The 240145-nt window shown below is 43.0% G+C and overlaps 1 protein-coding gene across 2 annotated transcripts; it reads right to left on the reverse strand.

Annotated features, from left to right (window-relative positions):
- Positions 1-1455: 1455 nt before the first annotated feature.
- On the reverse strand, positions 1456-124835 carry LOC137344482 (kinesin-1 heavy chain). 2 transcript variants are annotated; one of them, XM_068007477.1, is made up of 27 exons: positions 124380-124834; positions 87160-87247; positions 83076-83149; positions 82410-82514; positions 81803-81851; positions 72510-72565; positions 72328-72415; positions 57660-57784; positions 55202-55306; positions 54784-54929; positions 40842-40990; positions 39218-39390; positions 37052-37120; positions 36206-36412; positions 35717-35860; positions 25515-25700; positions 22236-22353; positions 21194-21255; positions 20877-20986; positions 20143-20244; positions 19819-19879; positions 18685-18756; positions 15007-15111; positions 12428-12644; positions 10563-10701; positions 7083-7150; positions 1456-4431 (listed from the first exon to the last, which is right to left on the reverse strand). In XM_068007477.1, the coding sequence occupies exons 1-27, from the start codon at positions 124503-124505 to the stop codon at positions 4412-4414; spliced, it is 2964 nt and encodes a 987-aa protein (XP_067863578.1). In that variant the 5' UTR covers positions 124506-124834; the 3' UTR covers positions 1456-4411. The 2 variants fall into 2 exon arrangements, with proteins under 2 accessions (XP_067863578.1, XP_067863582.1); XM_068007481.1 differs by lacking the exon at positions 7083-7150 and having other exon boundaries at positions 124380-124835.
- Between the last annotated feature and the right edge of the window lie 115310 nt (positions 124836-240145).

Genomic DNA, 240145 nt, shown 5'->3' on the forward strand with positions numbered 1-240145 from the left:
CACTCCAGTTTGAGCACATAATCTAGGCTGACACTTTGTAGTACTGCATTAGTGGAGATACTTTCTTTCAGATGAGGTGTTAAACCGAGGTCCATCTGGCTTTTTAGGTGGACAAAAAATATCCCAAATCAGTATTCAAAGAAAAGCAGGCGTGTTCTCCCAGTGACCTAGCCAACAGTCATCCCTCGACCAATGTCAACAAAATTAATTAACTGATCATTTATTTATCTCAGTTGCTGTTTGAGATCTTGGTGCGCTCAAATCAGCTGCCACCTTTGCCTACATTGCTGTGACTACCCTTTAATTATAACTTTTTAAGAAGATTTTCAAATTTATAGTCTACCATATCTTTTCCTGAGAAGACAAACTAATCCCTGTAGTACCAGAAAGGCCTGAGTATCTAAAAATTACCCATAAAAGAACTTAGTAATTGGAGTGACTCACATTTTCTCCCCCCCACTCAAAGTTATTGGACTTTGTATTATAAGCATAATTTTCTGCATTGCTGCTAGATTATTTGATTGTTCATTGTTTTATAAATTTACTTAATGTTTTAAATTTAAAATCAGGTCTGTGATGCTCAACAGATTTTCAGTATTGGGACAGATAGTGACATTAAATTGGGCACAATGGAAGTTGGTCAAGTGCTTTCTTTCAGGGTCAGTCTTCAACTCCTTGTCTAGTTTTTTTTTGAGCATAGAGTAAAGCTTCCTCTGTTGCAAAAGAAACCTTTTAAAAGATGTGGAATAATGACCACAGATGCAGCAGGCCATATCATCTTAGCAATGCCAGGAATTGTTTGGTGCTCATTGGAGTTTCGAGAAACTCTCCATGGTGCCTTTATATACTCTCCAAAGAGTTATTTCCCGAAAATGTTGAACCAAGCAAATCTCTGCAGCACCCCTTGTCAAGCATCACTAGAGAGAATTTTGCAATCTATACTACCCACATTAGTCAAAACAGTTTGAGGTGTAAATTTTTGCACTCAACTTGTATTTATACAAATGCAGTGTTATGAAGGAAGAATTAGTCCATGCCACAAGTATAGCTCACTTTCATTATAGTATCAGTTTCAACAAACTTTCAAGTCATAAGGCTACTAGCTACCGTTGGCATTTTCATTTGCAAACAGCTGAGCTAAACCCTGGCTAGAATTTTCGTTAACTGGACATAACTTTTTCCATATTACATAGAATTGCACAGATTCTTCCACTTGCTTTCTGTACCTTCAGTGGCCAACTTAGCCCAAGTGACAACTTGGCAATAAAGGTAAAGTCAAAAATATAGAAGTGATTAATATAAAGAACTGCTAAATTCTGGTATAACTAGTATAAATATGAAATACAGAATTCTGCATGGAAACATTAAGTTGGTTTTGCATTTTATAATCAAGCAAGCATTAGGGGTGTGTTGGATCGAGAAGTGATTTTTAAAAAAAAAGTTTCTACTCAAAAGTTCACTGAATTCCCAGACAAAAGTCATATTTATTTAAACACAAATACATTTACAGCATGCAGTCAGTCAAAACTAAATGATGGCTTAACCAAAACAGAATTTTATGTGCCTTCTGCTGTCCGACTTATTCTGCACCATATTTCACAGGCGGAAACCTTAGTGTCATCTCATGTCAAATTTAGAACTATTACAGTAATTTCCTTAGCATTGTTTAAATTATGCAAATAATTTAGTTGATCACCATGAATAAATACTAGGTTTTTATTCAGTTGAGTTTATGCTTTAAAACCATTCATTTCTACAAGATCTGAGGAACAAGTTTACAATAAGCACTTGAAGAGTACACTGCAATGCAATCAGGACAGCAAGGCATTTACTATTCAACAATTGAGAATTAATTTGTATTCAACACCCAGCGTGCAGTCCTGTCCAGATGATCTGCCCTGGTAACTTTGATGCAGATGTCACATATTTGAAATTGCACAAAGAAAACTGCAATATCAAGAAACAGCCCCATAAACCAGTAATATCTCTAGTGCAGTGACTGCACCTACTGGCCAATTTTGAGTGTTAGGCACATACATGACCTACCAACATACCGAACCACTGTCTGAACAGAAGGGCTAACAAGTAAATATGCAAAATCAGGTTGTTTATAACATTGTCAAGACAATAAAATTACGAAAGCAATTAAATGTCACCGTAGCCAAATCTTATGGTCCAAATATTTTCCTTTTTTTAAAACCACAATGCATGGCATTGTTTTTAGAAATAAAGATAATCAAATTTAAAGATGTTTAAATCAGTCCTATTAATACAGCATCTGTAGGGCCTTTTATCAGGTGTCAAGATACACTGACTGGTTGATTAGTATCAAGAGCATCAAATCCAAGTGGGCTCCACCCTGAAATTAAAAGCCTCCAGATACAACTGACCTTCAATAGTGGTTGAAGAATGTTCAGCACTATGTTTACCTCACAGTTGCTTTATTGGTTGATTCGTTGGTCAGCCTCCAGCAAGTGAGAGAAGTAAAAAAAAGCTGGAAAATTGGGAGGCTGAAGGATATAGTACACAATGCCAAAAATAATAATCACTTCTTGCGTGTTTTAAAAAGGTATACCATGAGTCTTGGCTCAGTCATTTATTCAGGCTACACAAAACCATCAACACTACCTGCCAATTTGGCGATATACTCACATGTAATTAACTCTTTCTTTTGCACACAAATGAATTCACTTATTCACATATCCAATAGTCTTGGCCATTTACATTGTCACAATGCTTGATCCATTAAGTTTAGGATAAACAGAACAGAACTGCCTTCTGCCTATAGTCACACGTAATATCACTCCACAAGTAATCTTAATTGAATCAACAAGCAGAGACCTGTATTTTTGTGAAATTACAAATGACACATGCAAGATTGAGACATTTAAGGGGCTATATCACCTCAAGATATGTCTCAGCAATGTTTACTTCAGGTTTAGTTTTAGACCGTTGGGTTCTTGGAGACATTTCATCGAAGTTTCGTTCACCACCACATACTGCTTTCTCATTTCTTCCAATAATTGAATCTCATCCAGTTATCTGACCCCATGCATCATTCTCATCAGCAACCATTTATTCTGTCCCTTGCCTTTTCCCACTTATGTTAATAACCATGCTGTAAATATATTATCTGGGTAAGCGCTAGGGCAGAACCTGGGTTACCTCTTGCTGATAAAATTTGTTTTTAAAGGTTAGAGTCAACTCCAGTATTTTGCACCATTAGAGGTTGCTAGACATTAACATTGAGTATCTCAAACCTTTCTAGAAAGACCCAGTTATGGTAAAATGGTACTTTGCACCTACTTTCCATTTGTGACAATTTTTTTTTATGAGCCATGCTGCATTTCATTGGCTACTGGTGAGTGAGGTGATCAACAGTATGTAACAAGCATTAAAAAAAAAATCACACTAGATGAGGGCAAAATGTTCAACAATCATTTTTTCCCAATCAAAACTAATTTATTTTAAAAACTAATTTTGAGTGTTTGCACTTCAACTGAAACCAATTATAAAACTAGTAAAATTGCAACATCTTAATCAAATGCTTTTTTTAATAATGCTGTCTTGTTGTATAGTGATCCCAACGGTGAAATACTGATCCTTAGTTTCCCACAAAAAGCAATGGCAAGAATCTGGACAGGTTATGCTGTTGTGTGTTCCATCTCAAAATATAATGCCTTTTAACTTTTTCCTTCACACATTTATGGTCAGCCAATGTGTCTTAGAGTAGTTGAATCTGTTCTTCCCATAACCTTAGTCGGACAATGCAACAATGTATTCATGTTAAACAGTCTCATCAAAACATTCCTGTATTTTATCGTTAGCAGCTTTTTTTTTTCTGTACTACCATAGCTCTCTGCTCTAACCACATACTGTCATGAACGCACCTTCAGTATTCAAATTGTACTACTCCTCTTCATTTCAAATCAAAAAAAAAAATCCATTTTAAGAAAAAGTTCAAGTACTATCTTAATTTACACAAGGGTGATAGCTGTGTTCCTCCAAATCACTTTCACTGTAAAACAAGCTTATCAAATCTACTTGGCGACATTGTTTCACAAATCCTAAAACAATGAAATGTACACAAATTAGGCTTCAACGCTTCTGCTAAAGTTTTCCTGCAACAACGTACATTCAACTTGGCACAGTGCAGACTAAATTTAAGACATGAATGACAATGTACTGTGCAATGGAGCTACACATTAAATCACATGTAGTTATTTGCAAGACGCCTACATTGCACTCTTGTTTTGCAAGGAGACCAGTAAGGAGATTCTGCCATGGGTGGAGCTGTACAGGCCAGTTTTTTTTAAAATTTTTCAAAAATAATCCTGTGAAAAGTCTTAGTTGGAGAGTTCACACTGCCTTGGAATGATGGGTTGTTTGGATGATGTCTGCTTCTCTTTGATTATGTTGTTGCTTTAGCAGCTGTAAAGGAAAAAGAAAAATCAGCATTCAAAAAAAAATCTAAGCACTAACCAATCTAGGTCAAAGCTTATAGAAAACTACTCTTCATGATACAAACATCTGTTCAATGCTTTGAAGTGTTTCTAATGAAACTTAATAGCATTTTTATTAGTTAAAAAGTAGACAAAGCCAATCAAAAAATTCCCCCCTTGCTAGGATTGTAGGAGAGACAAGAGAAAAGAAGACAAAGAAGGAGATTAAGAATTGAAGAACTGTAATTGGGGATCTTGGTTTTAAAATAGGATCATTAGATTTAACTTCAGCTATATTAATGTTTAGTGTTTAAAAAAAAGTGGAATAATGTGTTTCTGGAATGCATCCTGTGTCAAACTAAGATTGGTCAGTCTAAAGATGGAGAAAGTTTAAACAAACCATGGTGAGGGAACCCCACAAACTAGTCAACATTTGCTGAATGAAGCAAGCAGTGAAACTAATAATTTACCATTTCCCCTCCAGATGCTGACCATTAATTGGTATAAATCATGGAATAAAATGTACAGCAAAACTGAAGTGAACTATGTGTTCAGTCAGGATTTTGAAGTTTTTATACTAAAATTCTCATCAAGTTTTTCTTTCAATTCAAATATTCTTGAACTTAGAAAGATATTCTATTTGACAAATTCAAAAGTGGACTAATTTACAAAGGAAATTCAGACCTTTGCTCACTGTAATTTGACTAGATAATGGGTCATATTCAGAAGACTTGTACATTTTTCCCAGAAGTACACAATAGGTCAGATCACCACAAAAGTCTTGAGCAACACTTAATAGGTTAGGATGACTACTGGCTAAAATAGCATGAATAACTTCTAAGATTATCATTTTTAATCCAAGTGCTTCCCCCTCAATAGGAAAGCAAAATTTGTTCACTGAAGGCAGCAAATAGTAGTTTCTTCTATGTACTACAGTATTAATAGGATATTAATTCAGTGAAAGCAAAACAGTGCAGCCAAACTGGCATCAGTGGGGGTCTTATGTTGGGTGTGAGGAGACCTGGAGGAATCAATCTCAACCCTGCTTCAAGTTCATACCACTCGAAGAAAAAAAAACTCATACAAAGCCAACTTTTTGAAACTTTAAAGTTTGAGCCCAGACCTATCACCTTTAGGTTTATAATTTTAAGAAAATACCAATTACCCTGTTGACACTTCTCTAACAGAAACACAACAGATAATTGGAGGTCTTTGAGGTGGGTAACCTTGTTTTTTTTCCTGATTGGAGAGCAGTGTAAACGGGCAATATGTTGGTGCCGTTTCCTGTGCAGTTCTAAAAGTAGGTACTTGTGTCAAACTGGCACTAACAGTACAAATGTTAAATCGTTATATGCTGGAATCATACACGCAGTAAGAAACAAAAATCATAACTGGAGATGTCTGTGTACAAAATGATAAAGCCCAGTCTTATAATAGATTACTTGGTGAAGGGTTACAATATAATGGAGTGGGGGAGGAAGAGAGATGGCTTATGTAAGTTGCTATGCAATCCCATTGGGTTACCAAATGCATAAAAAGTCACAGGTAAATTCAGGGGGGGCTTATTTTTGCTTAACTTAAATTATTTCAAATACACAAAGATTCAATGGGGAGCTATAGGACTAGGAAAGTTTGGGGAAGGGAATTAACTAGCACTACTGGTGTGAGAATAGAGGAGATTATTATTCACCTATTGTCATTTACATCTCTCAGGTCACCTGCATGATCCATGAATATCCAGAAAAGAAAGAGAAAGTGTAATAGTACTGTTAATGGAGAATAAGTTTTTTGGAGTATTCTTATTGAACAGAGGAGGAAGGGAGAGAAAAGCTTGAAGACAACCCTTCTTGAAAATAATGCACATGGTACAGGAGCAATATTTCAAAAGAACAGTCCTCCCCTCCAATGAGTAAACCCATCTATACCTGATGCTAGTTTAAATTGATTCACTCTTACAAGCACAACATTGGTGATAATCTGGCCTAATCCACTCATAAATCACCTATTAATTGGAACCCTTTTGCAATCAGTCCCACATATCACACTCAAGAATCAATTTAGGCAACACAGTTCTTGTGTTCTAGTAATGCACATCTATGATTTACAAAACTTACAAATATTCACTGAAATAGCCAATTTAGTGAACTTTGGTCAAAATGAAATAGTTCAGATTTGCATATTAATTATAAAAGAGCTAAACATCCACTGACTTGATCTTGTAAACACAAAGGCAACAAGTTAACTTGTTGCAAGGCTGTGTTTACCAGTAGACACTATAAACAAGATAGTTTACTCGAGCTGCACGTGGAAATTTGCAATATATTTGCACTGACATAATATCTCCAATACCATTCTGTTCTTCACTGCAAACTATTAATCCACAAGTTGGTTTATTTGGATATGCTATGTAAACAAAGATGATCTGGGAACAATTACAGGAGTTCAGGATCATACACAGCAAAGCAAATAAGATAACATGCACCGCATTCCCAACCATTCCTAAATACAGACTATTTGTTGCATCATTCTGAACATATCTAACATTCTACTGAAAATATATTCAAAATACTTTCTTAACCTCTAGTTTACACATTGAACTAACACGCCTGTGGTTACCTCTATATCTAAAATATGACCTACCTTTAACAGATGAAGGCAAGAAGCCAATGTCTCCAATTTCAGCATTATTAGCCATTCCTCCACTGACACTACAAAAAATCAAGTTCTTTTTTAGTACAATTCCAGACTTCCAAACAAATTTTGAATGATTATTTTTGGAGTGGGAGGGTCTAAATACACAATATTAGCAAGTTTCTGTCTAGCTGACCTGAGAGTTTATCCTGACAAAGCTAAAACTGCTAAAAAGCTTTGGTTTGTAATCAGAAATAACTGTTTACAAACAACACAACATCTGGAGCAAAGACTGGCAGAAACGCACCAGGGTATTTACTGCTAGAACAGCACAAGATTCGAATCAGATCAGACTACAGTATCTTCAGACATCTTCGCCTGGCTCCGCATCATTGCTCACTGAGGCTACCACTACCCACCACACTACACCACTTCCCCTTTGATTGCCATGGATGTCCTTCCTGAGGCTACCACATCCCTCCGCAATATGCTTATCATTTCACAATACAATGTATATTAAACATGTAAAACAGCTGCAACCCCTGCAGTGTTGATATTTTAACATTTTTTGTTCTTGAATATTTTTAACAAGGATTTGTTAAACAAGAATCTAAATGGTAAGCTTTCTCTCAAACTATAGCAACATATTGTACCTCAGGAAATACATTTTACACTGGGTTAAAAAGGAACAAGATTGCACATGAAATTGTTATTGTTAGAACTTGCACTACTCTGGTACTCAAAACTGGCTGCAGTTTGTACACAGGGATGTCTCAAAACATTCAAATACTAATGTCAAGCTTCAAATCAAGAACCCAACTAAAGTGAGTGGCTCAGTAATTCAAGTGGTAAATATCTCACTCCAACAGAGGCCAGTTTGAATCTCAACTTCAAGTGACACTCAAATTAGACTGACTTCAATAAATAAATGTCACCATATCTCAGCCAGGCCACTAGATACTGACAGGAGGTTTCATGCTCCTTTCCTTTTCAGTGAATAACTCCAATGAGCAGTTTATAGACCAAATTATTCCAACTTCCCAGTTGAAGGCAGAAGCATAGAGTTAGTGATGGAGTGGATTCAGAAATTAATAAATATTTTTTTAAAAACCTGCTAATATAATCTATAGTACAATCAGCTAATATCAGTGGAAGGACTTATTTAGCAAAAATGCCAAATTACAATATGTCCAACATATAAATGATAACTGTAAAGTACTCTGCAGTTTAAAATATGGCTGCCTATTGCAATTTTGATCAAGATTTGATGTCTACATTCACATAAGCGTTCAAGGCCTGAGAACTTGGGGTATAACATTTACACCAGTATGATCTATGCACTAGTTTTATGGTGGCTACTTTTCAGGTCAGATGAAAAATATCTGGGATCAACTAACAAGTGACCACCTATAAAATTCTGAAACAGAAAAGGAAACTGGACAGTGCCCAAAAAGGACATTCTCCAAATGAATTGAAAATTACTGTAGTTTTTTTTTAGAAGGAACATGCAAACAGAAGTTTACAAAGCCATAATTAAAGATTTTTTTAAAAACTATAAAACCCTGCAATTAGTGAATGTGTTTCATTAGAGAAAGGAACAATATGCAGGCATTTAAAGTGATGTAGCTTTATCACCATTATCAATATCTATAAACATTGCTATCTTGTTTACAGTGACAAATGGAAGCCAAATCACTCCACACAGAATTATTTTGCAAATCATGCTTGTGTATTTTAATTGCAGCGTTCCAGCCAGTATAAAAGCAAACAGGCTTCACAAGCCAATTAGCAGCACTGAATTAACATGGCTGCTATCAGTGTCATCTATTTTCTGCTTCAATCCTTAAAGATCTCTCAATGGGACCCATCTGTAGTTCACTCTTTTCTGTGGTTGAAGAAAATAGGGGGAAAATCCTGTACATGTGTAGAACACTTTCAAATTTATCTTTACCCACTTTTCTTTGCAGTTTTGAACATTGAAACATAGAAAATAGGAGCAAGAGTAGGCCATTCGGCCCTTCGGGCCTGCTCTGCTATACAAAATGATCATGGCTGATCGTCTAACTCAGTACCCCGTTCCCGCTTTTTCACAATATCCCTTGATCCCTTTATCATTAGGAAATATATCTATCTCCTTCTTGAATACATCTAATGACTTAGCTTCCACTGCCTTCTGTGGTAGAGAATTCCATAGGTTCACCACCCTCTGAGTGAAGAAATTTCTCCTCATCTCGGTTCTAAATGGCATACCCCGTATCCTGAGCCTGTGACCCCTGGTTCTGGACTCCCCAGCCATCAGGAACATCCTCCCTGCATCTAGTCTGTCTAGTCCTGTTAGAATTTTATATGTTTCGATGAGATCACCTCTAAACTCGAGTGAATATAGGCCTAGTTGATCCAATCTCTCCTCATACGTCAGTCCTGCCATCCCAGGAATCCCTGGTAAACCTTTGTTGCACTCCCTCCATGGCAAGGACATCCTTCCTCAGATAAGGAGACCAAAACTGCACACAATACTCCAGATGTGGTCTCACCAATTGCATAGTGCAGCAACATGCAAGGTACATATCACTGAAATTTCTTGAGGGCAAACTTCTCAAAAGCAGGTGGTCAGCAGGCCACTCCGTTTAAAATGAGATAGCTTCAATAAGAGGACGCAGTGCCTTTGGAATGTTGACAACTGTACTACAAACAGGGTACAAGGATTTTCATTTCACCTGACTGAAGAGGCACCTACATTTTAAACAAACCTACTGAAAAAGCATTTCAGTTTCGAGTTTGCAGATAACCCACAGTACACTAAGAATTAATTGCAACACTTACCTTGATCAAGCTCAGCTGATCCTTAATCCTTACATTTGCCATTTACACAGTCCAGAAACTGCATTTCAGTCAAAAATCTAACAATGGAACTTCTATTATCCATACTCCAATTATCCACAATACCATTGTTCTCCAAAACTTTGGCAGCATAAAACCTCGTATGAAATATTGCCTCACTACACAGTATACGAACACTAAATTCTCCAATCTGACGATCAACCTTACAGTTGAAGATTAAATTCAATTTGTCTTATTTGTTCAGTCCTTGTCTTCATTTGGTGTCTAGGGTATTGATAAACCCTATGAACAAGACTAAAATTTGGAGGAGATTTTGAATTAACCACCTATTTAAATTATTCACAGGGGGTCCCCTCCATTATGGCAGAAGAGGATTGTTCCGCTATCACGACCAGTAATAAACTGTACATGCAAGATAGCACATCCACTGTTTTCAACGGGAAAAGGTACGACAATTAGAGCACCAGCAGAATTCTGCAGATTTGAAAAATCTTGAAATGGTTAGAAGAGAGTGTACATGTTTATTAGCTTGCAGAAATTGAAACTTCTTGTTCCACAACGAGGACATAAAAACATACATGATTAGTTCCAAAACATTTTCTTTATTAGAACCTTCTCAAAACAATTTTTCACATGCAAGATACGTACTACTTATCTGATTTTACACCACCGCCACCTCCACGTACTGCAACTGCTTGGCTGTTCTGGAAGAATCCGCCTCCCCCACGAATTGCACTTGGGTGAGTTGGGGAAGCCATAGGGGGTTGACCAGGACGGATGGGTTTAGCTGGACAAAGAAAATAAAAATGCATTTGTGAAAACATTAAATGTTGCTGGGAGACCAAGTTGTAGCTTTGCACTTTAAGAACTTGCTGTGCTTATCTGGATAGATAGGGAAGAGAAAGGTCAGTTACTTATGGGAATTAGGAATGGTGTATTGTATTACATTACATAGAATCTACAGCACAGAAACAGGCCATTCAGCCCAAATGATCTGTGCCAGTGCTTATATTCCACATGAGCCTCTTTCCACTCAATTACCTCTTCCTGCATAATTACTCTAATTACTATGCCCGCATATCCCTCTATTCCCTTCTCCCTCGTGTGTGCATCAATGCTATCTGCTTCAACCACTCCATGTGGCTGTGAGTTCCACACTGGACTACTGAGGGAGCCTTCAGTGCAGTTTCAATTGAAGCTACCAGAATTAACATTTCCAAGCACATCTGATAAAGACTTTCTTACCCCAGTTTTCAAATAATTAATCCTGACTACATTTCCAGTAGTGTGGATAATAAATACAATTGCGTCTACAATTTGACACTCAAAAATTTAGCTACTATATTTAAAAGAGATAAAGAAAAAAATCATAGATACTAGAAATCTGAAAATACTGGAATTACACAGCAGGTCAAGCAGCATCTGAAAGAGTAAAGATAGATTAACATTCATGCAGGGATACTTTAACAGAACAGAGCCCCTAAACAAACTTTAACCTGTCCTTTTAGATGGTGATGCACTTGCTGCATAATTCCATCATTTTCTATTTCTCCTACATTTAAGAATTGCTTTTGACTGGCTCTTTGTTAATGATGACTGAATCCAGCAAAGTTACTCTGAACCAAGCAATAACACACACACTTTATTTTCATGCATTGCAACTGAAAAGGTCTTTTGTAAAATACAGCAGGTTCTCTCACTAAGCACTAGTAGGAACCAAACTATGCTGCAGCAGTTGTATAATGCAATAAGTGTCTGATTATAGGTAGGCACACACCACTGAAGTGTCCAGTTTGTACTTTTAAGCTAATACAGGTGGGAAAGAAGCAAGATCTCCAATTCGATGACATGAGCTACAAGGTGCTAAATATAGCTATTTTTCACACTAAATTTGAAACCTTATTACAGTGCAAGTCAAACTGGACAGCTTAGTCTGAGTAGTCTTGTGCAGACGACAGTCTACTGTAACGGTCAGAGTAAATATCAAGAATGAAATTTGAAGTTAGAAATCCTGAAGTCAAATAGAAACTGACAGTTCATATTAAGAGAACAGGAAAAAAACTATTCTAAGGTGTATAGAGGCAACAGAAACAGTAAATATGTAAGCATAGATATGCTGAATTGGGAAACAGAAAAAAATTGAGAACAAGTAAATACTGTAGGCATATTGCACAACACTGAGTGGTCATACAATGTCAAATATCAAGCATCACATCAAAAGAAAATTTTAACTTGTCCTCCAATCACCAGTCTTCCATTATTGAATGGATTATAGAAAGTGAATGGATACGTGTAAATTTACAGCCCAAAGTATTGATTTCTTCATTTCAATTTACTTCAACAATCTACAAAATAACTTGTTTTCAACCATAAAATAAATCATAGGACAAATGTTAGGTTCAAGTTTTAAAAAACATTTTTTTTTCAATAAATATTAAAATGATCAATTCATGACTAGATAATTTGTTGGATCACTGTACAAATTATACACTGCTGTAATGTATCTAACATACCAATCTGTGCAGAGTGTCCTCTCCTTGCCATGTTCTTTGCTCGCACAGCTTCCTTGATGCGATCCACTTCCTGCTGGTAGCGTTTGCGATCCCGGGCTGCATTCTCTTTGGCTTCCTTTAATGCAGACTCCAAAGCCTTGACTCTCTCAGCTGTAGCTCTAAGTCGTTTCTCCAGTTTTGGAAGCTCACAGCGAAGATCTGCATTATCTCGTACCAACTAAAGGCAAGTATAACAATTTAACATTAGCAAAAGTGAAAACATAATCAGATTGCATCAGGACTTCACAAAATTACAATTTAAAAGTAATGAATTGGACCATACCAAGCTTCAGCAAAAAAATGATACAAAGTTTAACGCAATGACAGAATTTAAACTGGTTCATTTAATGTATACACATACAAAATACTAGATTTATTCCCCAGCTCTTGACCTATATGACCCCCCCCCCCCCCACCCTCCCATCAGTGACTGCGAATGTTTTGTATCTGTAGGAGATACTCAATGGTTCAATTGTTGCACCAGGGAGTTCCAAAAAGGTCTCAGTAGGATTTAGTATTCCATAATAGGTTATTGAAATGAGTGCTATAAATGGATTACTCAATTACTAAGATTTTACATTTTTTTTTCCTATTGATCACAATCTATTGGAAATGAAGAGAAGCTGCTTTTAATTCATTATAACAGAGATTGAGTATATTGGTAGTCAATTAAGTGAGTTCATTGAAAACATTGACTCTTGCTGCCAAGAACTGAACATTTTAGTTAGCTACAGTAAGCTTTCTGCTCAATGGGTGAATAATAATATTAAGTGTTTTGCTTCTATCCAAAACAGAGACAATGCAAATATCAGTGATGCTTTGAATAGTTTCAGAACTGAAGACACAAGAAAATTAACAAAGAAAGTTAACATTTACAGCGTAAATCCAATTGCTTTAATGCCCAGCTGCTAACCTAGCCTCTCTGTGAGTAGATGGTTTAAATTGGGGAAGTCCAAGCTTTGTTTTTTGTGGGCTGCATAGATAAATGTCATGGAACCTTGGGAGCCACAAAGTTTAAATCCATACACATTAATTTGCGTATCTCAAGTTGCTAACAGATCATGGGTGTTCTGATTCAGAGTTTACCCACCAATGAAGCAATAGTGCCAAAAGATAGCTCTTTATAAACTTCCAGGCCTACAAAATTCAAACAGGACAAACCAGCAAAGAACTACAAATGCAAATAGGACTATGGTACCTGGGCTTTGAGGACTAGAATGCCATAGCTCAGGAACCACATGGTGCAATCTAGGGCTGCAGGTTGGAAATCCTAATCTAAATAGGCAAATCCAAATAATTGTCGCTGCTTATAAACGGAGATCAAAGGGAAATTGCTACAATTTGTTAATTTTAGCCTCCAAGTCTTTTTTCGTTTAAAAGAAAATTGTTTTGAATCTATATGGAATGGGTCACTTCTGTGACAGGTGCAAACCAGACAACATTTTTTATTTAACAGATCTACCATGACATTGCACAGAGTTGGAGATTACACTGTTATGAGAGAGGTTGGGTGCTATGGTGTGGAAGTGGGAGGAGTGCACAACATTCATGAGATCTCCCTAGGCAGTGAAGTGTCTTTTGATTGCTTTTTGGACAATAAATAGTATATTTCTCACCAACTGCAGGGTCGATAAATAAGTGTTACAATTATACAAATAAATCTTAATGTAATATGGGGAAGCAACTTTGTGTCTTTATTGTCCACCTTTTAGAATTTGGCTTTTAATAATGAAAGCCAATAAATACTTAAAACTTCAGTTTAATCTTTTCTTATTGCGTGTCTCTTTTGGTCTCTTGCAATAATTGCAGGACATCAGCTAATATACATTACACACATTTTTGCATCAAAGTTACCTCAGAAAAAGCTGGAGTTCATAATTGATGATGTTCTCAAGTTTTAAACAAAAACACATTCTGGTTATTCCTAAAAATGGTTTTCATTCAGTAATTTTCCATTAGAATAGGTAGTTAACTGCAAGTCCTGGCATGGTCTGTGAATAGTTGGTCTTGTGTCAGTCAAAAACATTTGTAGTAGCTGCAGGCATAGGTGGATCCTGGCAGCTGTAGGCTGCAACTTGAAGCTCGTTAGCTAATTGTGATGTATCTGGGCAGCTGCATGAACTCAAGACTCAGTCTTCAGATAGGCACAGATCTCCTATAGAAATTGCTATTGTAAAGTTTAATAATTTTCCTGTAAATTTTGTAATTTTATGTCTATTATAAATGTTATTATAGTAGCAAATACTCAGCTCAGTGAAGAATCGAAGGTGGTGGCTAAAAGGATATTTAAAAAAAATTAGACTGGGTCACCTCCTCATTTTATTAGCAACTGTTGATGAATGGCCATTTTTGATTTGTAGCTTTTGGAAACTCGTGACTGGTAGTTTCCATTCCTGATAGCTATGTTTCCTATCTGTTCAGTTGTTATTTTTTGTTGTTTCACAAATATGAAATCTGAGCCAATCAGGCACGTAGATAGGCATGATGATTGAAGTTAAAAAACAAGCTCTTTTGCAGAAATTTTAATGCTGTTAGCCTACCTGTTTATGAACCTTTGTGAGCTGTTCGAGGTTGTTCTCGAGAAAGGAGATCTTTTGCTTCTGTGCAGCACTACCACCAGTGTCATCAGAATCCATTTCAGCACTCTGGGGATATAATATATTATAATAATCAGTGATGCAAAGAGTTATAGCTCCAAAGCATTCAAACATTTTGAATTTGAACTTTATTTCTGTACAACACAATTTCGATGAATTACAATACAATAAAGAAAGTAGATGTCAACAAACTCACCAGCCCAGAGTCAGTAATTTCTCTCAAGTGACTGAATCAGTGTATAAATTTTTAGCACTAAGCAATAAGTCAACCAGAGAAAATATGACATTTGGATTGCCCACAGGCTTATCAGGACCTATATTGTATTTGACTGAACCTCTAACTGAATGCAGATGGCAGATTGAGCAGAACTGTATTGCACATAATATTCCATGGTACCACTTGTGATTTACGCGGACACTTTATACTGTCTAAAACAGGTTTTAAAATTAAGTCCCAGAACATAGACCTGCTTGGATTTTGATTACTATCTTTCTATTTGCATCAGGTTACCTCCTGAGGAGAAATTTCCATGTGTGGAGATACTGGTGTGGTACATAGAAATGTATGTGTGCCTAGATAATTTATTATTTTGCAATTATTTGCAATCAGAGAAGAGAAGGAGACGTGCGGAAAGAGATGGTAGTTTGGCAGAATTTTGGTTAAGAATCCAAGCAGCAATTTCCAATTTTTAATTTATACAGAATAAAAACTAGATTTAGGGACTAAGTTGAATTATTTACCATTATAAAAGTGGGATATGAGAAAATCGAAATACTAGTCATTAAAAATATTAAGAACATAGTGACAAAGGAGTAAAGGTTACATACAACAATGGGTACAGTAGTGTAATAGTTGTGTTACTGGACTAGCATTCCAGAGGCCTGAACTAATAATGCAGAGAACGCAAGTTCAAATCCCACCACGGCAGTTTGAGAATTTAGATTTAGTTTAAAAAAAATGGAAATAAGCTGGTATCGGTAAAGGTGACTATGAAGCTGTCAGATTGCTGTTATAAACTCAACTGGTTCATTAATGTCCTTTAGGGAAGGAAATCTGTTGTCCTTACCAGTCTCCAGTCCCACATCAACATGGTTGATTCTTGGCTGGCCTCTGAATTGCCCTAGCAAGCCACTCAATTTTATCAAACTGTTACCAGTAGTTCAAGAAGGTGGCTGGCCTACAACCACCTCTTCAGGACAACTAGACATGGGCAATAAATACTGGCCTTGACAGCAACGGCCACATCCCGAGAAGGAAGTTAAGAAACCTTCTAAACAAAATGGGGATAGGTTACATGTCAGCAGTGGCAATCCCTGAGCTGGAATTGTTTGATCCTGACATTGAGCAATTTGTGAAACTATTCCACTCACCAGCAGTGAAATCCTACAACTTAAGAATCATAAAATTCATCCAAAACAAAATTAAGCACAGACCAAAAGCCCAAACCACACCAGTATCTCCACTCATGGAAATTTCTCCTCAGGAGGTAACCAAATACAATCCAGAAAGACAGTAATCAAAATCCAAGCAGGTCTATGTTCTGGGACTTAATTTAAAAACACATCTGAGACAGTATAGAACACCTGCGGAAATCACACAAGGGTAAGTCAAGGAACATTTCTATCATGTTATGAATGCTTCTGGTAATCCTAAATAACAGTTGATATAGGACCTCTAGTGGTACAAAGTAAGTACTATAGTAGTAGTCATATCACACAAAACATTTAAAACCTGGCTCTTTGCTTCATGCAACAAAGCAGACAGTAAATTAGATTAGGGCAGTTGCATTAGTTGCTTCATATTTAACAATTCCTAAACATCAAGACAACAGAAAATTCAATTGAGAATTCCTAATTATACTGGTATATCTCCAACCGATCTCAAACTACTTTTTTAAAAATTGAAGACAGCCACGAGGCTTCATGTCATCCTTCCATTTCAAGCTTTATTTAATGCTATATATTGGACCTGGACCAGTATGCTCATATTCTATGCTCCAGTTGGAATTATAAGCCACTCAGACAGAATTTTTAAAGAGTTGCAGAAAGGTTGTGCTTGTCAATCAAGAATGGTTTAAAATGAACTATGTAGATTTTGCACAATGTAATAATGATATGGAGGCTTACGACATTTTGTTAAGTTTATGTAACTAAAAATAAAACTTGTTAGGGGAACTTGGCAATCTAATGGTTTAGACACTGGCCTTTCACTTGTGTGACATGGGTTCAAATTAGCCTAGACTGATGGACTAACACTTTTTCCATTAAATAAGTTTGGACAGTCTCAATCCAGTTCTTAGAGGGCTTGGGTCCACAGTACACACTTACCCTGGTGTGGCATTACATGCCACTTAATTGGCAACCTTGATCAGAGGCCACAGGATCGCTGGTCAGAAAAAAAAATGTTGTACTGCTGTAGTAAGGGATGTGCTGAGATTGGGGAAGAGTAGATTTGCTTTGCATCTACCTGTGTTAAACCTGACTAGCAAGTTGTTGATGCTGAAACTGGGTGCTTGAAACAGAAACTGTTCTATTCCCAGTACCAAGATCCCTTGTTTTGACTATCAATGTTTACAAAAGGTCAAAAGATAAAACTCCCACACTGCACTCAAAATTAAGGATGCAAGACCAACAGCAAGACTCTGACAAGAATCTAGCAAGACAAAATTACTGGTTCACAATTATTACAGAAATTGAGATATCTTAGATTTTGTACAGGGGTACTGGTGTATAATAAACCATGCCTGTACTTTGTGGGACCTTGCTGTGTGCAAACTGGCTGGTGCAACAAAGGTTCACTGGATTGATTCCTGGGATGAGAGTCCTATGAGGAGAGATTGAGTAGAATGGGCCTATACTCTTTGGAGTTTAGAAGAATGAGAGGTGATCTCATTGAAACATTAAAGATTCTGAGAGGGCTTGACAGGGTAGATGCTGAGAGGCTGTTTCTCTCGGCTGGAATTAGGCAACATAGTCTTAGGAAAAGGGGTCGGACATTTAGGACTGAGATGAGGAGGAATTTCTTCCCTCAGAGGGTAATGAATCTTTGGAATCCTCTACCCCAGACGGCTGTGGATGCTCAGTTGTCGAGTATATTCAAGGCTGAGATTGACAGATTTTTGGACTCTTGGGGAATCAAGGGATATGAGGATGGGGTGGGAAAGTGGGGTTGAGGGCGAAGATCAGCCATGATGTTATTGAATGGCAGAGCAGGGTTGAAAGGCAGTATGGCCTACTCCTACTCCTACTCCTACTTCTTATGTTCTTATGCATTAGCCTACATAACTAGAATTCAAAAATAATTAATTGGATGTAACGTATTTTGGATGTCCTGAAGACATAATAAAGCAATATATAAATGCAAGTTCTTTCTTTCTTGACAAGTCTGCAAAAGAAGCTTCTTCCAGTAAACATGCTTCAGTATAAGTTTACTGATCCAAATTCAAAACTCGAACAGGCAAATGTGCTTAAGCTCTGCCCTACCCCGATACTTTCTAAATGATGTCTTTTGTTTAGTGAAAGGAACCAAAATGAATTTAGTTTGAATGCTGTAAATGGGTTGCCATCATGTACCGGCATGTGTACTGACATTACCCAGAGGCAAGATTACAACATGCACACCTTTTTAACTCTGGTCGCTAAGTCTTGAACAAACAGCTTCCGAAGGTTATGGAGTGTCTGGAGTTCTTTTGCCTACAGAAAGAAAAGAGAACAGAATGATTAATTCTTGCACAATTTTATTACATGAATGCACTTCTGTATCATCGAATCATAGAAAGGTTACAGCACAGGAGACCATTCGGCCCATTGAGTCTGTGCCGGCTCTATGCAAGAGCAATCCACCTACTCCCACTCCCCCACCCTATCCCCGTAGCCCTGCAAATTTTTTCCTTTCAAGTACTTATTCAATTCCCTTTTGAAAGCCACAACTGAATCTGCCTCCACCACCCCCTCAGGCAGTGCATTCCAGATCCTAACCACTCGCTGTGTAAAAAAAGTTTTTTCTCATGTCACATTTGGTTCTTTTGCCAATCATCTTAAATCTATATCCTCTGGTTCTTGACCCTTCCGCCAATGGGAACAGTTTCTCTCTATCTAGACCCTTCATGATTTTGAATACCTTTATTATATTAAATCACCTCTCAACCTTCTCTGTTCCCAGGAGAACAACTCCAGCTTCTCCAGTCTATCCACATAACTGAAGTTCCTCATCCCTGGAATCATTCTAGTAAATCTTTTCTGCACCCTCTCTAAGGCCTTCACATCCTTCCTAAAGTGCGGTGCCCAGAGCTGGACACAATACTACAGTTGTGGCCGAACCAGTGTTTTATAAAGGTACATTATGACTTCCTTACTTTTGTACTCTATACCTCTATTTATAAAGCCCAGGATTCCAAATGCTTTTTTAAACCGCTTTCTCAACCTGCTCTGCCACCATCAACGATTTGTGTAAATATACCCCCAGATATCTCTGTACTCCTTTTAGAATTGTGCCTGTTAGTTTATATTGCCTCTCCTCATTCTTCCTACTGAAATGTGTCACGTTGCATTTTTCTGCATTAAGTTTCATCTGCCACGTGTCTGCCCATGCCACCAGCCTGTCTATATCATCTTGAAGTCTATCACTATCCTCTTCACTGTTCACTACACTACCAAGTTTTGTGTCATGTGCAAATTTGGAAATTGTGCCCTGTACACCCAAGTCACACAGATATATATCTCTCCCTAAAACCAAACATCTTCAACTTCACTTACCACAGTCTCTTCCAGTCCCTTGAGGTCCTGCCTTGCTTGTTCTCGTCTATCCTGCATAATGCTAAACAGTGGTAGAAAGTATTAACAAAATATTGGAACAAATACATAATCTAATTCTTGGTCCTATAAATAGGAAAGTGGTTGAGCTTTATGGTACATAATAATCTATTAAATAACCTGTGTATTATAAATTGTTCTAATATAAGTTAGCATCAGTATTATGGCATAGCATTTTAACCTTTTAAGTATTTTTTCAGCATGTATTAAAACTTTAAATAAGTCTTGTAATTTAGATTTACATAAAAAAAAGCCCACATTACTTACGTCAGTTCATGTAATTTGCGGCTTTTCTCCTGATCTACAGTTTTTAGCTTTTCATGTTCTATATGTAGACGCTCCTGCTCCAGCATCATTTTCTGATTTTGGCTGTTATCAAATGGGAAATGAAGATGAATACAGCATATTTTATTTAAAGCTATAAACATTACGATTTAAATCCAAATTGCAGCTCAAAGTAATACCAACTCCTGTCATGTCTGAAGAATTTATAACCCCCTCGAACTTCAAAAATGCAAGAAAATCATTGTTCTCTCTCAGTAATTCAGCAGAGGGGCCAGGACATTGTGGACTTAAGCCTTCACTCAATTCTCAGCCAACACATGGTGAAGCTCTTGGACAGTAGGGGGCTCTGACGTAGGAACTGATGATCTTAATACTGTGCTAATGCAACGTATCTTTACCAAAGGCGCACCTAGTAAATAGCAAGACTTATCCAATGAGGCCTGTGAAGTTTGAATGTCAGTGGTTAGCATCTAGTTGGGAGTCAAATACTGTGTTAAAGGTTTCAAACTGTATCACACGCTTGTCTAAAACATTTATGATTCATTTTTAAATCAGTGAAAAAACTGATAATTTTCCTGATCCTCCTGACAAAGGAAATTTAAGTGCAGAATAATTATTTTTTACCGCCAAAAGAAATGTTCAAACCAAATATTTGTTTATGAATTTAAAGTTTTGTGCTAAACCATGGACCCCCAGTTATAAGTACTGAAACATACTCTTGAAGGTCAGTGATCAGTTTCTCCTTCTTTTCAATCTCATCCCTCAGACTGCTGATCTGTTTCTGGTGGGCTTCACGGTGGCTCTGCATTTGTTGCTCTACAGCTTGCTATAGGTAGAAATAAACAATGATAGAAATGTTATACACCAGTTTGAAGCCTGAACAGTCCATACACAGACATAAAATGTTTCACGATATATATCATAAGTGAATATACGGGCCTGCACAACATCAATGACTTTTTTATATAAAAAAGCATCAGGGCAAAACATCATGCATAGAATTAATTCAGTCAGTACCAATGGATGGAGTTACCTTCACTTCATTTGCGGTCTGCACTTTATTCAAGTGCTCCTTTTCCATTTCATGTACTTTTTCTGTAAATTCATAAAAATAAAGATCACTCGCCTTCTAAAATATCAATACCTTCATTACTTACAGCTTGGTAAATTCAGAATGTAAACTATTTTAAAATCTACCATTACTACTTAACATTTACACTGACTGAACTTCAGTTTCAAGAATACTTTCTCCATGCAGTCAAATTTCAAGATAAACTTTACTCCTTACTAAAATTCAGATTTTAGTAGAGATTTCTGGCCTCTGTTTCTTCTCTTTCCCCCTCCAAAGACAAATTCCAAACTTGGTCCCTTGGCAAACTGGGATAGTTTGCTGCCACGTTCTCCCCCCACCTCCCCTGTTGAGACTTTACTGGCCGTAGTCCAGACCACCCCCCTCAAACCCCTGTTGCGATTGATTGCAGTCACCAGCCAACCCCACAGGTGAGATTATTTGCGGAACTGGGCCAGTTACCTTTTCCTTCACTTTCTCCCCTCCCCCTCCTTAATCTAATTACCCCCACCCTCAAACCCTGCTTGATCTGAATACTGTACTTAGTCTAGACACCCCACGTGCAATGGCAGGGTAGAACGACTAGCTGGATAGGTTTTTTCAGATATATATCCTTAAGGTGTAGAGAACAGACTCCTACTTTCAGTGAAGACTGAAATGAAAACCGTTTTACTCCTCTCCCCCCACCAACTCAAATTTCTGTTTCTAACCAGTTTCATATTATATAGCTTCTCAAAATTTATACAACTATATTTGAATATGTTTTCTTGGTGAAAAATAAATGATTGCAATGATAAGTGGAGAACAAAAATCAGCAATCAATTTATAATAGGATAGCAGCTACAACTGCACGCTCACTGCATCAGAACGCTATTTCTATAGATAAAATGCAACTTACAGGGGTTTATTTTTGTTAGAAACGTAAATGAATTCAGTATTCTGCAAAAATACTACATAGTCCACTAAAATATGCTCTTGTTCAGAGAGCTATGAATCTTACACATACCTTGTGTCTGAAGCTTGACCAACTCTTCATTGAGTGAATCAACAGATTCCTCCAGATGTCTCTTTTTGTGTTCTACGTTCTGCAGATATTCTGTGAGGGACTTGATCTTTGCCTCATGCTAGATAAAGAAAAAAATATAAAACCCTCGCTGTGAACAGAATATCTTTCCCCTCCATGCAAAGATTAAGCTACAAATTCAGGTGCATGCCAAGGGGGTTAGCTCTTTAGGATATTTCTATTAAATGAAAGATTTCCCATTGAAAGTTAGACTAAGGAAGGCACTCTAGGTTATCATTTTAATCTTAGTTTGCAAAAGACATAGCCCAAGAGTTAAAATTAGAATGAACCAAAAAAATTACTTTGTAGGCAGGAGGGGCAGAAGAAACCTACTTAGAGATGAGGGCAATGAATTGGTAGCATCAATCTGAATAGAGATAGTGAAATGCAAACAGCTTCAAACAATCAGACCTTCACTGAAAGGCAACTGACAATTTTAAATATTGCTGTGTATTAATTTTTTTTGTACACAAATAACAGATTTTTAAATGTGAGGAGATAGAGGATACAAGAATGCTCATGCAATTGCTGCCAATTTGATGTTTTTTTAAAAAAAATCGTGGAGCAGCATTTATCATTATTTTTTTTTCCTAAAATGCTGCAGTGGACTCCATTGTGAACTAACTGTATTACAGTTTTGTTTCATAGCTCAGCTCCAACTCTCTCAGTCAATCATAGTGGAATCATGTAGATTGGCACAACCATGGAACATACGACTTGTCTGAATGAAGGTTGGAAGAAAATGCACAAATAATTCTAGAGATGTAAACCTTCACCAATATCAAGGTTGTTCATGTATCAGTCAAATTGAACCCAGACTAAAAATGCTGAATTAGAGAAGCTCATTCTGCCTTTTGAATGATGTTGGAAAATAAAGCTGTTACAACTTTTCTACGATTTTAACTCAGAGCGGGTTTTGGGTGGATGGAGAGAGTCCGAAATGCACTTGCTGGCCCAAAGTTCAGGCCAGGGGTACTTTAACTGGTCATCTTCCTAGGCGGGAAGAGGGCACAGAACAGCTGCCAGCAGGGGATCAAGCGACCCTTGGTTGCCCATCGGCTTCCAGGTAACTGGAGAGGGTTTTGGAATTGTGGTTGGGGGGGGGGGGGGGGCGGGGGGGGAGGCAGGGAAGACAGCATGGCACAGGGGAATCTGCGACTTTCCTTGTGGGGCCTACAGGAGCACTCCAGCTTTTCCTGGCCCCACAAAGGAAATTTCTGACTTACTTGAAGGGCCTCTTTGTCCTCCCCACCAACTGCTGACCTGCTGCATTCAGCCTGGTGGAAAGCTGCAGTGGCTTCCTCACTCAGGTTCTGGTTAAAATGCAATTGGGGTCTTATTGCAGTTATAGGACACTGATTTTCATAAGTTTATGAAACCCCTCCCCAACTCTGCTTTAGGTAGATGCCCCATCCACCTGCAAAATGCGGGAAAGGGTCAAGTTCCAAGTGGATAAGTAATCTGTTCATTTTTAACTGCCCACCAGCCCAGTTTCTGCCAGGCAGGTAGGGTTAAAATCAACCCATGTGTCTATATAATCGAAATTGAATGTATTTATTCATCAGGATGGTTTTAAAAGCTTTACAATAAGGTGGTGTACACATTTTGGAAATATTTTTAAATTAACCAGCGTAAATTCCAGTTTGGACAGAGATCATCAGAATGTCTGTGCCCATTAACCTGCTCCCACTAGACTTAATGTTGCCCAGTGGACAGCCTATTTCCAGTTTTCATCAGATTAAGTAGTATAGCGACGTTGAGCTACAAGTGCAGTATATCTGATCAAATTTCATTTTCATGTCTGCACTCAGCTTTGTCTGGGAACTTGGATTCAGCATCTAACATCTTTACACTTTCCGGAGTTATTTGAGTTCTATCATGCTCCTAAAATGACGGTAGAACATGTGTCCTATGCAAATGTCCTGAAATGGGAAATGGATGCTTGCGAATAGAGAAAAAAAAAATCCAGGATAAGTTTTACATTAATTTTTTAGCTAACGAACTGTTAAGTATTGGAGTAACACTCCCAAAAATAACGTGACTTTCCCTGAAGTATTCTTTTCAGTTAACAGACGCCAATGGATGGACAGACTAAAGTGAAAGAAGGGTTACCACCGGGCGTTAAAATAATACTGATTAGGAAATCTAGGCTATGAGTTTTATATCTTTTTCCTTCATTAACTTTCAACACAGAGCTTCAGTGCATCAACTGGACTCACAAATTCACTGTCTACTGGGGTCGTTGGCGGAAGAGAAAAAGAGGGGCAGAAGGAGGGGGGAGGGGGGGGGAATCTCACAAGCCTGTTTGAGCTGACTTGCATGGTGAATCAAGCATGGTATCAATTAAACTTTGAGACCTAAATGTGTTATGTATTTATGCAACAACGCTGCTTTGTGATAGATTGCAATATGTTAGAAGTAATATGGGTTCTGCCAATCACCAGACTGAAAGTCGCCAGCCTTTATTATAAAACAAAAAGAGAAATGTGGCAAGACAGAGACTAAATGCACTAGTCACAGTCATAGTTTGTTGAAGTACTTTGTTCTTGATGTGCCCTGTGAATCTTAACAGGATAGTTTCTTTCTAATTTGCCGGTCCTTAAGGAGTTAATTTCTGGCCCTGATATAAACACTGTGCATAGGTTCATTGCTCAAATTATTGCTTTTTTTATTATTCGTTCATGGGATGTGAGCATCGCTGGCAAGGTCAGCATTTATTGCCCATCCCTTAATTGCCCTTGAGAAGGTGGTGGTGAGCCACCTTCTTGACAACTGAGTGGCTTGCTAGGCCATTTCAGAGGGCAATTAAGAATCAACCACATTGCTGTGGGTCTGGAGTCACATGTAGGCCAGGCCGGGTAAGGACAGCAGGTTTCCTTCCCTAAAGGGACATTAGTGAACCAGATGGGTTTTTATGACAATCCGGTAGTTTCATAACCACTATTACTGATACTAGTTTTTTAAAAAATTCCAGATTTTATTTAATTAATTGAATTTAAATTCCCCAGCTGCCATGGTGGGATTTGAATTCATGACTCCGGATTATTAGTCCAGTAACATAACCACTATGAGCAGGGTACGGTAGCAATCTGGTTAAAACTTGGTAGGATTTGATGAAGCTCGGCAAGAAAATGCTTTTCCTTGACATCCCTTCAGATTTAAACTGTAGCTGGTGGAGTACATAAAATTAGCCAGCCATCCTTAGATTATTCCATCAATTACCTGGGAGATGCGAAGTTGACAAGCTGCCAGTTCCTTTTCATTCTCTTCCATCTTCTGGTTACTCTCGACCTGCGTGCTCTCCAATTGCTTGCAGCGTTTCACCATGGTCTTCACTTCAGATTTCATTTTACTAATGTACAGCCGCGCCACTGTAAATTCCTCATCTAGGAGGCCACTTCCTTCAGGCTGTGGAGAAATAAATTTACATTCATGTGGCTTGTCACAATGTCAGCTTTGCTTTCACACAACTAGATTAGTGCATGTATTCTATTGGGTCTGCTTTACTTTGAGTTATCCTTTCTTTGATAACCAATGTAAAGTACTGAAATACAAGCAGAGTTCACCAAGAGGTAGTTAAAACAGTTCATCATGATAACCACAGTAGTAGGTAAAATGGTTTTCTTATTTTGTATTCTTGGGGTGAAATGCTACATATAATTGTTTGAAAAGCCATGAAAGAGGAAATTACTTCCTGTAGTGACTCCCGTTTTCCAAAGCAGGTCCTTCTAGAGACATGCTGTACTTTAACCTGAATTTGACAACTCATCACCAAATAAATTAAGCACTTGCGAGGCACCCAGTGCAGTAGGAGCACTCCCTTACAAGAATTCCACTTAGGAACAGGAGTAGGCCATTCAGCTTCTCGAGCCTGTTAAACCATTCAATTAGATCATGGCTGGTCTGTACCTCAACTCCATTTACACACCTTTGCGCCATAAGTCTTGATATCTTTACCCAACAAAAATCTATCAATCTCAGTCTTGAAAATGTCAATTGTCTCCACATCCACAGCATTTTGGGGGAAGAGAATTCCAGATTTCCACTACCCTTTGCATGAAAAGTGCTTCCTAATTTCACTCTTAAATGGCCGAGCTCTAATTTTACGATCATGCCCTCTTGTTCTGAATTCCCTCACCACAGGAAATAATTTCTCTGCCCTAATGAATCCCTTTAAACATCACAATTAGATCACCCTGAACCTTCTAAACTCAAGGGAATGAATACAAGCCAAGTTTATGCAACCTATCCTCATAATTTAACCCTTTAAAACCCGATATATTCCATTAGACTTTTTGATTACACTTATGAGGATGCAGTCCATAGAAACCAACATTGAGTCATATATTAAAACTTAAGTGAAGCTCAAGAGGGTAAGCTTAGTAGATCATTTTGGGGCATAAGAGGCAGTGATTCTCCTTATGGGAAATCGCCGCTTAAATGAGCAACTTTCCTTTTGATTGGTTTTGTTTCGACAGATGTATTAGGTATATCATTGAGAATGTACCAAAATGGATTCGTTGAACAGACATACACAGAGTGAAGAAAAGCTAAGAAAGATAACTATCCCTGAAATGTAAAATACAGGTTTTGAAAATAAATTATCCTACCACACTTACATATTACTTAACATGCAAGATGACGTCTGTATAGAATCAGGTTTCTAAACTTCATATTCTCAAGGAACTACAGCAGAGAGTTTAAGGGGGAAAAATTCGTTAAGGGTCTTCTTCAGGCGGGGGTAGCGTGATGTGCTAGTACCCCGCGCCCAATGGACCTACGCAGGCAGCACGTGAACTTCGTGTTGCCTGCTAATTATCATATCTCCGCACAGCCAGCGCAACCCGTGCTGCTGAGAGGCTGCATGGAGAATGAGGAAGTTGGAAATGGGGCATGCACAACGCACGTCATCAGCAGCCTGCACCTCTTAAAAGGTGCAGGTGCACAGCTTACTTGGAGGAGGGAAAGATGGCCACGAGGATAGCAGGACCGGCACAGGAGGGCTCCACGCTTCTCTGATTATGCTCTGGAGGTCCTGGTGGAAGGCTTGGACAAAAGGAGGGCCAACATGAACCCACGCAGGCTGTGGCGCAGGAAGTAAACGCCAGGAGCATTGCACCACGAACATGAGTGCAGTGCCGAACGAAGTTCAATGATTTGACAAGAGTGCTCAAGGTGAGTGAATGCAAGTGTCAAGTGGCACATCCTTCCAACTGCACTACTGCTCCACGCATCACACTCCCCGTCACCCACCCACCAACAAACACTGCCCATCCATAGGCAATGCTGCATTCGGCATGCTGCATCTCACCTGCACATAGTACCACACTAGCAGGCCACACAACCACCTGTCCTCTGTCTTGCAGGAGAAGGTGGCGCATAACAGCCGGCAGCAGGAGGGACCCGAGGGTGGACGGGCACGTTTACACGTCCTCACCCCCTTAGGAGACAGTGCTTAGGATCATTGGCTGGGCCGTCGCTGCAGCTGTTACAACATGCCGCGCTGGAGGTCCCGATGAAGGGGATCTCTGTATATCTAATGCTCCTTCTCCTTTTCCACATCTCCCTCCTCCCATAATCTTTTCTGACCCACGTGCTGCAGATGCTGTCAGCATGCATGTCTTACTTGCTCCTCTCCCCACTCCAAAAGTCAACTTGTTTCCCTTTGTAATTGCAGATACCCAAGAACACGGGGCGGCACCGTCCGAGGAGGACACTGAAGCCACATTGTCACTCAGCTCAGAGACTGATGCTGTGCGTCCTTTAGAGGCTAGGTTAGAGGAGGGATCTGCACGTGGTGAGACACCGAGCACAAGTGCGCAGGAGGCGGGGCGGGGGGAACGGAAACCAAAGGTGCCAGCTCACTAGTTCTGCTGCAGAGGAGTCAGATGAGGACTTTGATGGGCCAGGCTACAGAAGACGGCTGATGGGCGTACACCACCAAATGCTTGAGGCATTGGAAAACCTGCCAGAAAGCTTGTGCACAATGAGAAGGGGCATGGAGGAGTACAGCTCCAACTTGGCACAGGGCTTTGCGCAGAGCTTGGAGCCATCCTTTCCAACATGGAATGGGTGGTCACCTCCATCAGCGCAACTGTGGAACCCACCATGATGCAGAGTCTGATGACCAATGTCACAGCATCCATTGCAGCACAAACATCTGCCACCCAAGGACTGACTGCTGCATTTGGAACTCAGACTGCTGCCATCATGGGTCTGGGGACCACTGTGGAACGGGGCTTCCGGAGCGTCACAGCATTCAAGCGTACGTTCTCCAGCTGATCACCAGGGTTGCTGGGGCACCGCCCCGGGAGAGTGGCAGTGGTGCCACGGTGGTCGGACCTGCTGTCCTCTCTCAGGACGACAGCCTTCCTGCTCCCACCCCTGCCGCTCCACCAGTGGTCCTGTTGTCGCCTATCGGCCAGCCAGGCCAGACTGCTGCAGCCCATGCTGCGATGGTGCAGTCTGAAGCCGGGCCCTCTCGGCCCAGAGCTGCTCGAGGTCGTCCACAATGCCATCTGCACGCTCCTCCATTGAAGGCCAGCAGCCTTCCACCACCCATGCTCCAGCCACTGGGGAAGCACCTCGTAGGAGCACTAGGATAGGTAAAGGCACACGAAGAAAAGGCACTAAGGGAATGATGCACTTGGGTGAATACTTCTGGTTATGTTTGCATAATTTCATTTATTCATTGATAAATGAGATTTGCTTTTGCATTTGGTGGTGGCTTTTATTTATGCAATGAGCTGAGAGGGACACCAACGTGTAATGAGATGGAGGGCAATTTGATTGTCTAGTGGGAGCGTAAAGGTGGGGAGTGTAGGACTGTTGGTGAGCTGGGGGATGTAGTTCAAATTATTGATAGCAGGCACGGATCAGGCGAGCACACAGAGCCCTTGCAGACAAGGCGTGTGCTTCCTGTTGCGCACTTGCATCTTCCTCCACTTCCTCTTCTGGCTCCGCTCCACCCCCTCCTCCTCCTCCTCAGGCTCTTCTCCAATCATTGGTGGCAAAGGCTGGTCCCTCATGATGGCGAGGTTGTGCAGCATACCACCACAAATCTGCCCACCCGCTCAGGGGAGTACTGCAGGGCTCCTCCAGACCGGTCCAGGCAGCGGAAGCGTTGTATGAGGACCACCATGGTGTGCTCCACGATGTTGTGTGTGGTAGCATGGCTCTCATTATAGGCCTGCTGTGCAAGTGTGCGTGGGTTCCTGACCAGTGTCATGAGCCACGGCGTGAGGGGATAGCCCTGGTCACCCAGTAGCCAGCCTTTGACTTGCCGAGTTGGGTGAAAGATTGCTGGCACGTTGGACTGCCACATGATGAAGGTGTCGTGACTGCTCCCAGGGAAGCTGGAATCGACCTCCATGATTCGATGCGTGTGGTTGCACACCAGCTGCACGTTGAGGGAGTGGAAGCCCTTTCAGTCAACAAAGATGGCGGAGTTGATGTGCGGGGCAAGCAGGGCAATATGCGTGCAGTCAATGGCATCCTGCACCTTGGGGAAGGCCAGCAATATGAGCAAACGCCCGTGCTTGCTCGTTCTGCTTGTCTCTGTGGAGGGGGAAGGTGATGAACCTGTTCCTCATCTGGTACAGCGTGTCTATGACCTCCCTTATGCAGCAGTGCACTGCATACTGCGAGATGTTGCACATGTCGCCAGTAGAGCCCTGAAATGCTCCTGAGCCGTAAAAATTCAGTGCCACGGTGACCTTCACAGCCACATACAATGCTGTCCTTGCCTTGCTCTGAGGCTGCAATTGTTGCCGCACCAGTTGTCAGATCTCGGTCACGGCTTCCTTGGTGAACCTCGGGCGTTGGACCCAATCCTCCTTGGTCATGTCGAGGTAAGAGAATTGCTCTTGGAAGGCCCTCATCGGGTACGGCCTCCTGCTCAATGCCCTGCGCCTCCTCATCCTCCGTCTCCTCGCAGCTTGACCTGCTACGCGTGGCCTCTCTGCATGCTCTCAGTCGTGCTCAATGCCCAGCAGGAGCCCTAGTAGACCGCCCATGGTTGGCAGGAATGTTGTTCAAATACGGATGTAACTTTCCGACCCGTAAGGTAGTACCTGTCAAAGCACTCTCAAATGTAGTCTAGGAACTCTCAGTAAGAATAGGGAGCTTCAAAAAGCACTTACTATTCCACCAGCAGCCAGAAGCAATAATCTAGCAACTAACCTGCAACACCTGCATGGACCCTTTAAATAGCACTGGTGGTGGGGGATGGTGGGGTGTCCTTCAGGCACTGTAAGGCATGTTCAGATGGTCGGGGTTAAGACTGTGCGTTGAGTTGAGCGTTAAGGTCGAAATTGGTGTCTTATCACTTTAAATCCGCGTTGCACAATGATTGCACGCATTTTCTCCCTACTTTACATGCTTCCAACGTTCGGTATTTGCACATGCACTAACTCCTATACCAAGATGGCGTCCGGCGCACGTCACGCTGGACACGTGCGTGCGCATCCAAGATGCCATCTTAGATGTGTAGTGCCGAAACAACGGGCGTTACATGGCCCAATTTAGATCCCCAAGTCTCTAGTAAAATGACCCTTAGGGACCACTAATCTAACAGTACCCTTGCCCTATATTATTATACACGGAGGTCTGAAGTTGGTCTCAGGTGTCCGACTTGCCCTGCTGCGTGTAGTTAGGACAAATGGGACTGGGAGCCTGCACACAAGCTGTGCTCATTAATAATTGAAGTCAGAGGATGGAGCATCTCAGTAGCGCCCCAGCTACACAGCACACATTTGGAACGGGTGCTGAATGGGAGATTAGCATTTAAATAAAAAACCCTGGCACACCTGCCTGATGTCCCCCTGCCAAGTAACCATTCCCCCTCCCCCTCAATTCCAGCAAATAACACACCGAACGGGCAGCCAGCAGCTCTTCATTGGCTGTTAGCGCCCAAAATTTAAGTACTAATGTTCCCGGTGCTTCAGTAGCAATTCACCCAAAACCCCAAAAGTTTAGTAACTGATGACTGTAGTGTGATGATAGTGTCTTACTAAATTACAATGCTGCAACACCCTGTGGATGAATCTGGAGAGTGTATATTTTCCTGTTACCTTATAAACACACCAAGATTTATTTGTAGATCACGATGGCTCGTTTATAATATGCAGCCTGCACAGCTCCATTGTAAACAATTTAGTGGTTCACTTAAGGCAAATATTCGGATGGCTCTGCTCCATTCTTTGCAGAAAACAAGAGAAACACTTGTGGGGGAGTCCAAAACTAGAGGCTGTAAATATAAGATAGTCACCAATAAACTCAATGAGGAATTCACAAGGAACTTCTTTACGCAGAATGGTTAAAATGTGGAACTTGCTACCACAAGGAGTAGCATAGATGCATTTAAGGGAAACCTAGATAAACACTTGAGGGAAAAAGGAATCATTACTTTGAAAGAGTAAACCATCTAGTCACCTCCAGATGAAGGGAACTGGATGACATTTGGGAAGGCTGATGAAATCTAAAATTTGCAGGTGAATTACATTTTTTAAAAACCCAGTGGACTGTTCTTCTTCTTCCAGAAGCCAATTATGCAATTCTAAAGTGTCTATCTTCAAGATTCATAAACACCATCCAATCTTCAGCTTCACAAACTTTTTCTAGTCAAATATGAAAATTCTGAACGTACTGGAAGACATCTTTGATAATAGAAAGTATTGAGAATAAAACTGTTTGCTCACAATAATAAACCAAATATCTATCATTTTTTGGATAACTTACTTTTGAAGCATTTTCATCAACAAATTGCGGCAAAATTCTCCTGCAAAGACGAGGGATCTTAATAGGAGGAACCTGTGTCAGCTTTGAACGTGCATTACAATCTTCAATCCCAACAGTTACAGCTCAATACAGTAGTTCAATTTAAGATCAAGAGTGTTAGGTAACCCACATACAGTCTAGACAACCAGGTCCATGTGTCCCAAGAAAAAACATTCGACACTTCCAAGCAAAAGAGAAGAGCAAATATTTAGGCAAATTTATGAGAAGTGCAAAAACAATAGGGCAGTAATAGTAGGGGATATCAATTACCCTAATATTAATTGGAATACAACAGTGTGAATGGGATAGAGAGTGCAAAATTCTTAAATTGCATACAGGAGAATATTTTTTTAGCCAGTATATAGCATGCCCAACAAGAAGGGGGGGGGGGGGGGGCGGGGGGGGCAGTTCTGGATTTAGTTCTTGGAAATGAAGAGGGGCAGGCGGAAGAAGTAGCAGTGAGAGCGCATTTTGGTGGTAGTGATTATAATAGTTAGTTTTAGCATAGTTATGGAAAAGGATTGTATGTGGGTTACCTAACACTCTTGATCTTAAAGTGAACTACTGTATTAAGCTGTAACTGTTGGGGTTGAAGATTGTAATGCACATTCAAAGCTGACACAGGAGTTAAAGTTTTCAATTGGGGAAAGGACAATTTTACTAAACTGTGAAGTGATTTAGCAGAAGTAAACTGGAAACAGCTACTTGAAGGTAAATCAGTGTCAGACATTCAAAGGGGTGATTCAAGGGGTTCAGGGTAAACATGTTCCCACAAAGAAAAAGGGAGGGGCTGCCAAATCTAGAGCCCCCTGGATGTCAAGAAGCATTCAGGTAAGATAAGGCAGAAAAAGACACTGGGAACTCAATACTACAGAAAGCTTAGAGGAGTATACAAAGTGCAGGGGTGAAGTTAAAAAGGAAATTAGGAAAGCAAAGAGAGAGCATGAAAAAATATTAGCAGGTAAAATTAAAGAAAATCCAAAGATGTTTTATAAATACATTAAGAGCAAGAGGATAACTAAGGAAAGAGTAGGGCCTATTAGAGACCAAAAAGGTAAACTACGTGTGGAGGCGGAAGGTGTGGGTATGGTTCTTAATGAATACTTTGCGTCTGTCTTCACAAAGGAGAGGGATGATGCAGGGATTGAAGTTAAAAAGGAGGAGTGTGAAATATTGGATGGGATAAACAGTGAGAGAGGAAGTATTAAGGGGATTAGCATCTTTGAAAGTGGATAAATCACCAGGGCCGGATGAAATGTATCCCAGGCTGTTAAAAGAAGCCAGGAAGGAAATATCAGAGGCTTTAACAATCATTTTTCTAACTTCACTGGATACAGGCAAAGTGCTGGAGGATTGGAGGACTGCTAACGTTGTACCGTTGTTTAAAAAGGGAGCGAAGGATAGACCAAGTAATTACAGACCAGTCAGCCTAACCTCAGTGGTGGGCAAATTATTGGAATCAATTCTGAGGGACAGGATGAACTGTCACTTAGAAAGGCACGGACTAATCAAGGACAGTCAGCATGGATTTGTTAAGGGGAGGTAGTGTCTGAATAACTTGATTGAATTTTTCGAGGAGGTGACAGGAGGATCGATGAGGGTAGCGCAATTGATGTAGTCTACATGGATTTTAGCAAGGCTTTTGACAAGGTCCCACATGACAGATTGGTCAAAAAAGTACAAGCCCATGGGATCCCAGGAAGAGTGGCAAGTTGGATCCAAAATTGGCTCAGTGGCAGGAAGCACAAGGTAATGGTTGAAGGGTGTTTTTGCGACTGGAACGCTGTTTCCAGGGGGGTGCCGCAGGGCTCGGTACTAGGTTCTTTGCTTTTTATGGTATACATTAACGATTTGGACTTAAATGTAGGGGGCATGATTAAGAAATTTGCGGATGACACAAAGATAGGCCGTGTAGTTGATAGTGAGGAGGAAAGCTGTAGACTGCAGGAAGATATCAATGGACTGGTCAGATGGGCAGAGAAGTGGCAAATGGAGTTCAATCCGGAGAAGTGTGAGGTAATGCATTTGGGGAGAGCAAACAAGGCAAGGGAATACACAATAATTGGGAGGATACTGAGAGGTGTAGAGGAAGTGATGGACCTTGGAGTGCATGTCCACAGATCCCTGAAGGCAGCAGGACAGGTAGATAAGGTGGTTAAGAAGGCATATGGAATGCTTTCTTTTATTAGCCAAGGCACAGAATATACAAGCAGGGATGTTATGCTGGAACTGTATAAAACACTAGTTAGGCCACAGCTTGAGTACTGTGCACAGTTCTGGTCACCACATTATAGGAAGGATGTAATTGCACTGGAGAGGGTGCAGAGGAGATTTACAAGGATGTTGCCAGGACTGGAGAATTTTAGCTATGGTGACAGATTGGATAGGCTGGGGTTGTTTTCCTTGGAACAGAGGAGGTGTACAAAATTATGAGGCGCCTAGCTAGAGTGGATTGGAAGGACCTATTTCCCTTAGCGGAAGGGTCAATAACCAGGGGACATAGATTTAAAGTGATTGGTAGAAGGATTAGAGCAGAAATTAGGAAAAATATTTTCACCCAGAGGGTGGTGGGGTTCTCGAACTCACTGTCTGAGAGGGTGGTAGAGGCAGAAACCCTCAACTCATTTAAAAAATACCTGGCTGTGCACCTGAAAAGCTGTGACCTGGAGGGCTAAGGACCAAATGCGGGAAAGTGGGATTAGGCTGGGTGGCTCATTTCTCAGCCGGCACGGACATGATGGGCTCAATGGCCTCCTGTGCCTTAAATTTACATGATTCTATGAAAATAAATTGATTGTGCTCTTTGTTAACACTGACTAAACTCCAGCGTTACAAGAATCTGAAACTGCCCAAATCTAGAACAGAACATTATCCAGATTCAATCTAATTTTTTTCTCCTATGTTGATCTAGTAGCGGCTGCAGAGGGCAATCTCATTTGAATGCAACATCCAAGGATTTTAGAACTATCACAGCTGGTAAAGCTACCAGGGAAAGACATTAAACATGAGCGGTCAAAATCTCCCAAGTACTTGTTTAGAGAAGGTGAGGGCTGATGTTGATATGGTAGGACTACACATGCATTGAATTACATAGAATTTACAGCACAGAAACAGGCCATTTGGCCCAACTGGTCCATGCTCCCCACAAGCCGCCTCCCACCCCTCTATTCCTAAACTTATCAGCATAATCATCTATTCCTTTCTCCCTCGTGTTTATCTAGCTTTCCCTTAAATGCATCTATGCTATTTGTCTCAACTACTCCTTGTGGTAGCGAGTTCCACATTTTAACCATTCTGCATAAAGAAGTTCCTTGTGAATTCCCCGTTGGATTTATTGGTGACTATCGTAAATTTATGGCCTCTAGTTTTGGACTCCCCACAAGTGGAAACATTGGCACAAATAATACTATCCAGTACAATGGCAACAACATTCAATGTCATAGTCAAGACTGAAGAACTAGGATAACAAACCCTTTTAGGTCTGAATGTCAAAATAACAGCAAGATAACTTCTCAAATTTTAGAGACAGGAGTGCACAAGAGGATTGCAAATTTCTGTTCCAGATCACAAGCACATTGCTTTTGCAGGAGCTGATCAATTGACAGCCATAACGTGAAAAAGATAATTTTCCAAGAGTGTACATTTACCTTGACATCATTGTTTCCAACTGCAATTCCAATTTCTGCTAGATCCTTTAACAATGACGTCATCATCTCAGTCACTCGTTTCTTCTGATGATTGGTCATTTCCTTCAGTTTTTGTAGCTCTGCATCAATGGAAGTCAATGTAGCCTGCGATAACAGAATCAAAAGCAATTATTTAAAAATATAGTGGATTAAAAATGTAAACAAACGAGCAAACCATTTAAGCTATAAATTAGACCCAAATAAGAGATCCAAAGTTGCTTTAACATGTAAAATGGATTCAAAAAGCTCACATTTTAATTTGTGTAGGGGCTACTTAAACAGAGTAAAACACCCTTCCGTTAGCCTACAAGTTTTATTACAACAATTTAACACAGAAACTTCACCGTTAAAATATACACAGTAACAAAAATTTCTCATGAAAGTTACCAGCTAAGATATTTTAACATGGTGCACAATTTTGGGAGCCTTGCATCTGGAGCAATTTCTTACCGACTTTTGACCCAGTTCATCACTTAGTAGCTCAAATTCCCTTGTCTTGTCCTCCACTTCTTGTGATTTCTGATCATAGTTAACTGCAAGTTCTTCCAAGGCTTGCAACACCTCCTTCACTTCCTCTTTGGAGGCATCATTCTCAGCCTGCAGGCGATTCAGCTCTGATTGCATGTTATCTTGATCTCGTCTGGTAGATGCCAGAAGCTGTAAAAAGATATACAATCAGCATCACATAGATGAAAGTACATTTTTATTTATTTTTACGTTGCCCGCCTTAGTATACAGAAGTTGCACATTTCTTAATGTTCCGAAAACTCAAAATGAATATAAAAATAGCACAATTATATCTGCATTATTTCAGTCATTTTAGCCCCAAAGAGTAAGAAATGTCTTCAATGATGCATTTTATGCTGTTTCTCAAGATAATCAGTTATGAAGTTTAAAATCTCTCAATGCTTTAATGGGTAAATGCATCACCCAATGTGATAGAAATTAGGAAGGCCTTGGGTACGATCTCTGATCTGTTCTGAGTTAGTGAGTGTAATAGTAGTAGCATCAGCAGCAGCACCACCATGAATGGCCTTAACACCACAGGCAAGGAAGCGGAAAAAAATGAAAACAGTCAGGGTCGCTGGTTCCATCCAATGACTTCTGCTGGAAAAAATACACAAAATAGGGATCTGCTGTGGTGCTTTCCATGATTGAATAGCCTGCTGACACTGACTGCCTTGGTTGATTTATGAAGAAAAGCCATTTGAGTGGGATATTGATGGCCCAACGCATGTCAGTGCCTCTTTTATGCTACTGCATGAACACAATTGTAACAAGTTTGATCAAACTTACTTCTTCCTGGTCCAACATCTGCTGCTTAAGTTTTTCCACCAGCTGGCTCTGCTGATTAATCTCCTCATCCTGCAATCAGAATTTAGAATACAAGCATTCTGCAGTTATCAAATCATCAGCAATACTAATATTAACATAAAAAATTCCTTGTGTAAGGCTACACATGTGCACTATAAACTTGGGAGTACTTTGTTTTTTGTTCTGTCAAGTCAAAAACAATTGCATAGTTCATGTATCATCTATGGAATGGAAAAGTGTTTCCTTATATTGTTTTTAAGATCCATGCATTGGTGTTTCATAACAAAACCCGAAATGATAAACTGTCAACAAATCTATTCCTTCCAATGAACAATGTGCAACTTTTAATAATCTAACACAATTTATTCTGACCTGGGTGACAATTCTATGACCCTAACAGGTCAACGGCCATGGAGGTTTGAGTCATTCACGTCTATCCTTTTATCCTTCAATCTCCTTGGTCGGTAATAATTCAGCTTTATATGGGAACTAAACAACACAATCAACCAGCTATAATGGGAATTTGCAGTTGACACAAAGCTTGGAAGTGTACTGAACAGTGAGGAAGATAGTGATAGGCTTCAAGAGGACACAAACAGGTTGGTGGAATGGGCGGACACGTGGCAGATAAAATTCAAGGCAGAAAAGAATGAGAGGCATTATAAACTAAAGGGTACCATTCTAAAAGGGGTGCAGGAACAGAGAGATCTGGAGGTACACGTGCACAAATCGTTGAAGGTGGCAGGGCAGGTTGAGAAAGCAGTTAAGAAAGCATACGGGATCCTGGGCTTTATAAATAGAGAGAGTATAAAAGCAAGGAGGTTATGATGAACCTCTATAAAACACTGGTTCGGCCACAACTGGAGTACTGTGTCCAGTTCTGGACACTGTACTTTAGCAAAGATGTGAAGGCCTTAGAGAGGGTGCAGAAGAGATTTACTAGAATAATTCCAGGGATGAGGGACTTCAGTTACGTGCATACACTGGCGAAGCTGGGGTTATTCTCCTTAGAGCAGAGAAGGTTGAGAGGAGATTTGATAGAGGTATTCAAAATCATGGAGGATCTGGACATATATTGAGAAACTGTTCCAATAGGTGGAGGGATCAAGAACCAGAGGACATAGATTTACGGTGATTGGCAAAAGGACCAAAGATGACATGAGAAAAAACTTTTTTACACAGCGAGTGGCTGTGATCTGGAATGCATTGCCCGAGGGGGTGGTGGAGGCAGATTCAATCATGGCTTTCAAAAGGGAATTGGATAAGTACTTGAAGGGAAAAAGTTTGCAGGGCTATGGGGATAGGGCGCGGAGTGGGACTAGCTGGATTGCTCTTGCAGAGAGCCAGCATGGACTCAACGGGCCGAATGGCCTCCTTCCATGCTGTAACCATTCTATGATTCTATGTCACAAATTTAGTATCTTGAGGACCATGTACCCTCTAGTCTCGGAGTCAATGTTGATTTCATATTCGTCATAGTCTAAGTTAACCTGATTACATCCATATTATGCAAGCCTTTCAGTATTTTAAAGACCTGGATCATGCCACTTCTGAATCTTACCTTCTCTGAAAAGAGAAAGTTCAATTATGATGGTGTATCATCTTTATTGAGTGTTTTGCTGAACAGTGATATTTCCTCTCATATAGCTGGCTCCATATCCAAATTAAACTTATGCTTTCTCTCATTCAGCCAGTACCATCAAGATGCATCACCCAGTTTAATTTCAAAATTATTCATCTTTAACACTGCTCAGAATATTCATTTTCTTAAGCAGCTTAATACTGGATGGATTTTTTAAAAATTGTGGGGTGTGCAGCTTTAAATTAGTATGCATGTATACTAATTTAAAATGGCAGATTTATAATATTTTTTTAGCACAGCTGTATTTGGAGACCAATTCAACTGCAATAGGTCAACTACTGCACTAGTGCTAGAGAAGCTTATTGTCCCTAGGAACATTTCTGGAGGTTGGGAAACAAAGGGAATGATCTATTACATCAAACCCAATGTGTTTTCAGCTGCAGAAATCACTAGAACAAATATTTCTACTATTTATTTAAAAGCAGTGTTAACTAGTGAAATAATAGATGGCCTCTCAGTGCAGTTTAAAAAAAGGTGTATGGGTGGACAATTGGCACACTGCATACCTTATCATCAAGCTGCTTGTACAGTTTAGAAATTTCTGAATCCAGTTTTAGTTTCTCTGCATCAGTGAGTTTAACAGTAGGAGTGTCCTCTATTTTGTCATTGGTGAGAACAATCTCAAGTGCTTCTTTGTTTTTCTCCTTGTCGTACTGTTCTTCTACGGGCACAGACTCACCTTTAGGAAAGAATACATCGAAGTAAGGTATAAAGCAAATAATTCTGGTTAAGTGCTTTTAACATATGTAAAGTTTCATATAACAAAATGATTGGTTTGCAAACTTAAATATCTTTGGAATACAAATGTAGATAGCTGATTTCAAATGGATAGGAATGTTAGCACTAGAGGCATACAAACTGTTAAAATGCCAGGAAGTATTTATTTATGCAGAGTTAATGACCTCTGAATAAATTTCCATAACATGTCGCAATTATGGGGTCACTGAAGTCCTTTAAAGGGGAACTTGATAAGTTCCTGAGGAGGACCTTACCAGTGATAGGAGACAAGTGATAATTTGATTAGTGTGTGATGAGTCATGGGTAACCACGATCTTCTGGAGCTTGCTTGATTTACTGAGACAATCAGGGATAATTTTTTTTCTGAATTGGCCACTGGATTTTTGCCTCAGCTAGGAGGTAGGAGGACAGTGTGTACGGTTAAAGAGTCTACTGGATGGGGCAAGCTTAATCGCTGATGGTCTTTCCTCACCCTGCATTTTGTATATTAGTGGTTCTAAATAGTCAATGGTTTTATAATAATTAACTGAAGAACAGAATCTCAAATACACGGCCCCACTCAATAAAAATGTTAATTCAAAGCAACCTTCAACAATTTTAGTTTTGAGGATAATTTTTGTATTATAAATCGTGGCGGTTTCTGGAATTAGAATAGACTAACATTAAAAATGTTAATTAAACCATGTATAGATCTCCTCCAATCAAAACTTTAAAATAACATGGATAATCCCTTAATATCATAATAAATATATGTATATATGAAACCATTCTATATTTGTATTGATCATCCACGTGAGCCTGCACCATAAGCACAAGCTAGTTTGAGAAAACTGGTTAATATCCTTACAAGCTCAATAAATAAGAGCTGTAACTGAAGACTGGAGGCTTATGAACGGTATCCAGTTCTGGTAGCCATGAACCTGAAAATTATTGACTATAGGTTTCCATTGGATGAAGGGTCGGTAACCAGAGGGCACAGATTTAAGGGAATTGGAAAAGAACCAGAGGGGAGATGAGAATCTTTTTATGCAGCAAGTTATTATGTTCTGGAATGCACTGCCTGAAAAGGTAGTGGAAACAGATTCAATAGTAACTTTCAAAAGGGAATTAGCTAACTACTTGGGAGAAAGTTGCAGAGCTATGCGGAAAGAGCAAGAGAGTGGGACTAACTGGATAGCTCTTCCAAAGAGCCAGCACAGGCACGATGGGCCAAATGGCCTCCTTCTGCGCTGTAAGATTCTATACAAAGTTAAATCATCCTCTGCATTGAACAGGATAAAACAATTGGTTGGGAAGCTTAATTAATTTTGAAGTCTGTAATTTTTGAAGCCTGAAATTTTTGAAGCTGTAAATTATGGTGCGGAGCAACTTTACTGATGAAAGTTTAGATACCTTTGCGCCATCTATTGAGCTCATTTTCAAGCCACTGTATGGTGTTTCTTAAGGTCTTGTTCTTGTCCTTCTCTCTCTCATATTTCTTCTTCCATTGTTCTGCCGTTAGCTCAACATTAACAGTTACAGTATTCTTAATAGTCTTGGCTCTGTAAGAAACAGAAAAATAATGATCAAACTACTAAATTGCTTTATATACAAAAAAAAGTATCCTCATTGGCCGGTGTTCTGAATTCCAGATACAAATATCTCCAAACAGCCAGCTCTTTGCTCTTGGGATAAGGTGGGTCCGTCCATTTACTCTGTGCATGATTTTGCCAGGGCACACCAACAGCAAAGTAAACTCCACTACTTTTTATTTGTCTACATTAGATGACATAATCATATGCATTCACATGCAACTATAAAAAGAGGACATATAAGGACAGCTGTTTCCCAAACCTCATCTTGGGAACCCAGAAAGGTTCAGAGAAATGAGAAATGTAGAAATTTACATCACAGGAGGTCGTCATTTTGCCTGGCTCTTTGCTAGAGCAATCCAAAACTACTGCCCTGTGTGCTCTCTCCATAGCCTTGCATCTTCCTCTGCTTCAAATATTTATCCAACTTTCCCTCAAAAGATGCAATGGTCTCTGCCTTAACCCCCTGTGGCAAAGCATTCCATGCTCCAATAACCTGCTACTCGAATAAATTTCTAACCTCTCTCATGTCACTATGCCATCTTAGTGACTATTTTAAATGAATTCACCCTCGTTACCAACTCCCCAACTGTGAGATCATTGGTTCCAACACAGACTACAACTTTTGACTGCTCTCCTTCCCTTCCCAGATGTTTTTTACCTGTTCAGTGATGTCCTTCACCCTGAAACCAGAGAGGCAACATACCACTCAGGACTCCCGGTCACACTTGCAAAAAAAAATGCCTGAATCACCCACTACTACCGTTCTAATATTCCTATAGTTTATCTGCCTATCACTCCCCTGGATAGTCCCTTGCTTCACGGTGGCACAGTGTTGCTCAGGACCACCATCATCTTGAATCACTGTCAACTTCACACTTGTTCAACACTTATGTATCTATTGAACATTTCCAGTAGTTCCCTGCACCTGTGAGCCCTATTGCCTTCTGCCATCCCTTGTGGATGGTCACCCGATTCTCCCTTTCTATACTATTCCTATGTTCTGAAATGTCTAGCACTGCACCTTGGGTAACCACTTCGCGAAGAATATAATCAAGAAACTTTTCACCTTCTCTGATGCTGCAGTGTGGTTAACTGTTTCTCAAGCAGAGAGATCTTCTGCTCCAGAATCTCATTTTTCCTACAGTGCAAATGTGCAGTCCCTAGATACACCATGGATCTACAATCGCCCACATATTGCACTCCACACACATCACAAGGGTGGCGTGCAATATGTGGAGTGTTGCTATCCTTCTGTCGAATTTAAAAACAGCAAGACCATGAACTCCCACTACTATCAACCTTTACTTACACAATTTTAAAAAGTACTGATTATAGATTTTTAAAAACTCCTGTCCAACTGCATTTAAATGCTGAACTCCCATTGAGGCTAAAGTTCACACTCCTCCGGGTTTTCACTCTCCACTGGCAGCTGTCCAAGGACAGCCTGGTAATTTCTTTACAATCTTATGGTAGACTCTGGTATGGAATATTTATAACTTTAGACTATTTACCTCAATTTAAGCCAAACAGCTGAAATTACTATAACCTAGTCAATGCCTAGAACAAAAACGCCAATTATGAGGTGTTGAGGATGGAACTAGGGAAGTTCAATCGGAAAAAAGTATTGACAAACAAAGATAGAACAGCAGTGGTAAGTATTTTAAAAAGTGATCAATAGCGTTCAGGAGAAATATATTCTGCTAACAAACAAAACTAGCCAATAATAAGACACGATGGATGAATAGACAAGGCTGAAGCGTTTGCAACTATCTTCAGCCAGAAGTGCCGAGTGGACAATCCATCTTGGCCTCCTCCCGACATCCCCACCATCACAGAAGCCAGTCTTCAGCCAATTCGATTCACTCCACGTGATATCAAGAAACGGCTGAGTGCACTGGATACAGCAAAGGCTATGGGCCCCGACAACATCCCGACTGTAGTGCTGAAGACTTGTGCTCCAGAACTAGCTGCGCCTCTAGCCAAGCTGTTCCAGTACAGCTACAACACTGGCATCTACCCGACAATGTGGAAAATTGCCCAGGTATATCCTGTCCACAAAAAGCAGGACAAATCCAATCCGGCCAATTACCGCCCCATCAGTCTACTCTCAATCATCAGCAAAGTGATGGAAGGTGTCGTCGACAGTGCTATCAAGCGGCACTTACTCACCAATAACCTGCTCACCGATGCTCAGTTTGGGTTCCGCCAGGACCACTCGGCTCCAGACCTCATTACAGCCTTGGTCCAAACATGGACAAAAGAGATGAATTCCAGGGGTGAGGGGAGAGTGACTGCCCTTGACATCAAGGCAGCATTTGACCGAGTGTGGCACCAAGGAGCCCTAGTAAAATTGAAGTCAATGGGAATCAGGGAGAAAACTCTCCAGTGGCTGGAGTCATACCTAGCACAAAGGACGATGGTAGTGATTGTTGGAGACCAATCATCTCAGCCCCAGGAAATTGCTGCAGGAGTTCCTCACGGCAGTGTCCTAGGCCCAACCATCTTCAGCTGCTTCATCAATGACCTTCCCTCCATCATAAGGTCAGAAATGGGGATGTTCACTGATGATTGCACAGTGTTCAGTTCCTTTTGCAACCCCTCAAATAATGAAGCAGTCCGTGCCCAAATGCAGCAAGACCTGGAGAACATCCAGGCTTGGACTGATAAGTGGCAAGTAATATTCGCGCCAGACAAATGCCAGGCAATGACCATCTCCAACCAGAGAGAGTCTAACCACCTCCCCATGACATTCAACGGCATTACTATCGCCGAATCCCCCCACCATCAACATCCTGGGGGTCACCATTGACCAGAAACTTAACTGGACCAGCCATATAAATACTGTGGCTACAAGAGCAGGTCCAACACTCAAAAAGCTCGACATCATCCAGGACAAAGCAGCCCGCTTGAATGGCACCCCATCCACCACCCTAAACATTCACTCCCTTCACCACCGGCGCACTGTGGCTGCAGTGTGTACCATCCACAGGATGCACTGCGGCAACTCGCCAAGGCTTCTTCGACAGCACCTCCCAAACCCGCAACCTCTACCACCTAGAAGAACAAGAGCAGCAGGTACATAGGAACAACACCACCTGCACGTTCCCCTCCAAGTCTCACACCATCCCGACTTGGAAACATATCGCCATTCCTTCATCGTCAAAATCCTGGAACTCCCTTCCTAACTGCACTGTGGGAGAACCTTCACCACACGGACTGCAGCGGTTCAAGGCGGCGGCTCACCACCACCTTCTCAAGGGCAATTAAGGATTGGCAATAAATGGCGGCCTCGCCAGCGACGCCTACATCCCATGAACGAATAAAAAAAGAGGTGCGGGTAAAACTGAATCTAAAGAAAAAGGTATGCACTAAGTACATAGACAATAGGGAATATGAAGAGGTGAAGAAAAAAGTTTTAAAAAATAATTAGGAAGGCAAAGAGGAATTAGAAAATTAAATCAAAGAATATAAAAAGAAATAGTAAAGTATTCTATAGACACATAAATAACAAAAGGAAAATTATGATAGGGATAGAGCCACTAAGGGATTCACAAGATAAATTTACAGGTAATGGAAGCAGAAATATTGAATAGTTACTTTGCCTCAGTTTTTACCAGAGACTAACAAGATGGATATGACATTAGAAGAAGAGATCAAAAAGGATACCATGACATTTGAGACAGAAAGGAGGGAGATAAGCTACACAAACGTGACAGGATAAAACCCCTGGTCTGGATGGATTGCATCCACACTTACTCAAATAAGCTAGGGAAGAGATAGCAGAGGCATTATTATATATTTATATATAAAAAAAACATTAGAAAACATAATAGTGCCAGAGACTGGCAGACTATTATTCCTACATTTAAAAAGGGAGATGGAACAAGTCCAAAGAAACACAGAAACATAAAAAATAGGAGCAGGAGTAGGCCATTCAGCCCTTCGAGCCTGCTCGGCCATTCAATGTGATCATGGCTGATCCTCTATCTTGATACCATATTCCCGCTCTCTCTCCATACCCCTTGATGCCTTCTGTGTCTAGAAAGCTATCTATCTCCTTCTTAAATATATTCAATGTCTTAGCCTCCACAGCCTTCTGTGGTAGAGAATTCCACAGGTTCACCACCCTCTGAGTGAAGAAATTTCTCCTAATCTCAGTCCTAAATGTCCTACCCCTCGTTCTAGAACTATAGACCAGTTAGCTTAACGTCAGTGGCAGGAAAGATATTGGAATCTTTATTCAAAGATGTAAAATAAATACATCTAGAAACCAAAACTATAATAAAGAACAGTCAGCACGGATTTCAAACGGGCAGGTCATGCTTGACCAACCTTATTGAATTCTTTGAAGTAACAGAAAGAGTAGACAATGCAGTGGATGTGATGTACACGGACTTTCAAAAGGCCTTCGATAAGGTACCACATAGTAGACTCATGACTAAGGTCAGAGCATGTGGAATCAGGGAACAAGTAGCAGAATGGGTAGCAAACTGGCTACAAAACAGAGTAGGTATTTACTCAGATTGGCAGAAAGTGAGAAATAGTGTTTCACAAGGATCGGTGCTGGGACCACTATTGTTCACTATTTACATAAATGATGTGGATTCAGAAATCTGAAGTACAATATCAAAATTTGCAAATGACACCAAACTGGGGAGTATAGTTAATACTGAGGAGTCCCGAGACAAAATACAAGACGTTAACAAACTTGTAGAATGGGCGCTGAAATGGCAAATGAGTTTCAATATAGGTAAGTGTGAGGTGGGGCATTTCAGTGGGAGAAACAAGCAGGCCACCTATTCCTGGTAAAATAAGAGACTAAATGGGGTAGAGTCGCAGAAGGATCAAGGGGTATGGATACACAAATCATTAAAAGTAGCAACACAGGTTAACAAAGCCATAAAAATTTCATTTCTAGAGGAATATAATTCAAAAGCAGAGAAATTATGTTAGAACTTATATTGAGCCTTGATTAGACCACACTTGGGAGTACTCTGCACAATTCTAGTCTCCACAGTACAAAAAAAGGTATAGAAGCACTGGAGAAAGTACAAAAAAGATTTACAATAATGATACCAGAACTCAGTGTACAACTATCAGGAAAGACTGAACAGGCTAGGGCTCTTTTCTCTAGAAAACTGAAGACTTTGAGGTGACCTAAGAGGTTTTTAAAATTATGAAAAGGTTTGATAGAATATACATGGAGATGATGTTTCCACTTGTGGGAGAGTCCAAAACTAGAGGACATAAATATAAGATAGTCACTAATGAATCCAATCAGGAATTCAGGACTAACTTCACTCAGTGGTGAGAAAGTGGAACTCGGAGTGGTTGAGGCGAATAGCATAAATGCATTTAACAGGAAGCTAGACAAGTACATGAGGGAGAAAGAAATAGGAGGTTGATAGCAGATGAAGTAAATAGAGTGGGAGGAGGCTCACGTGGAGCATAAACACCAGCCGAATGGCCTGTATCTGTGCTGTAAATTCTATGTAACTCCAAGCATATTAAGCTATTTACATAAACACAGCACTACACTCTTCAATAGGCACTCAGTACATACACCACACTAAGAAATGTCTTAGGAGGGCAATGCCTACAAGATATTTCTCCTATGGTGCTTGGAAGATGAGAAAAAAATGGATGGAATGTTTTTCCACTTTTTGTACTCATTCAGAACAAGTATTCCCAAATCAGATTCAAGATAGAGTTCTCTCTACAATGTCCCAATAGTGTGATAACCCAACTACACCTTTTTTTTATTCGATCATGGGATGGGGGAGTCACTGGCGAGGCCAGCATTTATTGCTCATCCCTAATTGCCCTGGAGAAGGTAGTGGTGAGCCGCCTTCTTGAACCGCTGCAGTCCGTGTGGTGAAGGTTCTCCCACAGTGCTGTTAGGAAGGGAGTTCCGGGATTTTGACCCAGCGACGATGAAGGTACGACAATATATTTCTAAGTCAGGATGGTGTGTGACTTGGAGGGGAACATGCAGGTGGTGTTGTTCCCATATGCCTTCTGCCCTTGTCCTCCTAGGTGGTAGAGGTCGTGAGTTTGGGAGGTGCTGTCGAAGAAGCCGTGGCAAGTTGCTGCAGTGCATCCTGTGGATGATGCACAGTGCGCCAGTGGTGAAGGGAGTGAATGTTTAGGGTGGTGGATGGGGTGCCAATCAAGCGGGCTGCTTTATCCTGGATGGTGTCGAGCTTCTTGAGTGTTGTTGGAGCTGCATTCATCCAGGCAAGTGGAGAGTATTCCATCACACTCCTGACTTGTGCCTTGTAGATGGTGGAAAGGCTTTGGGGAGTCAGGAGGTGAATCACTCGCCGCAGAATACCCGGCCTCTGACCTGCTCTTGTAGCCATGGTATTTATGTGGCTGGTCCAGTTAAGTTTCTGGTCAATGGTGACCCCCAGGATGTTGATGGTGGGGGATTTGGCGATGGTAATGCCGTTGAATGTCAAGGGGAGGTGGTTAGACTCTCTCTCTGGTTGGAGATGGTCATTGCCTGGCACTTGTCTGGCGCGAATGTTACTTGCCACTTATAAGCCCAGGCCTAGTTGTTGTCCAGGTCTTGCTGCATGCGGACACGGACTGCCTCATCATCTGAGGCCATGCGAATGGAACCTAACACTATTGGTATGACTTTCCATTTCCAATTTCAATCATCCTCATGGCCTCTATGATTGATACAATTAGTTTAGTACAGGGGTACGGTAGCATAGTGGTTATGTTACTGGACTAGTAATCCAGAGACCTGGTCTAATAATCCGGAGTCATGAGTTCAAATCCCACCACGGCAGCTGGGGAATTTAAATTCAATTAATTCAATAAAATCTGGAATTTAAAAAAAAAACTAGTATCAGTAATGGTGGCCATGAAACTACCGGATTGTCGTTAAAAACCCATCTGGTTCACTAATGTCCTTTAGGGAAAGAAACCTGCTGTCCTTACCCAGTATGGCCTATGTGTGACTCCAGACCCACAGCAATGTGGTTGATTCTAGCAAGCCTAGCAAGCCACTCAGTTGTATAATCTCGCTACAAAAAGTCATAATAAGAGTAAAACCGGACGGACCAACCTGCATCGGTCCACTAGGCACCGGACACGACAAAGGCAAACCAAGCCCAGTCGACCTTGCAAAGTCCTCCTCACTTACATTTGGGGACTTGTGCCAAAATTGGGAGAGCTGTCCCACAGACTAGTCAAGCAACAGCCTGACATAGCCATACTCACAGAATCATGCCTTTCAGCTAACGTCGCAGACTCTTCCATCGCCATCCCTGGGTATGTCCTGTCCCACTGGCAGGACAGACCCACCAGAGGTGGTGGTACAGTGATATACAGTCAGGAGTGAGTGGCCCTGGACCCCATGAAGTCTCATGGCATCAGGTCAAACATGGGCAAGGAAACCTCCTGCTGATTACCACCTACCGCCCTCCCTCAGCTGATGAAGCAGTCCTCCTCCATGTTGAACACCACTTGGAGGAAGCACTGAGGGTAGCAAGGGCACACAATGTACTCTGGGTGGGGGACTTCAATGTCCATCACCAAGAGTGGCTCGGTAGCACCACTACTGACCGAGCCCTGAAGGACAGCTGCCAGACTGGGCCTGCGGCAGATGGTGAGCGAACCAACACGAGGGAAAAACCTACTTGACCTCGTCCTCACCAATCTACCTGTCGCAAATGCATCTGTCAATGACAGTATTGGAAGTCCCATCTTCGCACTGAGGACACCATCCAACGTGTTGTGTGGCACTATCACCGTGCTAAATGGGATAGATTCAGAACAGATCCAGCAGCTCAAAACTGGGCATCCATGAGGCGCTGTGGGGCAGCAGCAAAATTGTATTCCAGCACAATCTGTAACCTCATGGCCCGGCATATTCCTCACTCTACCATTACCAACAAGCCAGGGGATCAACCCTGGTTCAATGAGTGTAGAAGAGCATGCCAGGAGCAGCACCAGGTGTACCTAAAAATGAGGTGCCAACCTGGTGAAGCTACAACTCAGGACTACCTGCATGCTAAACAGCGGAAGCAATATGCGATAGACAGAGCTAAGCAATTCCACAACCAACGGATCAGATCAAAGCTCTGCAGTCCTGCCACATCCAGTCGTGAATGGTGGTGGACAATTAAACAACTAACGGGAGGAGAAGGCTCTGTCCTCAATGATGGCAGAGTCCAGCACGTGAGTGAAAAAGACAAGGCTGAAGCGTTTGCAACCATCTTCAGCCAGAAGTGCCGAGTAGATGATACATCTCGGCCTCCTCCCGATATCCTCGCCTTCACAGAAGCCAGTCTTCAGCCAATTGGATTCACTTCATGTGATATCAAGAAACGGCTGAGTGCACTGGATACAGAAAAAGGCTATGGGCCCCGACAACATCCCGGCTATAGTGCTGAAGAATTGTGCTCCAGAACTAGCTGCGCCTCTAGCCAAGCTGTTCCAGTACAGCTACAACACTGGCATCTACCAGACAATGTGGAAAATTGCCCAGGTATGTCCTGTCCACAAAAAGCAGGACAAATCCAATCCGGCCAATTACTGCCCCATCAGTCTACTCTCAATCATCAAAGTGATGGAAGGTGTCGTCGACAGTGCTATCAAGCGGCACTTACTCACCAATAACCTGCTCACCGATGCTCAGTTTGGGTTCTGCCAGGACCACTCGGCTCCAGACCTCATTACAGCCTTGGTCCAAACATGGACAAAAGAGCTGAATTCCAGAGGTGAGGTGAGAGTGACTGCCCTTGACATCAAGGCAGCATTTGACCGAGTGTGGCACCAAGGAGCCCAAGTAAAATTGAAGTCAATGGGAATCAGGGGGAAAACTCTCCAGTGGCTGGAGTCATACCTAGCACAAAGGAAGATGGTAGTGGTTGCTGGAGACCAATCATCTCAGCCCCAGGAAATTGCTGCAGGAGTTCCTCACGGCAGTGTCTTAGGCCCAACCATCTTCAGCTGTTTCATCAATGACCTTCCCTCCATCATAAGGTCAGAAATGGGGATGTTCACTGATGATTGCACAGTGTTCAGTTCCATTCGCAACCCCTCAGATAATGAAGCAGTCCGTGCCCGCATACAGCAAGACCTGGACAACATCCAGGCTTGGGCTGATAAGTGGCAAGTAACATTCGCGCCAGACAAGTGCCAGGCAATGACTACCTCCAACAAGAGAGGGTCCAGCCACCTCCCCTTGACATTCAATGGCATTACCATCGCCGAATCCCCCACCATCAACATCCTGGGGGTCACCATTGACCAGAAACTTAACTGGACCAGCCATATAAATACTGTGGCTACAAGAGCAGGTCAGAGGCTGGGTATTCTGTGGCGAGTGACTCACCTCCTGACTCTTCAAAGCCTTTCCACCATCTGCAAGGTACAAGTCAGGAGTGTGATGGAATACTCTCCACTTGCCTGGATGAGTGCAGCTCCAACGACACTCAAGAAGCTTGACACCATCCAGGACAAAGCAGCCCGCTTGATTGGCACCCCATCCACCACCCTAAACATTCACTCCCTTCACCACCGGCGCACTGTGGCTGCAATGTGTACCATCCACAGGATGCACTGCAGCAACTCGCCAAGGCTTCTTCAACAGCACCTGCACCACCTGGAACAACAAGAGCCGCAGGCACATGGGACCACCACCTGCACATTCCCCTCCAAGTCACACACCATCGCGACTTGGAAATATATCGCCGTTCCTTCATCGTCGCTGGGTCAAAATCCTGGAACTCCCTAACAGCACTGTGGGAGAACCTTCACCACAAGACTGCAGCAGTTCAAGGAGGCAGCTCACCACCATCTTCTCAAGGGCAATTGGGGATGGGCAATAAATGCTGGCCTCGCCAGCGACGCCCAGATCCCATGAACGAATAAAAAAAAATGGACAGTTTTGTGCCGTGAACTTGCTGCTTTTAAAACAGTGGCAAGAACGCGAGTCAAGTTTGGAATTCATAGGCCCCCAATTAGTAATTTGATATTGTTAAGAACTCAAGACCATCAACACAGATTATAAGAGTTAAAAACGCATTTAACGGAAAACAGATTTTAAAGTGGCAATTCAGCAAGTTGAGCCATACAGATCAAGAATGTACTCATTCATCTGCTGATCACAACTGGATTAGAGTAAGGACTCAACAATTGGTCTCAGTTCGCCCTATAATGTGGAGGAAGGAAAAAGAATATCAGCCAGGGTTCCCATTCCTGATGTCTATCTGCTACCCCTGCTGGAAGTGTGCATGTACAGCCATCACACATTGGACAAGATTTGGCTCAGCTATGATGATGGCTACCAGTCAACCATCCTGCTATAAAGGCTCATAATCTCAATACGTGGGTTGTATTCCCTGGAATTTAGAAGATTAAGGGGTGATTTGATCAAAATTTTCAAGATATTAAGGGGAACGGATAGGGTAGATAGCGAGAAACTATTTCCGCTGGTTGGGGTGTCTAGTACTAGGGGACATAGCCTAAAAATTAGAGCCAGGGCTTTCAGGAGTGAAGTTAGGAAACATTTCTGCACACAAAGGGTGGTAGAAGTTTGGAACTCTCTTCCGCAAACGGCAGTTGTTGCTAGCTCAATTGTTAATTTTAAATCTGAGATTGATAGATTTTTGTTAACCAAATGTATTAAGGGATATGGGACTAAGGAGTTTGGTCACAGATCAACAATGATCTCATTGAATGGTGGGGCAGGCTTGAGGGGCTAAATAGCCGACTCCTGGTCCTATCTTTCTATGTTCCTCACCACCCTCCTGAATTATTTATTGGATTTATTAGTGACTGCCTTATATTTATGGCCCCTAGTTTTAGTCTCCTCCTCAAGTGAAAACATCTTCTGTATGTCTACCCTATCAAATCCTTTCATAATCTTAAAGACCTGTGTCAGGTCACCTCAGACCTCTATCAGTTCATCTGAATGCTCCTCGAGTAAAGCTCCCTCTACACTGTCCCATCAAGCAGAGCCACAGCAGGTACAGCACAGGTTAGATAAAGAGTAAAGCTCTTTCCATAGCACAATCTCAACACAGATATTGCTCGGTAGGACCCGATGGCCTACATCCTGGGGTTCTAAAAGAGGTGGCTGCAGAGATAGCAGATGCATTGGTTATGATCTTCCAAAATTCTTTAGATTCTGGAACAGTCCCAGTGGACTGGAAGGTAGCAAATGTTACCCTGCTATTCAAGAAGGGAGGGAGAGAGAAAACAGGAAACTACAGGCCAGTTAGCCTGACATCAGTCGTCAGGAAAATGCTGGAATCCAGTATTAAGGAAGTGGTAACAGGGCACTTAGAAAATCAGAATATGATTCGGCAGAGTCAACATGGTTTTATGAAAGGGAAATCATGTTTGACAATTTTTTTTTGAGGATGTAACTAGCAGGGTAGATAAAAGGGAACCAGTGGATGTTGTATATTTGGATTTTCAAAAGGCATTCGATAAAATGCCATATAAAAGGTTGTTACACAAGGTAAGGGCTCATGGGGTTGGGGTAATATATTAGCATGGATAGAGGATTGGCCATCAGACAGAAAACAGTAGGAATAAACGGGTCATTCTCAGGTTGGCAGGCTGTAACTAGTAGGGTGCCGCAAGGATCAGTGCTTGGGCCTCAGCTATTTACAATCTATATTAATGACTTAGATGAAGGGACCGAGTGTAATGTATCCAAGTTTGCTGACGATACAAAGCTAGGTAGGAAAGTATGCTGTGAGGAGGACACAAAGAGTCTGCAAAGGGATATGGACAGATTAAGTAAGTGGACAAGAAGGTGGCAGATGGAGTATAATGGGGGAAATGTGAGGTTATTCACTTTGGTAGGAAGAATAGAAAAACAAAATATTTTTTAAATGGTGAGAAACTATTAAATGTTGGTGTTCAGAGAGACTTGGGTGTCCTCGTACAAGAAACACAAAAAGTTAGTATGCAGGTACAGCAGGCAATTAGGAAAGAAAATGGCGTGTTGGCCTTTATTGCAAGGGGGTTGGAGTACAAAAGTAAGGAAGTCTTACGACAGTTGTACAGGGCTTTATAGTGAGACCTCACCTGGAGTACTGCATACAGTTTTGGTCTCCTTATCAAAGGAAGGATATACTTGCCTTGGAGGCGGTACAACTAAGGCTCACTAGATTGATTCCTGGGATGAGAAGGTTGTCCTATGTGGAGAGATTGAATAGAATGGGCCTATTCTCTCTGGAGTTTAGAAGAATGAGGTAATCTAATTGAAACATTTAAGATTATTAGGGTGCTTGACAGGGAAGGTGCTGAGAGATTGTTTCCCCTGGCTAGAGAGTCTAGAACTAGGGGGCATAGTTGCAGGATAAGAGGTCGGCCATTCAAGACTGAGATGAGGAGCAATATCTTCACGCAGAGGGTTGTGAATCTTTGGAATTCACTAACCCAGAGGGCTGTGGATGCTGAGTCACTGAATATATTGAAGGCTGAGATGGATAAATTTGTGGACTCTAGGGGAAATTGAGGGATATGGGGATCAGGCAGGAAAGTGGAGTTGAGGTCGAAGATCGGTCATGATCTGATTGAATGGCAGCACAGGCTCAAGGGGCCGTATGGCCTTCTCCTGCTCCTACTTCTTATGTTCTAGGTACATACTATATTCTGCAATATGATACTGCAAATACTTTTTTTGGAAGGTATTTATAAATGGTAAAGAAACACTGTCCACAAGTGGTTTCTGATGCTACTAAATTTACTGTGGACTCAAGATGCATTCTTGTACTCCCAATGCATAGACACATTGATACCACACAGAGTTACCCACCAGGTCATAGGGAACTAGAGACTGGCCTTCAGCCTCTGGGATCTGATTTAACCTTCAGCAGTCTTAACCCTGCTCTCTAGAATTCTCTCCCTAAACTCTTCTGCCTTCTTACTCTCTCCCCACCATCACTCTTTTGCTACTGCTTGGTTACCCTATTCTCCTCAGGACGTTTCCTGCATTAAAAGCACTATATAAATATAAATCCAGCCCAAACTGATGCGATGAAGTTTTCCTCTATCTACTGGCTGTGAGGGTCCTGTGTGAAATTGAGCTCATAGGTGGCAGGAGCCAATAGCACAGATCTGATCCTAATGTGGCACTAGTTGGGATTAAGGCTGGAGGGTCAGTAACCAGAGGGGACAGATTTAAAATAAGTGGGGAAAAAAGCCAGGGGGACAAGATGAGGAGGCATTTTTTCTTTTAAACGCAGCGAGTTATTATGATCTGGAATGCACTGCCTGAATGGGTGGTGAAAGTAGGTTCAATAGTCGATACCTGGACAAGGTAACAGAGGGCGACAGATCCCCTGCTGGGAAACATAATTCAGCAAAGAGTCAACAGCTTCAGGAGAGGATGAGATGGAAGGGGAGAAAAATGGCAAAAAAGTGAGTTTCAGTTTTGACCCTTAGAATAAAATTAGTCTGCCTATTTCTACAATTCTATTGAAAGTTACTATATAAATCACATTTTATTTTCAGCTTTGCAATGAGACTCAGGGAAGTTCTCCTTAAACTGTTATACATTTTTAAAAAAAGAGAATTGTAAAAGATGGACACAGCAGAATATTTTTATCTAAGCAAACAAAATCTTGAAAGATCCCTGTGGTTTTAAAATCAACTGTAACAAGGAAATAACCTAGCATGAATACAGGATACCCCCTTACTGGTACAGGACTCTTCCAGGATACTACCTTCTACCTCTGCAAAAAAAAACATTTATAATAATTTCTAAAATACAGTTTACTTACCTCTGACCAAACATCAGTGTAGTTTTAGTCTCTGCTTCATTGTAGGATGATGGAGAGCAGCAAATAACTATTGTGGTTCGGCAATTACCACCCAGTGAATCCTGTAAAATTCTGGTCATTTTGCTGTCACGGTATGGTACATACGTCTAAAAGAACAACCAAGGTTTTAAAAACATACTTTATGTACAAATCTATGTTTACTTTTCTATGCCCATCAGATTCTTCTTCAATAGCAACTTGCATTCATATAGCACTTTTGACATTGAAAACATCTCGAGGCACTTCACAGGAAAATAAAAAGAGGAACAGACACCTGCATGTAAGGTGTTACAGCCTGTTTAGTTAAGTTTCAAAGGCATGCACAGGAAAAAACCTTGTTCTCACAACATTTACCAAACAGTTCACGTTCAATACTCACACTTGATTCTGCTAGAGAAGCAATGACATTCCCCAATGCTGACAGAGACTTGTTGATATTCTTAGCTTCATCTAGTACAGACCCTTCTGCTCCAGTTTTACTGACCTAAATGGGGAATTTTTTTCAACAACAAAAAAGTACAATGATTGAGTTTTTAAAAATAGTTTCCCCATTCTTTCACATTACTTCAGGGATCTTGGTGTGCAAGTTCACAGATCCCTGAAGGCGGCGGAACAGGTAGATAAGGTGGTAAAGAAGGCATATGGGATACTTGCCTTTATTAGCCGAGGCATAGAATATAAGAGCAAGGAGGTTATGATGGAGCTGTATAAAACACTGGTTAGGCCACAGCTGGAGTACTGTGTGCAGTTCTGGTCGCCACACTACAGGAAGGATGTGATCGCTTTGGAGAGGGTGCAGAGGAGATTCACCAGGATGTTACCAGGGCTGGAGCGCTTCAGCTATGAAGAGAGACTGGGAAGATTGGGTTTGTTTTCCTTGGAGCAGAGGAGGCTGAGGGGGGACACGATTGAGGTGTACAAAATTATGAGGGGCACAGATAGGATGGATACGAAGGAGCTTTTTCCCTTCGTTGAGGGTTCTATAACAAGGGGACATAGATTCAAGGTAATAGGCGGGAGGTTTAGAGGGGATTTGAGAAAGAACTTTTTCACCCAGAGGGTGGTTGGAGTCTGGAACTCACTGCCTGAAAGGGTTGTGGAGGCAGGAACCCTCACAACATTCAAGAAGCATTTGGATGAGCACTTGAAATGCCATAGCATACAAGGCTACGGACCAAATGCTGGAATATGGGATTAGAGTAGACAGGGCTGATGGCCGGCGTGGACACGATGGGCCGAAGGGCCTCTATCCGTGCTGTATAACTCTATGACTCTATTACTACCACACATCATTAAATCAGAAGGGCAAGTCAGTTCAAACCAAAACCTTTGACAAACAATGTTGCTTATGAACAAGTAAATGAACAAGAGCAAATCCCATTCACTCCCCCTTCCACAAACAAGGCAAGGGAGTTTAAGTGAAAGGCACCTCATAGGATTTGAACAATCAACTTCATGTTTAGGGGCCAACTTCAGTTGTTTCTTTATTCTTGGCTTGTGAGCATTGCTGGCAAGGCCACCATTTATTACCCATCCCTAGTTTCCCTTAGAAGGTGGCGGTGGGCTTTCTTGAACCCCACAGTCCACATAGTGACTGTGAGCTTCCACAATGCTGCAGTGGTTTGATACAAATGAATGGCTTGTTAAGCCACTTCAGAGGGCAGCTTAGAGTCAACCACAGTGTGGGACTGGAGTCACAAATTGGCCTGACCGGGGAAGGACAGCTGGGCTTTTCACAACAATCCGATGGCTTCATGGTCATTTAAAAAAAAAACTGATATCAGCTTTTTTATTTCCAGATTTTAACTGAATTCAAATTCCCAAACTGCCATGGTGGAATTTGAACTCACGTTCTCTGAATTATTACTCCAGGTCTCTGGAATACAATAACATAACCTCTACAGTCACAAAAACTGTGTGAAAGTCACACTTCAATCTATTTCAAGAAATATGTTTTTTTAGTGTTGCAGCCTCCCTTTCGAAAGGCAATCAATACATCTATGAATCAAATTGCCAAAAAGGCTAACAGCACTTTAATACATTTGCGGAACAGTGCCAGGAACTGTATAATGATGCAAATTCACTTCAGTTAGAAGCTTTGGCAGACAGGGAAGATCATTGTGCTGTCTAGTTTGGATTTATTTTTAGTTTAGAGGACAACAGGAAATGAATTATCTAACTGTTGTCCTCTCCTAGCTTTGTGTTAACCAGTCCTATTACAGAGCATGCCCAATCTGATTTAAGAGCATCAAATGAAATATTATCTTACCTCTTTCAGATGCTCCCTAACTTGTTGTGCAAATCTAGCTTTACATTAAGACCTGCTGTAGCACCCTGTTCCCTATATCTCAGTGTCCTCTCAAAGTTAAGCCTCCATTAAGCCAAGTTGGCTAAACCCTCTTTTTTAAAAAAAAAATGGCACATAGACATCCTCATTTGATTGCTACTGGTTTGTTATCTCTCAGATGCTTGTGACTCACAACATGACATGGCATTGGACATGACTTGGCACTAATTAGCTTTGTTCCTAAAATGTTTGTTAGAACCTTGTATTATGCAAATAAGAGCTGAAACATTAGCAAATTGAGAGAAATATTACAGGAATGTGTTTTAAGTTTTGACCAAAACTAAGACTTGCCACACTTTGGGGGTCAATTTCAGCCTGAAGGTGCTAAGATTTTCATGAAAAAAATTAAGCTTAGAGCATCTAAGGCATATTTCTCATACTATTGATCTAGAGATCACAGAATCTTTATCTCAAAGTAGCTGGGTGATTAACACTTTTTTTAAAAAACAAAAAAAGGTACAGCACTGTAAAAGAACATGTTTAATCATACCTTCTCACTACCTGCCAAATCAACCAGATAAAGCTTGCCATTCAGCTTCTGCTCTGTTGCAGTGTTCTCTTGTTTGACATTAATAAGGAAGATACTGTGGCTACGTGAGCTGTGTTCATTCATATCTGAAACAGACAACAGACGCTACTGATCAGAGGTTGGACAAACTGCACATTTTTAATGTAACAATTACAGGGTAGCCTAGTTTCTCTTCCCCACTCAGTCCCCTATTTTTCAGGACTGTTGTACACCCAGTGAGTGAACAGTTACGGTACAGCCCAAGATTGATTTTTTTGTTTAGCAGTCAGTGTAATGCTGGAAGCTTTAAGTTTTATTTCCCCCCTCCACACACACCAAGTTCCTGATCATGGATCATAGAAGCTACCATACTAAGAGCATTCATTCCACAGGGAAAAGGAAGAGTCACTGCCCCCCTTTCAGAGCCCTGGCACTGCTAGCCCTAACCCAAAGTATGCTAAACTTACTGGCTTCAGGTGATGCATAATACAAGATCAATAGAAAATAGGGTGGGAGGAAGAGAAAACAGGATATCTCTCCTTCAGCACTGCAGATGTAATTTTGCAAAGTATGTAAATTCTATTTACAAATCTACAGAATTTTCATGCAGCCACAGATACACTGATCAGAGAGAGAATGGTTTTAATTACTTGCAAACTGCTTAATAGAAAATGGTTGAATGATCAGTAAGAAGATGCAGAGAGACTAAAAGGACTAAAGGATATGCAAGTTGTGTTGGTGATGGGGGAGAATATCAAGTTTAGTGAAAATCTAATAAAATATTTGATTAGGTGTCAATGACTATACAAAAACTGTTTACAGGTGCATTGATCAGAGATCAAAAATCATCTTCTATAGGAACAGGAGTAGGCCAGTCAGCCTCTTGAGCCTGTTCCGCCATTCAATGAGATCATGGCTGATCTGTATCCTAACTCCATATCCCTTAATACACTTAGCTAGCAAAAATCTACCGATCTCGGATTCAAAATTATTAACTGTGCTAGCATCTGTTGCTTTTTGTGGGAGAGTGTTCCACACTTCTACCACCCTTTGCATGAAGAAGTGCTTCCTAACATCTCTCCTGAATGGCCTGGCTCTGATTTTAAGGTTATGTCCCTTTGTCCTAGACTCCCCCACCAATGGAAAAAGTTTCTCTCTATCTACCCTATCAATTCCTTTCAAAATCCCAAAAATCTCAATCAAATCACCCCTTTACCTGCTATATTCCAGGGAACACAAGCCAAGTTTGTGTAATCTCTCCTCATAATCTAACCCTTGGAGCCCTGATATCATTCTGGTGAATCTGAGCTGTACTCCTTCCAAGGCCAATATATCCTTTCTACAGTGTGGTGCCCAGAACTGTACACAATACTCCTAGATGTGGTCTAACTAGGGCTTTATATAGCTATAGCAAAGCTTCCTCCCCTTTATATTTTAGCCCTCTAGTTATAGAGGCTAACATTCCATTATTCTTTTTGATTATTTTTTGTACTTTACTATATTTTAGTGATCCGTGAACATGGTCCCCTAAATCTCTTTGGACCTCTGCTGTTCCTAACTTTTCACCATTTAAAAAAATATTTGGATCTATCTATAACCCTCTTTCAAAGCTCAGATTTAGCTATAGCATAAGTGGAGACTTGAGATTTGCTGCACATTTCCTGCCAACACAGCCTCCAGTCACTCATACTACATGTGACATAAGGTAGCCACTGAGCAGTTCAGCAGAGAAGACACAAATTGAAAGTTTCTCTTCTGCTCATTTCCTAGTCCTTCAATTGTCATTTACCTCCTGCTGGTTTATCATGTTCATTGATATTAAACATTTTCTCTGACCATTTTTCACACATTCCCAACATCCCAAGTTATATTGGATTTCAGAGCGCTGAGAACAGCTGAGAGGAGCGGATCGGAGCAGAGGGAGCATCGCATAAAAAGGCGGGATTTCAGAGAACAGCTGAGAGGAGCGGATCGGAGCAGAGGGAGCATCGCATAAAAAGGCGGGATTTCAGAGCGCTGAGAACTGCTGAGAGGAGCGGATCGGAGCGGAGGGAGCTGCGACGGAGTTCGAAGTGACGTCAGGAATCAGAAAGGGACGCGACACAGAGGAGGCACCTGATTGGTGAGTAGGTTCAGGTGAGTATTTCTACTTTTATACAGCAACTAAAGTAAAAAAGAAGGAAAGAAAAACTACTTCCCACTCCCTTTAAGGAGTAAACTCCTTAAAGGGAGTGGGAAGTAGTTTTTCTTTCCTTCTTTTTTCTCTTGACATTGTAGTTGTTGTTAAGCTAACTTAAGGGTTAAGTCATGGCAGGAGATCCCAGAGCCGTGTCATGTTCCTCTTGTGGGATGTGGGAATTCAGGGATCCTTCCCGTGTCCCTGATTCCTTCACCTGCGGGAAGTGTGTCCAGCTGCAGCTACTGTTTGACCGCTTGACGGCTCTGGAGCTGTGGATGGACTCACTTTGGAGCATCCGCGATGCTGAGAAAGTCGTGGATAGCACGTTCAGTGAGTTGGTCACACCACAGATAAAAATTACTGAGGGAGATAATGAATGGGTGACCAACAGACAGAGGAAGAGTAGGAAGGCAGTGCAGGGGTCCCCTGCGGTCATCTCCCTCCAAAACAGATATACCGTTTTGGATACTGTTGGGGGAGATGGCTCACCAGGGGAAGGTGGCAGTGGCCAGGTTCATGGCACCGTGGCTGGCTCTGCTGCACAGGAGGGCAGGAAAAAGAGTGGCAGAGCTATAGTGATAGGGGACTCGATTGTAAGGGGAATAGACAGGCGTTTCTGCGGACGCAACAGAGACTCCAGGATGGTATGTTGCCTCCCTGGTGCAAGGGTCAGGGATGTCTCGGAGCGGCTGCAGGACATTCTGGAGGGGGAGGGTGAACAGCCAGTTGTCGTGGTGCATATAGGCACCAACGATATAGGTAAAAAACAGGATGAGGTCCTACAAGCTGAATTTAGGGAGTTAGGAGTTAAACTAAAGAGTAGGACCTCAAGGGTAGTAATCTCAGGATTGCAACCAGTGCCACGGGCTAGTCAGAGTAGGAATGACAGGATAGATAGGATGAATACGTGGCTTGAGAGATAGTGCAAGAGGGAGGGATTCAAATTCCTGGGCCATTGGAACTGGTTCTGGGGGAGGTGGGACCAGTACAAATTGGACGGTCTGCATCTGGGCAGGACTGGAACCAATGTCCAAGGGGGAGTGTTTGCTAGAGCTGTTGGGGAGGGTTTAAACTAATGTGGCAGGGGGATGGGAACCGACGCAGGAAGTCAGTGGGAAGTAAAGTGGTGTCAGAAACAAAAGTCAGTAAGGGAGAGTGTACAGAACATGACCGGACAGATGGTCTGAGAAAGCAGGGCAAAGACCAAGGGAAGTCTAGATTAAACTGCATTTATTTCAATGCAAGTAGTCTGATGGGCAAGGCAGATGAACTCAGGGCATGGATGGGTACATGGGACTGGGATGTTATAGCTATTACTGAAACATGGCTAAGGGAGGGGCAGGACTGGCAGCTCAATGTTCCAGGGTACAGATGCTACAGGAAAGATAGAGCAGGAGGTAAGAGAGGAGGGGGAGTTGCGTTCTTGATTAGGGAGAACATCACGGCAGTAGTGAGAGGGGATATATCCGAGGGTTCGCCCACTGAGTCTATATGGGTAGAACTGAAAAATAAGAAGGGAGAGATCACTTTGATAGGATTGTACTACAGACCCCCAAATAGTAAATGGGAAATTGAGGAGCAAATATGTAAGGAGATTACAGACAGCTGCAAGAAAAATAGGGTGGTAATAGTAGGGGACTTTAACTTTCCCAACATTGACTGGGACAGCCATAGCATTAGGGACTTGGATGGAGAGAAATTTGTTGAGTGTATTCAGGAGGAATTTCTCATTCAGTATGTGGATGGCCCGACTAGAGAGGGGGCAAAACTTGACGACCTCTTGGGAAATAAGGAAGGGCAGGTGATACAAGTGTTAGTGAGGGATCACTTTGGGACTAGTGATCATAATTCCATTAGTTTTAAGATAGCTATGGAGAAGGATAGGTCTGGCCCAAAAGTTAAAATTCTAAATTGGGGAAAGGCCAATTTTGATGGTATTAGACATGAACTTTCAGAAGTTGATTGGGAGAGTCTGTTGGCAGGCAAAGGGACGTCTGCTAAGTGGGAGGCTTTCAAAAGTGTGTTAACCAGGGTTCAGGGTAAGCACATTCCTTATAAAGTGAAAGGCAAGGCTGGTAGAAGTAGGGAACCTTGGATGACTCGGGAGATTGAGGCCCTAGTCAAAAAGAAGAAGGAGGCATATGACATGCATAGGCAGCTGGGATCAAGTGGATCCCTTGAAGAGTATAGAGATTGCTGGAGTAGAGTTGAGAGAAATCAGGAGGGCAAAAAGGGGACATGAGATTGCTTTGGCAGATAAGGCAAAGGAGAATCCAAAGAGCTTCTACAAATACATAAAGGGCAAAAGAGTAACTAGGGAGAGAGTAGGGCCTCTTAATGATCAACAAGGTCATCTATGTGCGGAACCACAAGAGATGGGTGAGATCCTGAATGAATATTTCACATCGGTATTTACGGTTGAGAAAGGCATGGATGTTAGGGAACTTGGGGAAATAAATAGCGATGTCTTGAGAAGTGTAAATATTACAGAGAGGGAGGTGCTGGAAGTCTTAACGCGCATCAAGGTAGATAAATCTCCGGGACCTGATGAAATGTATCCCAGGACGTTATGGGAGGTTAGGGAGGAAATTGCGGGTCCCCTAGCAGAGATATTTGAATCATCGACAACTACAGGTGAGGTGCCTGAAGATTGGAGGGTAGCAAATGTTGTGCCTTTGTTTAAGAAGGGCGGCAGGGAAAAGCCTGGGAACTACAGACCGGTGAGCCTGACATCTGTGGTGGGTAAGTTGTTGGAGGGTATCCTGAGGGACAGGATCTACAGGCATTTGGAGAGGCAGGGACTGATTAGGAACAGTCAGCATGGTTTTGTGAGAGGAAAATCATGTCTCACGAATTTGATTGAGTTTTTTGAAGGGGTAACCAAGAAGATAGATGAGGGCTGTGCAGTAGACGTGGTCTACATGGACTTCAGCAAAGCCTTTGACAAGGTACCGCATGGTAGGTTGTTACATAAGGTTAAATCTCATGGCATCAAAGGTGAGGTAGCCAATTGGATACAAAATTGGCTTGACGACAGAAGACAGAGGGTGGTTGTAGAGGGTTGTTTTTCAAACTGGAGGCCTGTGTCCAGCGGCGTGCCTCAGGGATCGGTGCTGGGTCCGCTGTTATTTGTTATTTATATTAATGATTTGGATGAGAATTTAGGAGGCATGGTTAGTAAGTTTGCAGATGACACCAAGATTGGTGGCATTGTGGACAGTGAAGAAGGTTATCTAGGATTGCAACGGGATCTTGATAAATTGGGCCAGTGGGCCGATGAATGGCAGATGGAGTTTAATTTAGATAAATGTGAGGTGATGCATTTTGGTAGATCGAATCGGGCCAGGACCTACTCCGTTAATGGTAGGGCGTTGGGGAGAGTTATAGAACAAAGAGATCTCGGAGTACAGGTTCATAGCTCCTTGAAAGTGGAGTCACAGGTGGATAGGGTGGTGAAGAAGGCATTCAGCATGCTTGGTTTCATTGGTCAGAACATTGAATACAGGAGTTGGGATGTCTTGTTGAAGTTGTACAGGACATTAGTAAGGCCACACTTGGAATACTGTGTACAGTTCTGGTCACCCTATTATAGAAAGGATATTATTAAACTAGAAAGAGTGCAGAAAAGATTTACTAGGATGCTACCGGGACTTGATGGTTTGACTTATAGGGAGAGGTTGGATAGACTGAGACTTTTTTCCCTGGAGAGTAGGAGGTTAAGGGGTGATCTTATAGAAGTCTATAAAATAATGAGGGGCATAGATAAGGTAGATCGTCAAAATCTTTTCCCAAAGGTAGGGGAGTCTATAACGAGGGGGCATAGATTTAAGGTGAGAGGGGAGAGATAAAAAAGGGTCCAGAGGGGCAATTTTTTCACTCAAAGGGTGGTGAGTGTCTGGAACGAGCTGCCAGAGGCAGTAGTAGAGGCGGGTACAATTTTGTCTTTTAAAAAGCATTTGGACAGTTACATGGGTAAGATGGGTATAGAGGGATATGGGCCAAGTGCAGGCAATTGGGTCTAGCTTCGTGTTATAAACTGGGCGACATGGACATGTTGGGCCGAAGGGCCTGTTTCCATGTTGTAACTTCTATGTTTCTATTCACCCTCTTCTCAGCCACAGAGCACAATGTACAAAGTACATTTTTCCCTCCACTCCTGATGGCACTGATTTTTGGTGAGGTGCAGGCAGTTCTCCAGTGCCTTGACCAAGTAGCCATTCTTCATATATGAAATACAAGTGTTAGCAAGTTATTTAATCTTAGGACATCACACTTAAGCCTGATACCACCATCACTGAAGGTCCACGTATGCGCTTTCCAGAAAGATCATAAAGGAAACCCTAGCACCATTTTCCTCCCTCCTAAGCATAGGGCCAACTAAGGCCAGCTGCAGCACCTCAACTGCTGCCTTAACAGATCAGCTAATGCAACACAGATTCAGGAACAAATCTGGACGTTCTCATCTGTGAGGCTCAGTGCCACACTACGTGGTGCATTTTTCAAAAACTGGTCTCCCATACTAAATTTCTTATCGGTTCGTCGCTACCAGCATACCCTTTCACCACAGATTTCTGGCCTAGTCATGAAGCAAACTGCTTCTGTGATAGTCAAATTACTATGCCTCTACAACATGAAATTAGATCATGAAAACAGACTTTGCCTGGAGATCTCATCAGCCAGTTCTGAATAGCATAACATTTGATGCAAATAATCTTTTGTCAACATACTGACCTCCTTGCAACATAACCCCATACAACCTTATTGAATTATCCCACATTTAGTTAAACGACATAAACATTAAGTGTGCGCTATTGATTGGAGATTTTGTTAAATCAATCCCATTTAGTGAGTCAGGCCTATATTTCATAATCATATATGTGGCCTGAAGTCAGTTTTTTGATAAACAACCAAACGCCAATCACGTGTTCCAAATTCCCCTTTGAACAGGCACCTTAATACAGCAAGGAAAATTTACTTCCTTCAAATATTTATGATGTTACCCTTGCTCCCTGGTAAAACACTTGACAGCCGAGCGCAACTTATTCTAAAGCAGAAAGCTGGCGCTGTTGGTCTTTAACCTTTAGTTTTAAAATAAAAACCTAGAGATCAATACAAAGTTAGCGCACTTCAAAATGTCATCACCAAAAAGCATGTAATTAACAAGACAATTGTGTTTCAAACACAGGTTCCTCCATAGTGCCTCTAATTGGCCTATCGTGCTGTGCTGGTACTAGCTTCACATTGTAGCCATCTACTCTAACCCCATTTCTCCGCTCTTTTGTCCATACCTTGTAATATTTTTCTTCCCAAGTACTCATCTTATAGCTACTTGTGGTAATATATTCCATATTCTAATTATCCTTTCCATGAAAAACAAATTGTCTAACCTCTCCCTTACACTTCTAGCACTACTTGTGAATTGATGTTTTTTTTTTGCAATTCACCAACCATGGAAATAATCTTTCCATCTCAAAAGATAACAGCATAGGTACATTAACCTGGTTTACATTAAAAAAGACACTTATTTAGAAAACAATAGGGCTTACAGGGCTTGTCAGTTGAGCCACGTATTCAATTTTATTGAAGACTTGATAAGATATGGTGAAGCAACGTAGAGCAAGGTAATCTCCTTTAAGATAGAGAGGGGGAGATAATTGATAAACTAATCAAATTTAGAGAGTATAAAACCCCTGGTCCGGATGGATTGCATTCACCATATTAAAAGAAGTTAGGGAGGAGATAGCAGAGGCACTATTACATATAAATAAAAATTCATTAGAAAAGGGAATAGTGCCAGAGGACTGGTGGACAGCTAATGTATTCCCATATTTTAAAAGGGAGATAGAACAAGACCATGGAACTATAGACTAATATCTTAACGTCGATGGTAGGAAAGATAATAGAATCTTTACTCAAAGATGTAATAGAAAAACATCTAGAAAACAAAAATATAATAAAGAGTAGTCAGCACAGATTTCATAAAGGGAAAGTCATGCTTGACCAACCTTATTGAATTCTTTGAAGTAGTAAGAGAAAGAGCAGACAAGGGTAATGCAGTAGATGTAATATATTTAGATTTTGAAAAAGCCTTCGATAAGGTACTGCATTGTGGGACTCATGACTCCGGACAGAACATGTGGAGTCAGGGGACAGGTAGCAAAATGGTAGCAAGCTGGCTAGAAGAGAGTAGAGGTTAAGGATAGCTACTCAGACTGGCAAAAGGTGGAAAGTGGTGTTCCACAGGGTTCGGTGCTCGGACCACTGTTGGCCAAACCAAATTAGCAATAATACAGTGGAGAATAATTCCTGGAGTGTACAAGATGGTTTTTTAGACCAGTATGTTGAAGAGCCAACCAGGGAACAAGCTTCCTAGACTGGGTATTGTACAATGTTGTGCGGGGTCCTTTAGGGAAGAGTGACCATAACATGATAGAATTCTTCATTAAGATGGAAAGTAAAGTAGTCCAATTTGAAACTAGGGGCCTAAATCTAAACAAAGGAAACTATGATGGTATGAGGAGTGAGTGAGCTATGATAGATTGGGAAGCTTCATTAAAAGGCATGACAGTGGATAGGCATTGGCTAACATTTAAGGAACGAATGATGAATTGCAACAATTGTACATTCCGTTCTGCCACAAAAACACAAAAGGAAAAGCGGCCCAACCATGGCTAACAAAAGAAATTAAGGATAGTATTAGATCCAAAGAGGAGTCAGAAAGTTGCCAGAAAAAGTAGCAAGCCTGAGGATTGGGAGCAGTTTAGACTTCAGCATAAAAGGACCAAGAGATTGATTAAGAGGGGGAAAATATAGAGTATGAGAGTAAACTTGCAAGGAACATAAAAGTGGACTGTAAAAGCTTCTACAAGTATGTAAAAAGAAAAAAAGATTAGTGAAGACAAATGTAGATCCCCTTGCAGTCAGAAATGGGTGAATTTATAATGGGGAACAAGGAAATGACAGAGCAATTAAACAAATACTTTGGTTCTGTCTTCACGGAAGAGGACACATAACTTTCCAGAAATGCTAGGAAACCAAGGGTCCAGTGAGAAGGAGGAATTAAAGGAAATTAGTATTAGTAAAAAAAAAAGTGCTGGAGAAATTAATGGGACTGAAAACCAATAAATCCCCAGGGCCTGATAATCTGCAACCCAGAGTACTAAAAGAGGTAGCCATGAAAATAGTGGATGTATTGGTTGTCATCGTCCAAAATTCTATAGATTATGGAACAGTTCCTGCAGATTGGAGGGTGGCAAATGTAACCCCATTATTTAAAAAAGGAGGGAGAGAGAAAACAGTGAACTACAGACCGGTTAGCCTAACATCAGTTGTAGGGAAAATGCTATTATAAAGGATGTGATAACAGGACACTTAGAAAATATCAACACGATTAGACAAAGTCAACATGGACTCATGAAAGGGAAATCGTGTTTGATAAATCTACTGGAGTTTTTTTGAGGATGTAACTGGTAGAATAGGTAAGGGAGAACCAATGGATGTGGTGTATTTGGATTTTCAGAAGGCCTTTGATAAAGTCCCACATATGGGGTTAGTGTGCAAAATTGAAGCACATGGGATTGGGGGGGTAATATACTGGCATGGATTGAAAATTGGTTAACAGATAGGAAACAGAGAGTAGGAATAAATGGGTCTTTTTCAGGGTGGCAGGCGGTGACTGGTGGGGTATTGCAGGGATCAGTGCTTGGGCCCCAGCTATGCACAATATATATCAATGATTTGGATGAGGGAACCAAATGTAATATTTCCAAGTTTGCTGACGACACAAAACTAGGTGGGACGTGAGTTGTGAGGAGGAAGCAAAGAGGCTTCAAGGCGATTTAGACAAGTTGAGTGAGTGGGCAAATACATGGCAGATGCAGTATAACATGGATAAATGTGAAGTTATCCACTTCGGAAGGAAAACAGAAAGGCACAGTATTATTTAAATGGTGATAGATTGGGAATGTTGATGTACAAAAGGGACCTGGGTGTCCTTGTACACCAGTCACTGAAAGCAAACATGCAGGTGCAGCAAGGAGTTAGGAAGGCAAATAGTATGTTGGCCTTCATTGCAAGAGGATTTGAGTACAGGAGCAAGGATGTCCTACTGCAGTTATACAGGGCCTTGGTGAGACCACACTTGGAGTATTGTGTGCAGTTTTGGTCTCCTTAGCTAAGAAAGGATATACTTGCCATAGAGGAAGTGCAGTGAAGGTTCACTAAACTGATTCCTGGGATGGAGAGATTGGGTCGACTCGGCCTGTATTCACTTGAGTTTGGAAGAATGAGAGGGGATCTCATTGAAACGTTTAAAATTCTGACAGGACTAGACAGACTGGATGCAGGGAGGATGTTTCCCCTGGCTGGGGGAATCGAGAACGAGGGGTCACAGTCTCAGGGATACGGGGTGGGACATTTAGGACTGAGATGAGGAGAAATTTCTTCACTCAGAGGATGGTGAACCTGTGGAATTCTTGACCACTGATGGCTGTGGAGGCCAAGTCACTGAACATATTTAAGGAGCTAGATAGATTTCTAGACATAGAAGGCATCAAGGGGTATGGGGAGAGAGCGGGAATATGTTATTGCGATAGAGGATCAGCCATGATCATACTGAATGGCGGTGCAGGCTCTAAGTGCCGAATGGCCTACTCCTGCTCCTATTTTCTATGTTTCGCAATTTACATCAACGATTTGGACTCGGGAATCGGAATTACAATTGTGACACGAAATTTGGGTTGTAATTAACACAAAGGAAGAATGCGTGTTAAAATGCAAGAAGACATTAATAAATTAGCAGAATGAGCGTGTAATTGCCAAATGAATTTCAATATCGGTAAGTGTGAGGTGGTGCATTTTGGTAGGATGAATAAGGAGGCCACGTATTGCTTGAATAATAAGAGACTCAATGGGGTGGAGGAACAAAGGGATCTCAGGGAACAGGTACACAAATCCCTAAAAGTAGCAAAACAGGTTAATAAGGCAAACCAAGCACTGGGGTTCATTTCTAGAGGGATAGAATTGAAAAGCAGAGAAGTTATGTTAAACTTATATAGAACCTTGGTTAGACCACACTTGGAATAGTTTGCACAGTTCTGGTCTTCATATTATCGAAAGGATATAGATGCATTGGAGAAGGTGCGAAAAAATTCTGTATCACAAGGATGATACCAGAACTGAGAGGATATACTTATCAGGAAAGACTAAACAGTTTGCGGATCTTTAAGATAATTAAAGGGTTTGATAGGGTAGATGTAGAGAAAATGTTTCTACTTGTGGGGGAGTCCAAAACTAGAGGTCAACAATAAAGATGGTCACTAATAAATCCAATAGGGAATTCAGGAGAAACTTCTTTACCCAAAGCATGGTAAGAATGTGGAACTCGCTACCACAAGGAGCGGTTGAGGCAAATAGCATAGATGCATTTAAGGGGAAACTAGATAAGCACACGAGGGAAAAGGGAATAGAAGGGTATACCGATAGGGGTGGATGAAGTAGGCAGGGAGGAGGCTCCTTGGAGCATAAATGCCAGCATAGATCAGTTGGAGCTTATGGCAGTTGCTTTGCTGTAGACCCATTGTATCTCAATGAAACACATCATCTTAACATTGTTAGCTACAGACCAACTCCTTTTCCAATTGGTATTTCACAACAAATAAAAGACAGAGACTGGAGGGGAGAAGGTTTCCTATTAGTGCCGAGTGGATGATCCATCTCAGCCTCCTCCCAATATCGCCACCATCACAGAAGCCAGTCTTCAGCCAATTCGATTCACTCCATGTGATATCAAGAAACAGCTGAGTGCACTGGATACAACAAAGGCTATGGGCCCCGACAACATCCCGGCTGCAGTGCTGAAGAATTGTGCTCCAGAACTAGCCACGCCTCTAGCCAAACTGTTCCAGTACAGCTACAACACTGGCATCTACCCGACAATGTGGAAAATTGCAAAGGTATGTCCTGTCCACAAAAAGCAGGACAAATCCAATCTGGCCAATTACTGCCCCATCAGTCTACTCTCAATTATCAACAAAGTGATGGAAGGTGTTGTTGACAGTACTATCAAGCGGCATTTATTCACCAATAACCTGCTCACCGATGCTTAGTTTGGGTTCCGCCAGGACCACTCCGCTCCAGACTTCATTACAGCCTTGGTCCAAACGTGGACAAAAGAGCTGAATTCCAGAGGTGAGGTGAGAGTAACTGCCCTCAACAGCAAGGCAGCATTTGACCGAGTATGGCACCTAGTAAAATTGAAGTCAATGGGAATCAGGGGGAAAACTCTCCAGTGGCTGGAGTCGTGCCTAGCACAAAGGAAGATGGCAGTGGCTGTTGGAGGCCAATCATCTCAGCCCCAGGAGATTGCTGCAGGAGAACCACAGGGCAGTGTCCTAGACCCAAACATCTTCAGTTGCTTCATTAATGATCTAACCTCCATCACAAGGTCAGAAATGGGGATGTTCGCTGATGATTGCACAGTGTTCAGTTCCATTCGCAACCCCTCAGATAATGAAGCAGTCCGTGCCCGTATGCAGCAAGACCTGGACAACATCCAGGCTTGGGCTCATAAGTGGCAAGAGTGCCAGGCAATGACCATCTCCAACAAGAGTCCAACCACCTCCCCTTGACATTCAACGGCATCATCATCGCCGAATACCCCACCATCAGCATCGTGGGGGCCACCATTGACCAGAAACTAAACCGGACCAGCCACATAAATACAGTGGCTACAAGAGCAGGTCAGGGGCTGGGTATTCTGCAGCAAGTGACTCACCTCCTAACTCCCCAAAGCCTTTCCACCATCTACAAGGCACAAGTCAGGAGTGTGATGGAATACTCTCCACTTGCCTGGATGAGTGCAGCTCCAACAACACTCAAGAAGCTCGACACCATCCAGGAAAAAGCAGCCCGCTTGATTGGCACCCCATCCACCACCCTAAACAGTCACTCCCTTCACCACCTGCGCACCATGGCTGCAGTGCGTACTATCCATAGGATGCACTGCAGCAACTAGTCAAGGCTTCTTCCACAGCACCTCCCAAACCCGCGACCTCTACCATCTAGAAGGACAAGGGCAGCAGGCACATGGGAACAACACCACCTGCACGTTCCCCTCCAAGTCACACACCATCCTGACTTGGAAATATATCACCGTTCCTTCATCGTCGCTGGGTCAAAATCATGGAATTCCCTTCCTAACAGCACTGTGGGAGAACCTTCACCACACGGACTGCAGCGGGTCAAGAAGGTGGCTCACGACCACCTTCACTAGGGCAATTAGGGATGGGCAATAAATGCTGGCCTTGCCAACGATGTCCACGTCCCATGAACGAATAAAAAAAAACTTGGTGGACACCCGCAAAAAGAGACACTTATCGATAGTCCCGAATAACCTGCATTGTAACCGATACAAGCTGCACCTTGAAACCACGGACATTCTCAAATTCCAAACTACAGTCTTCAATGCACCAAGTCAGTTTACAACTTAAAACACAGGACACGTGGGTCAGCATGAGGCGGCAGTGGGTCAAAGAAGCAGCTCTCTATCCAGCATCCATGGTGGCAGAGATTGAATGCTTGCACGGCTCTATCCCAGGGATAGAGCGGTTTCTCTTCCGCTATAGATGCTGGTTAAAGAACTCCCCATTTGACAAAAGCTGAGAACTTCATTGGGCAACACCACATCTCACTCTACCAGTATGTCAGGTACTGATGAGCTGCTAGCAGCCCTTACCCACCTCCCAGCACATCAATCATTAGCACACAGAGTGGGGGGTCCAGGACAGGAGACTGCAGGGCAGTAATCCCACCCGATTTGGCTGGGATCTTCCAGGCACTCCAGTCCTACAGCAGCCACCTCGCCCTATACAGGCTGCCAATGTAGCAGATCCCAGGATCATGACATCCATCCCTCAATGGAAATGGACCCCGGGATGGCAATGAACAGTGAACCCCAACGAACAGCAAATAAACTGAAATTACATCCTGCTGGCAGGGCTCCAGAATTAGGCATGACCCCAGGTGAGTGTGAAGAAAAGGAATGCTGCAGGAGATACAGCCAATCCTGGGATATTTGGCTCATCCGGTTTACTTTACATACAATGACCATTTTGAAAATAAGGATACCTGACGCATGTCCCTTAGTTGTACTTTTAGGTGTACTAATCAATTCCACCAGCAAAAACAAGCCACAACAGTTCAAAGGGACCCCTCACGTAAATTATTCCCACATGATTGACAAAAGTCCTAATCAAATCACATGAATACAGGATTCCACAAATGAGTTCTGTAAAAGTGTATTTTTAAAAATGTGTTATTTGCCTAAGTTAGTTCCATGAAAACTGCAGATTTAAATGAATACGGTGTTAGACAATTTAATCACATTCACATCCTTCCAACGCTGCAATGTTGCACAGGATAGGTTATGCACTGTGTATAGTTTGAAACAAACACAATGGTAATTACACTTACTTGTAACTGCTACGTGTCTGTTGGATTTTCCTTCATCAATTGTATCCATGACTTCATCGGGACTGCAAACAAAACGTTCGGTGCAGCCCTATGCCGGCAGCGGGGGGAAAACGGAGACAGCATTGTAAGCAAGAGTTTATCAGTATGTGATGGGCAATGCGTACTTGGTACATTTTACTCACCTTCACATATGGAACTCTATTTTTATCTTCATGGACTGAGAGATTGGTCTTGGATACTGAAAACAAAGGAACAATGTTTCATCTCATAATCCAACATTTTTCAGGATTAAGATCAGCCATATATTTCTGCACCTTAACTGAGCTTTCAATACTATTTTGCAATGTTTAGTTTTCCTTATCTTGGTGAAAAATTAAAATAGGACATATTCCAGGTTTTTTAAAGTCCTATGGGGAATAGATAACGTAGATGCAAGCAGGTAATTAAATTTGGACAGTGCACACAGAATTAGTGGACACAAGTATAAAATTAGCAAGATTCAATCAAGACGAGAGATTAGGAGGAATTTTCCATTTCCATGCCCCTCACCCAAAGTAGCAGACAAGTGGAATAGAAATAAACTTTATCCCAAAACTGATCTCCATATCCATTGGATATGTTTAATTTCACGAACTACATGGTTCGGGGGAACTGGGAGGCAATAATCCATAGTGAGGAACCAGATGTAGTAGGAATAATTGAAACATGGCTACATAAAGAACAGGACTGGCAACTAAATATTGCAGGCTATAACATAATCAGAAAGGATTGGGGAGAAAGAAGCGGGGGTGGTGGAATAGCTGGACTAATTAGAGATGATGGCAGAAAAAAAAAATTGTCATAACTAACAGAAGGATAGAAACAGAATCCATGTGGATTGAAATAAAGACAAGGAGGGATCGATCACACTAATAGAGGTGTACTACAGAGCACCTAATAGTGGAAAAGAGGTGGAGAAAGAAATATGTAAGCAAATATATGAAATGAGTAAAGGACATTGAATAATAATCATGGGAAATTTTAACTATCTCCGGTGCAACGGAACACCGATTGGACAACTGAGAGTTTGGTGAGTGTGGGAGTTTAAGGGTTAATCTCTTTAAAATCTAATGTAAATTGCTATCAACTGTTTAAGTTCAATTTTGAAGTTTAAATTTTTAAGTTTCTGTCAGGCTTCAGCAGAGAGCTGCTGTGGTTAGTGAATTGGTCAGCTGGATTAAACTGGTTCCTGAAATAGGAGCAGGCCTGACTCATCTGAGTCACAAACAGTAGAAATTAGAAGAGATTAGAAAACATTTCTACACACAAAGGGTGGTAGAAGTTTGGAACTCTCTTCCGCAAATGGCAATTGATACTAGCTCAATTGCTAAATTTAAATCTGAGATAGATAGCTTTTTGGCAACCAAAGGTATTAAGGGATATGGGCCAAAGGCAGGTACATGGAGCTGGATCACAGATCAGCCATGATCTTATCAAATGGTGGAGCAGGCACGAGGGGCTGAATGGCCTACTCCTGTTCCTATGTTCCTAAACTGGCAAGAGGTAGATAAAGGGGTACAGCGAATTGAGTTTTTACAATGTGTGCAGGACTCCTTTCTTATCCATTATGTAAAAAGCTCAAGAGAGAAAGCACTGCTGGATCTAGTAATGGGAAATGAACCAGAACAGACAAGAGAAGTAAGTGTAGGGGAACATCGAGGCAATAGCAATCATAACATAATAAGGATTAAGATAAAGATTGAGAAGGACATAAGTAAGACAAAGACCAAAGTAATAAATTCAAAAAAAGCTGATTTTCAGGGGATGAGAAAGGATCTAGGGAAAATAAACTGGAAAAATTTACTGATAAACAAAGAAATAGAACAGCAGTGGGAAACATTTAAAAGTGATCATGAGTGTCCAGGAGAAATATATCCCACTAAAAAGCAAGAACAAACAAGCCAGTAATGATACACACTGGATGAATAAAGAAATAAAGGTAAAATTGAAACTAAAGAAAAAGACATACATTAAGTACATAGACAACAAAGGAGAAGACAACAAAGGAGCTCAATGTTCCTGGTTACAGGGTTTTCAGATGAGATAGAGAGGGGGATAAAAAAGGAGGGGAGGTGGCAATATTGGTTAAAGAAACAATTACGGCTGTGAGGGGAGATGATACGTTAGAAGGATCATCAAATGAAGCCATATGGGTTGAGCTAAGGAACAAAAAAAGGGGCAATCACACTACTGGGAGTGTACTATAGACATCCAAACAGTCAGAGGGAGATGGAAGAGCAAATATATAGGCAAATTTCTGAGAAGTGCAAAAATAGGGCAGTAATAGTGGTGGATTTCAACTACCCTAATATTAACTGGGATACAAACAGTGTAAAAGGTATAGAAGGCATAAAATTCTTAAATTGCATTCAGGAGAACTTTTTTAACCAGTACATAGCAAGCCCAACAAGAGGCAGTTCTGGATTTAGTTTTAGGAAATGAGGCTGGGCAGGTGAAAGGAGTATCAGTGGGAGAGCGTTTTGGTGGTAGTGATCATAACTCAGATTTAGCATAGTTATGGAAAAGGACAAAGATAGAACAGGTGTTAAAGGTCTCAATTGGGGAAAGGCCAATTTTACTAAGCTGAGAAGTGATTTAGCAAAAATGGGCTGGAAACAGCTATTTAAAGATAAATCAATGTCAGAGCAGTGGGAGGCATTAAAGGGGGAGATTCAAGGGGTTCAGAGTAAACATGTTCCTACAAAGAGGGTGGGGCTGCCAAATCTAGAGCCCCCTGGATGTCAAGAAGCATACAGGGTAAGATAAGGCAAAAAAAGGAAAGCTTATGTCAGACACCAAGAGCCCAATACTGGAGAAAGCCTAGAGGAGTACAGAAAGTAGAGGGGTGAAATTAAAAAGGAAATTAGGAAAGCAAAGAGAGGGCATGAAAAAATATTGGCAAATAAAATCAAGGAAAATCCAAAGATGTTTTATAAATACATTAAGAGCAAGAGGATAACTAAGGAAAGAGTAGGGCCTATTAGAGACCAAAAAAGTAACCAATGTGTGGAGGTGGAAGATGTTGGTATGGTTCTTAATGAATGCTTTGCGTCTGTCTTCACAAAAGAGGGGGATGATGCAGACATTGTAGTTAAGGAGGAGTAGTGTGAAATATTGGATGGGATAAACAGTGAAAGAGGAAGTATTAAGGGGATTAGCATCTTTGAAAGTAGATAAATCACCAGGCCCGGTTGAAATGTTTCCCATGCTATCGAAAGAAGCAAGGAAGGAAATAGCGTAGGCTAAGACCATCATTTTCTGATCCTCCCTGGATACAGGCATGGTGCTGGAGGATTGGAGGACTGCTAACGTTGTACCGTTGTTTAAAAAGGGAGAGAGGGATAGACCGAGTAATTACAGGCCAGTTAGTCTAATCTCGGTGGTGGGCAAATTAATGGAATCAATTCTGAGGGACAGGATAAACAGTCACTTAGAAAGGCACGAATTAATCAAGGGCAGTTAGCATGGATTTGTTAAGGGAAGGCTATGTCTGACTGACTTGATTGAATTTTGTTTGAGGAGGTAACAAGGAGGTCAATGAGGGTTGATGTAGTGTACATGGATTTTAGCACTGCTTTTGACAAGGACCCACATGGCAGACTGGTCAAAGAGGTACAAGCCTGTGGGATCCAAGGGAAAGTGGCAAGTTGGATCCAAAATTGGCTCAGTGGCAGGAAGCAAAGGGTAACGGGTGACAGGTGTTTTTGGGACTGGATGGCTGTTTCCAGTGAGGTTCCACAGGGCTCAGTACTAGGTCCCTTGCTTTTTATGGTATATATTAATGATTTGGACTTAAATGTAGGAGGCATGATTAAGAAGTGTGCAGATGATACAAAAATTGGCCATATGGTGACAGTGAGGAGGAAAGCTCTAGACTGCAGAAAGCTATCAATGGACTGGTTAGGTGGGCAGAAAAGTGGCAAATGGAATTCAATCCGGAGAAGTGTGAGGTAACGTATTTGGGAAGGGCAAACAAGGCAAGGGAATAAATGGGAGGATACTGATAGGTGTAGAGGAACAGAGGGACCTTGGAGTGCATGTCCATAGATCCCTGAAGGTAGCAGGACAGGTAGATAAGGTGATTACGGCGGCATATGGGATACTTTCCTTTATTAGTCGAGGCAAAGAATATAAGAGTAGCGGGGTTATGCTAGAAATGTATATAACACTAGTTAGGCCACAGCTTAAGGACTGTGTACAGTTCTCGTCACATTACAGGAAGGATGTAATTGCACTAGAGAGGGTAGAGAGAAGATTTACGAGGATGTTGCCAGGACTGGAGAATTTCAGCTATGAGGAAAGACTGGATAGGCTAGGATTGTTTTATTTGGAACAGAGGAGGCTATGGGGTGATTTAATTGAGGTGTACAAAATTATAAAGGGTCCAGATAGAGCGGATAGGAAGGATCTATTTCCCTTAGCAGAGAGGTCAATAACCAGGGGGGGGGGGGTCATAGATTTAAAGTGATTGGTGGAAGGATTAGAGGGGAGCTGAGGAAATTTTTTTTCATTCAGAGAGTGGTGAGAGTCTGGAACTCACTGCCTGAAAGGGTGGTAGAGGCAGAAACCCTCATTACATTTAAAAAGTACTTCGATATGCACTTGAAGTGCTGTAACCTGCAAGGCTATGGACCAAGTGCTGTAAAGTGGGATTAGGCCGGGCGGCTCATTTTCGGCCAGCACGGACATGATGGGCTGAATGGCCTCCTTTGTGTCGTAAATTTTCTATAATGACAAAAGGGAATACGAAAAGATGATAAAGAATTTCTTTTTAAATTAGGGAAGCAAAAGTGAAACTATAAAATTATCAAGGAATATAAAAGAAATAATGAAGTATTCTACAGACACAAATAAAAATCAGGATATGGATAAGGCCACTAAGGGATACACACGATAAACTCATAGGTAATGACAGCAAAATGGCAGAAATATTAAATTATTACTTTGCCTCACTATTTACCAGGGAGATTAACATGGTGGGTATGACATTAGAAGAGATCAAAAAAGATAGACATTTAAGATAGAAAGGGGGGAGATAATTGATAAACTAAATTAAAACTTGGAAAAGATAAAAGCTCTGGTCTGGATGGATTGCATCCGTGCATACTAAAAGAAGTTAGGGATGAGATAGTCGAGGCACTATTACATGTATATAAAAATTCGTTAGGAAAGGGAACAGTGCCAGAGGACTGGTGGGCAGCTAATGTGATTCCTGTATTTGAAAAGGGTGGTAGAACCAATCCAGGGAACTATAGATCAATGAGCTTAACATCAATAGTAGGAAAGATAAAGGAATCCTTACTAAAAGATGTAACAGAAAAACATCTAGAAACTGAAAATATAATAAAAGCATAGTCTGCATGGATTTCAAAAGGGAAGGTCATGCTTGACCAACCTTACTGAATTCTTTGAAGTAGTAATAGAAAGGGTAGACAAGGGTAATGCAGTAGATGTAATATATTTGAATCTTCAAAAAGCCTTTGAGAAGGTATCACATAGTAGACTCATGACCAAGGTCAGAGCATGTGGAATCAGGGGACAAGTAGCAGAATGGTTAGCAAACTGGCTACAAAACATCAGAGAGAGAGTAGGGGGTTAAAGGTAGTTACGCAGACTGGAAAAAGGTGGGAGGTGATGTTCCACAAGGATCCGTACTCAGACCACTGTTGTTTACCATTCACAAACGATTTGGACTCGGGAATCAGAAGTTCAATTTCAAAATTTGCAGAGGACACCAAATTGGGGGTATAGTTAATATGGCGGACTGCGACAAAATATAGGAATTAATAAACTTGCAGAATGGGTGTTTAACTGGCAAATGAATTTCAATGTAGATAAGTATGAGGGATTACATTTTGGTAGAAAGAATAAGGAGGCCACACACTGCTTGGAAAATAAGAGTCTAAATGGGGTAGAGGTGCCGAGGGATGTCTGGGTACAGATACACAAATCACAAAGTAGCGACGCAGGTTAATAAGGCCATAAAAAAGGCAAATCAAGCACTGCAGTTCATTTATAGAGGATTGGAATTGAATAGCAGAGAAGTTATGTTAAACTTGTATAGTACCTTGGTTAGACCACACGGAGTACTGTTAACAGTTCCACATAAGAAAAGGAGCCGGAGTAGGCCATACAGCACCTTGAGCCTGCTCTGCCATTCGATAAGATCATGGCTGATCTTCTACCTCAACTCCACTTTCCCTCCCTATCCCCATATTCCAGTTCTGGTCTCCACATTATAAAAAAGGATAAAGGGGCACTGGAGAAGGTGCAAAAAAGATTTACTAGGATGATACCAGAACTGAGAGGTCACACCTATCAGGAAAGATTGAGCAGGCTGGGGCTCTAAGAGAAGACTGAGTGGTGACATGATAGAGGTCTTTAAGATTATAAAAGGGTTTGATAGGGTAGACGTAGAGAAGATGTTTCCACTGCGGGGGAAGAACAGAACTAGGGGCTATAAATATAAGATAGTCACTAATAAATCCAATAGGGAATTCAGGAGAAACTTCTTTACCCAGAGACTGGTTAGAATGTGGAATTCGCTACCACAAGGGGTAGTTGAGGTGACTAGCATAGATGCATTTGAAGGGAAGCTGGATTAGCACATGAGGACAAAAAAAAAAGGATATGCTAATAGGGTTAGATGAAGTAGGGAGGGAGGAGGCTCATGTGAAGCATAAACACTAGTAGGGACCTGTTGGGCTGAATGGCCTGTTTCAGTGCTGTACATTCTTTGTAATTCTACATAATAGCCTTACTGGGGAAATTAGAGTGCGCAAAATATTAAAGTGGAGCAGAACTTAACTACTGGCTAAATGAAGTTTGACTCATTTTAAAATAACAGTTTTCATGAGGTTTTGCTGGTTTGTGATATTGTTGCAGAATTACCTTTGCCTCTTTTTATAATCCTTTAAACTATTTTTAAAATTTCCTTTTACACGTGAGAAACAAAAAATGACACCGATCCAACAGGTGGCACTACCCACAAGCAGTAACAATACGATATTCCATATTCAGTGGGTAATTGGCCTGTATCGTCTATATAACTTGCCCAAGAATGCTGTAATACAGTTGCTACATTCAACAGCTGCAAGACTGCCCACAATCATGTGTTTAACATTCTTCCCATCAGGAGTTTTGCTCAAAAGATAACTGGGTAGATATCATTTTGTACTGAAGTATATACCACATGACCGGGATATAATTACGTTTTGAACAGGCCAACATCCACATAATTGACTTACTTTGTAGTCTGATAAGGTTGTTCCATTGCCATAGCATTAGCCCATTTTAGTGTAACAAAACATAGAATCATAGAAGGTTACAGCACAGAAGGAAGCCATTCGGCCCATCGAGTCCGCGCCGGCTCAATGCAAAATCAATCCAGCTAGTCCTACTCCCCTGCCCTATACCCGTAGCCCTGCAATTTTTTTCCTTTCAAGTACTTATCCAGTTCCCTTTTGAAGGCCATGATTGAATCTGCTTCCACCATCCCCTCGGGCAGTGCATTCCAGATCCTAACCACTCGCTGTGTAAAAAGGTTTTTCCTCATGTCACCTTTGGTACTTTTGCCAATCACCTTAAATCTATGCCCTCTGGTTTTTGACCCTTCCGCCAATGGAAACAGTTTCCCCTCTATCTACTCTGTCTAGACCCTTCACGATTTTGAATACCTCTATCAAATCTCCTCACAACCTTCTCTGTTCTGAGAACCACCTCAGCTTCTCCAGTCTATCCACATAACTAAAGTCCCTCATCCCTGGAATTATTCTAGTAAATCTCTTCTGCACTCTCTCTAAGGCCTTCACATCCTTCCTAAAGTGCGGTGCCCAGAACTGGATACAATACTCCAGTTGTGGTCAACCAGTGTTTTATAAAGGTTCAGCATGACTTGATCCTGAACGAGGTCAGTCTTCTACATGTGAACTAAACAGCAATTCAAGACATCTATTTATATTTGTTCATAATTCAGGGATGCTCAAAATATAGATATAGTAAACTCAAGCAGAATAAATTAAAACCATTTAGACAGGCAAAGTTAGCAGCTGTATTTGACACTTCAGTAATATTTTCATGTCAGAACTCCAGATCTCTATATTTATATAGTTTGCAGTTATATTCTTGCTATTTGTTTGTAAATAATTCCTTAATCAATACCTCTCAAAATGATTAGCCTATTGCTTATAGGACTGTCACCAATACAAAATAAACACCTTTTAAAAGTAAGAGATAATGTTACACTGATCCCCAGCATAATGTAATTTTGGACTCTGGCACTATCTTACTTTATCTTGACTTGCACAAGCAAATTTTTAACAACCAGAAAAGTGAATAAAATGTTTTTCTTACTAAAACTTAGTTTCACTATCCATATTCATTCAGTCAGTGTTTTATTTAAAAAAGGTTTTTTTTACAAATGAATTGTTATGACATTAAGGGGATCAACAGCCATCCAAGTCAAGTCCAAAACAATGTGAGGAAGGAGAATTAACATACATGGACGAAATATCAACACTACCAAGGACTTCCAAGTTACTCAACTCATACCAGTGTTTTCCACATAATTAGTACTCACTTGTTTATACAAAAAAATTCAGATGAACAGATACAAAACAATGTTGAAGTCTTATAATGGTAACTCTTTATAACAAGTTTTATTCTTAAAATGGAGTACGGATGACAAGACTTTTCCTTTCCATTTAAAATCTCTCTGAAACAGTTCATACAGAATGCAAGTGAGTTACAAGGAGATAAATTAATTTGAAAGGTTCAGGTTAAATCATGACTAAAAGCAAAACCAAACTAGTGCTACTAAATATCATGATTAGGTGTAGCCTTATAAATACAGCCCGTTAACTATAGCACATAGCATTCCGTGCAAGAAATTAAATTAAATTAAGTTTTAGGTGTTCTCAGATGCACAGACTGAAGGTTTAAGAGTCTCTGTGGAATATCAAAAGATGTTCACTGATCAGGTCATTAAACCATTATAAAAACAGAAACAGAATTGTGCTCCTAGGAAAGAAATTGTGACAGGGAAGCACAATTACTTTTGGATCAAGTGCCAGTTCTGAAAATCATAGCTGGAAAATTACAAAAGATATGGTTTAACCACTACATCTTTTAGCCAGAACTTGTCTGATGACATTTAAGCTAGGCACCTTAGATGTTAAAATTGTTCAAAATAAAAAAATTGTTATTTAAGAACTATGGAACACTATTTTTATAATCTACAAAACTATAGTGGTGGCAACTTCTACAACTCTGCCTGAGACTTCAACTGAAGATTTTGGCAATACTACTTCCAAATGTATAATTCATGCATTAGAAGAAATCCCCAGTTAGCGCAAAGATAGCTCCAAATACCCTAGGTAATTTTTTTTTTTTACAAACACTTCTGTCTATCTATATTTAAGAAAACAAAGAATCTTACCATCCAAAAGATCCCTAATCTTGTCCAAATAAATTTCAAAATATGAAACCTGGAAGATATAATTTAAATGACACCAGTTAATCTCAAATGTACATTAAATATATTTTAAAAGCTGTTTGCAGAAATATTTTTTTAATGGTTATGTTACTGGACTAATATTCCAGAGGCCTGGACTAATAATCCAGAGAACATGAGTTCAAATCCCACAGTGGTAATTTGAGAATTTGCGTTCAGTTTTTTAAAAAATCTGCAAATAAATGAAACTGGTACCAGTAAAAATGACCATGGAGCTGTCAGATTGTTGTAAAAACCCAACTGGTTCACTATTGTCCTTCAGGGAAGGAAACCTGCCATTCTTACCTGGCCTGTATGTGACTCTAGTCCCACACCAACATGGTTGACTCAAGTGCCCTCTAAAGTGGCCCAGCAAGTCACCTCAGTTGTATCAAACCATTGCACTGCAGCAGTTTAAGAAAAAGGCCCACCAACATCTTCTCAAGGGCAACTAAAGATGGGCAATAAATGCTAGCCTTGCCAGCAACAGCCACATCCCAAGAATGAATATATTAAAAAATTTAGACTACATTTGCGTTGAAGGCACTTTTACCTTGATGTGGAATTCCAAATTTTCATCCATGGAGTAAATGTAATTAAAAATATCTTGGGCTATCCTGGGAATTATTCCCATACAATCAAGATCATGAAGTCTTCCCTGTAATTAGAAATACAATAGATAATTATGATATTGTAAATGAGACCCGATAACAACAGACATATGTTTTCTTAAACCAAAAAAGTTAACTGTAGTGGCATTTTGAATATAAGTTAACAGTTCAGTTGCTACCAGCATAGAAGATATGCTGAGGTTTCCCAGTCCAGCATTTCTAATGTCCTGCAAATAAATCAGCAGCAGCCTGTCCTACATCAGTCTCTTGAAACAATACATTTTTGTGTGCGCAGTTTGAGACTTAAAGACAACTTTAGGGGTAAAAACTAAGTAACGTAGGCTTAGCTCTTAAAAGGTTTTTGTATCTTTAGAAATCGTTTCCTCAGAATCCAAAAGCCCTTCATGAAAAAGTGGCAGTACCAGCAATATTATTTGTTTGTTCAAAAGAATCATTTTTTTAAAACTACACCACTTTTGTTCCTATTAAAAACAAATTAGTCTGGAATTGGCAGCCACAGATCAATGAGAGTGTGGGGTGAACAAATAATGGATGAATACCAGATACTCCTTTTGCTGACCTCACAGCTGGGTGGGGGAAAAGCTTACCTCCATAGTGTGAGTTTTACCAGAGGAAGTCTGCCCATATGCAAATATTGTACCATTATATCCATCAAGTACATCTAGAAAAAGAAAAATCAACAATACAAAATCACAAACTGACCATAACAAGTCTTGACAGTGACTTGCTGAAAGCACTTTAGCACATCAGGCATCAAAACCTCAAACTGCCACTGTGAGCAGGAAATGGCAGACAAAATTATTCCAAGTATAGGTCTGAGGTGGCCTTTTAAAGTTGTGAATTACTCCCATCAACTTTGACAAACTCACTAAGTTTATTTTGTCACCTACAGGAACCAGTAACTTCCCTCTAACCTTCTAGTACCACTGGGCCACAATTTCCTCCAGTTTTTAAAAATACATTGGTTGTTTGGTTGAGTTAATTCTGTGCAGTTAAAAGTAAGCCGCAGAAAAATTCTAGCAGCAGTTTTCTTGTAAGAATTCAATGGTTTACATCAACAAAACGATTCTTAGAAATAAAATCTAGAAATAACTCACTATTATTTGATAATTTACTTTTTGGTTTCTGATCAAATCTTTAAAAGCTTTGTTGTTAGTGGCCAGTAAGCCAATAAACCACTAGTGTGGACTGCTCTGCTGGATTTAAAAAAAAAAATTTCAGATTAGCTCGAAGGGCCGAATGGCCTCCTTCTGTGCTATAACCATTCTATGATTCCAATAATACACAAAATAACTGCTGCTTTCATAGCTGCACTAAGTTTCAGGTCAGAATCTAGCTCGTGTTTTTCACCAAGATGACATTATAGTACTTGAATGGAATGCTGAAAGAGGACAGAACAGTTTTTCTGACATCACCAGCATACTATTTTAAAACTCTGATGTGCCAATTCCATATAATTACTACAAAGAACTCTTGTGATATCTTACTACAGACAATTGCATTAAAAGTTGCTATGTTTAGCTATCATTTCTATTAAAAAAAACATTGTGCACTGAAGTCTTTTGTGATCTATTTACAATCAACATTCAATTACTATCTATCACCACTTAATGAAAACTATCAGCATGTTAGAATGGGAATTTTATGTGAGGTCACACAGATGCTAACATATGCCCTGTCTGGTTCAAAATCAAGTATTAAAAGTGTAGTTACAAAATAAAATCTAAGCTATGAACAGTATAAAAGATGCTCTTCCATATTTGATGGATCTAAAATTCTGCATGAAAGGGCAACACAGGTGTACATCAGATTTAGAGCAACTGCTATGCTTATTTATGTTCCAGTAAGCTTTTAGAAAATATGAGCTATGTAACAGATGGGTTATTAAACTCATTTGCCTTAGTGTGCAACATGGGGTCAAAGAAAAGTTCCACTTATTGTAGCTGCTGGTGTACTGATAGTCAGCCCTACAACTCTTCCCCCAGGGCACTTAGAAAATCATTTGATTAGGCAGAGTTTTATGAAAAGGAAAGTGTTAGATAAATCTATTATTTTTTTTGAGGATGTAACTAGCAGGGTAGATAAAGGGGAATTAGTGGATGTTGTATATTTGGATTTTCAAAAGGCATTCGATAAAGTGCCATATAAAAAGGTTGTTACACAAGGTAAGGGCTCATGGGGTTGGGGCTAATATATTAGCATGGATAGAGGATTGGTTAACAGACAGAAAACAGAGTAGGAACAAACGGGTCATTCTCAGGTTGGCAGGATGTAACCAGTGGGGTGCTGCAAGGATCAGTGCTTGGGCCTCAGCTATTCACAATCTATATTAATGATTTAGATGAAGGAACCGAATGTAATGTATCGAAGTTTGCTGACGATATAAAGCTAGATGGGAAAGTAAGCTGTGAGAAGGACACAAAGAGTCTGCAAAGGGATATAGACAGATTAAGTGAGTGGGCAAGAAGGTGGCAGATGGAATATAATGTGGGGGAATGTGAGGTTATTCACTCTGGTAGGAAGAATAGAACAACAGAATATTTTTAAATGGTGAGAAACTATTAAATGTTGGAGCTCAGAGGGATTGGGTGTCCTTGTAAACAAAACAAAGTTAACATGCATGTACAGCAAGCAATTAGGAAGGGAAATGGTATGTTGTACTCCAACCCTTGTAATAAGGGCCAAGAGTAGGAAGTCTTGCTGCAATTCTACAGGGCTTTGGTGAGACCACACCTGGAGTACTGTGTATAGTTCTGATCTCCTTACCTAAGGAAGGATATACTTGCCTTAGAGGCGGTGCAATGAAGGTTCACTAGATTGATCCCTGGGATGAGAGGGTTGTCCTATGAGCAGAGATTGAGTAGAACAGGCCGATATTCTCTGGTGTTTAGAAGAATGAGAGGCAATCTCACTGACAAGTATAAAATTCTGAGAGGGGTTGACAGGGTAGATGCTGAGAGGCTGTTGCCCATGGCTGGAGAGTCTAAAACTAGGAGCATAGTCTCAGGATAAGGGGTTGGACATTTGGGATTGAGATGAAGAGGAATTTCTTCACTCAGAGGGTTGTGAATCTTTGGAATTATGTAACCCAGAGTGCTGTGGATACTCAGTCGTTTAGTATATTCAAAGCTGAGAAATAGATTTTTGGACTCTAGGGGAATCAATGGATATGGGAATTAGGCGGGAAAGTGGAGATGAGGTTGAAGATCAGCCATGATTTTAATGAATGGCGGAGCAGGCTCGAGGGGCCATGTGGCCTACTCCTATTTCTTATGTTCTGAGGAGGCTGGCCAGAACTTTCAATATGAGATAAATGAAATATGTAAGTGGGTGAAATAATAACATTTAATATGGGCAAGTGTATAGTAATCCACAGCAGAAAAAATGGCCAACATCAGTACTCTATGAATGAAATTCAAATAGCTAAGGATGATGAAGGTGAAGGCGACGTAGGGGTTTTAGTAGACTAGACATTCCTCATGTCCAAACTGCAATATAAGTAAATAGAATGCTGAACTATACAGAAAAGACAGTGGAGTACAAGTCAGAGAAAGTCATGCTCAAACTAAGTAGCGCTCTGGTCAGACCACACCTTAAGGCGCTGTACCTAATTCCTGTTAGCAAGACACAAGGAACTCCTTCAAACCCTAGAGATGGTGCAGAGAAGGGCCAAGAGGTGGATTCCTTGCATTAGAGTTGATTATATTGAAAGATTGGAGAAACTCATGCTTTTAAGTCTTGAAAGGAGGCAACTGAGATGTGACTTTATTGTGTATACAAAATAATAAAGATATGGTAAATCTGGAACACTACTTTAAACTATAGTGTGACAGTAGGATGAGTGGGAGTGGTGCAGGTTCAAACTAGTAAAAGGCAAAGTTTGGGCCATTATTAGGATGATCAACAACTTCTATTTATAGCCCCTTTAATGTAGGAAATCATCCCAAGGCGCTTCACAGGGGCATAATCAAAACAAAAATTGACACAGACAGAGAAGGAGTGACAAAAAGCTTGGTCAAAGAGGTAGGTTTTAAAAAGGGTCTTTAAGGGGAACAGAGGGGTTTAGGGAGGGAATTCCTGAGCTCTTTGATCAAAGTGTGATAAATACATGCAACAGACTTTGTATGGATTAGTGGAAGCAAAAACCACAAACATTTAAGAAACAGGTGGATACTATAATGGAGAATCAAACAGTGTTTCTGGATGATTAGGCTATAATGGGTCGAATGGTGTTGCTCATCTGTACTTAACTTGTTAATTAAAATTGGTTTAGGCTCACACATGAAGAATAACTACATGGACAAGGTACAACACAGTGTTCGTGGACCGTACCCCAACAAAGGTCAATTTCTTTAGAAGATGTAAACAACAGGAGAAGATTGGCTAAAGCCCAAACTCCTCCTCACCATTATTTGATGCATGATAAGTTCAGCTTCCATATCCAGAATAAATGTGTGGCTAGTGAAATCAAACAATCACATCCATTGTATGCACAATGGTATATTTTGCCAGGTAGCCTGTGCTGGTTTTAATGCATTACACTATACTATGCAACTCAAAATTTTGTTAATGCTTTTGCAACGGAAAATTTATAAAACAAATTCAATACATACTTACCTTGCATTAACTAACTTTAATTAATATTAACCTTCGTTCATTAACATGACTCACCTTTGACAATATTTTTTGCACAGGCATTGTACACTTGCTCTTGTGTTGCATTTGATGCAAAAACATGGTCATACGAGTATGTCTTGCCCTGAAAAAAGAATTTTGAATCAATTAAAACTGTAAATTTAAAAAGATTTTGCACAGAACTTGGTAATAATTCTTTTATTCCCAACAGTAGCAACATACTGTATTCAAAATAACATGCTTTTATTTGAGTTAAAGCATTGGTAATTGCATAGATGGAAATTCAATCCAACTGGCAATAGTTCCTTATTTTGATCAGTATGAGTGCGGTTGAAATGAACACTACAGTGGTTCAAAACTGGAAATTAACACAAAAACAAGATCCATCCAAAAATAGAAGTCGATGTCTTCCAAAGAAATACACAAAAATGTATATTAATAGCCCTTTGTAAAAGTTCAGACTAACACAAAAACGTGTGGAAGGACACACAAACAGCGAAGGTGAAAATTGCTTGCCATTGGAAGAAAATGAACTGAAGTACGACTCCCGAAAAAGGCCCTATACACCACATAATCAATGTAGTTCCTGAATGATTAAACTCTACAAAAGAGACCATCCCAATGCTTCTCATTCCTCTCCTGATTATATAATAGCCTATCACGAGGAAGTTAAATGAACGATAAACCGAAAGCAATACAGTATTATGTTCAGGATATCCCCAAACTCTAGAACTAGAGGACACAGGCTCAAACTAAGAAAAAAGGGAAGGTGTACAGAGTTTAGACTGGCCTATTTTATGCAAAGGGCGGTGAATATGTGGAATGGATTGCTCAGTGGGACGACACTGTGGAAATAAGGGAGAATTAGACTTTGGAGGAATTGGCAGATTGAGAGGCATTCCATTTTTGGAATCAGCCAAATAGAGAGTATTGTGCTTTCTCGTCCTATGCTCCTAATACTCAAACAAAAAGGGGGGGGGAGGGGGGGGGAAGAGATATTTACATAAACCGATTCCCCGTATTCAATGTCAGTCTTCATTTAAGATTATGGACAGCATAAGACTTTGAATACTTTCACAGATTTCAGGGATCCCAAGTTATCCTAATATTTAAAGTGATTGATTTAGGACACAATTTTGTCTAGTTTTTAAATGCATGATTTGAGCAATTGTAAATAGTGAGACATTGTTGCCACACAGAAAGAGATCTTTCACTCTCATGTGTTACCAGCTCTTCAACTAGAGCTATTTATTCTAATTCCACTCCCTCTGCCTTTTCTCTATCATTTTATATTATTCTCAAATATTTATTTAATTCCCTTTTAAGTTATGTTATAATATCTGCTCAATAGCCACTTATAGTAATGGTTTTCACTTTCTAATAACTGAAAATATTTCTTCTGACTTTTCCATTTTCTTTGAATGATAATCTAAAGTCCATCCCTCCTTATTATTGATACACTAGCCAGTAGAAATAATTTTTCACTAATTTCACATTATGAACTTTAGCCATAAATTCTTTTGACCATTTCGACAAGAGATGAATTATGATATACATTAAAAACAACAGGCAATAAACTTCAGCGGACACAATCTCAAACAGCCTTGCATCGAATACCACAAACAGGAGTATGGCCCCAAGCCCAGCCCTAGTAAACTCAGGACTGTTGGACACACTCTGCACTGTCCGGAGATGGAGCTTGATCGAATTCATATTCCAGATACAGATTGAGATTAAAGTAAAATCAGAAAATGTCAGAAATACACAGGTCAGTCAGCATCCATGAAGAGACGAGGCAATATATAAACTCATGTTGTTGTGAGTGGCTCTTTTGCATCTGTACAGGTATACATAAGTGTTACATTCTGTAATATTACCACATTGATTTTTTTAAAAAAACTCAACTTTCAGAACGGTGCTTTACTGTTTGAGTCAAACCAACTGACACTCCATTCTCATTAACCTGAATCCACAACTCTGCTTTCTCCATGCTGAATGGAGCACAAGAAGCCAGTCAAATTAAATACTGAGTTTGCTACTTTTCACTTCTCCCAATACATATTCACTCTTAAACTGATGATCACACTGAGTTACGCAGACAGAAGTCACCAGGTGGCTATCCTTTACTTGAAACCAAAGACAATGAATGCTGACAGGCTATTGAACCTTGGAGGGTCATAGCAGCTGATCTTAATCCTGTTCCCATGCGATAGTCAGAAGCATCAACTTGCTAAAAGGAGTCATTGTAGAGTCATCAGAAGCAAGAATCCAGGCTACTTTTCCCCCCTAATTCCACACCATTTGCAGTGCTTTACTAGCACTTCATAGGAGGTTGGATGACCAAGTACTGACCAGGAGTCAAACTTGAGACCTTCCTGATTTGTATGATTCAGTACCACATTTGCACTGCATTTACCTACTGAGCTCATCAGGGTAGCCACAATCTAGATCAGACCCTGAATCTCCAGAAATCACACAATGTTCATTGAAAACAAATATTTTCCACGGGTATTGGGCACAAGAATTAATTCACAGCCAGATAAGCTAATCTCAAAACTGTATGGGCATCTACTCAAGTCAATCAGAAAGACATGTGATAATGACAGTTGTCGAACAGTAACTTTGGGTGAATGTAATGAATTGGAATGGAAAGAGTTAATCAGGTATACAAAATGCCCTTGTGGCAAGTGTTGAGGTTGGGAGGATTAGAAGGATCTGAAGACCTGGGAATCAACAGCAAACTCCCAAGGGTGAATAGCTAATAGAGATGGAAAGAACGTGCTGGGTGATAAGGAAGCTAGCTTTATTGGGGCTAAGTGCAAGGACACCAATGTTACCTCATCAGAAGAGTGCCTTTTGCTCTGACAAATGTAATGAAGTAAAAGTAAAATCTGGGAAATAAAGGAGAGTTGAGGCCAGTAAGACATTGCTGCTACATGACAGCCAGCATAAGAAAGGGTAGAAAGGGTGAGGGCCTAAACAAAGGCGGGGAGCTAGAATAAATCCTCCAGAGGAGAAAGAAACTTCATCCGGCATGGCTCCCAGGATGGAGGTACTATCACTGTGATCACTGTGTCCTAAATTGGTAATAAATACCCATAGTGGAATGTAGTGCAATGTCTTCTTACTGCTTTGGATCATGTTTTTGCTTTGTTGGTATATCTGCAGTCTGCCACAAATAAATCTTAAAATTGATATAAGTATATATACACATGTAGTTGCGTCTGATTAGACAGTCCTGTCCCAAATTATATTGGACACACAGTACCTATTTGGGCTGACAATACAGCCAATCGTGCAAATTCCAAAGAGAAATTAACATGTGCTCAAGAACTCAAGCTTATAACTTGGCAAAAGCCAAACCAACAAGTTGAAAACCATGTAAAATTTATAACGATAAACAATGAACCTTTGAGTTGCACGAAAAAAAACTTGTCCATAAGAAAGAAAAACTGGAGGCATGTTTCTCGAACAATAGCTCATTTTCATCAGCGATAGAAGAGGATTGTGTTCTAAATTAGCTACAGTTAAAACAGAAGCAATCGTCTCATCAAATCCCTGTGGTATAATGCTAGCTGCGTTGGTAACAGTGGAGGCTGGGAGTGGAGAAGGCTACATGGCATAGGCTAGGTTGATTGAACTATAAATTAGTCAAAATGCAGTAGACTTGTTTCAGGTGAAAATTGAATATTTAGTCACAGCATTTATCAGGTATGTGTGTTGGACAATGTGGGAACACCTGCTCATCATTTTGTGCACTTGTTAGCATCACTGAGTTTTTAAATTAAAGTTGATTAAACATGAACCTCAGAGACCATTGGATATTTTTAAACACAAGAACATCTTTTCATGTCTTTAGTTCTGTCTGAGATCTGAAGTCAATGGATGGACTAAAAATTCATATACAATATCAAGATCTACAAAAAGGACAAGAAAATACCATCAGATCCATCAATGCTCACCTTATCCCGGAACTTGTGCTCTATCCTTCAAGCTGCATATTCTGAGATCCTATTTGCCTTTTGCACCATTGATGCACATTGTGCTGACTACTTAAGGGTGCTTGCCACTAAAACCCCTAGATCCCTCTGCTGTGTCATTTCCTGTAAGCTATTCCCATTTATTTTATACTCACATTTTTTTCATCCTATCATTTCTCTATATTAAACATTTCTGGATTTCTCTAATTGATCAGCTTATTCTCAGTAGTTCTGACTCCTCCCAATTTGGCCAGTAGCAAAATTGGGGATCTTTGTTATCATTCCTTCCTCCAAATCATTAAAATACATCACAAAAAATAACAGCTCCAGAATTGAACCATGTACTATCTGCTAGTTACCTTCTTCCATGTTGATGTTGCTCCCCTACCAAATGCTGGGAGTTGTACCAAGGAAACAACAAAGTTGGGACATGGTAAGTGACTTAGCACAGGCAAAAGCGTTGAAGACAGAAGTGACGGAGCTGTTAAGCAGATCAACAGTGGCATTGATGGTGGAGGACCAAAGGATGAGGGAGTTGGGAATTAAGAGTGAATTTGGTGAGGAAGCAGGAGCAGCTTTTTCCTAGAGATAGAGGAGTGAAGGGAGGTGGGAGTTAGGCAGGGAGATGTGGATTGTAAGGCAGTCGATGAATCATAGAATCATAGAAGTTACAACATGGAAACAGGCCCTTCGGCCCAACATGTCCACGTCACCCTGTTTATACCACGAAGCTAGTCCCAATTTCCTGCACTTGGCCCATATCCCTCTATACCCATCTTACCCATGTAACTGTCCAAATGCTTTTTAAAAGACAAAATTGTACCCGCCTCTACTACTGCCTCTGGCAGCTCGTTCCAGACACTCACCACCCTTTGAGTGAAAAAATTGCCCCTCTGGACCCTTTTTTATCTCTCCCCTCTCACCTTAAATCTATGCCCCCTCGTTATAGACTCCCCTACCTTTGGGAAAAGATTTCGACTTACCTTATCTATGCCCCTCATTATTTTATAGACTTCTATAAGATCACCCCTAAACCTCCTACTCTCCTGGGAAAAAAGTCCCAGTCTGTCTAACCTCTCCCTATAAGTCAAACCATCAAGTCCCGGTAGCATCCTAGTAAATCTTTTCTGCACTCTTTCTAGTTTAATAATATCCTTTCTATAATAGGGTGACCAGAACTGTACACAGTATTCCAAGTGTGGCCTCACCAATGCCCTGTACAACTTCAACAAGACATCCCAACTCCTGCATTCAATGTTCTGACCAATGAAACCAAGCATGCTGAATGCCTTCTTCACCACCCTATCCACCTGTGACTCCACTTTCAAGGAGCTATGAACCTGTACTCCGAGATCTCTTTGTTCTATAACTCTCCCCAACGTCCTACCATTAACGGAGGAGGTCCTGGCCCGATTCGATCTACCAAAATGCATCACCTCACATTTATCTAAATTAAACTCCATCTGCCATTCATCGGCCCACTGGCCCAATTTATCAAGATCCCGTTGCAATCCTAGATAACCTTCTTCACTGTCCACAATGCCACCAATCTTGGTGTCATCTGCAAACTTACTAAACATGCCTCCTAAATTCTCATCCAAATCATTAATATAAATAATAAATAACAGCAGACCCAGCACCGATCCCTGAGGCACACCGCTGGACACAGGCCTCCAGTTTGAAAAACAACCCTCTACAACCACCCTCTGTCTTCTGTCGTCAAGCCAATTTTGTATCCAATTGGCTACCTCACCTTTGATGCCATGAGATTTAACCTTATGTAACAACCTACCATGCGGTACCTTGTCAAAGGCTTTGCTGAAGTCCATGTAGACCACGTCTACTGCACAGCCCTCATCTATCTTCTTGGTTACCCCTTCAAAAAACTCAATCAAATTCGTGAGACATGATTTTCCTCTCACAAAACCATGCTGACTGTTCCTAATTAGTCCCTGCCTCTCCAAATGCCTGTAGATCCTGTCCCTCAGAATACCCTCTAACAACTTACCCACTACAGATGTCTGTAGTTCCCAGGCTTTTCCCTGCCGCCCTTCTTAAACAAAGGCACAACATTTGCTACCCTCCAACCTTCAGGCACCTCACCTGTAGCGGTGGATGATTCAAATATCTCTGCTAGGGGACCCGCAATTTCCTCCCTAACCTCCCATAACGTCCTGGGATACATTTCATCAGGTCCCGGAGATTTATCTACCTTGATGCGCGTTAAGACTTCCAGCACCTCCCTCTCTGTAATATGTACACTCCTCAAGACATCACTATTTATTTCCCCAAGTTCCCTAATATCCATGCCTTTCTCAACCGTAAATACCGATGTGAAATATTCATTCAGGATCTCACCCATCTCTTGTGGTTTCGCACATAGATGATCTTGTTGATCCTTAAGAGGCCCTACTCTCTCCCTAGTTACTCTTTTGCCCTTTATGTATTTGTAGAAGCTCTTTGGATTCTCCTTTGCCTTATCTGCCAAAGCAATCTCATGTCCCCTTTTTGCCCTCCTGATTTCTCTCTTAACTCTACTCCGGCAATCTCTATACTCTTCAAGGGATCCACTTGATCCCAGCTGCCTATGCATGTCATATGCCTCCTCCTTCATTTTGACTAGGGCCTCAATCTCCCGAGTCAAGGTTCCCTCCTTCTACCAGCCTTGCCCTTCACTTTATAAGGAATGTGCTTACCCTGAACCCTGGTTAACACACTTTTGAAAGCCTCCCACTTACCAGACGTCCCTTTGCCTGCCAACAGACTCTCCCAATCAACTTCTGAAAGTTCCAGTCTAATACCATCAAAATTGGCCTTTCCCCAATTTAGAATTTTAACTTTTGGGCCAGACCTATCCTTCTCCATAGCCATCTTAAAACTAATGGAATTATGATCACTGGTCCCAAAGTGATCCCTCACTAACACTTCTGTCACCTGCCCTTCCTTATTTCCCAAGAGGAGGTCAAGTTTTGCCCCCTCTCTAGTCGGGCCATCCACATACTGAATGAGAAATTCCTCCTGAATACACTCAACAAATTTCTCTCCATCCAAGCCCCTAATGCTATGGCTGTCCCAGTCAATGTTGGGAAAGTTAAAGTCCCCTACTATTACCACCCGATTTTTCTTGCAGCTGTCTGTAATCTCCTTACATATTTGCTCCTCAATTTCCCGTTGACTATTTGGGGGTCTGTAGTACAATCCTATCAAAGTGATCTCTCCCTTCTTATTTTTCAGTTCTACCCATATAGACTCAGTGGGCGAACCCTCAGATATATCCCCTCTCACTACTGCTGTGATGTTCTCCCTAATCAAGAACGCAACTCCCCCTCCTCTCTTACCTCCTGCTCTATCTTTCCTGTAGCATCTGTACCCTGGAACATTGAGCTGCCAGTCCTGCCCCTCCCTTAGCCATGTTTCAGTAATAGCTATAACATCCCAGTCCCATGTACCCATCCATGCCCTGAGTTCATCTGCCTTGCCCATCAGACTTCTTGCATTGAAATAAATGCAGTTTAATCTAGACTTCCCTTGGTCTTTGCCCTGAAGTGGTCAAGGATAGCCACATCCATGATTGAGGCCTTGGAGGTGGTGAGTCCACACGAAATAGCAATGTTGAGGGGGTATCCATAAGTGTGGGTGGGGACGTTGATGTAAAGCGTGAGGGTTAAGAGACAACTGGAGGGCAGAGAATTTATTCATTCTCGGGATGTGGGCGTTACTGGCAAGGCCAGCATTTATTGCCCATCCCTAGATGTCCTAAGATGGTGATGGACCTTCTTGACAACTGAGTGGTTTGTTGGTTAGTCCACTTCAGAAGGTAGTTAAGAGTCAACCACATTGGTCCTTGTAGCCAGACTGGACAAAGACAGCAGATTTCCTTCCCTAAATGGACATTAGCGAACCAATTGGGTTTTTACGACAATCCGACAGCTCATGTTCACTTTTACTGATACTGGATTGCGTGTGTTGTTAAAAATTATTTCCACATTTTTAAAACTGAATTCAAACTCTCAAACAGCCTTGGTATTCTCTGGATTATTAGCCCAGTAACACATCCATTGGACAATGTGATGATAGCCACACCCGCACTGCAGTTTGGGTGGGGCACGTAGTGAAATATGCAGCTTGGCAAGAAAGCTTTGATGAGTGAGCATGAGTCACTGAGGCAGGTTTCTGTCAGTGCCACGATATCAACGGATTCATCCACAATGGAGTAAATACTTCGAAGGGCTAAATGAAGCAGGCCGTCAGTTGAACTTGGGAGGGAGATAATGGGGGTGAAAGGGGCATGGGAAAGTGGTTAAGCCCCATAAAGTGAGTGAGGCAAGATGGTCACTAGGAGCAAGCAATGAGGCAGTTGGAGCGACCATAATTGGGCACGGCAGAGAATGGCATGGGAGGAGTAGAGGCAAACAGTGGGCTTGTTGAGAAAAGACTAGGGCAGTAGCAAGAGAAAGTGCTGGCTAAGGAGTAGGGCTGGTAGGGTCAAGAGGAGCATGCTTTTAAAAGGGAAAAAAGGCTAAAGCAAATTAGAAGCAGGTGCAGATGGAAAAGGAAAAAAAGAGCACGGAGCAGGGACATGGTAAGCAGATAGACAAGGTCAAGGTGGTGGTGGTGGTTTAAACCAGTCCACAGAGTTAAAATCTTTTTAGATGGATTTCTTACTCCATTTAAACAACAGGTCTTTTGGATGAAACAGTGATGCCAACAAGATCAACGTGATATCAATTTACAAAAACAGACAGAAGAATAACCCAGGCAACTATAGACCTGCAAGCTTGACATTAGTAGTGGGTAAAATAACAAAGCATCTTGGAGCGAAGAGTGAGGCATCAAGAGAAACACAGAATTCTAAGAATTAGTCAAGACGTCTTTAGATGTGGTAAATGTTGTTTAATGAATATACGAGTGTTCTATAATTTAATATACCTAGACTTTAACAAAGCCTTTGACAAAATACCACATGGGAGATTACTTTACAAGGTAAAAAGATACACAATAGCAGGGAAGCTTTGGAAGAGGAAAACTAACTGGTTGATTCACAAAAAGTAATTAAGGAAGCAATATCAACTTAGAAAGCAGCAGCTAGCATTGTATCACAGGTATTGGTTTTGAGGTCATTGTTGTTTTCTATGTATATTAATGACTTGGAGAAAGGGACAGTAAAGCTCTCCTAGCTTGTGAATGAAAACAAAATGAAAGGAATTGTAAGAAGTAGGGAACAAGTAGGTCAGTTGTAGTGGACAAGTTGAGAGATGCTAAGTTACAAAGTTAGGGACAGAAAACAGTGAGACAATAAATGGGAATAACCTACAGGCGAGTAATCTGGGGGCTTTAATGGAAAGTACTCAGTGTACCGTCTTGATGAAAAAGGCAAATCCAAGAATGTATAGCTTTAGGAACAGAGCACAAGTTTCAGGAAGTGATGATCGGTTTGTACAAAGCACTGATCCACATCCAACATTGAGTGTTGTGTACCAATCTGGGGATATCCTGCCTTTGGAAGGAACACAAAAAAAGGAAACCAAGTTCTCAATGGGATTAGGCATGTCTGCTGTGGAGGTACTCGGGTTGTCTACATTAGAAGAGAGAGTGGTGATATTTAAGATCGTAAGGGGAACAGATAAACTGGATCTCAAGAGAGGTGTTCAATGTTAACATAGACATGTGAACGGTGTGGACGAAGGAGGAAGCCTCCGAAAGCTTGTGGAATTTAAAATAAATTTGTTGGACTATAACTTGGTGTTGTAAAATTGTTTACAATTGTCAACCCCAGTCCATCACCGGCATCTCCACAACATAGACATGAACATTCGATGAGAAAAAGTGATTACACAGCTCCAATATAATGTCATCACAGAGGATGGTGAATATATTGAACAGTCTACCCAGTGGAAGTAGCAGATATTATAAATTTCAAGAGGATGATCAATAAATTTTGGTAGGCAAAGCTATTGAAGAGTACGAACATTACTTGTGGATCCAGCTGGAAGGATAGAAGTGGTTATTTCCGGCCCTGCACAGTCCTATGTTTATAAGGACACAAGACAGTTCAAGGATTGGGTGCGGGTGGGGGCCATTATCGAGCGACTAGTCATAGGTAATCATGGTCTCCTAGAACTTGCTCGGTTGTCTTAGGAAGTCAGGGAGAAATTTTCTGAGTGTTACCTAAATTTAAGAGAGGTTTTTATTTGCTTTCGAGGAAAGGTAATTGATGAAGCAGCTGAAGATGGTTGGGCCGAAGACGCTTCCTGCAGCAATGGTCTGGGGTTGTGATCATTGGCCTCCAACAAACACACCATCTTCCTTTCCAGCAGGTATAATTCCAACTACTGGAGGGGTTTCCCCTTGACCTCCATTGACGCCAGTTTTTCTAGGACTTCTTGAGGTCATACTCGGTCAAATGGTCCAGTGATGTCAAGGGCAGCTATTCTTGCGTCTCCTCTAGCATTTAACTCTTGCATCCAAGTTTGGATCAAAACCACAATGAGGTCTGGAGCCAAGTGGTTCTGGTGGAACCTGAACTGAATGTCCGTAAGCAGATTATTAGTGAGTAGGTGTTGCTTGATGGCACTAATAATGACTACTTCCATCACTTTACTGATGATTGGGAGACAGCTGTAGGACAGTAACTGGCCGGGTAGATTTGTCCTTTTTTGTAAATAGGACATACTTGGGCAATCTTCCATATTGTCATATAGATGCCATTGTAATAGCTGCACTCACTTCTTGGCTGTGTTACTGTCTCAAAATTTAAAAAATGGCAGCTCTGAAAGCCACCTATGTTTTCATAGTATCTTAGTAGGTACAGCACAGGAGGATGCCATTCAGCCCATCATGCCTGTGCCAGCTCTTTGAAGGAGCTATTTAACTAGTCCCATTCTTCTGCTCTTTCCCCAGAGTCCTGTAAATTTCATTTAAAGAATTTAGCAACTTGCATCATTTATTACTTCTCAATTAATTTATATACTTTAACATCTACCCCTTCCCAAGGCTACCCCTCCCATTAAAAATTAAACTTTTTCAGAAACAACAACCAGATTTTTCTAACCTTTTGGGTGGGGGAGGCTGGTACAAAGAGGAGGAATATTCCCCATCTATGCACAAACCTTTAATGATATGGCAGTGCAGAAAACAAACCAGTAATCAAAACACTGTACAGGCAGTCAATACCTCAAAATATTAATTTCAACCTAGTGACATAACCAATTAACAAAACCTGTTAGGTTGCTTCTAAATCTCTACATAACTTCCAATGGTATAGTATTTATTATATACCATTGCAACTGCTTTAGATCTTTTATCTTTATATTACTTCTCAACATCAGTACATAAGATAAAATATTACAGAGCAGTTGCTTGTGCGCTTCATGATGCTTTAGGATTCGCCTTAAGAAGCGGTTTTGTTTATAAGGTTAGTTTACTTCATTGTCCCAAGTACATTTTTAAAAGCAAAAGTGGGTCTCCAAATGAAAGCCACAAAACATCAAGAATATAAGATTACATTATAAGAAAATCATGGGGTGCATATGTACTAAATATTGCAGTTACAGTAGGTTTACTACTGCACAGAAAGACTTGCAGAATTCCACATCAATGAAAAAAATAGATGAGGAAAACAAATCGACTAAAATTGTCAAAACCTATTGGGAGAACAAATATCAGACGCTACCAATACCTGCCTCCCTGAGTCAAAATAGACCTCGAAGTTGATGAGTTTGGATGTCAACCAAAGACCAAAGCTTGCACCGAATGCCTTGTGACCAAACTTAAACCTCCAGCAAAAATTTTTTCAGGATGGAGTTTTCTCTCCCAGGAAAATACCAGACTTGATGGATCAAATGATCTTTTTCTATGCTGTAACACTCTACTATTCCATAAAATTGGTGTGCCACCCACTTATTAACATGCTGTGCAATTCTTTTTACCCTTGTCTCTCAAATGGTGTCATTTTCAAACATCTTTTTACACGTTGTTTAAATATTGACTACCATATGATTGATCTAACAATGCTGTGTCAATAGCACCTATTCTGTTTGAAAGCCAGTGATAAAGGAGTGGCAATCCCGCAGAACAAGCTAATTTTCCACAGTAGAATCAAGCTTCTCACTGTTCGCCACAGCACAATGAACCCAGACTTCATCTACAACTGCTAATGGATAACTAGCTACTGGTTTTAAAGGAATCACAAATTGCATGAATTAACAACACAAATCAGAGTTTGTTCTCATCAGGCTCTTACAAGGAATTACAAAGTTGCTCATCTGTCTCTGCTGCATCTCCCCGTTACCTTGCCCACCAAGCCAAACCTTCCAAGGTACCACCCTGCCCTAGCCCTGATCCCACATCTTTCTCTAGTTTCTCTCTTCTTCCCTCATGCCCTTTCTAAGCTTACTGTCCAGGAGACCACCGCTCACTCTCTCGACCCAATTCCCAGTAAACTGCTAACCAACCAACCTCTCTTCCTCACCCCCATGCTAGTTGACATTGTAAATGGTCCCGTTTCCTCAGAAACTGTCCCCATCCCTTTCAAAATCACCATCCTCACCCACCTCAAAAAACCCATCCTCGACCCCTCTGTCCTTGCAAACTACAGCCCCATTGCCAACCTCCCTTTCCTCTCCAAAGTCCTTGAACGTGTTGTCCTTCCCACATCCGTGCCCATCTTTCCCACAATTTCATGTCTGAATCTCTCCAAACAGGTTTCCATCCCTGCCACAGTACTGAAACCGCCACAATCAGAATCATAAATTACATCCTCTGTGACTGTGACCGCGATGCACTATTCCTCCTTGTCCTTCGCAGCCTTTCATATGGTTGACCACACCATCCTCCAATACCTCGCCTCTGCTGTCCAGCTCAGTGGGACTGCCCTTTCTTGGTTCCACTCTTATCTAGCCAACTGTACCCAAGACATCTCAATCAATGGTTTCTCTTCCCACCCCCACACCGTTACCTCTGGTGATCTCCCAATGATCTATCCCCACTTCTTCCTCATCTACATGCTGCCCTTTGGTGACATCAGTCAAAGACATGGGGTCAGGTTCCACATGTACATGGATGACACGCAGCTCTGCCTCTCCACCATCTCTCTCGGCCGCTCTACTGCCTCGTCAGATTGCTTGTCTGACATCCAGTCCTAGAAGAGCTGCAATTTTCTGCAGTTAACATTAGGAAGACTGACGCCCTCACGTTCAGCTTTCACCACAAACTTCACACCCTAGCCACCAACTCCAGCCCCCTTCCTGGCCACTGTCTCAGGTTCCATCTCTAATATTGCCCATCTATTGCCGAAACGGATCCATGCCAGACTTGACCAATCCAATGCTCTCCTTGCCAGCCTCACATCCTCTACTCTCCATAAACTTCGGCTCAGCCAAAACACTGCTGCCCACATCATATCCTGCACCAAATCTCACTCCCCCAACACAACTGTGCTCGCTGGCCCCTGGCTCCCCAATGCTTCAAGTTTAAAATATTCATCCTCATGTTAAAATCCCTTCATGGCCTCACCCTCCCCATCTCCAGTCCTACAACCCCCCAACAACTGTGTTCCTCAACTCTAGCCTCTTTTTTTTTTATTCGTTCACGGGATGTGGGCGTCGCTGGCGAGGCCAGCATTTATTGCCCATCCCTAATTGCCCTCGAGAAGGTGGTGGTGAGCCGCCTTCTTGAACCGCTGCAGTCCGCGTGGTGACGGTTCTCCCACAGTGCTGTTAGGAAGGGAGTTCAAGGATTTTGACCCAGCGACAATGAAGGAACGGCGATATATTTCCAAGTCGGGATGGTGTGTGACTTGGAGGGGAACGTGCAGGTGGTGTTGTTCCCATGTGCCTGCTGCTCTTGCCCTTCCAGGTGGTAGAGGTCGCGGGTTTGGGAGGTGCTGTCGAAGAAGCCTTGGCGAGTTGCTGTAGTGCATCCTGTGGATGGTACACACTGCAGCCACAGTGCGCCGGTGAAGGGAGTGAATGTTTAGGGTGGTGGATGAATGCCAATCAAGCGGGCTGCTTTATCTTGGATGGTGTCGAGCTTCTTGAGTGTTGTTGGAGTTGCACTCATCCAAGCAAGTGGAGAGTATTCCATCACAATCCTGAATTGTGCCTTGTAGATGGTGGAAAGGCTTTGGGTAGTCAGGAGGTGAGTCACTCGCCGCAGAATACCCAGCCTCTGACCTGCCACAGTATTTATATGGCTGGTCCAGTTAAGTTTCTGGTCAATGGTGACCCCCAGGATGTTGATGGTGGGGGATTCGGCGATGGTAATGCCGTTGAATGTCAAGGGGAGGTGGTTAGATTTTCTCTGGTTGGAGATGGTCATTGCCTGGCACTTATCTGGCACGAATGTTACTTGCCACTTATGAGCCCAAGCCTGGATGTTGTCCAGGTCTTGCTGTATGCGGGCTCGGACTGCTTCATTATTTGAGGGGTTGCGAATGGAACTGAACACTGTGCAGTCATCAGCGAACATCCCCATTTCTGACCTTATGATGGAGGTAAGGTCATTGATGAAGCAGCTGAAGATGGTTGGGCCTCGGACACTGCCCTGAGGAAGTCCTGCAGCAATGTCCTGGGGCTGAGATGATTGGCCTCCAACAACCACTACCATCTTCCTTTGTGCTAGGTATGACTCCAGCCACTGGATAGTTTACCCCTGATTCCCACTGACTTCAATTTTACTAGGGCTCCTTGGTGCCACACTTGGTCAAATGCTGCCTTGATGTCAAGGGCAGTCACTCTCACCTCACCTCACCTCTGGAATTCAGCTCTTTTGTCCATGTTTGGACCAAGGCTGTAATGAGGTCTGAACCCAAACTGAGTGTCGGTGAGCAGGTTATTGGTGAGTAAGTGCCGCTTGATAGCACTGTCGATGACACCTTCCATCACTTTGCTGATGATTGAGAGTAGACCGATGGGGCGGTAATTGGCCGGATTGGATTTGTCCTGCTTTTTGTGGACAGGACATACCTGGGCAATTTTCCACATTGTCGGGTAGATGCCAGTGTTGTAGCTGTACTGGAACAGCTTGGCTAGAGGCGCAGCTAGTTCTGGAGCACAAGTCTTCAGCACTACAGCTGGGATGTTGTCGGGGCCCATAGCCTTTGCTGTATCCAGTGCACTCAGCCGTTTCTTGATATCACATGGAGTGAATCGAATTGGCTGAAGACTGGCTTCCGTGATAGTGGGGAGGCCAGTGTGCGTCCCAAAATCCCTTATTGGCAGCTATGCCTTCAGCCGTCTGGGGTCTGGGCCCTAAGCCCTAAAAAACAACTTGCATTTATATAGTACCTTTAATGTTGTAAGACGTCCCAAGGTACTTCACAGTTGCATTATCAAACAAAATTTGACACCAAGGGCAGGTGACCTAAAGCTTGGTCAAAGAGGTAGGTTTTAAGAAGCGTCTTAAAGGAGGAGAGAGAGGCGGAGAGGATTAGGGAGGGAATTCCAGAGCTTAGGGCCTAGGCAGCTAAAGGCACGGCCGCCAACTGTGGAGTGATTAAAATCAGGGATGCACAACAGGCAAGAATCGGAGGAGCGCTGAGATTGCAGCATCTTGTAGGGCTGGAGGAGGTTACAAGAGATTGGGAGGGGTGAGGCCATGGAGGCATTTTAAAACAAGCATGAGAATTTTAAAATCGAGGCGTTCACGGACCAGGAGCCAACGTAGGTCAGCGAGCACAGGGGTGATGGGTGAACTGGACTTGGTGCAAGTTAGGATACAGGCAGCACGGATAGAGGCCCTTCGGCCCATCGTGTCCGCGCCGGCCATCAAGCCCCGTCTACTCTAATCCCATATTCCAGCATTTGGTCCGCAGCCTTGTATGCTATGGCATTTCAAGTGCTCATCCAAATGCTTCTTGAATGTTGTGAGGGCTCCTGCCTCCACAACCCTTTCAGGCAGTGAGTTCCAGACTCCAACCACCCTCTGGGTGAAAAAGTTCTCTCAAATCCCCTCTAAACCTCCCGCCTTTTACCTTGAATCTATGCCCCCTTGTTATAGAACCCTCAACGAAGGGAAAAAGCTCCTTCGTATCCATCCTATCTGTGCCCCTCATAATTTTGTACACCTCAATCGTGTCCCCCCTCAGCCTCCTCTGCTCCAAGGAAAACAAACCCAATCTTCCCAGTCTCTCTTCATAGCTGAAGCGCTCCAGCCCTGGTAACATCCTGGTGAATCTCCTCTGCACCCTCTCCAAAGCGATCACATCCTTCCTGTAGTGTGGCGACCAGAACTGCACACAGTACTCCAGCTGTGGCCTAACCAGTGTTTTATACAGCTCCATCATAACCTCCTTGCTCTTATATTCTATGCCTCGGCTAATAAAGGCAAGTATCCCATATGCCTTCTTTACCACCTTATCTACCTGTTCCGCCGCCTTCAGGGATCTGTGAACTTGCACACCAAGATCCCTCTGACCCTCTGTCTTGCCTAGGGTCCTCCCATTCATTGTGTATTCCCTTGCTTTGTTAGTCCCTCCAAAGTGCATCACCTCTCACTTTTCCGGGTTAAATTCCATTTGCCACTGTTCCGCCCATCTGACCAACCCATCTATATCGTCCTGCAGACTGAGGCTATCCTCCTCGCTATTTACCACCCTACCAATTTTTGTATCATCAGCGAACTTACTGATCATACCTTTTACATTCATATCCAAGTCGTTAATGTAGACCACAAACAGCAAGGGACCCAGCACCGATCCCTGTGGTACCCCACTGGCCACAGGCTTCCAGTCACAAAAACAACCTTCGACCATCACCCTCTGCCTTCTGCCACTAAGCCAGTTTTGTATCCAAAGTGCCAAGGCACCCTGGATTCCATGGGCTCGTACCTTTTGAATGAGCTCAAGTTTATGGAGGGTGGCAGCAAAATATGCAACGGCCGACTGCCCAAGAGTTGGCTCATTGACATTGTCGCATTAAGATCAGACTGGCTGCAGAAGGGCATCTGGTGAAACCTGGCAATGGCTTACGTTCTTCTGGATTGGTTGAGCAGATGACACCACATATTGCTAGTGTAGGAGTTATGATTCACAATGTCATTTTTTCAAGCTGGATAGTCTGCCAAAAGACATCAGTGAACGCCTGATAACAGACAACCACTGAAACAGAAGAGCTCGGCCACTATCATTAGTGCTATTGCACTAATGATAATCCCTCAATAGTATCTGAAATGCATCCTCGTTATGAAGAAAGCATTGAGCAAGAACAGGTCATTACCAATATAAGCAGAAAACATCCTGGAAATATTCTTGATCGAAGAACTGACATACTATTGATTACATTACTGGCCAGCAGTTTGGCCTGCAGGATACAACAACCACAAGAGCTATGCATGCAACAGAATCCTGGATCGACATCATGTGATACATTCCAAGCTATTGCTGGCAATCCAGCCACACTTACAGAACAAGAGTCAGCTTGGCACAGTTGTTAGTACTTGTTCCAGAGTTAGAATTTTGTGGGTTCAAGCCCCACTATGGATTTGGGCCATAGATATGGTAGCCTACTGGTTTATGGTACTGGACTAACAACCCAGAGCATGCCAGTTCAAAGCTCACCGTGGCCAATTTTTAAAAATTATTCGTTCATGGGATGTTGGTGTCGCTGGCAAGGCAGCATTTATTGCCCATCCTTAACTGCCCTTGAGAAGGTGGTGGTGAGCCACCTTCTTGAACCACTGCAGTCCTTGTGGTGAAGGTTCTCCCACAGTGCTGTTACGTAGGGAGTTCTAGGATTTTGACCCAGCGACGATGCAGGAACGGCGATATATTTCCAAGTGAAACTGAATTCAATAAATCACATCACCATGAAAGCCTGTTGTAAAAACCCATCTGGTTCAGTAATGTCCTACCTACTCTAGCCTACGTGTAATTCAAGTCCACATTACATAGTTGATTCTTAATTCCCTCAGGGCAACTTGAGATTGGCAATAAATGATCCCTTGCCATTGTCGCCCACATTCCAAAAGCAATTTAAAAAAAAAATCCATCATGTAGGCTGATGCTTCAGGAAAGTGCTGCATTATGGAGGTGCTGTCTTTCAGATGAGACCTTAAACAGAGGTTCCCACTGCCTGATAAGGTGGATGCAAGAGATCACAAAGCAGTATTCAGGAATTCTCTCAGTGTCTTGGCAACATTCCTCTCTCAATACAATCATAGGTTTCTGGACCTTGCAAGCTGGCTGCTTTATTTGCCTATATAATAGTAACTGCACTTAAGAAAGGAATGCCATTGGCTCTCAAGCACTTTAGCACATTCAGAGCTGGTCATTTGGGTTGTTCTGAGGATGTGATAAGGTGCTATATAAATGCTTCAAAGTCCACTGCTTAGTTATGAAGTGGCTGAAGAACCCAGGCACGAACTAGAAGCTGTACAGTACCATCACTGTAGAGCTTGTCCCTAGTGTAAAAATAAAGTAAAAGGAACTATTAAAGGTGAATTAAACTGCCTATACAACAATGTATACAGTGCCCAAAATATAACGGGGAAACTGGAGGCAGTAATCCATAGCGAGGAACCAGATGTCGTAGGAGTAACGAACATGGCTACATAAACAGGACTGGCAACTAAATATTGCAGGTTAACATAATCAGACAGGATAGGGAAGGAAGAGGGGGTGGGGGGGATGTGGAGTAGCTGTACTAATTAGAGATAACAATGGCAGTAGAAAAAAGGGACATAACTAACAGAAGGATAGAAGCAGAATCCATATGGACTGAAATAAAAGATAAGGGATCAATCACATTAATAAGTATACTACAGACCACCTAATAGCAGAAAGATGGTGGAAGAAATATGTAAGCAAATAAGTGAAATGTAAGGGACATAGAATAATAACCATGGGAAATTCTAGCTACCCCCAAATAAACTGGCAAGAGGTTGGTAAAGGGATACAAGGAATAGAGTTTTTACAATGTGTGCAGGACTCCTTTCTTATCCAGTATGTAAAAAGTCCAACGAGAAAGCAAACACTGCTGGATCTAGTAATGGGAAATGAACCAGAACAAAGAGAAGTAAGCACTGGGGAACATCGAGGCAATAGCGATCACAACATAATAAGGCATAGATCAAAGTAAGACAAAGAACAAAGAACAAAGTAGCAAATTGGAAAAAGCTGATTTTAAGGGGATGAGAATGTAACTAGGGAAAATAAGCTGGAAAAATTTACAGACAAACAAATAGACCAGCAGTGGGAAACGTTTAAAACAATGATCAAGAGAGTTCAGGAGGAATAGATCACACTAAAAATAACAAACTAGCCAGTAATGACACACCATGGACGATTAAAGAAGGGCAAAATTGAAGCTAAAAGAAAAAGGCATATACCAAGTACACAGACAATAAAGGAGAGGATGACAAAAGAGAATACAAAAAGATTAGGAAAGAAGTCAAAAAAATTAGGAAGGCAAAGAGAAACTGTGAAATTATCAAGGAATAACGTGATAGAATTTCACATCCAGTTTGAGAGTGAGGATCTTGGGTCTGAAACTGTATTAAACTTAAATAAGAGCAATTATAAAGGAATGAGGGTGGAATTCGCTAAAGTGGACTGGGTAAACAGATTAGATGGTAGGATAAGCAGTGGCAAACATTCAAAAAGATATTTTACAACTCGCAACAAAAATATATCTCTGAGGAGGAAAGACTCCACAAAAAGGGTGAACCAACCACGGCTAACTAAGGAAGTCAAGGATGGTATCAGGTTAAAAGAAAAAGCATACAACATGGCAAAGATTACTGGTAAGCCCGAAGATTGGGAAAACTTCAAAAACCGGCAAAGGATGACTAAAAGAATAATAAAGAGGGAGAAATAAATTATGAGAGTAAACTTGCAAGAAATATAAAAACTGACAGTAAAAGCTTCTACAAGTATATAAAAAGGAAGAGGGTAGCTAAAGTAAATATTGGTCCCTTAGCGGATGAGACTGGGGAAATAATAATGGAAAACAAGGAAATGGCAGAGGAATTGAACAGATATTTTGTATCTGTCTTCACAGTAGAAGACACTAATAGTATACCAATAATATTATACCAATAGAAAATCAAGGGGCAAAGGGGAGGGAGGAACTAAAAACAATCACTAGAGAAAAAGTATTAGGTAAACTAATGGGTCTAAAGGCTGACAAGTCCCCTGGACCTGATGGCTTGCATCCGATGGTCTTAAAGGAAGTGACTACAGAGATAGTGGATGCATTGGTTGTAATCTTCCAGAATTCACTAGATTCTGGAAAGGTCCCGGTGGATTGGAAAACCTCAAACATAACACCCCTATTCAAGAAGGGAGTGAGACAGAAAGCAGGTAACTATAGACCAGTTAGCCTAACATCTGTCATTGAGAAAACCCTAGAATCCATTATTAAGGAAGTAGTAGCAGGACATTTGGAGACTCATAATAAAACCATGTTGACTCTCCTTGATTGTAAGGGGAAATCATGTCTGACAAATTTATTAGCATTCTTTGAGGAAGTAACGGGCAGGGTGGATAAAGGGGAACCAATGGATGCAGTATATTTGGATTTCCATAAAGGCATTCGATAAGGTGCCACATAAAAGATTACTGCACAAGATAAGAGCTCATGGTGTTGGGGGTAATATACTGGCATGGATAGAGGATTGGCCAACTAACAGAAAACAAAGTCGGGATAAAAGGATCATTTTCGAAATGGCAATCTGTAACTAGTGGGGTGCTGCAGGGATCAGTGCTGGGGCCTCAACTATTTACAATATATATCAATGACTTGGATGAAGGAACAGAGTGTCTTGCGGCCAAATTTGCTGATGATACAAAGATAGGTGGAAAAGCAAGTTGCGATGAGAACACAAAGTGTCTGCAAAGGGATACTGACAGGTTAAGCGAATGGGCAAAAATTTGGCAGATGGAATATAACGTGGGAAAATGTGAAGTCATCTACTTTGGGAGGAAAAATAAAAAAGCAAAATATTATTTGAATGGAGAAATACTACAAAATGCTGCGGTTCAGAGGGATCTAGGTGTCCTCGTACATGAAATACAAAGTCAACATACAGGTGCAGCAGGTAATCCGGAAGGCAAACAGAATATTGGCCTTTATTTCTAGGGAGATGGAGTATAAAAGCAGGGAAGTTATGCTACAACTGTACAGGGTGCTGGTGAGACCACACCTGGAGTACTGCGTACAGTTCTGGTGCCCTTATTTAAGGAAGGACATACTTGCATTGGAGGCAGTTCAGAGAAGGTTCACTAGGTTGATTCCGGGTATGGAAGGGTTGTCTTATGAGGAAAGATTGAACAGGTTGGGTCTATACTCATTGGAGTTTAGAAGAATGAGAGGAGATCTTATTGAAACATACAAGATTCTGAGGGGACTCGATAGGGTAGATGCTGAGAAGATGTTACCCCTCATGGGAGAATGTAAAACTAGGGGGCATAGTCTCAGAATAAAGGGTCGCCTGTTTAAGATGGAAATGAGGAGGAATTTCTTCTCCCAAAGGGTCGTGAATCTTTGGAATTCTTCACCCCAAAAAGCTGTGGAGGCTGAGTCATTGAATACATTCAAGGCTGACTTTGACAAATTTTTGATCAGCAAGGGAGTCAAAGGATATGGGGAAAGGGCGGGAAAGTGGAGTTGAGGTAAAAATCAGATCAGTCATGATCTCATTAAATGGCGGAGCAGGCTCTTATGGAATAAGGAAATAGTAAAGTATTCTACAAACACATAAATAACAAGAGAAAAATCAGGATAGGGATAGGGCCATTAAGGGATACACACAATAAACTCACAGGCAGCAAAATGGCAGAAATATTAAATAATTACTTTGCCTCAGTATTTACAAGGGAAGCTAACATGGTGGACGTGACATTAGAAGAAGAGATCAAAAAAGATATAAAGACATTTAAGATAGAAAGGGGTAAGATAAAGGATAAAACCCCTGGTCCGGATAGATTGCATCAGCGCATATTAAAAGATGTTAGGGAAGAGATAGCAAAGGCACTATTACAAGTATATAAAAATTCATTAGAAAAGGGAATAGTGCCAGAGGACTGGCAGACAGCTAATGTGATTCCTATATTCAAAAAAGAGAGATAAAACAAGTCCAGGGAACGATAGACCAATTAGTTTAACACCAATGGTAGGAAGATAATGGAATCCTTACTCAAAGATGTAATAGAAAAACATCCAGAAACCGAGAACAGTCAGCATGGATTTCAAAAGGGGTAATGATTGACCAACCTTATTGATTTCTTTGAAGAAGTAACAGAAAGGGTAGACAAGGGTAATGCAGATGTAATATATTTGGACCTTTGATAAAGGTACCACATAGTAGACTAAAGTCAGAACATGTGGAGTCAGGGGACAAGTAGCAGAATGGATAGCAAGCTAGCTACAAAACAGAAAACAGAGCAGGGGTTAAAAGTAGTTACCCAGACAGGCAAAATGCAGGAAGTGGTGCTCCAGGAGGACCACTGTTTATCATTTACGTATATGATTTGTATTCGGGATTCGAAGTACAATTTTAAAATTTGTGGACAACACAAAATTTTGGGGGGGGGGGGGGGGGGGGGGGAGAGGGAGAGTTAATCCTGAAGAGGATTGCAACAAAGAAAAATAAATTTGCAGAATGGGCATGTAATTGGCAAATTAATTTCAATATAAATAAGTGTGGGGTGGGGTAAGAAGAATAAGGAGGCCACATACTCCTTGTAAAAGAAGTCGTCTAAATGAGGTAGAGGAGCAGAGGGATTTGGGGGGGGGGGGGGGGGGTAGATACACAAATCACTAAAAGTACCGAAATAGGTTAATAAGGCCATAAAAAAAGCAAACAAAGTACAGGGGTTCATTTCTAGAGGGATAGAATTGAAAAGCAGGGAAGTTATGTTAAACTTGCATAGAAACTTGGTTAGGCCATAAGGAGTACCGTGCACAATTCTGGTCTCCATAGGAGGCACTGGAGAAGGTGCAAACAAAGATTTATTAGAATGATACCAGAACTGAGAGGTTATACCCATCAGGAAAGATTGAGCAGGCTGGGGCTCTTTTCTCTAGAAAAGAGAAAACTGAGGCATGACCTGGTAGAGGTATTTAAGATTATGAAAGGGTTTGATAGAGTAGAGAAGATGTTTCCACTTGCGGGGGAGATCAGAACTGGGGGCCATAAATATAAGATAGTAACTAATAAATCCAATAGGGAATTCAGGAGAAACTTCTTTACCCAGAGAGTGGAACTCACTACCACAGGAGATAGTATGTGATACAGTGCTAACATTAGCTAAGGAGTATTAGGGGTCCGACTGGATGCAGGATTGAACTCTTCAATAATAAAAACAGAAAATGCTGGAAATACTCAGCAGGTCTGGTAGCATCTGTGGAGAGAGAAACAGAGTTAACGTTTCAGGTCAATGACTTTTCGTCACAACTAGAAGAAGTTAGAGATTTAACTTCTTAGGAAAGGTCAACAACTCGAAACGTTAACACTGTTTCTCGCTCCACAGTTACCGTCTGACCTGCTGACTATTTCCAACATTTTCTGTTTTTATTTCAGGTTGCCAGCATCTGCACAATTTTGCTTTCATTTTAGAGATTTAACAGTTTAAGTAAGTACAGAGCAAGGGAAAGTGTGTGGGGGTGGGGGGGGGGGGGTGGGGAAGGAAAGAACGAAAGGGAAGATCTGTGATAGGGAGAACAGGACTTATTAATTGACACAAGGGATGATGGGGCAAGGAAAAAAGGGGGTGGTAATGCAACAAGTAAAGATGGGTCCAGAGGAGCTGTAAACGCTAACAGCAGAACCATTACCAGCACTTGCTGTCCGAAAAAATAGCGGTGGTTATGATCTGAAGTTGTTCAAATCAATGTTGAGTCTGGATGGCTGTAAAGTGCAAACTCTTCATACAGTCTCAAAATGTCTTAACCTTATGTTAAAAAAATACTGCCAATATACCAGTATGACATTTCCATTTTCTTCACCTTTGCAGTCTTTGGTTCCTCATTTATACTCAAATTCAAATTCATAAGTCAGGCTCAGGAGTTAGATTAATCACCTCTTGGTTCACAAAATGGCTCTACTTAATAATATGTACAGCTTCATGAACAAGAAGTTATAAATATGGCTACCACATGACCAGCCTTCCCGTTCAACAACATCTCCTCCCCAACCCTTATACAACTGCTGTCTCTGCTTGCAGCTCTGAAACTTAGTTTAGCCTTGATCCAGAACTACTATCCACGTACAACCTATCTAGGGGCATATTATGTATGTGTAACTTCGAAAAGAATAATCTAATTTCCCAATAAACTGCACTGACTGAAAAGTTCTTGTAATCTAAAGGAAAAACATTAAATGCAATGTTGATAAATCTAAAAAAAATCATAGATATGCAGTTGAACAGAAAACCTTCTGGAGAGGGGGAGAAAGTAGCAGCCATCTGCCCACCAGCATATATATTATGACTTTTAAAGTTTAAGAGCTGGGAGCAGATTTATTCATGCTCCAGGATGCCTTACCGGACATTTGTTGGTAAAATTATGAAAATTATATCTAGTTATATTGCATAATGTAATCATTTAAGTGACACAGAGACTATTCCTTTGAGCAAGGTTAAAGGAGGATGTAATCTTTGTTTCTACAAGTCTAAGACCAGTCACCAGTTTAATGTCTTCTTAACCACATCCCCAATTTTCTCTCTCCATGATTCATTTTTAAACCAGCTAAATTCTAATTTTAAAAATTAGGCCAATCAGCCTAACGTCAGAGGTGGGGAAACTTTGAGACAATAATCCAGGACAAAATTAACTGGCACTTGGAATAGTATGGGCTAATAAATGAAAGTCAGCATGGATTTGTTAAAGAAAAATAGTGTTTGACTAACTTGATTGAGTTCTTTGATGAAGTAACGGAGAGGGTTGATGAGGGTAGTGCAGTTGATGTTGAGTATATGGACTTTCAAAAGGCATTTGATAAAGTACCACGTTATAGACTTGTTAGCAAAATTAAAGGGACAGTGGCCGTGTGGTTACAAAATTGGCTGAGGGACAGAAAGCAGAGAGTAGTGGCGAATGGTTGTTTTTCAGACTGGAGGGAAGTATAGAATGGTGGTCCTCAATATTAAGACCACTGCTCTTTTTGATATATATTAATGACCTGGACTTGGGTATAGAGGGTATAATTTCAAAGTCTTCAGATGACACGAAACTTGGAAATGTAGCAAACAATGTGAAGGATAGTAACAGACTTCAGGAAGACACAGACTGATGAAATGAGCAGATATATGGCAGATGAAATTTAATACAGAGAAGTGTGAAGTGATGCATTTTGGTAGAATGAGAGGCAATATAAACCAAATGGTTCAATTTTAAAGGGGGTGCAGGAACAGAGAGATCTGGGGGTGTACATACACAAATCTTTGAAGGTGGCACAAGTTGAGAAAGCTGTTAAAAAAAAAAGTATATGGGATCCTGGGCTTTATTAATAGAGGCATAGAGTACAAAAGCAAGGAAGTTATGCTAACCCTTTGTAAAACACTGGTTAGGCCTCAGCTGGAGTATTGTGCTCAATTCTGGGCACCACACTTTAGGAAGGATGTCATGGCCTTAGAGAGGGTGCAGAAGAGATTTACAACAATGGTACCAGGGATGAGGGACTAAAGTTACGTAGAGAGACTGGAGAAGCTGGGGTTGTTCTCCTTAGGACAGAGGTGGTTAAGGGGAGATTTGATAGAGGTATTCAAAATCACGAACATTTTTGATAGAGTAAATAAGAAGAAACTGTTTCCAGAGGCAGTCGGGTCGACAACCACAGATTTAAGGTGATCAGCAAAAGAGCCAGAGGCCATACGAGGAAACTTTTTTTTTTAGGCAGCGAGTTGTAATGATCTGGAATGCACTGCCTGAAAGGGTGATAGATACTATTGAATCTGCTTCTAAGGGAATTAGGTAAATACTTGAAAGGAAAAAAATTACAGGGCTACGGGGAAAGAACAGGGGAATGGGACTAATCGGATAGCATTGTCAAAGAGCCGGCACAGGCACGATGGGCCAAATGGCCTTCTCCTGTGCTGTAACTACTATGATGCTATGAAAGATGTCCCCTTGTTCACACCGCTGACACTTCTAACTCTGTGACCCAGTGTTTTTTCTTAATGTTTTAAGTGGCAAGTTAATGCATGAAATCCTATGTTATTCTCTCCATATTACAAAAAAGTTCAGTGAGAGATACAGTACAATTCAGTGACAACATACAGAGCACTGAGCTTTATTGATAAGACATTTTTTGACATTTCTTAAAATATAAAAAAGGTTAACAAATCACAGAATACCATGCCAAACAAGAAGGATAAAATGCTCCAAGGGTAAACAGAAATGAAGGTTCAGACTAATGAAAAAATAATTCCAGTCCCCAGAATTGATTCCAATAATTTGCCCACCATTTCAGTCAATTCTGAGGGACAGGATAAACCGTCATTTAGAAAGGCACGGAGTAATCAGGACAATCAGCATGGATTTGTTACGTGAACGTCGTGTCTGACTTACTTGATTGAATTTTTTGAGGAGGTAACAAGGAGGGTAGATGAGGGTAGTGCATTTGATGTTGTCTACATCAATTTTAGACTGGCTTTTGACAAGGTCCCACGTGGCATTCTGGTCAAAGAAGTAAAAGCCCATGGGATCAAAGGGAAAGTGGCAAGTTGGATCCAAAATTGCCTCAGTGGCAGGAAGCAAAGGGTAATGGTCGACGGATGTTTGTGTGACTGGAAGGCTGTTTCCAATGGGGTTCCGCAGGGCTCAGTACTAGGTCCTTGCTTTTTGTGATCTATATTAATGATTTGGACTTAAATGTAGGGGGCATGATTAAGAAGTTTGCAGATGATACCAAAATTAGCTGTGTGGTTGATAGTGAGGAGGAAAGCTGTAGATTGCAGGATGATATCAACGGGGCAGAAAAGTGGCAAATGGGATTCAATCCAGAGAAGTGCGAGATAATGCATTTGGGGAGGGCAAACAAGGCAAGGGAATACACATAATTGGGAGGATACTGAAAGGTGTAGAGAAAGAGAGGGACCTTGGACTGCATGTCCACGGATTCCTGAAGGTAGCAAGACAGGTAGATAAGGTGTTTAAGAAGGCATTATGGAATGCTTTCCTTTATTAGCCGAGGCATAGAAATTAAGAGCAGGGGGGTTATGCTGGAACTGTATAAAACACTGATTAGGCCACAGCTTGAATACTATGTACAGTTCTGGTCACCATATTACAGGAAGGATGTAATTGCACTAGAGAGGATACAGAGGAGGTTTATGAGGATAGGTTGGGGTTGTTCTCTTTGGAACAGAGGAGGTTGAGGGGTGATTTAATTGAGGTGTACAAAATTACGAGGGGCCTAGATAGAGAGAATAGGAAAGACCTATTTCCCTTAGCATACAGATCAATAACCAGGGGGTGTAGAAGGATTAGAGAGCTGAGGAAAAACTTTCACACCCAGGGGGTGGTAGGGGTCTGGAACTCACTGCCTGAAAGGGTGATAGAGGCAGAAACCCTCAACTCATTTAAAAAGTACCTGGGTGTGCACCTGAAGTGCCGTGACCTACAAGGATACAGACCAAGTACTGGAAAGTGGGATGAGGCTGAGTGACTCATTTTCAGCCAGCGTGGACACGATGGGCCAAATGGCCTCCTGTGCCGTAAATTTTCTATGATTACATGATGTCTGTGGAAGCATAGAACATAACAACCAAATCTGAGACACATTATTTTAGCATGTACTTTTTCTAGTCTTGTTCATACTGAGATCTGGTGTCATAGTCCCAGCTCAGTATTCACATACACAAGTGCGAATTAATGCGTTCCTCTGTGCTACTGGCTCTCAACTAGCGACTCGAATGTTTGTACATGAGACACTGCAAACAATTTTAATCTGAAAAGTAAGATGGGCTATGGGAATATTAAGAACTTCAGTTTTATACTTCATACTACATTAGGCATGCCACACCTTAAATGAATCAATTTCATGCACATAGTGCCAGCCATCCCAACCAAGTTCCTATGAGTAGGAGTCGCCATTATAAAATTACTTATAATTTAATACCCACTGGCATTCACAGATAGGCCACAAGAATGATTGCTATGCTAAACAGAAATCTTATCATAGTACATTAGGAGGTGCTCTTCTGTAGTCAATATTCAGACATCATTGAGAATGCTTTATTTAGCCCATGCCAGACCTCGAAATGCCAGTGGGAGCACTAGGTGCCAAAAGTGAGAGTATTCCACTTCCCAGCACTGACATCACTGACCTTGATGAACACAAAAATAAATCAGAAGCAATCTGTAGACCTGCAACTGATCCTCACATAGGATGAATCAACCCCCACCCTAAACAAAGTATCAAGACTCTTAAATCTGCTCTGCAGAAGTTTATTTACCACCAACTCTGTGACTTTCAGAAAATATTCAATGACAATGCTATTTAACAGTTAGCAAAAACAAATAAATACCAAAAGTTCCACAAGCAGTTTTAAAATTCAACAAAATTAAAGCCACAGGCCATTTTATAATAGATCAAATGGTGGACATACAGGTGGGAATTCATTCAACTTTTTTTTTAAAGAAAAAGTGCTACAAATGGCACATTTATTCTAATTTGAATCCAGTCAGGGGACAATTCAAAATCCATTTTAAAAATGGGTATGTATTTTTCCCTCTAATTTTATTTAGCATTTAACAGTACAGCTGAACAAACTATCTTCGTAGCACAAGGGACAGCAGATATAATGGCAAAATTAAATCCAATTCACAAGCCTCTGTTCCATCCAGAGCATTGAAAATTACATGCAACCTAAAATGGGTTTAACAAAAATAAGCTTTTTTAATAAGTGTCCAATCCTCCACCTGTGAGTAACCTTATTTAAAATCACTGAATATGACTTTAAAAAACTAAACTGAATCATTTAATAGTTTCATTGGTGTAGTAATTTAAATATTTTTTGATATGAAAAAAACTTTTGAAAACAGGCCTACTGGTGCCTGTGCGCCTAAGAAAATGAGTGCAATTTGAAGAGCCTTCCCGAACCAGCACATTCGTCGGAATCTCACAATTTCGACCTGGAGGAGCGGCTAGTTTTGTGGGCGGAGCCTAATATAGGCAAATTGAATCTCGAACCAGCATAAAAGATCGCGGAAAACACAAACACGTGGTTTTGAGCGTAACACACTTACATTTAAAATTCCCCAAATTATTGCGCTGGTTTGGCCCATTTCGCCTGGATTGCGCTGATATTACTAGCGGAAACTCTACCCCAATATTTGTGAGCGTCACAAAATACCCAAAACTGTGACTAATTGTAACTGGTTAGATATATTTATTATAACTTTTAGTAACTTTGAATTCACTTGCATTGTTAGAAAGTTTATGAAACATTTCAATGCAACATACTGCAAAAATACCTGTAGACAGTCAGTTCATCTACTGTTTACAATGCAACATGCAAGTTATTGGGGAGCAAATAATGTAGCAAAGAATTTAATTTTGACAGTCTAACTACACATTAGTACTATGTGCTACTATAAAGTAATCTTTTGCTAAATCACAAAAATATTGTAACATGTAGCATGCAAGTAGTAAAATACTCTCAATGATTTTTAGTGTTTTTCCATTAAAGTGCACAATGAGCTAACAGCTATCACTGTTTTTGTGTACCAGCATGAAAGTCACAGAAATAATCCAATAGCTAGCTGTAAAACAGATTAATCCACTTTAACACCATGACCGGCCAACTACACAGTGCCAAAAAAAAGACAAACCACTGATCACTGCACAACTACCTTATGTGAAAACTGTAAAATTCGTGGTCTGTATAGTCGAATCCTCTTTAATCAAAATACACCAGTTTATGATATTAGTTTACCTGGTTTGACTTCTTCAAACTTGGAAGTAGTAAAGAGATGAAGCGGTGTAAGTAGATTCAGCAGTTAACATGTCCAGTCAATGTAAAGCAGTAATTAAAGCAAATAGAATGCTAAAGTCAAGAATATGTTGTTGGAACTATACAATGCTCTGGTCAGACAGCACCTGAATGATGTGTCACTGAGACATGAGGGACAATCAAGCTCCTTGAGACAGGTGGCTGACCCCTAATGTCAGAGGACTGAGTTATGATCAAGTCCACGACTGTGCTTCTCAAAGGAAAAAAAATGGATGTAACTGCAGAATTTGATCCCCAAAAAAGCAGTAAAACACTCCAGGATCCCATGTAATAAAAATGGAATTTGACATACTTAGCCAGCATAAACCAAGGGCGGTAATTGTGAATGGACAGAATCACTGGTTGAAATCCCCAAACTCAGGTAAAAGTCTAGGAATCGCATGTAATTAAAAACAGAATATGAGTTATTCAGTCACATAAATTAGTGATCACTGAATAAGAAACACTATCAATTTGGGTTTTCCAGCCTTGAATGGAGACAACCGAGAGGGCCCTCACATTGTTATACAAGATAGTAAATAGTACAGAAAGCATAAATCCAGGCAACTACTTTGAAGTAAAACTGTAGGTCCAGGGAGGTTTAAATTAGCAAAAAGGCAAATTTAAACAGTGATGCCAGAATGTTCTTCTGCACACAGAAGGAAGAACATTTGGAAATGGCTTCTAGTTAGGGTGACGAGGGTAAATGCAACCTTTTCAGTTAGACAAGCTAAGACAGGTAAAATGATCTTCTTCATCCATACTCATCTTGTGAATTGATGTACCTGCAGGATAACAATTTGCATTTATATAACACCTTTAACATAGTAAAATATCCCAAGACGTTTCACAGAAGCGCAAACAAATAAAATCTGACACGAGCCACATAAGGGAATATTATGACAGGAAGAGGTAGGTTTTAAGGAGCAACTTAAAAGGAGGAGAGGTAGAGCGGCGGTGAGGTTTAGTGAGGCTTAGGACCTAGGCAGCTGAAGGCACGGCCGCCAATGGCGGAGCGATTAATATTGGAGATGCGCAGAGATCTCAGAAGGTTGTAGGGCTGGAGGACGTTACAGAGGTAGTGAGGGGAGAGGCCATAGATGGATTTGAAAACAAGGATGAGAATTTTAAACATAAAACTAGGGTGAGAAACATTTGTACATATATAGCTTTATCATGTCTCAGAAACTTCTCAAAATTACTATAAAGTGCAGTGACTATGTACAGCAAGATCCCACAACGACCAGTTAATCTGTTTTTGGTGATGTTGCTTAGAGGAGGAATATTACATAGAATTAAATAGAATTACATAGAATATACAGCACAGAAACAGGCCATTCGACCCAAAAGGTCCAGCCGGTGTTTATGCTCCATATGACTTCAGCTAACCCTATCAGCCATATCCTTTTATTTCTTTCTTCCTCATGCGATTATCTAGCTTCCCCTTAAATGCATCTATGCTAGTCGCCTCAACTACTCCTTGTGGTAGCGAGTTCCACATTCTAACCACTCTCTGGGTAAAGAGGTTTCTCCTGAATTCCCTGTTGGATTTATTAGTGACTATCTTATATTTATGGTCCCTAGTTCTGTCTCCCCCACAAGTGAAAAGAGCCCCAGTCTGCTCAATCTTTCCTGATAGGTAGATCCTCACAGTTCTGGTATCATCCTAGTAAATCTTTTTTGCACCTTCTCCAGTGCCTCTATATCCTTTTTATAATATGGAGACCAGAATTGTGCACACTACTCCAAGCATGGTCTATCCAAAGTTCTATGCAAGTTTAATATAACGTCCCTGCTTTTCAATTCTATCCCTCTAGAAATAAACCCCAGTGCTTGGTTTGCCTTTTTTATGGTCATATTAACCTGTGTCGCTACTTTTAGTGATTTGTGTATCCATACCCCCAGATCCCTCTGCTCCTCTATCCCATATAGACTATCAAGCAGTATGTGGACCCCTTATTCTTCCTACCAAAATGTAATACTGGTCAGGACACTGAACTCTTCTTTTCTTCAAATAATGTCACAGGATCTTTAACATCCATTAAACCGGCAAACAGGACCATGATTTAATGTGTCATCCAAAGAATACCAGCTCAAACTCCCACAGAACTGCACTGGAGTCTCAATTCCTGATATGGAGCTCAAACCAACACTTTCTGACCAGAAGCAACAGACCTACACGCTACACCAACCTAAAGCTGGTTAAAAAAAAATCTTCCAATTTCAAAACCAGGATGTGCTTTCACACCACAGAAGACATGAAGTAAATTAAAAAGCGCGCCTTCAGGGACCTTGTCTAGTCTACCCTGTGTCGTTATATCAAACCTGATATCTGTTTAAAAAAGGTTAACCAGGCCATTGTTCCACCTCTCGCCAAGCTGTTCCAGTACAGCTACAACAATGGCATCTACCCGACAATGTGGAAAATTGTCCTGGTATGTCCTGTCCACAAAAAGCAGGACAAATCCAATCCGGCCAATTACCACCCCATCAGTCTACTCTCAATCTTCAGCAAAGTGATGGAAGGTGTCGTCGACAGTACTATCAAGCAACAGTTATTCACTAACAACTTGCTCACCGATGCTCAGTTTGGGTTCCGCCAGGACCACTCGGCGCCAGACCTCATTACAACCTTGGTCCAAATATGAACAAAAGAGCTGAATTCCAGAGGTGAGGTGAGAGTGACTGCCCTTGACATCAAGGCAGCATTTGACCGAGTGTGACACCAAGCAGCCCTAGTAAAATTGAAGTCAATGGGAACCGGGGAAAACACACCAGTGGCTGGAGTCATACCCAGCACAAAGGAAGATGGTAGCAGTTGTTGGTGGCCAATCATCTCAGCCCCAGGACACCGCTGCAGGATTTCCTCAGGGCAGTGTCCTAGGCCCAATCATCTTCTGCTGCTTTATCAATGGCCTTCCCTCCATCATAAGGCTGATGATTGCACAGTGTTCAATTCCATTCACAACCCCTCAGATAATGAAGCAGTCCATGCCCACATGCAGTAAGACCTGGACAACATCCAGGCTTGGGCTGATAAGTGGCAAGTAACATTCGTGCTAGACAAGTGCCAGGCAATAACCATCTCCAAAAAAAGTCTAACCACCTCCCCTTGATATTCAACGGCATTACCATTGCCGAATCCCCCACCATCAACATTCTGGGGGTCACCATTGACCAGAAAATTAACTGGACCAGCCATATAAATACTGTGGCTACAAGAGCAGGTCAGAGGCTAGGTATTCTGCGCCGAGTGACTCATCTCCTGACTCCCCAAAACCTTTCCACCATACACAAGGCACCAGTCAGGAGTGTGATGGAATACTCTCCACTTGCCTGGATGAGTGCAGCTCCGACAACGCTTGATTGGCACCCCATCTACCACCCTAAACATTCATTCCCTTCACCACCGTGGCTACAGTGTACCATATACAGGATGCACTGCAGGTTCTTCGACAGCACCTCCCAAACCCGCGACCTCTACCACCTAGAAGGACAAGGGCAGCAGGCACATGGGAACAACACCACCTGCATGTTCCCCTCCAAGTCACACACCATCCCGACTTGGAAATATATCGCCATTCCTTCATCATCACTGGCTCAAAATCCTGGAACTCCCTACCTAACAGTACTGTGGGAGAACCTTCACCACACGGACTGCAGCGGTTCAAGGCGGCGGCTCACCACCACCTTCTCAAGGGCAATTAGGGGTGGGCAATAAATGCTGGCCTTGCCAGCGACACCCACATCCCATGAACGAATAAAAGAAAACCTAAGCACCCAAACAAAATAAGGCTCCCACAGTGTCTGCCGGTACGCTGGAGGCTTTCCGCAACCGGTGGGCACCGCAGGGACTGGAGTGCATCCTGGATCGATATAAAAGGGGGGCCTAAAACACAAAAAAAAACAAAATAAGGCTGTCAACAAAGAATCAGGATCTTTGTGTCTTCACACAGCTTATCCACACATCCAGTGACAAGCTATCTCTACCAAAGTATCAGTGGCCCAGGCAGGGGAAGAGATGGGAGATTATATCAGCTAGAATTCCAGCTCCTATTTACTATCTAGTGACCATTGCTGGAATGCATTGGGGGGAGGGAGTGGGTCAACAGCAGACAAGGATAGGATTATGCTCAATTGTAACTGCCCCTCAAAGTTGAATTGCCTGGTGATAATTATTGCGTAGGCTAACGTATGAAGGATAGGCTCTTGAAGGCTGCTAGCACACATAGAACTCTACCCTTGCATAAGTGACCACTTTCAGAATAGGAAGAAAAAAAGTTAAAAACACACATACCTACCTTAAGCTCAGAAAATATTAATTAATTTTCAACAGAAAGCAGATTCAATTCAGGAGTAAAGATTAACAGCAGATAATTAGAAAGTAGTTTTTTTTTTAAAAAGCCCAAAAAATTGTAAGTTAGTACATATTGCCAAAAAGTCTCAATTCAATGTCCTGAATCAAAGCTCCTATATAGACACACAGGGATTCTTGTATTTTACAGGAAAAATACTTCACTTTGTATTTTCTGTATTGAAAGAGATGCTTCAAGTTGCACGCAACACTCAATTGACATCATAGGACAAGCTAAAAGGATTATAATTGGCAAACATTAGCAGTATTGTTTCCACTTATGATGTCCACAAGAAAAATGCAAGCCACAACTTCTCAGTATACAGATAAAGTCTAGTAACAATCTGGGATAACTACCGATGGTGGGTGATTGGCACAAGTCCAGCAACATTTCAGATGACCTATATGTTCTCACAGAATAAAGTTTACAGTATCAACCAGCATATTACAACAGATCCTACAGTGAATTTTTTCCAAGCTTCTAATCCGAAAGAAACCATGAGAAATACTAGTTATAAACAGGGTCACCGTGACAAAATAAGTCAAGGTTAATTTTTATTGTACAGGATTCTAGGACGTTGGGGGAAGTGTGTGTTCTACAATTTCATCTATCTTTCCATGATAGTGGCCTTAGTTAGCACATTAGCCCGAGGGAATGGTTAGTACACAGTCACTTCATCTCTACACCAGTCTAGATGCTGGGATAAACGTTTACTCCCTCCATTGGAAGCTAGGATGAAATGAGACAATCCATTAGTTTGGGCCAGATTTGAACATAGGTTTGATTGGTCGAAGAACTATGCACTAAGCTCGTGTTTTTCAACATTTACATATTCCCATAAACCTTTTAGAACACTTTTTATGCCACATTTTATACTATGCATTTATTGTAGCACAAGCTCGACAAGAAAAATGCTCGGCTTCCATGGACTGTTCAAGATGGAATATACAATCTTTTCTCATTGCTCTCTCTCTGGCTGCTGTCAAAGTCTGAGGTGCCCATATTGTACTACGTTACCGATTTTGGCTACTTAAGATTGCATTTTATATTATGGCTGCTTAGTTTTGCTATATCAATATTAAAGTCCCATTATGGCTGCTTAATTGACAGGTCCTTATTTTATAAAAATTCTGTCATATGACTGAAAGAGGTGTTGATATAGATAATTTGGGCTAACTGGAAATAAAAGTATATCAATGTTACTTGTCTGGCCTTAGCTATTATAGTCTACTTTCATTTCTTTGAATGCATATTAGTCTATCCTTTCCTAATATCGCTATCCACCCATAAAGTTCTTCCAATTACATCATAAGCCAATTGGTAGCAATGTAGAAGTACTGTACTACAGTTATTGCTGTCAATCAGAAGGTTTCCATTTCATTAGGTCAGGGGTAGTACAAACACTTTCAACTCTCCAATCCACCCATTGTATAAAGCATATATTTTCCTGAAAATGAAAGATGGCTCATTTTTTTTGAGAATTAAATAAGGCACTGAAGTGATTCCACATCACACAGGTTTTCCATTTGGTTTGTGGCTTGCATACGTGTTAATAAATAATTCTAGAACTGGGTCAACAAGGAGCTCCCAACTTCTATGCAGCACAGCAATTCCACAAAATTAAGTGTTTTTTTTAAAAAACAGTACTTTCCATATAAATTGAAGTAGATTCACAAAACTGCAAAAGTTTAAGAATGCAAAAGTTTAAGAAAATCAATTTTGACCTTCATTAATTCCTGAGGATTGCAGACCAGAAATTTACCAATAGCAGTTTATCCATTTAACAGGTGGTGCCTCGCAAATCATAAACCTCTGCTTTACAGACATGTAAATGAAAGGCTAGACAGGTAAATACTGCTGCAATTCCAGTCAGAATGTACTTGAAATTATGACTACCCTATTTTCATATGTTTGGTAGAACATGGTGCAGCTGGAAGTAACTAATGAAGACAGCTGCTTAATTAACCCTGATGTTTGAGAGAAGTGAAAGAAACTTTACATAGGGATGCTAGAGGTCAATCTAGAAATTTCCCATATGATAATCCTGGTTCAGCAAATGACAGTTAATTCCAAACTTAAACTTTGAACTATCCAGCAAAACTTACAATAATCAAATACCAAAACACAGCACAAGAAAAGTCAGTCTTTACTAATACTTGCACACAGTTAGCCATTAAATAAACTATAAATCAAAATACTTAATGTTTCATAACAAATATTTGGCACACCTCCACCTAAAATACTGCCCAACAACTTCCATCATGACAGCTTTCAGGGTGGAGAAATGATCAATTTGATCAGAATCATACCTGAACTAGTTGCAGCATGCAACTTCAACATAAACCTTGATTAGGATAATCTCAATTTGTATACGGTTTAATAACTACCAGACTAACTTCAAATTCTGACAAAAGCACAAAAGGAGTTTTTGAATTTTTAAAAGCTTGGGCTCATTACTGGAAGATGTATGCATCTAATTATAATAATTATTACTCCCACCCTCCCTCTCCAAAAAAAAGTATTCAGAAAAGATCGTTCCAAATGTCAACTTACGGTCCATCCCATTCGTCCCAAACCTTAAGAATTACTCTCTGGACATGATTTACAGTTTAACTTAAATCAATTTAAAATATTCACTCCCGACGTTATGCTCCCTACGACTCCAAAATAAAACGTGGCATTTTCCAATAATCCGAGAGTGAAACAAATTGTGATCTATACTGCTTAAAAAAAATCAGAGGGAAGCAGAAGACTTGGGAGAAGTTTTTAACAACAGGCGCACTTCGGGGAGACGCCTTGACAGATGAATGCACTGTATTTTATAGCCCCAACCCCTTTCAATTCCCTCCTGCATCCGATTTTAGCAATAGATTCACTTACAGCTCAAACTTGAGCTGCCTATATTAACACACAAGATATTGAAAATAATCTACTTTAGAAATAAAGCGACAAGAATGACAGCGCAAGAACCAGAAAAACAACACTCACCCCGACCGACACGGTTTCATCCCCTTGAAATTTGCAGATATATTTATCTCCGCGATGGATTTCGGAGTCATTCAGCGGCCTGAAACGGCACATCACTTTTATACTGCACTCTGCCGGATCCGCCATTGTCCCTTTTCTATTGTATTAGGAGGGGGATATTTTTTTTTTAAAAATACAAAATATCTAAACTCCACACCCCCCCTCTCCTTCCTCCTCTTCCTCCAGCTTCTTCCTTCGCTTCTTTCGTCCTCCTTTATCGATGGTTGATGTTTCTCCGCCAACTGTACAGAACCAGTCCTTGCGCGGTTTCCGTTCCTGACGGCGAGTTTCTGTATAATTTTTTTCTCCCCTTTCACTTCACTTCCGATCCAACATGGCCGCCATTAAAACCGGCGAACTCCCGTCTCCGAGCCGCGGCCTCGCTCTCACACAGTGCGCGGGGGGCGGGGCCTAGGCGCCGTGACGTCACCTCTGCAGATACCATCCGCGCGGCTGCTCACTCGTGCGCTTGTCGATTGAACTGCGGCTGCGCGCTCGGAGCGTCGAAACCAGGAGGAAGCGAGAGTGGGAGGGGGAGGAGGAGGAGGGAAGAAACTTACGGATAATGTTCAATACTTTGTTTTTAAAGTTTTACGGAGATATTTTTTTTTTATTTAAACGAGTACCAGTGAGACTGGTGTTGACTGACTGTACTGAAGGGAGGCGGGTACTGCCGTCAGGAGGAGGAGGAGCCTCTACCCGCCCCACGTTCTTCAATTCCCAGTCACGCCCAAAGGGGATTGTGGGTAAAACGCTAATTAAAAGCTCGCGCCCACATGTGAGGGAGAGGAAACTGGTGACATCATCTGCTGGCCAAATGTCGCGAGATCTGAAAGCAGACAGCGCAATCACATGACTAATTATAGAACTGCAAGGGGTAGCACTTTACTGGCATTGTGCTGTTCTGTATGGGCTTTGGTTGGTGTACGAAGCCCATTCCCACCAAACTGTGTATAAGCAACCACCCCACCCTCCCCCCTCAAAAGGAGGGCGGGCTAATCAATTAAAACCAGCAATCTGTCCAAATTAAAGTCTATAATGGCTAAGAACATAAAAATAGGAGTAGGCCATACGGCCCCTCGAGCCATTCAATCAGATCGTGGCTGATCTTTGACCTCAGCTGCACTTTCCCGCCCGATCCCCATCTCCCTTGATTTCCCCTAGAGTCCAAAAATCTATCCATCTCAGCCTTGAATATTCAACGACTGAACATCCACAGCCCTTTGGGGTAGAGAATTCCAAAGATTCACAACCCTCTGCGTGAAGAAATTCCTCCTCATCTCAGTCTTGAATGACCGACCCCATATCCTGCGATTATGCCCCTGGATAATTAATAGGGTTGCCAACTCTGGTTGCACATATTATTGGAAGTTTCATCATATGACTTCCTGCCTCCAACTGCCCCACCCAGTCAAACAGCTTTCTTCTCTACACCACCACCCCCCCAGCCCAATGCCAAAGCTTTATAACTAATAAACTAAAGTTTTCAAAGAAAATGAAAAAAAAACACAATTGTTTTACTACCCCTATGATTTTTCTCCAGGGTTGCTCACAGCAGTGACCAAGAAATAAAACATTAATTCCTGGAGTCTCCTGGATGATTAGCAACCCCAGTAATTAAAGGGAACGTTACAAAATTCTTTGCAGAGAGAAAGGCTAGAATGTGGAATTCTCTGTCGCAAATCATAGTTTGAAGCAGAAACCATAAGTTCTTTTAAAAGGAATTTAGGTAATTGCTTGAAAAAGTGGAATATTAAAGGGGATGAGGCGTAGAGTTGGATTAGTCAGGTGGCTCGTGGAGAAAACACCAGCAAAAATCTGAGGGACCAAATGGCCTGTTTCTGTACTACAACATTGTATGGGTCTATGATACTAAAATGACAATTGTCAATTCATATCAATAATGTAGTCATTGGACCATAGGAATTTATAGATGGGGAAAAAAAACAAGATCCATCTAAACCATCTGATGCGTCAAAATGCATTTGCAGAATGGGCGTGTAATTGGCAAATTAATTTCAATATAGATAAGTGTGAGGTTGTGCATTTTGGTAGGAAGAATAAGGAGACCACATACTGCTTAGATAATAAGAATCTAAACGAGATAGAGGAGCAAAGGGATCTGAGGTACAGAAGGTTTTTCCCTGACCAGACGGTTGATGCCATTTGGCAGAACGTCTTGTCCCCAGAACTGACAAACAGGCACCAGGATGTAGCCTGGATGGTGGTGAGAAAGGCCATCCCAGTGCGGTCCTTGCAACATGCACGGGATCTCAGCACCACTGCGAGCTGCCCTTGAGACTGCGGCGGGGAGAAGACTGTCATCCTCCTCCTTTATAAACATAAGAAATAGGAGCAGGAGCAGGCCATATGGCTCCTCGAGCCTGCTCCGCCATTCAATCAGATCATGGCTGATCTTCGACCTCAACTCAACTTTCCCGCCCGATCCCCATATCCCTTGATTCCCCTAGAGTCCAAAAATCTATCTATCTCAGCCTTGAATATATTCAATGACTCAGCATCCACAGCCTTCTGGGGTAGAGAATTCCAAAAATTCACAACCCTCTGAGTGAAGAAATTCCTCCTAATCTCAGTCTGGGCTGGTCGACCCCTTATCCTGGACTCTGCCCCCTAGTTCTAGACTCTCTAGCCAGGGGAAACGATCTCTCAGCATCTACACTGTCAAGCCCCTTTTTTGTTATTTGTTCATGGGATGTGGGCATCGCTGGCAAGGCCAGCATTTATTGCCCATCCCTAATTGCCTTTGAGAAGGTGGTGGTGAGCCGCCTTCTTGAACCGCTGCAGTCTGTATGATGAAGGGTCTCCCACAGTGCTGTTAGGTAGGGAGTTCCAGGATTTTGACCCAGCAACAGTGAAGGAACGGCGATATATTTCCAAGTCGGGATGGTGTGGGACTTGGAGGAGAACATACAGGTGGTATTGTTCCCATGTGCCTGCTGCCCTTGTCCTTCTAGGTGGTGGAGGTCACGGGTTTTGGAGGTGCTGTTAAAGAAGCCTTGGCGAGTTGCTGCAGTGCATCTTGTGGATGGTACACACTGCAGCCATGGTGCACAGGTGGTGAAGGGAGTGAATGGGGTGCCAATCAAGCGGGCTGCTTTGTCCTGGATGGTGTTCAGCTTCTTGCGTATTGTTGGAGCTGCCCTCATCCAGGCAAGTGGAGAGTATTCCATCACACTCCTGACTTGTGCCTTGTAGATGGTGGAAAGGCTTTGAGGAGTCAGGAGGTGAGTCACTCGCCGCAGAATATCCAGCCTCTGACCTGCTCTTGTAGCCACAGTATTTATGTGGCTGGTCCAGTTAAGTTTCTGGTCAATGGTGACCCCCAGGATGTTGATGGTGGGGGATTCGGCGATGGTAATGCAATTGAATTTCAAGGGGAGGCGGTTAGACTCTCTCTTGTTGGAGATGGTCATTACCTGACACTTGTCAGGCGTGAATGTTACTTGCCACTTATCAGCCCAAGCCTGGATGTTGTCCAGGTCTTGCTGCATGCGGGCACAGACTTCTTCATTATCTGAGGGGTTGCGAATGGAACTGAACACTGTGCAATCATCAGCGAACATCCCCATTTCTGACTTTATGATGGAGGGAAGGTCATTGATGAAGCAGCTGAAGATGGTTGGGCCTAGGACACTGCCCTGAGGAACTCCTAAAGCAATGTCCTGGGGCTGAGATGATTGGCCTCCAACAACCACTACCATCTTCCTTTGTGCTAGGTATGACTCCAGCCACTGGAGAGTTTTCCCCCTGATTCTTCATAATGTTATATGTGTTGGGCTTCCCCTTCATGCAGAGGGTGTGGAGAGAGATGCTTTGGTATGTGTCCCGGTTCAGAACCGTGTGCTCTACGGGCTGTTCCCTGGGACGCACACTGAGACAGATATCACTTGCGGCTGGAAGACCATCAACTCGGTGAAGGGGGCCCTTTGGTCCGTCCGAAACCTGCTGATCTTCCAGCTGAAGGAGCTGTTCACAACCGAGTGTTGTCGACTGGCACACTCCAAGGTCAAAGAGCATGTGCTGCGGGACGCACTGAAGCAAAGTGCGACCCATGCAAAGGCCTTATGGGGAAAGGCCACCCCACCTTGTATTGTACACCATGAGTCATAAGAAATACTGTGTTTCAATTCGTAATATTGAGATTGTTTTGTGTACGATCTGTAATGTATTGGTTTGAATTGTACTGGTTTGGAATTGTGATATTTATATAGAATTTAAAGATACGCACAGTTCAATGAAATAAAGTATATTTTGAAATAAAAAAGTAGTCTGGGATACAGAACATACAAATCACTAAAAGTAGTGACGCAGGTTAATAAGGCCATAAAAAAGGCAAATCAAACATTCGGGTTCATTTCTAGAGGGATAGATTTGAAAAGCAAAGACGTTATGTTAAACTTGTATAGAACCTTGGTTAGACCACACTTGGAGACATAGCATATGTTCATTGTAGCTTGCTTGGGAGGAACAGGTGACTTTGGACCTATAATTCCAAAAACTTTCCTAGCCTCATGTGAGTCTGTTGTAGATTGAATGCCATGATTAGTCAACAACTCCATTATTGTTGTATCATGTGACTACCATATTATAAAAAGGATATAGAGGCATTTGAGAGGGTGCAAAAAAGATTCAGAAGGATGACACTAGAACTGAGAGGATATCCTTATCAGAACAGGCTGGGACTCTTTTCTCTAGAAAAGAGAAGGCTGAGGGGTGACCTGATGGAGGTATTCAAGATAATGATCGGGTTTGATAGGATAGATGTAGAGAAAATGTTTCCACTTGTGGGTGAGTCCAAAACTAGAGGTCATAATTATAAAAAAAGTCGCTGATAAATCCAATAGGGAATTCAGAAGAAACTTCTTTACCCAGAGTGGTAAGAATGTGGATCGTGCTGCCACAAGGAGTAGTTGAGGCAAATAGCATAGATGCATTTAAGGGGAAACTAGATAAGCACATGGGGGGAAAGGAATGAAAGGGTATCCTAGTAGAGTTAGATAAAGTAGGGAGGGAGGAGGCACGTGTGGAGCATAAACGCTGGCATGGACCAGTTGGGCCAAATGGCCTGTTTCTGTGCTGTAGTTTTGACATAACTCAACGTAAATCGCCTACTACCAACCTGGTAGTCACATGGTACAACAATAATGGAGTTGTTGACTAATCGTGGCATTCAATCTACAACAGACTCAGACATGAGGCTAGGAAAGCTTTTGGAATTATAGGTCCAAAGTCACCTGTTCCTCCCAAGCATGCTACAATGACCATATGCTATGTCTCAAATTATTCATATACTGTATCCCAAAATATTACTTTGTGAGAGAAATCTATCTAATTTGCATTTAAATGAATTAGCACAATATGCTTCCATTGTCTTTCTAGGGAGCCTGTTCCATAAATTTGCCACTTGCTCACTGAAATATGTTTTGCAGATTAGTTTTGAATTTAACCTTCTTCAAGCACAGGCCATGTCTTCTGGTTCTACTGTTCTGGACAAAGTGTAACAGCTTGTCATGGTCAACATTATCTAGTTCCTTTAGAATTCTTAAAACAGCAATCAGATCAACTCTCAACATTCCCTTTTCCAGTGAGAACATGCCCAATTTACGTAATCGCTCATCATAATCAAATACCTCCATCCCCATTATCATTCTGGTTGCTCTCTTCTGTATCCTCTCAATAGCTGTAATAACCTTTTTGTACTGCGGCGATCCAGAACTGTACACAATATTCTAACTGCAGTAGCACCTATGATTTACAAAGTGACAGGATTACCTCACTATTTCAGCTCAATATAGAGACCTTTTAATATATCCCAACATCTGTTTCACTTTACTCACTGCCACCGAGCATTGTTGCGGTAGCTTCAATTTATTATTAATCAGGACCCCCAGATCTCTTTCATTTTCCATACTCATTATTTTCTTTCCAGTAGGTAATTTTTTTGTCCCCACGTGAAGCACTTTGCATTTCTCTACATTGAGTTTTATCTGCCACTTGTCAGCCCAATTCCCATGCATATTCAAATTCTCCTGCTGTGGCTCAGTAGTAGCAATCTTGTCTCTGAGTCAAAAGGTTATGGGTTCAGGTCCCAGTCCAGAGACTTGAGCACAATATCTGGGCTGACACTCCAGTGCAGTACTTTTTCGAATGAGACGTTAAACTGAGGCCCTGTCTGCTCTCTCAGGTGGATGTAAACGATCCCATTACACTATTTCGAAGAAGAGCAGGGGAGTTTTCCCCAGTGTCCTGGCCAACATTTATCCCTCAACCAACATCACTGAAGTAGATTATCTGGTTGTTACCTCATTGCTGTTTGTGGGGCCTTGCTATGCACAAATGGGCTGCCACGTTTTTTACATTACAACAATGACTTCACTTCAAAAAAGTACTTAATTGGCTGTAAAGCACTTTGGGACGTCCTGAGGTCGTGAAAGGTGATATATATGCAAGTTCTATTTCCTGTAGCTTATGCACCAGCTTCATTTGCTTTGTATCATCTGCAAATTTATCCTCTGTGCTTATGACTCCTAGCTCCAGATCAATTATGAAGATATTGAACAAAGGAATTCCCAAAACAGACCCTCATGAGACCCCACTGGTAACATTCTCCCAGGATGATGACAATCCCTGTGCCACCACCCTCTTGGTTCTATCAGTGAACCAATTACATATCCATTGTTACATAGTACCAGCCTTTCCAGAGGAACTTTATCAAAGACCTTACTGAAATCCAAGTACACCTCATCCACTAACTTACCACTATCAAGGTAAAAAAAAACAGTAAATTATTTTAGCAAGACCTCCCCTTCATGATCCCATGTTGGCTATCTTTTATGATTTTATTTCTATCCAGATGCTCCATGATCTTATTTTTAATAAGGGTTTCCGTAACTTTACCCACAATGGACGTCAAACTCACCGCTCTGTAGTTTCCTGGGTCATTAGGAGTTCCATCTGCCTTTCTCCCATCCTCAGGCACACCTCTAGTATTCAGTAAATTCTGGAAAATTTGTTTCAGAGTTCCTGCAGTTTCCTCCCTTAGGTCCTTAAGGATTCTCAGATTCATCTTATCAGGTCCTGAGATTTATTTACCTTAAGTTTGCACAGATGTTTGGCAACAAGGGTGGTAGTAATGTGAATAGTGTCACAAATTACCTCTGCAACACCTTCTAGTTCCCTTTCCAAATAATTTAACTGTCTTCTCCTTGCTAACAACTGAAGCAAACAACTTATTTAGCAGTTTTGCAGCCTGTGTAGCATTAGTTGTCATGGTCTTACCCGATCACTTTCAGTGGCCCCACTACATTCCTCATTTTTCTTTTAATATAACTAAAAGGCTTTTTATTATTGTCCTTCACATCTCTTGCCATATTCAATTCAAAATTTTTCTCTTCCATTCTGATGCCTGTTTTAACTCCTCAGGTTATAGTCCAACAGTTTTATTTGAAAATCACAAGCTTTCGGAGCTTACCTCCTTCGTCAGGTGAGTGAGTGAAAGGTAACCCGCCCAGTAAAATCCATCCAATCCCCACGCGATCGCGGGTAAATTGGAGCACTTAACGTGGCTTCCGGGTTTCCTGTCGTAAACCTGTGCAGCAGGCGGACTGCGCACCCGCATCACAGGCTGCCAGCTAGAGGAGCTCTATTTAAAGGGGCATTCCTCCGATGCTGCTCCTGGAGCAAACGCCCAAAATTACAAAATGGAGCAGCCCAGGGGAAAGGCTGCTCCCAGATTTAGTGATGCCTCACTCCAGGTGCTACTGAATGGGATGAGGAGGAGGAGGGATATATTCTACCCGGCAGACAGGAGGAAGTGGCCTGCCTCTGCCACCAAGGCGGCCTGGCTCGAAGTGGCAGAGAAGGTCACCAGCAGCAGCAACATCTCCCGCACCTGGAGACAGTGCAGGAAGCGCTTCAGTGACCTAACTAGGTCAGCCAAAGTGAGTACACTTACTCATTCTCCTACACTCCATCTTCCACATCACCGCCCCCACCCCCCAACTCATTCTGCACAGCTAACACTACTCTATCACATCACTCCTTACACCCACTCAAAGCTCATCCTCAACTTATCTGCACTTCCTCACCTCCCCAGTACTCATCCCACCACTACCACTCAACCCAATCCTCATACAATGTCATGGCTCTGTCTCATACTCACCCTCTAATGCATATCTTTCACAGTCAGCCTCACCCAAACCAATGCATTCATTCGTTGGCCATGTCACCATCACTCACTCACGCATCCCTACTTTCTCCCCTTATAGGAGAAGAGAGCCCAGAATGCACGGGAGAGGGTGAGGACCGGAGGGGGGCCACAACATCTAGTCATCCTCACAGACGCGGAGCAGGAGGCTCTGGAACTGCACCGCACCCTTGAGTGCCTATCCGTCAGGGACGTCGAGACTGGCACCCGACAAACGGATGGTGACAGAACTTTAACATTCAGCACACACAATAGCAATTGATGTCAACATGCCTTGCCATCTTCAGCACCTCAACATCTGTCATCATGCTTAATATTGCCTTCTGTTGTCTTACAGGGCCTTCAGCGACTGCCGTGACAGCGGAGGGCAGTTCCTCAAAGGACCTGCCGGCCTCTGAGGGGGTACCGTCACATCAGATCGAGCCATCCACCAGTGCAGATACACACACCTCGGTGGGTCCCCGTCCTCACTTAGTTGGGGTCGCACATGGTGAGTCACCACATACATGTGAGCACTAGCAGACACCGGTGGCAGGGGCAGCTGTGGAGAGTCTGCTTCGGTGGAAGCTCTCTTCTCCAGGCTCTGCTCATTTGGGCTCAGATGCTGAACCCTGGGGGCCATCCATGAAAAGGAGAATGATCGAGGGGCAGCAGCACATTTGCGATGTGCTGGAACAGGTGCCACGTGCAATCTCCACAATCGCGCAGAGGATGGAGGAGTCCAACTCCTGCATGAGTGGAATGGTGGCACAGGTAAGGGAGGGCATCTCTAAGATATTGTCACAGGGACGTGAGGACATCTCTGAGATAGTGTCGCGGGTAAGTGCGGGAATGTCTGCGATGGAGGGAAGGCTAGCCTTCGTGGAGCTTCAAGCATGGCTCACCAATGAGTCCATTGAAACCCTGACAATGGCCTTTCGGACTCAGGGTGAACAACATTTTGCCGCCTTAAACAGGCAGGCATATACTCTGGCACTGACCTTCCAAGGCTTCACACATTCTCCAAACTGTCGTCCAGCAGAGTGGTAGGAGTGGTGTGGGCCTGGCCCAGGGGAGGGAAGATGGTGAAAGGGGACATGGAAGTGGGGACGCCACTCAAGGCGCCCCCACATCTCACCCATTGACCCCCTCTCAACGAGTACCCGCAATGCTGCCTTCTCTCCAGGTGGCCGAGTCTGCCCCTGCACAGGTGGAGCAGTCTTTGGAGGGGCCCTCACGGGCACCGAAACCCAGAGGGCGTAGACCCAAAGCATCTAATCGGTCAGGGCTAGAACAAGAACAACCTGCCACTACCTCTGCTGCAGCCAGAGGGGATGCACCACGTGGGAGTAGCCGTAAGCGAAAGGCGAAGGTTTTGTGAGCACAAAGGGGATGCACAAGGGTTTTCGATGGTTTGTCTTGTTCTTTATTTATATTTGCTTTTTGTTAATGGCATGTTAAATATTATTATTGTCACCACTACTGCCACGTCTTAGCCATTCTTGATTGGCTTGTGTAATAAGGCCCTTTCATGAGGTTCACTTGATGCCACCCATTGGGTCACTCTACAGTGGTTGTATGTGTAGTTGCAGGACTATTTTGTGCAGGGGGCGGGAGTGGGTGGGGGCTGGTATGGCCGCTGCTCTGTCCAGGTGGTGAGGACTGGACTCTTCAGTGACTCCCTGGCCTCACGGCTGGTGAGCCGCTGTTCTGCCCATGGGTTGCTCCTCCTCCTCTGCCTCCTCCTCCTCCTCAATGAGGATGGCAGATGTGGATGGGGCCTCCTCCAGTGGCACCCCTCTCTGTTGTGCCTTGTTGTGCAGGGCACAACAGACGACTATAATGCATCCCACTTTGTCTGGTGTGTATTGATGCGCTCCCCCAGAACGATCAAGGCACCTGAAGCGCATCTTGAGCAGCCCTATAACATGCTCAATTGTAGACCTAGTAGCGATGTGGCTGTCATTATATCGACGCTGTTGCTCGGTGGTGAGGTTCCTCAGAGACGCCATGAGCGATATGTGCAGGGGGTATCTCTGGTCCCCAAGGAGCTAGCCCTTGCGGGTGTTTGGTGCGTGGAAGAGGGGCGGGATGTTGGACTCCCGGAGGATGAAAGAATTGTGACAGTTGCCAGGGTATCTGGCGCAAATGTGATGGAATCTCTTGTGGTGGTCACAGATGAGCTGAGTGTTGATGGAGTGATAGCCTGTTGATGAACAGTCCTGGCTCATGTGGAGGTGCTCGTATTGCTATGTGGGTGCGATTGATTACACCCTGCACCTGTGGGAAGCCAGCCAGAGCGTGGAATCCCACTTCCCTCTTCGTCTGGCTGAGGTCATCCATGGGGAAGTTGACGTAGTGCGAGGCCATGCAAAACAAGCCAGTGGTGACCTGCCTTATGCACTTGAATGCAGACGACTGAGAGACCCTGGCGATGTTCCCGTTGGCATCCTGGAACGATCCGAAGGCGAAGAGGTTGAGAGCAGTGGTGACTTTGACAGCGACAGGTAAGGAGATGGTGCTCGGGCCAGCCGGGAGCAGCTCGGCATGAAGGAGGCTGCAGGTGTCCGCGACTACCTGGTGACTGACTCTGAGCCTCCGTATGCACTGCTCCTCAGAGAGGTCCAGGAAGCCGAGCCTCGGTCTGTAGACCCAGTTGCGAGGGTAGTGCCTCCTGCGACGTCGCTCTCTCTGCTGTTGCCCTCCGTGCTGTTGTGCAGGTGCCTGTGGCGCAGCACTTTGTTGTGGGGCTCCACGTGGCAGAGGTGGATGGCGTGCCTGGCGAGGCTGGTGATGTTGCTCGTCCTCAGATGATGTGATGAATGCAGCTATGGCGCCCCGCATCCTGACGGTGTGAGTTTGAGGGGGTCTGCAAAGTAGGTAAGTCTGTTTGCACAGCCGAGTTTTGGGTATAATTTAAGAATTTTGAGTGGAAAGACAAAGGTCTTGCAGCCAAAACTTAGTCTGAAGTGACAGAGTGCCATGCTTCAATAAATGGTGGTTTCCCCCCCCAGCTGTCAAATAATCCTTTGCATCTCCCACTGGCTGCTGGCTGAAACACATCTGCTACAACAGGGAGTGTTTCCCACAGCACGGGAAACACACTGAGGATCCTTCAAAATTGCACCCCTGCCAAAATCTCCACTCAATGAGGACTCTCAAGTATCTCAACTATCTACCGAATTATGTAAAGCAGCATCCTGCCAGCTTTAATTGCCGGTGGGAGTCCCGCATTCGGGAGCTGCGCGCGCACCCGGACGCGTCACTGGGGAACCCGGAAGTCAGCTGGTTGGAGCCGGGCTCCGTACCCGCTCTGGGATTCCGCCATTTTATGAGCCCCCCCGCCCCCAACGCACCCACTTCGCCATCTGAAAATCGGCCCCCTGGTGTTACAGATCACTGCCCCTTTTACCAGCCAGTCTGATTAGGACCACAAAAATCTGGCAGACATTATTTGAAACTCCAGGATAACATATCTTCCTCTGCATTAATCTTCTCCCACGTTTTTCTCCCTCTTTTTTAAAATCATTGAAATTACAGGACTCCATTATACATCCTGTAGAGAGGAGACACTGGGATGGCACATGGTAAAGAGATTCTCTTGGAAGGAATCAGCTCTTGGTATTCGAAATATGATGGATAAATGACGCAGAATGAGAGAACTCTGAAGATGCCAGCATCACCACCAGCACAACTACCAACTGATCAACTGCACAGCTTACAATTAAACTATTCTAAGCTTTCAGTGATAAACATTTGTTACAAGCAGACTGTCTGGGAAAGTTAAATTTCTACATAGTTTTCTGTCTAGAGTTTGTATGGTTCCATTGTGCGGAATGACTTTTTGCTTTACATTTTATTGGGTGACAACAAAGAGCCTTGGACAGTCAACAGTCATCTGTTATTGATAGCCTAGGAAGCTGAGCAATCAATGCCATGCCACCTGTGCCACCTATCCACTGGCATTTGGTCCACTCTGATGAAAAATGTTCTTCTCCAGAATTGCAGTCAACAGAGAGGAGATGCCCACAAAATAAAAACATAAGAATGAAAAAAGGTTCATCATGGAGTCTGATTCCAGTTCAAATGAACCAAGTTCAATATTCAGTGTAATGAATTGTAAACAATTTTACAACACCAAGTTATAGTCCAGCAATTTTATTTTAAATTCACAAGCTTTCGGAGACTTCCTCCTTCCTCAGGCAAATGTTTGCCTGAGGAAGGAGGAAGTCTCCGAAAGCTTGTGAATTTAAAATAAAATTGCTGGACTATAACTTGGTGTTGTAAAATTGTTTACAATTGTCAACCCCAGTCCATCACCGGCATCTCCACATCAGTGTAATGAACTCATTTTTTTAAATCTCCAAAGAGAGATAAATAACCATGAATAACATTTTCAAAAGGAGAAAATACATGACCTCCAAAGATATCGAACAGAATCCCAGAACTACAAGTTATAATATTCAACACTGTCCTTCAGTGACATTCTTCAACCCTGACTGGTCGCATTCCACATATGGCATTCTAATGGTCCCAATAGTACAGGAGTTGTGCCCTGAAATTCTTAGGCCCTGGCAGCGCAAAGCTGTTGTTATCAAGGTGGGTGGGGGAGGAATTTGGGGTGGGACCTGGTTATGCTGGGTCTCCACCCCTTTTCTGGTCTGTCTAAAATTCTGCAGAAAGTGTGGTGGGTGCACTACCCACCTTCTACCCTTTAGTAGCTCTTTGCCATTGTGTTTGTTTTCCCCTCTCCTCATGATACTTCACCCCAAAGACTAGTCTTCATGTGTGAGCTTATATAGTGAGCATTGGCAGACTATGTAGGGAATCACATCTGAGCACTCAATGCTGACAAACATTCAATTTTAATAGCAGTCACTTCAATATATCGCCGTTCTTTCATCGTCGCTGGGTCAAAATCCTGGAACTCCCTTCCTAACAGCACTGTGGGAGAACCTTCACCACATGGACTGCAGCGGTTCAAGAAGGTGGCTCACTACCACCTTCTCAAGGGCAATTAGGGATGGGCAATAAATGCTGGCCTCGCCAGTGACACCCACATCCCATGAACGAATTTTAAAAAAGGACCGTATCCTAGCTGATTTTCCCCTCCCTAGCCCAGTGGTGCTGAGGCTGACCCCTTACTCCAACCCAGTTGAGATTAGCAAACCTGGGGATTGAACCTGGGATCTTACTGGTCTGCATGGCTCAGCTACTCACTACACTAACCACTGGGGGAGCTTTCAATTTGTCTAAGGAGATTTCTGGATCAGAAAAACTTTTGGCTCAACACATTCATATCACCTAATTGAAACCAGTCTGCAAACATCACATGGGCACTTATATGACAACTCTTCCCCCAGTTTACACTGTCAGTCAAACATTTTGGAATTCACTGAAAATAAACTCCAGGCATTTGTTCATAATGTATGAATTTGAACTTTTAAAAAATAAGATGTTGGCAATTTCTAATTTGTAGTTCCCCTTTAAGGCAAGTGATTAATGCAAGTTCCTTTCGGATGTTTCTCCCTCTCTCTCTCTCTGTTTTGTGTTCTGGCCGTTTGTGTATTCGGTGGTCCTGTCGGTAACACCTCTCTGTCTGAACACTTTGATTGCCTTGACAACGGGCAGTTGGAAAGATTATCTGTAATCACCAGGTATTGTTCTCTGAATATAAATGTGAAACGTTCAAGGATTTCCTGACATTCACCTGACGAAGGAGGAAGCCTCCGAAAGCTTGTGATTTTTAAATAAAATTGTTGGACTATAACCTGGTGTTGTAAGATTGTTTACATTTAATGCAAGTGGCATTAAAGGAACAGTCCAAGGAAGGCTCACAATAATAACAAGATCACAAAATACTTACAGATAAGGGAGGCCATTTGACCCATCTTAAATCATCCATTCAGACAGACCGTACTGTCCTCCATTGCTGCATCTAATTGTTTCTGAAATGATTCCAGGGGTTTTGCCTCCACTACCCCATCTGGAAGTCCATTCCAAGTGTTGATCACTCTCTGTATGATGAAGAATTTCCTGACATTAGTCCTAAAATGACCTTTTACTACTTTAAATCTGTGTCCTAATCCCACAATTTAGAATCATAGAATCATAGAATGGTTACAGCACAGAAGGAGGCCATTCGGCCCGTCGAGACCATGCCAGCTCTCTGCAAGAGCAATCCAGCTAGTCCCACTCGCCCACCCTGTCCCCGTAGCCCTGCAAATTTTTTTCCTTCAAGTACTTATCCAATTCCCTTTTGAAAGCCATGATTGAATCTGCCTCCACCATCCTTTCAGGCAGTGCATTCCAGATCATAACTACTCGCTGCGTAAAAAAGATTTTCCTCATGTCGCCTTTGGTTCTTTTGCCAATCACCTTAAATCTGTGTCCTCTGGTTCTCAACCCTTCCGCCAATGGGAACAAATTCTCTCTATCTACTCCTCTCATGATTTTGAATACCTCTATCAAAGCTCCTCTTAATCTTCTCTGCTCTAAGTAGAACAACCCCAGCTTCTCCAGTCTATCCACATAACTGAAGTTCCTCATCCCTGGAGCCATTCTAGTAAATCTTTTCTGCACCCTCTCTAAGGCCTTCACATCCTTCCTAAAGTGCGGTGCCCAGAATTGGGCTCAATACTCCAGTTGTGGCCGAACCAGTGTTTTACAAAGGTTCATCATAACTTCCTTGCTTTTGTACTCTATGCCTCTATTTATAAAGCCCAGGATCCCATATGCTTTTTTAACTGCTTTCTCAACCTGCCCTGCCACCTTCAACGACCTGTGTACATATACCCCAGGTCTCTGTTCCTGCACCCCCTTTAGTTTATATTGCCTCTCCTTGTTCTTACTACCTAAATGTATCACTTCGCACTTCTCTGTTTTTTTTCTGTTCATGGTATGTGGGCGCCCTGGCAAGGCCAGCATTTATTGCCCATCCCTAATTGCCCTTGAGAAGGTGGTGATGAGCCACCTTCTTGAACCGCTGCAGTCCTTGTGGTGAGGTGTTCAAATTTCATCTGCCACGTTTCCACCCGTTCCACCAGCCTGTCTCTGTCCTCTTGAAGTCTATCACTATCCTCCTTACTGTTCACTTTCATTTCAAGTTAGATTAAACGGTTTCATTATTTTAATAATCTTATATACCTCTGTAATATTACGTCGCAGACACGGCGGGGGTAATTTTCACTTTAGACGCGGGTGGAAAACTGCCAATTGCAGACCGGCTGCCCGTTATACATCCTGCCGGATTTTCCCTTTCATTGTGTAATGGGTGTATCCGAATTTCTAGGCCCAAATCTCTCCAGTCTTTCTTAGTAACTCATAACCCTGACACTGCAAATCAACCTCTTGGCTGTTATCTGCACTGCTCGAGTGCTTCAATATCTCCCTTGTTTCTCAGTGACCAGAACTAGACACAGTACTCAAGGTGCAGTCTGACCACAGCATTGTACAGTTTGATCACAACATTATAAAACACAGGTTAGGCCCCAGCTGGAGTATTGTGGCCAATTCTGGCACCACACTTTAGGAAGGATGTGAAGGCCTGAGCAAGGGTGCAGAGATGATTTACTCGAATGGTACCAGGGATGAAAGACTTGAGTTATGTAGAGAGACCAGAGAAACCTGGGTTGTTCTCCTTAGAGCAGAGAAGGTAAAAGGGAGATTTGATAGAAGTATTCAAAATCATGAAGGGTTTTGATAGAGTAAATAAGGAGAAACTTTCCAGTGGCAGAAGGGTCGGTAACCAGAGGACACAGATTTAAGGTAATTGGCAAAAGAACCAGAAGTGACATGAGGAAAAATAAATTCACGCAGCAAGTTGTTATGATCTGGAATGCACTGCCTGAAAGGGTGGTGGAAGCAGATTCAGTAATAACTTTCAAAAGGGAATTGGATAATACTTGAAGGAGGAAAATCTGCAGGGATATGGGGAAAGAGCAGGGAGTGGAACTAATTGGATAGCTCTTTCAAAGTGCCAGCACAGGCATGATGGGCTGAATGGCCTCCTTCTGTGCTGTATCATTTTATGATTCTATGGTTCTGATTTCCTCTGACCCGTTTTCTACTGATTTGGCTATGTTGTTCAACATTCTATTAACTTTATTGATTGTTGCCCTGCAATGGTTTTAAATGTTGAATGTCGAATCTATTAAGACTTCTAGATCTCTTACAACTTCATCTTTTGCTATTTCAACACCATTCATGGAGTATGTATGTTGCCTATTTTTCTTTCCGATGAGCAGCATTTTACATTTGTCTGCAACTCAAACTTATGAATCTTATCCTGCTATCTCTCAGTTGTAAAGGTTATGTCAAAACATACTTCTGTTTTAATTCATTATAAATCCAGTGTACCTTGATAATTGAAGATATCACACTGCACTCATGCTCATATTTAGAAAGTTACGGTGCTTGAAACTGACATGAGACATGGGATGACATGAGAGTATGGCTGTCCAGCATCCTCTGAACTGACTGTACCAATGAGTTGGTGTCCTGTGCTGCTTATTGTGATTTGGAGGATATCGTACATTATGTAATGTGACACATGATATATCATTGGAACCATTGATTTATGGTGACTGAATAAGTGAAATTGCATTTTGATTACATCATATTGTAGTAGTGTTAATAGTATGTGTACATTTGTGTGGAAACTGTAAATTAATGGCCTTGATTGTTAACATTTTCCTTTACCAATGTACTTAATTTTATTTCTTACCTCTTTTAAAGCTCAGGAGAAACAGCAAAATGGTAGACACGATGCTCAAGGTCGGAGGTAGGTAGGATGTCTGTGTTTTGGAAGTAGAAGGGGGTTTAGGTAGGATCAGCAGGTGTTGCTGGGTTTGGTAGAGCTTGGTAGAAATTGCCAATACTGTGGTAGGTGTATTGAGATTTTGTAGGATGTGGGAGAGTTTGGTAGAATTTAGGTGCATAGCTGGGTTGCTGGGGTTTGTGGAGTATTGAGGAAGGTGTTAAGTTGTTTTAGCAGCGGTGGTTGGTGGAGTATGGTAACAGAGGGTGGAAGTTAGTGGGTTTTGTGGGTTGCTGTACTGTGTTGAGGTGTTGGAATTTGGAAGGATTGGGGGTAGGGTGCTGCAATGTGGTAGGAGAGAGCTTCTGATATCTGGAAGCACTGCAGAGTACATCCTCAGGGTTTGGGTGCAATAGGGGTAATAGAGCATGCAAGAATTTGGAGGAAGACGTGTAAGTCCGGATGTAACGGGGAATGCATCTGTGTGCAAGCATTGAATGGAGTTGTGGGATACTGGTGGTGGGGGTGGGTTCTCAGGGTCTTCAGTTTATAATGGGAACTACTGAATTAAGCACTTTAAAACGTAAGCATTACAAGGTAATTCTCGGACTGGTATCTGAGGAGTCTGGTAGTGGAAGGATGGTCCTAGGGTCTGGGAATATGGGGAGGAAGTGCTGTGGTATGGAAGTACCAGGAGCAGGGAGCTGCCAAGCTTGTGGGATTACTAGGAGAGGAGGAGTTTCAGGATGCAAGAGCACTGGGAGTGGTGTTTTGTAGTCTGGTAGTGATGGGATGGAATTCATAGATATGCTGGGAGGTTGTCCTGGTTGGCTGGATGCGGAATGGTGGTTGGCTTGGGCAAGAGGCCCATTGTAACATGTATGAAGGATGGCAGGGAAATCCTTCAGCTCAGGGAAGCTATGTCAACTCAGGTGAGAGGCCCAATCTTTACAAGCCTCACACAGGCAGTACTGTGGAGAACAGTGCTACAGTGTAACCAACCTTGGACATGGAGCTGAGAGGACTCAATCAGATGTAAATAATAGATAGGTATGTTTATGTGTGGCAGGCAGGCAGGCATAGGCTGGAAATAGCATAATGGAAAAGCATGACAGAAATGGAAAGTGATACAGAAAGTAAGTGTTACATTTACAGAAATGTGTGCTACACGCAGTGCTTTTAATATGGTAGATGGTCTGTAGCTTTACTCACAGTGAGTCGGAGGATACACTATTTTGCAAAAATAGGGGATCATGAATTTCTGCAGGTTTCTCCCAAATGCCTGCCTAACTTCAGTGGGAGATTGTTTCTCCGTGCTGTCTGCCAATGTAAAGTCTATAAAATAATGAGGGGCATAGATAAGGTAGATAGTCAAAATCTTTTCCCAAAGGTAGGGGAGTCTATAACGAGGGGGCATAGATTTAAGGTGAGAGGGGAGAGATACAAAAGGGTCCAGAGGGGCAATTTTTTCACTCAAAGGGTGGTGAGTGTCTGGAACGAGCTGCCAGAGGCAGTAGTGGAGGCGGGTACAATTTTGTCTTTTAAAAAGCATTTGGACAGTTACATGGATAAGATGGGTATAGAGGGATATGGGCCAAGTTCAGGCAATTGGGACTAGCTTAGTGGTATAAACTGGGCGACATGGACATGTTGGGCTGAAGGGCCTGTTTCCGTGTTGTAAACTTCTATGATTCTATGAAATGGCTCAAAACAAGCGTTTGCCATGTCTCCAGCGATTCCGCCAATCTCCCGCCAGAGAACCCTGCGAAAATTCCAGGTGTTTATTCCACGTTAGGCATAACATCAGGGTTATTGATTTATAAATGACCGTATAAGTCAAATTCTATATTTGTTGCTTGTCATTCTGGGATTTTTACTGGAGCTTTGATGATCGAATTTCATGACTCTGTCTGTTGTTCTGTGAAAACTGTCAAGGAGTGTCCTTTTTTTAATTAATATAATATTGTATGTATATGCGTGCGTGTGTGTGTATGTATGTATATGCGTGCGTGTGTGTGTATGTATGTATATGCGTGCGTGCGTGTGTATGTATGTATATGCGTGCGTGTGTATGTATGTATATGCGTGCGTGCGTATGTATGTATGTGCGTGCGTGCGTGTATGTATATGCGTGCGTGTGTGTGTATGTATCTGCGTGCGTGTGTGTGTATGTATCTGCGTGCGTGTGTATGTGCGTGCGTGCGTGCGTATGTATGTATGTGCGTGCGTGTGTATGTATGTGCGTGTGTGTATGTGTGTGCGTGCGTGCGTGCGTGCGTGCGTATGTGCGTGCGTGCGTGTCTATGTGCGTGCGTGCGTATGTGCGTGCGTATGTGCGTGCGTGCGCGCATGTATGTGCGTGCGTGTGCGCGCATGTATGTGCGTGCGTGTGTATGTGCGTGCGTATGTATGTGCGTGCGTGCGTGCGTATGTATGTATGTATGTGCACACACACACACACACACACACACATTTCTTTACCTAAGTATTTAATTGTTATTCCTTACCATAAGGCAAGATGCTATACCAGTAGATGTAGGTATCTTGTATTTAGCAGTATTGTGGTGGGGTTGAGGTGCAATAGGTTATGCTCCTGGGCTTTCGTAGTACTGGGGATAGTTCTAGGATTTGGTAGAATTGAGGTAGGGGTCCTGGCATTTGGCAGCAGTGTGATGGGGGGGGGGGGGGGTAGAGAGATTGGGCATCATGGGTTTTTTTGATCTGGCATCACCGTGGCAACTTGGACCACTGTCTTCTTGTAGCTTATGTAGCTCTAAAATTGAAGAAAAATTTTCATTTCCCTACAGACTCAGCCAACAAATGGTTTGGTGGTGAGAAGTGACCATCAGCAAAACATAATTTCAAACTTGAACTGTCCAACTGCTTTCAGGTGTTAGCAAAACCCACAGGTGACATGGAGACAGACTGGGCCCCTTTTAGAGACCAGCTCAGCAGCAACTGCAGAAGACATTTTAGGAGGAAGACACTCTAGGTGCTCCAAATGGATCACTGATGAGATACTGTGCCCGGTTGAACACTGGAACCTGCTTGAGTTTTGCCTTCCTACATAGTTCAGGGAGTTAAGGTGACAGAAAAAGACAGACAGTCACTCATGGGTAGGTCTCCTTGTCTCCTTGAACACAACTATCAGAGGAGGCAGAAACAGCAGCACAGCACAACACCTAAAAAAAAATATGTAATAGACTGCAAAAAAAAAGACACCCAGCTCAAGTGGCCCCATAGCAGCTGCTACTTGTTGACAGATTGTAATGACTAAGTGGAGCAATGGCGAGAGTACAACTGTGAACTGCTCCGTGAACGCACAGAATACCATCTCAGGAGCTCATCAATAGAGCCAAAAATGCAAGAGTTGTCATGTTGCTATGCTGAGAGACTATTTTCCCTGGCTGGAGAGTCTAGAAGTAGGGGTCATGGTCTCAAGGCCATTTAGGACAGAGATGAAGAAAAAAATTCTTCACTTAGAGGATTGTGAATCTTTGGAATTCTCTACCCCAGAGGGCTGTGGCTGCTCAGTCATTGAAGACTGAGATCGATAGAGTTGTGGACACTAAGGAAAATCAAGGGATTATGGGGATAGGGCCAGAAAGAGGAGTTGAGGTAGAAGATCAGCCATGATCTTCTTGAATGGTGGAGCAGGCTGGAGGGGCCGTATGGCCTATTTCTGTTCCTATTTATGTTTTTATGATATCTAGTAAGCCCCCACCCTAGGAGATTAAAGAAGCCTTAGCCAAATTTGAAGAATAGGAAAGCACCTGGCATATGTACCACCACTCTAGAATGTCCAAAAAATGCTGAAGAAGGCAATCACCTGCAGCAGCTCTTTACGCATGTATGGACTGATGAAACTATTCCCCACCAGTGGCGCCAAAGCATCCTTGTGTATTTTCACAAGGACAAGAGACGTCAGGCTGCATCAATTGCAGGAGTATTATCCTACAATTAAAAGTGGTGTCAGAGTCCTACCACCTCATAACCTTCTTCATATGACAAATGATGGTCCTTCACACTATGTTTCTTTTAATTCACTCCATACAGTCACACTACAGGACCTTTGGCAACACTAGTACATTGTCCCCAATTCACCGTACCTTTGGCAACGCCTAGTACACTTTCCCAGTCCCAGGCTCTGTCTGCTGTCTGTAGCTGTCTTTCAGCTCATCAACCTCTTCAGGTCTCAGAGCCCAGGCCAGCCCCAGCTGATTTCCAGATTCCTCTTTGTAATGGCATCTGTAGTTTCTATCACTGGTCCTTGTACAACCCATGCATCAAGCTCAGCAGGTTGCAGAACCTGATCTACAACACTTAACTCTGGAATCTGTCTCCACAGAGGCCACAGTCTCTGCAATAACTTATCTTCCACAGCCACTGCAGTCACAAGGAACCCTGGTTCAAGGGACTCTGAGCTCTCAACTTCAGAAAGATCCACCAACAGGGTCACTGTCCCATTTTATACAGCTTGAAACTTATCTTAGAAGCGGAGTGTAATTTTACTTCATGGTCACTTTCCAAAGTTAGACCCTTTGATTTAGGAGCTACTTCACTATGTACAATCTTAGTCAATCCCACTGCTGGAGTGATTTCAATGGTCCCTCTGCATCGAGCAACTGCCTTACGCAGCCTCTGCCCCTCATTTTCCAACCTTCCAATAGTTCCCTGCTGGGAAGCAAATTGCTCCTGGAGGGTCTTATTCCGAGGACTCGGATTGGCCAACTTGTTTCTGGACTCTTCCAAGTTGCCTCTAATCTTCTTGACCATCGTCAGTTCATCAAAAAGATCACGCTGCAGTTTTGCAGATCTTTCCATCTGTTCATCGTTGGATTGCCTCCTTTGGCCTTCAATCCCCTCTTGCTTCCTTTGAAGAGCTATAATCTCTTCAACATGGGCCAGTTTGTGAGTTTCCATGGGACTGGAGGCTCTGGTTAAGAGGTCAGCTCCACAAGCTCAGTGTCCAACTCTTGCACCATCTGATTCCTCACCCTCTTTTTAGGTCTTAGAGGCCCATCTGATTTCTTTCCAAAGTCTGAATCTCTTGAGTGAGCATCTCTAGTTCAGCTTCCTTCTCAGCCTTCAATGTCTTGTACTGCAGGACAACAGATGTCTTCTCATCGCACATACTTTCTGCCTCTTCCTTCAGCGCGGACACTTGTTGCAACTTACTCTCTCTCTTTCAGCTTCCATCTCCCTCTCAAAGCCGAGCATCGCAGCCTCTGTGGCCCTCAGGGCTTCGAGGGTCTCCCACTTCCAGCGAAGATAGAGGACAACTAGCTGAACTGTCCGCCCTTTACTTTTCCAGTCTTCTGCCAGCTGGTGCCTCAGTTTCTTTTCTTCCTCCAGCTCCACATCCTTTTGCATCAAGGAGTTGTGAAGCTTCACATTCAACACATCGAGCTGTCCGGTCAGTCTTTCCTCCTGAACCCACACGGCTTGCTCAAGCAGCTCCTTCTGATAACCATCTCATTGACTGACTGCTGCAGGCTGGTGACGGTCACCGTTAGTTGGCTTTGCTCTTCCTCGTGAAGTGCCTTCGTGGCCTACAGGCGGAGCTTGGCGGCCTCGATGCCCTGCAGCTCGTCGGCCCGCTAGTCTCCTCTACCTGCTGCTCTAGCATTCTCTTCGCCTTCTCCAGCTCGTGCACGCTCTTGCTCACATCGTCCTTGGAGCTAATCAGGTCCTCCATCTCAGCCTGGTGCTGCTTGTTGAGGTGCTCGAGCTCCTAGTGTAGCTCGCAGACCTGTCTAACCAGCGCCCATCTCTTCTCGCTATTCAGCAACTGAGCCTGCGGGGAGACCATCTGCCGCCCCAGCTTCACCTCCTTCTCCAGCAGCTTCTGGGTGGGTCCTTTAGGTGGGACTCCAAACTGGATACCTCCATGGCCAGTTTGATGGCTTTGGACTTGGTTCTCCCGAGAGCTCCGGCAGTGTCTTGCAGCTCAGCCTGCAATTTGAGGACCTGATCCGTGCCATTTTCCTCCTGATTGTTACCACATAAGCAAATATCACTGATCTCTCCCCCATCCTGGGGAAAGCCTCCTACAGGACTGTTTTGGTTACAAACGGACTTCCTACGTCTTCCTCTGCGACCCTTTCTGGACTTCCGCATCTCCTCAGACTGGGCAGAGGTTTCCTGAAAAATTCCCGTACGCTCCTTCCTAGAGGCTTCCGCTACGCTCCCTCAGTGAACGTGCAATTGTACTTATCCTCAAAGTCCTTAATGTCAGCCACCATCATTTCTTTACAGAGCTTCCAGAATTCATCCATCACAATCCTGGTTTAGGATATCGGCCTCTTATCCACAGCACTTTGCTTATTGTACACAGTACCTTGCTTCCCGTTACTCAGCAATGCATACCCTTTACCCCACGACTCTTACTAGGCGTCACGGATCATACAAATTAAGAGCAGGAGTAGGCCATTCGGCCCCTCGAGCCTGCTCTGCCATTTGATAACATCATGGCTGATCTGATTGTGACCTCAGCCCTACTTTCCCGTCTACCTACTATAACCTTTGACTCTCTTGTTCACCAGGAATCTATCTAACTCAGCCTTAAAAATATTCAATGACCCTGCCTCCACCGCTCTCGGGGGAAGGGAGTTCCACAGACTCACGACCCTCAGAGAAAAAAATTCTCCTCATCTCCGCTTTAAATGGGAGACCCCTTGTTTTTAAAACTGTGGCCCCTAGTTCTAGCCTCTCCCACAAGGGGAAACATCCTCTCAGCATCTACCCCTTCCAGTCCCCTCAGGATCTTATATGTTTCAATAAGATCACCTCTCATTCTTCTAAACTCCAGTGTATACAGGCCCAACTTGTCCAACCTTTCCTCATCCCAAGAATCAGTTGAGTGAACCTTCTCTGAACCACCTCCAAAGCAATTACATCCTTTCTTAAATAAGGTGACCAAAATGGCACACAGTATTCTAGATGTGGTCTCACCAATGCCCTGTACAACTGTAGCAAAACATCTCTACTTTTATATTCCATTCCCTTTGCAATAAATGACAACATTCCATTTGCCTTCCTAATCACTTGCTGTACCTGCACACTAACTTTTTGTGATTCATGTACTAGGACACCCAGATCCCTCTGTTACTCAAGAGTTCTGCAATCTCTCTCCATTTAAATAATATACTGCTTTTCTATTCCTCCTGCCAGAGCGGACAAGTTCACATTTTCCCACATTATATTCCATCTGCCAAATTTTTGCCCACTCACTTAATCTATCTATATCCCTTTGCAGACTCCTTATGTTCTCTTCACAAACTTACTTTCCTACCTACCTTTGTGTAATCAGCAAATTTAGCAATCATACATTCAGTCCTTTCATCCAAGTCATTGATATAGGTTGTAAATAGTTGAGGCCCAAGCACTGATCCTTGTGGTACTTGTTACATCTTCCCAACCTGAAAATGATCCATTTATGTCTACTCTCTGTTTCCTGTTAGTTAACCAATCCTTTATCCTTGCTAATATGTTACCCCCGACACCATGAGCTCTTATTTTGTGGCACCTTGTCAAAAACCTTCTGGAAATCCAAGTACACCACATCCACAGGATCCCCTTTATCCACATTGCTTGTTATTTCTAATAAATTAGTCAAACACAATTTCCTTTTCACAAAGCCGTGTTGACTCTGCCTGACTGCATTGAGATTTTCTAAGTGCCCTGCTATAACCTCCTTAATAATAGATTCTAGCATTTTCCTACGACAGATGTTAAGCTAACTGGCCTGTAGTTTCCTGTTTTCTGTCTCCCTCCTTTCTTGGAGAGGAGTTACATTCGCTATTTTCCAATCTGATGGGTCCCTTCCAGAATCTAGGGAATTTTGGAAAATTAATACCAATGCATTTACTATCTCTGCAGCCACTTCTTTTAAGACCCTAGGATGAAGTCCATCAGGACATGGAGACTTGTCAGCTTTTAGTTCTAATATTTTTTTCAGAACCTGGATATTGTAAAAAGGTCCCTTTCACCTCTTGATTCATAATTATTTCTGGCATATTATTTGTATCCTCTACAGTGAGAATGGACACAAAATATCTGTTCAATTCATCCGCCATTTCCTTATTCTCCATTATTAATTCCCCAGACTCACTCTCTAGAGGACCAATGCTCACTTTACTTACTCTTTTCCTTTTTAAATACCTGTAGAAACTCTTACTATCTGTTTTTATATTTCTAGTTCGTTTTCTCCAGTACTCTAATTTCTCCCTCATTATTATTCTTTTAGTCATTCTTTGCTGTTTTTTTATATTCTGTCCAATCTTCTGACCTACCACTAATCTTCATGAAATTGTGTGCTTTTTCTTTCAATTTGATACTATCATTAACTTCCTCAGTTAGTCACGGATAGTATGTCCTGTCCCTAGAGTCTTTCGTTCTCACTGGAATATATCATGTATCACTGAATGGATCAGGAACCGTTTGGTCCTCCCTTGAGCTCGAAACATTTCCTCAAGCGTTTCCTCCATATTGGGTTAGTCTTTCTTTTCTCTCAGGGACACCATGGGGCCGATTTTCGGATGGTGGAGCGGGTGCGTGGGGGCAGGGGTCTCGTAAAATGGCAGAATCCCGGAGCGGGCTTGGAGCCTGGCTCCAACCCGCTGACTTCCGGGTTCCCCAGTGACACATTCAGGTATGCGCACAGCTCCTGAGTGCGGGACTTCCACCGGCAATTAAAGCCGGCGGGATGCTACTTTAGGCAGATAGTTGAGGTACGAGAGACCTCATTGAGTGGATATTTTGGCAGGGGTGCAATTTTGCAGGATCCTCAGCGTGTTTCCCGTGCTGTGGGAAACACTGCCTGGTTGTAGCAGACGCATTTCAGCCAGCAGCCAGTGGGAGATACAAAGGATTATTTGACAGGTGGGGCGGGAAACCTCATATATTGCAGCATGGCACTCTGTCACTTCAGACAAAGTTTTGACTGCAAGACCTTTGTCTGTCCACTCAAAATTCTTAATTTATACCCAAAACTCTGCTGTGCAAACACATTTACCTACTTTGCAGACCCCCTCAAACTCACACCGTCAGGATGCGGGGCGCCATAGCTGCATTCATCACTTCATCAGAGGATGAGCAACATCACCAGCCTCGCCAGGCACGCCGTCCACCTCCGCCACGTGGAGCTCCACAACAAAGTGCTGCACCACAGGCACCTGCACAACAGCACGGAGGGCAACAACAGAGAGCGATGTCGCAGGAGGCACTACAGATCGCAGCTCAGCTTCCTGGACCTCTGAGGAGCAGTGCATTTGGAGGCTCAGACTCAGTCGCCAGGTAGTCACGGACTCTGCAGCCTCCTTCGTGCCGAGCTGCTCCCGGCTGGCCCGAGCAGCATCTCCTTACCTGTTGCTGTCAAAGTCATGATGTGGAGATGCCGGTGATGGACTTGGGTGGACAAATGTAAGGAATCTTACAACACCAGGTTATAGTCCAACAAATTTATTTTAAAATCACAAGCTTTCGGAGATTATCCCCTTCGTCAGGTGAATGAGTGAAAAGGTTCTCAAATCACATATCTTATACTAGGCTGGGACAGCATCACACCAATCAAAAGGTGTCGTTATTCAAACAGGCCAGTCACGGAGAACAGCACGTCCCAGTACACTGGATATACATTGTGTCAATTACACAGACAGACAGAAAGAAACCCAAATGGCAGAGAGAGAGAGAGAGAGACAGAGAGAGAGAGAGAAAGAGAGAATATTAAAAACATAACTTTTTTACCCCCTTTTTGCTGGTGGGGTTACGTGTAGCGTGACATGAACCCAAGATCCCGGTTGAGGCCGTCCTCATGGGTGCGGAACTTGGCTATCAACTTCTGCTCGACGATTTTGCGTTGTCGTGTGTCTCGAAGGCCGCCTTGGAGAATGCTTACCTGAAGATCGGTGGCTGAATGTCCATGACTGCTAAAGTGTTCCCCGACTGGGAGGGACCCTCCTGTCTGGCGATTGTTGCGCGGTGTCCGTTCATCTGTTGTCGCAGCGTCTGCATGATCTCGCCAGTGTACCATGCTCCGGGGCATCCTTTCCTGCAACGTATGAGGTAGACAACGTTGGCCGGGTCACAGGAGTATGAACCATGTACCTGGTGGGTGGTGTCCTCTCGTGTGATGGTGGTATCCGTGTTGATGATCTGGCATGTCTTGCAGAGGTTGCCGTGGCAGGGTTGTGTGGTGTCGTGGACGCTGTTCTCCTGAAAACTGGGTAACTTGCTGTGAACGATGGTTTGTTTGAGGTTGGGTGGCTGTTTAAAGGAGAGTAGTGGAGGCGTGGGGATGGCCTTAGCGAGGTTTTCGTCGTCATCGATGACATGTTGAAGGCTGCGGAGAACATGGTGTAGTTTCTCCGCTCCGGGGAAGTACTGGACGACGAAGGGTACTCTGTTGGTTGCGTCCTGTGTTTGTCTTCTGAGGAGGTCTATGCGATTTTTCGCTGTGGCCCGTTGGAACGGTCGATCGACAAGTCGAGCATCATATCCCGTTCTTACGAGGGCGTCTTTCAGCGTCTGTAGGTGTCCATCACGTTCCTCCTCGTCTGAGCAGATCCTGTGTATTCGTAGGGCCTGTCCATAGGGGATGGCCTCTGACGTGGTTGGGGTGGAAGCTGGAAAAGTGGAGCATCGTGAGGTTGTCCATGGGCTTGCGGTAGAGTGAGGTGCTGAGGTGCCCGTCTTTGATGGAGATTTGTGTGTCCAAGAAAGAAACCGATTCTGAGGAGTAGTCCATGGTGAGTTTGATGGTGGGATGGAACTTGTTAATGTTATCGTGTAGTCTCTTTAGTGATTCTTCGCCGTGGGTCCAATAGGAAGTAAATGTCGTCGATGTATCTGGTGTATAGCGTTGGTTGGAGGTCCTGTGCAGTGAAGAAGTCGTGCTCGAACTTGTGCATGAAAATGTTGGCGTATTGGGGTGCGAATTTGGTCCCCATGGCTGTTCCGTGTGTTTGGGTAAAGAACTGGTTATCGAAGGTGAAGACATTGTGATCCAGGATGAGTTGTAGGATGGCGTCTGGAGATTGGCTGTTGTTGGTGTTGAGTACTGAGACTGTCGCAGCAATGCCGTCATCGTGGGGGATACTGGTGTTGAGTGCCGAGATGTCCATCGTGGTGAGAAGTGTTCCTGGTTCAACTGGTCCGTGGGTGCTGAGTTTTTGTAGGAAGTCTGTAGTGTCGCGACAGAAGCTGGGGGTTCCCTGTATGATGGGTTTCAGGATGCCCTTGACGTATCCAGAGAGGTTCTCACACAGGGTTCCGTTGCCTGATACGATAGGACGTCCGGGTGTGTTGGCTTTGTGTATCTTTGGGAGGCAGTACTTGGGATGAGAGCACGTAGGATGCTTTGAAGGTGTGGATCGAAGGTCTTGATCAGTTTGTTCAGCTGGTGGGTGTGTTCTTTGGTCGGATCTGTGGGTAACCGTCTGTAGTGTTCCTGTTTGTCCAGTTGTCGGTATGCTTCTTTGCAATAGTCCGTTCTGTTCTGTATGACAATGGCTCCTCCTTTGTCCGCTGGTTTGATGACAATGTTGCGGTTGGTCTTGAGACGCAACCAACAGAGTACCCTTTGTCGTCCAGTACTTCCCCGGAGCGGAGAAACTACACCATGTTCTCCGCAGCCTTCAACAGGTCATCGATGACGAACACCTCGCTAAGGCCATCCCCACGCCTCCACTACTCTCCTTTAAACAGCCACCCAACCTCAAACAGACCATCGTTCGCAGCAAGTTACCCAGTTTTCAGGAGAACAGCGTCCACGACACCACACAACCCTGCCACGGCAACCTCTGCAAGACTTGCCAGATCATCGACACAGATACCACCATCACACGAGAGGACACCACCCACCAGGTACATGGTTCATACTCCTGTGACCCGGCCAACGTTGTCTACCTCATACATTGCAGGAAAGGATGCCCTGGAGCATGGTACATTGGCGAGACCATGCAGACACTGCGACAACGGATGAACGGACACCGCGCAACAATCGCCAGACAGGAGGGTCCCTCCCAGTCGGGGAACACTTCAGCAGTCAAGGACATTCAGCCACCGATCTTCGGGTAAGCATTCTCCAAGGCGGCCTTCGAGACACACGACAACGCAAAATCGTCGAGCAGAAATTGATAGCCAAGTTCCGCACCCATGAAGACGGCCTCAACCGGGATCTTGGGTTCATGTCACACTACACGTAACCCCACCAGCAAAAAGGGGAAAAAAAGTTATGTTTTTAATATTCTCTCTCTCTGCCATTTGGGTTTCTTTCTGTCTGTCTGTGTAATTGACACAATGTATATGCAGTGTACTGGGACGTGCTGTTTTCCGTGACTGGCCTGTTTGAATAACAACGACACCTTTTGATTGGTGTGATGCTGTCCCAGCCTAGTATAAGATATGCGATTTGAGAACCTTTTCACTCATTCACCTGACGAAGGGGATAATCTCCGACAGCTTGTGATTTTAAAATAAATTTGTTGGACTATAACCTGGTGTTGTAAGATTCCTTATAGCTGTCAAAGTCATCACTGCCCTCAACTTCTTCGCCTCCGGGTCATTCTAGGGTGCCACCGGGGTCTCTCAGTTGTCTGCACACAAGTGCATAAGGCAGGTCATCGACGGCTTGTTTTGCAGGGCCTCGCACTACGTCAACTTCCCCATGGATGGCCTCAGCCAGACGGAGAGGGAAGTGGGATTCCACGCTGTGGCTGGCTTCCCACGGGTGCAGGGTGTAATCGATTGCACCCATATAGCAATACGAGCACCTCCACACGATCCAGGACTGTTCATCAACAGGAAGGGCCATCACTCCATCAACACTCAGCTCATCTGTGACCTCCACAAGAGATTCCTTCACATGTGCGCCAGATACCCTGGCAGCTGTCACGATTCCTTCATCCTCCGGGAGTCCAACATCCCGCTCTTCTTCCATGCACTGAACACCCACAAGTGCTGGCTCCTCGGGGACAAGGGATAGCCGCTGCACACGTGGCTCATGACACCTCTGAGGAACCCCAGCACCGAGCAACAGCACCAATATAACGACAGCCACATCGCTACCAGGTCTACAATTGAGCATGCTATAGGTCTGCTCAAGATGCGCTTCAGGTGCCTTGATCGTTCCGGGGGAGCGCATCAATACACACCAGACAGAGTGGGACGCATTATAGTCGTCTGTTGTGCCCTGCACAACAGAGAGGGGTGCCGCTGGAGGAGGCCCCATCCACATCTGCCACCCACATTGACGAGGACTAGGAGCAACCCATGGGCAGAACAGCTGCTCACCTGGCTGCTCGTGAGGCCAGGGAGTCACTGATATGTGAACGGTTCTCATTACATCAGACAGTGTGAAGAGTCCAGTCCTCACCACCTGGACAGAGCAGCGGCCACACCAGCACCAGCACCGCCCCCCACCCCCCTGCACAAAATAGTCCTGCAACTACACGTACACCCACTGTAGTGACCCAATGGGTGGCATCAAGTGAACCTCATGAAAGGGCCTTATTACACAAGCCAGTCAAGAATGGCCAAGAGGTGGCAATAGTGGTGACAATAATAATATTTAATATGCCATTAACAAAAAGCAAATATAAATAAAGAACAAGACAAACCGTCAAACACCCTTGTGCATACCCTTTGTGCTCACAAAACCTTTGCCTTTCGCTTACGACTACTCCCACGTGGTGCATCCCTTGTGGCTGCAGCAGAGGTAGTGGCAGGTTGCTCTTGTTCATGCCCTGACCGATTAGATGCTTTGGGCCTACGCTCTCTGGGTTTCGGTGCCCGTGAGGGCCCCTCCAAAGACTGATCCACCTGCACCTGCACAGGGGCAGACTCGGCCACCCGGAGAGGAGGCAGCATTGTGGGTACTGGTTGAGGGGGGCAACGGGTGAGATGTGGGGGCGCTTTGAGTGGCGTCCCCACTTCCATGTCCCCGTTCGCCATCTTCCCTCCCCTGGGCCAGGCCCACACCACTCCTACCACTCTGCTGTACGACAGTTTGGAGAATGTGTGGAGCCTTGTAAGGTCAGTGCCAGAGTATCTGCCTGCCTGTTTAAGGCGGCAGAATGTTGTTCACCCCGAGTCCGAAGGGCCGTTGTCAGGGCGTCAATGGACTCACTGGTGAGACGTGCTTGAAGCTCCATGGAGGCTAGCCTTCCCTCCATCGCAGACATTCCCGCACTTACCCGTGACACTCTCAGAGATGCCCTCACGTCCCTGTGACAGTATCTGTTTTTTAAAATTTGTTCATGGGATGTGGGCGTCGCTGGCAAGGCCGGCATTTATTGCCCATCCCTAATTGCCCTTGAGAAGGTGGTGGTGAGCCGCCTTCTTGAACCGCTGCAGTCCATGTGGTGAAGGTTCTCCCACAGTGCTGTCAGGAAGGGAGTTCCAGGATTTTGACCCAGCGACGATGAAGGAACGGCGATATATTTCCAAGTTGGGATGGTGTGTGACTTGGAGGGGAACGTGCAGGTGGTGTTGTTCCCATGTGCCTGCTGCTCTTGTCCTTCTAAGTGGTTGAGGTCACAGGTTTCGGAGGTGCTGTCAAAGAAGCCTTGGCGAGTTGCTGCAGTGCATCCTACGGATGGTACACATTGCAGCCACAGTGCGCCGGTGGTGAAGGGAATGAATGTTTAGGGTGGTGGATGGGGTGCCAATCAAGCAGGCTGCTTTGTCCTGGATGGTGTTGAGCTTCTTGAATGTTGTTGGAGCTGCACTCATCCAGGCAAGTGGAGAGTATTCCATCACACTCCTGACTTGTGCCTTGTAGATGGTGGAAAGGCTTTGGGGAGTCAGGAGGTGAGTCACTCGCTGCAGAATATCCAGCCTCTGACCTGCTCTCGTAGCCACAGTATTTATATGGCTGGTCCAGTTAAGTTTCAGGTCAATGGTGACCCCCAGGATGTTGATGGTGGGGGATTCAGCGATGGTAATGCCGTTGAATATCAAGGGGAGGTGGTTAGACTCTCTCTTGTTGGAGATGGTCATTGCCTGGCGCGAATGTTACTTGCCACTTATGAGCCCAAGCCTGGATGTTGTCCAGGTCTTGCTGCATGCGGGCACGAACTGCTTCATTATAGGAGGGGTTGCAAATGGAACTGAACACTGCAATCATCAGCGAACATCCCCATTTCTGACCTTATGATGGAGGGAAGGTCATTGATGAAGCAGCTGAAGATGGTTGGGCCTCAGACACTGCCCTGAGGAACTCCTGTAGTAATGTCCTGGGGCTGAGATGATTGGCCTCTAACAACCACTACCATCTTTCTTTGTGCTAGGTATGACTCCAGCCACTGGAGAGTTTTCCCCCTGATTCCCATTGACTTCAATTTTACTAGGGCTCCTTGGTGCCACACTCGGTCAAATGCTGCCTTGATATCAAGGGCAGCCTCTCTCCTCTCTCATCTCTCCTCGAACCAAGGCTGTAATGAGTTCTGGAGCAGAGTGGTCCTGGCAGAACCCAAACTGAGCATCGGTGAGCAGATTATTGGAGAATAGTGCCACATGATAGCACTGTCGACGACACCTTCCCTCACTTTGCTGATGATTGAGTGTAGACTGATGGGGCAGTAATTGGGCAGATTGGACTTGTCCTACCTTTTGTGGACAGGACATACCTGGTCAATTTTCCACATTGTCGGGTAGATGCCAGTGTTGTAGCTGTACTGGAACAGTTTGGCTAGAGGCACGGCTAGTTTTGGAGCACAAGTCTTCTGCACTACAGCTGGGATGTTGTCAGGGCCCGTAGTCTTCGCTGTATCCAGTGCACTCAGCCGTTTCTTGATATCACATGGAGTGAATCAAATTGGCTGAAGACTGGCTTCTGTGATGGTGGGGATATCAGGAGGAGGTCAAGATAGTCCTTGACCAATTCATACTTCACACCACATTTCTTTTAAGTCCCACTACAGTACCTTTGGCAACACCTAGTACACTTTCCCAGTCCCAGGCTCCTTCAACTGTCAGCCACCTTTCAGCTCATCAGCTTCTTCTCAAGTCTCAAGGCAAGGCCAGGCCAGGCCAGGCCAAGCCAAGCCAAGCCAAGCCAAGCCAAGCCAAGCCAAGCCAAGCCAAGCCAAGCCAAGCCAAGCTGCTTTCCAGCTTCCTCTTTGGGCTGTGTTCAGGAGGCTCTGTCTCAGCAGCAGCCCTATTTCTCTTATGCCTCACCCTTTTAACTCTCACCTGACTGGGGAAGGACTTCACCCACACCAGCCTTAATTACTTATTAAAGGTGAAGTCTCTTAAAGGGGCCATACCCCTCCTCTTAAAAGGTGAGATTTCTTAAAAGGGCCACACCCTTACTCGGCGATCAGGACCCTCAGCTACTCTGCTACCGTGGCTAAAGTATTCGCTTGGGTGACATCATGAAGTTGACAATAGAAAAGTGGATGTGGGATCAGTCTAGGCAATGACTTTATATATGCAGAACTGGACTTTGCCGATGGCCTTGGTTGGAAATGTAGACATCCTCACCGAAGCCCTATGAAATTTTGACCAAGAGGCGTCTAGTCTTGGACTTCAGGTCAGCTGGAACAAAATGAAAATGCAATTGCTAGGGCACAATATCATTCCAGCTACCCTCTTAATAAATGACGATCCATCCAAGACAGTGGAATCAGTGAATTACTTACAATTCACTTACTTAGGTAGCATGATTTCCTCCAATGGGGATGGTTCTCCTGACTGCCGTAGGTACATTCACTTGCAAGTTCTGCAATGAACTCTCTATCCCATATATGGAGATCGAACATAAGTCATATTCTCAAATTATGGCTCCACAACGCATTAGTAATATATGGGGCTACGTATCAAATTAATAAATAGGCAACTCGATAGATTCAATTCTAGATCACTGCACACACTACTAAAGATTAAGGCTCAGGATAAATCTTAAATGAGACTGTACGCAACCTGACTAATCAACAACCACTGTCCCGTTGTTGACCGTTACCAACTCCTCTGGTATGGACATCTCATGCGCCACCCTGAGTCTGTCCCTGTCAGAAAATTTACCACCAAACTATCACCAACATGGAAGAGGCCATGAGGTAGAATCAAAACAAAATGGGATGACAACATAAAAGTGCTGCATAACAGCATTGGCCTTATTGCCGATGAGGCGCAAGCGAGAGCCCTGAACCAAAACAGTTGGAAGAAACTAGTGGCGGCAACGTCGACATATGGATAAGCCCCTAGACGATGATCGCTGTGGTGCGGGAACGTGAGGGTCGACAAGAATTGGAGGTGAAATGTGGGGTTTGGCTAACTCGTGGATACCTGGTATTTGTCACCAGTGAAAGGAGAAGTAGGATGGGACGTGCCTGGCACTAGCCTGGGGGAAAAAGAGGCCCAGGTTTGGCAATACTGGTTTGTAAGTTTTTAAAAAATTGTGGCAAACATTGAATTCAGTATTCAACATAACACGGGTAATAATAATCAGAGCCATTCCCTCACCTAGCCCACACCAACCAAGGAAGAGGCCGGAATGCCTCTTCTCACTGGGTGTACTGGCCTGCAAAGTTGCCCCAACTTTCTGCGAGGCGAAGGCTGTGGGAACTCTCAATGTAAACAAAGAAACATAGAAAATAGGCACAGGAGTAGGCCATTCGGCCCTTCGAGCCTGCTCCGCCATTCAGTATGATCATGGCTGATCCTCTATCTCAGTACCATATTCCCGCTCTCTCCCCATACCCCTTGATGCCTTTTGGTCTAGAAATCTATCTAGCTCCTTCTTAAATATATTCAGTGGCTTGGCCTCCACAGCCTTCTGTGGTAGAAAATTCCACAGACTCACCACTCTCTGAGTGAAGAAATTTCTCCTCATCTCAGTCCTAAATGTCCTACCCCGTAAATGAGACTGTGACCCCATGTTCTGCACCCCAACCCCCCAGCCAGGGGAAATACCCTCCCTGCATCCAGTCTGTCCAGCCCTGTCAGAATTTTATATGTTTCAATGAAATCCCCCTCATTCTTCTAAACTCGAATGAATATAGGCCAAGTTGACCCAATCTCTCCTCATACGACAGTCCTGCCATCCCAGGGATCAGTTTGGTGAACCTTCGCTGCACTCCCTCTATGGCAAGTATATCCTTTCTTAGGTAAGGAGATCAAAACTGCACATAATACTCCAGGTGTGGTCTCACCAAGGCCCTGTATAACTGCAGTAGGACATCCTTGCTCCTGTACTCAAATCCTCTTGCAATGAAGGCCAACATACCATTTGCCTTCCTAACTGCTTGCTGCACCTGCATGTTTGGTTTCAGTGACTGGTGTACAAGAACACCCGGGTCCCTTTGTACATCAACACTCCCCAATCTATCACCATTTAAATAATACTGTCTTTCTGTTTTTCCTTCCGAAGTGGATAACTTCACATTTATCCACATTATACTGCATCTGCCATGTATTTGCCCACTCACTTGTCTAAATCACCGTGAAGCCTCTTTGCATCCTCCTCACAACTCACGATCCCACCTAGTTTTGTGTCGTCTTGAACTTGGAAATATTACATTTGGCTCTCTCATCCAAATCATTGATATATATTGCGAATAGCTGGGGCCCAAGCACTGATCCCTGCGGTACCCCACTGGTCACTGCCTGTCACCCTGAAAAAGACCCATTTATTCCTACTCTCTGTTTTCTGTCTGTTCACCAATTTTCAATCCATGCCAGTATATTACCCCCAATCCCATGTGCTTTAATTTTGTACACTAACCTCTCATGTGGGACTTTATCAAAGGCCTTCTGAAAATCCAAATAAACCACATCCACTGTTGTAGGGAGACAAAGCCCCTGACCCCAAACTCTCCACATCACTGGCCTTGTAAGGGGTGTCCCAGGGCTTATAAGACTGGGACACAGCGTATTGGGCCAGTTTTTCGGCCCTTCTGTTGCACTTCCACTGGAGTTTCGATGTAAGTGTGCCGGAAGGGCCAAGGAATTTCAGGGCATAAAACATCAACTGCAACATGCCACCTGACTCACCGTTCGTCTATGCAGTACGGTGACTGCTTCACTGCAAACACATTCCCTGTCCTAATGGCGACCTAAGTAGGTTGCTCACCCTACCTGCCACTTACAGGGTTAAAGTTTCTGCTTTGAGCGCAATCGGGAAATTGCGCTCAAAATGCGCTTGAAATTGTCCCGATTAGGTTACAGTTCAAGTTTCCGTTAAAATTTATTTGCATAATCACAAACGTAAAATCTTCAATGAACCAGCACATTCGGGCAGCGTGATGGAACGTAATCGATTCTTTTTTTTTTCTTTCCATTAAAGAGTATTCCTTGATGTATGTAAGAGTGGTAACCTGATGCAATTTTATTAATACAGCTGAAAATGGGTTTATCACCAAAAATAAGCATTTTTAATAAGTGTCCGATCCTCCACCTGTGAGTAACCTTATGCAAAATCATTGAAAATGACTTAAAAAAACTATACTGAACCATTTAATAGTTTCATTGGTGTACACTAGTCAGTTTCTTAATAATTTAAATATTTTTTGATATGTAAAAACTTTTGAAAACAGGCCGACTAATGCCAGCGCGCCTAAGAAAACGAACGCAATTTGAAGAGCCTTCCCGAACCAGCGCATTCGGTGGAATCTCGCGATTTCGACCTAGGGGAATGGCCAGTTTTGTGGGATAGGCCTGATCCAGGCGAATTGAATCTCGAACCAGCATAAAAGATCGTGGAAAACACAAGCGTAAGTGGTTTTGGCCGTAACTCACTTACGTTTAAAATTCCCCGATCTCTTGCATTGGTTCGGCCCATTCCGCCCGGATTGTGCTGATATTACTAACGGAAGCAAGCAGAAACTCAACTCCATAGCGTTCACACCACAAACATCATTGAAAAAAAACAAAGAAAGGGGAAAATAAATTCTAACAATTTGTATGCCTATCTAGTGCCTTATGCTTGAACTAGCATGTGAAGTCAAACCCAATAAGATACTAATCCTTTGTCTATGTCCGGGGGAAGCTTACCTTAACATCTCTGTGGATTGCCTGTGGAAAAAGTTGTGGCATCAGTAGTAAGTGTAGGCATCTTTGTACTATTCTTCCTTCATACCCAATATAAATGCTTACCCGTAGGTGCCATTATCTTTTTCTTGCTTCTTCTCGGGATGTAGTAGACAATAGGGGAATGGGAAAGAGATTTATGTCTGGTGAACCTGCTGGGTTGGGATGCTCACTGGGAAAGAGGAATGAGGCACTTGGGGTTGTTGCTCTGGGTGAAACAGTGATATGTGGCCCAATGGGCATGATAGAGGATGCCTCGGTTGACAGCAGAGGGACGCCTTGGGGATATCCAGGAGGGATTCAAGCCTGGAGCATTAGCAGTTAGAGAGATCAGCAAGGGAGTAACAATGAATGTGATGAGGAACTAAAAGGAGCATGTTGCAGCAAAATAGAGGGAAAGGAGGGAGCAGAGGAGAAAGAGATAGGAAATGAGGAAAAGAAAAGAGAGGGTCAGTGGGAGACATCAAAGATAGACACATGTACAAGTTGGCTTACCATTTGATTTCCCCCCATTCCTTTGTTAAAGAAAGAGCTTTCCTCAGTTTATTATCTACTCCAGACAGGATAGGCCAAGAGAGGGAGTGCACTATATAGGGGATTATAGAGGAAACCTGAGGATTAGCACTCTGGTGTCAATGTGCCAATAACCTTATACCATAGGGGCAACCACTTTAAATGTACTGAGCAATCCTACACTTGCAGCATTGAGCTGAAAGCTTATATTGTAGCCTAATTCTCCATCACTCGTTCCCTTGGAGCGCAGCTCAAAGCTGGAAGAATGGGATCATTGGATTTACCCTGAATATAACATTTGTTACTACTGGATCTATTATCAATAATGGGCTGACTTCTACTTTAAAAGGTTGCCCTGGCATGAGGTGCTGCTTTCTTTATTCTAATTAGGAATACAAAATATCATTTTATGCTACATATTAATTAATAAATATTTATTTATGCCATACTGTCAAGTTAGCATGCCAGGATTTGAGCAGGTAGAAATTGGTTTTACACAGCAAATTGTCATACAAATGTGGAAACTATTTCATTCCTGAGGTAGAATTTACAAATAGATAGGTGAATAAACAAAACATCCAGAAATACTTATCATCTTACCATAAAGCAGACGTCCCTTGCTTCTTGAGAGTGTGGGGGGAGGTTTGAACAAAATAGTCCCATTTATTTGAGTTGTGGCGGAAGGGTCAAGAACCAGAGGGCATAAATTTAAGGTGATTGGCAAAAGAACCAAAGGTGACATGAGGAAGAACTTTTTTACACAGCGAGTGGTTGTGATCAGGAACCCACTGCCCGAGGGGGTGGTGGAGGCAGATTCAATCATAGCTTTCAAAGGGGAACTGGATAAGTACTTGAAAGGAAAAAATGTGCAGGGCTACGGGGATAGGGCGAGGGAGTGGGACTAGCTGGATTGCTCTTGCATAGAGCTGGCGTGGTCTCGATGGGCCGAATGGCCTCCTTCCGTGTTGTAACCTTTCTATGATTCTATGAAAAGATCAGTACTTTAAAAATGCAGTTATAGCTCATTTTTGTCACAAGATAAATGCCAAGAACTTTTTGTCCTAATGTATTGGAAACAGATAATTTCTTCATTCATATTCTCATAGTTTTTGTTCCCTTTTGTTGAATTAACCAACCTAGATGAAAAATATTCTAATTGTGTAATTTGGACAAAGACTCAGTTATCGTGAAAAAAAAAGCCCTGTGCTGTTCTAAACTTAAATTGCTGAGGTACAGTACTAGTTGATCTTCACAGTCAGATGAGATGCATTAGTAATACAGATTCCCAAACTGCTTTTTTATATTCATTCAGTTTGCTTCTGCTGTTAAGTATTTTCTTTTCTTTTATTTCACTCGTTCTTATTTATTTTCCCCCAATTTTGTTCTCCCCCCCACAACTCCCTTGCAGGTGTGACCCCTGGATTTCCTCTCTGCGGAAATGCAGTGAGCCGACACTTTCGCCCGCCCGACTGATCCAGCGCTGACCCCCCGCAAATTTCTCAGGGCCTGTCTGATTTAAATATTTTTGATAGGCTTCTGGCCGTATTCCTACCTGCTCTTGGGAGCTCACCACTGGGGGGAGGGGAGAGCAGTGACAGTAATTAGCTGCAGCTGCACGAATCAGACACCTGCGGCAACTTAAAGGGCCAGGCAGCCTCCCCAACTGGGATTATATTGCTGGATCCATTACCGCTGCCAAATTTCAGCAGAAAGAGTGTTGAGTATAAGTTCCTCACTCTATTATAGTACCTACCACAAACATTTATAGTCTCCTCCTTGCTTCCTGTTGTCTAGTAGTGCTGGATGCTTGTTGAAGATCAGCGTGAGCAATGTCCCATTTTACTGAGCCGGTAATGATGGGATGGAGTCACTCTGCCATTATCACTTTGTTTGAATGCTCCCTCCCATAACGGGTCCCCAACCCATTTCCTGCATCTGCCCACTCTAGTGCCTCCGGTGGAATGCCCTGCTTGTTGATTCTTGCACTGAGATAGAGCTTTACAGACACCAGCGCCCTTTCGCACCTCTCTCTCCCAGGCCATTCTTCGAGCGTGAGCTTAAACAGTGACGCCCTGAAATTCCGCAAGGGCTTTACTGTTTATGCCATTTCCTCCAGTCTCCCATCAGAGTCACAGCAGGAGACCAGTAGAATCCTCCCTGCCCACCCTTGGAATTTCAGGGTGGGAGTCTCAGCAGCTTATTTGAACTGGGGCTGCATCACAACCAAACCTGATCCTTCCCAATATTCAGACATGTGAGATTTCACTGGATAGCAATCAGGACTGGGAATTGCATTTTTTTTAACCTTTCCTAGTCTGAAGTCAACTGTAGTGTCCATGCTGCTGCTTTGACTGAAATCAGCATAGTGCAACCCCTAATTCTGAAATAGACATAACTCTGAAGTGTCAATATATGTAACAGTAAATTGATGGCAAGAAATTTGATTTCTGTAAAATGACATGCTTTCAGACACAGCAAATATCCCAACTCATCAGAAAACACATTGCATAGTAGAAAGTACTGAAATAAAGTACAGTGCTTTGGATTGCAATCCCAGCTAATGAAGAGCTGAAAAATATAATGCTCAAATAAACAAAGTAAGGCAAACAGGTCCCATAATGGCTGTTATGGCGAGGTGTCTATAACTCTAAGGTTGCATTTTGTCAGGATTTTCAGAGTCACTGAACCATCTGAGAGTAGAAACAACCAAGAGCATTGCAGGAACTGTGGGACACGCTGACTTCAATCACTGAGGAGCAGATTTATTACACACTAAGCCGATGTATTCAATTCATCCACAGGTTATATTGGTTAGTATTATATACTGTGCTTCACAAACACATAATCAGAAAAACTCTTCACTTAAGAGAAAAACAAACTTACGAGCAAATAAGATCTCTTGTGGCTCTGTCAATAAAAAAACAAAGCCATACATAGCAGTACAGAGGCACTTCTGTCTTGATCCACTGCTGGCTCCAAGTGCTGACTGGCTCTGCACTTTGCTCTGTCCTGCTTGCTGTGCGAGTGCTAACTGGAATGTACTAGCCAGTCACACGGGTGTCTTCCAGAGATTTCCAAATTGTTGCACACTACTGTCCCACGTAACAGTACAAACTGTCCTTTCTGTTCCCCTAGTAAAACAATTTGTTTCCTCAATTACCATACCAGGGAACAAAATATCACAGTTAGGAAGACCGGCCTCAATTTATCGACATCTCCCCAGAGGTCTTCAATTGTGAGTGGGATTCTGACAAATAAAATTGGTCAATCAGGAAAAAAGGCATCAGCTGCAACATAGTGCGCCCTGCCATATTTCATATTCTGCGCTCCACTCTTTAGGAAGGATGACAAGGCCTTGGAGAGGGTGCAGAGGAGAATGGTACCAAGGATGAGGGACTTCAGTTACGTGGAGAGAAAGGTTACAGCACGGAAGGAGGCCATTTGGCCCATCAAGTCTGCGCCGGCTCTATGCAAGAGCAATCCAGCTGGTCCCCAAACCCGCCCTATCCTCTGGGATTGTTCTCTGAGAATCTGGGATTGTTCTCCTGAGAGCAGAGAAGGTTAAGGGGAGGTTTAATAGAGGTGTTCAAAATTATGAGGGGTTGTGATAGAGTAAATCAGGAGAAACTGTTTTCACTGGGAAATAGAGGACACAGATTTAAGGTAATTGGCAAAAGAACCAGATGGGAGATGAGGAGAAATGTTTTTAGGCAACAAATTGTTATGATGCTATCATAGTGGAAGCAGATTCAATAATAACTTTCCAAAGGAAATTGGATAAATACTTGAAGGGGCAAAAAATTGCAGAGCTATGGGGAAAGAGCAAAGGAGTGGGACTAATTGGATAGCTCTTTCAAAGAGCCGGCACAGGCACGATTCTGCTTGGCGCCTCTTTAAAGCAGTGCGATTGAGATTGGGCACGCAGCAAGTGGGGACCTGGGGATAGCAGCAATCCACTTTCTGCCATTCTGTGGTGGTGCACATGGAGCTCCAGTGGACTGCATCACTGCAATGCCTCTAAGTGTCCAAATGGCCTCCTTCTGTGCTGTATGATTCTATGAGTTACTGTTCCTTTCATTACTGTTGGTGCTCAGACCTTTCTCAAATACAATGGAATTGCACTGCATTACACCCTTCCTGTCTAGCCAGCTCAGCCCTTACAACCAGCCCAACAGATGGCTTACCACAGGAGAAACAGAAATATGGATACCTTCACCACACGTACTGCAGTGGTTCAAGAAGGTGGCCCTCCACCACCTTCTCAAGGACAACTAGGGACGGGCAATAAATGTCGGCCTTGCCAGCGACGCCCATATTCCGAGAATGAGTAAAAAAGGATTCTCACTTCTTCTCGGCTATCCTGATTTGTACTAATTATAAGCTGCTAAAGGGCTGCAACCTTTCTAATATGGAACTGGCTTATGATGAACAGACTGACACTGTCAGGTTTCAAGTGGATTTATTATTAAATTGATAACTAAATTATGTAAAAGTGTGATGTGATGTTTAATTATCTAATGATCTGACCTCAAACCTGCTTCCAGTAGATAGTTGGTATATGGTTTATACAGCAAGGCTGTGAGAGCTGAATACTGAAAGACGTATTGAATAGAACACTTGTTTATGTAACTCGGCCATCCCGATACCATTTTTAAAAAAATGGCTCAGTGGTTAAAGGCACTGGGAGAGTTTAGTTTATTTTTCTCCCACACCTTTCTCTCCACTATTCCTACACCTTCTTCAGCTGGTAGGAGGAGTGTGAGAGTGATACCGAGTGACTTGGCCTTCCTGTGGCCAAGTAGTAAGATTCTGCTTGGCGCCTCTTTAAAGCAGTGCGATTGAGATTGGGCACGCAGCAAGTGGGGACCTGGAGATAGCAGCAATCCACTTTCTGCCATTCTGTGGTGGTGCACATGGAGCTCCAGTGGACTGCATCACTGCAATGCCTCTAAGTGTCCACATTTATTCATTCTACTCAAGAAAAAGCAATAGCTAAACTACTGCACTGGAGAATATCTCACTTTGTGTCTCATTCCTGGCCCACATGGTCATGGTAGTTTGCTGTTTAGAACTTATAGCATATCAGATTCAAATATAAGTTAGGAATATAGGAACATAGGAACAGGAATAGGCCATTCAGCCCCTCGTGCCTGCTCTGCCATTTGATAAGATCATGGCTGATCTGTGATCTAACTCCATATACCTGCCTTTGGCCCATATCCCTTAATACCTTTGGTTGCCAAAAAGCTATCTATCTCAGATTTAAATTTAGCAATTGAGCTAGTATCAATTGCCCTTTGCGGAAGAGAGTTCCAAACTTCTACAACCCTTTGTGTGTAGAAATGTTTTCTAATCTCGCTCCTGAAAGGTCTGGCTCTAATTTTTAGACTGTGCCCCCTGCTCTGAAAATCCCCAACCAGCGGAAATAGTTTCTCTCTATCCACCCTATCTGTTCCCCTTAATATCTCATAAACTTCGATCAGATCACCCCTTAACCTTCGAAACTCTAGAGAATACAACCCCAATTTGTGTAATCTCTCCTCGTAACTTAACTCTTGAAGTCCGGGTATCATTCTAGTAAACCTACGCTGCACTCCCTCCAAGGCCAATATGTCCTTCCGAAGGTGCGGTGCCCAGAACTGCTCACAGTACTCCAGGTGCGGTCTAACCAGGGTTTTGTATAGCTGCAGCATAACTTCTGCCCCCTTGTACTCTAGTCCTCCAGATATGAAGGCCAACATTCCATTTGCCTTATTGATTATTTTCTGCACCTGTTCATGACACTTCAATGATCTATGTACCTGAACCCCTAAGTCCCTTTGGACAGCCACTGTTTTTAACTTTTTACCATTTAGAAAGTACCCTGTTCTATCCTTTTTTGATCCAAAGTGGATGACCTCACATTTGTCTACATTGAATTCCATTTGCCACAGTTTTGCCCATTCACCTGATCTATCAATATCGCTTTGTAATTTTATGTTTTCATTTACACTGCTTACAATACCACCAATCTGTGTGTCATCGGCAAACTTAGATATGAGACTTTCTATGCCTTCATCTAAGTCGTTAATAAATATTGTGAATTTTGTGATCATAAATATTGTGTTAATTTTGTGTTAATAAATATTGTGAATATAATGAAATTTCCCCATCAGCTGTTAGAGTGGAAATTATTTTTCCCACTGGCTGATTTTGTTTCATCTTAAATGTACAAGTAGTTTTTATGGTATTCCCTCATCCAATCTATACTGCATAATAAAAATATAAGTAGGTATTGTGTACAAAATATATTTACTCAGTATCAGGATCTGGAATGCACTGCCTGAAAAGATAGTGAAAGCACCAACAACAAAAACGACTTGCATTTATATAGCGCCTTTAATGTAGTAAAATGTCCCAAGGTGCTTGGGGCAATAGTAACTTACAAAAGGGAATTGGATATATACTATGGAATATAATATATATATGTAAAAGGAAACATATGCAGGGCTATTCGGCAAGGGAGTGGGACTAATTGGATAGTTCTTTCAATTAGAACCTTGGTTAGACTACACTTGCGGTACTGTGCACAGGCAGGATGGGCCAAATGGTCTTCTTCTGTGCTGTATGACTCTATGATCCCCTTGTACTGACATTGCATGTCATGCAAGGAAGTTATCAAGAGAATCCTCCTGAGAAAAGCTAGCAATGTTTTGCATATAAAATTAGAAACTATGATTGATGCTGAGTGGCATTGTGTGTAATATATTATAAATAGGATGTACATTTTTAGAACTGAGCAAGTTTTAACCAAAACAACCTCTAACATTGTCTCCTGTGAAACGGTTTCACTTTTATTCCTGCCTTCCAGTGTTTCCTTGGTGAAGGTGGCTAAGATTCCTTAATTCGCTCCCCCAATGGGTCAGCTAGTTAAGGTGAGGTGTAGTTGAGACATTACATAGAATGTACAGCACAGTAACAGGCCATTCGGTCCAACAGGACCATGCTAGTGTTTATGCTCCACACGAGCCTCCTCCTACTCTTCTTCATCTAACCCTATCAGCATATCCTTCTATTCCTTTCTCCTTCATGTGTTTATCTAGCTTCCCCTTAAATGAATCTATGCTCGTCGCCTCAACTACTCCTTGTGGTAGTGAGTTCCATATTCTAACCACTCTCTGGGTAAAGAAGTTTCTCCTTAATTCTCTATTGGATTTATTAGTGATGATCTTATATTCATAACCCCTAGTTCTGGTCTCCCCTGCAAGTGGAAACATCTTCTCCATGTCTACCCTATCAAATTTTCATAATCTTTATAATCAGGATGTGGAGATGCCGGTGATGGACTGGGGTTGACAATTGTAAACAATTTTACAACACCAAGTTATAGTCCAGCAATTTTATTTTAAATTCACAAGCTTTCGGAGGCTTCCCCCTTCGTCAGGTGAACGATTTTCACATCGTTCACCTGACGAAGGGGGAAGCCTCCGAAAGCTTGTGAATTTAAAATAAAATTGCTGGACTATAACTTGGTGTTGTAAAATTGTTTACAATTCATAATCAGGTCATCTCTCAGTCTTCTCTTTTTCTAGAGAAAAGAGCCCCAGCCTGCTCAATCTTTCCTAATAGGTATAACTTCTCAGTTCTGGTATCATCCTAGTTAATCTTTTTTGCACCTTCTCCAGTGCCTCTATATCCTTTTTACAATATGGAGACCAGAACTGTGCACAGTACCCCAAGTGTGGTCTAACCAAGGTTCTATACAAGTTTAACATAACTTCTCTGCTTTTCAATTCTATCCCTCTAGAAATGAACCGCAGTGCTTGGTTTGCTGCGTACTAGGAAAGTGCCAGGTTAGATTCCCTGTTTGTGCTGATTTAGCTGATCTCTGCGGGGACTGTGGTAGGGTTGCTGCAATTAGCCTCGGTGCTCTTGGACTAGGGAAGAGAAAATCAGCCAGGGTTTCTGCTGTTGAGTGGGAAGTGTATCTTTTACATTTCCTTTATCTATCCAATAGGTCACTTCAAAAAACTCTATTAAATTTGTAAAACACGCTTCGCCATTTACATGTCCATGTTGGCTCTTTGATTAACTTGTGTATTTCTAAATGCTCGCTAATTTTAATTAATGTTACACTAACTGGTCTCCACGTGCCCAGTTTATCTTTCTTTCCCTGTTCTATTGACTACTCTCCAGTCCCACCAGATAATTTGCATATTTAAGGAGATTGAAAAACTGTAGTTGGCGCCTCTGCTATCTCCAGTCTGATTTCTTTCAACAGCCCAGCCTAGGTTACATGCTGTCGGGGCCTAGTGACTTATCCACCTCGAACGCTGCTCATCCTTTTCAGAACCAACTCTTTTTCTACAATTATCTCTAGCAATTGTTCCACATCATCTTCTAGTACACTATAACTTCCACCAGCATTTGTAAAAGCTAACCCAACATATTTGTTTAATATCTCTGCCATACCTTCATCCTCAACAATTAGACCCCCTCCATTCCTGAGGTGTCCTTCCCTCTCATTAACTATTCTTTTACTCTTTATATTTGTATAAAAGTCCTTGCTGTTTCCTTTTATATTATCTGCTAGCCTTTTTTAATATGTCATTTTAGCTCTTCTAATCTTTTTCACCTCCTCACTAGGCTTTCTATATTTCTCATGATTTCCTTTAGTATTGTTAGCCCTCATTTTATAATGTAACTCCCTTTTAAGTTTCGGTTTGGTTTTAATCTCTCTATTTATTCAAGGAAATCTTCTTTGATGCACCCTCCCAGAAAAGGAGGGAAGCACATGTTCATTGAAAATTAAGGGAGAAAAATGGGAAAGATTACAAACAAAAAACAACTGTGCATATCTACAGAACATTAAAGCAATATGTTTTGGCTATGTGTAGATGAAAAGTGGAACTTTTCTAAAACCAGGAAACTTTTGAAAATAGGACTCTATAATTCTTGGAAACAGAGTGCACAAAATTAAACATCTAAGTCACTCTGCATCACAAGGAAATAAACAGCTATTTATACATTTTTGCTAAAAATGTATAGCAGTTTATTTGTTTAAAATGCTTATATATAAAGGCCTTTGAGAAAACTAGTTAGAATTACCATAAACATAGCCAATTAAATGATCTGTTACTTTGTAAAAAAATGAATGAGAAAGGGTTTATAATTGTTGGCTAAAAATCAGCATCTGATGAAATTTGTGTTAACTTTTGGGCATGTTGCAATTTCTATGATAGCCACAAGATGGCAGACTAGTTCTACCTGCTGGAAACTTAAACATATTACTGACTACAGTTAGTATCATAACATCATAGTATGGTACAGTGCAGAAAGAGGCCATTTGGCCCATTGTGTCTGTGCTGACTCTTTGAAAGAGCTATCCCATTAGTCCACTCTCCTGCTCTTTCCCCTTAGCCCTGTAATTTTTTTCCCTTCAAGTATTTATCCAATTCCCTTTTGAAAGTTACTATTGAATCTGCTTCCACCACCCTTTCAGGCAGTGAATTCCAGATCATAACAACTCGCTGTGTAAAAATATGTTTCCTCATGTCGCCTCTGGTTCTTTTGCCAATCACCTTAAATCTGTGGCCACTGGTTAGCGATCCTTTTGCCACTGGAAACAGTTTTTCCTTATTTACTCTATCAAAACTGTTCATGATTTTGAATACCTCTATCAAATCTCCTCTTAATCTTCTCTGCTCTAAGGAGAACTACCCCAGCTTCTCCAGTCTCTCCACATAACTGAAGTCCCTCATCCCAGGTACCATTCTAGTGAGCGAGTTATCTCAAGGTGCATTCAATGTCTAGGTCCAGGAGTGGATCGGCTGTGGTGCTGCTTACTGTAAGTCAGGCTGTTTTATAAGGACAGGAGTCTTTCATTATGCAATGCAGAATTTACTATTCTGTTGTTGAGAAGAAGCTATGTCTATTTAAGGCTACAAAGTATAATTGTTATTAAGTGGGTGTGGTCAGAGTTTAATTGCTGCAGGTCAGAACCCAGTATGAAATGCCAGGCTTTCTTCCTCTTTCTTTAAAAATACGATTGTCAATCAGAGGTGTTACGGACAATAAGGTATTTTCAATTGCTGCAGGAATTTCTCTGTACATTCCAAATGACCAGCTTTCTTCTTCTATACTTTTAATAAAGTTTCTGCTGCAATTTCTATAATTCTGTGAAATCTACCAAGCTCCTTGGAAATGGAGTAGAAGCTGATTCGTGATATTGACTGCCAATTATTTTCTCACTTGGTTCTCTTAAATCAACTAATTAACTAAGGGAAGTTCTAGACTTTTTCTGTACTGCCAATATTTTAGACACATTGGTCTAATGTATTGCTGTTCTATGCTGTTTTTAGTGATGTATTATTATTGGGTGTCAGCTTTGGCTCAGTGGTAGCTCTGAGCCTGAAGGTCACAGGTTGAAGCCCCATTCTTGAGCAGGCACCTCATGCTAGTGGTGAGGGTGAACTGCACAGTCAGAGGTGCTGTATTTTGGATGAGACATTAAACTGAGGCCCTGTTTGCCCTCTCAGGTGGAAGTAAAAGATCCCATGGCACTATTTTAAGAAGAGCAGGGGAGTTCTCACAATGTCTTGGCCAACATTTATCCCTCAATCAACACCACTAAAAACAGGTTATCTGATCATTTATCTCATTGCATGTTTGTGGGACCTTGCTGTATGTAAATTGGCTGCCGTGTTCTCCTGAATTACAACAGTGACTTCATTGGCTGTGAAGCATTCGAGATGTTATAAGGACGATGAAGGCAATATATAAATGCAAATTCTTTCTTACTTTATTTTTCTGTAAATAAAGTCCATAAAATCAGTTCCACTTGACTGTTTCATTGGTACAGTACCGATGCTTGGACAATTCACATGTAATGATCAACTGGCTACAACCACCAAGTGGAGGGCTGCCCAAATTGAGTGTTATAATCAAGTTTCACTGTTTATATTTATAATTGAGGCAACATGGTAACCTTTCTATCATTTACCCCTGATTCAGAGCAGGAAGTTGCACCTCATTTGGAATATCTGCACAATAACGTTCGCTGGCCTTCTCAATAATTGTCCTGGTAGATTTTTATCGATGTATGGAGTTATTTAGATCTTTCAGCAGTGTTCTAGTTTGCACCTTGCTCAACATTTAAGGTCATTGATTCTCCTGTAACAGTTTTAGGCTTTCTGCTGATGGGAAAATATTTCCTTTTTTTGTATTTGGTGACAAGTCTCACTGAGCTGTGGTTTCATCTGTTGGTCCTTGCTTCTTATTTTGCATTTTTGCCATCACAGTGGAGCTGAAAACAGGGTGTGATTGGCTTTCCTACATTACAACAGTGACTACACTTCAAAAAGTACTTCATTGGCTGTAAAACGCTTTGGGACATAAAAGGCGTTATAGGAATGCAAGTTCTTCCTTCTTTTCTTTCTAATTCCATGGAGCACCTCCTGTTCCCTTGAAACCTGCATCCAGCTCCCAACCACTCAGGTATCTTTCTTTGCCCCAGTTCTTGCTGACACTGTTAATGGTGCCCTTACACTGGCACTGTTTCCCTCCCCCTCAAACTTACTGTCATTACCCCTTCTACAAAATTCCACCTTTGATCCTTCCATCCCCTCCATATCTAACCATATTTAACCTCCCTCTCCTCTGCAGGTTCTTTGAATGTACCATCACCACCTAGCTCAGAGCTTACCTCTCCACATTCCCTATTTGAATCTCTCTAGTCTGGACTTCACTTTGATCATAGCACTGATGCCACCCTGGTCAAAGTCACCAGTAACATTATTTGTAGTTTGTTTGTGGCACAATAATCTTCCTTATCCTGCTCAATCTTTTTGTGGCATTCGTTACGGTCAACCATTGCATCCTCCTTCATCACCTCTCCTCTGTGATCCACTATCCCGGCCTGGTTCCACTCTGACCTGTTCCACACAGCCAGTGCATCTCCGACAATGGCTTCTTCTCCCACCCCGGCACTGTCGCCTCCAGAGTAACCCAAGCTTTCATCCTTGGCCCCACATTTTCCTGGTTTACATGTTGTCTCTCAGTGACATTATAAGCTTGGGGTCAGTTTCCACATGTATGCTGATGACACTCAGCTCTACCTTTCCACCACCATCCTCGACTCCATAACCACCTCTTTGAAAAGAAAGAAAGAACTTGCATTTTTATAGCACCTTTCACAACCTCAGGTTGTCTCAAAGCATTTTATAGCCAATGAAGTACTTTTGAAGTGTTGTCACCGTTGTAATGTAGGAAACCATTGTCGTCCATTACTTGTTGACATCAAGTTGTGGATAAACCAGAGCTCCCTCCAATTGAACATTGGGAAGTCTGAAGCCATCTTGTTCAGTTCCCACCAAAAACTTCTGACTAGTCCCAACGGTTTGTTCAACGTGAACCAGACAGTTCACAATCTTGGTGTCCTGCTCGACCCTGAGCTGAGCTTCAAACCCTACATCCTAACTATTCCCAAAATCACTTAACTTCACTCGTGAGAATAGGATGATGAGTCCACTACACAAAGGACTATCGCCTGTGAGCCCGGCTCACCGAGCTGTAAGTTTTTGTTTTAAGGGAAGAAGCACAAAGCATGGAAAACAGTATGACTCCAAAATTAGTTGGAATTAAAGTCTGTTATTCGTGTTTAATTATGTTTAACAAATTAACAGACTGCAACAAGTTTGTCTGTCTTTTAATTTTGCTTCATTAACTCCAGCTTGCCAGTCACAGTAAAATCTATTTTGGCAGATGTGATTGTTTGTAGTTACACAACAGGGGGCTAACTTCTACATTGTATTTTGGCACAGACGCAGCTCCATGTGGTACAAGTGAATTGTTCCTAATGTGGAACCACAGCACAGAGTAAGGGATTGGGTATTATGCAGCTACATTGCTCCAGGGGTTTTGTATGACAGCTAGAGTAATGATACAGTGCTGATTCATATCTTATATTTACATCTCATTTATGCATAAAAACACAATAATATCTCGTTATTCTTCACTTTACCAAACAAGTATTTACAGAATAATGGCTATTATAAATAAGACAAATTATTACCATGGTTACACAGAAATATACATAGTGGGGTTCCCCGATGCTCAGCCAGTAAATTCCATGTCCAGTATGGAACTGACCTATACAGACCAGGACAGTCTCCAGCTTAATCCTTGTTCTGTGCTGAGTTAGATGATCTCAGTCCTGGTGAAGGTAGAGGCTGTTATAATTGGCCTCAGTACGACTATACGAACAATGGATAGGAACTATACGGACAGGAAAAGACCCTCTGGTCCATCTGGCCTGTCCCACACAACAGCAATGACTAGTGCATCATAATATATACACTCCCCACCCACCCGAAAGCTATGCTAATTTGAACAAAAAAAATCTGGGAAATTCCTCTCTGCTCCCCGCCCCCCTCCCCCTTAGGTGATCGAAACGAGTCCAGGCGTATCCAAAGGCTAGGGACGGGGGGATAAAAAAATCAGCCAGGGTTCCTGCTCCTGTTTGTTCTTCTACAAAATAGCATGTGACGGTATGTGTGAAATTTCCATAGCTGGCTTACAGTTCTCTGTTCTCTGTTATGATCCCTGGGTCATGCTATCATTTAAGGCAGTAGGGGCCATGATGTCCACTTACAGGAGTGACCAATGGTGCTAAACCTGAGAATACCTAGTACAGAACTCAAAGATTGTGGCAAGCACGTAAGGCCACATGGGGTCAACGTAAAACACCCTAGATCTTCAGAAATCCTGCCGTTCAATAAAATGCACAGTTTTCTCATCTTGCTAACAGTTGTCCACACGGAAGGAAATTAAATAGTTTGCTCAAGCTAATTAGGACTTCATCACTTGCTTTACATACCTATGGACAGTTGATTATTTCATGTTGCTGATGTCCCCAGTGGAAACCTGAAAAGTGTAACATTTCAGGGCAGTTGTGACCTTGGCAGCCACTAGCTGCTCTGTGCCTGCGGAAGAGTTTGGCTGCAGGTCTGGTTGAAGATTGCAGCATAACTCTGTCATGGCGTCCCCTGTACACTTGTAGATCGCGGTCTCTGTAGGCATTGCTCCTCTAACAAATGGAGGTTATTCACACCTCTATCTATAGATTCTGATTTGGGGATACAGGTAAGTATTGGCAGAGCACCTCTGGTGCAGTCCAACCTACTGGTCATCCCTCCACTACACCTCTTCTTCCCATTGTAGAACTATTGGGGAAAAAGGCCAGTGGCACAATAATTGTCACAAAGGCGCCTAAAAAATCTAAGTGAAAACTAAGGCAAGAAGAATGGTTCAGAAATGGCCTGACAATTTGTCTATATTCTTGCCGCACTTGTTAAACTTACCGTTATATATAGCTCAGTGCCTAGCATGGGCATGTAAAGGAAACATCACTAAACCAGAAGAAATTACATGCATGAAGTTACTGCAAAAACAATTGAAAGGAAAGGGGTAATATGCTAATTAATCCATGAAGGCTTATACAAACAAAACATTCCTTACTAGGTCCATCTGGAAAACAAACCATCAAGACCACAGGCCTGGTTACGGGGAACATAAAGATGTCCTGCCTTGTCTGGACTTGTGTTTGAACCCTTTGTTAGCAAAGACTTGAGAAGCTAGGAAGTTAACAAGTGACCTGACATGTCTAGTTGACAGTGCTTCATTCATTTGGAGGTCATCAATTGTATCAACAGGGCTGTATGAGATGATTGACATCCGAAGGACTGAATTCTTGTAACACGTGTCACTCAGATTGGTCAATAGAATTGAAGAGGTTTCTTTGGAAATTAAGCATATGTAAAATAGTCAGTCTCAGTCCTCCATCTCAGTTCTTCGTTTAATTCTAGTTCTTTTGGTAGTTATTGTAGCAGTCTTTGTAATAGAAAGTCGAGGAGTCTTTGTCTAGTATGTGCAGAAGAGCGTCCCTGTAAAAATCGGAAAGTGCATCTCTGACACAGAGAGAAAGGTTACAGAAGTTAAGATCGTACGGCTATACCAGCCAGATACAGGCAGATATGATTGTGCCACTTGGATGTACAAGTTTCCCTGAGATGAGATTTAAGCAACCCTGCGCAGATACAGGTGAATTTACCCAGGACCAGAGGATGGCACCTCTCCATCATTTTTCAGAAGGCTAGCACCATCCACCCAGAGGAAGGCAAGGCAATCAAATCATCCACACCAGCTCACAAGGACATGGTTATATAAGTTCTGGAAATATTGCTAAAGTATGAGCGTACGGACTTTAATCTTTTCAATAGACTGGCTATCTAATGCTATTATCTTGTCAGCTCCCTAAGGAGTCTAATCCTATATCAAGCTCACCAAATTTATATCAATCTCAAACAGTGATGTCAGCTGTAAATTTATAATCAGCAAGCAGTTACTGCTGAATTACTATGACGTAACTGAACTGTCCTAGTAATCTGTTATTTATTTAATCAATTAACCCTATCTACCAATTATTTCCATACTCAATGTTTAAATTTAAGTGCTGTTAACTATGATTCTAAGGTTAATAAACAATTGTTACTTCATGACTTTGTTGTCTGATTTCTTCTTTGATAATTGGCAAGAAAGTGTTAGTTCATTCACCCAGTAGCTAGCGTAGATCATGATGGGAGGTTGGTAGTGTAAGTGCTGATATAATTCAAACTGGTTGATATAAGACAGTTCGGGGAGCCAATTTTAGGTATCATTCACTCCTAGGCATAGACTGGGTGGTAAGCCTCAGATGGTTCTTTGACAAGGAGTTAAGGTGAAGGGTTAAGGATTTGTCTGGTGCCTTTGATGAATATTCTCATCATGGTATAGATTCCAGTGTTCTTACACAATCAAGGAAATAATTTGACGATGTACTGTCATTGTAAAGATAAAGACAAGCAAGAACTGTTTCTGGTGTGGTGTATTCTGTCCCATGTGAATGGGATTCTTTAAACGGTTTATTTCACTTGAAGTCAATATTTGTTGTATTTTATTGTTTTGAATTAAACTGATGACAATTATTGCCCCTGCAATGAAAATCTGATGGAAGCTAACTCATGGATACTGGAATTAGACACTCAGGTGATAGAGGTAATCAATTCATTGTATTTTCATATTTATGCCATGGTTGGACTGAGGATAAAAGAGGTGGTTCAAGAGATAATACAAGGTGAATGAAACCCAAAGCAACCCATCACATCTCCTTTCCATTCCAACAAATTGGCCAGGGACCACCAACCAGATCCCAAAGATGGATAACCAGAATGCGGATGAGCTACAGAGTTCTTTCTTTGGATTGACCTCACATCAAAGCTTGAATCCCTTGCCAAGACGTGTTAAATTATTCAAGGGTTTCTTCTTAACTCCTTCACGCATTTGGAAGCCCAATATGCTTTGCCAAAGGAAAAGCCAGTGAAGTCAATGAGCTAAGTTTGGATAAGGATAGTTACAGCAGGCTCCACACTGTATTGTTGCTTTGTGTAACTAACTTACAAACTTATTAGTGTTTATAGTCAAGACAAAATTACATAGAAACCTTTGGGTCTGTTGATGTAGAGTCCTTGATGGCTATATGGAGACTGTGGAAGAAGAAGGATGCAGTCAGATCCAAATCAGGTTTTATCCCTGGAACTACATTTAAATCTAAGGACAGGGAGAACAGAGCATCTGACAGCAAATTCCTTTCATATAGAGAAAATATTCATTTATCCATTAATCTTTATTGTTATTATTTCAAATACATTTTTGTTCTTGTATGTAAACGGTGTCTCTTGCTTGTACCATGCTTTCATGTCTTTGGTGTGCCCAGATCCCACAATTTCCAAGACCCATGTTTCCTGATTCTTTTTATTTTGATGAGAAGTACAGCATAATAGAGACATCTTTTGCAGCATATAACATATGGCGATTAATAGTTATTAACAGTTGCTACAAGATGAGTGAGACATAAAGCATCTGAGTAGATTATTGAGGAGCTTATGCTAATACTGGCATAAACCAGGTGAGTGCACCTGGTTTACTACTGTGTTATGTGTCTGAAAAGACTGTTTGATTTTCCGAGGTTCAAGTAGTAGGGTTAATACCTTCTTGAAACCTCAATTTGAAGACAAAAATCAGCAGGTTGTAGTCAACAATAAGGTGTGAGGGGCAAGCCACCAATAATCAGAGGGCCATGTAGATGTGGCAGACCATTGTTCTATCTGGTCACGCACTCGAAGAAGCTGGACGGATATTTGCAAGAAGGTAACTGGGTTGGAAAAGAAAAAGTGGCAACATGAGAAATGAGGATGACTGTGAAAAAATGTCGGCCACCATAAACGTATGAACCCATTAATAAAATCAAAGTAAGTTACAATATTATATGAGTTTGAGTACTTTAGTGTTTTTAAGTTAGTTATTGACCCAGTAACCTACCATGTGCAACATAAAGGGAAATAGTGAAGATGGTTGAGAATTAGCACAGCAGGCCATAAAAGGATCATGAAGAGAGATGCAGCTGCCAAAGATCGAAAACTGATTATAATTGTTCTCACATAAAATGCACTTAGTCAGCTCGTAAACATTCTCTAAGATATTCTGCAGGCAAGGTACTTTATAAAAAGCAATGTGTAAATCTGTGCTATAGCCTAAGGTGCACAGCACAACTTATTCAATGCATATGTTTGCCTCGTAATAGAAAAAGAGGGCACGCAACAGAAGGAACAAAGGGCAGAGGGACCCACCAGGACATATCCTTCACCCCTTCAAAGAGGCACTATTGGAGGTCATCAGCTGGAAGCAATATAGTTGGTAAGTTGGAGGAGAGAAACGTGTTCCTACTTTGTGCAATTGAAACTGCACATCATATCTGCGCCGTTGTTTTTCTGCGGGTGTTTAACAATGGTGTGCGACAAAGTGTGCAATATATTGTCTGCGCATGCCTAAGTATGCATAAGTATCATGTGGCCTTTCTTCTTGTTGCAGATATGCAACTGGGGCAACAAGACGGGCCCTCAAAGCAGTATCTAGGTAAGCAGCTAGCTGAATCACAAACAGACTTTACAGGAAGATTCACCACTACTTCTTCCAGCAGTACATCAGTTAGGAGCATGCATCAGTGCAATACTCAGTGGCATCATCCCTCGCAGCAGGCACTAGCCCAGAAACACATTCTCTGTGAGGGGTGGTGGTTTGAATGGTTTAAGAAAGAAGCACAGAGTGAATCATTTCAAATGGGTGTGGGAGGGGCAGAGATGGGGATTGAAGAAGGACTGGCTTCTACTGACTGGGGCCCTAGCATTGCAATTGCATCTGCAGAGAGAAGCATATAGCATCATTGACATCTGCTGGAAGCAGTTACAGCGTTTGGCAGGCATGCAGGTCATGAGTACAGTTGGAGAATGCCTCATGAATACTTCCATTGATGCTGTGAGGTATTGAGGGCCACAGTCCAAGGTGTAATAAAGGCTGGTTTTGACATACTTGAAACTAAACTCGCCATCGAGGAAGGTTGTGCAATGATTTTTGTGAAGCACTGAGCCAGGTGCTTTCCTAATGGGAGGGAAATATTGGTAGAAAAGTCATTCTGTTCCACTTTCTCACATTAATCCAGGTAGTGACTTCAGGAACAAGTCACCTGTTAGCCCTCTTGGTACAGTGTATGTCAGTGGGGAGAGAGAAGGGGAGAACATACTTTCAAATGAAAGTTTTTATCTAAAAAAAACATGAATATTGCTTCAGGAATAAAATCCAATTATTTTTAAGGGGACATTGTTACTGTCCTTATCAATCAGCCAAACATCTAAGAGAAAGTGGGACACTGTTCTGAACTTTGGGACCAGAATGGTGCTGACTAGCGGAACTGCTAAACCACTGGTGTGAAAATGATAGATAAGCAGCCAGTAACATTAGTGATTTAAACCAAAGAACATTACAGTCAGAACGATTCATTGATCCAATAACAATCATCCAGTTGGATTTCACTCTTGTCCCAGCCAGTACTGAATTTTTTATTGCATTGGATCCCCGCACTGGGAAGGATGCCAATTTTTATTCAGTAAGAGGCAGACCACATTCATCACTCAAGTAGACCATTTCCAGTGGGGAGATACGGTGGATTTCCGACCTGTATTTCACGTTGAAAGGACACAATTTCTACTCTTGGGGAAGAGAAATTATAAATGAATTGTGACACTGTGTTTATTTTAGATTGAAAGTGCTTTCCCTGAGAATTGCTGTGTTTAAGCGTCTCAGAATATTGGCAAGCTGTTGGAAAGATTTCCTTTCAAATGTTGACGTAACAATTATACTAGTTTTCAGAGAAGCCCACAATTGCATGTTTAAACCCTCCATTATCTGAACTACATACTGTTCTAATGGTTAGTACAGTCATAACTGTGCTAATGATGCCTCTGGCACCTCATCACAGAAAGACATTCTACTTAAAGCCTCAGCCAAATCATTCAAGCTTGTACCAGTGTTTGGAGCAACATCTTTTCCTATCTAGTAGTTTTATTTTACTGTTTTGGGGGTAGGTGGGTGGGGGGGGTGAATGATTTCTACAGTTCTGAGGTCCCAGGAAAAAAATGGGGTAGACATTGGTCGTGGCTGGTTTTCGGGAGGCTTGAGGCTGACCTGAAATTGGGTCTTAAGCCTCATTTCAATAGTTTGGGCGAGTTGCTGGTGCCTGTTGCTCCTCCAGAGGCAGCTCATCCATTTTAAAAGGATCATTTTCGGACCACTTGCCTCGTTGGCAACGCCCCTCCGGTCCTGGGGGGGGGGGGGGCGGTGGGGGGAGGGGGAGATGAAGGGGGAGGGGGAAAGTCAATGTTGGGGTTTGGTGATCAGGGGCCGGCAGTGGCCCTCGGGAATGCACTCCTTCTCCTCCTGGATCCACATCAAATGTTAAAAAAATATATATTTATTTTTTTGTTGGCAGCTGCTGCTTAACCACAGCGACCACTGAAGATTCCTGAGTGGAGCAGGCTTGACGCCTGCTCTGTTCAACACCTGCCGACTAAAGAAAAAGGTCCTGTAAGAGGCATGAGGCCTTTCATTTACATATGTAAGGAGTATAACGCCTGTTTTAGGCGGCCATCAGGGACACCTCTACAGCACCAGAGCCAATATGACATGGATGTGTTTCCAATACTGTTCAGACATGGGAGCTTGGCCCCCTAAATTGGACCTCTGTGCCCCCGTTTTCCGCCCGGATATTAAGGTACAATTCTGGCCCCAATGTGTTAGAGTAGGATACTGTGCAATGACTTTAACACAGTGGAGATTTGAGTTGGAGAGGATGATGTTCCCATGACATTGGTGTTCTTGTCCTTCTCGGTGGTAGAGGTCACAGGGGAAGGAGGTGCTGTCAAAGTAACCTTGGTGAGTTGCTGCAGTGCATCCTGTAGGTCGTACATACTGCGGCCAAGGTACACCGGTGGTGGAGGGGGTGAATATTGAGTCGAGTGGAAGGGGCACCGATTAAGTGAACTGCTCTGTCCTGAATGGTGTCAACCTTTGAGTGTTGTTGTGGCTGCCCCCTTTCAGACAAGTGGTGAGTATTTTTATCACACTCCTGACTTGAGCCTGTAGACAGGTAATGCATGCAAATCTCAATGATGGTGCTCTCACCTTGAAGTCAGAAGGTGCAAGTCAGGTGAAGTTTCTCCAATTGCAGAGGCTTTTAAGACATTTTTTTAAATTCCATTCTTGCATACATTTTTATACTTTGTTATGTTATTCATTTTTATTGCCATTTTGGTAAATGATACTGTTGAGTTGTGTTACATTGGCAGCAGACTCCATTCAATGAGTAAAGTATGGACAAACAGTACATAGAGTCATAGAGTCATAGAGTCATACAGCACGGATAGAGGCCCTTCGGCCCATCGTGTCCGCGCCGGCCATCAGCCCTGTCTACTCTAATCCCATATTCCAGCATTTGGTCCGTAGCCTTGTATGCTATGGCATTTCAAGTGCTCATCCAAATACATATTTTTAATGTTTTAAAACGTGTTAAAAAAAACATGTCCTGTTTGTCCATACTTTACTCATTGAAAGGAGTCTGCTGGCAAGTGAGGAAACAGTGCAGAACCCAAACCTCGGGTTTGGTGGCTGGCAAAGGGGAGGTGCTGCTGCATAAGCCGGGTATGATGATGTGGCGACCCAGCTCACTGTTGTGTACACTCCCCACATAACCTGCACACGAGACGCACAACAAGATGGCACACCTCAAGGAAGCTGCCAATGTAACACAACTCAACAGTATCATTTACCAAATATGTATAGAGCAAGCCTTTGGTTAAATGTTCGCAGTTCCACCTCGGAGGTAGGGTTTGAAACCCGCTCTAAACAGTCCAGCGAGTGGAGAGCAGAGCTCCGGCTCTGAATTCTGGGTTGACGTCCAGCGGGATACTCGCGTCCGGTGGAAATGGGGGCCCCTCCTCATCGTTTGGGCTGCGGAAGCCCAGAAAACCCTCCTGCCCTATGGGACTAACCCTATCGGCTGGCATAAAGATGGTTACGGCCATGGAAGGAACGTTCACTTCATGGCCCATCAGACTGTTAACCAGCCTGTGAATCCCACCACTATTCTCTCAAGGGAAGAGTGTGAAGATGCGAAAACAACAAAACCAGGTGGTCCAAGTAAGTATGCCAGAAAGTGTTGCCTGTCGATCTGTTCCACATTTACTGTTCGCCTGTGCCAAGCCCTCACACAAACATACAGCTTTCATTGCTTACTCCAGCATGACATATGTTCAAGCTTATAACTGAAAGCTTCTCACATAAAAGCATTATAAAGTAACCTCGCCTCATGATGCATGATCACTGACTGACACACGGGATGAGCTAAAGATTGCACATATGTTTGTCACTCTATATATATGTGCTCTTTCAACTCCTAAAGCGCCTGCTAGAAAATTACATTCAGCATGAACCTGTTCCAATCCAGCTATGTGGATCTTAGCTATATTTTCCCATCCCCCAGCACCTGTTTTGTGCCTGGAACACTAGCCTTAGGTTAGGATTAACTACCTTACTATTCATTAGATTTTGACCCCATGCGATCACACACAGCACATATTCAGTGTATGGACCAGTTTGTTAAGCTTTCCTGTCATTAGTCATCATCAGAGGCTGCTACTAAATAACACACAGGAAAAAAAATGATATAATTATAGCTCATGATCATTTTAAATGAACTACTATTCATAAAAAATGGGAGAAAAAAAACCACTTTTCTTTGTTATTTTGCACCTGCGAATGAAATCGCAGGAATGAAGTGTGTGCTTCCTGAGAACATGATTTCATTTACAGGAACAAAAAATATCAGCCCATCCACAGTGTATCTGTAACAGTGATGCTTCAACACATCTCAAGTTCATAACAAGCCACTGGAAGGTTATAAATGACGGAAAGTTCTTTAATCCAGCTACAAATTGTACACTTTAGTGTGAAATGGCTCAGCAAAAATTGAGAAAATCCCAACTTATCCAAGAGGCACTGTATTTCCAAGGAGATATCTGCCGTCTTGTAAAAAGGGGCCAGATGCGGTTGGACACTGCGCTCTTACAATGAACAATGCTGAGTTCTCCTAATCTCCACAAACTCACTCACTGCACAAAGTAACCCTTTTTTAGTGTTAGTAATGATGTTAGCACAAAATGTAGAATGTGGAAGCTTAGGAAAGGCACATCATATTTGGCATCCAATGAAAAAACTTTACAAGTAGTGTTGGAATTTGGTACAGATTGTATTACTGGAGATAATGCACTCACATTCCCTTTCTACTAGCTCTTTCATAACAGATCTTGGTAAATGCATTTGCTGTTCATGTGTTTTCATGGTGATGTGCAAAGATTTTCTTATGATTAAATTCATTTCAAGAATGACATTAAATTAACATTCTTCATTGTGAAAACATGAAAGTGGTGATATTCTGACTTCATGCTCCCAGCAGGGAGCCTTGCCCACCAAGAGCGTGTATCAGCAATTCAGGCACACATGCACTACCACCCTGCGCCCGACGGACCCTACGCAGGCAGCATGTGAACTTCGTGCTGCCTGCCACTTACCATGAAATCTGCGTGCAGCAAACGCAGCCCTCGCAGCTGAGAGGCTGCATGGAGAATGAGGAAGTTGGAAATGGGGCGTGCACAGCGCATGTTATCAGCAGCCTGCACTACTTAAAGGTGCAGGCACATTTCCAATGGCAGATACACAGCCAAGTAGGAGGAGGGAGAATGGCATCGTGAGTAGCTGCACCGGCAAGAGAGGATCTCCATGATTCTCGGACAATGCTCTGGAGGCCCTGGTGGAAGGCTCACACCAAAGGAGGGCAAGCATGTACCCGCAGGGTGGCCGGAGACCCTCTAGACTACAGCTGCGTAGGCATTGGCAGGCTGTGGCGCAGGAGGTGAATGCTAGGAGCATTGCACTACGCACGTGGGTGCTGTGCCGGAAGAAGTTTAATGATTTGACACGAGTGGTCGAGGTGAGTGAATGCAAGTGTCAAGTGGCACATCCTACCAACTGCACCAATACTCCATGCAGGACACCTCCCATCACCCACCCACCCACCAACAAACACTGCCCATCCATACACAACGCTGCATCTCACACGCACATAGTACCACACTTGCAGGCCACACAACCACCAATCTCAAGTCACACAAACTGGCAGCTATTCGACCATGACAGGCACATCACCCGCACACCTTGCACGACATTCACTGACACACTGTCCTCTGCCTTGCAGGAGAAGGTGGCGTATAACACCCGCCAGCAGGAGGGACCTGAGGCTGGGCGGGCGTGTCTGCACATCCCCACCCCCCTAGAGGAGACGATGCTGTGGATCATTGGGCAGGCTGTTGCTGCAGCCGTCACCACGTGCCGCGCTGGAGGTTCCGGTCAAGGGGGTCTCTGCATATCTAATGCTCCTTCTCCTTTTCCACATCTCCCTCCTCCCATAATCTTTTCTGACTCACGTGCTGCACATGCTGTCAGCACACACCTCTTACCTGTTCCTCACCACACTCCACAACTCAACCTGTTTCCCTTTGTCATTGCAGAGACCCAAAAACACATGATGGCACCCAAGGAGGAGGAGGAGGAGGAGGAGGACACTGAAGCCACTCGATCCGATACTTGCTTCCAGCAGCTCAGAAACTTTTTTTTTATTCATTCGTGGGATGTGGGCGTCGCTGGCAAGGCTGGCATTTATTGCCCATACCTAATTGCCCTTGAGAAGGTGGTGGTGAGCCGCCTTCTTGAACCGCTGCAGTCCATGTGGTGAAGGTTCTTCCACAGTGCTGTTGGGAAGGGAGTTCCAGGGTTTTGACCCAGCGACGATGAAGGAACGGCGACAGATTTCCACGTCGGGATGGTGTGTGACTTGGAGGGGAATGTGCAGGTGGTGTTGTTCCCATGTGCCTGCTGCCCTTGTCCCTTTAGGTGGTAGAGGTCGCAGGTTTGGGAGGTGCTGTCGAAGAAGCCTTGGCAAGTTGCTGCAGTGCATCCTGTGGATGGTACACACTGCAGCCACAGTGCGCCGGTGGTGGATGGGGTGCCAATCAAGTGGGCTGCTTTGTCCTGGATGGTGTCGAGTTTCTTGCGTGTTGTTGGAGCTGACTCATCCAGGCAAGTGAAGAGTATTCCATCACACTCCTGACTTGTGCCTTGTAGATGGTGGAAAGGCTTTGAGGAGCCAGGAGGTGAATCACTCGCCACAGAATACCCAGCCTCTGATCTGCTCTTGTAGCCACAGTATTTATATGGCTGGTCCAGTTAAGTTTCTGGTCAATGGTGACCCCCAGGATGTTGATGGCGGGGGATTTGGCGATGGTAATGCCGTTGAATGTCATGGGGAGGTGGTTAGACTCTCTCTTGTTGGAGATGGTCATTGCCTGGCACTTGTCTGGCGCGAATGTTACTTGCCACTTATCAGCCCAAGCCTGGATGTTGTCCAGGTCTTGCTGCATGCGGGCTCGGACTGCTTCATTATCTGAGGGGTTGCGAATGCAACTGAACACTGTGCAATCATCAGCGAACATCCCCATTTCTGACCAGTCATCAGACTGACACCGTGCGTCCTTTAGAGGTTAGGTTAGAGGAAGGTTCTGCAACTAGTGAAACACCGAGCTCAAGTGTGCAGGAGCCGGGGCGGGGGGAACGGATACCACAGGTGCCAGCTCACCGGAGGGCGAGGTCGCTCACTAGTTCTGCTGCAGAGGAGTCAGATGAGGACTTTGTTGGGCCAGGCTACAGAAGACGGCTGATGGGCGTACACCAACAAATGCTTGGGGCACTGGAAAGCCTGCCAGAAAGCCTGTGCACAATGAGAAGGGGCATGGTGGAGACCAGCTCCAAATTGGCGCCGGGCTTCGTGCAGAGCTTGGAGCCCATCTTTTCCAACATGGAACGGGTGGTCACCTCCATCAGCGCAACTGTGGAACCCACCATGATGCAGCGTCTGATGACTGATGTCACAGCTTCCATCGCAGCACAAACATCTGCCATCCAAGGTCTGACTGCGGCACTTTCTGCTCAGACTGCTGCCTTGGAAGCTCAGACCGCTGCTATCATGGCTCTGGGAACCACTGTGGAACAGGACTTCCAGGGCATCACAGCACTCCAGCAATCCGTTCTCCAGCCGATCACCAGGATTGCTGAGGCACCGCCCCAGGAGAGTGGCAGTGGCGCCATGGCAGTCGGACCTGCTGTCCTCTCTCAGGACAACAGCATTCCTGCTCCCACCCCTGCCACTCCGCCAGTGCCCCTGTTGTTGCCTCTCAGCCAACCAGGCCAGACTGCTGCAGTCCATGCTGAGATGGTGCAGTCTGAAGCCAGGCCCTCCAGGCCCAGAGCTGCTCAAGGTCATCCTCCAAGGCCATCTGGACGTTCCTCCATTGAAGGCCAGCAGCCTCCCACCACCCATGCTCCAGCCACTGGGGAAGCACCTCGTAGAAGCACTAGGATAGGTAAAGACACACGAACAACAGGCACGAAGGGAATGCAGAATGGTGAATAGTTCTGTTATGTTTGCATAATTTCATTTATTAATCCATAAATGAAAGTTTGATTTTTCATTTGGTGGTGGTTTTTGTTCATGCAATGAGCTGAGAGGGACACCAATGTGTGATCAGATGGACGGTGATTTGATTGTCTTGTGTGAGCGGAAAGGTGGGGAATGTAGGACTGTTGCTGAGTTGGGAGATGTAGTTCAAACTATTGATAGCGGGCACGGATCAGGCTGTTGGCCAGGGGCTGCAGAAACTACTGAGTTTATTCCGAACTGCTGACACACAGGCAAAAGCAACTTTTGAACTGAAGTAACCTGAGTTCAGTCGCTGGCCTGAGCTGGCTGGAACCGGTTTGAATTAGCTAAGTTTCGTGAAAGACAAAGGAGATGTGATAAGACACAAGTCCTTATTTAGAAAAGGAATAATGAGGTAATGCTACCTAAGTCCTTGGGACAGAGCCAATGAGGAGAAGACACGGACTAGGCGAGCAAGCCTAAACCAACGGGAGAGAGAGACAGCACAGCTTGAAGAGATAAGATTCGGAATAAGAATTAAGAATCTCGGGCGTGGAGCCAAAGCGAAAACTCCGGAGACCAACCATCGCGGAAGTGGAAGAACCTAAGTCAGGGACGTAGAGACGACGTCGAAAGAGAGAGAGAGAACGGAACGCCTGGCCAGCGTCAGCTCTCCTTTTCGGGTATTAGCCTTTATATTCTGTGACCACTCAGGGAGTGTCAGAGAAACCTAGTGGGTGTGCATTTAGATCCTAGTTTGGGTATAAAACTGTATAACCTGGTGCAAACTGCATGTCTATATCTAACCAGACGTATAAGCTATATGTATATGATCTAATGACGTGAATAAAGCGAATTGAGAGTTAAGAGAGAATTGACTCTTCTCCTCTTTGTACTAAGCCAATAACCGTAACCGGTGACCTCCGGTCAACAAGGCGAGCATGCACAGCCCTTGCAGACAAGGTATGTGGTTCCTGCTGCATCTTCCTCCACCTCCTCTTCCGGCTCCACCCACTCCTCCTGCTCCTCCTCAGCCTCTTCCTCCTCCTGCTCCTCCGCCTCTTCCTCCTCAGCCTCTCCCCATCCACCTCTGGCTCAGGATCTTCTGCAGTCATTGGTGGCAAAGGCTGGTCCCTCATGATGGCGAAGTTATGCAGCATGCAGCATACCACCACAAATCTGCCCACCCACTCGGGAGCACTGCAGGGCTCCTCCAGACCGGTCTAGGCAGCGGAAGCGTGTGCCTGGATTCCTGACTGGTGTCATGAGCCACGTTCTGAGGGGATAGCCCTTGTCGCCCAGTAGCCAGCCTTTGACTTGCCAAGTTGGATGAAAGATAGCTGGCACGTTGGACTGCTGCATGACAAAGGCATCGTGACTACTCCCAGGGTAGCGGGCATCGACCTCCAAGATGTGACACGTTGGTCGCACACCAGCTGCACGTTGAGGGAGTGGAAGCCCTTTCGGTTGACAAAGAGAGCTGAGTTGATGTGCGGGGCACGCAGGGCAATATGTGTGCAGTCCATGGCACCCTTAATCATAGAGAAGCCAGCAATGCAGGCGAACCCCTGTGCTCGCTTGTTCTGATTACCTTCCCTCTCCACAGAGACAATGAACCTGTTCCTCATGTGGTACAGTGCGTCTGTGAACTCCCTTATGCAGCAGTGCACTGCATATTGTGAGATGTTGCACATGTCACCAGCAGAGGCCTGAAATGCTCCTGAGCCGTAGAAATTCAGTGCCACGGTGACTTTCACAGCCACAGGCAATGCTGTCCTCGCCCTGCTCTGAGGCTGCAGTTGTGGCTGCACCAGTTGACAGATCTCGGTGACAGCTTCCTTGGTGAACCTCAGGCATCAGATGCAATCCTCCTCGGTCATGTTGAGGTAAGAGAATTGATCCCGGAAGGCCCTCATTGGGTAGGGCCTCCTGCTCAATGCCCTGCGCCTCCTCATCCTCCGTCTCCTAGCAGCTGGACCTGCTGTACGTGGCCTCTCTGCATGCTCCCAGTCGTGCTCAATGCCCAGCAGGAGCCCGAGCAGACCGCCCATGGTTGGCAGGAATGTTGTTCAACCACGGTTGTAACTTTCTGACCCGTAAGTCAATACCTGTCAAGCATTCTCAAAAATAGTGTAGGAACTCAATAAGAATAGGGAGCTTCAAAAAACACTTCCTACTCCTCCAGCAGCCAGAAGCAATAATCCAGCAACTAACCTGCAACATTTGCATGGCCCTTTAAATAGCACTGGTGGGGGGTGTCCTTCAGGCACTGTAAGAAACGTTTAGATGGTCGGGGTTAAGACTGTGCGTTGAGTTGAGCATTACGGTCGAAAATGGTGTGTATCACTTTAAATCAGCGTTGCACACTGATTGCAGCCATTTTCTCCCTACTTTACATGCTTCCAGCGTCCAGTATTTGCACATGCACTAACTCCTATACCAAGATGGCGTCTGGCGCACGTCACGCAGTGCATGCTCATCCAAGACGCCATCTTAGATGTTGGGGAGGCCGTGTAGCGCCAAAACAACGGGCGCTACATGGCCCAATTTAGTGCCCACAATGCCCACAATTTCCTGACCATTTAAAATAATTGTTGGAAAGTCACGGGCAGCGTACACCCAAATTTCTGCAACCAAAATGTAAGATACATTAAAACATAAAATAAATATTAAATATGAGTTTTATATTAAAATGAGTTTTATAATGGTGATATTGTATATTTGAATGGTTCACAAGAAATTCATTACAAATTGCAGCAGTGTGTATCCTTCCAAAAGTTTCCATTTGTTATTATTACAAATGCTTATCTAGCTTTGTAGATGATATGGGAATTGTATTGGTCACCGATATCACTGCAGTAGGAAGAACCAACGAAGTTCAAAGCACAGAAAGAGGCCATTCGGTCCATTGTGCCAGTGTCAGCTCTTTGCTAGAGCAGAACAAAACTAATCCTACTGCCCAGCTCTTCCCATAGCGCTGCAACATTCTTTGCTTCAAATATTTATCCAATTTTTCCTTAAAATATGTAGTGGTCTATATCTCAACCACTCCCTGTGTCAAGCATTCTATCCTGCTGGAATCCGCCCCCTCCTCCTGGTTGGTCCTGGCCTCCAACTGTGAAGTTTGGCTATGCTAAATGTGCCAAGTGTGTTGTTGTTGAGATTTCCTTGCCTTCTCTCCGTCCTTTGAAAACTTTTTTTTACTTTGATTCTCCTCCCAAACAAAGTATACAGTGAAACCTCATCCAGCCTAAGAACCAAATGTTGGCTTGCAAACTACTTTCCTGTGCATGTGCATCTCTCTCTCTTGAGATCGAAAGCACAAGCAAAACTAAGTGTATAGATTAGAACTACTCAAATCGAAAGAGAAATAAAAATCCCAGAGGCCCTCAATTCTTCCCTTTTTGCTGCCTCATCCCCCTCTCCAACTACTCACATGACATTCATTTAATTTTGGTGAGTGGATCAAACCACCTGAAGCTCCCCACCATCTGGGCTTGTACTTCTATCACTCCTGTGGCAATACCTCAAAATCTCTCCTTAGTTAGTTCACTAACTTCAAGTCTGACCTGGAGTAAATTCCTTACTTTTTGACACACCAGTTCATTATTAATGACCTTATCAGGAGCTCTACAAACACAAATTGGCTTTTTCTAAACTTTTCACAAATATTCGTTAATCCATTTTTGGATGGGTAGGAACACTCAGATCAGCAAATAAACTCACCACCAGTCCATTTGTACATTTGCTTTCTAAAGTCACTCTTTACCTACAAAAACTTTATCACTACGTAGGAGCAAGAGTAGATTTTTTTAGCCATTCGAGCTTGTTTTGCCATTTTGTTACCCATGGCAACACTATCTTTTTAATCCCAATTACCTGCATTTTCCCCATAGGGGTGATGCTATGCTCTCAGCTCTTCCTGCAATCGTATCTCCCCACTGGGAGTATAGGATTGCAGAATATCCCTTCATAATCTTTAATACTCTTACTTTCCAAGGAATTATCTTTCTTTTAAACACCTTAATTTATTTTCCATCTATGACCCTCATAACCATTTTTATGAAGAATCTTTCTCTTTTAACTGGCTTATCATGAAATCTAAGCTTATATCCTCCACCAGAGGAAAGCGTCACTCCTTGTCTACCTTGTTAATTCCCTTTATTATTTTAAACAGCTCAATCCGATTGCCCCTTGTCCTCCTCGTCTCCAGGGAATAGAACCCAAGGTTACCGAGCCTGTCATCATCGTTCAGTCCCTTCATCTCCAATATCACCCTAGTGAATAGTTGCTGGACTTTCTGCATGGTCAGTGTATCCTTCCTAAGGTGGAATGCCTAAAAGTAAACACTATATTCAAAATGAAGTCTGACCAACGCTCTGTATAACTGTACTACTACTTCCTGGTTTTTATATACTATACCTCTTATGATGAAATCCATCACCCCATTAGGCTTTTTGATTGCTTTTTAAACCAGCAAACTAGCTTTTAATAATTCATGTACCAGACCCCCAAATCCCTTTGTTCATCTGCCCCCCGACAATTCCCCATTTAGATTGCAATTTACGTTGATTATATTTACAATTAACAAAGAAAGGAAAATATTGTCCTTATTCAGTTCAACAATTATTCTGAGTGTAAACAAAGCTGTACTAATGGAAGTTTACTTTTGAAACACCAAAACAGCCAAGTGTAAACACAAAAAGCATAGATATTCCTCGTTTGGCTTAGTGGGTAAATACACTGTATATTCTGGTATTGAGCTATTCACATCTTGAAGTTCCAGGTTCAAGCCTGGTCTATGCTCATCTCGGTTGGAAGGCTATAGTTGCCTTTAGTGTTCCTGGACTAAGGAAAGTTAAAAATTCAGCCAGGGTTCCTGCTTCTGATTGTCATTCTGTGACCCCTGCTGGAAGGTGTGGAGATGAGGAGTGGACATGATTGAAGACAGTGGGGGTGATTTTAAACCCCAAGAATGGGTGGGTTGGGGCTGGGTGGGAGTTGAAAATAGTTGTTTTTTGGGTCGCGACCGCAACCCGGCTTTATTTCCTGGTTTATCGTCGGCGCGGAAAAGTACAGGCTTCCCACTGGGAATGCAAAGTCCGCAAATTTTGAGGTTGCGATCCAAAAAAAAACAATTATTTCCAACTCCCACCTGCCCCCAACCCACCGTTCTTGGGGTTTAAAATCACCCCCTGTGTCTCCAGGCAAGTAAGGGAGAAATTTGGATACAAAATAAGTATTCATTATTAAAAGATTAAATGACAATTTTTCGGTTTCGTTTTTTCTAAGATAGGATCGGCCTCAACCTAACCATGAATATAAAACATTAAGAAATTCACATTACTACGTAACATGAACCCAAATCAGTGACTCAAACTTGAACCTTCTCTCAGTAGCTATAAATAGTAAAATAGCACATGTTAAAAAAAATCAACCCGAAGATACATGTCAATAATTGAATCTTGAGATTCTGGCACCATTTCAAACTGTTTGAGCATTACCCTTGTAATTCATAATTTCAGCAGTACCTTCAAAACAATTATAGTCTTGTTTCTCAGCTATAGCCATCTATTACCTCCTTTGTAATCCATTGCTGAAAGAAATTGGTCTAACTACAATATCAGTCACTTGATGCCTTATACCTTCAGGCCCTGTATCATTGACATCTTTAGTATCTTTGTCATGCTATCTCTCTACTGTGTCAGTGCACCTGCTACACAATAGTAAGGAAACTCATCCCTATTCTACTAATTGTATCAGAGTAGAAATCTAGAGATACAACAGGGAATCGATCTAAGCTTAACTTTGGATACTTTGATACCATACTGGCAGTTAAGTCATGGATCAAAATGTAACTGTGAATGACATGAACACCATAGCCTACAAATTGATCAGCAATATTGGCTATGCTGACAGTTAATGTGCGACAGCAGCTGGTAATGTCAAGATTGAAGGGGTTTTTATACGTTTCTTGACCAATTTTTGCCTGTTGTGAAATTATTGTAGAGGCACTGAGGTTGACTCGCGCCAATATGTTTAACATTTGTGTTACTATAGTGTTAGCTGTTACCGACAGAACTGGCTTTTAAGGGTCCTTCCAAGCTAGCACAGGACACATCTGCAGTAGGTGTCATTTTGCTGTCTATAGATGTATCAAACAGATGGCTGATGCCCATTAAATGCATTATGATAGGACTGCCCAATTCCATTTGACTGCTGGCTTTTTGAAGTACAGGGGTGATTGATGGCCTCCAAGTGCCCTCTGAACTGCTGTCCATAATGCAGTCTACGTGAATAGAAAGGGATTCCACTCCATCAGTGTACAGCTGATTGGTGACCACCAGCACCATATCACGCGGGCCAACGTCTTCTTCCCAGGCAGCTCCCATGATGTTTTCATTTTAGGCAAGTTATCTCTGCCATGCTTATTTGAAGGTGAAGGCAGACTAATAGTGGGTGCCCTCTTTAGCCCTGGCTAATGACATCCTTGCAGCAAATGTGGACAAAATATGAGAACCAGTACAACATGGTCCATGTAAGCACTAGGATCATTATTGAGCATACTACTGGCACCTTGAAGCAGCTTTTCAAATGTATGGACAGATCAGGAGGTGCATTACAGAACAACCATCACAAGGTCTCTGCGATCATCGTTTGCCACAGGCTCCATAATTTTGCTCTACAAGGAGACTTAGCCATGGAGGAGGACGAGGAGGAGGCTAATCTGAAGTAATGCCAGAGCACGAGGCAAAGAGTTACCACGAGGCAGCTCATGAAACACCAGCGCAGGTAGGGCGTTTGGTAAACCAGATTCTCAAACAAGATACATTTCACTTATTGCCTGAGCTGCCCCTTTAAGGAAACCTCCTGTTCACATGTGCAAAATAAATGGGCCCAAAACCCCTTCAGCAACACTGTCCTCTGCACTTCTTCAACTACATCAATACCCATCCTTAGCTGTTCAGTTACATTTCACACGATCACAACAACGTTCTCAGCATAATGTATGAATCGAGGGCAACCAATTTATTTCTCTTTGTGTCATGTATGAATTATGTCAGTGTGTTTACCCATAGTCCTTCCCCTTAGTGATGGTGGATTGTGTATGTCTAACACCTAATCTGCTACCAGCAGTGTAGTGGAGGGTATATTAGTATACTCAGAGTATGCCCATTTTTTTATTTTTGGAGGCTATGAATGAGGATTAGGCAAAATGGGATGATTCTCCTCAACATAACTGTCCACTGGGCAGAGGAAAAAGGGGCTGAGACCAGTAACACTTTCGTTTCCACCCCCATTTGCACTTGATGTGCATTTTTGGGACATTCCTGATTTTTTTTATTAGTTCATGGGATGTGGGCATCGTTGGTGAGGCCGGCATTTATTACCCATCCCTAATTGCCCTTGAGAAGGTGGTGGTGAGCCACCTTCTTGAACCGCTGCAGTCCGTGTGGTGAAGGTTCTCCCACAGTGCTGTTAGGAAGGGAGTTCCAGGATTTTGACCTAGCAACGATGAAGGAACGGCGATTTATTTCCAAGTCAGGATGGTATGTGACTTGGAGGGGAACGTGCAGGTGGTGTTGTTCCCATGTACCTGCTGCTCTTGTCCTTCTAGGTGGTAGAGGTCGTGGGTTTGGGAGGTGCTGTCGAATAAGCCTTGGCGAGTTGCTGCAGTGCATCCTGTGGATGGTACACACTGCAGCCACAGTGTGCCGGTGGTGAAGGGAGTGAATGTTTAGGGTGTTGGATGGGCTGCCAATCAAGCGGGCTGCTTTGTCCTGGATGGTGTCGAGCTTCTTGAGTGTTGTTGGAGCTGCACTCATCCAGTCAAGTGGTGAGTATTCCATCACACTCCTGACTTGTGCCTTGTAGATGGTGGAAAGGCTTTGGGGAGTCAGGAGGTGAGTCACTCGCCACAGAATACCCAGCCTCTGTCCTGCTCTTGTAGCCACAGTATTTATATGGCTGGTCCAGTTAAGTTTCTGGTCAATGGTGACCCCCGGGATTCGGCGATGGTAATGCCGTTGAATGTCAAGGGGAGGTGGTTAGACTCTTTCTTGTCGGAGATGGTCATTGCCTGGCACTTGTCTGGCGCAAATGTTACTTGCCACTTATCAGCCCAAGCCTGGATGTTGTCCAGGTCTTGCTGCATGCGGACACGGGCTTCTTCATTATCTGAGGGGTTGCGAATGGAACTGAACACTGTGCAATCATCAGCAAACATCCCCATTTTTGACCTTATGTGGGTGGGAAGCTCCTTCATGGAACAGTTGGGTGCATTCAGATTGCATGTAAATGACGCAGGAATGATGTCAGAACATCTGGTGCGTTATTTTCCATTGATTGCACCAGGTGGAGACCTGCAAAGAAGACTGCCCAAGGAAATTGGGTGTCACAGGTTTCGAGCTGTCCCTTCAGATCAGAAGATCTGTAAAGGCAAAGCCAGCAATCCCCCTGGGACCTCTGGAAAGTTAGATTTTTCAGTGATTTAGTGCAGCAGGGCTGCATTATGGGGCTGGAGGCTATTTGGCTGCTGTTTCAGACAGCAGTCAGCAGGCCTCAATTTTTCAACCAGTTAGCATTGTTATAGAGATTTAAGGTCTGCAGCAATGCACAACTTTCCAGTCCCAATTTGGAGCAAGCCACAGTTCCCAAACAGTTGTCCTGCTCAGAACTCATCCAACATATTTAAAACAGCTGAAGCTGGTCCAATGGCCAGGTTCAGCCAAGGTTGAACGCTTGTGAAAAGTTCAGCACCCCTCATTATGCTTTTTCCTGAGGGAGGACAGGAAAATTGAGGTCAATATGTTTTACTTATTCCTCATGTATCTTGCAAATACCTAAACAACTCATTCATACCTGATCCCCATTATTATTAGACATTAGTACAATTCACATTGATATACATTTCTCATTTGCATTACATTGCTATGCTTAATCCTCATTTGTATATACAGTCCCTACCATTTAAAATGTCCACATTTAAAATGGCCAGTCGCTTATATAGGCCAAAAAGTGATAACCATTATCCATTTGCATTAACGTCAATTTCAAAGTTGCTGGTTATAGCGTCTTAAGTGCTCCATTTATTTCGGGCAGAAACTGCTTGCTTACTCACCAGTGCCTCATTAATGTTCCTTTTTCATTAAATCCACCTCCGATTCCAGACCTTTCTTCTAGTTTGGCATACTTTGGAGTGTTGCACATGTTGCGCTCTGATCTTCTTGTCCCAACTCGTCGCTGGGTCAAAATCCTGGAACTCCCTTCCGAACAGCACTGTGGGAGAACCTTCACCACACGGACTGCAGCGGTTCAAGAAGGCGGCTCACCACCATCTTCTCAAGGGCAATTAGGGATGGGCAATAAATGCCGGCCTCGCCAGCGACGCCCACATCCCATGAACGAATAAAAAAAACCTCACATTCCCACAGGTTTTACACTGCCAGTCATTGGCACTGAAAATGCCACGGCTTATTTCTGCAATAGTCTTTGCAATTTCTGTTCCTCCAACCTTCATTAGCTTTGTTGCGATGTGGAAAGAATTGTATTGTACAAATGGAGACCCCTGATGTAATATAATGGCCGGTATAATGCCTGAAGAAACTTTATTTTTCTCTCTCTCTCTCCCTGTGATGAACTACCCGCAGCTCCCCGATTTCCAGCCTCTTCAATGGCAGTGGGTCAGATGTCGGCGAAAGCTGCGACGGTGACTGGATCCGTCCAGAGAAAAAATGTGGAAATGTCTACTTTGCAAGAACAGATGTTTGTTCGCATGAACGTGCCCGTTATAAGCAGTGGGGACTGTATTCCGTATTGATAGAATCATAGAATTTTACAGGACAGAAGGAGGCCATTCTGCCTATCACTCCTGTGCTAGCTCTCTGAAGGAGCTATCCACTTAGTCTCATTCCCCTGCTTTTTTCCCCGATAGCACTTAATATTTTAATTTTTTAAATATTTAGCTACTTCACTTAAAAGCTATTATGGATTTTCTTTCCACCACTGATAGGGCATTCCATGTCCTAACAACCCTCTGTATTAGAAAACTAGCTTAACCTTTCCTTTCATTCTTTTGGCCATAATCTTTCCAGGTCCCCTGGGGTCTTAAGACAGTATTCACCATGTCTGCTATATGTTCTCATGTCTGCCATATGAAGAGCATGTCCATCAGCTCCATGTTGCCTTCTCTACTGGACCAGCACTTCCAGCACCTGGTCATCAAATTGAATCTTGTGAGGGGCCTGGATTTTACAGCAATTTTGCTGAGCGATTGTGTTCAACTCTGCCCTGTGCTAATGGGGGGTTTATATGTCTCTTTAGGGCAGTTAGTAACTCCTGTAGCTTGTTATTACTGCTGTAGTTCCATTGGTCGACTGTGTGGGTGTCGCAATACATAATTTGCTCCTGGTACTGAAACCAGCAATACAGGGGGTTAATGAACAGATATTAGTCCTCAAAAAACTTTTAGTATCCTGACTAGTACCAACAACAATATCTAGACTTGTATATAAAACCTCATCACAGAAATGAGGCTGTGGAATTCATTTCCAGGGTTAATGATTGAGGCAGAAACTATATGAACATTCAAGATTAGATTGGATAGGTGGAGAAAGGAAAAGGGGGTTGAAGGATTATAGGAACAGGGTGATTTGGAACTATCTGCTTGCGTGGAGGGTAAATGCCGACATGGACTAGTTGGGAGGAGTGACCCATTTCCATGCTGTAACTTCTATATATTTCTATGCATTTTAGAATGAAAACACACAATTTCTGAAAAAAACAGTTTCAGCTGTTTACTCCTATTCTGGCTCCTATCCTCCTGCTGCCTGAAGCTCATCGCTGGTTATGATCCAGCAGGACAATTACTAATGGTTAATAGTTAACTAATTAGCAAATTAATCCCTTTACACCTGCAGAAAACAAATACAGGAACTTGTGATTGAATCTTCCAGGGAATAAATGAAAAAAGATTATTGTCCCTGAAGAATGCTGTTTTGCAATGCTAATTCTAAAGCTTTTTATTTCACAAAGTCTCCACATATTACATTAACTGAAAGAGCTGGGAAAGTAATAGTTTCGTATATGCACAGTAACCCTTACTCTGCTGGCATCTTCAGAGAACTCCAGACTACCTGGACTAGCAAGATTTTTAAAGTTAGGAATATGAGAAAAGTCAAGGACAAGAATGGACCATTAAGGTCACAAAAAACATCACCCTAGTACCCTAACTCTCCCATTGTAGCATCCATCTGCATTTCGAACTTCCTTAAAGCTTTGTCAGTACTGCCCTGTCCAGGTGGTAACTCGAAACACATCAATCCTTCGAGGAAAGAAGTTCTTTCTTTTCACTCATTTAAATTTATGTCCTCTGGTCCTGTTCTCCTAGCTTGCTTTGAAGTAATATTCTGGGTTTACCTTATTTGTCTATACTATTTAATATTTGAAATAAAAGTACAAAATGCTGGAAATACACAGCAGGTCCATCAGCATCTAAATAGAGAAAAGATGGGTAAATGTTTCAGGTTTAGCCTCTTCATCAGAATCCCAGTGAAAAGTTTCGACAAAGGGGCTACAACCAAAACCCTAACGTATCTTTTCTCTCTTCAGATGCTAATAGGCCTGCTATGGATTTGCAATTTTACTTTATTTCACCCTCCCCCATTCAATATTTCATATATCTCAGTCAGGTCCCCTCCTCTGATATGGCTGATTTCTAGACCATAAAACATGAGCTTCGCTAATCTTTCCTGATAATTCATCCCTTTTACATTTATGACCAGTTTTGTTACTCTTCTTTGTGTCCTTTTCAATGCATGTTGATGTTTTCTGTAGTTTGGTGAGCAGAACTGCAGACATTACTCTAACCATGGTCTGACTAGCGCATTGTGGGATTGAAACAAGTCCTAATGTGGCATGAATAAAGTTACTTAGATTTCAGGAGTAGCTTTATTAATCTGATATTTGACCAAGACAACAAAAGCAAATGTTTTAAAACTATTTTAAATAAAAATAAATATGTTCAATCATTTTACTTTTGCTAACTCTGTATTCCTTTTACCCACATTTTTTTCTCTCTGCCCTTTGGTTTAGAATCATTGGCCTAGCTTTTCTGATTGTAACATGAATGTTAACCCATTCATTTTAACTGGGTTACCATCAGCATTACGATGAGCAAACCTAGGCCATAGAATCATAGAGCGTTACAGCACAGAAACAGGCCATTTGGCCTAGCAAGTCTGTGTCAGTACTTTTATCCATATGAGCTACCTAGTCCGATCGCACTCTCCAGCTTGCTCCCTAAATCCTTTTTCAAACAATTAATTTCCTTTTAAAAGAAATTAAGGACTCTGCTTCGACAACAGTTTGTGACAGAGAATTCCACATTCTAACCACCTCCTGCATAAAGAATTTTTCCTATCTTTCCTTTAATTCCCCATTAGATTATCTTAAACTTATACCAAGTTTCCTTGTTTCCCTCTTGCCGAAGTTTACAGCACAGAAGGAGGCTATTTGGCCCGTCATGTCTGTGCTGGCTCTTTGTTAAAGCAATCTAAAACTAATACCACTCCCTTGTCTCTCCCCGTAGCCCTGTATCTTCCTCTGCTTCAAATATTATCCAATTTTCCCTTAAAAGATGCAATGATCCCTGTCTCAATAACCCCCTGTGGCAAAGCATTCTATGGTCCAACAAATGTCTGCACAAAGATATTTTTTCGAACCCCTTTCCTTACTGTATTTGTAGTGTTAAACTGATGAACCTTCATCACAGACTCCCCAACCAGGAGAAATTGTCTTCCCCTATTCACCCTATCAATAATTTTAAAAACTTCTCTTAATCTCCTCTTAGTCTTCTCTGCTCTAGTGGAGTTGGGCCCAGTATCTCAAGTCTCTGCTCATAAATATAGTTTCTCATCCCTAGTATCATCCTGGTGAAACTGCACTGTACACACTCTGTGGCTTTAATGTCCTCTCTGCAAAACTGCACACAGTTCTGTAACAAAGGTGTCAGCCATGGCTCAGTGATAGTTGTCGCTTCTGTTAAACTAAGGGCTCCGTCTGCCCTCTCAAATAGACATAAAAGATCCCATGGCACTATTTCAAAGAAGAGCGGAGGAGTTCACCACTGTGTCCTGGCCAATATTTATCTCTCAACCAATATCATCAAAACAGATTATCAGGTCATTATCACATTGCTGCATGAAGGATCTTGCTGTGTGCAACTTGGCTGCCATATTTCTTACATTGCAACAGTAACTACACTTCAAATAAAGTACTTAATTGGCTGTAAAACACTTTGGGACAGCCTGAGGCCGTGAAAGGTGCTGTATAAATGCAAGTCTTTCTTTTGTTTTCTTTTACTGTGGTCCCACCTTGTACAAATTTATTATAATCTCTAAGCTCTTGTATGCTATGACCTATTTATAAAAGCCAAAATGCTACTGACATTTTCTATTCCCTTATTTACTTGCACTCACACTTTCAAATAATTATGAGTTTGTACCCTAGGTGTCTCTATTCTTGCATGGGCAGAAGAAGTGCCCAACTGCCTTCTTTTAATGCCTTTAAAATATTTTTCAACCTTTCCAAAGGTTGTATGGGGGCAACAAGTGACAACCTGAAAGCAACCCAAAATCAAGGCACAAAACAAAGTCTGTGGAGTAATGTTGGAGCAGTGTAAACACTGACCTTCTATGGAATGGCTGGGAAGTGGGTGCACTGTAACATGAGATGAGTGTAAGGAGGGAAATCCAGAAGAAGACAGTGCACCATGCAAGGCAGAAGGTAATGGGCAATCTGAACACTGTGTACAATATCTGGAGGACCTGAGAACAAACGCAGGGGTGAATTTGGCAAGTTCAAACTACCCAACAGTAGCATGTACCGAGTTGATGGTGCAAAATTACATGCCTTTCCCATATGTACCACTCGCCCATGCCAAGTCCTCAAACAGCTCTTTCATTGTACCTCACACATACCTATAATTCAGCAGGGCACACATTCAAGCTGAACACTCACATGTTTCAAGGGTTCCAGTGTAACACAAACGTAGTCACTTATTGTCACTCCAATAGGGAATTCAGGAGAAACTTCTTTACCCAGAGCGTGGTTTGAATGTGGAACTCGCTACCACAAGGAGTAGTTGAGGCGACTAGCATAGGTGCGTTTAAGGGGAAGCTAGTTAAAGGAGAAAGGAATGGATATGCTGATAGGGTTAAATGAAATAGGGAGGGAGGAGGCTCGTGTGGAGTATAAACACCGGCATGGACCTGTTGGGCCGAATGGCCTGTTTCTGTGCTGTACATTCTATGTAATTCTATGTCAATCTCCTCAGTCACTGGGAGGTAGTAGGTGTGCCAAGTACTGCCCAAATGGTCTGATATCTGCTGACTTTTGGGATATCCTTCTTTGTTATCACCTAGCCCATGAAATACTGTATTTGAGGCACTTTATAAATGTACTTGCCCTAAGGAATTAAAAAATTGCCCCAATTTTTAAAAAGTAGTCTGCAAAATTGAAATATTTAAAACATGGAAAAAATCTGTAAAAACAGCAACATTGCCCTAAAAATGAACTATAAACATTGAAAAAAAAGAAAAAAAAAGTACAAAGCCTTGGCCATTTTAATAACTCCTGTGCCCATTAGGCACTGAAGGAATAAAGAATAAATGAGCCTTCCACCTCCCAAGCTGTAGCCACTGGGAAACACTTTGTAGGGGCACTAGTATAAGCACAGAAAACAGGCACTAAGGATTGTACAAGGGTGATTCAAAATGATTTCTGTTAACTATTAAATACAGATGGAATTGAGATGTTTCATAAATTTGTTTTTTGTTCTGGATTTGGTGTTTGTATTTGTAGTGAAGTGTGGACAACACCCATTAGGCTGGACTGAAGGTAGGCAATGGGATGGTGGTAGTAAGCATGGTGTTGATAAGGATTGCGTGACTGTTGGTGTATTGGGGATGGGAGGAATGGTTCAGGTGAAGCGCTCTTCGATGAGCTGCTCTCTGAGAGCTTTGGCAGCTAAGGGCACTAGTGGTCGATGCCGCTCCTGCTCCTCTTCTACTACCAACAGCACTTCCTGCTGCCCAGGTGGTGGTAAGGGCTGGTTCCTCATGATGGCAAAGTTGTGGAGCGTGCCGCAGATGATCACAAATCTGGATATCCACTCAGCTCCTCCCGAACGTTCCGGGCAGTGGAAGTATTGCTTGAGCAGGCCGATTGTCTGCTCGATGGTGTTTCTGGTGGCAGCATGGCTCTCGTAAAGCAGTTCTGCAGCGGTTTCCTGACAGGAGCCAAAATCCATATCTGGAGGGGTAGCCCTTGTCTCCCAGTAGCCAGCCTGTGACCTGACAGCCTGGGTGGAATAAAGGCAGTACAGAGGACTGGCGAAGGATGAATGAGTCATGACTGCTGCCAGGAAACCGGGCACAGACCTGCATGGTGCGCACTGCTTGGGAACATAAGAAATATAAGAACATAAGAAATAGGAGCACGTGTAGGCCATATGGCCCCTCGAGCCTGCTCCGCCATTCAATCAGATCATGGCTGATCTTCAAACTCAACTCCACTCTCCCGCCTGATCCCCAAATCCCTTGATTCCCCTAGAGTCCAAAAATCTATTGATCTCAGCCTTGAATATACTCAACGAATCAGCATCCACAGCCCTCTAGGATAGAGAATTCCAAAGATTCACAAACCTCTGAATGAAGAAATTCCTCCTCATCTCAGTCTTAAATGGCCATCCCCTTATCCTGCGACTATGCCCTCTAGTTCTAGGCTCTCCAGCCAGGGGAAACAACCTCTCAGCATCTACACTGTTAAGCCCCCTCAGAATTTTGCATGTTTCAATGAGATCACCTCTCATTCTTCTAAACTCCAGACAGTATAGGCCCATTCTACTCAACCTCTACTCATAGGGCAACCCTCTCATCCCAGGAATCAATCTAGTGAACCTTCATTGCACCGCCTCTAAGGCAAGTATATCCTTCCTTAGATAAGGAGACCAAAACTGTACGCAGTACTCCAGGTGAAGTCTCACCAAAATCCTCAATTGTAGTACTGTATAACTGTGGTTGCAAACCTGCTGATCGTTGAGGGTGTAGAATCCCTTTTGATTGACAAAGGTGTCAGGGTGCTGACGGGAGCACAAAAGGCAATGTGGGTGCAGTCTATGACACCTTACACCCTGGGGAAAACTGCCATGCGGGCGAAACGTAGTGCTCTCTCGCCCTGCTTTACTCTGTCCATGGAGAAGGACATGTAGGTGTTCCTCTTGGTGTAGACAAAACTTGGTGATCTCCCTGATACAGTAGTGGACTGCGAACTGGGAGATGTCACTGATGTCACCTATTGCAGCTTGAAAGAAGCCCACAGCATAAAATTTAAGGGCGACGCTGACCTCGACAGCCACAGGAAGTGCTGTCCATGACCTGGTGCGAAGCTCGAGTTGTGTCTGCAACAGGTGATATAGCTCAGTGACAGTCTCCTTTGTGAAGCAAAGGCGCCTCAGACATTGATCCTCTGAAATGTTGAGGTAGAGGAATGGTCTCTGAATACCTGCTGCTGGTATGGCCTACAGCACAGTGTCCTTCTCCTCCTTCCTCTTGTCACAGCTGCTCCGACTCTCTCCTGTCATCCTTGCTGTCTCCCTCATCATCCAGCCCCAAAGGCAGCCCTACCAGACCACCCATGACTGCAGTCAAACTGTTTTGAAGGCAGCCAAAAACAATGCAACACCAAGAAAATTGCTTTCTCAGTAATCAAAACAGAGTCAGATAACCAAAAAACACCCAGAAGTTAACCGGCAGTCTCAAATGACAAACTGGCAACTAACCTGTAAATAGTGGATGAGCCCTTTAAATAGGGTCCTTCCTGCCTGTTGGTGCCATGTTAGTTGCTGGCAAGTTTATCAAGGGGTCGAGTGAGGTGCTGCAGCAGCCCATATCAGAAAAGGGTCCTACAACAAGCGTAAGACCCTTATTTAAATATTTTAATTTGCCATTTTAATAGTTCTGCTGTAGGCCCTGATGCCTACAGAGAAGCCCGATCCAGTATGGCAGGTGCGCACTTCCGGCTCATAATGAGTGTACGTGCTGCGCCCTCAATATTGGATACTCAAGTGCCTGTATTGCGCCTGGAAAACAGGCATGGTGCCATCAAATTTCTAAGCCATGGTGCCTGAAAATGCACAATAAGTCAGACTGGGCACCACCACACAAAATTAATTTGATTTGACTCTATTTGTTCTTGGCCTGACAAGCAGCCAATATTTACAAAGATTTAGAATCACAGTCTGCATGGAGCGTGCCCTTGCCAGTAGTATTGAAGATGACAACTGCTCTCAGATTCTGTACTCTTTTAAGTGTTATTGCAGTCTGTTCACTATATTGAACTATATAAATCCAAGTGAAACCTACTATGTTTGGGAAGATTACCAAATCAAAACCAAATCAGAACTTCAAGGGGCAGAAAAATAGTACCAACTGCACACTTAGCTGATAGAGTTTTACTTTCTGGGGTTGGTGGCTCTGAATTGGCTCCTGGACTGGTCCATAATTTGGGCCCCTGTTGAAATGAATGGAACCATTCTGTGAATGGAGGCAGCAGCTCACTGTAAATTATGTCATTGAAATAACTCTAGAGGAAGAAATCTAAATCCTTGAGGTGCCAAAATCAATGTTATTTCAGTCCTGATAAAATATTGTGATACATACTTTTTTCAGACCCTCATTGGGGAAGCACTTTGAACAAAAAGTACTTCCTTATGCTTTACAACAACAATAACAACTTGCATTTATATAGCGCCTTTAACATAGTAAAATGTCACAAAGTGCTTCACAGGAGTGTTATCAAACAAAATTTGACACCGAGCCACATAAGGAGATATTAGAACAGGTGACCAAAAGCTTGGTCAAAGAGGTAGGTTTTATTGAGCGTCTTAAAGGAGGAGAGGGAGGTAGAGAGGCGGAGAGGCTTAGGGAGGGAATCAAAGAACTTAGGGCCGAGGCAGCAGAAGGCACAGCTGCCAATGGTGGAGCGATTAAAACCGGGGATATGCAAGAGGCTAGAATTGGAGAAGCGCAGAGATCACGGAGGGTTGTAGGGCTGGAGGAGGCTACAGAGATAGGGAGGGGCGAGGCCATGGAGGGTTTTAAAAACAAAGCGTTCCTGGACCGGGAGCTAATCTAGGTCAGCGAGCACAGGGGTGATGGGAGAATGGGACTTGGTGTGAGTTAGGATATGGGCAGCAGAGTTTTGGATAAGCTCAAGGTTATGGAGGGTGGAAGATGGGAGGCCGGCCAGGAGAGCATTGGAATAGTCCAGTCTAGAGGTAACAAAGGCATGGATGAGGGTTTCAGCAGCAGATGAGCTGAGGCAGGGGTGGAGACGGGCGATGTTACGGAGGTGGAAGTAGGCGGTCTTGGTGATGGAGCGGATATGTGGTCAGAAGTTCATCTTAGGGTCAAATAGAACACCAAGGTTGTGAATGGTCTGATTCAGCCTCAGACAGTGGCCAGGGAGAGGGATGGAGTTGGTGGCTCGGGAACAGAGTTTGCAGCGGGGACCAAAGACAATGGCTTTGGTCTTCCCAATATTTACTTCTCTTTTAGTACTACTACACCATGATTTGCATCTAAATTATGATTGCTTTATGTAAATTTGCTTAGGTACAAATTTCATATGGGAAAATAGCAACCGTCTCCAAATATATGCTCAAAACCATTTGTCTTGTGACCAGTGAAGGGGCAAATAGAACCTTTGCTGTTTTAAACTACATATAGGCACATCTCTCTTGCTATGGTTGGAAAGAATGCGAAGAACAAATCTCCCCATATTGCAAGACGACCCGTGATGAGATTCTGCAAGGCTATACCAGATTACCGATGACAACATTCCTAAAAACATTCTATAATATTTTCTGGGTAGCAATAAAATAACATCAAGCTGTTTAACAGTACAGAGCATTGATGAGCTTCCTGCTGCTTGTACAACTCGGACTGCCTGCTCATCAGGGCATTGGTTTGCATGGTTAACAGGAGCTGAGGAGGAAGAATCCCAGTCACCACTGAAAGGTGTACACTCCAGGGTCCATCATTGAAATAGGCTGGCTGGTTAATAACTAACAGTGCCCTGGAGTACTGGTTCAGATATTGGATTGCTAAATCTGCCATGGAGAATTGACTCTGTTCCAAATTGCCCTTGCCAGGCATTCCATCTTGGAACCAAATTGACCACAAAAAGTCTACATTTACCTCCTCAATCCTTAAGGAGGAAAGTTGCTAGTTGGTCATTAGACAATTGGCGAGTGTGGGTTTCAACCTCGCTTGGAACTCCTCAGGAGCAGCAAATCGAGCAGCACAACTGAGAACTAATTCTACACCATGCCCCTATTTATAAGATTCCCTACATGTTTTTACAGCTTTATCAACTCATCTTCCAACTTTTAAAGATATGTGTATCTGAACCCTAAAGTCTCTCTGCTCTTCTATTCGTTCTAAAGTTTTAACATTTAGTATATATTTCCTCTCCATTCTTCTTGCCAAAACGTATCATATATTTGTTCCCTACCATTTTGTTCTGTGTCCTGGTGTCTCGCAGCATGGGGGCAGGGGGTTCAGATAAAAAATGTAGATCAATTTTGTGCGTTTGTGTGTGCACCCATAGAGTGCTCATAGTATAAATTGTCAGTAATCCATTTTAATTCCAGAAATACAATCTTTTGTATGCTGCTATGATGATTAATAATTCCACAAAAGGTTAAAAATATATAAGGAGCGAGGCTATTTCTGCAGAGTAGTAATTGCTACCAGGTGCATTTGATAGCTGTAATTAGACAGCATTAAATCTCTGCGATAACTTTACAAAAAGAGGAAAAAATAAACATCTGTTCCTGCAACAGCAACATCTGAATTACCATCTGTGAAATTAACTTAAATCAAGGGACAAAAAAAAGAGTAGCGATGAAAAACACAAATTGGCTGCGTGGTGATTATAGACAGGCACCTGATACACACTCGATCGAATGCCTACACACACACAACGCTTCATGACTGTGCGGCGAAAGATGATAATCATCAGAGTTAACTGTAATCTGTGTCGCAGTGGCATCATGAAAAATATCAGTGCCCCTCCAGTTTGTTATCGCTACAGTAAAAGAATATTTTTATTGGTGAGTCTTAATAAGCACTCCTCCAATTCATTCATTTACATTGGGTGTTGTGTCGTGTGCTGCATTAGGTCTGTGGTATTTTGTGTAATTATTCCAATTTTACATAGGTCTTACTTTTTCTATGTAAGTAAAATGCTTTCAAAACAAATCCATTGTAGGAAAAGCTTCCATTATAATCCCTACATCAGCAGAGTGAGAAATCAGCATTTTTACATACAACATTTCACCAGCCAAAAGCAATTACTGTTTGAAGAGAACATTGGTAATTCTTTAAATAGTTGATACCTATAAATAGCAGAAAACTGTGACATTTATCAAGGAAGAGGCTTTTTCCCCTTTCCTGGATCAGGTGCAGGCAGTTCTAATCTCATAATTAAAGAGAAGAGGTGCTTAGTTACTCAGGAATAAAGCTGTGCAGATTAAGTTCTTTATTGCTAGGTAACAGGCAATACTGTTTATGGCTGCATTTATCCTACCTATTTCATGTCAATGCAGGATTGGACGTCTATCAACTCAAAAGTGGCCGTATAACTTGGGAGTCAGATCAAGACCTGACTCCTGAAACCACTTAAACTAAGCATTGTGAGGCCTCCCTATGGGAGGCTCTCTCACAACTCTTGGGTTTGACAAAAGCATCATGGTAACTTCCAGTAATCTTAGCATTGACATGCAGAATTCTTTGTATCTGGCCGCAAGTGATCTGGACATTCAGTGAGTGGAAGACTCTCAATAGAAAGTTTACTGTAGGAGCTTTTAATGCTACGTGGATGCCATTTATTGCACCCTGCACTTAGGGGAAGGTAGCGATGTGTTAAAACTGGATGGCACTGCCTAGAAAACGGAATGAAACCCCGTCCCCCCCCTCCACCTCCTAAAAATGGCATCAGTCAACTGATGAATGCATGCCTGGACTGCACCCTGGGCGCCAGCTTGAAATGAAATGATGGCACAAAAGCTAAATTCCATCACTCTCAGTCTCGTCTTCGTGGTACAGATCTTCTTCAACCTCTTTGGTGAGGCACACTCTTCTCATAGAGTTCCTCACTGAGATCCTCACAAGATCTGTGTGGCCCGTAAATTCTTTGGAGGGGATAACTCACCCTCCATTCCTCTATCCTGTACTGCTCTTCCCCCTCATCCAGTAAAATTGCAAACATTGGGACTCCCATAACTGTAACTCAGAACAGCTTACTTTATGTGGGTGGCAACATTTCCCAATGGTCAAATCCAAGGACAGCTCTGTCCAGATGAAAGGTGGGGGGTTGGGGGGGGAATTGCTCCAAAAACTTCAGCAATCACTCTTTGAAGTTTTATTCATGCTGAAAGCTCCAAAGTAAAGCACTTCCACCAGTCTCAGTGAAACTGGCAACAGATATCCATCTTTTAACTCACTTTTGGTGAAATGAGCACAAGCCTTGGGTTGGGCAATCCAATGCTGCTCATCCTCATTGTAATCTCTGCTAATGATCTCCCAACAGCATCAACAAGTGTGCTCATGGAGGGCCTTAGACCATGACGGAAATGCCAGTGCAGCTATTATGGGCCAGAATCGTGAAGGAAACCAATCCCTCCCCAAAACGTACTCAATAAAATGCTGGTGTGATTGAATTACGCTTGGAAATCGCAGGAAAACATATGTATTTTCAGGTCCCTAGTGTTGAGTCACCTTACTGATATCAGAAAGCGGAAGCAGTTCTAACATTAAAAAATAGTCACTGATGTAGCAGCATGCACAGACCCCTCCCCTGGTGGGCCCCAGGCACAGACCCCTCTCCTGGTGGGCACCAGGCACAGAGTTCTCTCCTGGTGGGCACCAGGCACAGATCTCTCTCCTGGTGGGCCCCAGGCACACACCTCTCCTCTGGTGGGCACCAGGCACAGACCCCTCTCCTGGTGGGCACTAGGCACAGATCTCTCTCCTGGTGGGCACCAGGCACAGACCTCTCTCCTGGTGGGGACCAGGCACAGACTGCTCTCCTGTTGGGCCCCGGGCACAGACCCCTCTCCTGGTGGGCACCAGGCACAGATCTCTCTCCTGGTGGGCCCCAGGCACAGATCTCTCTCCTGTTGGGCCCCGGGCACAGACCCCTCTCCTGGTGGGCACCAGGCACAGATCTCTCTCCTGGTGGGCTCCGGGCACAGATCTCTCTCCTGGTGGGCCCCAGGCACAGATCTCTCTCCTGGTGGGCACCAGGCACAGACCTCTCTCCTGGTGGGCACCAGGCTTAGATCTCTCTCCTGGTGGGCCCCGGGCACAGATCTCTCTCCTGGTGGGCCCTGGGCACAGATCTCTCTCCTGGTGGGCCCCGGGCACAGATCTCTCTCCTGGTGGGCCCCGGGCACAGACCTCTCTCCTGGTGGGCCCCGGGCACAGATCTCTCTCCTGTTGGGCCCCGGGCACAGACCTCTCTCCTGGTGGGCTCTGGGCACAGACCCCGATCCTGGTGGGCACCAGGCACAGACCTCTCTCCTGGTGGGCCCCAGGCACAGACCCCGATCCTGGTGGGCCCCAGGCACAGAGTTCTCTCCTGGTGGGCCCCGGGCACAGACCTCTCTCCTGGTGGGCCCCGGGCACAGACCCCGATCCTGGTGGGCCCCAGGCACAGACCCCTCGCCTGGTGGGCACCGGGCACAGACCTCTCTCCTGGTGGGCCCCAGGCACAGACCCCGATCCTGGTGGGCCCCAGGCACAGACCCCTCGCCTGGTGGGCACCGGGCACAGACCTCTCTCCTGGTGGGCCCCAGGCACAGACCCCGATCCTGGTGGGCCCCAGGCACAGAGTTCTCTCCTGGTGGGCCCCGGGCACAGAACTCGCTCCTGGTGGGCCCCAGGCACAGACCTCTCTCCTGGTGGGCCCCGGGCACAGACCTCTCTCCTGGTGGGCCCCGGGCACAGAACTCGCTCCTGGTGGGCACCAGGCATAGAGCTCTCTCCTGGTGGGCCCCGGGCACAGAACTCGCTCCTGGTGGGCCCCAGGCACAGACTTCTCTCCTGGTGGGTCCCGGGCACAGACCTCTCTCCTGGTGGGCCCCGGGCACAGACCTCTCTCCTGGTGGGCCCCGGGCACAGACCTCTCTCCTGGTGGGAAGCATGCATTTTGCAGCCCGTGATATAACAGGTCTTGGTAACTGCAACCTGCAGCTTCTGGTCTTAGACCGGTTTAGCTGCAGCCTAAGTAAATGTAAGACCTCTGAGAAGAATGTTATGAAGAGTCCCTTATCATTAGCATCAGTTTAATTCTTAGCTATGTGCACAGCATTATAAGTATTTGCAGATGTCACTGCCCCTTTGCGTTCTGATGACATTTGCAATTAATCTTTACAGCCACAAATGTTGAGGATAATGTCAAGGGCTGCATTTTTGTTACCCTTCACACGTGCAATAAATCATTTTACTTCCAACTGTTTACATGGTCTCTGTAGTCATCAGAACAGTGCCTTTTCACCTCTGGGACCTGGCTTCAAATTCACCCCAAACTCATTGGATGAAAGCCTCCCACTCTTCACTGTAAGGGTCCTATATAACATAGGTTTGGGCAGATTTAAATTAATTTCAAGCAAGAAAGGCATATATGCCCATAATTTGGCACAAGATGGCACTAATATCGAAGACTTACTTCAGAGGCCTTAAAGATAGAAAACTGAAAAATTTGCATTGATTGGGACCAAGGCTCTTTTTTGGGGGCAGAGTAAACAAAGTTCTGCTGAGTTCTGGTGGTGGTGATGTACCTGTCACAGGAATCGAAAAGAATTCCATTCCACAGTACTGAATTGCCTCACTTTATTGAGCACTAAGGCATCAAAAGAATAATTTAAAAAAGACTACTTCAACCTGATATCCACATGGGAGCCCCCCATTACACAACAAATCTCCTGAGCTCAGCCATGTCTAAATGAGAACCGTAATCAATTAGATTCATAGAATCAAAGAAAGGTTACAGCACGGAAGGAGGCCATTCAACCCATCAAGTCTGCGGGCAAGAGCAATCCAGCTTGTCCCACTCCCCGGCCCTATCCCCGTGGCCCTGCAATTTTTTTCCTTTTAATTACTCATCCAGTTCCCTTTTGAAGGCCATGATTGAATCTGCCTCCACCACCCCCTCGGGCAGTGCATTCCAGATCATAATCACTCGCTGTGTAAAAAAATGTTTCCTGATATCACCTTTGGTTCTTTTGTCAATCATCTTAAATTTATGTCCTCTGGTTCTTGACCCTTCCGCCAATGTGAACAGTTTTTTTTTTATTCGTTCATTGGATGTGGGCGTCGCTGGCAATGTCAGCATTTATTGCCCCGCCTTAATTGCCCTAGAGAAGGTGGTGATGAGCCGCCTTCTTGAACCGTTGCAGTCCGTGTGGTGAAGATTCTCCCACAGTGCTGTTAGGTAGGGAGTTCCAGGATTTTGACCCAGCGACGTGGAATGCACTGCCCGAGAGGTGGTGGAGGCAGATTCAATCATGGCCTTCAAAAGGGAACTGGATAAGTACGATATATTTCCAAGTCGGGATGGTGTGAGACTTGGAGGGGAACCTGCAGGTGGTGTTGTTCCCATGTGCCTGCTGCTCTTGTCCTTCTAGGTGGTAGAGGTCGCGGGTTTGGGAGGTGCTGTTGAAGAAGCCTTGGCGAGTTGCTGCAGTGCATCCTGTGGATGGTACACACTGCAGCCACAGTGTTCCGGTGGTGAAGGAAGTGAATGTTTAGGGTGGTGGATGAGGTGCTATTAAGTGGGCTGCTTTATCCTGGATGGTGTCAAGCTTCTTGAGTTTTGTTGGAGCTGCACTCATCCAGGCAAGTGGAGGGTATTCCATCACACTCCTGACTTGTGCCTTGTAGATGGTGGAATGGCTTTGGGGAGTCAGGAGGTGAGTCAGTCACTGCAGAATACCCAGCCTCTGACCTGCTCTTGTAGCCACAGTATTATGTGGCTGGTCCAGTTAAGTTTCTGGTCAATGGTGACCCCCAGGATGTTGATGGTGGGGGATTCGGCGATGGTAATGCCGTTGAATGTCAACGGCAGGTGGTTATACTCTCTCTTGTTGGAGATGATCATTGCCTGGTACTTGTCTGGCGCGAATGTTACTTGCCACTTATCAGCCCAAGCCTGGATGTTGTCCAGGTCTTGCTGCATGCAGGCATGGACTGCTTCATTATCTGAGGGGTTGCGAATGGAACTGAACACCGTGCAATCATCAGCGAGCATCCCCATTTCTGACCTTATGGTGGAGGGAAGGTCATTGATGAAGCAGCTGAAGATGGTTAAGACTCGGACACTGCCCTGAGGAACTCTTGCAGCAATGCCCTGGGGCTGAGATGATTGGCCTCCAACAACCACTACCATCTTCCTTTGTGCTATCTATCTCTCTATTTCCTCTGTCTAGATCCTTCATATGTAAGGAATCTTACAACACCAGGTTATAGTCCAACAAATTTATTTAAAAATCACAAGCTTTCGGAGATTATCCCCTTCGTCAGCATTCACCTGACGAAGGGGATAATCTCCGAAAGCTTGTGATTTTAAAATAAATTTGTTGGACTATAACCTGGTGTTGTAAGATTCCTTACATTTGTCCACCCCAGTCCATCACTGGCATCTCCACATCATAGATCCTTCATGATTTTGAATACCTCTATTAAATCTCCTCCCAACCTTCTCTGTTCCAAGGAGAACAACTTCAGCTTCTCCAGTCTATCCACATAACTGAAGTCCTTCATCCCTGCAATAATTCTAGTAAATCTTTTCTGCACCCTCTCTAAGGCCTTCACATCTTTCCTAAAGTGCGGTGCCCAGAGCTGGACACAATACTCCAGTTGTTGTCGAACCAATGTTTTATAAAGGTTCATCATGACTTCTTTGCTTTTGTACTCTATGCCTCTATTTATACAGCCCAGGATCCTGTATGCTTTTTTCAACCACTTTCTCAACCTGCCCTGCCACCTTCAATGATTTGTGTACATATACCCTCAGAGCTCTCTGTTCCTGTACCCCTTTTAGAATTGTGCCCTCTAGTTTATATTGCCTCTCCTCATTCTTCCTACTGAAATGTATCACTTCGCATTTTTCTGTGTTAAATTTCATCTGCCACGTGCCCGCCCATTCCATCAGTTTGTCTACATCCTCTTAAAGTCTATTACTATCCGCCTCACTGTTCACTACATTTCCAAGTTTTGTGTCATCTGCAAATTTGGAAATTGTGCCCTTTACACCCAAGTCCAAGTCATTAATATATATCAAGAAAAGCAGTGGTCCCAGCACCGACCCCTGGGGAACACCACTGTACACCTCCCTCTAGTCCGAAAAACAACCGTTCACCACTACTCTCTGTTTCCTGTTACTTAGCCAATTCTGTATCCATGCTGCTACTGCCCCTTTTATTCTATGGGCTTTAATCTTGATGACAAGCCTATTATGTGACACTTTATCAAAAGCCTTTTGAAAGTCCATGTACACCACATCAACTGCATTGCCCTCGTCGACCCTCTCTGTTACCTCATCAAAAAGCTCTATCAAGTTAGTTAAACACGATTTAACAAATCTGTGCTGGCTTTCCCTAATTAATCCACGCTTGTCCAAGTGGCTGCTAATTCTGTCCCAGATTATCGTTTCTAAAAGTTTCCCCACCACCGAGGTTAAACTGACTGGCCTATAGTTGCTGGGTTTATCCTTACACCCTTTTTTAAACAAAGGTGTAGCATTTGCAATTCTCCAGTCCTCTGGCACCACCCCCTAACATCTACGAATGTTTGGAAGATTATGGCCAGTACCTCTGTAATTTCCACCCTTACTTCCCTCTGCAGCCTAGGATGCATCCCATCCAGACCGGGTGACTTATCTACTTTAAGTAGAGCTAGCGTTTCTAGTACCTCTTTATCAATTTTTAGCCCATCCAGTGTCTCAACTACATCTTCGTTTACTGAGATTCTGGCAGCATCTTCTTTCTTGGTAAAGACAGATGCAAAATACTCATTTAGCACCTCAGCCATTCCCTCTGCCTCCATGAGTAGATCTCCTTTTTGGTCCATATGCGGCCCCACCCCTCCTCTTACTACCCATTTACTGTTTACATGCCTAAAGAACAATTGCAATTGTAATGCAACCAGACAAATGGAAAAATAGAAGTGAGGAGTGAGACATACAAAGTGAGATGGGACATGAGCTGACAATTACAGAGATAGAGTTAGATGTGATATGAGGGGCTGAATTTTCCTCCGCGATTCTGTCCAAAAACGGGTGGGATTGCAGCGGAGAATGAAGAACAATTTGGAGGGTGAGGTCTACTGTTGTCTTACTGTCCAACCTGTATTTGCCTCTCCTTCCCCCACCAGGGACACCCCTGGCTGCTGCTTCCCCAGCCACTGCATGCAAATGGCTCAGGGGGGAGGCGGCCACCTGGATCCGTGGCAGAATCCCTCCTGTCTGGCTGCATAACCTCTACTTCCTTTGACCACTATGGGGAAGGTAGCGGTGATGGACCTGAGCTCTACTCGTGAAGACAGAGGGCCTTGTAGAAACCTCCTCCCGCTTCATTTTTTTTTATTCGTTCGTGAGATGTCGGTGTCGCTGGCAAGGCCAGCATTTATTGCCCATCCCTAATTGCCCTTGAGAAGGTGGTGGTGAGCCGCCTTCTTGAACCACTGCAGCCCGTGTGGTGAAGGTTCTCCCACAGTGCTGTTAGGTAGGGAGTTCCAGGATTTTGATCCAGAGACGATGAAGGAACAGCGATATATTTCCAACTCGGGATGGTGTGTGACTTGGAGGGGAACGTGCAGGTGGTGTTGTTCCCATGTGCCTGCTGCCCTTATCCTTCTAGGTGGTAGAGGTTGCGGGTTTGGGAGGTGCTGTCGAAGAAGCCTTGGCGAGTTGCTGCGGTGCATCATGTGGATGGTACACACTGCAGCCACAGTGCGCCGGTGGTGAAGGGAGTGAATGTTTAGGGTGTTGGATGGGGTGCCAATCAAGTGGGCTGCTTTATCCTGGATGGTGTTGAGCTTCTTGAGTGTTGTTGGAGCTGCACTCACCCAGGCAAGTGGAGAGTATTCCATCACACTCTTAACTTGTGCCTTGTAGATGGTGGAAAGGCTTTGGGGAGTCAGGAGGTGAGTCACTCGCCACAGAATACCCAGCCTCCGACCTGCTCTTGTAGCCACAGTATTTATGTGGCTGGTCCAGTTAAGTTTCTGGTCAATGGTGACCCCCAGGATGTTGATGGTGGGGGATTCGGCGATGGTAATGCCATTGAATGTCAAGGGGAGGTGGTTAGACTCTCTCTTGTTGAAGATTGTCATTGCCTGGCACTTGTCTGGCGCGAATGTTACTTGCCACTTATCAGCCCAAGCCTGGATGTTGTCCAGGTCTTGCTGCATGCGGGCACAGACTGCTTTATTATCTGAGGGGTTGCGAATGGAACTGAACACCGTGGAATCATCAGCGAACATCCCCATTTCTGACCTTATGATGGAAGGAAGGTCATTGATGAAGCAACTGAAGATGTTTGGGTCTAGGACACTGCCCTGAGGAACTCCTGCAGCAATGACCTGGGGCTGAGATGATTGGCCTCCAACAACCACTAACATCTTCCTTTGTGTTAGGTATGACTCCAGCCATTTTGGCCCCCAGTGACTTGACTGTGTCGGGCGGAGTCAAGAGACAGGTGGAAGTGCCACCCGCCACTACTCCATCTCTTAAAGCAAAATCCGGCCCACGTTGTCAGTTACAGAGGTAGAGAGTGAGATGGGACATGAGCTGTGAGTTACAGATAGCGAGTGAGATGGGACATGAGCTGTGAGTTACAGATAGCGAGTGAGATGGGACATGAGCTGTGAGTTACAGATAGCGAGTGAGATGGGACATGAGCTGTGAGTTACAGATAGCGAGTGAGATGCGACATGAGCTGTGAGTTACAGATAGCGAGTGAGATGGGACATGAGCTGTGAGTTACAGATAGCGAGTGAGATGCGACATGAGCTGTGAGTTACAGATAGCGAGTGAGATGGGACATGAGCTGTGAGTTACAGATAGCGAGTGAGATGGGACATGAGCTGTGAGTTACGGATGGAGAGTGAGAGTGGATATGAGCTGTGAGTTACAGATAGCGAGTGAGATGGGACATGAGCTGTGAGTTACAGATGGAGAGTGAGATGGGACATGAGCTGTGAGTTACAGATGGAGAGTGAGATGGGACATGAGCTGTGAGTTACAGATGGAGAGTGAGATGGGACATGAGCTGTGAGTTACAGATGGAGAGTGAGAGTGGATATGAGCTGCCGGTTACAGAGATATAGGCCCCGATTTTTATTCCCCCTTCTTGGTGGAAACCGGATAGGAGAGCAATTAAAATGAGGCCAGTCACTTACCCTCCCTGATCCTGACATCATCGGAGCCTGATCTTCATATTTAAAGAGGACCCCACCGGCTTGGACTATGTGCCTTTCCGCCTACAATTCCAATTTGCAATCGGTCAGATTGGAGCAGGAAAGGAGTGGGTAAGTCCCCCGCTCCATTTTAACTGGCAGAAACCCGGCTGGGGCTGGGTGGGGGGGTGGGGGGCGGTGTTAAAATCAAGCCCGTAGTCACTATACAGCACAATAGCATTAATGGATGCCTACCAACATCCTCAATTTGGAGCAGTTCATAATATTTTTTAAGGCTGCCTAACAATATTTAAAAAGTGGTTTTAAAGATATTATCCCAGCAGCCAAAATCCCTGAAGCATTTCTAGGTAGTCAGTTTGCATTATAAGCTCAACTCTTTATCCTATACCTAACATCTTCAGAGAACAATCAAAGTCCAATTTATTTTCATGAGATTCTAAGGTGAAACGACAATACTCAAGACACTACGGTTATTTTATTATCAAACTATATATAGGCACATGATGAATGATTTGGCTCAGTGATTAACCTCACAGAGCCAGCACTGAGTAATGGAGCCGATTCACCAACCAAACACTCAGCTGACATCATCGCTATCGGAGACAGTTCAGCCAATCAGCAAAGCTAGGATACTATTATACAACAGTATGTTTAACTGCCATAGAGTTTCAAAGAAACTCCAGCCAAGCCAAAATGCAGAGATTGATTGTAGATGTTGGAAACCATGCTTCTAATTTTAGGCTGTCCTCTTGAGCACTGCGCATGTGAAAGGGGTTGTGAGGCTATGGAATGCATTATCCGAGTGAGTGACTGAAGCAAAGACTACGTCAACACAGTGCTGCAAAATTATATCATTTTGATACAATCTGCCTAATTTTAGTTCATGTGAATAAAAGTTTTTTTTCTATTGAACTGAATGTTATTAGATTAGGGTTGAGAAATGTTAAGATTTTTTATCGAATGATATTGTTATTTAACCTTAAATTCACAACTGGTCAAATTAATTTAATCCTCCAGCAATACAACAATGCTGCATTACTGTAGGTTATTAGATACTAATTCTACAGAATTACAATAGTGTAACTTTACCAAGATTCATACAGAACCCTTGTCCAAAAATTCAATCTTATCAAAACTCTTGGCTACATTAATATCCATTGTACATAGATTTACCAGTTATATCTGAGTGAAAGCAACATTACAAGCAAAATCTTATCATTGCTGTAAACTATCAGGGTTTAATGAGTCTCCACACACCAGACATAAATCTCTTCTTCATTTCTCTCCAACATCATTTTACCTCCTTAGCATTCTCCTGCTTTACAGGATGAGCTAATTATGCCATAGCCCCACAGCCAATGTTGCTTGATGGATTGAGCCATTGTCATTAGAGGGCCAACATTTCTCTGAAAAAAAGTGGGAGAAATACAAGATTTTTGACCATCTACATAATATGATAACAACCTCCAGCACCCACTTCCTATCTATCGTGTTTCTCAATCACGTTTATATATTTGCATCAGACTCAAAAAAGAACTATATAGAAACAAGGGCAGTCATTTGACACAGAAACCAGGACATCTGTAACATCTGAGTAACTTTATCAATCACATTTAAAAAAAAATAAAAGGCTGGGTTGTGACCTGTAGCCTGAAAAGTGGAGCAAGCTCTGACCTTTCCCAGTGTCCGCATAACAGCATTTAGACTTTGTGGCCTTAAAGGGACACAATATAACATACAGTACTTCATGTGGTATAACATGTTCCTTATAAAACTGTGTAACATCCAACTTTCCCTGAACAATGTCATAGGAGATTTCATGGTATTTAACAAAAGTGTGAAGGTAAATTTTCTGTCTCTGTGGTCTAGGGGCAAGCTGGGTGTGCAGATTATGAAACTACACACCCCCAACCTATGATTCTCTGTCCCAGCATGTGGTCAGAGCGCAGAATTGGAAAATTTACGCTGATGCATATAGTGTGCAGTTTCTGTCTATCACACTTCTCCATCACACTTCAAGCATCCAAGTATTGCACTCAAACTTTTGTATCATGCTATTTTTTTTTTTAAAAGCTGAAAGAAACAGATAATTCATTTAAAATGTATAGGGAAGGTATCAAGGATCAGAAAATACTGGAATCAGAAGCTTAGATTTTCTGCTGGATCTATGCCAGGGAGCTGGAATAACTCCAGCAGAATGCAATTGAAACGTCTTTGGGAGCCACCAAATATGGGTGGGCGTATTATAATTACATGCAAATGATGTGAATACCTCTTGCCTGTTTGTCCGTGTCATCCAGCGGTGTTACTGGTGGCAGAGTTCTTCAGGCAGCATTGAAGGTGCTGACGTTGCTACTCTGCAGCAGGCCTCTGAGGCCAATCACAGACACTCTTTGCACCTCCCCAGGGCAGGGTTCCTGCAGGGGGTCAGGAGCCTACCAAAATTTATCAAATGACTCGGAATCCAGAAAATTGGCTGGGGTCAGGGGGCATGCTTGCAGTGGGTGGAACTCCCACCGCACTAATGGCTGAATGAAAAGTCTAGGCCAGACTATCTGCAGCCTCTTAATTGAGCTCATGAATCACATTTAAAAATAGAAGATAAACAAACCAGCATTCTGAAGTGTAGCCTGGAAATAATAATTCAAAATGAACTCACCTAGCCATGAGGCATTAGACTGGATCTTCTGTCTTTGATATGGTTTCTGCCAGAATGTCTAGAGACAGGTTTTAGACAGGCTGAAACAGGGAGGGGTAATTGTCACCTTCAGTCCTTGGACCACCCGTCCATTATAGAAATGAAAATCCAGCGGGTGCTACAATGGATGGATAATCCACTCTGTCTGTTTACTGCCCAAGGACTGCACTGAATATTACCCCCAACGTGCGCTGTTTGCACCAAATTTTTCACGGTCAGCTCATTAGAATAGCTTCAGGTGTAGATTCAGACGGGTGTACAGAACACAACAGTGGTGGGCGAGAACATGCGTGTAAGTGATATTAAAGGAATGGGCATAGTTATAGGAGAGGACCACAATAGGGTGAAAGCCTTTTGGAGAGCCTCAAAAGCCATTTTAATCTATGATCAGCCTTTGCCAAGGTTGAAGGGGCAGAGGAGTAAGAAGAGACATGCAGAAATAATGGGAAAGGAAACCCAAGTGAATGGTCCAGCACCCGACACCCTGTTTGATGGCTGCTGAGGTGGAGGGGGTGCTGCATAAGGTGGGGGTGAGGATGATAGTTTTCTGTGCCACCCCAAAGCACCAATCCCAGAGGTCTGCATTGCAGCATGGCTGCATAGAGGTGGAGTGAAGTTTCAGGCCACAGCTGATTGTTACTGTCACTGGATGTGCCAGTACTATGTTGCATGGTAGCTACAGAAGGCTGCCTCTGCCTCACTGCTGATCTATAGAAATGGTTGGTGGTATCTAGGTGCGTGCAGCCAATCAGGAAATGCTGGCACTTGATCACCTTGGCCTGTGTTCTTTCATGCCACTGAAAACATAACACTCTGTGTTTGGGAGGCTTCATTATGGTTTGTCAGACATTCATATATCTTAGTGTTGCCATCAGATCTGTTATTCCAGCTTCCTTTGGGGATAGGAATCTCCACTTGCACTAATTGTCTGCAGATGACAAGGGGCCTCAGAACATTTCTTATGCAGCTTGTTCTGTAAGTCCTCCCACTCTTCCAAACATGTCACATATGTTGAAAACCCGTTGGTGTCAGTAATGGTGCCATCTCAGAAAGTAATAAGTTCACAGTAACAATAGCACCAGAGACCCAACAGGTCCAATAGTTAGTTGCAGATACAGTTTGTGTGATTCTGTACTCCCTGCAGCTCCCCAGTTGGCACTGCAGTAATCCAGCAGTGCTGCTTCCTGACTTATGACAATACTTAGTAAGGGACATCCATAGCCACCATAGGGTACATAAAACACAAAGCATGCATTAGTAGCACTGCACAACTAATAAAATTAATTCACCGTAATTATGTCTTTCAATCTGTCATACTTTCATTGTACAGCAAATGATTTGGACTCGGGAATCGTAAGTACAATTTCAAAATTTGCGGATGACACCAAATTGGGGGATATAGTTAATACCGAGGAGGACTACGACAAAATACAGGAAGACATTAATAAACTTACAGGATAGGCGTGTAATTGGCAAATGAATTTCAATATAGATAAGTGTAAGGTATTGAAACTGGAAAGTACTGGAGTACAAAGGGATCTAGGGGTCCTAGTGCAAGATAATCAAAAAGTTAGTTTGCAGGTGCAGCAGGTGATCAAGAAGGCCAACGGAATGTTGGCTTTTATTGCTAGGGGGATAGAATATAAAAACAGGGAGGTATTGCTGCAGTTATATAAGGTATTGCTGAGACCGCACCTGGAATACTGCATACAGTTTTGGTGTCCGTACTTAAGAAAAGACATATTTGCTCTCGAGGCAGTACAAAGAAGGTTCACTCGGTTAATCCCGGGGATGAGGGGGCGGACATATGAGGAGAGGTTGAGTAGATTGGGACTCTACTCATTGGAGTTCAGAAGAATGAGAGGCGATCTTATTGAAACATATAAGATTGTGAAGGGGCTTGATCGGGTGGATGCGGTAAGGATGTTCCCAAGGATGGGTGAAACTAGAACTAGGGAACTAGGGGGCATAATCTTAGAATAAGGGGCTGCTCTTTCAAAACTGAGATGAGGAGAAACTTCTTCACTCAGAGGGTAGTAGGTCTGTGGAATTTGCTGCCCCAGGAAGCTGCGGAAGCTACATCATTAAATAAATTTAAAACAGAAATAGACAGTTTCCTAGAAATAAAGGGAATTAGGGGTTACGGGGAGCGGTCAGGAAATTGGACATGAATTTAGATTTGAGGTTAGGATCAGATCAGCCATGATCTTATTGAATGGCGGAGTAGGCTCGAGGGGTTGATTGGCCTACTCCTGCTCCTGTTTCTTATGTTCTTATGTATTACATTTTGGTAGGAAGAATAAGGGGGCCACACACTGCTTGATAATAAAGAGTCAAAATGGGGTAGAGGAGCAGAGGGATCTGGAGGTACAGATACACAAATCACTAAAACTAGCGATACAGGTTAATATGGCTATAAAAAAAAGCAAACCAAGCATTAGGGTTCATTTCTAGAGGGATAGAATTGAAAAGCAGAGAAGTTATGTTAACTTGTGTAGAACTTTGGTTAGATCACACTTGGAGTACTGTGAACAGTTCTGGTCTCCATATTATAAAGAGGATATAGAGGCACAGTAGAAGGTGCAAAATAGATTTACGAGGATGAGAGGTTATACCTATCAGGAAAGATTGAACAGGCTGGGCTCTTTTCTCTAGAAAAGAGAAGACTGAGGGGTGACCTGTTAGAGGTCATTAAGATTATGAAAGGGTTTGATAGGGTAGACTTGGAGAAGATGTTTCCACTTGCAGGGGAGATCAGAACTAGGGGCTATAAATATAAGATAGTTAGTAATAAATCCAATAGGGAATTCAGGAGAAACTTCTTTACCCAGAGAGTGGTTAGAATGTATAACTTGCCACCACAAGAAGTAGTTGAGGCGACTAGCATAGATCCATTTAAGGGGAAGCTAGATAAACACATGAGGGAGAAAGGAATAGAAGGATATGCTGATAGGGTTAGACAAGGTAGGGAGGGAGAAGGCTCGTGTGGAGCATAACCATAGACCTTTTGGGCCTAATGGCCTGTTTCTGTGCTGTACATTCTATGTAATTCTATGTATTATCAAGTGTCCAAAAGCAAAATAGACAAAACAAAATGCAATAAGCAGAGAGAATTAATCAGGAATGGCTTGTTTTAAAACTTTCATTTTCCATAAAAAGAATCAGCACATAATCTTAATTATTTAACAAGCTTGTGCTCTTTGATGTAAAAAAAATGCCACATAACCAGTAACAAGTTTGATACTTCATATAAATTCACTTCTCAAAAGCTTACATTTCTAACAAAGTACAAACACAGAGCTTGGTAGTTTCTTTCAAAGCACTTTTTTTCTCTGGAAATGAAACTATGTGAAAGTTAAAATTCAGCCTGTGACACCTAAATTGGTTCAATTTTCATGTCTTCAACTGGCAAGTAGTGTAAAGGTTGTGAATATGTCCAAAAAGAAAATAATAGTGTGAAAATTGCAGAACTCACGGAAAAAAACTAGTCAATGAGACCTTCCTTCGTGTGTCATTATCTGCAATGGCTCCTCTGCTGCTGGTGTTGTCCCTCCATATCCAGGTCAATCGTGATAATGCTTGCCGGTATTACAGAGAGTGCAGCATGACGCTACAATTTTGCAGACGTTCTGTAGGACATATTGTAAGCCCCCTCCCTAATCTGACTGGTCCAAGCAAATAAAATGTTTTGACACTCCAAATGCCAGCTCAGTTAGGTCTGTGGTTTATCCACATGTTTGGCTGTAGCTGTTCTGAGGTTACAGAGTTCGTTCATAGTGACATCAGCCGTGGTTGTAGCATGTAAGCCACATCTCCGAGGAGCCAAGTGACCATTTTTCCTTCCCTTTTATATTTGGTTGCCTTGGGGAAAAATCATCCACAGCCTTTTGGGGGAGCGAGTTCCAGATTTCCATACCCTTTGTGTGAAAAAGTGCTTCCTGATTTTACTCCTAAATAGCCTAGCTCTAATTTTAAGATGATGCCCTCTTGTTCTGGATTCCTCACCAAAGGAAATAGTTTCTCTGTATCTACCCAATTTAAATACCCAATTTTTAATCATTTTAAATGCCTCAATTAGATCACCCCTCGACCTTCGAAATGAAAGGGAATACAAACCAAATTTAAGCAACCTGTCCTCTTAATTTAACCCTTTTAGCCCTGCACTGAACCTGCACTGCACCCCTTCCAAGGCCAATATATTTTTCCTGAGAAGTTGAGTAGACCCCAGTGGCATAAAGCTGAGTGCTGTGATGACCTCACTGTCACTGATACTGCAATGTGGATGATTGACTGTCCTTGCAAGTCTCCGTGAACCAGATGACATACTTCAGTGACAGCTTCTAAGCCTCTTCATGCACTGCAATTCCATCGTGCTCAGGTTGCTGGCTTTATTCCTACAGACACACTCCATGGGGTAGTTCTCACAAGACTCCAAAGTATTCTGTGCTTCTGGACCCCCTTCTCCTCCTCCTGCACCATGGCAAGCCCAGTAATGGCTGCTACACAAATGCTTTTGGTTAGAAATCTCCTGTAGTATTCACTACTGTCTTGGTTCTCGCAACTCATCACCTCCTCAATAACTGCAGCTCTGACCTGAGGCGAAAGAATTAGCTCTCAATGTGCCTCCACAGCTGCAGAATGTTGCACACGTTCCTTCTTAATAGCCTGTACAAAGAACTTGATAAGTTAATTTTATTTCTTTTTCTGAGCATTGTCGTCCTAGTTTTTAAAGGGAAAGAATGTTCAGAGCAGCACTAAAAATGAACAATTCTTGGCTTTCCCCTGCCTTTACACCTCTCTTTACTCATCTTTACAATCTTGCTAAGATTCATGAACAGGGGAATGTTGGCTCCTTGATGAGAGGCAAAAGCCACTTTCTATTCATTGCCTATGGTGCAGCTCAGAGCTTAATGCACGAGGGGCAGCAGAGTTCACAGAATAGCTGTCATGGCCATTAAAACCGGGCAGTGAGGCAAAGAACTGTCATGGTGAGGAAATTGTTGAAATTTATTAATTTGTTTTACTTCTGAAACAAAAATAAAATCATATTCCATTTCTGTTATGTCACAAAATTAACACAAAATGCATACTACTGTGATTAAGGTCTTCAGCTGTGCATCTTCATCAAAGGCACCCTTGAGCTTTCAGTGGAGGCTATCTCTTGGAAGTATGCCGCAGAATAGATTTACATGTAAAGAAGTGATATGAATTACTGATATGCATTGTTAACCTTAGTTACACACTAGTACCCTTTCTAATATACGATAGCAGGCATGTGTGTCCAAAAAGTCATTAGCTAATCCTAAGCAGTAGAGACCAATTTTTGAATTAATGTTCAATTGACTGCAGCCACTATCAGCCAATATTTTTTTTCCTGTTGCTCATCTGGCTCATGCATCTTAGGTACAGCATCACTAAGAAGCTGAAACCATTTCAGCTGATGCTTAACCATGGATGCCACAGCCCGAACGGACTCCAGGAAATCTCACTCAGCTTGGATTTGCTGTCGGGTCTTTTTTTAGGCAATCCTGGTGGCTGCCTGAAATGAGTGCAGATCTCATTTCAACATTGAAATGAGGTTCCTTAAAAGGACTACTGGAGGCCACTCAAATAAAGGCCCCAACGCTTTCAAGATATGCAGCCAGAAGGAGCAGGAATTCTCTTCCTGGCTTCACAAAACAACTGTGGGCAGCTGTTGCCCCCCTCCCCATCTGACTTACCTGTGGGCCTCGCCACAGGGCAAAATTGAGAAAGCTCTGAGAGGTGAACTGCATCAGGGTGATTAATTGGCACTTGCTGTTTGCCTGAATTATGATTGGGCCTGTGGATGAATTTAAGGACAGTCTTTAGGCCTCTCTGTTCCGGGGAGTCATCGCTGCGCGTCACCAGCATCGCGCCAGTTTCAGGTGCTAACAAATTTAGGGGCCAGTTAGAGAATGTTCAAAGGGATGGAGCTTCTTGGCTTCTTAATTGTAAAAATAGCATGTAGCTCACATTAATTAATTCTAAGGAGGTCGGAGTAACTTCCTATAATCACAAACCCCCACGTTTTGTGACACTGCCACCGTGGAAACTGTCACAGAACTACACCCCTGCCACATTACTCTCCAAAATAGGGCAAGGTGTGAAATGTATGGGGATTAATCTCACTGGTCTCAGCTACTTAATCAGTTAGCTTTATAGAAACTCCAAGTACAGCCTCCAGGACTCTGATGTTCTGCTCAGCTTCTGTGTGCTAAAAGTTTAAAGACCCAGCATTTGCTAATTGTGTCTCATCGTATGCTGAAAAAAAGATTTTCCCTTTTAAAATTAAAACAATGCATCTCTTAGTTTCGTTTAAGGTGCCGCTGAGCCAAGTGCACTTGTTGAATATAACACCTGCTGGGGCATCTGTCAGCCAACAACACATGCAGATATAGTAACCAACACTTTAAACATATTAAGAGGCATAATGTTGTATTTTTAAACTATAATTTGCAACAACAATACTCAGTTTGAATAGTATTTTTGAAACACTTACTCTGCTCAGCATAATAGGAGATCTATAAATACTGATGCTTTAAACAAAAAAACACCAGATTATCTCACTGCCATTTAACACCTAGCTGTCTCACCTGGCTAAATGAAGAGTCAGATAACGCAGCTAGGTATTAAGTGGTACAGCAACTATTACTGTAAACAGCTGAGCAGCATGTGATAGACTCAGAGGCTGCTTTTAAAGGGTTTGATTTTTGTAAACAAAAATATTATACAGTACTTTAAGAATATTGATTATATTGAGATGTCCCCTAATCCTGGACAGTTTTGCCACACAATCTATATGCACATGTCACAGAGTTTGGTTGAGTTTGAGGTGCAGCAGAATTTGAGGGGCCTTGTCTACACGCATCCTATATTTGAACCTTGAAGAGAGCAGCAACCTGTGAAAGGAGCTAGTAAGTGAAAGGAGGTTTTGATAAGGCGAGTTGGGAAAAAATATTTCTACTTGTTGATGAGTCGATAACTAGAGGCATAAAATTAAGATCATCGCCAAAACAACGAAGGCAGAGATTAGCAGAGTTTTTTTTACGCAGGGGGTTGCTAGGAAGTGGAATGTCCTCCCAGAAACAGGGGTGGAGGCAGAATCCATAATTACTTATAAGAGCAAAGTGGATAAATATTTGAAAAAGAAAAATTTAAAACAGTATGGAGAAATGGCAGGGAAATGGGACTAAGTTGATAGCACTTTCAAAGGTACAGGTACGATAGGTCAAATGGCCCTATTCTGTGCTGTAAAATTCTAAGCGAACAACAAATAGGTTGGCATCACATGGATACTCAAAGCCAGAATTAGAATTCCTTACCTGATTTTTATCTATTTTTTAATTTTTAAAACTTTCTTCCAGTAATTCATTATTGAATGCTACTGAGGGTACTTGTGCAATGTAAAGTTAACATAAGTCTTTCACTGTGTGAATAAAAAGAACCATTATCTAACGTAAGAAGCATGGAAATGAAATCCAAAAAGATGTGGGTGCTGCAGAAGGGAATGTGGATAATACAAAATGGAAATGGCATTAAAATGTCATGATTTTTGTACTTTGGGAATTGGTAGTACTGCATCATTCATGTTTAGTGACTAAAGGCTATCTTATCAGGTATTTTCAAAATCACACTTTTTATGGGAGGTTCGTAAGTAATGCTCCAGGCTTTTGTTTAAAATATATCTGCAACGTGCTGTTTCCCCAGCTTCACTGCATTGCTATGCATCAAATAGAACTGTACAGGACCTCTTGATGCAGTATAAAAATGGGATTGATGCACTTTTCTCTCTTTTTTCATCTTTTTACTATAATGTCCTGTAATCTCAATAGAGCACTTTCACTTTTTTTCTAACTGGACAGCAAGAGAAATTATCCGACTGTGAAACCAGGAATTACCAATAAAAGCAATTTGTTCACTGCTAAGTTTAGGTTGTTCCTGGACAATCTGGAATGTTACAGAGGTATGTGTTTCTGTGAGAGTTACTGGAATCTTAGAGCACTTTCCAAATGCTACAACAAAAAAATGTTACTTGCAATATTCTTTGTCCTGTTTCCACATACAAATATCACTTAGGGATGCTGTAAGTCAAGAAACTTGTGCTGTGCCATCAATATCTTGGTCAGGTAATCTTCCTCCACTCTGTTCCAATCCTCTCCTGGCCGGCCTCCCATTTTCCACCCTCCATAAACTTGAGCTCATCCAAAACTCTGCTGCCCGTATCCTAACTCGCACCAAGTCCTGTTCACCCAACATCCCTGTGCTCGTTGGCTCCCAGTCTGGGAATGCCTCGATTTTAAAATTCTCATCCTTGTTTTCAAATCCCTCCATGGCCTCACCCTTCCCTATCTCTGTAACGTCCTCCAGCCCTACAACCCTCCCAGATCTCTGCACTCCAATTCTTGCCTCTTGTGTATCCCCGATTTTAATTGCTTCACTGTTGGCGGCCGTGCCTTTAGCTGCCTAGGCCCTAAGCTTTGGACTGCCCTCCCTAATCCTCTCTGCTTCTCTACCTCTTCCTTTACAACGCTCCTTAAAACCTTGGTCACCTGTCCTGTTACCTTCTTATGTGGCTGTGTCAAATTTTGTTTGATAACGATTCTGTGAAGTGCTTTGGGATGTTTTACTGCATTAAAGGCACTTTATAAATGCAAGTTGTTGTTGTTGTACACAAAGCCTTATTCTGAACTTAACTTTATTCTTCTAGTATTGAGACCTCAAGAGCAAAGTAACTCGTGCAATTTCAAAAGTAGCTCCAACCATCACCAGACCAGAAAGAGACTCAACAAGAACTTTGTGTTTGGAGATTGAACTGCCCTGATCACTGAGTTGCTAAATTGCCCAGTGTGGAATTGAGTTGTAAAAAGAAGAACTTGCATTAATATAGAGCTTTTCATGACCTCAGGACCATCCCAAAGTGCTTTATAACCAATGAAGTACTTTTGAACTGTAGTCACTGTTGTAATGCAGGAAATGTGGTAGCCAATTTGTGCACAGCAAGCTCCAACAAACAGCAATGTGATAATGACCAGATAATCTGTTTTAGTGATGTTGGTTGAAGGGTAAATATTGGCCAGGACACCAGGGAGAACCCCCCTGGTCTTCTTCGAAATAGTACCAGGGGATTTTTTTACATCCACCAGAGAGGGCAGACGGGGCCTCGATTTAACGTCTCATCCGGAGGATGGCACCTCCAACAGTGCAGCTCACCCTTAGTACTGCACTGAAGCGTTAGCCTAGATTTTGTGCTCAAGTCTCTGGAGTGGGACTCGAACCTGCATCCTTCTGACTCAGAGGTGAGGGTGCTACCAACTGATCCACGGCTGACACCATACAGACAAGGAAGGTCTCAAGTTTGTCTTCACGGGGTCCATTTCCAATTATTCCCTTCCGTTCCCTTCCTTGGCTTCTCTATCTCCATTTCTGGGGATAGGCTGTCAGCCAATAACTATTATAAGCCCACCGACTCCCACAGCTACCTTGATTACATTTCCTCCCACCCTGCTTCCTGTAAGGACTCTATTCCCTTCTCCCAGTTTCTCCATCTCCGTTGCATCTGTTCTGACGATGCCACCTTCCACACCAGTGCTTCCGATATGTCTTCCTTTTTCTTCAACCGAGGATTCCCTCCACAGTAGTTAACAGGGCCCTCAACCATGTCTGTCCTATTTCCCGCACTTCTGCCCTCACCCCTTGCCATCCCTCCCAGAACCATGATTGGGTCCCCCTGGTCTTCATCTTCCAGCCACCAGCCTCCACATTCAATGTATCATCCTCCGCCATTTCCACCACCTCCAGTGCGATGCCACCACCAAACACAGCTTCCCCTCTGCTCCCCTTTCAGCATTCCGAAGGGACCGCTCCCTCCGCGACACCCTGGTCCACTCTTCCATCACCCCAACACCCACTCTCCTCCCCACGACACCTTCCTATGCGAGCGCAGGAGATGCAAAACCTGCCCCTTCACTTCATCCCTTCTCACCATCCAGGGCCCCAAACACTCCTTCCAGGTGAAATAGCAATTTACTTGTTCTTCTTTCAATTTAATATACTTGTATTCGCTGCTCTCAAAGAGGTCTCCTCTACATTGGGGAGACCAAACATAGTTCGGGTGATCGCTTTGCTGAACACCTCCACTCAGTCCGCATGTGTGACCCTGACCTGCCGCTCGCTTGCCATTTTAATTCCCCGTCCCACTCCCACTTTGACCTCTCTGTTCTCGGCCTCTTACACTGTTCCAAGCTCAACATAAGCTCGAGGAACAGCACCTCATCTTTTGATTAGTCACTTTACAACCTTCTGGACTCAACATTGATTTCAATAACTTCAGATCATAACCACTGCTCCCATTTTTTCGGACAGCAAGTGCTGGTAATGGTTCTGCTGTTGCCATTTACAGCTCCTCTAGACCCATCTTTTGTTTATTTACTTGTCCCATTACCACCCTCCTTGCCTTGCACTATCATCCCTTTTATCATTTAATCACTCCTGCCCTCCATCTTGTCAGAGACCTTCCCTTTTGTTCTTTCCTCACCTCCCACCCCTCCCTCCCCCCTTTCCCTGGCTCTGTACTTGATTAAAAACTGTTTAATCTTCAACTTCTTCCAGTTCTGATGGTCATTGACCTGAAACGTTAACTCTGTTTCTTTCTCCACAGATGATGCCTGACTTACTGAATATTTCCAGCATTTTCTGTTTTTATTTCAGATTTCCAGCATCTGCAGTATTTTGCCTTTGAAGGTCTCAAGTTTGATCCCCGCTGCTGAGTCAACTGATCTTTGCCAAGAACGGTATGAAAAAATATCAGTCAGTATTCCCACTGCTATTCACTATCCCCTGCTGGAAGGCACCCGTATATGGACAGGATCTGGTTTGGGTGTGATGAACTCCTTCATTGAACAGACTGGCTATGCACACTGTGTAGTCTCACACATGAAGAATGGCTGCTTAGGTGAGGTACCAGAAAGCTGTCAACACCTGTGGAACCATACCCCCATTCTAATCAGTGCCGTCAGGAGAGGAGGGAGAAAAACAAAAATACCCTTCAAAGTATGAAGCCATAACCTAGAAATTGTTGTTGGTGCGTTAATCAAGGGCTTAACCATTGGGGGCTCTGAGTTTTACAAAGAAAGTTGCTTAACACCCGAGAAGGTACACTAAAACCTGCATGGTGACCATCCAATGGGGAGTCATTGGTATCATAGGAACAGGAATAGGCTATTCAGCCCTTCAAGCCTGTTCCACCATTCAATTAAATCATGGCTGATCTGTACCTCAACTCCATTTACCCACCTTTGATCCATATACCTTGATACCCTTACCTAACAAAAATCTGTCAATCTCAGTCTTGAAAATTTCTTCTACTGCCCATTGTGTGCTTCCTGATTTCACTCCTGAATGGCTTAACTTTAATTTTAAGATTATGCCCCCCGTGTTCTGGATTTTCCCCCCCAAAGGAAATAGCTTCTCTGTATCTACCCTATCAAATGCCTTTTATCACTTTAAAGGCATCAATTAAATTACCCCTGAACCTTCTGAATTCAAGGGAACACAAGGCTAGTTTATGCAACCGGTCCTCATAACTTAACCCTTTAAGCCCTGGTATCCTTCTGGTAAATCTGCACTGTAACCCCTCCAAGGCCAATATATCGTTATTAAGGTGCGGTGCCCAAAATTGAACACAGTACTCCAGATGGGGTCTGACCAAGGCTCTGTAGAGCTGAAGCATAACTTCCTCCCTTTGAATTCCAGCCCCCCTTGAGATAAAGGCTAACATTCCATGAGCCGTTTTGATTATTTTTGTACTAGCTTTTAGTGATTTGTGTACCTGGATACCCAAATCCATTTGCTCCTCCATAGTTCCTAGTCTCTCGCCATTAAGACAATATTATGATTTGTCTTTCTTGTGTCAAAAGTGGATTATCTCACACTTCCCCACATTGAACTCTAACTGCCACAGTTTTGCCTGCTCATTTAATCTGTCTATGTCCATTTGTAACTTACGGTGTCTCCTAACTTAGTGTCATCTGTAAAGTAGGATATTTAACTCACTATTCCTTCATCCAAGTCATTGATATAAATGGTGAAAAGCTGAGGCCCCAATACAGATCCCTGGGGAACACCATTTGTCACATCTCGCCAATCAGAGTACATTCCCTTTATCCCTACTCTCTGTCTTCTACCTCCCAAACAATTACCAACCCATGTCACAAAGTTACCTCCAATTCCACGCGCTCTCATTTTTGCTACTAATAATCTCTAGTGCGGAACCTTATCAAATGCCTTCTGTAAATTCATAAAGACAACATCCATAGATACTTCCCTATTCACCATGATAGTGACCTCCTCAAAAAATTCAACCAGGATAGTCAGATGTGACCTACACTTCACAAATCCACGCTGACTTTCTTTGATCAGCTCATACTCGTCCAAGTGCTCAGTCACTCTGTCCCTTATGATTCCAGGAACTTCCCCACAACTAACGTTAAGCTGGCAGGTTTGTAGTTTCCCGGTTTCTCCCTCCCTCCTTTCTTAAAGAATGAAGTGATATTTGCAATTTTCTAATCCAGAGCCACAATTTCCAAAGCTAGAGAGCATTGGAAAATTATGACTAATGCATCTGCAAATTTCCTCACCCGTTTCTTTTAATACCCTGGAATAGAAACCATTCGGTGCTGGGGATTTCTCTATCTTATGTTCCATTATTTTCTCCATTACTATTTTCTTACTTATATTAAATCTAATATGTTCTTCCCTTTCAATTATTTTTGGTTCCCTTGTACCATTGCTATTTTGTCCTCCTCTACTATAAAAACAGATACAAAGGGCATGATTTTAATAAGGTGGCGGGATGGCAGCGGGGTTGGGGGAGGTCAATGGGCGCGGCAAACGCGAATAATAAGAACTTACCGTTCCCCACAGGATCGCGACTTAATTGATGCCGCTTAATGTTGTTTCCGGTTGCTGTCCTCGAGCTGCGCAGCGGATGGACTGTGTACCTGCATGACAGGCTGTCAGCGGCAGCGGCTAGATTTAAAGGGCCATTGCTCCAGTGGATTTTGCTGGAGCAAGAAGACACAATGGAGCAGCACAGGGGCGAGGCTGCTCCAAGATTTAGCGATGCTTCACTTGAGGTGCTACTGGCCGGGGTGAGGAGGAGGAGGGAACTATTTTACCCGGCTGACAGGGGGAAGTGCCCTGCCTCTGCCACCAAGAAGGCCTGGCTTGAGGTGGCAGATGAGGTCACCAGCAGGAGCACCACCTCCTGCAACTGGATCCAGTTAAGGAAGCGTTTCAATGACCTAACTAGGTCAGCAAAAGTGAGTACACACTGATTCTCCTGCATTCCATGGTGCACATCAACCACCCCCCCCCCCAACTCATTCTGCACTGCCAAGACTACTCCATCACATCACTCCTCACACCCACTTAAGGTTCATCCTCAACTGACCTTCACTTCCTGAGCACTTCCTCACCTCCCCATTTATGATCCCACCACTGCCATTCACCTCAATCCTCATTCAATATGATATCTCTGTCTCATACTCACCCTCTGATGCATTTCTTTCATGATCAACCTCATCTAAAGCAATGCATTCATCGGCTGGCCACTTCACCATCACTCACTCACACGTCTGTACTTTCACCCTTCTAGGAGAAGCGAACGCAAAAAGCTGCGAGAGGGCGAGGACTGGAGGGCGGCCACCACAAGTATTGGTCCTCACAGAAGCAGAGGAGGAGGCCCTGCAGATCAGCTACACCCGCAGTTGCCTGTCCGTTGAGGACGCCAAGACTGGCGCCCCACAAATGTCTGGTGACACAACCTTAATATTCATCACACACAACATGAATTGATGTTAACAATGCTTGGCATGTTGAACACCTCAGTATGCTCATCGTAACATGACACATCTGTGATGATGCTTAATATTGCCTTCCGTTCTCCTACAGGCCCTTCAACGACCGCAGTGACGGAAGAGAGCGATTCCTCAGAGGAGCTCCTGGCCTCTGAGGGTGCACCGTCACATCTTAGTGAGCCATCCATCAGCGCAGATACTCACACCTCGGTGGGTCCTAGTAGTCAGTTAGTTGGGTTGGCACCTGGTGAGTCACCACACACAAGTGAGCATGAGCAGACACTGGCGGCAAGGGGCAGCTGTGGAGAGTCCACGTTGGTGGGAGCACTCCTCTCCAGGCTCTGCACAGCTGGAAGCAGATGCTGAACCCCAGGGGCCATCCTTTAAAAGAAGAATGATCGAGGGACAGCAGCACACTTGCGAGGTACTGGAACAGGTGCTACACGCACTCTCCACAATAGCGCAGAGGATGGAGGAGTCCAACTCCTGCATTAGTGGAATGGTGGCACAGGTACGTGAGGGAATCTCTGAGATAGTGTTGCACGTGACTGCTGAAATGTCTGAGATAGTGTCGCAGATAACTGCCGATATGTCTGAGATAGTGTTGCAGGGAAGTGCTGGAATGTCTGCGATGGAGAGAAGGCTTGCCTCCATTGAACTTCAAGCACAGCTCACAAATGAGTCCATTCAGGCCCTGACAACTGCCGTTCGGACTCAGGGTGAACAACCTTCTGCCGCCTTAAACAGGCAGACAGAAACTTTACAACTGGGCTTCCAAGGCATCATACATGTCCTCCAAACTGTTCTCCAGCAGATGGTGGGAGTGAAGTGGGCCTGGTCCAGGAGAGGGATGATGGTGAAAGGGGACATGGAAGTGGGACACCACTCAAAGCGCTTCCACTTCTCACCCATTGCCCCTGCTCAACCAGTATCCGCAATGCTGCCTCCTCTCCAGGTGGCCGAGTCTGCCCTTGCACAGGGGCAGGTGGAGCAGTCTTTGGCAGGGCCCTCACGGGCTCCAAAACCCAGAGGGTGTAGGCCGAAAGTTTGTCGCAGAGAACTGAGTGCTCTGCTGCAATAACTGACCTTTTATCCCCATCTGTCAAACAGGGATTTAAATATCCAAATGGCTGCCAGCTGAAACACGACTACTTTCCAATGCAGTGTTTCACACAGCTCAGGAAACATGTTGAGGAAGCGTTAAAATTGCTTGCCTTCATTGTTAATTGGATTTTTGCACATTTCAAGAAGCTACACAGGAACGTTATCAGACAACATTTGACACTGAGTCATATAAAGAAATATTAGGACAGGTGACCAAAAGCTTGCGAAAGAGGTAGGTTTTAAGGAGCGACTTTAAGGAGGAGAGGTGGAGAAGTGGAAAGGTTTAGGGAGGGAATTCCAGAACTAAGGGCCTAGACTGCTGAAGGCTCTGCTGCCAATGGTGGAGCGATGAAGATTAGGGATGCGCAAGAGGCCAGCATTGGATGAGCGCAGAGATCTCGGAGGGTTGTAGGGCTGGAGGAGGTTCCGGAGATTGGGAGGGGCGAGAGATGGATGCCCATCAGTCCCACAGAGTGTCTCAGTTCATCAAGCAAGGTTTCCATCTGTGAATTTGTGTATTCTCTCTCTGGATGGTTACACTGTTCACAAAAATTACTGCTGTACCAGCTAACCTGACTCATCCTATTTTACAGGTATATTATTATTATTTCCTATAGCATTTTCTACTCCCAGAGTATTCATAGAATCATAGAAAGTTAAGGCATAGAGGGGGGCCATTCAGCCCATCATGTCCGTACTGGCCGAAAAAGAGCTATCCAGCTTAATCCCACTTTCCAGCACTTGGTCCGTAGCCCTGTAGGTCACGGCACTTGAAGTGCACATCCAAGTATTTTTAAAATGAGTTGAGGGTTTCTGCCTCTACCAACCTTTCAGGCAGTGAGTTCCAGACCCCCACCACCCTCTGGGTGAAAAAATTTCTCCTCAGCTCCCCTCTAATCTTTCTACCAATTACTTGAAATCTATGCCCCCTGGTCACTGACCCCTCTGCTAAGCGAAATAGGTCCTCCCTATCCAGTCCCGTGATAATTTTATATACCTCAATTAAATCTCCCCACAGCTTCCTTTGTTCCAAAGCAAACAACCCCAGCCTATCCAATTTTTTCTCATGGCTAAAATTCTCCAGCTCTTGCAACATCCTTGTACATCTTCTCTGTACCCTCTCTAGTGCAATTACATCTTTCCTGTAATGTGGTGACCAGAGCTGTACGCAGTACTCAAGCTGTGGCCTAACCAATGTTTTATACAGTTCTAGCATAACCTCCCTGCTCTTATATTCTATGCCTTGACTAATAAAGGAAAGTATCCCGTATGCCTTTTAACCACCTTATCTACCTGTCCTGCTACCTTCAGGGATCTGTGGACATGCACTCCAAGGTCCCTTTGTTCCTCTACAACTCTCAGTATCCTCCCATTTATTGTGTATTCCCTCGCCTTGTTTGCCCTCCCCAAATGCATTACCTCATACTTCTCTGGATTGAATTCCATTTGCCACTTTTCTGCCCACCTGACCAGTCCATTGATATCATCCTGCAGTCTACAGCTTTCCTCCTCACTATCAACCACACGGCCAATTTTTATATCATCTGCAAACTTCTCGATCAAGCCCTCTACATTCAAGTCCAAGTCATTAATATATACCACAAAAAGCAAGGGACCTAGTACTGAGCCTTGCGGAACCCCACTGGAAACAGCCTTCCAGTCGCAAAAACATCCGTTTGCTTCCTGCCACTGAGCCAACTTTGGATCCAACTTTGGATCCAACTTGCCATTTTCCCTTGAATCTCATGGGCTTTTACTTTTTTGACCAGTCTGCCATGTGGGACCTTGTCAGTAGCCTTGCTAAAATCCATGTAGACTACATCAAACGCGTTACCCTCATCGATCCTCCTTGTTGCCTCCTCAAAAAATTCAATCAAGTTAGTCAGACACGACCTTCCCTTAACAAATCCATGCTGACTGTCCTTGATTAATCCGTGCCTTTCTAAATGACGATTAATACTGTCCCTCAGAATTGATTCCAATAATTTGCCCACCACCGAGGTTAGACTGACTGGCCTGTAATTACTCGGTCTAACCTCTTCCTCCCTTTTTAAACAACGGGACAATGTTAGCAGTCCTCCAATCCTCCGGCACCACGCCAGTAGCCAGGGAGGATTAGAAAATGATGGTCTGAGCATCCGCTATTTCCTCCCTTGCTTCTCTTAACAGCTTGGGATACATTTCATCCAGGCCTGGTGATTTATCTACTTTCAATACTTCCTCTTTCACTATGTTTATCCCATCCAATATTCACACTCCTCCTCCTTAACTACAATCTCTGCATCGTCCCCCCTTTTATGAAGACAGACGCAAAGTATTCATTAAGAATCATACCCACATCTTCTGCCTCCACACCTCCTTTTTGGTCTCTAATAGGCCCTACTCTTTCCTTAGTTATCCTCTGCTCTTTATGTATTTATAAAACATTTTTGGGTTTTCCTTAATTTTATTTGCCAGTATTTTTTCATGTCGTCTTTGCTTTCCTAATTTCCTTTTTAATTTTATCCCTGCATGTTCTATGCTCCTCTAGACTTTCTCCAGTATTGAGCTCTTGGTGTCTGACGTAAGCTTCCCTTTTTTGCCCTGTATGCTTCTTGTCATTGGCAGTCCTATCCGTTTTCTTTGTGGGAACTTTTACTCTGAACCCCTTGAATCTCCCCCTTGAATGCCTCCCACTGCTCTGATACTGATTTACCTTCAAGTAGCTGTTTCCAGTCCACTTTTGCTAAATCACTTCACAGCTTAGTAAAATTGGCCTTTCCCCAATTGAGAACTCTTACTCCTGTTCTATCTTTGTCCTTTTCCATAACTATGCTAAATCTAACTGAATTATAATCACTACCAGCAAAATACTCTGCCACTGATACTCCTTCCACCTGTCCAGCTTCATTCCCCAAAACTAAATCCAGAACTGCCCCCCTTGTTATGGGACTTGCTACGTATTGGCTAAAAAAGTTCTCCTAAATGCAATTTAAGAATTCTGCGCCCTCTATACCTTTTACACTGATTGTGTCCCAGTTAATATTAGGGTAGTTGAAATCCCCTATTACTGCCTTATTGTTTTTGCATTTCTCAGAAATGTGCCTATATATTTGTTTTTCTATCTCCCTCTGACTGTTTAGGGGTCTATAGTACACTCCCAGAAGTATGACTGCCCCTTTTTTGTTCTTTAGCTCAACCCTTATGGCCTCATTTGATGATCCTTCTAACAAATCATCCTTCCTCACTGTAATTGTTTCTTTAACTAATATTGCCAGACCCCTCCTTTTTTATCCTCTTCTCTATCTCGTCTAAAAACCCTGCAACCAGGAATGTTGAGCTGCCATTCCTGCCCCTCCTTGAGCCATGTTTCAGTAATAGCGGAGGTTTCAAACTTGCACGTGTCCATCTGTGCCCTTAGCTCATCTACCTTATTTACTATACTTCTTACACTGAGATATATACCATTAAGCACTGCCAAACTCCTTTGTTGTCTAGTTTCTATTTATAGTATCTTTATCTCCTTTTCTACTCTGACCTTTGGCAGTGTCACATCAATGAATACAAAGGAACACTTGTTAGGTGCAGTGGTAAAAGCAATTAAACCGCTGAAAAAACAGGAAGAGTCAGGTCAGCTCTTACAATAGCAATTTTAAAAATATTTGTTCATGGAATGTGGGCGTCGCTGGCGAGGCCAGCATTTATTGCCCATACCTAATTGCCCTTGAGAAGGTGGTGGTGAGCCGCCTTCTTGAACCGCTGCAGTCCGTGTGGTGAAGGTTCTTCCACAGTGCTGTTAGGTAGGGATTTCCAGGATTTTGACCCAGCGATGATGAAGGAACGGCGATATATTTCCAAGTTGGGATGGTGTGTGACTTGGAGGGGATCGTGCGGGTGGTGTTGTTCCCATGTGCCTGCTGCCCTTGTCCTTCTAGGTGGTAGAGGTCACGGGTTTGGAAGGTGCTGTCGAAGAAGCCTTGGCGAGTTGCTGCAGTGCATCCTGTGGATGGTACACACTGCAGCCACAGTGTGGCGGTGGTGAAGGGAGTGAATGTTTAGGGTGGTGGATAGGGTGCCAATCAAGCGGGCTGCTTTGTCCTGGATGGTATCGAGCTTCTCGAGTGTTGTTGGAGCTGCACTCATCCAGGCAAGTGGAGAGTATTCCATCACACTCCTGACTTGTGTCTTGTAGATGGTGGAAAGGCTTTGGGGAGTCACCCAAAGGAGGTGAGTCACTCACCGCAGAATACCCAGCCTCTGACCTGCTCTTGTAGCCACAGTATTTATGTGGCTGGTCCAGTTAAGTTTTTGGTCAATGGTGACCCCCAGGATGTTGATGGTGGGGGATTCGGCGATGGTAATGTCGTTGAATGACAAAGGGAGGTGGTTAGACTCTCTCTTGTTGGAGATGGTCATTACCTGGCACTTGTCTGGCGCGAATGTTACTTGCCACTTATCAGCCCAAGCCTGGATGTTGTCCAGGTCTTGCTGCTTGTGGGCATGGACTGCTTCATTATCTGAACAATGTAACCATCCAGAGAGAGAATACACAAATTCACAGATGGAAACCTTGCTTCATGAAGTGAGACACTCTATGGGACTGATGGGCTTCCTCTCCTCATCCCACCAGAGGTGTCTGGTGCAGCAGACATGGGAGCAAATAATAGAAAGCATTAGTGCTGTCTCCCACAGCCCTTGGAAATATATCGCCGTTCCTTCATCGTCGCTGGGTCAAAATCCTGGAACTCCCTTCCTAACAGCACTGTGGGAGAACCTTCACCACACTGACTGCAGCGGTTCAAGAAGGCGGCTTACCACCAACTTCTCAAGGGCAATTAGTGATAGGCAATAAATGCCGGCCTCGCCAGCGACGCCCACATCCCATGAACCAATAAAAAAAAAATGGAAGGATTAAGGAAAGAAATTGTCAGACATATAAATCTGCTAAGGTAAGCCAACAATGTAGTAACATCTGTCATGAAAACTCACACTGCTCCGATAAGGGACAGTCTAAAGATACTTTCT

This window comes from Heptranchias perlo, chromosome 2 (assembly GCF_035084215.1).
Source record: "Heptranchias perlo isolate sHepPer1 chromosome 2, sHepPer1.hap1, whole genome shotgun sequence".
Lineage (NCBI taxonomy): Eukaryota > Metazoa > Chordata > Chondrichthyes > Hexanchiformes > Hexanchidae > Heptranchias > Heptranchias perlo.

What these genes read in the sequence shown, in the direction of transcription:
- LOC137344482 (XM_068007477.1), bottom strand. Translation starts at nt 124,505, where the DNA reads ATGGCGGATCCGGCAGAGTGCAGTATAAAAGTGATGTGCCGTTTCAGG. An exon ending in CTTCTCTAGCAGAATCAAGT is followed by an intron (nt 54,930 to 55,201) that starts GTGAGTATTGAA and finishes TTGTTCTTTTAG; the next exon opens with ACGTATGTACCATACCGTGA. An exon ending in GCTCAATAGATGGCGCAAAG is followed by an intron (nt 39,391 to 40,841) that starts GTATCTAAACTT and finishes TCTTTCCTAAAG; the next exon opens with GTGAGTCTGTGCCCGTAGAA.